Source organism: Neomonachus schauinslandi, chromosome 5 (genome assembly GCF_002201575.2).
Source record: "Neomonachus schauinslandi chromosome 5, ASM220157v2, whole genome shotgun sequence".
NCBI lineage: Eukaryota > Metazoa > Chordata > Mammalia > Carnivora > Phocidae > Neomonachus > Neomonachus schauinslandi.
The window spans coordinates 108,941,329-109,229,686 of NC_058407.1; the positions used below are offsets into that span (position 1 = coordinate 108,941,329).

Here is a 288,358-nt window from a genome sequence, read left to right on the forward strand (position 1 = left end):
GCAGTGTGGTGTCCTAAGATTGGATCCTGGAACAAAAAGATAACCAGTGGAAAACCTGGTGAATAAGGAACATAACAGTTAATTTCTTAGTTTTGATGCAATGGTGATGTAAGATGTTAACATTAGGAGAAACTGGGTAGAGGGTATAAGGGAATTCCCTCTATTACCTTTACAACCTTGTAAATCTAAAATTATCCTGAGATAAAAGGTTTATTTAATAATTTATAAAGCCACAGGAAATGGAGATGACAGCAATAACATTCTGGAAACTGGAAAGCAAAACTTAGCAGACCCCAGAAACCTGACTCCTAAGCCAACAGTGGGGAATGCCAAGAAGCAACCCAATATCCCCCCATAGAACTCCCAAACGTTATGAATATGACATCAGGTACCAGCGGGAGGAGCCTGAATATAGGATTAGTTGAAAGTATTTAGGACTTTAAATTTGATCCCCAGATGGGGTCTTCAATACTACGCATCTTGGCAACTGCCTCTCCAACATCCCTGCATAAGCCTGTGTGTTTATTTAGAAGGGATAAAACAGAGGGTCTCTATACTAGGAAACACCAGGAAGAGCTGAGGGTAAGGTGACCTACTGAGGAGTAAGGAGCATGCCAATTATCAATTTATTGCCTCTCATGCCCAAATTCACCCTTAGTTGCTATTAGGGGTTGAATTGTGCGCCCCCCCTTCAATTCCTATGTTAAAGTCCAAACCCCTAGCACCTTAGAATATGACCTTACTTGGATAATGGGGTCTTTTCAGAGGTAATGAAGTTAAAGGTCACCAGAGTGTCTCTTAATCCACTATGTCTGGGGTCCTTATAAAAGACTAATTTGACACAGAGGGAAGATGGTGTGAGGAGACACAGGAAGAACACAGTCATCCTCAACCCAAGGAGAGGTCTGGCATAGATCCTTCCCTTGGCCCTCAGAAGGAATCAACTCTGCCAACACCCTGATTTTGGACTTCAGCCTCCTCAGTTGTGAGACCATAAATTTCTGTTAAGTCAGTCAGGCTGTGGTACTTGGTTATGGCAGCCCTAGCAAACTAATACAATTGGCTACACTACAGGATTGAGCTGGACCCTTCAAGCATTTTTCCTTTTCTCCTTTCTCAGCTGGCATGCTTTAGTTTGCTTTTTCTTGTTAATACCATCCAGTTGTTAGTGGTGTGTTTGTTGTGGTCTTGGGTGGAGACATCCAGTGGCTCTTAGCTCCAGGGTACACAGCCTCTAAGTGAGCTTGCAGCCCTGGCCATGTGACTGCCTCTCTGGTGGCCGGTGAATGGACTTCCAAAGGCCTGATTCCCTCTGTGAGCCTGCCTGCCCTTCAGCCTCATGGAGAGGCATTTCCTGCTCACCTATCCTCTGGAGGAGGGGTGTGCTAGGCTCACCCCTCTTGTATCCCAGGGATATATGGTTCTTCCCAGTGCCAGTCATGGTTCCCTGCTTGCCTGGGAACCCTAGAAAACTTCACCATCCAGTGGACTGCAGTCACACCTTCGCCAATGAGATCTGAATCCCAGACATGGGGGAGGGGCCCCCTTCAAGGTTTGTGTCTTTCTTGGGTACTCTCCCTTAGCCCTAGAGTGTTCTTTGAAGTTGTCTGTACCCATTTATACTTAATCCCTTTGGACCATGACTGATACAGAAAGTAATATGAAAGTTTATAATTATTATTTAAAACTTCAGCCCTTTTCCCCTCACTTGGCTACCTGAATGCTGGCAGCCAGGCTTATGCTCCCCATCCAGAAGATAAGATTCTTCTGTGAAAAATTTGACAGCTGATACTGAGGGTACCCAAGGAAGCAGTTTCAGAAATGTCAGTCAAGAAATCTTACTTACATGAACTAATTGCTTCCAGTCAGCTTCTTTGTGTCACCATCTTAAATATGTACAGGCAACCAAGGATCATCAGGCATTTGAGGAAAGCCTTTAAAGTGAAAGGATCAAAACAAAACAAATTTTAAAAATAATAGGGAGAGGGGCACCTGGGTGGCTCAGTCGGTTAAACGGCTGCCTTCGGCTCAGGTCACGATCCTGGGGTCCTGGGATCGAGCCCCGCGTCCGGCTCCCTGCTTGGTGGAGAGCCTGCTTCTCCCTCTCCCTCTGCCTGCCACTCTGCCTACTTGTGTTCTCTCTCTCTCTCTGTCAAATAAATAAATAAAATCTCAAAAAAAAAAATTAACAATTAAAAAAATAGGGAGAAAGTGGGTCTATGAAGGGAGAAGGGAACATTTTAAAGAGCTACCACTAATATTCTCAGGTTTTGAAATAATAAAAAAGTTTGTCTCCACTAAAAAAGAAACAAACAGGGGGCCTGGGTGGCTCAGTCATTAAGCGTCTGCCTTCAGCTCAGGTCATGATCCCAGGGTCCTGGGATTGAGCCACGCATCGGGCTCCCTGCTCCGTAGGGAGCCTGCTTCTCCCTCTCCCCCTCCCCCTGCTTGTGTTCCCTCTCTTGCTGGTCTCTCTCTGTCAAATAAATTAATTAATTAATTAATTTAAAAAAAAAAGAAACAAAAAACCAAGGGACCATAAGAAAAAAATATTCAGAAAACAAAAAGTCTTCACTAATTGAGAGGAGGAGAGGTTCGGTGGGGGGGGTGTGTGTGTGTGTGTGTGTGATGAAGAGAGTTCACTCCTCATCTTCCATAGTGACAACTGATAATGCTTAACCATGAATAATCAAGAAGTAGCAGGGATTTGGAGATGAAAAAAATGAAAGTGGCCGCTTCTGGAGAGTGGCAAACAGGTAAGGTGGACCAGGGAACCCTTTTTTTGTTTTGTTTTGATTTGAGGGTGGGGGAACCACTGCTTTTTTTTTTTTTTTTAAGATTTTATTTAAAATCTGAGCAAGGAGCCCGATGTGGGACTAGATCCCAGGACCCTGGGATCATGACCTGGGCCGAAGGCAGCTGCTTAACAGACTGAGCCACCCAGGCGTCCTGGAACCACTGCTTTTTGAAACAAGTTTTCTAAAGCATGTTTGACTTTTCAGGGCTCAGCTTGGTATTCTGTCTTCAGTGGCTCCCCTTTGAAGAGGGCTTTGGATGCTAGTCCCAGGTTCTTGACCTAACAGAATTTAACTTACTCATTTGTAGAACAATGCATTGTCATTTGAAAACCTCAAGGTGACTCTTCCATCTCTTGTTGCGCTATCATTCTTTGATGCCAAGTAACCTTTTCTAGAGTTAAAAAAAAAATCTGGTGCCTGCTTCAGCAGCACATATACTAAAAATTGGAATGATACACAGAAGATTAACATGACCCCCTGTGCAAAGATGACGTGCAAATTTATGAACATTCCAAATTTTTTAAGTAAAATGTTTCTCTGAGTTCAAATATATATAAAAACAAATGTAAATAGATATATCTCACATCTGAAGGGTTTATTTGAAATTAAGCCTTCATAATCACTGACTATATATGAAAACAAATCCACAAGTTCTCTCAAACGGAAATAAACATTTATTGAAAGTACTTCTTTATTAAATAAATGCTCCAAATTTTGAAAATTTAGAAGTTTGTCTTATTGTGGTAAGATGCACATAAAATTTACCATTTTAATCATTTTTAGGTGTACAATTCAGTAGTGTTGGAAGAGAAGTGCTTTTTAAAGAAAATGTATGCAAAAATTAGCTCAGGATTGGAATTATTTGTGTCATGACCTACACCAAAATATTTAATGTTCCTCATTTCATATTAGCTTGATGAAATAATGTTAACATTATAAACTTTCAAATGTCTCCACTGTAGGTAAGATTAGAACCTATGAGAACTATTTAAAATATTCAAGAAATTAACTCATTTTTTCACCCACTTAAGAGCCATTTGGGGAGCCATTTGAAATAAAAAGTAGTGTAACTAAATCTAAGCAATTCCAAATAAACGCCCATTGTTTCTTGAGAGACAAGACATCACCAGTATGAGCTACAGAAAACACCCACGTTAACATCTTGGATATATTATTTTCTCGCTGAATAAAAAGTTAGGCACACAGCTTTTCTATACAATAACTGGGATTGTGCACAGTCCCCCTCCACACTGCTCTGAAAATGAACTTTTGTTTTATGCAGATGTAGGCGAATTAGAATGAACAAAAGGCACACATTTGAAGGCTGAGAACATTCAACTGAAAAGGAAAAACAGATTTTTCTTCCATGAGACAGGAGACCAGATGTAACTGGTTTACAGACTGTTCTGCAGCGGGCAGGTTAGAAGGTTCCAGCTGTCCTGTCTTTGAAAGTGGCGGTCTACCAGCAAGTATTTTCTAACTGCTCCTGCCAAGGTTACCGACATGGTCTATCTGAAAGAATAAACGGAAGAAGTCGAACCTCCTTCTGGTCTCCTCTGGCCCAGCATCAGTGTCGGGGACCAACTTCTGCCCACACCCACTATTGCAATAGCTCGCGCATGTTAAGGTCTGAGCCATTTGCTAGAGGATGGGGCCCACAGGGAGCTGATGGGGCTGGGAAAGTGCTGCAAATCTTTTCACAGAACTTATGGGAGAGGGGGCCTGCATAACCCTTCCCAAGAAGACTGATGGAAATATGCTGGGTTGTTAGGAATGTTGAGGCCAGATCCCTGAGCCTGGACACAGAGGCAACCATGAGCCCTTCCTGCCCCATTCCCCGCACACATGCTCCAAAAGGCTACATTCACTCTGACATCCAACAATAACTCCACTGAGACTGTGAAGCCAGGCAACTGCACCGTGTCGTCCATGGCCACTGTTGTTGGTCACAGTCCAGAATGATCACACCTCTGCTCTGTCCAATTCCTGCTTGCTTCTCCATGCTTCTTCATTCATCCCTTAAACACCGATGTTCCCATTGCTCTTCTGGCAATGCACAGTTTCTGACATGTGCCCTCATGATTCTAATGTAATCATCATCTATATACTGATAAATCCAAAATCTGCTTCTCTAACCCTAATCTCTGCCTTGAATTTTAACTCCGATATCCAACGGCATGCAGGCCTTATCGGGTGGAAGGCCTCACGGGCACTAGAAAACCCTCAAACATTATGTGTGTAAATAAACTCCCCAATCTCTTACTTGAAATCCTTGGGGACAAAGGTTTCATGGGATTTTGAGTTTTTCCAAACTTAGAAAAGGTAATATATAGTATATAAATACTACCACCAGTGAGGTCTAGGCCAGTGCCGTATAATCAGTCTTTTTCTTCAGTTTTGCTGAAGAAAATTCCACTATTCACATTAAGTGGAACATACAAAGGCTAAAAATAGTCTTATGTCAGCTGAGGTCACATTTTGTTATCAAATGAATTTGCACCAAATTGACAAACTTAAGGGCTTCTTAGGTGTTGGAATTGTGAATCAGTGATTATTGAACTTTATCTGTCACACATAAGATATTAAAGGACAATTATCCCTAATATACACAGAGCTCTTAGAAATTAATAAGAACAAGAAAGATGAAACCCAGAAGGAAATTGGACCAAGGGCATGAATAGACCATTTAAAGATAACATTTTAAAAATGTTCAACCATACTAACTGCAAGTTGTAAAGATATGCAACTATAAGATATTTTCTGCTTCTCAGATAAGCAGGAATAAATAATAATTTAGCAAAGGTATAGAGAAATAGGCATTCACATATACTATTAGTGAGTTAATATTTGTAAAAACCTTAGAACAGTTGCCTAGCACATAGTAAACTTTACATAAGTGCTTGTTAAATAAATATTGGGAGACATTTTTGTTGGTAAAAACTTGGGGGAAGACAACTTACCAACAGTTGATATTAAAATTTTAAATGTCTATATTCTGATGATATCCAGCACCTCCGATTCTAAGAATTTATTCCACCAAAATACTCAAGCAAAGATATATTATGTAGAAAGATGTTCATCGAATTACTGTAATCATGAAATTTGGAAACATCACTGCCATCTTTGGTGGTGTGTTTCTCCTCAAGCTGGTAGGAAGGCAGCCCTGGCAGCTCCACGCATCACATCCAGACACATCAACATCCAGGGGAAGAAGAGAATGCCTTCCTGGGGCTCACTTCTAGGACTAGACAAACTTTTCCCAGAAACTTCCCAGTAGACTTCCTCTCTGTTCTCATTGGACATTTCTGAGGTCCATGAACCTTCCCACACCAACCCCCAGCAAAGGGAATGGCATTACCCCAGGCCAGTGGTTCTCAAACATTGTTTATCTTGGGACCAATTCAGGTGCTTAAAAATTAAGGATTCCAGCACCTGGGTGGCTCAGTCATTGAGCGTCTGCCTTCGGCTCCGGTCATGATCCCAGGGTCCTGGGATCGAGCCCCGCATCGGGCTCCCTGCTCGGCGGGGAGCCTGCTTCTCCCTCTCCCACTCCCCCTGCTTGTGCTCCCTCTCTCGCTGTGTCTCTCTCTGTCAAATAAATAAAATCTTTAAAAAAAAAATTAAGGATTCCAAGTTTATATCTATTACTAAAATTTCTAATTATTAATTTAAAAACAACAACAATAAACCCATTAAATGTTAACATGTTAATAGCTGTATTTTCCAAAGCAAAAGCATTTTTAAAATAAAAATTACATGTATTTAAGATGTAAACATGATGGGGCGCCTGGGTGGCTCAGTTGGTTAAGCGACTGCCTTCGGCTCAGGTCATGATCCTGGAGTCCCGGGATCGAGTCCCGCATCGGGCTCCCTGCTCGGCAGGGAGTCTGCTTCTCCCTCTGACCCTCCTCCCTCTCATGCTCTCTGTCTCTCATTCTCTCTGTCTCAAATAAATAAATAAAATTTAAAAAAAACAATTAAAAAAAAAAAGATGTAAACATGATGATTTGATATACATACAAGTGCTTACTACAATCATGCTCATTGACATACTTGTCCTCGCACATAGTTACCAAGTGTGTGTGTGATGACAGCACCTGAAATCTGTTCTCTCAGCAAATTTCCAGTATTCAATACAGTATTATTAACTCTAGTCATGTTGTATGTTAGATCTCTAGACTTATTCATCCTACATAACTGCAACTTTGTACCTTTTGGCCAACATCTCCCCATTTCCCCCTACTTTAGGCCCTGGAAACCATCTTTCTACTCTCTGCTTCTATGTATTTGGCTTTTTTTTTTTTATTCATGAGAGACAGAGCGAGAGAGAAATGCAGAGGGAGAAGCAGGCTCCCAAGGAGCAGGGAGCCTGATGCAGGACTCGATCCCAGGACCCTGAGATCATGACCTGAGCCGAAGGCAGACGCTTAACCATCTGAGCCACCCAGGCGCCTTGTATTTGACTTTTTTTAGAGTCAACATAGAAGTGAGATCATGCAGTTTTTTTTTTTTCTGTGTCTGATTTATTTCACTTGGCATAATGTCCTCCAGGTTCATCCATGTTGTCACAAATGGCAAGATTTCCTTCTTTTTTAAGGCTGGAGAATATTCCATCGAATGTACATACAATTTCTTTATCAATTCATCCGTCGACGAAAACTTAGGTTGTTTCCATGTCTTGGCTCTTGTGAATAATACTGCAATGAACATGGAAGTGCACATATCTCTTCAAGATACTGATTTCCTTTTGGGGAGTGTTATACCCAGAAGAGGGATTGCTGGATCATATGGAAGTTCTGTTGTTAGCCATAGTGAAAGCATTGAATGAGAACAGTGGCCTTGCTTTCCATTTTTGCAAATACTTTAATATTTGGCTTAGTGTAAGACAGCTGGATTCTCATATATGCTTTTGCATTCATTGAATCTGTTGGAATCTGTTGGTAGAAGTAAGTATTTAAAAAAAAAAAATCCAGCCTCATTCAGATATGTAGCTGGAAAAGGGAGAAACTCACAGACCCCTAAAAAGGGTCTCAGAAACCCCAGGGCCTCTGGCTGCATTTTAGGAACCTCTGCCTTATGCAGGGAGGCTCACCCCCGAAGGAGGGGGTGGATCATTCTCTCCTAGAGCTTACAGCTGTTAGGAGAGGGAGTGGAAATGTGAACTAAGTCCTACTCTGCCAGAAGGAGAGAGGAGAAAACAGATAACGGTCAGGAAGAAGGAAGGCTACTGACAGGACCACCAGCCATGTCCCTCTACAAACTTTTCTCTAGAACACATCTAGAATTGTGGTAAAACAGGCCTAACATAAAAATTTCCCATTTTAACCATTTTTAGATGTACAGGTCAGTGGCAGCCGTTACCATCCACAGAACTCTTCATCTTGCAAAACCGAAATTCTGTCCCCATTAAACAACCCTCATTTCCCCATTTCACCTGGCTCCTGGCAGCCACCATTCTGCTTCCTGTCTCTAAGAGTTTGGTGACTCTCCGTACCTCCTATAAGTAGAATCACACAGCATTTATCCATTTATAACTGGCTTATTTCAGCTTCATCCATGTGGTAGCAGAGCCAGAATTTCCTTCCTTTTTTTAAAGCTGAAGAATATTCCATTTATGTGCATACCCCTTTTAGTTTATCTATCCTGATGATGGACATTTGGGCTGTTTTCACCTTTTGGCTATTGTAAATGATGCTATTATGAACACGGGCATACAAATAGCTGCTCAAGTCGCTGCTTTCAATTCTTCTGGGGATACATCCAGGAGTGGAACCCCTGGATCCTCTGGTAATTCTATTTTTAATTTTTTTGAGGAACGGTCATATTGTGTCCCATCGTGCCTACACCACTTTACATTCCCACCAGCCGTGCACAAGGGTCTCCATTTCTCCACATTTTCACCAACACTTAAATATATATAAATATATTTGGCAGTAGCCATCCTCGTAGGTATGAGGTGGTCAGAGTAAGCTTTTAAAAACATAGATCATGTCATTTTCCTGGTAAAACCACAGTGTTTTTCAGCTGCCTTGTAAACTTGAAACTCTTTATTATGAGGGCTGACCAGGTCCTGTTGATCTGGCCCCACTGTCTTCTCCAACCTCATGTCCGACACTCTCCCCTTGCTCACCACCCTCCAGCACATGAACCTTTTCGTTTTTCAAACATGCCAAGAGGTCTCAGCCTTTGCAAGCCTCTCGCCTCTGCCTGAAAACCCCTGGAAACCCTCACTCTTCCCAAGGCTGGCTCTCTCCCCTCACTCAGCTCCCAGCTTAAATGCAGGTGTTCCTGAGTACTGCTCCCAATCACTATCATATCTTGTTCCAGATTTTTTGCAAATCCTTCTTGAGTATCTGCTATATGACAGGCCCTATTCTAACTGCTGGGGATATAGTGGTGAACAAAACACATTAAAATCCTTACTCCGGGAGCACTTGGGGTGGCTCAGTCAGTTAAGTGTCCAACTCCCGATTTCAGCTCAGGTCAGGATCTCAGGGTCGTGGGATCGAGCCCCGTGTCAGGCTCACACTCAGCTCAGAGTCTGCTTGAGATTCTCTCTCCTGCTCCCTCTCCCTTCCCCTCTGCTCCTCCCCCACCCCCGCTCACACTCTCCCTCCCTCTCTCTCTCTCAAATAAATAAAATCTTTTAAAAAAATCCCTACTCCTATGAGGCTTATATTCTGGTGACTGTCTACAAAACACTGATCACTACTGCAATTATCTTGTTCACTTTTTCAATGTTTATTTCATGAGCTGGTCATTTCAGCATCATTTGTAAAGCAAAAGTTGGAAACAACCCAAATGCCTGACAATGGGAACTGGGTTAAAAAAATCATCATTCATCCTTATAATATAAAGCCATATGTCTGTTTTGAAGAATGAGTGGGCCTATAGTTACTGCCATGAAAAGGTGATCAAGATACACTTGTATCGGACACAAGGATATATGCCTTCCCAGCTCCCTTGGCACCAGCCACCTGTCAGACTCTCAGCTTCTCGTTTCACCTCAGTGCATGGCTCTACCTCTTGCTGCCACGACATAAACAGGCAAACCACACACCCAGAGTTTCCACCTGCTCCTATTTCTGGACTCAGATGAGACCACACGGCAGGGTATGGGTTCTGACATACTAAATGGCCACACAAGATGACAGGTGATGCAACTTAGAAGTGTGAAGGTTAGGGGCGCCTGGGTGGCTCAGTTGGTTAAGCAACTGCCTGCGGCTCAGGTCATGATCCTGGAGTCCCTGGATCGAGTCCCGCATCGGGCTCCCTGCTCGACAGGGAGTCTGCTTCTCCCTCTGACCCTCCTCCCTCTCATGCTCTCTGTCTCTCATTCTCTCTGTCTCAAATAAATAATAAAATCTTTAAAAAAAAAAAAGAAGTGTGAAGGTTAACACCCCTTGGGAAATGTTTGCCGCTACTGAGTATTTTTTTTTTAAGATTTTATTTATTTATTTGAGAGAGAGAATGAGATAGAGAGAGCATGAGAGGGGGGAGGGCCAGAGGGAGAAGCAGACTCTCTGCTGAGCAGGGAGCCCGATGCCGGACCCGATCCCGGGACTCCGGGATCATGACCTGAGCCGAAGGCAGTCGCTTAACCAACTGAGCCACCCAGGCACCTGCTACTATGGAGTATTTCTTTTTATTTATTTATTTATTTATTTATTTATTTATTTATTTATTTATTTATTTATTTATTTATTTGAGAGAGAATGAGAGACAGATAGCAAGAGAGGGAAGAGGGTCAGAGGGAGAAGCAGACCCCCTGCTGAGCAGGGAGCCCGATGTGGGACTCGATCCCGGGACTCCAGGATCATGACCTGAGCTGAAGGCAGTCGCTTAACCAACTGAGCCACCCAGGCGCCCTACTATGGAGTATTTCTAAAAGCTTTTCTTGATGTGGTTTACATCTATCCATATTTATCATATTCGAAATTAAAAATGAGAAAACTCTAAAGTATTTGTCAATTGATTTTAGACATCAATAAAAACTCATTATATGCAAACATATATAGCATATTTTATATAAAAACAAATATATTTTCTGGACAAAAAAAATAAGCAAGAAGAGTGGTATTGCTTTACACATTTGCAGGTCTCTTTAAAGCCTGGTTTAACAGAAAGCTCAATTCTCCTAACTGCTTCTGCATTCAATTTATTGCAGTATCTTGTTTTGGTTTAAATTTAGGAAGATAATCTGGCTTTATACAGAGTGTAGTTGGAAAAGTAGACATAGCATTTTCAGATATTCTTCTTTGATACTATACCAAAACTTGACAAAGTATTAGTTTCTGAAAGGTTAACTGCAGTGTGGAATCGGAAACCCTATCAATGAACACTTTGTCCTCCATTATATTAAAATCCATTTTTCATTTGTACTTTGGATGGATATTTCACCCATGTGTAATACTGATCTTGCAGACACCTGAAAGGGTCTTGGCGATTCTCAAAAGTCCATGGACCACACTTTAAGAAGTGATGAGTTATTTATTTACTTGTTTATAGTTTGCTCCTCCCAACCCTCCCCTCCCAGAGTAAGCTTCATAGGAGCAGGAACACTGTTCATCTTGTAGCCCTTGCACCTGGAACAGTGTCTAGCTCATTGAAGGTACTCAATAATCCCTAGTTCACAATGAATGGACCTCAGTGATTCCGTAAGAGAAGCATCCCATAAGGTTATCTTATCACTTCGTGGGGGTGGTTCATAGTTCTATATGACCTTGAGACTACATTAAATTATTTTCCCAGGATTTAAAAAATTGATGTCATAAAGATAAATTAATTTAAAACTAACTAGCTTTGTTTTCAAACAAAGTTTTTATTTAAATTCTAGTTAGTTAACATATAGTGTAATATTGGCTTCTGGAGTAGAATTCAGTGATTCATCACCTAAATACAACACCCAGTGCTCATCACAAGTGCCCTCCTTAACACCCATCACCCATCTAGCTCATCACCCACCCACCTCCCTCCATCAACCCTCAGTTTGTTCTCTATCATTAAGAGTCTCCTATGGTTTGCGTCCCTCCTTTTTTTCCCTTCCCCTATTTTCATCTGTTTTGTTTCTTAAATTCCACATATGAGTAAAATCATATGGTATTTGTCTTTCTCTGACCGACTTATTTCGCTTAGCACAATATATTCTAGCTCCATCCATATTGTTGCAAATGGCAAGATTTCATTCTTTCTGATGGCTCAGAAAATGACGGCCATGCACTTTCACATTGCTTTGTTGGGACACTTGGTGAAACCCAGCCACCACGCTGTAAGGAAGCCAAGCATTCACTTGGAAGGGATACATATGAGCTTTCTGGTCAAAAGCCCCATCTAGGATCTCGGTTAACAGCCAGCATCAACCACCAGACTATGAGTAAACCTTCAGATGATTTCAACCCCCAACTGTTAAGTTACCCTCAGAATCCAACTTTCCCATCTAAGCATGTATGGGGACAAGCTATCCCTATCAGGCCTTGCCCAAATTGCAGGTTTGTAAGCAAAATAAATGAGTAATCATTTAATGGCTGTTTTAAGCCACTAAGTTTGGGATGATCTGCTGTGCAACAGATAACCAGAACACCTACTGAATCATTTTAACAACACCCCTCAATAATTCATATGCATATTGAGGCGCCTGGGTGGCTCAGTCAGCTAAGCTTCCGACTCTTGGTTTCAGCTCATGATTTCATGAGATCAGGCTCTGCACTCGGCATGGAGTTTGCTTGAGGATTCTCTTCCTCTGCCCCTCCCCTACTTGCACACGCATGCATTCTCTCTCTCTCTAAATAAATAAATCTTGAAAATAATAATAATTCATATGCACATTAAAACGTGAGAAGTATTGATTTAAAGTAAAATTGTGTAACGTGTAATTTTCCTACTGCCTTTAACAACACTGATTGCAAATTATGAAAAACAGCATACTGAGTTAAAATTGTATTTAGAGTAATTGTTCCCAGAAAGCTAGGTAATTGTCTCTGTTAAATGTGCTGTGTTCTCCAGGTGTTAGAACTTGTCCAATTCTTGGGTCTGACTCACAGTTGGAGGGTATTTTCTCCACGAGAGATAGAGAAACTGACTAAATAATTGAGGCAAGTCAAAGGATTTTAGAAGCCGACACTCCTGAAATGTAAAGATGAGGACTGAAGATGTGTGACTAATACCTAGCAAACTTGTGTCAAGGGCAGTAATCATTTTAATAGCAGATGACATAAGGAAAACTTTTGAAAATAGATGGTGTCATGCTACCAAAATTAAATGTAGATGAACATATGGAGATGTTTGCTATTGTTAAGGTATAACAACAAAGCTGTAATTCATAGCATTCTCCTGGGGTCAGGTTTTAAAAGTGTATTAGCTAAAGGCCTATCGTTTCATAATGCAATCAACATATAGGGTGGCTTTCATTCCCATTAGTCTATGTGGTTAATTATCATCATGCTTAAGGTCTTTGTTCAGTGAAGTTTAACATTTCATTCATTCATAGTGTTCTAAATTTTAAGTCAATCCAAATCACAAAGATCAGTGACTAATAATCATCAGCTGTCACATGATGTCAAATAATTGGATATTTGGGACATCTAAATTTTTAAATTAGTTTTTCCAGTTTCCAACCAGATATTTGGCATCCTGTGCCCAGAGCCAGGTCATTTAGCATTTCCTCCTAACCCTATCAAGCTCATCTGTGTTTAGACTATTCTTGCAAAGAATAGCCCTGTAGCTGCTGTTGTGTTTAAGTGTAGCTTGCTTTATTCGTTTTCCAGTTATTTTTTTTTTGAAAGATTTTATTTATTTATTCATGAGAGACAGAGAGAGAGAGAGAGGCAGAGGGAGAAGCAGGCTCCCAAGGAGCAGAGAGCCCGATGCGGCACTCGATCCCAGGACCCTGGGATCATGACCTGAGCCGAAGGCAGACGCTTAACCATCTGAGCCACCCAGGCGCCCCGTTTTCCAGTTATTAAAGACAACTTATTAGTAAGAGTTCTTGGTTGCAAGCAACAGACACATATTCTGGCTAATGTAAGCAAAAAAGGATTTATTGAAAGACTAATGAGCACACTAAGAGGAAGAGTTCCAGGCTTGGGGAAGGGCAGGGGTCAAAGAAGTCTCAGCCCACCCACTTCCACACTCACAGTGCTACCACCACACTGAGACTATCCTCCCAAAGATCTCCCATTCTTGTAGCACTGCCTCCTGGGTCAAAGTCCTCCTGGCTTCCGTTAAGTGAGAGGTGGATGTGAGATGGGCGAGCTAAAACTTGCCCTCCTGTCAGGATTCCTCACTGAGGGACAAAGATTGTTTCCCTTATGAAAACTGGGATATTATAAGGAAGTGGGATGATGCTGGGCATCCAAAATCCTATATATGTTGGCTATGAATATGTAGGGCTTGTTTAAATTATAAAATAATGCATGCTCATTGTGGAAAATATATAGTATTATCTTTCTACATTTTTTCTAAAATTGGAATTATTATTGAATGTACTATTTTTAACCAAGCTTTTTTCCTCCCAACATATTGTAATCATTTTCCAGTGTCATTAAACTATTCATCTGTTTTTCAATTTTGGTTTTCTTTTTTTTTATCTGCATTTTTAAAATTTAAATTCAATTAGTTAACATATAATGTACTCTTTGTTTCAGGGTTACAGGTCTGTGATTCATCCATCTTATATAAGACCCAGTGCTCATTTCAACACATCCCCTCCCCATGTCCATCACCCAGTTACCCGATTCCCTCCACCCCCCTTCCATCCAGCAACCCTCAGTTTGTTTCCTATGATTAAGAATCTTTTACGGTTTGTCTCCTTCTCAATTTTGGTTTTTAATGTTGGTATGGTATTCCTTCTCTGTTTATATTTTAATACCTTAGGTAATTTCTTTTTTTTTTTTTTTTACGGTTTTGTGCACTTATTTGTCAGAGAGAGAGAGAGCACAAGCTGGAGGAGGGGCAGAGGGAGAGGGAGAAGCAGACTCCCCACTGAGCAGGGAGCCCAATGTGGGGCTGGATCCCAGGGCCCCAGGATCATGACCTGAGCCAAAGGCAGACACTTAACCAACTGAGCCACCCAGGTGTCCCTCACTTAGGTAGTTTCTATTTTACCTTTTACCATTGTAAATAATGCTGCACTGAACATAGACTTCTTTCTCTCTCTCTCTCTTGCTTAAGTATATTGAAGGCTTACCAGGTATCAGGCACTATGCTAAGTGCTTCGTGTGCATTTTCTCATTTACTCCCCACAAAGCTCTGTGTGGTAAATCCTATTATTATCACCATTTTACAGATGGGGAACATGCTGCATGGAGGCTATAAAAAACTTGCCCAAGATGACATAGCCACAGATAGTCAATAATTAACCCGAGGGTGACCAGCTAGCAGATGGCAGCCTGTAAACCTACCGCTCGGGCTCTGAATCTCTTAACTTCCCTCATGTAGAAATTGTTGGATAATCCATAAATATTTCCTTAGGATAATAAATCAAGAGAAGTGGAATTGAGGGAATAAAGGTTTTTGATACATACTGTCCACTGCTCTCCTTTGTCATATAATTTGTAAATACCTTCCATTATTTTTATTTGCCTTTTAGTTTTATTTATGTTATTTTTAAACTTGTAAATATGTTTCCTTTTTTGTAGCGAAATCTATCAGTCTTCCCCTTTATGTTTTTTTCTTTGCTATTATATATAGAAGTCTTTTCTACTTGAAGTAGGCTAATAATCATACATAATAACCATTTCTTGATGGAAAGATCTGGATGTAGAATAAAAACCGCTGGCTTTCCAACATAAAATCGAGATGGTGGTGCACAGAATTCCTCTATTTCCATGTAATAGAATTAATTATTGGAATTACCTGGATTAACTTTGCAACTGCTCCAGGGCAATCTAACACACCCAAGGGCCTGGGGTGTCAAAGTTCTTGACTCTGGGAGAGAAGATGGGAGCATCAGTTCTGTTTCTTCTCCAGATCCTACAGACTGGTAATATGCTCTCTGAAAAGGATCTATCATCACAAACACTACTTGGACCCAATAACTTTGGGTATGTTAAAAAAGAAACATTAGGATTCTAAAATGGAACCACTTGTGCTAAACCCCACATCAGCAAGTCAAAAAGAGTTAACACCTAAGTGCAGTTCAGTTACATCAAAAAAGATGTAATCTTTTTTTTTTTTAGGTTTTTTGTTTATTTTAGAGAGAGAGAGAGAGAGCAAACGTGCTCAAGTGGAAGGAGGGGCAGAGTGAGAGGGGGAGAGAGAATCTCAAGCAAACTCCCTGCTGAGTGCAGAGCCCAACGTGGGGCTCAATCCCACAACCCTGAGATTGTGACCTGAGCTGAAATTAAGAGTCAGACACTTAACTGATTGAGCTACCCACATGCCACCCCCCCCCAAGGATATAATCTTAACCAGTCAGTCTGGAATGTCCTGATCAGCACTAGTGAGGTAATCCACCTGGTGGATCCCTTTTGTCTCCTCAAGGAAAGTGAGTGTGCCTAAAACAATCCACTCTTTTCCCTCTTCTGCCTATAAAAGCCTTCCATTTTGTATAGTTCCTTGGAGGTCCTTTCTATTTGCTAAATGGGATTCATGAAGCATTGAATAAAGTCAGTTAGATCATCAAACTTACTCAGTTGAATTTTGGTTTTAGCACTATAGGCAATAAGAAGGTATGTATGTATGAACATGTGTATATTCATACAGTTTTTTCTCATAAAGCTTCAAAGAACTGAACAATATCAATAAAACTTAAATAACTTTAAAACAGTTCTCTACAATAATGGAAAGTTATATAAGGAAGAAAAAAACCTCAACCAAATGTAATATATGTTAAAACAGAATTTTCTAGGCACGAGTGAGAATTGCTTACAATGAATGGATTTGTACCATCCAATGAGTTAACTGGTAACAAGTAGTGAATTCCAAGTATTCACTGAATTCCAATGAATTTCAAGTAAAGGGCCATGCTTTCAGTCCCTTGAGAGAAAACCTGGAGCCTGAAGATGGCAGCCAAGGAAGACTCTGAACTCGCCTCTTTCCACAGACAGCAAATCTACAGCTACATATGGGATAATTCCCATTCAAAGAAAATGGAAACCTAGCTGAACAGCTCTCTCCACAGCAAGGGATAAAAGGGCCACACTGAGACAGGTAGGAGAGGCAGAAACACAACCTCACCAAAAACCACACCCCTGTGCAGCAACCCACAATAGGGAGGGATCTCACAGGTCTGGAGCCTCTCCCTGAAGAGTGAGAGGTTCATGCCCCATATTAAGCACCCCAACCCTTGGGATCTGCACCAGAGATGAGACCCCCAAAATATCTGACTTTGGAAATCAAAGGGGCTTACAATTGGGGAAACTGGGAGTCTGGGGAGATCTGAGATGTTCCTTATGAGGGGCTCACATGCAGACTCACTTATCCCAGGAACTAGCACAAAGATAGCATTTTGAGAGGTAACTGGATTACATGTGAAGGACATTCATTTGCTAACCTTAAAGGATCTGCCAGAGGGGCAGGGATGAGTGGGAACATTCTTTGGGGATGGAGGCACTGGCTAGTGCCATTTTTGCACTCTCCCTCTACCTTGCCAGCAGAGGCAGACGTGTGTGGACAAGGCCTCGCTGAAGCCATGGGACAAACTCCACGCCCAGTGCTCCCACATCTCCTTAAAGCTGTGGACATGCCTGGCTCTCAGCACTCTTGTGCAGCCTTCTCAAAGCCAGTGTGTGAGTGTAGTCCAAATAGGGGATGCCCCTTGATTGCCTGGCCCTGGTGGCCTGAGGAACTCTTGTTTCTGGGTCCCACAAGATGACAACAATTAGAAAGATGGTTCTGGACAGGCAATAACACCCAGGGCACTGCACAGATAGCAGATGAGAGGTACTCTCAGTGTGCCCAATAAAAAGGCCCATCTACTTGTCCTGGACTTTCATTCAGAGGGACAGCCTTCAAGTCTGCCCCACATTGGAGGCTACAGAGGCACTCTCAGGGAACATAGGCAGGAAAATACCATCTTGAGCCCTCCCTTAGTCTCACCAGAGCTCTCTGCCCCCCACCCCACCAGGAAGGAACTTATATACTAGTTTGAAGCAGATTTTTGCAACTGTTGTCTAGGGGAGCCTCCAGATCTCCTGATCTGGAGATCAGCAGGGTTTATTATTATGGTCCCACAGGTCTGTGTCTATTTGCATACTTTAAAATTTGCTGCCTGAGGATTTGGCTTTCAATCAGACTGAAACTAGGTTCTGACTGCGATCATTTTTTTTGGAAACACTGACAGGTCTTTGTACACCCTCAACAACTGGAACCTATCAAGAGTAAATCAGGCTACTATGACAATCACAAAGGTTCAAGAGACAACCAAGAGCTAGGGCAAGGTTGAATGATAAGTTTCATCTCCTATACAGGGTCACTTTTCCAAGACTGGGAGAAGTAGCCATTTTACCTAAACCACAGAAACAAACACAGAGAGTCAGGCAAAATTAGAAAACAGAGAAATATGTTCCAAATGAAAGAACAAGACAAAACCTCAGAAGAATACCTTAATGAAATAAAAATAAGTAATCTACCTGATAAAGAGTTCAAAGTAATGGTCACAAATATATTCACTGAACTCAGGAGAAGAAAGGATGAACACAGTGAGAACTTCACAAAGAAACAGAAAATATAAGAAAGTAGTCACAGAGCTGAAGAATACAATAACTGAACTGAAAAATACACTAGAGAGGTTCAACAACAGATGAAGCAGAAGAACAAATCGGTGACCTGGAAGACAAGGTAGCCATACTCACCCAAAGAGAACAGCAAAAAGAAAAATGAATAAAAGTGTGAGGATAGCTGAAGAGACCTATAAGGCAACATCAAGCAGAATAAGGTTTGCACTATAGGGGTCCCAGAAGGAGAAGTGAGAAAGGAGCAGAAAACTTATTGGAAGAAATAATGGCTGAAATTTTTCCTAACCTAGGGAAGGAAACAGACATCCAGGTCTGGGAAGCAAAGACAGTTCCAAATAAGATGAACCCAAAGAGATACACACAGAGGCACATTATAATTAAAATGTCAAAAGTTAAAGAGATAAAAAGAATCATAACGCAGCAAGGCAAGGGACACCTGGGTGGCTCAGTTGGTTATGCTTAACTGCCTTCAGCTCAGGTTGTGATCCCAGGGTTCTGGGATTGAGACCCGCGTTGGGCTCCTTGCTCAGTGGGGAGCCTGCTTCTCCCTTTGCCTGCCACTCCCCCTGCTTGTGCTCTCTCTCTGACAAATAAATAAATTTTTTTTTTAAAGTAGCAAGAAAAAAAACAACTTGTTACATACAAGGGAACCCCAAAAGACTATCAGCTGATTTTTTAGCAGAAGCTTTGCAGGCCAGAAGAGAGTGGCATGATATATACTAAAAGTGCTGAAAGGAGACTACTTCCAAGCAAAAATACTCTATCTAGCAATATTATCATTCAGAATTGAAGGAGAGATAGAATTTTCCAGAGAAGCAAAAACTAAAGGAGTTCATCACCACTAAACTGGCCCTACAAGAAATGTTAAAGGGACTTTTTTTTTTTAAGATTTATTTATTTATTTTGGAGAGAGGGAAACAGAGAAAGAGAGAGAGCACACACAAGTGGAGGGTGGGTCAGAAGGAGAGGGAGAGAGAAAATCCTCAAGCAGACTCTCTGATGAGCATGGAGCCCAACACAGGGCTTGATTCCTAGGACCCTGAGATCATGACCTGAACCAAAATCAAGAGTCAGCTGCTTAACTGACTGAGCCATCCAGGCACCTTAAAGGGATTTCTTTAAGCTGAAAAGGCACTAGCAGGAAAATACATGAAAGTAAAAATCCCACGGGTAAAGGAGAATATATAGTAAAGGTATTGGATTAACTCCTTATAAATCTAGTATGAAGGTTAAAAGTCAAAAGTAGTAAAATTAACTACAACAGCAATTATTATTTAAGGGTCACATAAAATAAAAAGATGTAAAACATGACATAAAAATACAAAATGTGGGTTGGGGGAGTAAAAGTGTAGAGTTTTCAGAATGCATTTAAATTTAAGATACTATCAACTTAAAATAGAGTGTTATATGTATACGCTGTTATTTATGAACTTCATGGTAACCATAAAGCAAAAACCTACAGTAGATACACAGAAGATAAAGAGAAAGGAATCTAAACACAACACTAAAGAAAAGAATCAAACCACAAGAGAAGAGAGCAAGAGAAGAAGAAATGAACAGAGAGGAGCTATAACAACAGCCAGAATGAACAAAATGACAATAAGTACATACCTATCAATAATTATACTTTAAATGTAAATGGGCCAAATGTGTCAATCAAAAGACAGAGGAGCTACAAAAACAGCCAGAATGAACAAAATGACAATAAGTACATATCTATCAATAATTATACTTTAAATGTAAATGGGCTAAATTCGTCAATCAAAAGACAGGGGCACCTAGGTGGATCAGTCGTTAAGCGTCTGCCTTTGGCTCAGGTCATGATCCCAGGGTCCTGGGATTGAGTCCCACATCTGGCTCCCTGCTCTGCAGGAAGCCTGCTTCTCCCTCTCCCCCTGCTTGTGTTCCCTCTCTCGCTGTGTCTCTCTCTGTCAAATAAATAAATAAAATCTTAAAAAAAAAAAAAAGACAGAGTGGCTGAATGGATAAAAATCAAGACTCATGTCTATGTTGCATACAAGAGACTTACTTTAGATCTAAGGACACACACAAACTGAAAATGAAGGTGGAAAAAGATATTTCATGCAAGAAACCTGGTGTAGAAAAAATATACCTTAAAAACAAAGACTGTAATAAAATACAAAGAAGGTCATTACATAATGATAAAGGAGTCAATCTAGCAAGAGGATATAGCATTTGTAAGTAGGTATGTACCCATTATTGGAGCACCTAAATTATATAGAGCAAATATTAACAGACCTAAAGGGAGAAGATGACACCAATACAGTAGACGATTTTAATACCTCACCTTCATTAATGGGATAGACTATCCAGACATAAAATCAATAAGGAAACATCAGCCTTAAAAGACACATTAGACCAGATAGACTTAATATATGTATACAGAACATTTCATCCAAAAGCAGCAGAACACACATTCTTCTCAAGTTCATATGAAATATTCTCCAAAATAGAGCACCTGTTAGGCCATAAAACAAGTAACAATAAATTTAAGAAGACTGACATCATATCAAACATCTTTCCTGACCACAATAGTGTGAAACTAAGAATCAATTACAAGAAGAAAACTGAAAAAAAAAATCACAAAGGGGCACCTGGGTGGCTCAGTCGTTAAGCATCTGCCTTCGGCTCAGGCCATGATCTCAGGGTCCTGGGATCGAGTCCCACATCGGGCTCCTTGCTCAGCGGGGAGCCTGCTTCTCCCTCTGCTGTTCCCTGCCACTCTGCCTACTTGTGATTCCCCTCTCTCTCTGTGTGTGTGTCAAATAAATTAATTAAATCTTCAAAAAAAAATCACAAATATGTGCAGAATAAACAATATGCTACTGGACAATGAGTCAATGAAGAAATCAAAGAGGAAATTTAAAAAATAGCTTGAGACAAATGAAAATGGAAATACAGGGGCGCCTGGGTGGCTCAATCAGTAAGTGTCTGACTTCAGCTCAGGTCATGATCCCAGGGTCCTGGGATCGAGCCCCGCATCGGGCTCCCTGCTCTGCGGGGAGCCTGCTTCTCCCTCTCCCACTCCCCCTGCTTGTGTTCCCTCTCTCACTGTCTCTCTCTCTGTCAAAAAAATAAATAAAATCTTTAAAAAAGTAAAAGAAAAAGAAAATGGAAATACAACAATCCCAAATCTATGAGATGCAGCAAAAGCAGTTCTAAGAGGAAAGTTCATAGTGATATAGGCCCACCTCAGGAAACTAGAAAAATATCAAATAAACAATCTACCTTTACACTCAAAGGAACTAGAAAAAGAAGAACGAATGAAGCCCAACATTAGGAGAAGGAAGGAAATAACAATGATATGAGCAGAAATAAATGAAATAGAGACTAAAAAAAAAAATAGAAAAGATCAATGAAACTAATTGCTGGTTCTTCGAAAAGATAAACAAAATTAACAAATTTTTACCTAGATGCACCAAGAAAAAAGAGACAAGGCTCAAATAAATAAAATTAGAAATTAAAGAGAAATAGCAACTGATACCACAGAAATACAAAGGATCATGAGACTACTATGCACAATTATATGCCAACAAACTCAACAACATAGAAGAAATGGATAAATTCCTAGAAACAGACAATATTCCAAGACTGGGTCATGAAGCAGAAAATCTGAATAGACTGATTACTAGTATGGAGATTGAATCAGTAATCAAAAACCTCCCAACAAACAGAAGTCCAGGACCAGATCGTTCACTGGGTGAATTTTAACAAACATTCAAAGGAGATTTAATACCTGTCCTTCTCAAACTCCACCAAAAATTGAAGAGGAAGGAAGGCTTCTAAACTCATTATAAGGCCAGCATTACCTTGATACCAAAACCAGACAAGGACACCACACACACACACAAAAATTTACAGGCCAATATCCCTGATGAGCACAGATGAAAAAAATCTTCAACAAAGTATTAGCAAACTTAATTCAACTATACATCATTAAAAGGATTATACACGGGCGCCTGGGTGGCTCAGTTGGTTAAGCGACTGCCTTCGGCTCAGGTCATGATCCTGGAGTCCCTGGATCGAGTCCCGCATCGGGCTCCCTGCTCGGCAGGGAGTCTGCTTCTCCCTCTGACCCTCCCCCCTCTCATGTGCTTGCTCTCTCTCATTCTCTCTCTCTCAAATAAATAAATAAAATCTTTAAAAAAAAAAAGGGATTATACACAATGATCAAGTGAGATTTATTCCAGGGATGCAAGGATTGATCAATACTCCCAAGTTGTTCAACATGATACACCACATTAACAAAATGAAGGATAAAAATCATATGATCATCTCAATAGATACAGCAAAAGCATTTGACAAAATTCAACATCCATTTGTGATAAAGATTCTCAGCAAAGTGGGTATACATAATAAAGGCCTCAACATAATAAAGACCATATATGACAAGCCCACAACTAACATCATACTCGATAAAACACTGAAAGCTTTCCTCTAAGGCCAAGAATAAGACAAGGATGCTCTCACTCGTGCCACTTTTATTTAACACAGTATTAGAAGTCCCAGCTGTAGCAATTAGGCAAGAAAAAAAAAACAAATTGCATCCAAATTGGAAAAGAATAAGTAAAACTATCACTTTATGCATATAACATGATACTATATATATGGAAAACCCTAAAGACTCCACCCAAATTTGTTAGAATAAATGAATTCAATAAAGTTGCAGGATACAAAATCAGTACGCAAAAATCTATTGCATTTCTATACACTAATAACAAACTAGCAGAAAGAGAAATTAAGAAAACAATCCCATCTATAATTGCATCAAAAACAGTTAAATACCAAGGTGCCTGACTGATTCAGTCGGTGGAGCATGCGACTCTTGGTCTTGGGGTTGTGAGTTTTAGCCCCACACTGGGCGTAGAGATTACTTAATAAGAAAAAAAAGTTAAATACCTAGGAATAAATTTAATCAAGGAAGTGAAAGACTCGTATAGATGAAAAACACCGATGAAAGAAATTGAAGAACACAAAATATATTCCATGCTCATGGATTGGAAGAATTAATATTGTTAAAATGTCCATACTGCCCAAAGCAATCTACAAATTTCATGAAATCTCTACTAAAATTCCAATAGCATTTTGCACAGAACTAGAATAATTCTAAAATTTGTATGGAACCACAAATAATCCTGATAGCTAAAGCAATCTTGAGAAAGAAGAACAAAGCTGGAGGTATCATGCTCCCTGATTTCAAACTACACTACAAAGCTATAGTAACCAAAACAGTATTGTATTTGTATAAAAACAGACACACGGATTAACAGAATAGAGAGCCAGAAATAAAACCCACACATATATGGTAAATTAATTTACCACAAAGGAGCCTAAAATATACAATGGGGATAAGACAGTCAATAAATTGTATCAGGGAAATTGGACAGCAACAGGTAAAAGAATGATATGCCATACAAAAAAATTAACTCAAAATGGATCAAAGACTTAAATGTAAGACCTGAAACCACAAAACTCTGAGGAGAAACCATAAAACTCCTTTGACATACTGGTATTGGCATTAAAATTTTGGATCTGAGGGGGCGCCTGGGTGGCTCAGTTGGTTAAGCGACTGCCTTCGGCTCAGGTCATGATCCTGGAGTCCCTGGATCGAGTCCCGCATCGGGCTCCCTGCTCAGCGGGGAGTCTGCTTCTCCCTCTGACCCTCCCCTCTCTCATGTGCTCTCTCTCTCTCATTCTCTCTCAAATAAATAAATAAAATCTTTGGGCGCCTGGGTGGCTCAGATGGTTAAGCGTCTGCCTTCGGCTCAGGTCATGATCTCAGGGTCCTGGGATCGAGTCCCGCATCGGGCTCCCTGCTCCTTGGGAGCCTGTTTCTCCCTCTGCCTTTCTCTCTCGCTCTGTCTCTCATGAATAAAAAAAAAAAAAAAAAAAAAAAAAAAAGAAAAAAATTTTGGATCTGACTCCAAAAGCAAAGACAATGAAAGCAAAAGTAAACAACTGGGACTACATTAAACTAAAAGCTTCTGCAGAGCAAAGGTAACCATCAACAAAATGAAAAGGAAACCTACTGAATGGGAGAAAATATTTGCAAGTCATACATCCAATAAGGGGTTAATATACAAATATATAAAGAACTCAAACACCTCAACAGCAAAAAACCCCAAACAATCCAATTTAAAAATGGGCAGAGGATTTAATGAGACATTTTTCCAAAGAAGATATGCAGATGCCCAACAAGAACATAAAAAGATATTCAATATCACTAATCATCAGGGAAATACAAACCAAAATCAAAATGAGATATCACCTCACAACTGTTAGAATGGTTATTATCAAAAAGACAATAAATAACAAGTGTTGGCAAGGATGTGGAGAAAAGGGAACCCTTGTGCGCTCTTGGTGGGAATGTAAATTGGTGCAGCCACTGTGGAAAACAGTAAGAAAAAAAAATAATAGAACTACGATGTATCTACCTATTTCACTTGTGAGTATCTGAAGAAAATGAAAACACTAATTTGAAGAGATCTAGACACCCCTAAGTTCATTGCAGCATTATTTGCAATAGCCAGTGGAAATAACTTAAATGTACATTAATGGGTGAATGGGTAAAGATTTTTCATATATATATGATTTTTTATATATATATAGTGAAGTAATAATCCATTGTTTGTGTGTGTGTGTACACAATGGACTACTACCCAATCATAAAAATGAAGGATATCGTGGGGCGCCTGAGTGGCTCAGTCGTTAAGCGTCTGCCTTTGGCTCAGGTCATGATCCCGGGGTCCTGGGATGGAGCCCCGCATCGGGCTCCCTGCTCTGCGGGGAGCCTGCTTCTCCCTCTCCCACTCCCCCTGCTTCTGTTCCCTCTCTCGCTGTGTCTCTCTCTGTCAAATAAATAAATAAAATCTTAAAAAAAAAAAATGAAGGAAATCTTGCCATTTGCAACAACATGGATGGACCTTGAGGGCATTATGTTAAGTGAAATAAGTAAGAAAAGAAAGACAAGATTTCACTTATATGTGGAACCTGGTGGTTATCCGAGAAGAGAGGGGTAGGGGTTGGGTGAAATGGGTGTAGGGGGTCAATTGTATAGTGATGGATGGTAACTAGATTTATTGCGGTGTTCGCTTTGTCATGCATACAAATATTAAATCATTATGTCGTACACTCAAAACTAACATACTGTTGTACACCAATTTTACCTCAACTAAAAAAAAAGAAAATGTAATAAATAAAATCTTTAAAAAAGGTGGGGGGGGGCACCTGGGTGACTCAGTCGTTAAGCGGCTGCCTTCAGCTCACGTCATGATCCCAGGGTCCTGGGATCAAGCTCCGCATCAGGCTCCCTGCGCAGCAGGACGACTACTTCTCCCTCTCCCACTCCCCCTGCTTGTGTTCCTCCTCTCTATCTCTCTCTCTCTGTCAAATAAATAAATAAAATCTTAAAAAAAAAAAGATAACGTTGTAGCCTATAAGAAGATGGGAGGCATATTTTTGGCTCACTTTGAGACACTGATATTGCAAAATATATAATTAAATCAACTTTGTTTTGGATTCTACATTAAGCATCCTAATTATCTGGATACAGTTGTATCTTACAGCAATAATAGCAAAGGTCGTGTTGTTCCCTGTGTTATATAATTATCAGAGCTTGTTGGAGCCTCCATCTGTCATATTTGAAGAAATGAAGTTACAGCAGCAGTGTGCGGGTTGTGTGATGACAGGGTGGAATGGTAATTAGTTGCTAATTAGAATTTTCTGAAATACAGGGCAATCATCATAGGAAAATCCCACTCAACATTACATGTAAGTTAAAAATGCCCCAGGGTAGCTATTAACTTCTGAAAATAGTAGCAGGTATAAGTACTGCAGTTGGAGGTAATCAACATTTCCATTACCAACTCAATTTTCAGAGATAACAACTTGATATTTTTTATTGGGCTACATCAGTCTGGTGTTTATACCCAGGTTTATAGATATATAAACTTTAAAATATCTTTTATTTTATTGTAAAGCTGCTGCTAATGAAAATTTGCTTTAATAAACATCCTTTTTTAAATTTAAATTTTACTTAATTAACATACTGTGCAATATTGGTTTCTGGAGAATTCAGTGATTCATCACTTATGTACAACACCCAATGCTCATCACAAGTGCCCTCCTTAATACCTATCACCCATCTAGCCCATCCCCCACCCACCTCCTTCCATCAACCCTGTTTTTTCCTCTATCATTAAGAGTCTCCACGGCTTGTTTCCCTCTCTCATTTTTTTTCTTTACCCCCTTCCCTTAGGTCCATCTGTTTTCTGCCTTAAATTCCACATATGAGTAAATCATCTGGTATTTGTCTTTCTCTAACTGACTTATTTCACTTAGCATAATACACTCTAGCTCTGTCCACATTGTTGTAAATGGCAAGATTTCTTTTTTTGATGGCTGAGTAATATTCCATTGGGTATATACACCACATCTTCTTTATCCATTCATCAGTCGATGGACATTTGGGCTCTCTCCACAGTTTAGCTACTGCTGGTAATACTGCTATAAACATTGGGGTGCATGTACCCCTTCAAACCTGTATTTTTGTATCCTTTGAGTAAATACCTAGAAGTGCAATTGCTAGATCGTAGAGTCCATCTATTTTTAACTTTTTGAGGAACCTCCAAACTGAATAAACATCCTTTTGATATTGGACTTAGTCCTCTTTTTCACTTGGAGTTGTTTTTTTTTTTAAACTTTTCATCAGGGAAAGGTACTTAGGTAACCTATAAACATGAAGACATAAATAGATCTCAAAGACAAAGTCACATTGACCTTATATGGACCTTAACTTCGTGGTGATTTATTTCAAATTTTTAAACAATGAGTCAAAGGAAACTTGGCAAAATGATTCTTTTTAATCTCAGATTACAATTGAAAACTTCATTTGAATGACTAAAAAATTAGAAAAACAGCAAAGAACATAGCCAAATAATGAAGTCTAGACTTTACCTACTTACAGAATGCTATAATAGCTGTATCTCCATTTAAGATTTTTTTTTTAATATTTTATTTATTTGACAGAGAGAGACACAGCGAGAGAGGGAACACAAGCAGGGGGAGTGGGAGAGGGAGAAGCAGGTTTCCCGCTGAGCAGGGAGCCCAATGCCGGGCTCGATCCCAGGACCCTGGGATCATGACCTGAGCCGAAGGCAGACGCTTAACGATTGAGCCACCCAGGTGCCCCTCCATTTAAGATTTAAATTTAGGGATGCCTGGCTGGCATGTGAGAGCATGTGACTCTTGATCTCAGGACTCTTGATCTCAGAGTCATGAGTTTGAGCCCCACATTGGGTGTAGAAATTACTTAAAAAAATAAATTTAATAAATAAGCTGTAATGCAGCTACTATGTATTCAGTCTGTTCATGGATACAAATAATCCCTGATAGTTTCTTCTAGGTGCGGAAATTTAGTTTTCTTCACATTCAACACAGACAATATTCAAAATGACAGAAATCACATTTGACATTTTAACAGATTTTTTTTTTTGCCTTATCCTGTATGTATTTATCTATTTTTGGTCATTTGTACATAAGACCATAAATATTACCTTCTTATATCAACCCCAGTGTATTTGTTATCTATTGCTGTTTAACAATTGCCCCCAAACTTAGTGGCTTCTAAGAACAGAAATGTATGATCTTCCATTTCCATGGGTCAGGAATCTGGGCACCACTTAGCTGGGTGCCTCTGGCTCTAGGTCTCTCATGAGGTTGCAGTTGAGCTCTCATCCAGGTCTGTTGTCTCATCTAAAGACTAGACTGGGGAAGGATCCACTTCCAAGCTCATACACCTGGTTATTATCAAGAAAACTCACTTCCAAGCTCACTTACATGAGCCTCTCCATAGGACTGACTCACAACATAGTGGCTGGTTTCCCCACAGGGTGAGCAATCAAAGGAAAAGCTAGAAAGAGTCAGAACATCCAAGATGGAACCTGCAGTCTTTTATAACCTAACTCGGAAGTGACATACCATCACTTCTATCATACTCTTTTCTTTAGAAGTGAGTCACTAAATCTAGCCTACATTTAAAAGAGACAGGATTACAAATGTGCGTGAATACCAGAAGATGAGGATCATGGTGGAGGGAGTATCTTTAAGGCTCCTATCATAACTGTCATCGGTCTATGATGATCTTTTAGAGAAGTAGGTAGTTGTTGTCACTAATTTTTTGTCTGCCTAATGTCTTTTTGGGAAATGACTTCTTCCTCATTCTCAGTCTGTGTGGCTCTGAGAGTCTGACTACTCCCCTTCACCCTAGCTTTTGTGGGAGGCACTGTGGTGCCCTGGCCTGGCCAGTAAGAATACTTCAAATTCTTGGCCACAGTGAGTGGTTCAAGGATGGGCCATTTGGTGTCTCTTTTCAGGAACTGATATGGGTGCTTGGGGAAAAAGGGTTTCCTAAAATCATAGGTGGAGAACATTGAAAACTGGAATTTCTTCCATCTCCCATACTTATATACAGGCTACCTTTGTTCCATGTGGAAATATTCTTAGAATGAAACCACACAGAAAAAAACAGAGCTGAGAGGTGGAAAATGAGTGAGCTACACCAAGTTCTCATAACATCTCCTGCCTCTCTATACCCAGCTACCCCTAAAGCCAGGCTTACCTTCTTTTTTTTTTTAAAGTTAGTTTTGATTTGAATTTTGTCACTTCCAACACAAATGGTCCTAATACGCTAATATATCCAGATGTTATGGATGTAGCTCCAAATATTCTAAGTTACCTTAACAATACCAACACAGCAGTGTCTTTTATGAAATTATCTAAATATTGAGATTATTTATATTTTTCAACCTTCTCAGCTTAACTCTTAGAAACCTAAGCTCCATGTGTTTCCTATTATGTGAACTACTTTTTTATTCACCTTAAATTTACTTTTCCCAAGATTCAGGAAAAACCTTTTTATTGTATTTAAGTTCTCTAAAAGCAGGGAGAAGTGCCTTCTTAATTATTAATTTCCTCCCAAAATTGTAGCATAATATCTGGCCACATAATTGATCCTCAATAACCATTTAATGAATGAATGAGTACATGAATCTTCTCAGTACACTTTAGAGTATTTTGGTCTAAGTTCAATACTTTTTTTTGCCCATTCAATTCAATATTTTCAGCCTATTCACATAGCCTCATGCTAACTTCAGGTTATCCCCACATACTTGAGCTTTTCATACTCAGAAGAACTTAGTGTCATTATGTCTTCCCTCCTCCAAATTACTAATAGAAATATTAAACAAAGCAAGTTAGAGAGGAATGCCATGTTTACACTTCTTCCTCCAAGAAGTGCCCTTTTATCCTAAACCATTGTTTCTTGTCTCTAAGCAACTTCCCTGTGCATTACACCAGTTTCCATCATACCATGATGACTCAATTTTTAAAATAGCCTTTTGTGTGGAACTTTGTGAAAGCCTTTTTGAAAATCTAAATAGACACCATTCATGAGCTTTGTCCATATGCATTTGTGCGTCCTAAAAGAACTTTAATAAACTGATGAGGCCTCATTTCCTCTTATGGAAACCAATAATTTTTCTCCAGCTCCTTCCTTGCCTCCCCCAGTTATACTGCCATACAATTGTCTTTTGGGGGAAAAGCTCTTTCCTGTTGATCTGCTCTGATTAGGTCTTTAATCCTTATTAGGTATTGTAGAATAATGTAGGGTTAAGATAGCCCAAATCAAACTATCCTAAAAGAGATTCATAATTATGGTTAAGTTAGCATGTTGAGGTCAGAAACAGGGAAATATGGACTCATATGTGGTAAATATGGGCAGAAAAAAGGAAGTAAGCTTAGAAATGGAGGAAGCCAACCAAGGGTCAGGAATGTCTTAGGTCCTTCGGGAAATTGACAGTGTTACTGATTTCTCTTTTCTTTAGATTCTCCCTTCCTTTGATTTTCTCAACATCAAGCTCTCACCCTAACTTGGTAAACATTCTTTCTCAGTCTTTCCCTGGATGCTCTTTTTGTCTTTTTAATATGCTTGTTTTCCAGGTTCCATCACTGGTTTTGTATCTCCCTCTATATATTCTCCATTCTTGAGTTCATATAATCCCATGGATTTAGGTAAACTCTTATAGATTTAGGTGCTCTATTTATTCTGTAAAATCAAAATGTAAATTTGGGGCTCATGCTTCTATTCTGAGCTTCAGAAAAGTCTATTCACCTACCTAGTTGATATTTCCACATCAATATTCCATAGACACTCCAAACATGCATCCACAAATCAAATAACATTTTAACATGTCCAAAATCAAATGCATCATCTCTATATAATTTAAGACCTTTTCTCATTATATGTGGCAAAAAATCTCATGGAATCTAAGAAACAGCTGAACAGATAGGGATACAACTCAGCTCAGAAACAACTGGACTGGAGCGCCTGGGTGGCTCAGTCATTAAGCGTCTGCCTTAGGCTCAGGTCATGATCTCAGGGTCCTGGGATCAAGCCTGGCATCGGCAGGAAGCCTACTCTCCCTCTTCACTCCCCCTGCTTGTGTTCCCTCTCCTGCTGTGTCTCTCTCTGTCAAATAAATAAATAAATAAAATCTTAAAAAAAACCCAAAAAAACAAACAAACAAAACTGGATCTAGGACCTGGAAATCTTGATGATTTCTCTCTCCAGATTATATCTCTACTTTCCTCTGTATGTATCTTTTTTCCCTTGTTACAGACTAACTTCTGCTTCTCAGTCTACCTGGTGAAAAACAATGAAGATTTCCAGGTTTTTATTACAGTCACACTGAATGAGACTGGCTTGATTCTCTTTGGGTTCTAAATTCAAAATTCCAAGGGAGAAAGTCCTTGGTCAAGGTGTCCACACATAAATCCATCAACTCTGGCCTCAGGTACAGAGTTATAATGTATGCAGCTTGAAGTTGTCCCATAGCTCACTGATGCTCTGGTCATTTTGTTTTCAACACTTTTTCTCTGATTGCTTCATTTTAGTTTCTACTGCTATGTATTCAACTTAACTACTCCTTTCTTCTGTTGTGTCTAATCTGCTATCAAGCCCATCCAATATATTTTTCACCACAGATGTATTTTTCATGTCTAAAAGTTCAGTTTTTCTTAATACCTTCCATTTCTCTACTTAACATGCTCAATCTTTCCTTTAGATTCTTGTACTTATGGAATAAAGTTATAATAACTGCTTTAATGTCTTAGTCTACTAATTCTATCCTTGTATATTTTGATATCTGCATCATTTCTGGGTTTGTTTCTATTGATTGATTTCTTTCCCTCATTATTCATTGCATTTTCCTGCTTGTTTGCATGCCTGGTCCTTTTTCACTGGATGCCAGAAATTGTGATTTTTACCTTCTTAGGTGCAATTTTTTTTATCTCTATAAATATTTCCTTGAGCTTTATTCTGGGAAGCAGTTAATTCACTTGGAAATAGTTTGATGTTTTCAAAGCTTCTTTCAGGCTTTGTTAGGCAGGATGGGCAGCCTTTATTTCAGAGCTAATTTAGCCACACTACTTGAGGCAATGCTCTTTTGAATACTCTCCCTAATGCCCTGTAAAGTACAAGGCTTTTCATTCAAGGGTTATTCCCTCTGCTCTGATAGGGAGTTAAGTAGTTTCTCCATACTCAGGTGCTGATCAGTACTCAGCTGAAGACTCTTGGGGTTCTTCTGTAGGTCTTCGGAGCTTTCTCCCTGTGCAATACTCCTCTCCCTGCTACTCTGCCTGAGAAGTCAAGATGCCAGAGCCTCCCCGGACACCCGCGGCCCACACAGATTCCCACTCTCTCTCTCTCTCTCTTTTTTAAAAAAGATTTTATTTATTTATTTTGACAGAGAGAGACACAGTGAGAGAGGGAACACAAGCAGGGGGAGAGGGAGAGGGAGAGGGAGAAGCAGGCTCCCCGCTGAGCAGGGAGCCCGATGTGGGGCTCGATCCCAGAACCCTGGGATCATGACCTGAGCCGAAGGCAGACGTTTAACGACTGAGCCACCCAGGCGCCCCCACATTCCCACTCTCTTAATCGCACACCAGAAACTCTCTCCCAGGCAGTAAGCTAGGACAATCACAGGGCTCACCTCATTTATTTTCCCAATCTCAGGGATCACTGTCCTCTGTTGCCTGATATGCAGTGCCTGAGAACAGTTGTTTTCTATATTCTTCCTGTTTTTAAAGTTGTTTCAGATGCCAGGAAGGTAAATCCAGTTCCTTCTCAATCCATCTGGGTCAGAAGTGGAAATCCAATTAAATCTTTTAGAACTATTAGCAGTTTTTCAGAACCCTGGGCTCTTTCGTGTCCAGCATCCCTCTTCTGTGCTCCACGGCATCATAAGCATCCCATACAGGTTGGTTCCCCTCACAAAACTCTAAGTCCTGTGTCCACAGATCATAACTTACTCACCTTTGTGTCTTTTAACTTAGCATGGCTGAAACATAGCAGGTGCTCAACATATGCCTGGAAAAATAAATAAAACATCATATACAATTGCACCAAAACAGAGAAGAATCTTCACTATTTATTTTAGAGAATTTATAAGCTATTACCTGAAAAATGGGCTATAATTTAAACATAGCTATATTCTGAAGTTCTGATGTTACATTTCTTTGAATCAAGCATGTCATTAGCAAACTTGTCAGCCATTAGACAGATGCTTCTCAACAAAAGCAGTTTGGTGAGAAGTGTGTCTATTTGTAGTCTTTCTTTGAGGAGGGCTGGGGATTGTTTGGCACATGTCTGTGCATTTGGTTTGGTTGCATATATTGAGCATGAAATCTTTTCAGTATGTCATAGATTTTGAAAAAGCATGTGTGTATTCACAGCTCCTGCTGAGCAGAGTGCAACCACGGGCTGCCAAACATACAGTCTCGTGATCGGCTTCTCATGTAGTGAAAGCCTTCTCTGACTCCAAACTCCAAACAGAGTCACACCACAACACCACAATCTCTAGCTGTGCATTATAGCCTTTGTTAAGTTCCATGGCCTGCTCAGTGCAAATATATGTAAAATTTTACATTAGATTTGTCAAGAGTTGGATCTCTGAGATTCTGTGATAGACCCTTCCTGGGCCATACGTGTTCTCTTTTGCTAAAATGTGACATCTCTCCCCACTCCACCCCAGATCTCTGGAGCATTCTGAGCCTAAACCTACGGAAGGCCTCAGTGCTTTCTTTTTTTGACCTGAAATGTTAACTTTATAAAAAAATTGACAAATAGGGCCAGTAGTATCTGTAAATGAAACAAATTATTTGTGTATGAGCAAATAAATAATAAATATCACCTATAATCATGCCAGTCAGGATGTACTATATATCACATACTACACACATTGTATGCATATATATATTATATATATTATATATCTTATATTGTAGCTACTACTTCATAAATGGTAATCTGCTTTCCATCCCCCCATATCTTTTCAAGTCCATGAATATCTTTTTTAATTCCCCAAAGCAGTAAACTTTAAAATAAAATCTTTTACAAACATTACTTCTTGGTACATTCTCTCTCCTGCTCTCTTTCTTTCTGGAGTAACTGCATTTTAATAAAAAAACTCTTAAGGGCAGGATGCCCAACATAAAGGTACTCCTCTCAAGTGCTGGAGTTTCAGGCATGATGGCAATAGATATTTTGAGTGTTTTTAAGTTCCTGGACTCATTTCATTCATGCATAAGGCTAACTCTGCCATATTATGAATAACAATAACAGTGTCACTAAATAAAAAAGCAGGACTAGAAGACCATTTTAAAAATTCCAAATGTAATGCCCCACTATGTCCTAAGAGACAGCTGCTTTTAGTAACAGCAATGATATTTGTGAAACTTTACTTCCTAAAGGAAAAAAGAAAAATCAGTGGCTTGACATTTCCAACATTTTCCGGCAACCTACTCAAGCCAACAACGAGCCGTTTAATTGATTTAATTCAATTTTACATTTGTATCTTGAGGCAGTCTACAGCCAATTTTCTTCCCCCTTTTTGGGGAAAATATCAGTCTCTGAAATAGTGTAATTTGGGCAGATAAAAACATCAATGTTCAGATGTTGGGGAGGATATACTCCGTTCCATGATGGCAGGAATGATATCCACCTCTAGTATCTACCATGGTACCTGGCAAGGAACAGGTGCTCAGTACATATTTATAGAATCTTTTCAAGTGTCTGTGTGTTTGTAAACAATTATAATCGAATGACAAAGATTCAATATTTGCATTTGAAAACAAAGTATCATCTAAAAATTTCTTATCCCTGTATTTTAGAATGACATCGATATACATACATACTACACACACACCCATCAGGGTTTCTAATCTTGATACTATTAACATTCTTTGTTGTGGGGGGCTGTCTTGTGCACTGTAGGATATTTAGCTGTGTCTTTGGCCCCAACCCACTAAATGTCAGTAGCACCTCACTCTCCACCAAGTTGTGACAGTCAAAAATGTCTCCAGACATTGCCTAATATCCCCTGGATGGGGGGATCGCCTTCAGTTGAGAATGACTCTCTTTCTCACTCTCTCTCTCTCTCTCTGTCACACACACACACACACACACACATACATACATACACGAAGTTAGGATTTTTTTCAGAAGTAATTACAAGGACTCTTTAAAAGGACAGATCATTCAAATGACATATTACTAGTAACCCATCAGTTCAAAGGAAAGATTATCAGGGCTTTTGCCTGGCTCAGTTGGTAGAGCATGCTACTCTTGTTCTCAGGGTCATGAGTTTCAGCCACATGTTGGGTGTAGAGCTTACTTTAAAATAAATAAGTAAATAAATAAATAATTGAAAAAGAAAAATAAGTAAGTAAATAAATAAATAAGCAGCTTTAAAAAAAATAAATGAGCACATACAAATTAAAAGAAAAGGAAAGATTACTTCAAGAAGTTGGAATATTTACCTCAATTTGCAGAAAAATGGCTAGTTATCTTGACAATATTAACTGAGTCCTGAAAAATAAAAAGACACGTACTGTGTAAAAAAAAACAACCCCTTTGAAGTAGTCAGGCAGTAATTTTATGCATCCAGTTATTTATGTACTTGAACTTTAAGAAAAATGTCATCTGAAATCAAATAGGCACCAATATCTCAGTGATTCAGCTAGATTACATTTAAATTCCCTTCAAATTCAGATTATTTCCTAATTAATGACATTCTTGTTTTCTTCACTATGTAAAAGTTAATCTCAATGATCTGTGCATTGATTATTCTGGTTCTGCCAATGACTTGTTGTATGATCTTGGGCAAAGAGTTTATACACATAGGGCCTCAGTTCCTTCATCTGCAAAATAGAGATAATACTAATATCTACTCCTACATGTGTTGTCACACCTGAAAAACTAACCACAAGTACATAGAACAATGATTGACACTCAGAGAATGCCCAGTGATTGTTAACAATATTAACATCTACCAATTGTAACCAGTTTTTCATACCATACGACCCATTCTTCTTCTTCCTTGCCACACATTATTCTTGGTGAATCTGTTTCACTAACTTATACTAAGCAAAGTAAATTAATTTCAAGATTAGCTTACATAAAGTATAATTGGATATGTACAGTTGTCTCACTATTCTTTATACTTATATTCTTTTCTTTAATATAAATAAAAAACTAAGAATTCACGAGAAAAGGGGCACCTGGCTGGCTCAGTGGGTAGGGCATGTGACTCTTGATCTTGGGGTCATGAGTTCAAGTCCTATGTTGGGCATAGAGTTCACTTTAAAAATAAAAGAATTCCTAGGGTGCCTGGGTGACTCAGTCGTTAAGCGTCTGCCTTTGGCTCAGGTCATGATCCCAGGATCCTGGGATCGAGCCCCACATTGGGCACCCTGCTCGGCGGGAAGCCTGCTTCTCCCTCTCCCACTTCCCCTGCTTGTGTTCCCTCTTCTGCTGTGTCTCTCTCTGTCAAATAAATAAATAAAATTTTAAAAATAAATAAATAAAAATAAGAGAATTCCTGAGGAAAGAACAATAGTGGCTTTCACAGATTCTCAATTTCCTTCTCCTCAAGTTAAAAAGCAATTTTTAAATTCACTTTTTCAGGTAATATTTTTTTTCTGTGTGAATCAAAACAATAACAATAAAAAGTATAATTGACCCATGAATAACATGGGTTTGAACTGCCAAAGTCCAATTATATGTGGATTTTAAAAATAAATATAGTACAGTACCGTAAATATATTTCCTCTTATGCTTTTCTTAACAACATTCTTTTCTCTAGACTACTTTATTGTAAGAATATAATATATAACACATATAACATAAAAAATATGTGCTCATTGATTTTCTATGTTATCAATAAGGCTTCTGGTCAATGGTAGGCAACTAGTAGTTAAGTTCTGGGGGAGTCAGGAGTTTTGACTGTGCAGAGGGTTGGCACCCCTAACCCCCACGTTGTTCAGGGGTCAACTAACTGTACTTACATAGCATTTATCCTCTGCCAGGTACTTCCCCCAGCATAAAATTTAATCCTCAACCCTATAAGAAAGGTATTTTACTATTCTCATTTTACAGATGAGGAAGCTGTGGCAAGAAAGATTACATGACCTGCTCAAGAACATTCAGCTACGAAGTGGTAGAGCTTGGATAAGAGTCTAGGAATTCTGGGGCATGTGGGTGGCTCAGGTTGTTAAACGTCCACCTTTGATTTTTGGCTCGGGTCATGATCTCGGGGCTGTGGAATTGAGCCCCCACATCAGGCTCCCTGCTCTGTGGGGTGTCTTCTTAAGATTCTCTCTCTCCTTGTCTCTCTGCCCTCCTCCCGCTAATGTTTGTTCTCTCTCTCAAATAAATAAATAAATCTAAAAAAAAAGACTCTAGAAAGTCTGAGTCTGTGCTCACAAGTTTGTAGGACTGTAAAACAACAGCAGCAACAAATATAGACATAAAATAAAAGCTCTGTTCCTTTGGATTTTTCTTTATGTATCTTCTCAAAATAATGATTTCTCATTGTCATTGTGAAGCTGAATGACATATCCCAATTCAATCACTTATCTGCAATTGAAATTTAAGTAAATTAAGTTAAGTAAATTTTCAGTTGCAGCAAAGTGAGCAAAATTAGCTCTTAGTCCAAAAAAAGCACATTGTATTATACTTAAAAATAAAGCTCTAGAGGGTGGGATATCGGTAAGATGGCAAAATAGGAAGCCCCAGCCCTTTGTCCCCCACAGAGACAGCAACTTAACAATATACAGATCAAATTGCTTCTGTCAGACCTCCAGAAAACTAAGAGGCTGCAGCACCTAGGCTAATACAAAGCCAAGAGAGCCACACTGAAGTGCGTAGGAAAGTTTGTTGCATTTGCCTGCCCTAGCTTCTTCCCCACCCACCCCACCCATCCCACAGCATGGTGCAATCGGGAGAAAATTCCCAATGCCTACTCCTTCCTTCAGGAAGGAAAGAGAAGATTGGAACATATGTCTAAAGATTTTATAGGGCTTGTTGAGGGAATATTCTGTTTCACTTGACTAAGTGCTGATGCGAACTAGTGGCATAGCTTCTTCCCAGATTGGAAGCCACTGAGAAGAAAGGCGAGCATCAGGTTGTCGCAGCATTACGGAGACTGCAATACCTCAGGAAAATACCAGCAAGAGAAAGAGATTACAGGCTCATGAAAAGAAATAGGAACAAGATTTCTTTTTTTTTTTTTTTTTAAGATTTTATTTATTTGAGAGAAAGAAAAAGAGAGAGAGAGAGAGAACGAGCACAAGCAGGGGGAGGAGCAGAGGGAGAGGGACAAGCAGATCCCCCACAGAGCAGGGAGCCCGATGCAGGGCTCCATCCCAGGACCCTGAGATCATGACCTGAGCCAAAGGTGGACGCCCAACCGAGCCACCCGGGCACCCCGGAACTAGACTTCTTAACTGGGCAATCACATGCACAAACTCAAAGAAGACATATCTCCAGAGAAATTTTCAGAGGTCCCAGAATCTCCAGCTGGGCTGATTGGTCGTGGTCTTCCCTTACACGAAGGCAGTCTATAAAGACTGGGAGAGGTGACTGTTCTTCAAATGCCAAAATCTCAACAAAAGATCACAAGGTATACAAAGAAATAGGGAAACATGATCCAATCCAAAAACTAAAATAAATCTCCAGAAATTGATCCTAAATAACCAGAGATTAATGCTATACCTGACAAAGAATTCAAAATAACTATCTTAAAGATGCTTAATAAGGTAAACGAGAACACAGACAACCAACAAAATCAGGAAAATGATGCATAAACAAAATGAGAATATCGATAAAAAGATAGAAACTATAAGAAAGAACCCAAATAGAAATTCTTAAACTGAAAAATACAATAACTGAATTGAAAAATTCACTAGAGAGGTTTAACAGCAGACTTCATAAAAGCAGAAGGAAGAATCTGTGAACTTGAAGATACTGAAATTATTGAGTGAAAAGAGCAAAAAGAAAAAAAATGAAGAAAATTAAAGATAGCCTAAGGGTGGCACCAATAAGCAGACTAATATATACATTGTTGGAGACCTGGAAGGAAAAGAGAGAGAGAGAAAGGGTCAGAAAGTTTTTCTCAAGAAAAAATAACCAGAAATTTCTCTAGTTGAGGAAAAAAATGAACATGCAAATTAAAGAAGTTCAAACAATTTTGACTAAGAAAAACCCAAGGATACTTATACTGAGGAACATTATAATAAAACTGCCCAAAGTCCACAGTAGGAGGATCCTAGGCTCATCTCTTCCCTCGAACACAACTAGATAACTATCAGATCATTTGGAATACTCAAGAAATCAACATGAGGACTGACAGAACAAACTGTACAACTAGAAGAAGAAAGGGGGTCCACATCAAGGCATGTAGGAAGTGCAGAGATGTGATTTAGGGAAGAGACAGATTGCAGATGTTGTGGAGGGATGGGAGCTGTGGTTGAGGAGAAAGCAAGAGAGTGGAGTGCACAGGGATATGCACAAGGAGACTACTTCCCTAAAGTTATTGACTGGGAAAACAAGAAGGGATGATGATTTTCGTGAGTTTTTGCAACTCGCAGGGCTCAAAAACTAGAGTTGAAAGGTTGGCGGTCTTGGCTGGACTAGAGCCCCGAGGGCACTGCCCTACTCCTGGAGAGAAGGCAGGCAGGTAACCCAGGGGACAGACTGCATGATCTGAGGAACGCCTGGGGCACATGAGTGGGAGATTGTTCTCTCTCCTTGGAGCACATCTGTGAGAAGTGGTATTCACAGAGAAGCCTCTCTGGGGACAAAACAGCTGGTGGGTGCCATTTTCCTCCCCTGCCTCTCAGCATAAACATGGAACCACCTTCAGTAAACAGCACAGCACTGACACAAGCTGCCTAACCTGCTTACACTGGGTCCCACTCCCTTGTGCTCTACTGGTACTGCTGGTCAAGTGTACCTCAGTCCCAGCACAGTGGGCCCCTTCCCCAGACGACCAGCAGAAATCCCCTGACCAGGGCACCTGGGTGGCTCAATTGGTTAAGCGACTGCCTTCGGCTCAGGTCATGATCCTGGAGTCCTGGGATCGAGTCCCACATCAGGCTCCCTGCTCAGCAGGGAGTCTGCTTCTCCCTCTGACCCTCCTCCCTCTCATGCTCTCTGTCTCTCATTCTCTCTCTCGCAAATAAATAAAATCTTTAAAAAAAAATCATTAAAAAAAAAAAAGAAATCCCCTGACCACACCACGTCTCCCAACCCGAAAGTCTGGCAAGGATTTGGTTTTAGTGGAAGTAGCATCAGGTCTCATTTAACAAGCACACCAGAGGAAACCTAGTTAAAACTCACCACATTCTGGCTAAGGACCAAACACTGCTCACTGCAGGCAAGGAGAGCCTCTGCAGATGACTGACCTGAAGGATAGAGCAGTCAAAACACAACAGCAGAGTGCACACAGCACACACCAGAGACACTCCTGGAAGTGCCAGGTCCTGGACACTATACGACCTCTTCTTCATAAAGTCATTACTTTCAGGAGCAGGAGACATAATGGGCTTTTGTAACAGAGATGAAGACAGAGACTTTAGAGAAAATGCCAAGACAAAGTAATTCCTCCCAAATGAAAGAACAAGAGAAAGTCATGTCCAGAGATCTAATCAAAACAGATATAAGTAATATGCCTGATGGAGAATTTAAAGCAACAATCATAAGGATACTCGCTGGGCCTGAGAAAAGAATGGAAGACTTCAGGGAGGTCCTTACTGCAGAGATAAAAGAGATAAAAACAATTAGTCATAAATGAAAAATACAATAACTGAGATTCAAAAAAGACTGGACGCAATGAGCACCAGGATGGAAGAAGCAGAGGAATGAATTAGTGGTATAGAAGATAGAATAATGGAAAATAATGAAACTCAACCAAAGAAAGAATTATGGAACACAAAAATAGACTTAGGGAACTCAGTGACTCCATCAAACACAAAAACATTCATATGATAGGAGTCCCAGAAGAAAAAGAGAAAAAAGGGGGCAGAAAATTTATTTGAGGAAATCATAGCTGAAAACTTCCCTAATCTGGGGAAGGAAAAAGACATACAGATCCAGCAGGCACAGAGAACTCCCATCAAAATCAACAAAAGCAGGCCAAGACATATTGTAATTAAATTTGCAAAATATAGTAATAAAGAAAAATCCTGAAAGAAGCAGGACAAAAGAAGTCCCTAACTTACAAGGGAAGACCCCTAAGGCTATTTGTAGATCTCTCCACAGAAACTTGGCAAGCCAGAAGAGAGTGGCATGATATATTCAAAGTGCTGAATGGGAAAAATCTGCAGCCCAGAATTCTCTATCCAGCAAGGCTATCATTCAGAATAGAAGGAGAGATAAAGAGTTTCTCAGACAAAAACTAAAGGAGTTCATGACCACTAAACCAAACCTGCAAGAAATATTAAAGGTGACTCTTTCAGTGGAAAAGAAAGACCAAAAGTGACAAAGACAAGAAAGGAACAGAGAAAATATCCAGGAACAACAACAAAACAGGTAATAAAATGGCACTAAATACACATATATCAATAATTACTCTGAATGTAAATGGACTAAACACTCGAATCAAAAGTTATAGGGTGTCAGAATGGATAAAAAAATAAGACCCATCTATATGCTTGCAAGACACTCAATTTAGACCCAGATTGAAAGTGAGAGGATGGAGAAATATTTATCACGCAAATGGAAGTCAAAAGAAGGCCAGAGTAGCAATACTTATATCAGACAAACTAGATTTTAAACCAAAGACTGTAACAAGAGACAAGAAGGGCACTGTATATAACAAATGGGACTATCCAACAAGAAGATCTAACAATCGTAAATATTATGCCCCCAATTAGGGAGCACCCAAATATATAAAACAATTAATAAAAAACATAAAGGAACTAATTGATAATAATACAATAATAGTAGGGGACTTTAACACCCCACTTACATTAATGGACAGATCATTTAAGCAGAAAATCAACAAGGAAATAATGCATGACATTGCATGACACACTGGACCAGATGGACTTAACAGATATATTCAGAACATTCCATCCTAAAGCAGCAGCACACACATTCTTTTTAAGTCCACAGGGAACATTCTCCAGAACAGATTACATACTAGGTCACAAATCAGGCCTCAACAAGTACAAAAAGACTGAGATCATACCATGCGTATTTTCTGACAACAATGCAATGGAACTTGAAGTCAACCACAAGAAAAAATTTGGAAAGACCACAAATACATGGAGATTAAACAATGTGCTACTAAACAACGAATGGGTCAACCAGGAAATCAAAGAAGAAATTTAAAAAAATACATGGAAACCAATGAAAATGAAATCACAATGGTACAAAACCTTTGGGATGCAACAAAAGTGGTCCTAAGAGGAAGTATATAGCAATACAGGCCTACTTCAAGAAGCAAGAAAAATCTCAAATAAACAACCTAACCTTACACCTAAAGGAGTTAGAAAAAGAACAACAAACAAAGCCCAAAGCCAGCAGAAGAAGGGAAATAATAAAGATTAGAGCAGAAATAAATGTTATAGAAACAACAACAACAACAACAACAAAATCCCATTAGAACAGATCAATGAAATCAGGAGCTGGTTCTTTGAAAAAAATAATAAAATTGATAAGCCCATAGCCAGACTTATCAAAAAGAAAAGAGAAAGGACCCAAATAAATAAAACCACAAATGAGAGAGGAGAAATAACAGCCAACACCACAGAAATACAAATGATTGTAAGAGAATATTAAGAAAAATTATATACCAATAAATTGGACAACCTGGAAGAAATGGATAAATTCCTAGAAACATATGAACTACCAAAACTGAAACAGGAAGAAATAGAAAACTTGAACAGATTGATAATCAGCAAAGAAATTGAATTAGTAATCAAAAATCTCCCAACAAACAAAAGTCCAAGGCCAGATGGCTTCACAGGGGAATTCTGCCAAACATTTAAAGAAGAGTTAATACCTATTCTTCTCAAACTATTCCAGAAAATAGAAGAGGAAGGAAAACGTCCAAATTCATTCTATGAGCCTGCATTACCTTGATACCAAAACCAGATAAAGACTCCACTAAAAAAGAGAACTACAGGCCAATATCCCCGATGAAAATAGATGCAAAAATTCTCAATAAAATACTAGAAAATTGAATCCAATAGTACGTTAAAAGAATCATTCACCACAATCAAATGGGATTTATTCCTGGGCTGCAAGAGTGGTTCGATATTCCCCAAACAATCCACCTATAACACCACATTAATAAAAGAAAGGATAAGAAACACATGATCCTTTCAATAAATGCAGAAAAAGCATTTGACAAAGTACAACATCAATCCATGATAAAAACCTTCAACAAAGTAGGGTTAGAGGGAACATACCTCAACATAATAAAGGTCATATATGAAAAACCCACATCTAACATCATCCTTAATGGGGAAAAACTGAGAGCTTTTCCTCTACAGTCAGGAACCAAGACAAGGATGTACATTCTCACTTTAATTCTACATAGTACTGGAAGTCCTAGCCACAGCAATCAGACAACACAAAGAAATAAAAGGCATCCAAACTGGCAAGGAAGAAGTCAAACTTTCACTTTTGCAGATGACATGATACTCTATGTAGAAAACCCAAAAGACTCCACCAAAAAATTACTAGAACTGATACATGAATTCAGTAAAGTCACAGGATACAAAATCAATGTACGGAAGTCTGTTGCAGTCCTATACACCAAAAATGAAGGAGCAGAGAGAGAAAACAAGGAATCGATCCCATTTATGATTACACCAAAAACCGTAAGATAAGGAATAAACCCAACCAAAGAGATGAAAGATCTGTACTCCAAAAACTATAAAACCCTGATGAAAGAAATTGAAGATGACACAAAGAAATGGAAAAACATTCCATGCTCATGGATTGGAAGAACAAATATTGTTAACATGTCTATACCACCCAAAGCAGTCTACACATTTAATGCCAACAGTATTTTTCACAGAGCTACAACAAAAAATCCTAAAATTTGTATTTAACCACAAAAGACCCCAAATATCCAAAGCAATCTTGAAAAAGAAAAGCAAAGCTGGAGGAATCACAATGCTGGACTTCAAGTTATATTATAAAGCTCTAGTGATCATGAGAGTATGGTACTGGCACAAAAACAGACACATAGATCAATAGAACAGAATAGAAAATCCAGAAATGTAACCACAACTATATGGTCAACTAATTGACAAAGTAGGAAAGAATATCCCATGGGAAAAAGACAGTCTTTTCAATAAGTGGTATGGATAAAACTGGACAACAACATACAAAAGAATGAAACTGGACCACTTTCTTACAACATACACAAAAATAAAATAAAATGAAAATGGATGAAACACCTAAATGTGAGACTTGAAACCATTAAAATCCTAGAGGAGAAAACATCAGTAACCTCTTTGACATTGACCATACCAACTTCTTATTAGACATGTCTCCTGAAGCAAGGGAAACAAAAGCGAAAAAAAAAAAAAAGCAACTATTGGGACTTCATCAAAATAAAAAGCTTCTCTACAGAAAGGAAACAATCAACAAAACTAAAAGGCAACCTACAGAATGGGGGAAGATATCTGCAAATGACATATTTGATAAAGGGTTAGTATCCAAAATATATAAAGAACTTATAAAGCTCAACACCCAAAAATCAAATAATGCAATTAAAAAATGGGCAGAAGACATGAATAGACATTTTTCCAAAGAAGACATACAGATGGCCAACGGACACATGGAAAGATGCTCAACATCACTCATCATCAGGGAAACACAAATCAAAACTACAATGAGATATCACTCACATCTGTCAGAATGGCTGAAATTAAGAAGTCAGGAAACAACAGATGTTGGCCAGGATGCAGAGAAAGGGGAACCCTCTTATATTGTTGGTGGGAATGCAAACTGGTGCAGCCACTCTGGAAAACAGTACGGAGTTTCCTCAAAAAGTTAAAAATAGAACTACTCTACAACCCAGCAATTGCATTACTGGGTATTTACCTAAAGGATAAAAAAAATACTGCCTTAAAGGGATACATGCACCCCAATGTTTATAGCAGCATAATCAATGATAGCCAAATTACGGAAAGAGCCCAAATGTCTATCAACTGATGAATTTTTTTTCCTTCACTACGAAAATGCTTTAATGGTGGCATCTGTATAGCATGTGACGTCAAGACAGGAAGGAGAGCAAGTGCACACAGAGAACAGGTTGTGAGTGAATAAAGAGTTCACACAGCTTCCCCGTGCTTTACCAGGTAACAGCTCTAGGCCACCCTCCTCAGCCTCCTCCTCAAACTCGCCCTCCTCCTTGGCTGTGGTGTCCTGGTATTGCTGGTACTTGGACACCAGGTCGTTCATGTTGCTCTCGGCCTTGGTGGACTCTATCTTGTCCATGCTGTCGCCCGTGTACCAGTGCAGGAAGTCCTTGTGCCTGAACATGGCGGTGAACTGCTCTGAGATGCACTTGAACAGCTTCTGGATGCCCGAGCTGTTGCCGATGAAGGTGGCAGACATTTTTAGTCCCTGGGATGGGATGTCACATAAAAAAGAAGCCGTAAAAAAGAATGAAATCTTACCATTTGCAACAACGTGGATGGAGCTAGAAAGTATTATGCTAAGCGACGTAAGTCAGTCAGAGAAACACAAATACCTCTCATATGTGGAATTTAAGAAACAAAACAAAGGAACATAGAGGGGGAAAAAAGAAAGGAAAACCAAGAAACAGACTATTAAGTCTAGAGGACAATGATGGTTACCAGAGGGTAGGGAGGCAGGGGGATGGGTTAAATAGGTGATGGGGATAAAGGAGTGCACTTGTGATGAGCACTGGGTGCTGTATGGAAGTGCTGAATCACTATATTATATAACTGAAACTAATATTACACTGTGTGTTAACTAACTGGAATTTAATAAAGACTTGGAAGAAAAAAAAAGTAAGGATCACTGATTGTCTTCTGTTAGATTCCTCTACAGTGTTAGCAGTGTTATATGTTATGCTTTTTATTTTTTTAATAAATATTATTAAAACTGTCAAAAGTCACAAGAGAGAATCCTGAAATTAGCAAGAGAAAAATGATTTGTCACATGTAAGGGAGCTTCTTTAAGACTAACAATGGAGTGGGGGGGGTGCCTGGGTGGCTCAGTCGGTTAGGTGTCTGACTCTTGATTTCAGCTCAGGTCATGATGTCAAGGTTGTGAGATTGAGCCCTGTGTTGGGCTGTGCACTCAGCGGGGAGTCTGATTGAGATTCTCTTTCTCTCACCCTCCCTCTGCCCCTCCCTCCCCCCCTCCCCGCTTTCTTTCTCTCTCTGTCTTTCTCAAATAAATAAATAAATCTTAAAAAAAAAAAAGATTGTTGAAGTGGATCAAAAAGCAAGACCCAACTATATGTTGTCTGCAAGAAACCCACTTTATTTATTTATTTAAAGATTTTATTTGAGAGAGAGAGAAAGCAAGAGCAGGGAGAGGGGCAGAGGGAGAAGCAGGCTCCCCGCTGAGCAGGGATCCCGATGTGGGACTCGATCCCAGGACCCTGGGATCATGACCTGAGCCGAAGGCAGATGCTTAACCAACTGAGCCACCCAGGTGCCCCGAGAAACCCACTTTAAATATAAAGACACATATAGATTAAAAGGAAAGGGATGACCATATGATTTCAGTCATATCTGGAATTTTTTTTTAAAGATTTTATTTATTTATTTGACAGAGAGAGACACAGTGAGGGAGGGAACACAAGCAGGGGGAGTGGGAGAGGGAGAAGCAGGCTTCCCGCCGAGCAGGGAGCCCAATGCAGGGCTCGATCCCAGGACCTCAGGACCTTGACCTGAGCTGAAGGCAGACACTTAATGACTGAGCTACCCAGGCACCCCATATGTGGAATTTAAGAAACAACACAGACAGGAGAAAAGAGAAAGAGAGAGAGGCAAACCATAAAACAGATTCTTAACTACAGAGAACAAACTGAGCGTTCCTGGAGGGAAGGTGGACGGGTGGATGGACTAAATGCGTGATGGTTATTAAAGAGGGCACTTGTTGTGATGAGCACTGGGTATTATATGTAAGTGATGAATCACTAAATTCTATTCCTGAAACTAATATTACACTATATGTTAACTAACTAAATTTAAATAAAAACTTGAAACAAAAAAAAAAGGAGGAAAGGTAAGGAGAAAAAATATGCTATGCTAACACTAATCAAAAGATAGCAGGAGTAACAATATTGATTTCAGACAGAGTAGACTTCAGAGCAAGCTATCAGGCATAAAGAAGACCATTACATAATGATAAAGAGATCCATACTTAAATAAGACATACATAAATATCCTTAACACGTACATGCCTACCAATAAAGTATCAAAATAAGTGAGACAAAAACGGATAGAAGCACAAAGAGAAACAGATAAATCCACTATTATTGTTGGAGATTCTAGCACCCCTCCATCAGAAGTGAACAGATTTATCTCTCACAGTTCTGGAAGATGTGAAGTCCAACATCAAGGTGCCAACAGATTTGATTCTTGGTAAGAGCCATTTTCTTGGCTTGCAGATGGCAGCTTTCCCAGCTGCCTTCTTGGCTGCCTTCTGGCTGTATCCTCATATGCAGAAAGGTCTGATTTTCTGTTTCTTCTTCTAGGGCACCAATCTCATCATGAGGCTCCAAACTCATGATCTCATCTAAACCTAATTACCTCCCCCAAACCCCACCTCCTAATGCTACTACACTGGCAATTAGAACTTTAACATATGAATTTGGGTGGGATAATTCAATCCATAACGGAAGTCTCAACATTGTCAGGCTGTCTGTTCTTCCCAACTTGATCCATAGATTCAATGCAGTCCCAACCAAAGTCCCAGAAAATTACTTTGTGAAAATTGACAAAGTGATTATAAAGTTTATAAGGAGAAGCAAAAAAAACGAATAGCTACCTCAATATTGAAAGAGAAGAACAAAGGACTGACACTTCAAGACTTACTATGAAGCTGTAGTATCTAGATGGTATAATATTGGTGAAAGAATAGACAAATAGATCAGTGGAACAGAATGGAGAGCCCAGAGATGGACTCGCATAAATATAGGTAACTAATCTTTGACTAAGGAGCAAAGGTAATGCAACGGACAAAAAACAGTCTTTTCAAGAATTGGAGCTGAAAAACTGGATATCTGCATGCAAATAAAAGAATCTAGACAGGCCTCACACCCTTCACAGAAACTAACTATGATCCAATATGGATCATAGAACTAAATGTCAAATTCAGAACTATCAAACTCCTGGAAGGTAACATAGAAAATCTAGATGATCTTTAGTATGGCAGTGACTTTTCAAACACAACAGCAAAAACACAATCCATGAAAGAAAGAATTGACTTCACTAGCATTAAAAAACTTCTGCTCTTTGTAACACAATGTCAAGAGAATGAGAAAAGGAGGGACAGACTGGGAAAAGATATTTGCAAAAGGCATATCTGATCAAGTACTATTATCCAAAATAAACAAGGAACTCTTAAAACTCAATAATAGGAAACAAAAAACTTGATTTTAAAAAATAGGCTAAAGACCTGAATAGAAACTCACCAAAGAAGATAAACAGATGTCAGGTAAGTATATGAAAAGATGTTCAACATTATACCTCATTAGGGAATTACGATTAAAACAACAGTAAGGGGCGCCTGGATGGCTCAGTCAGTCAAGCGTCTGACTCTTGATTTCAGTTCAGGTCATGATCTCAGGGTTGTGAGACTGAGCCCAGCGTCGGGCTCAGCACTGTTACAAAACTAAATATACTCTTACCATATGATACAGCAATCATGCTCCTTGGTATTGAAATTTTATGTCCACACAAAAACCTGCACACAGATATTTATAGCAACTTTATACATAATTGCCAAAAGTTAGAAGCAACCAAGATTGTCCTTCAGTAGGTGAATAGATAAACTGTGGTGTATCCAGACAATGGAATATTATTCAATGCTGAAAAGAAATGAGCTATCAAGCCTTTAAAAGATATGGAAGAAACTTAAGTGCGTAACACTAAATGTAAGAGGCCAGTTTAAAAGGCTACAAACTATATGATTCCATGTATATGACATTCTGGAAAAGGCCAAAGTACGGAGTCAGTGAAAAGATTGGTGGTAACGAAGAGCTGGTAGGGAGAGTGGGATGAATAGACAGAGAACAGAGAATATCTAGGGTAGTGAAACTATTCTGTATGATACCATATTGGTGGATACATGTCATTATACACTTGTCAAAACTCAGACTGTGCAACACCAATAATGAACCCTAATGTAAACTATGGACTCTGGATGATAATCTATCAATGTAGGTTTATCAATCATAACAAATGTATCATGGTAGTGCAGGATGTCAAAGCAAAGGCAGTTAGCCTGTGTGGGGACAGGAGTATATGGGAATGCTCTGTACTTTCCACTCCATTTTGCTATGAACCTAAAAATGCTCTAAAAAATAAAGTTTAAAAAAAAAATAAAAGCATAACCTAAGAAAAAACATAAAAACCTAACCCCCTTGCAAACAAATAAAAAAAAATGGCAAGCATGTCACCGCAAAAAAATCAATGAAACACAAAGGAAGGCAGTAAAAGAGGGATAGCTTCAGACATAAAGAAAACAATTGACAAAATGGCAATATTAAGTCTTTGCCTATCAGTAACTATTTAAATGTGAAAGAATTGAATCCCAATCAAATGACATATATTGGCTGAATGGATAAAAAATTACACACTGTCTATAAGAGACTCACTTTAGATCTAATGACACATAGGCTGAAAGTGGAAGAGTGGAAAAAAGATATTCCATGCAAATGGTAACCAAAAGACAGCAGGGGTAGCATGCTTACATGAGACAATATACGATTTAAGTAAAAAACTCACAAGAGACAAAGCATATTATATAGTGATAAAAGAGTCAATTCACCAGGAAAATATAACAATTTTTTTAAAGATTTTACTTATTGGGGCACCTGGGTGGCTCAGTCAGTCAAGCGTCTGCCTTCAGCTCAGGTCATGATCCCAGAGTCTTGGGATCAAGCCCCAAGCTGGGCTCCCTGCTCGGTGGGGGATCTGCTTCTCCCTCTCCCTCTGCCTGCTGCCCCCCCTGCTCATGCTCTCTCTCTCTCTGTAATAAATATTTATTTGACAGAAAGGAGGAGGGGAAGAGGGAGAAGCAGGCTCCCCATGGAGCAGGGATCCTGACATGGGGCTCAATCCCAGGACTCTGGAATCGTGACCTGAGCCGAAGGCAGATGCCTAACTGACTGAGCCACCCTGGTGCCCCAAGATATAACAATTTTATATATATATGTATATATATATATATATATATACATATATATATATCTCCACCTAACACCAGAGCTCTTAAATATAAGAAGCAAACATTGACAGAATTGAAAGGAGTAACAGACAGCAACACAAAAATAGTAGGAGTTTCCAATATCTCACTTTTAATAATGGATGCAAAAGCCAGGCAGAAGAGAAATAGGAAAACAGAGGACTTGAATGACACTATAAACCAAGTGTAACGAACAGTTATATACTGGATATACACAATCCATCCAACAACAACAGAATACACCTTCTCAAGTGCACATGGAATATTCTCCAGAACAGACTACATGTTAGGACACAAAAGAAGTCTTAAAAAATTTAAGAAGACTGAAATTGTACAAAGTATGTTTTCTGAATACAAGAGAATCCCCCCAAACTAGAAATCAATAGCCCAAGGAAAATGGGAAAATTTACAAAGATTTGAAAATTTAACAATACAGTATTTTTTTTTTTAGAGAGAAAGTGAGGGAGCGTGTGAGCAGGGGGGAGGGGCAGAGGGAGAGAGAATCTTAAGCAGGCTCCACACCCAGCATGGAGCCCAATGCAGGGCCCAATCTCACATGACCCTGAGATCATGACCTGAGCTGAAATCAACAGTCGGATACTTAACCAACTAAGCCACCCAGGTACCCAACACACTCTTAAACAACCAATGGGTCAAAGAAGAAATCACAAGGAAAATTAGAAAATACATAACAGATCTAAAATATGTTTAGTGTTTTCTACTAGGGGTTACAATTTACATCTTTCAGTTATCATAATCTACTGCCAAATAGAATTTCACATAAAGTAAAGAAACTTACAATTTACCTACATTTCTTTCTTCTCAGTCTTTCCACTATTGCAGTTATTCACTGTACATGTAAATATGTAATAAACACCAAAATTTATTAGTACTATGTTTTCTTTAAAGAGTAAAAAATAGTTACTCCCATATTTACCATTGCCTGTGCTCTTCATTCCTTTAACATCCAGATTTCTATCTGGTTTCACTTCCCTCTGCCTGAAGGACTTTCACCTATATTGATGTGTTGGTCAAAGGGTGATGAATTCTTTCAACATTTATATGTCTCCAACTGCCTTTATTTTACCTTAATTGTGAAAGATATTCTTACCAAGTAAAGTATTCTAGGTTGGCTGTTCTTTAATTTCATTACTTTAAGGATATAACTTTACTATTTTCTGGTTTGCATTATTTTCAATGAGATGCTTTTGTACTAAATGTCATTTCTCTTTGCTTTTAAGATTTTTTTTCTCTTTATTAACAGTTTTAAGCAATTTGGTTACAAAGTCTTATAAACTGCATCATGTTTCTTGTTCTTGGGGCTCATTGAGCTACATGGATCTTGTGGGTGTATACTTTTCATCAAATATGGAAAATTTTTGGTCATTATTCTTTAAATAGTCTTTCTACTTCCACTCACCCATTCCACATTCTCTCCCTCTGGGACTCTAATCACACATATATTAGATTGCTTGATGTTGTCCCATAGCTCACTGAACTATGTTCATTTTCATATCCAATCTTTCTTCTCTCTGTTTTTCATCTTGGATCGGTTTTGCTGCTTTGTCTTTAAATTCACTAATCTTTTCTTCTGTGGTATCTGATCTGCTGCTAATCCCATTCTTTTTAAATTTTTTTATTTTCCGCATTTAGAAGTTTATGTGGGTTATATCTTCTATATAGCTTTGCACCATGCTTCTTTAACACATGGAGAATATTTATAATAACTGTGCTTTTTAAATTTTTTTTAAGATTTTATTTATTTATTTGACAGAGAGAGACACAGCGAGAGCAGGAACACAAGCAGGGGGAGTTGGAGGAGGGAAGCAGGCTTCCCGCGGAGCAGGGAGCCCGATGCAGGGCTCGATCCCAGGACCCTGGGATCATGACCTGAGCTGAAGGCAGATGCTTAACGACTGAGCCACCCAGGCACCCCAATAACTGTGTTTTTAAACATATTTTTTAAAAAATAGGGCCTGAACTCACGACCCTGATATCAAGACCTGAGCTAAGATCAAGAGACAGACACTTAACCAACTGAGATACCCAGGTGCCCCTATAATAACTGTCTTAATGTCCTTGTCTCCCAATTTTATCATATGTTCCATAGGTGGGTCTGCTTCTATTGATTGATTTTTCCTCTTACTATGGTTTGTATTTCCCTGTTTCTTTTTATTCTATAATTTTGTTTATATGCCAGACTGTGAATTTTACATCGTTAGGTGCTGGATTTTTTTTTTTTCTTAATTCCTATAAATATCTTGTGAGCTTTGCCCTGGGATGCAATCAAGTAACTTGAAAACTGATTCTGTCAAGGCTTACTTTTACACTTTGGGAGGTAGAACGAAAACAGCCTTTACTCTAAAGCTAATTTGGCCCTTTTCCTGAATTAATGTCTAATAATGTCTATTTAATGTCTAATAAAAGGGGCGCCTGGGTGGCTCAGTTGGTTAAGTGACTGCCTTCGGCTCAGGTCGTGATCCTGGAGTCCCGGGATCGAGTCCCGCATCGGGCTCCCTGCTCAGCGGGGAGTCTGCTTCTCCCTCTGACCCTCCCCACTCTCATGCTCTCTATCTCATTCTCTCTCTCAAATAAATAAATAAAATCTTTAATGTCTAATAATTATGAGGTTTTCATTCTATTTAATGTCTAATAATCATGAGGTTTTCCTTCTGGCTGGTGGGAACAATAACCATTCCCAGCCCTGTTTGATCTCTGAGGATCATTCTGCCTCTTCCCTTCTGGTGGTCCTTTCGCTAGCCTCAGGTAGTTTCCTCACAGGTATGTACTGATCAAAACTCAACTGGAGACCTGAGGGGAATGCTCTGCAGTTCCCTGTGGCTTCCTTTCTATACAGTTCTTTCCTCTCCAGTATTCCACCATGCAAATTCTAACCACCTTCACCTCAATTCTGTCATTTCCAACTCTGTTTCCTCAACTTAGGCTCTGCTTGGGTTTCCCCATCTTTGAGCTATAGTCTGGAAACTATAGACAGTAAGCTGGGACAATGGTAGTGCTCACCTCATTTGTTTTCCTTTTCCTAGGGGGAACACTGTCCTCAGCTTTCTGTTATCCAGTGTCAGGGAACCAATGTCTCATATGCTTTGTCCAATTTCTTATTTAAGGTAGGAAGGTAAATCCAATTCCTGTTCCATTAAAGTTGGAAGAAATAACCACTTGATGGTTTTGGTTCTATTAAATGACTTTACTTATAGTCTGAGATCTAGTAATAAGAGGAATAGGCCTAATAATGAGAGTAAAACACTCAGTCAAATATCCACTGTGTATCAGTGACATTTTGTATTATGTGCTACAAAGAAGCATTCCCCCCTTTAAGATTTTTTAAAAGACTATTCTCCTCAGTTTGGGTTTTTTTTCTCTCCCAATTTTTGATTTTGAAAAATGTGAAGGCTTTGGAGAATTTGAAAAAATTGAACAATGAAAATCCATAGCTCTTCATCTAGATTGACAAGTTAATATTTTACTATGTATGCTTTATCTCTCTATATTTTTCAATCGATTGAAAGTAAGTTTCACACCTAAATATTTATCCTTCATCTTCCAAGGAAAGGATATTCTCTTACATAACCACAATAGCATTATTCTACCTAAGAAATTAATAGTGATACAAGAATATTAGCTAATACATAGCCCATATTCAAATTTCTTTAATTATCCTTTTCTCTTTCCAGAATAACAATCCAATCAAGAATTACTCACTGCATTTGGTAATTGTGTGTCATTAATCTCTTTTTATCTGAAACAATCCCCCTGCTATCTTTTTATAATGTTGACATTTTTGAGGAGCTCAGGCCTGCTTTCTTATTTAACTTAGATTTTTTAAAAATTGTGATAGTGTTAGTAAATTTTATGACAATTTGGGAAAAAGAAACTCCTCATTATTTTAGAATTATATTCATCCTGTCACTTTGAAGACTATGCTAAATTTTGAATATGAATAAATCTCATTTTAAGAACTAATATACTTGAAAATTGCTTAATGACTCAAGTGTGCTATTATAGAACTTAGAAGTAGAAAATATCTAATACTGCATTCCTCCCTGGCAAAGGGAAAGGCAATTGAGACATGTTAGTTTTGTTTTGTCATTTTTGTTTTATAGTACTAGGGTTAAAAATGTGGCCCAACTTTTTCACAAGCACTATTCTTGTCTGATTGTTATAGAAAGTCAGATCGTTCATGTATTCAGCAGCTGAACTTATTGTATACTCCCCCCAAGTGAAATGGAATAGGAAAATGCTTGCTGTTTTAGAACCCCAGAATATGCATGAGAGAAACAAATGCATATTTTCCCCGATGAACACGACTTCACTTTACTTCCGGATATTTCAAAACTACCATCTGGTTGTCCACCCTGTTTTTCCACCAGATGGCAATAATCCATAATGGGTGAGCAGGACGAATGGAATGTACACAAGGGCGTGAGCATTAAAGGCTATGAGCTTGCGATGTGGTAATGCAGGAAAAATGATGAGTCCCAGGAGAAGAGGATAAATAATGGGTTGCTAAATCTGGCATGCTAAAGGCTAACAACAGCCATCATAAAAGGAATCACATCATTCATCTTTATTAGTGTAAAATTTAAGAATACAATGAGCTGTACCATTGTTACATTTTTGTTTGTTTTCAGAATCATATAGGAAAGACAAGCTAGTAGAGTGGAGAAGTTGTTGGTAGAGTTTATCAAATTCAGCACCAAAAAGACACTGTATATTCCTAACAGAAGTCACAAATTCAGGGATGCCTGGCTGGCTCCATCAGTAGAGCATGCGACTCTTGATCTTGGGATTGTGAGTTTGAGCCCCACATTGGGTATAGAGTTTACTTAAAAAAATAAATAAAAAATGAACTTCATTAAAAAAAGGTCACAAATTCAGAGTATTTTAAGAAGAGGACGGGAGAAAGGAATCTTTAGGAACTGCTCTTGAAACCTGGAGGCCATTTCTCTTCCCTTCCCCCATGACTTGAAGAGGAAGAGGAATCCTGCTGACATTTCTTTCTTTTTTTTTTTTTAACATTTCAGTCTTTCTTTTCTTTCTTTCTTTCTTTCTTTTTTAAAGATTTTATTTATCCATTTGACAGGGAGAGAGAGAGAGCACAAGCAGGGGGAGTGGCAGAGGGAGAGGGAGAAGCAGGCTCCCCGCTGAGCAGGAAGCCCGATGTGAGGCTTGATCCCAGGACCCCGAGATCATGACCTGAGCGGAAGGGAGACGCTCAACTGACTGAGCCACCAGGCAACCAGTTGCTGACATTTATTCACTGGTCTTTCAAAATCTGTTTAATTGAGCATACCTATTTGTTTTTGATTTTAGGTGGTATCATAAAAATCCAACCTAATGCTACACTATCTCATGCAAATAATCCCCAGTGTGCTCTAGTGCAAAATTCCTGTACAGCTCTACACCTTGGCAGGTTACATGGGAAAGGATTTTCCGTCACTGGGTATCTGTCATTTTCACCTCTGTGTGAGTATTTTTTTTTTCTAAGTACTCACTATTCCTGTGATAAAAGCCAGGCTGTTCTTTTTGAAGACTAAATAGTACTAACTTTTATCATTGTTTTTACCATTTTCCTTTCTTCCGTTTTGAAAAATAATACGGTCACCCAAATTTTAAAAAGAAGCTCCAGCTTACGAGATAAAGGTTAGAATTTTAAATAGAGTTCAAAAGAAACTGGAAAGAATCTAAATGAAGTTGTTTATTAGAGCATAATCATACAAAACTTCTAAGGAAACTGCTAGGAACATTTTTTTCTTGTTGTTTTGGTAAATAGATCAATTATCTAATGTAGGTAAAGTATAAGGGAAAAGAAAAAGACAACAGTGAGAAGAGATGTAATCCAGGGAATTCAGTTTTTCGTTTAGACAATGTTTTTATAAAGGGAGCTATAATAAAAAATATTAAGCTTTTATCCTTTTTTAAATACGTTTTGTCTTCATTATAGTGATCAATAGAAAAATATTGAAATGCAGAAAAGAGTTACCAATCTGAAGACAACTGCTATTAACATTTTAGTGTATTCTCTTCCATAGTTTTTGTCTAGAAATAAGTTTCCTTTTATCTTTTGAACACATTTGTTTGTTTTCATGATTGTTTCATGCTTTTTATGAACTGATTTCTTACATTGCATGGTAAAATATGTATTTTCCTATGTGATTAGAAACACTAATTTCAATTGCTTCATAATATTTTGGTAAGGATGAGCCATACTTTAATTAACCTATTATTGGACATTTATTTAGCTTCTCCTTTTTGGTTTAACAAATGGCACAGTGATGTGTACACGTTGGTGTACACAAAATACTGTCCACGTTTAGACTTTCTTAGAATGGCTTCCCAAGAGTGAGATCACTAGTTCACAAGCATAAAATATTTTAATGCTTTAATTTTGATTTCGATCGCTGCCAATTTTCTTTTTAATAGAGCTAAGTCGGTTTACACTGCTAATAGCAATGTGCAAAATGCAGCTTTCATGTTGATGCCAGTGCTGAGTAGTCTCATAAAAAACAAGCAACTGAACAGTTTGCTAAATGGCCTCTTACTAGTGCTTTAATTTGCATATCCTTGATTACTAGTGAGATGGAACCTAGTCCCACTGTTTGTTAAACAGTTGAATTTCCTCTTTTATGAATTGTTTACTTATGCCCTTTGTCTGTTCATCTCTTGGGGTCTTTGTAATCCCCATTTACAAAGAGAACTAACAAGCCCCGTCCAGAGAAAGGCCTTCTGTATGCCACGCTGTGAATTCCTCCCCTTTCAAGTCTTGTCAGAGGCGGCACTGGAACAGCAACATGAGGGGAAACCAGGAAGGGCAGGAAAGATCAGTGGTATATTTCCCTCTGCTGTACAAATGAAATAAAAGATCATGTTGCCGTGGGGAAACGGCTCTGTTCCTTTACTTAACCCAGGGCTCAACTTGAAAACTGCATTCTACTAAGTTTTGACCACTTTTCAATGTCATGTTCTGTATTATATAACACCAGAAATACACATCAGTATGAGTCACTGTGGGGCCATGGTGGTTCCGCAAATGTTGCCATTCCAGGGTCATCTTTTTTTTTTTTTTTTTTTAAAGATTTTTATTTATTTATTTGACAGAGAGAGAGACAGCAAGAGAGGGAACACAAGCAGGGGGAGTGGGAGAAGGAGAAGCAGGCTTTCCGCCGAGCAGGGAGCCCGATGCGGGGCTCGATCCCAGGACCCTGGGATCATGACCTGAGCCGAAGGCAGACGCTTAACGACTGAGCCACCCAGGCGCCCCCAGGGTCATCTTTTAAACTGATTTAATTAGATATAATTTAATTTAATTTAACATGGAGTCTCATCCTTGATTCTCTAGCCACTTCCTGAGAGCTAGATGTATGTATAGTTTTTCCATGTATAATTTTTCTTATATGGATACAATTGGAGCAAGTACAGAAAGGGGCATAAATGTGGAGTCCTGGCTCTGAAGTGATGCTGAACTATTCTCTGCACAGGTGACTATCCAGACCCAGGCTCAGAGAACCTTCCTCCTACAGGCAGTAACGGGGCTCTCTCTAATGCTGATAGGGACTCGAAACTCCCTCAATTCCCAATCTGAAATATGCAGGTAATCATAGTTCCTCCTCTTATCCAACGGATATTTTAAAGATTACAGTATAAGAGAAATACCTTTGAGGCTGAAAGGACTAACATTAAGTATTATTACATTGTAGTAAATGTTATTTTTAAACATAAGTCAAGACTCAAAAATGATCTCCTTTGTCAAATATCCTGAGGTCAATAAAGAGAATTAAAGACTGTAGAATCATCAGAGCTAACTCTCTTGTTTGACAGAAGAAACTGAGGCTCTGAGAGGTCTCATCCAAGATGATGACACTTGTTATAGGGTGACGCTGCTAATGCATGCTAGTCCTGAGTTCCCTCAAGACATCTGTCTACTGCCTCCCTCCCCTCATCAGTGGGTAGAAACTCACTAAGCACCACTGAGTAAAAAACTCAATTTTATTTCCTGATCATCTTTAACAGGAACTGTTTCCAGCTCCCTCTTTATTCTGAGAGTTAAATTTCTGTTCACAGTAAAAATAATTATTTCAGGGGCGCCTGGCTGGCTCAGTCAGTAGAGCATGCAACTCTGGATCTCAGGGTTGTGAGTTCCTGCCCCACGTTGGGTGTAGAGCCTACTTAAAAAAAAATAATTACCTCAAATAGGCTAAAATATGTATGTAAAGTTTTCTGACAAAAGAATGTGAGTTTATGTAAACATAAAATATTATATGTCTAAAAGCTTAAGAAATAAGCATCAAAGAGCAGGTTTTAATCAAACTGAAGCATCTTTTTAAACGTACACTTGCAATGCAACACCATCCTCTATCAGCTGGGGCAGAGCTGCAAACACAGGACAAAGGTCACCGAAATGCAGTGGAACCAGTTGGACAGAGAGCCTGCAATCTGGTTTCAAGCATTTGATTAATATCAGAAGAAACAAATTTGTTACACTAAGGAAGAGGGTTCTGGAATCTTTGTGATTCATGAGTATATGCCCCTCTTTTCAGAGATAAGTGAATGTGTGAACTCTCTGTGGCATTAATGTGGATTGCGATAAGGAAATTGAACATCAATACATTAGAGAATCCTCTTCCTCAAAGATGGGGAAAACAGACAGCAAGTTGATTTATTTGCGGGAAGCTAAGGTGACTCATATTAGCAGATACTTTCAAATGATCAAGAATTCAAACATGTTATCATAAGCGGTGCCTGTGAAGCCACACACTTAGATGGAGAGGGGAGACACACTGTCAAATCAAGAGAGAGGATCTCTTTCCCCCCCCCCAATTTCTTAAACTATTGAAGAACTTTTACTTTCTTTTATATATTTTCCTCCAACCCAAGTAGGATTTAATAGCTATTTAGATATACAAGAATCTCTCCTCTTTCATCCTGTGCGTACATATAAACACACACACGTGAAATGGTATGAATTAATCAAACAGAAAAAAAGACCAGTAAGAAAGTTCTACGTGGGGCGCCTGGGTGGCTCAGTTGGTTAAGCGACTGCCTTCGGCTCAGGTCATGATCCTGGAGTCCCGGGATCGAGTCCCGCATCGGGCTCCCTGCTCAGCGGGGAGTCTGCTTCTCCCTCTGACCCTCCCCCCTCTCATGTGCTCTCTGTCTCTCTCATTCTCTCTGTCTCAAATAAATAAATAAAATCTTTAAAAAAAAAAAAAGAAAGTTCTACATGGCAAGAACCTTTTTGATGCTTTTTCAGAGTAGCCATTTTATTTATTTATTTATTTAAAGATGTTATTTATTCCCAGGACCCCGGGATCATGACGGGGCGTCCCTAAGTGGTAAAAGATTTACTTTAACCCTAAGAATAAAAGTAGGTAAATAATATGGCTACTTTGGGATGCCTGGGTGGCTCAGTCGGTTAAGTGTCTGCCTTTGGCTCAGGTCATGATCCCGGGGTCCTGGGATCAAGTTCTGCATCACTTGCTCAGCAGGGAGCCTGCTTCTCCCTCTGCCTGCAGCTTCCCTTGCTTGTGCTCTCTCTCGCTCTCTGACAAATGAATAAATAACATCTTTAAAAAAATCTTTTACCACTTAGCATTCTGTGGATAATTGATGTTTCAGATCATTAAATAGTTCATTCTGATTTCACAGATCTCACAGAATACACAAACATAGGAGCTTTATTTACCACAACTATGGATTTGAATTCGGTAGTCCTGACAATTTGAGATTCTGTGATGGCATACCAGGAAATGAAGACAAAAACTATCTCATTTTAACCATTGAATTCAATCTCTTTTCTCACTTTTTTTTTTAAAGATTTATTTATTTTAGAGAGAATGAGTGCGTGAGTGGGGGGGGGTGGGGCAGAGGGAGAGAGAATCTCAAACAGACTCCACACTGAGCGTGGAGCCCAACAGCGGGTTTGATCCTACAACCCTGAGATCATGACCCTGAGATCATGATCTGAGCTGAAACCAAGAGTTGGACACTTAACCCACCGTGCCACCCAGGCGCCCCTCTTTTCTCACTTTCAAACAAAACTGGTAAGGCAGCAAAAAGAACTGTTTCACTTTCTCACTGACCCCGCACCCAAGAAAAAGTGAAGAATATGTTTTGAATTGCCTGAAAACAAAAGGAAGAGAAATAAAGGCTGCACATTAGCACAAAGTGAAAATCTGTCTCAAAATCCATGAACATAAACTTTACAAGAATATTTAAGGAAACCAGTACCTTGCTCTTGTGGAAACTGTCACAGTTCATGTAGCGGCTGCATTTTCTATTGCCTACACTGAGTGAGAACATTGGTATTTTCCTGACTCACAAGGACAAGAGTGTGCTGCCTGCTGAATCACCCTCCTCACTTCCCAGGGTGCCTGAGTGTTCCAAGACACTAATGAAGGATTAAATTGTGGTTGCCATGACAGTTACCTAAATGCTGTCATGATAATATCAACAGATGTAGTGCAGTGTTCCCTGAAAGTTGAATATTTTCCCCTTCCAAAACTTCAATAATTTTAATCATTGAAGTTCTTTAATAACTATGCAGAGTTGATCTAAAGAATTAGTAAAATCGTTTTTTTTTTTTAAAGATTTTATTTATTTATTTGTCAGAGAGAGAGAAAGGGAGAGAGAGAGAGTGTACAAGCAGGGGGAGTGGCAAGCAGAAGGAGAAGCAGGCTCCCCACCGAGCAAGGAGACTGATGCGGGACTCCATCCCAGGATCTTGGGATCATGACCTGAGCCAAAGGCAGACGCCCAGTCTACTGAGCCACCCAGGCATCCCAGTAAAATCTTTTTCTTATCTAGATAGGTTGCTATATTAAGATACAACTCATCTCTTTACTTAAAACATATTTCTCCTGGGGCGCTTGTGTGGCTCAATTGGTTAAGCGTCTGACTCTTGGTTTCTGCTCAGGTCGCCATCTCAGGGTTGTGGGACCAAGCCCTCCTTGGGGCTCCTCGCTCAACGGGGAGTGTGCTTGAGATTCTCTCCCTCTTACCCTCCCCCCCAACTCATTCTTGTGTGCTCTCTCTCTCTCTCAAATAAATAAATCTTTAAAAATAAAATGTATTTCTCCTAGTGAATGGTGATTGACAAATGATGCTGCCTATTGTATTCTTAGAAATTGAAATGAATATCACAAAGTAGAAATAAAAAAGTTTTATCAATTTTCTTAAAGTCTAGGAACTCAAATTTACGAAAACAAATCGGAATACCTTAAGCATTAGCCAGCATCTTGTGGTAACAGGCTGTTTTTTATGTGTGCCAGTGTTTTATGTAAACCATATCATGTAAGACCCTGCCTGTGGAGGGTTTGTATTTGGTAGGCAGATATTCTGTCCCTCCTTCCCTCCATTCCAATGATTAAACCATCAATAAGAACAGAGAAGCAGGAGTGGAGGTTCCTATTTTTATTTTAAAGATCTTACTTTTTGGGAGGTTTACAATATCTTTTAGGATTACCATGAAGCCCCAATTACTGGGAGGACTTAGAGTCATTAAAATGAACATCAGAAAAAATTCAATGACCCTGAGGGTTCTTGAAATGCCTTTACTAAATGTTTCAAAACTGGGCTTGAGTATTTGCTGCTTTTGGTAGAGTGTTTTTCTCCTTTCATTTCATCTGCCCTCAGGGTGTTGGTTATTATTATTATTATTTTCTTTTTTTTGCCAAGGTGTCCCTTGGAATCCTTTTAATTTCAGTGGCACAAAAAATTATCAAAATTATCAAAGGCTAAACCACTCCTGATTAGGAACACGGTCAATCAAATGTGTCAGGCAGGGACGTATCAGGAAAAGGTGCACTTAAATGAATGTAGTGGAAGCAAATTTAATGATGGGACTATTCACAGAGGTGTGGGTAGGGTTAAAGGAGCCAACAAGAGGGTGGGGAGGCACTCAGAGAACGGTATAGCCAGGAGTCATTCCCACCATCCTGACCTCTAGGTGTGACAGGAAAGACCAGTCAATGTTCCCAGATCTGGAGAGAGCAGAAACCATGAGAGAAGAGCTGCCTAAAGGGAGCCGCATTCGTGGAGGTGAGCAGCTACCTTACTCCCAGAACTTCGGCAAGACAGGGAATGGGGGCGTGGGATAAACACCAGACCGTCCTCTGTTTCCACCTTCTATCTTTTGTCAGTGCTTCCCAACCCAACCAACAGGGCAAGGGAGCCTGGTTTGGATACAATTCCAAGGGATTGGTCTCCAGGGCATAAAGCAGGGCAGAGAAGGGTGGAGAATGAATCTGGGGATAGTGGTTAAGCTATCTGATTTATAGCTGATCTGACTTAGAGTTTTGTAGTCATAGCATCACATTTGGATTGATTCTGGAAAACGATAAGTTTATACTTTATGTAGCAATAGAGACGATAACATGCATTTTAGTGTTCTAATATTTTTAACATAATTCTGGCCACACAAAAGCAAATGTTTCTTCCTAAGTGTGGAACAGAGAAAATTCTCCAGGATTAACTCCTCAAACCAATATTATACACAATTATAAGAGTGAATTGGTAGTACGTACACTGCAAGCAATGCAAATTTCACATGCTCACCTGAAAGTAGCGTAGGCCCCTGCTACTATGGAGGTGGAGGGGTCATCCAGCATCTTTAGGAAAATAGGATTATGATGGCTGGTTCCATCTTGCACATATCTTTAGAAAATCTCACAAACTCAATTTGTGTTTGATCTTAGGGCTGCTATCAGTTTTATCTGAAAATAGAAGAGACATTATTCTTGCTCCGCTCCCAGAATTTCCCTGGTAGGGTTAACCTCCAACTGCCCATCACAGGCATCCTTTACTAATTGCCCTCTTCCCTATCTCCTTCCTTCATTCTCATGTTTCCTCTATCATCTCCCAAATAAACTTTCTGCACTTTAATCCTTGCCTCAAGGTCAGCTTCTGGAGGAACCCAAACTAAGAAAGAAGTATATTGTCTTTTCTAAAAGATTTTATTTATTTATTTATTTGAGGGAGAGAGAGGAATAGAGAGAGAGAGAGTGCAAGTGGGAGGTAAGTGGGGGGGGGGGGGGGGAAAGAATCCCAAGTGGACTCGTCGCTGAGCGGGAGCCTGATGCGGGGCTCCGGGCTCAATCTTGGGACCCATGAGATCACAACCTGAGCCGAAACCAAGAGTCAGGCACTTAACTGACTGAGCCAACCCAGGCATCCCAGAAAGAAGTCTATTTTCATCCCTAGCCTGTATAAACCTGTAAAGATCTATCTTCAACTACTTAATAAATTACTCTTTCACGAAGTGTGGAAAAACTCCACAGAACTTCATCATTTGCTGACCACCTACCAAATGCCAGGTTTGGGGTAGGTACTTTTATTTTATTTAATCCTCCTGCCCAAGCATATGGATTTTAGTAATGTGATTTGTTTGTGTTTTATCTGCTGTACCAAATTATATAAATGTACATAAAGTTTTATCTACAAATTTAGTTATCGCCAGATACTTGGTCGAACCACCAGTACAATGTTGAGTAGGAGTGGTGAAAGCAGACATCTTTGCCTTGTTCCCAAAGTTAGGGAAGTGTCTTCATTTTTAAATCAAGAAATATTATTTCTATTTTAGCTGTGTTTTATGTTGAAACGTTGTACTACTGCTTACTTGTGACAAGTACCAAAGGTTTTTCATGTGGTGTAAACAGACTTAAATAACGAGTTATTGATCATCGATTTGTATTACTTTTAGAGTTATTTCTTAGTGCCTATATCTGAGTTATATATAAAGCTTAAATGAGTTCATATTTAATTTAAAGGATATAAGAGAAGAAAGTAAAATATATCTTCAATTGTTGATTAAAAATAAATTAAAATTAAAATAAAAACATATCTTTAATTATTGATTGGCTGGTTACATAGTTTAACTTTTAAAACCCGTTACTAATTTTCTAGTGTCAGGCAGCCCTGGCTATACAATTTTGGAAAAATTTCCAGGTGTCATTTCGCCCTTTAGTCCTAATTATTTATGCTTGCATTTGTCTTTAACAAGAGTATAAAAACACTGATCATGTAAATATGTTGTGAAAACTGAGATTTCACAAGAAAATATTTACAAAGCCTTTAAAATCCTTAAGGAGATGGTGTTATGAAAATTTGAATGCTACTGTAGTCTATGATTATAATTCCCTTAGAAATTTCTGGAAATTAAGCCTAGAAATAAATAAAATAAAGTGCTGAAACATAGACAAAGTAAGTTCCAGGGCTTCTGAGTGACCTATTGAAAATAGGAGGCAGTTGACATTACGGCGAGTTAACAGATAGACATAGAAACACATGCCTTCAGTGTTTTATCCCAAATATATTTTTCTTGACCTCAATTAGGAGTGAACAAAAGGTCCATGAAATTCTAGTTTTATTACTTAAATCAGAGGATCCAAGTCATTAAAACTTGTTCAAGTCAGGCTCTACTTCAAGAAAAATAAAGTACTTTAGAAAATGTACATATATTTGACATTGTGTATACCAAGCTTCAAACTAAGTGCAGGACCTGGATCTTAAATTATTTCAGAAAGGACTAGTTATTGTTCAATTGGAACTTAACAAAAATTAAGAAATTAACTGGATTTTTAAAAAGTTTACCTGATGTATGTACTAGTTTACCTGATATCCTTCTGATCAGGTAAACTTTGATAAAATAGGTGAAGCCTGAATGTTTTAATAACAAAATAAAGATACCAGAAAAAAATTAAATATTTTATTTAACTTTTTGAATAGATAAAGCACTCTCATGGCTTGAATATCAAAAACTTTAGATATGAATACAATGAAGGGTCTTTCCCATGACTTCCATCCACAGATTTCTTATGCCTCAACAGTTTGTCCTAGTTTAATGCATATACAAGCCAATATATTATTCTGCAACATTTTCTCCTTTAACAAAAAATTCTGGAGATTGTAATATTAAAACATAAAGATCTGTGTCTTCTTTTGTTAACAGCCACATTTGAATGTATGGATTTATCATAATTTAACTAGTGGTCCTGAGGATGGGTATTTAGGTTATTTCCAATCATTTGCTATTCTCAACAATACTATAAGAAATACCTTATCATTTCTCATGTGTGGAAATACATCTGCAGGATAAATCCCTAGAAGTAAATTCAGAATATGTATGCATTTGTAATTTTGATAGGTACTGCCAAATTTCTGTTCCTCTAGAGCCAACCAAAGCAGGGATGCCAAACATAATTTTATGCCTTTTCATTTAGAAATACACAATGAAAAGTGGGTTACCTATTAAAGAATTAGAAAGCAGGGCATATCCAGCAATTTACAGAGTATGTTTTCACTCAAAAATACATTCAACAGAAATTTATTGTGCTTTTAGGCGCTTTGGAGACACATACATACATACATACACACAAATCAAATTCAAACCTCTGCCTTTGTGGAGCTTACATTTGAATTCTACATTTTGGAACTCTATGCTATCTCATTAGAAGCCAGTTAAATGTCAATATCCTGAAAATGATCTGTTGAGATCCTGAGCACAGGCGCCAGACATATGCTACTGGTGTTATTTAAAAACTAACTAGAGGCAGTGTTGCAAATGATTTCATAGCTCTCCATCAGGTCCTTTTCAAACAACACACTTGGGTGAGAGCTCTTTTTACCTGACTCCATCTGCTGTTGGTAGTGATCAGCATACTGTGGGCATTGTGGTATCATCTGAGATTATGTTGTGAAATAGGAAGTAGAGTTACAGGCAGATCAGCAAGTATATGCAAACTGTTCAGTTCTATCTCTTGCTGAAACCAAGGGTGCCCAGTTCAGGTTTGGGGAGTAGGGAAGATAAAGTTATCAGCACATTCCCGTCACGGCACAGTTTACTTTTCACAGTTGTTCCTTGTTTTGGTTCTAGAAAGAGATCACGAGAAATTCTATGGCAAATTGTTTCAGAAGCATACAGCAGCAATACTCCGTATGCTGAACAAGGGCATAGAAAAGGGAACATGTTAGAAACTGAGGAAGACAGAAAAAACCATCAGTGCCAAGGGAAGGGTGGTAGCAAGTGCAATGGTAGAGACAGTATGGTCTCTGGCTTTTTTTTTTTTTTTTAAAGTATCTTTCCTTTCTAAAAGGAAAATATTTTAAACTTTAGCGCCGCTCCCCCCTCCCATTAGATTTAATTTAATTAGTAAGAAGGTGGAAAACTAGAGCTCTTAAAATCTTGCCAATATCCCAAGGGTTCTTTGCAGCCATTAAAAAACAGGGAGTTCAGCTATGAGAAGGATACCAGACAATGGGGGCATCTTTAAGTATGAGGTGAAGAACAGAAAGGGGCCAATTCCAGAGAGTGGCTCCCCAACCATACCCTGCCTTTTTTTTATTTTTATTTTTTTAAAATTCTGGTATCATTAAAATTTCATCCGGCACCATAATAGACAGATTCAGCAACTGGTTACTGAATGACTGGTTTCTTATGACCTAATACTTATGAGTTAGTTTTCCTCACAGTCATTAAATTTAGGGCTAGAAGAAGGAGGAGCTTTTTAGTTCGGTCAACACACTCCTTTGACAGCTAAGGTTGAGAAGTGACAAAGGCAGAAGCTAGGTATCTTTTCCAGATTCCCAGTCCAGTACCACTGCTGCCATAGTATCACCCTCACATGAGAAACCTTTAATGCCTCTGACTTCTGGATTCTGTGCTGCCAAACTGCAAACGCTGCAGACTGTGATGACTTTGGCCAATGACACTGTGGCCCTAGGGCTTACACACAGCAGGCCCCGTGGGCAGCTTAATGAGTGGTTATGCTGCTTTGGAGCAGCAAGATCATGGAGCGGCCGCTCCTGGGTCCCCAGGGCCTTCGTCAGCCCTGAGTGTGCACAGCTGGTGAAGCAATCTGCCCTGGTGGCCCCGGCGCAGGACAGCTCGGCATGGCCCCAGTAAATGGACTCAGTCTCGAGTTCCAGTTCGTCCCCTTGAAGTGGCGTGTGGCACTTTCTCCGAGTCTCCCCGCGGGATTTCCGGGGCCGTGAACGACTGACCTACGTCTGGCAGCAGCTCCCAGCAGGCCAGTGGGCCAAGAAAACGAAAGGGCAAGGCCCACCGCCCCTCTTTCTCTGGGCTCCATTCCTGCCACCCTACTGCTCGGTCCGTTTCCTGTTCGCCCTTCCCTCGTTTTCTCCCCAGCGTTTTCTCTCCACGTTTCCCACTTCATGTTTACAAACTGCTTACGCCCACTTGGCGGGCTGCAACCTCGCCAGCCCGAGGCCCTCATCCAGTCCCTCCTCCTCCCCCCGCCCCGCCCTTCTCCCGGATCCACCTCCGCCGATTCACCCCGCGCCCGCCCGGGTCATCACGTGAGCCTCGTCCCGCCCCCTACCGTCACGTGAGCCGCCAGCCCCGCCCCGCCCCCGCGCCGGCGCGCTCCGACGTGCCCTGGAACTTACCCTCCCTCGGAGACCAGCCTGCGGGGACGGGTCGGCCGCGGCCGCCGCGGTGTGAGCGCCCTTCAGGCTCGCCTCGGCGTCCCGCAGATCCCGTGCTAGTACAAGAGGGAGCTGCCTCCTGCGAGGCCGCCGTGCTTTCGGTAAGGTGGTGGGACGCGGGCCCTCGTGGACCGAGGGCAGGTTGGTGAGGTGCTGCACAAAGGCGTCCGAGGCCGGGGCTGTGCCCGCCGAGGGCGGCGGAGTTAGGGGGAGGTGTGTGCGGGAGGCGCGTCGGCGCCGAGGTACGCGCGAGGTGCGGCGCGCAGGGTGCAGGGTGGGTGCGGGGGGAAGGGGAGCCTTTGCCAGCCCATTGGCTGACGTGGGCGAGAGGGTTTAAATGGCTCGAAGTTGTGGCTCCTCTGCCCCCCGGGTTTCTTGACTTCCTGTGTGAGGGCAGCGCCCGCCCGCCCCGCCCCTAGGAAGGAGGGCGTCGGTGTGTGTGTGTGTGTGTGTGTGTGTAAAAGGCAGGCTGGTGCCGCCCTCTTTCCTCGCCTTCTGCAGCTGCGTGTGCCCGCTCTCTGATGTGGGGTGTGCAAACCTTCGCCCCGCCCAGGGGGCCCACCTGGGGCCTCCCCTCGAGCACTGCTGACCTTAAACTGGTGCTTTCGTCTCTGCAGTCTTTAGAGGTGCCCCGCCCCTGTTGAATGGACACTTGCTACTCTAGCTCTTCTGGGAGCAATCTCCTCAAAGTCCTTGAATTAAAAAAAAAAACAAAACTCTTTACAAGCGTGCTGCCCTCCTCCCATTTCAGCGTAGATTGTCTTCCAAGAACGGCTGTCCCTTTACGTGTTGTATCTTAAGTTACTCCAGACCTCCGAGAAGAAATGTCTGCAGGGTCATCATAACAGAAAAACGCACGGCCTTCAGTTTCAGGGGCTTGTGATGTTTTCCTTCGACCGCAGCAGCAGTTTTAAATGCATTTGCAAAGGTTAAAGCAAAATGCTTAAAAAGCATACCTTTAGGAAAGTTCTAATGTCATTCCAAGTGAAATGTTTATGATGGGTAAAGGCAGCTAATACTCGAATTGCTTTATGGTTAATTATGACACACGAGAGCAGCTTTTATCGAATATTTATGCACATATTCCAAAGGGAAGGAAATGTGGAGGAAGGCGCATCAAGTGAGGAGTCACTCGGCTTCTGGTTCAGATTCTGCCACACTTCCGAAGGTGAGACCTCGGAAGACTGTGTTGGAGTGGAAGGTTGTTAAAAAGTATCTAGCCCCTAGCCACGCCTGTTTTGTACTGAAAACTTGGGAAACGGTGGCCTAGAGCTGTGTTCCTAGATCCTAGATCCAGTGTTCCTTAACAGATCTATAGGAAGGTGTGTTACAGAATGGGTCATCTTTCTGTACCTTTTCTTCTCTGAGTAGACATTCCGGCTGCTGGTGTTAGTAATTTTCTCTTTTCCTTTGTTTTGAAATGCCTTGAAAACGTTTCAGAATAGGGATTTGAGAGCCCAGAGCAGTGCCTAAAAGCAGGATCTGAAGACAGCCTTGAGCCATGCACCCTGAAGAGCCAGACAGTCTGGACGCTTATGTGTGACCCATGGTTGCATGTAGCTCTGGAGGTGTTTCTTCTTGGGGAAAAAAATTAACTGTAATGAAACAGATTATATGTGTGTATGTGTATGCCCAGTATTTGTTGATAGATTTCTCTTTGTACTTTATCAGCCATAAAAGTTGGAAAAGTTTGTTAACTCATTGATTCTTAATATGCCATTCGTAAAGATTAGTTATCCATATATAGTCAATATGTATCTTTAAGTGTTATTTTTTTACTTATTATACCAGTTATGAGGCACAAGTGAAAACTTGTACTATAAATGCTATAGAAAAACAGCTTATTATTTGTAGTTAATCATTTGTTTTTCATTTCCTTAATTAGAAAGTCTGGTGCTTTTTAAAAATAGATGGATAGACCATGGGCTTTACAAATTTATGTACTTGAAGTTGTGCATTTGACATTCCTGAGAATAATAGGGTAATAAAAAATTTTAAATTGACTGAAATAAAACAGTGAATATAGTGATGTGTAAAATCCTTATGTGGCACAACCAGTATTTTGCTTACCTGAGAAAATTGGTACTAAGAAAGGGTAACTTAAGGTGAATCTGCCCAAAATGGACATTACAGTTTTCTAGTAGTGGGAGAGAAAAGAGTAAACCTTTGTTTTATCTTATATTTAACATTTTTAGTTTTAATTGCAAATATGCACTGTTTTGTGGAATGAATCAGACATGAAAAAGTATGGTGGTATCACATAGCATCATTGTATTTCAAATCATGCTTTTCAAATTACCCTCTTTTGAGGAACCCATTGGGCCACTATCTATGTGGTTTTTCTTTTCTTCAACTGTTAAGTGGTCTGATTATGCCACATCCTCAGTTGTGGATGGCTTTGCTGTGATTCAGCCATTTCCCTATTACTTTTATTGACCTAACATATCTTGCAGTTTCAGTTTGCAGTTGATTAGCTTTTTATTTGAACCAAACTGCCAAATGCTGACGTGTCTAAGTATCCCTCCCCTGTTGATAGTTAGTGCTTCTCAAACTTTAATGTGCATGGGAATCACCTGAACTTCTAAGAAGCCCCCAGGTGACACCCTTGCTGCTCTACTGCCCAGACCACAAACTACTGCCATCCAGTAGAAGTTCCATGCCAGTCACCTATGTCACCTTATTTTATTTTTATTTTTATTTAAGTAATCTCTCCACCCAACATGGGTCTCAAACTCCACCCAGAGATCAAGAGTTGCATGCTCCTCCGACTGAGCCAGCCAGGTGCCCCTCACCTGTGTAATTTTAAAGCTTTTTAGGACTCACATGGTAAAAAGTAAAAATGGGGGGAAAAAACCCAAGTAAAATAAATTTTTTTTATCATCTCATCATGTAATCAACATGATTCTTTTATTCAGACTAAGTCTTCAAATCTTTGGTGTATTTTACATATACAGGTCATCTCAGTTTAGATTAGCCACACTTAAAATGCTCAGTAGCCACATTTGGCTAGTGGCTACTGTGTTGAACATCACTTCTGGAGTCTAGAATCTAGACCAGAGCTGTTTTCCATGTATTTTTAGATTGGCCCCATCAGCATCCTTTGGGAACTTGTTAGAAATGCAAATTTTTGGGCCCCACCTCATACTGCTCTCATTAGGAATGTTTGGGTTTCAGTAACTTGTGTTTTAAAAACTGCAGGATATGACCACAAAATGTATATGTGGTATTCTGGATGGGATTCTAGAACAGAAGAAGCCCATTAGGGGAAAACTAAGGAAGTCTGAATAGAGCATGGCTGTTACTATGTATCAGTATTGGTTCACGGAATATGACAAATGTACCATACTAACATAAGATGTTAATGGTAGGAGAAACTGTATGTAGGATCTATGGGAACTCTCTGTGCTATCTTTGCAGTAATTCTTTAAATCATCTAAAATTTTGTTTTTTTAGAGAAGCTCTCCAGGTGATTCTGCTCACTAAAAGTTTGAGAAGCCCTGCTCTAGATCACTGATATGACCTACACTATTGCACCTTGGATGGGTAGGATGGCTGCTAGGTTTAGGTTTGGTAAGGTAAAAATAATAGTATTTTGTTAGAAGAGCTAAAATCTGTAAAGCATTATACCAAGTGCTTTACACGTATTTACTCATTTCAGTATGTGCTATCTACTGTTAATAAGCTCCATTTTTACAAATGGAAGAAAACGAGGCTCAGGTTAAGTGACTTGTCTTAGATCACATAGCTAGGAAGAGACAGAGGCAGGTGCGTTTGAGCAGGGACTGATTTTATAAGCCATCAGTTAATTTGTCAGTATTTTTCTAGTCACAACTTTTTTTTTAAAGATTTATTTATTTATTTATTTATTTTAGAGGGAGAAGGAGAGAGAGCAAGCACGCATGCACCAGGGAGGGGCAGAGGGAGAGAGAGAGAGTCTGAAGCAGACTCTGCACTGAGTGTGGAGCCCATCACGGGGCTTGATCTTACAACCCTGAAATCATGACCCGAGCTGAAACCAAGAGTTGGACCCTAACCGACTTCGCCACCCAGGCGCCTCCGAAACTCTTGCTTTTTTTGAGTAAGCAGTGATTAGTGTGGATACTTTGTGTCATCCTTATAGTTTACAGAATACTTTTTCTCTTTTCCATTCTCACAAGAATCTTTTGAGATTTGTATTGTTTTACAGGTAAGTTAAGGTGCTCAGAGTCTGAGCACCAAAAAATGGCAAATTGTAATACTGTAACAGGCCTCTAACCCTGAGTTCTGTGCTCTCTTGCCACAGAAGAATTTAGAATACATTTTGCAGTTAGAGTGGTATCTTTAAAAGTTTGCTGAAAATTACCAGTATTTTGCTATATATTACTGGTTTGTTCAAAAAATCAGTTTTATTGAGTTAGAATATGTGTACACTAATATACAGTAACACTCGACAATAGAAAGGAGTGAACTACAGATACATACAACAACATGGATGAATCTCAAGTGTGCTAAGTGAAACAAGCCAGATATAGAAGGCTCATATGGTATGATTTGTGGGTACCTTCCTATCACCACTTTAATTCTTTTAGTAAGCAGTGATTAATGTGACGCTCTGTGTCGTGCTTTATAGTTTACTAAGTACTTTTTCACATTTTCTCTATCCATTCTCACAAGGATCTCTTAAAATTTTTTTAGTATAATTGACACAGTTACATTAGTTTCAGGTGTACAACAGCATTTCAACATTCTCTATTCCTTATGCTGTGCTCCCCACAAGTGTAGCTACCATCTGTCACCATACAACACTATTGGAATATTATTGACTATATTCCTTATGCTGTGTCTTTTATTCCCATGACCTATTCATTCCATAACTGGAAGCTTGTATCTCCAAGTCTCTTTCACCCATTTTGTCCATCCCCTTCTGCTCCCCCTCCAACCCTTTCCCAGGATCTCTTAAGTTTTGTATTCTTTACTGTTTTACAGATGGATGTACAATTCGTTTAGGCATTCATTAGTTGATAGGCCTTTGAATTGTTTCCAGTTTCTGGCACTTAAGAATAAAGCTGTCATGAATGGTCATATAAGGCTTTTGCGTGGACTTATGCTTTCATTTTTCTTGGGTAAATACCTAGAGGTATTGAAAAGCAATGGCTAGATCATATGGTAAATGCATGCTTAATAACTTTATAAGAAACTGGCAAAATGTTTTCCAAAATGGCTTTACCATTCTGCATTCCCACCAGCAGTGAACGAGAATTCCAGTTGCTGGTATCCTTACTATATGAAATATCCTTTATTTTATTTATTCATTTGAGACACAGAGATAGAGAGAGAGCATGAGCAGGGAGAGAGGCAGAGGGAGAGGGAGAAGCAGACTCCCCGCTGAGCCTGATGCGGGGCTCGATCCCAGGACGCTGGGATCATGACCTGAGCTGAAGGCAGACGCTTAACCATCTGAGCCACCCAGGCGCCCCTCATTAGGGTTTTTTAAAAAACAGTATTATTGAGGTATAACTGCTGTATAATCTGCATATATTTTAAATGTGTAATTTGATGACCTTTGATATATATGTATATACCTGTGAAACCATCTCCATTATAAGGAATGTATCTAACTTCCCCCCTCACCCCCCAAGTTTCCTTGAGCCCAAGGGTAATTCATTACCTTGTTTTCTGGTCAATATTGATTTGCTTTCTGGCACTATAGATTTGTTTGCATTTTCTAGAATTGTATGTAGATGGAACCATATAGTATGCAATTTCTTGTCTGGATTTTTTTTTTCCACTCAGCAAAATTATTGTGAGATTTATCCAGTTTGTTGTGTGTATTAGTAGTTAATTCCTTTTTGTTGCAGAGTGATAGCCTATTGTGTGGATATACGACAATTAGTTTATCCATTCACCTCTTGATGGTCATTTGGATTGTATTCAGTTTGGGGCTATTAGAAATAAAGCTGCTGTGAACATTCACCTACAGGTCTTTGTGAAAGCAGGATACATGCTTTCATTTCTCTTGGGTAAATACCTAGGGGTAGCTTCCCTGGATCCTATGGTAGATGTATATTTAAAATTTTAAGAACCTGCCAAATTTTTTCCAAAGTGGTCTTACCATTTTACATGTCCACCAGCAGTGTGTGAGAGTTTTAATTGCTCCACATTCTAGAAAACACTGGTGTATGAATATTAGTCATTCTAGTGGATGTGTAGTATTATTTCTTTATGGCTTTAATTTGCATTTCCCTAATAACTAAAGATGTTGGGCATGGGCTTATTTACCATCTATAGATCTTTGGATAAGTGTTTATATCTTTTGCCCATTTTTTATTGGGTTGTCTTATTGACTTGTACAGTTCTCTGTATATTTAAATGTGAGTCCTTTGTTGAAGATAAGTTTGTGTCTATATTCATGAGGGATGTAGGTCTTTAGTTTTTCTTATAACATCTTTGTCTGGTTTTGGTATGAGGATAATGCTGACCTGATAGAATGAATTGGGATGTTTTTCCTCTGTTTCAGTTTGCTTCAAAAGCTTTGTGTAGAATTGGTATTATCTTCCTTATATTTTTGGTAAAATTCTCTACTGAAGCCATCTGGGCCAGGACTTTGTGGGAAGGTTATTTATTTATTTATTATTTTTAAAGATTTTGTTTATTAGAGGACATGAGAGAGAGTGCATGCTCAAGAGCACACAGCAGAGGGAGAGGGAGCAGGGAGACCGACTTCCACGCAAGGCTTGATCCCAGGACCTAGGGACCATGACCTGAGCCGAAGGCAGATACCTAACCAACTGAGCCACCCAGGTGCCCCTTGGGAAGATCTTAAAAGATTTTTAAAGACTGATCGATTTAGGGGCACCTGGGTGGCTCAGTCGTTAAGCGTCTGCCTTCAGCTCAGGTCATGATCCCAGAGTCCTGGGATCGAGCCCCACATCGGGCTCCCTGCTCAGCGGGAAGCCTGCTTCTCCCTCTCCCACTCCCCCTGCTTGTGTTCCCTCTCTCGCTGTCTCTCTCTCTCTCTGTAAAATATTAAAAAAAAAAAAAAAAAAAAAAAAGACTGATCGATTTATTTAGTAGGTATAGGGCTGTTTAGGTTATCTGTTTCTTCTGAAGTTCTGGTAATTTGTCTTTCAGGAAATTTGGTCATCTAAGTTGTTGGATTTACAGGCTTAAAGTTGTTCATAATATTATCTTCCTTTTGATGTCTTTAGATCTGTAGTTGTGTCCCCTGTCTCATTCCTGATATTGGTAATTTGTGTTTTTTTTCCCATTTTATTCTGGATCAGTTTGACTAGAGTGTTATCAGTATTACTGATCTTCTTTAAGAACCAGCTTCTGATTTCATCTAACATTTTTTTTTTTAATTGACTTTTGCTCTGCTCTTTATCATGTTCTTTCTTCTGCTTACTTGGGGTTTAATTTGCTCTTCATCTAGTTTCTTAGAGTGGAAGTGTACATGATTGATTTGAGACCTTTCTTTTCTAATATGGGCATTTAGTGATATGAGTTTTCTCTGAGCACTACTTTAGCTGCATCCCATAAATTTTGAGATGTCTTGTTTTCATTTACATTTCAGTTCAGATTTCCTGTTTGATTTTTTTCTCTTCTGAGTTACTTAGAAGTATGTTGTTTAGATTCCAACAAATTTGTGGGTTTTAAGCTATGTTTTGTTAATTTATAACTTAAATTCAGTTGTTAGAGAGTATACCTTGGTATGATTTCAGTCCTTTTAAGTTTATTGAGATTTGTCTCATGGCCCAGAATACAGTGTGCAGAAAATGTATGTTTATAGGAGACTGCTGAACTGGCTGTCCCGTTTTTAGCATTTCCATCAGCTCTGTATGAGTGTTCCAGTTGTTGGTATCAGCACTTTGTATTGTCTTTGTTTTGTAAAAATAACTTTATTGTGGTAGGTATATGATAATCTCATTTTGATTTAACTTGCATTATTGGATTTTCAGTGTTCTGTAAAATAAATTTGAATAAAAATTAAGAATCATGGTGTGTTTTCTTTTCCAGTAGAGGACGAAAGCTCTGAGGCCTTGTAGTAGTAGTAGTAGTTCATCATTTGTGTGCTACATAAATGCTAGTTTTCAGTTTTCTAAAAGTTTGAATGTTTGCCTTTTAAAATTTACTTTGAAAGAGGATCTGTAAAAGCTATGTGAGGATTTTAGTGACTTTTGTGGTTTTTGAGTAGACAGGTATAAGGTGATTTAAATTGTAGTCTGCAGTGACTATTGTGGTAATATATACACAATAGTATTGTATGTATATACCACATTTTGTTTAGGCATTTATCTATTTATGGACATTTGGTTTGCTTCCACCTTTTGGCTATTGTGATTAGTACTGCTGTTAACATGGATGTACATAAATCTTTTCAAGTCCCTGCTTTGCGGTGTTTTGGATGTGTACCCAGAAGTGGAATTGCTGGGTATTTTGAAAAACCACTGTATTGTTTACCCTGGTGGCTGCACCATTTTGCATTCCTACCAGCAGTGAACAAGAATGGCAATTTCTCCACATCCTCACCAACACTTTATTTAGGGTTTTTGTTGTTGTTGTTGTTGTTTTTGTTTGTTCTTTACAGTAGCCATCCTGATTGGTAGTTTTGATTTGCATTTCCCTAATGATAGTGATGTTGAGCATCTTTCCCTGTGCTTATTGGCCATTTGTGTTTCATCTTTGGAAAAATATCTATTCAAGTCCTTTGCCTATAGTGACTCTTATCACAATGTTAATTTGGAGTAGATTGGCATCATTTAAGCATTAAAAAGAATATATATTTTTTATTTTTTTGAAGTTACTGATGTCTGACTAGAACTTTGCAATAGCCAGATGTTAATAATCACTACACTTGTATTTGCCTTTGTTTTGTAGATTGTCTTTTTATATTTTTTTTATTATTTTTTAAAATTTTATTTATTTGACAGAGACACAGCAAGAGAGGGAACACAAGCAGAAGGAGTGGGAGAGGGAGAAGCAGGCTTCCCGCTGAGCAGGGAACCCGATGCAGGGCTCCATCGCAGGACCCTGGGATCATGACCTGAGATGAAGGCAGACGCTTAACGACTGAGCCACCCAGGCACCCCAGATTATATCTTTTTTTAAAGCACAGGATTTGGTAAACATTTGAAAGTAGTTGAATGTAAATAGTTATTTCAAAGATTTTCTTTAAGAGGGTAATGTATATAGTTTTGGAGGAATATCTGAATGGGCTGTGAAGAGAATGAAGTTTTTCTTCTAGAGTAAATTATTAGAGGATTAGAAATCCTATTAAGTTTTATAACAACCAAGGTTGTGATTTTCTGATTAATATATGACAACTTGTATGATGGTATGAACTGAGACTGTGAACATGGGTGCTTCCCCAAAGGAAAATCAAGGTGTTCTTACTATAAGGTGGGCAGGTGAAAATGCCACAGAGGCAAGATCAAATTTTTGTGAACTGTAAAAAAAGTTAATTTCTTTCTTTCTTTTGTTTTTTTCTAAAGATTTTATTTATTCGGTAGGGAGAGAGAGAGCACAAGCAAGGGGAGCAGGGGGCAGAGGGAGAAGCAGGCTCCCCGTTGAGCAGGGAGCCCCAGGTGGGGCTCAATCCCAGTCATGAGCAGAACTGGAGGCAGATGCTTAACTCTTAACTGACTAAGCCACACAGGTGCCCCTCTTTGGTTTTTTTAATTAAAAATGATCATTTTAGAAAGTTCTTAGTAAGAAATTTAAAAAATGGGGCTCAGGTGTTGACGGTATAGAAGAAGAATCCATTGATTGGAGTGCATTTAGAAGAGAAAAAAACTGAAAACTATGGAAGCAGAATTGATCATCAAAGAAGAGTGGTTTTAAAGGTTAACATGGAGCCGTTATCAATGTAGGTAGCTTATGAAATAGGAGAATCTGAAGGAGAAGGAAGTTAACTTACTGGCTCAAGAAAAAGTTTTTGTTTCTGGGCGCCTGGGTGGCTCAGTTGGTTAAGCGACTGCCTTCGGCTCAGGTCATGATCCCAGAGTCCTGGGATCGAGTCCCACATCGGGCTCCCGGCTCAGCGGGGAGCCTGCTTCTCCCTCTGACCCTATCCCCTCTCATGCTGTTTCTCTCTCTCTGTCTCAAATAAATAATAAAAAAAAAATGTTTAAAAAAAAAAAAGTTTTTGTTTCTTAGACTTTTTACTAGTTCTGAGGGTTTTTTTGTTTTTGTTTTTTGTCTTTTTTGTGTGTTTTGTTTTTACCTTATAGGCTATCTTCCTGGTATCCTACACCATCACATTAAAACTCTTAGTGTGTGCAAATGGACCTGAAGGGATTAAATTCCAGTTTAATCTTTAATCCTTTTGGTCTGAAAGGGCTTGATCAGGGTGCTTTACTAAAGTACTGAGTGTGCGAATTTTTTAATACAGTAGGCTCCTCACTTTCTGCTGTCATATATCAGCTGGATCAGTATTTACTCTCCACATATAAGAGATTATTTTATTTTTATTTTTATTTATTTTATTTTTTTAAAGATTTTATTTATTTGAGACAGAATGAGAGACAGAGAGCATGAGAGGGAGGAGGGTCAGAGGGAGAAGCAGACTCCCCGCCGAGCAGGGAGCCCGATGCGGGACTCGATCCCGGGACTCCAGGATCATGACCTGAGCCAAAGGCAGTCGCTTAACCAACTGAGCTACCCAGGCGCCCCTATAAGAGATTATTTTAGAATGATTTTGAAAATATAACAACCACTGATAGTAAAGAATCCTACTACCCCTTAAATAATTGTAACTCATGTTTTGATGAGAAAAACAGGCACGGATTCTCCATAAACGCAGTGTGTAAAAGTAACTAAAGAAAGATGAGTTTATTTAAATTATTCAAACATGTCAGCATAATGTAAGATATTTTAATATGAATATAAAATATGCATGATATCACTTTAAATTTGGATTTAAATCTAGTCCTTAAAATCCAGAGGGGGAAAGGCCAGTATGGCACTGTAAGATGCTCTGGGCTCATCTTGTGTATTTTCTGCCTCAGTCCTTGGATCAGCCATTTCTCCAAAGAGCCTTGGTTCCTTTATTTGGAGAATGGTATTAGAAACCGTATCTGGGTGCTAGGTATACTTGTTGATGCTAGGCTGTCATTTTTACTGACAGGGAAATATGCATGTGTATACTAAGCAATATATAGATGTATATCTGTAATATTTCTGTATGAAATCACCTTTATGTAATTTTATCTGTAGTAAGCTAAAAATGAGTTCATATTGATGTCTCCAAATCTAATCCATGGATCACTCTAATCTTTTCCGCAGGATTATAAATTCCCACTCAGTCATTGAGAAACCTGGCTCCCATCATCCACATTCCATTTAATTAATTATTTAATTCTAGTATACATATATGGCAGTATCAGAATTTTTGACTTGTACCCCCATGAGAAATGTTTTTAGCAGCTTAGAATATAGTACTTATGTGTAGTTTCTTTGCCTATATTCTTACAGACCTCACTTATTTCCAAGATAAGTCAGCATCCTCCTTCAGAGGTTGTTCCATCTATTTGTCATATTGTTAGACTGTCTTGTCTTACCTGCTCTCTTGGGAAATCCTGTGATTCCCCCAACCTCCTGGATGATTTTTTAAAACTTGGGTACATGAAAGCTCATGATTTGTGTTGTAAAGATTAATGGGTTTTGACAAGTGTGCAATGTCCTATATCCACCATTACAGGATCATACAGAATAGTTTTATTGACCTAAGAGAATCTCCTGTGCTTCACCTATGGAACCCTCCCTCCTGTCCTCCCATTCCTGGCAACCACTGTTTCTATGGTTTTGACTTCTCCAGAATGTGATATGCTTAAAGTCATTCAGTGTGTAGCATTTTCAGACTGGCCTCTTTCACTTTGCAAAATACATCTAAGATTAATTTGTGTCTTGTCCCTTAGCTTGATACCTTATTTTTATTGCTGAATAATATTCCATTGTGTGGATGTCTCACAGTTTATCATTTCTCCTGTTGAAGGACATTTTGGTTACTTCCAGTTTTTGGCAGTTATAAATAAAACTGCTGTAAACATTTGCATGCAGGGCCTTTTGTGGACATAAGTTTTCAACTTATTTGGGTAAATAGCTTGGAGTGTGATCGCTAGATCGGATGGCAAGACCATGTTTAGCTTTGTAAGAAATTGCTCAGTTGTCTTCAAAGTGGCTGAACCATTTTGCATTCCTACCGGCAATGAATGAAAGTTCTGTTGCTCTACACCCTCACTGGCACTTGGTGTTGTCAGTTTTTTGGATTGTAGCCATTATAATAGGTATGTGCTGTGTGTCTTGTTTTAATTTGTAATTTCCTAATGACATAATGTTGAGCACCTTTTCATGTGCTTATTTGCCATCTGTATGTTTTCTTCCATGATATCTTTTTCAGATCCTTTTCCCATTTCCATTCCATTCAGAACCCATTCCATACTGGGTTCTTTTTGTTGACTTTTAAGAGTTCTTTGTATATTTGGTATACAAGTCCTTAATCAGATATGTGCTTTGAAAATACTTTCTTTTTGTGTGTGGTTGACATTTTTATTTTCTTAGCAGTGTCTTCCGCCAAGCAGAAGTTTTTAATTTTAATAAAGTCCTAATTTTTTTTTATGGGTTGGGTATTTGGTGGTATACCTTAAAACTCATTGTCAAACCCAAGGTCATATTTCTTTTCTTTTAAATTGGAATATTTTCTCCATTCTTGTAACAATCCAAGAAAAAGTCATTATGTCCACCCTTATTTCTGACTAAGACTTCATGGCACGAATTGCCCTAAAATACCCCACGCAAATGTCATTTTTAGTAAAATATGCTTGCTTCCCCAAATGCTTCTTTTGTTGTTTCCTCATTTTTGTTTCAGATTTAAATCTTGGTTTTGAATTTCCTTTACTAATTTATGTTTGACTATGTTCTCTCCTGCTTTCCAGTTACCCAGTTATTTCCTGTTATCCCTCTGCTGTCCCCATTTTGCTATTTCTTTATGGCTAGAATAGTTGATAATATCAATCACTGTATTTTCCTTCCCTTCTTTAGACTTAAAGAAATGTCTTATATTCTATACTTTTTTATTCTTGGAAAATAAGGATCATGCATTATGAAAAATAAGTGCTCACTAGGGGCTTATGATTTTTTGTTGTACAAGTATACAGTTTACAAAATTATTTGGTATAATTTTTTATTCTGAAACTTAATACTGGAATTGTTCTTAACTATTTGTTGTCCTCATTAAGTTTAATTGATTTATTTTATTTTATTTATTTGACAGAGAGAGATACAGTGAGAGAGGGAACACAAGCTGGGGGAGTGGGAGAGGGAGAAGCAGGCTTCCCACTGAGCAGGAAGCCCGATGTGGGGCTCGATCCCAGGACCCCAGGACCCCAGGATCATGACCTGAGCTGAAGGCAGATGCTTAACGACTGAGCCACCCAGGTGCCCCTAATTGATTTCTTTAGTAAAGGCCTGTTTAGGGATTCTTCATTTTAAGCAAGTACTTTTAAAACCTCTTGGGGAACTTCACGTCAAGAATAATGGCTTAAATTGTATTTTTAAGTTGGTTAGTAATTATGTGTGTGAGGCTATATTAATATTTTGTTGCTCATGGCACTAGAATTGCTAAATTGGTTATATATCTGTGTATTAAGCTTAACGTGTAGATTCATTCCAAAAAAAATTGTAGACTTATTAATTATGGATGCATTTACTATATGTCTCTTAAGATTGTGTTTACTTGTTTACTTTTTTGATATACTTAGTAAAGATATCATGCTGAGAGATGTACTTGATTAAAACAAATGTCCTAGGGGAGGGAGATAACAAGTGCTGAGGTGTGTAATTTTTGGTAGGAAAGAAAATGAGAAAAAATGACAGACAAAGGAGAAGGCTATTAAATTTTAAAATAGCCTCATAGGAAATTCTGAATCTGACGTGGGGGAAGAGAAGTAAAAGATGTAAACAACTGTGTGTGTATCTGTGTGTATATCTGTTCTTGTTGAAACATGAGGAAGAAGACTGGTAAGAGGCATGGAAAGCCTATGTGGGTATTTTTGAAACTGCCAAGTAAAGCAGTGGTTGGTACTGGGCAGTAGATATGCAAAAACTTTATATGTATTGGTGGTTGGGTAATTAGTTGTAAGTGTACTTGTGATGAATATGGATGGAGGAGTGTGGTCATGAGTACAGAATGTATTTCAGCTGGAGGAGAGTTGCCTTCAGAGGGTTTATAGTTGGATGAGTAAGATTCTAACCAAAATACTTGAGAGGATAAGATAGCAGGATAAACGGTGTAACCTTATCCAAAGAGACGAATTCACAAGTTTAGAAAACAGAGAAAGAAACAAGCAAATGAAAAATTTAAAAGGTAATTGTTTTTTTAATATAACTTCTGTTTTTAAATAAAATTAGGGAACATAACTTACACATTTGCAGATAATTTTCACTTAGTTCTGAGTTTTTAGAGCTACCCCACAATTATTCTAATTTTCTTTGAATCCATAGTTTATAATAAGGCTTTTCTCTTTTTTATTTTATGTAACTTTTCCCGGACCTTGGGTTGTGATACATAATTCCTGCCATGTGACTTCCTAGAAGTTTATAATTTTTTTTTTTTTTAAAGATTTTATTTATTTACGACAGAGAGAGAGACACAGTGAGAGAGGGAACACAACCAGGGGGAGTGGGAGAGGAAGAAGCAGGCTTCCCGCAGAGCAGGGAGCCCAATGCGGGGCTCGATCCCAGGACCCTGAGATCATGACCTGAGCCAAAGGCAGACGCTTAACGACTGAGCCACCCAGGCGCCCTAGAAGTATATAATTTTATTAGTCTGTCTTAGGAGCTTCCCAGTTTCATTCCCCATCTCACCACCCCAGTATTATAACTAGAAAACGATCTCGGCTCCAGTTCTCCTATTCTTATCCCATTGTGTCTACTCTTGTTCATGTTGCTTGCCTTGATATCCAACTACTTTTTATGTATAGAAGTTTTTGACTACTTCTCCATCTTCCTTGTCCTTCCAATCTCATTTTCTTTAAAGCTTAGATTGCATGTCTCATGTTGAACGTGGTGAATTGACTTCTCTTTCTCCCTAACTCCTCCTTCGTACTTATCTTTGTGGTCACTGGGCAAGGTATAGTCAAAGCCTGGCAGTGAAAGGGGCTGAACTCGGACTGGCTTTTAACCTGTTGTTGCTCCCCACTGCCCAGCCTCCCTGCTACTAGCGTGACGTCCAGTTTTTTTTTTTTTTTGTTACTCTTCATACTTTCCTTTTCTCCATTCCTGTGGCTAAATATCTGACTAGTTATAGTACATCTGAACTCAGATGTTGCTTAAGTTATTTTATTATTTCCTGGAAAGAAAAAGAAAAAAAGATCACCTGCGGATAAGTGCTTCAGTGTGGGGTTTTAAAAAGTTGTAGTGAAAAACTTTTATGTAGGTAAAAGGATTAAAGCACATAGTGACTAATGTCCTGGAAATGAAAGTAAAGGCTGAACAATTGGAAGGTTGAATCTCTATTTACTGCTATGGGAGAGACCATGCAGACTTGGCAGGGCTCAGGTGGGATAGAGATAGGAAGTAGATTTTGGATATGGTAAGTTTTAGGTACCTATTAGAATGCTAAGTGGATTTGGTTTCTGTGTTTCAGTAGTCTCCTTTAATGTAGAAGAATCTTCCTCCCTTTTTAATTTTTTATAAAATTGAATTTTTTGAAGAGTGCAGGTCTGTTATCTAATAGGATGTCTTACACTTTGGAATTAATTGTTTTCTAATAATTAGCTTAGATTTAACATGTTTTTGACAAGAATACAACTTAGGTAACATTGTGTACATCATATTAGGCATTTATTATTAAGGTTGTCCCACTGTTGGTGTAATTAAGTTTGATCACTTGGCTAACCTCATGACTGCTGGGTTTCTCTTATATAAAGGTATATTCCTCTATTTATAGTTAGTAAGTAGTCTGTGGGGAAGTGTGTTAGGACTCCCAGTAGCTTTTAGTCTTTGTTTTCATTCTCTCTGTCTGCTCCGTACCATAAACTTGAAAACCCGTTCTGTCATTTTAACAATTTTACAAAAGTTTTTTCTCGTATTATTAGAAATTAAAAAAAAAAATTTGTTAGAATAAAAAATAAAGGGCAGAAAAGTTGAAATTATGAGGTGGAAGTGAAGTAGGAAGGGACAGTGTGGAAGCATACCTTGTTTTTGTACACTTTGGAGGGTGGCACTCAACACAATTGTGATATATAACGTAGCTGTTATAAAAATGTGAGCAACCCATTACAGCTCTTCTAAAACATGAGCAACATTATATTATTAGCCTTCTTAGAGCAATCCTGCTTAACGTTAATGAACTTCATTTTTTTTCTTACAGGTTTAAATGTAATACTGGATATTTATTTCTTTTAAGGTAAGTTTTTTCTTTTCTTTTTTTTGAAACATTACTATATTAAATTTGTTATCCACGTAGTTTCTCTAGAAAGTAAATTTCTGTTACTGAAATTGGATCACTGATTTATTTATCACCTGGGCTTAATGGGCTTTGTCTGTTACAGAGAAGAAAATTGTCTTCAGGAGAATGATTGTTAACTGCACATATAGCACCCAGTAACATGATGCCCAGCAGCTGGATGCTGCAGAAGATTGGTAGGTTGTCATGGGACCTTGGATTTACACGTTTCTGGTACATCTCAGTATTCAGAATTGCTTAGGTTTGCCTGGGGACCCTTGAGCTTTGGGCTGAATATTAGTTTCCTAGGGCTGCTGTAGCAAAGTGCCACACACTGGGTGGCTTAAAACAATAGGAACGTATTCTCTCCCAGTTCTGGAGGCTAGATGTCCAAAATAAAGGCATTGGCAGAGCTGTGCTCCCTCTATGAAGGCCTCTTCCTAGCTTGTGGTAGCTGCTGGCAGTCCTTGGGCTTCCTTGCTTACAGCTGCTTCACTCCAGTTTCTGCCTCTGCCTTCATGTAGCCTTCTTCCCTCTCTGTGTCTCCTCTCCCTTCCTCCAATCCCCCTCTTTTTATAAAAACACCAGTCATTGGATTTTGGTCTCACTCTAATCACGTATGACCTCACTTAAATTGATTATATCTGCAAAGATCCTATTTCCAAATGAGGTCACATTCACAGGTCCTGAGGTTAGGACTTAAACATCCTTTTTTGGGAAACACAATTCAGCACAACACATTTATGGTTGGGGCTTGACTTGAGTTATAGCAATATCGAGAGGCTGTGATCACTTTGAAGCTTGAGTACTGTGTTCTCTGAAGTACTAAACTGTTTTGCAATTGGTAGAGAAACAAAAATGAATCCCTAGATTTCTCAAGCCAGTTTAGAGCTATTTCTATAATAGACTTTGGCAGAGGGGGTGAGAATTTTTAACATATACAGATAAAAAGACTGGTTATTTATTTGCATTTGTGGGATTCAGTCTGACAAGAATTGTGGCCCTCCTGAGGTAGACATAAGAGGGAAACAGCTAGGAGTTTTCTTTGTGTGCATACTTTGCCTAACAATAACAGTGCTGTCCTTTTTATCTGTTTATGTTAGGAAAGGAAACTTGTATAATTGGGTAATTTTTTTTTAATGTCATTAATACCCTTGAGCATTTTAGAAAATAAAGGGTACAGGGTTATTGAAATTCAGCTTCACCTTCAAAGAAGGTCTTAGATAAGCAAACGTAGCTCAGTGAACCTAGCTCAGTGCCTGGCCCTTGGTAAGTGCTTAATACGTATTTGTTATTAGCCTAAGAAAGTGAAGGAGGTTTGAGGTAGTTATGAAAAGAAGGAAAGTTCTCACCTCTTATTTTCTGGATATTTTCTGTCTGGCTGGTAGGGTATTTACTATTCCAGTAATTGGTTTGGTTTTGTTCATAAATGACTAGAAAATATAGATTACAGTTAGAGTGTTTTTAATATAGGACAATACATATGATATTAGACACATGCTTACTTTCTGGGGTTTGAGATTTGAAGGTAATATTCTTTAAGTGCCTGTATTATATGATGCTTGTGAATAAATCTTAAAAATCCAGGCTGTGTTAATGGTTTCTTCATTCTTTTCCTCCACTTAAATAAAAATAGCTCTGTTAATACAACAAGCTGTAAAGCCATAATGTGGCATACCATCCTGTTTGAGAGGTGAACATTGTTGAATAAAAATGGCTGACAGAAGTGGGAAGATTATTCCAGGACAAGTGTATATTGAAGTGGAATATGATTATGAATATGAAGCCAAGGACAGAAAGATTGTGATAAAACAAGGGGAACGATACATCTTGGTGAAAAAGACCAATGATGACTGGTGGCAAGTCAAACCAGATGAGAACTCCAAGGCGTTCTATGTGCCAGCCCAGTATGTTAAGGAGGTCACCCGCAAAGCTCTCATGCCCCCTGTTAAACAAGCAGTTGGACTACCGAATAATTCTATGAAAATGATACAGAGTCTCCATCTTCAGAGGTCAACAGAAAATGTGAACAAGTTGCCTGAGCTTTCAAGTTTTGGAAAGCCATCATCATCTGTTCAAGGAACGGGTCTTATTCGTGATGCAAATCAGAATTTTGGACCCAACTATAATCCAGGTCAGACTGTGAACCTAAGCCTGGACCTGACCCATAATAACGGAAAGTTTAACAGTGACTCACATTCTCCTAAAGTTTCTGGCCAGAATAGGACGCACTTATTTGGTCACTTTCCCGGCCCGGAGTTCTTGGATGTAGAGAAAACTAGCTTCTCCCAGGAACAGTCTTGTGATTCAGCAGGAGAAGGCTCGGAAAGAGTACATCAGGATTCTGAGTCTGGCGATGAACTTAGCAGCAGCTCCACTGAACAGATAAGGGTAAGATGAAAAGTAGAATGATGGAACACTTAACACCACCATAACAAAAATGCTACAGATTTTACTTAAAATCTTTGTAGGAGTTAGGAATTATTTGTTTTGCTTTGTTTTTAGAATACACGGGTTCTATCCTGATTTAATGAGGTGGAGAATAGTGTAATAACTTGTGGAGTTCATAAAGGCTGACCTTATGGTTTCTTTCTTTTTTTTTTTCTCTCTATTAATCCTGCATAGGGTAGGAAGGATTTACTTAACTTACCCAGTGATGATATTTCTTTTACTAGACAAAGTCTGTTTTCTAACTGTACTCATTTTGACTGGTTTCCGGTAAGTTTTCAGGTAATAATGGGCATATGAGGAAAGATATCCCTGGAATGTTAGCTACTTGTTCTTTGAAACTGGTTTATTAACCTTGAATATTTAAAAAGATACAGAGCTCACAAATCTTTACCGTCATTCTTGCACTTTTGTGTCTTAAGTGTCTAAATATATACACTTGCTTGACTGGAACATTAGCCTGAAAAAAATTTTGTGTCCTCGGTTTGATTCCCCGCCCCCCCCTTACCTAACTTTATTTTGAGATTAGTTTATACCAGTTTGTCAAGTCAAGTGGAATAATTTTAAAAGCAAATGCGGGAAATTGAACTTGAATGTATTTGGATAAGTCTAAGTGAAATTGAAAATTGATAAATTTTTGGCCTAAAGCTCTTTTATAAGATTTATTCATCAAGTTAAGTCAGTATTTGTGAGGCTGCTCTTAGATGTGGTCTGATTGTAATGAAACCAGTTTGTTCTTCCTGTAGCTTTTAATTTTTCTTGTGACATTTTGAATGAAAATAAGGAAAAGGAAAGATTCTCTAGAGAAACTTCTGATGTTTGAGATCGAGGCAGTTATATGAAGTAGCACTATCAGTTTACCATCATGTGGCTTAGCAGGCTTCTGTTTTTTTTAGTCTTTATGTGATACTTTGACATAGGATATGTAATGTTTCCTGGAATTTTTCTGTTCATGCTCTTTATTGAACTAGCGGGACCTGGGAAAGATGTGTTTTCTGTTACCAGTAACCATCACTGTCACTGCACACTTCAGATTACGTTTTATATTTAGATACACTAGCAGTCCTGGCTTTTCTTCATCATGCTCATCTTAAATTCACTGCATGGAACTTCATGGCTCCTAACCTCTCCGGAGCCCTTAACACTGGAAATCCTGTTAGATCTCTCTAGTAGGTCCTTTTCCTAACTCGTCACGGCAAGTGTTTTAAAACTTTTTCATTTCTTCCAATTTTCTCTCATTTACCTGTTTTTCCCTGCTCTCTTATCTCAGATAACCTTGCCTTCTATCTCACAGCCTAAATAAAAGCTTTGGGATGGAAACTCTTTGGCTTTGGGGAGGATGTATTGCACAGCAGTTGGTAGTGCTGGCTTTAGATTTGGATCTGGTTCCATACCACTTACCAGCTGTGCCATAATTGGGGCAAAGTACTTAACCTCTGTGTGTCTCAGTTTCTTCATTTTAAGTTGGGGATCACAGGGTTGTTGAGAATTGAGTGGGTTACTATATCTAATATACTTAGAGCTATGCCCTGTGCATGAAGGCATTATGTATCTATTGCTACTTGATAAATTACTCTTAAGTCTAGTGGCTTTTTTTTTTTTTTTTAAAGATTTTATTTATTTGACAGAGAGAGACACAGCGAGAGAGGGAACACAAGCAGGGGGAGTGGGAGAGGGAGAAGCAGCCTTCCCGCCGAGCAGGGAGCCTGATGCGGGGCTCGATTCCAGTACCCTGGGATCATGATCCGAGCCAAAGGCAGACGCTCAACGACTGAGCCACCCAGGCGCCCCAAGTCTAGTGGCTTAAAACAGTAAACATTATCTCAGTTTCTGTGCTCAGTAACTCAGAAGCAGGTTAATTGAGTAGTTTTAAAGGCTTGGGGTCTCATGAGGTTATAGTCTTATGAAGGCTTGGCTGGGGCTGGAAAGCTGCTTCTGAGATGGCTCACTCACAGGGAGCTAGTTGTGCCTCGTGAAGAATGATGCTTGAATGATGTAGACCAGCTTTCCCTCAGAAGGAGCAGTCCAAGATGGAACAAGGCATTGTCTTTTAAAAGCCAGAGTCTTGGAAGTCACACACTGTCGTTTCCTATTGGTTACACATTTCAGCTGTATTCTGTGTGGGAGGAGACAACATAGGGATACGAATGTCAGGAGAGGAGAATCATTGGGGGCCATCTCGGGGCTGGCTAGCATAGTGAGTATTCAGTACTTACTTACAAAGAGAGCTGTTGTCGTTGTTTCTGTTGTTATTTATTGTTATTTCCCCCATCAAATCTATAAGCACACCTGTATCAGCAGTTCCCTTTCCCTTTTCTTGTACAGTGCAAGCATTGCCTCTCTTATCCAAGGGCAGTCTCTTCAGATCTGCTTTCCCCCATTTTTCACAAACCTTTTGCTAAAGATTATGCAGCATTGTGCTCATATGGCTTTAGACTGATTATTCACCATGTTTTCTCCCTTATCATTTAAATCTGCTCATGTTTTTCCCATTTTAGTAAAGCTTTTCAACAATACCTTCCCCTCTGAGTATCACTTTATCACCCTTTCCCTTTACTGGCAACTTCTGGAAAGAGTTGTATATATTTGCTTCTCTACATTTCATCATTTTCTATTCACTCCTTAACCTATTCTAGTAGGGCTTCTGGCTCCAACATTATATCTAAACTGCTTCTGCTAAAGGTACTCATTGTTAAATTTACAGACAATTGAGAACATTTATACATAGTCAGTGTCATCATCACAGTGAATAAGATTAATAACACATGGCAATTGAAAATAATCTTTTATTGAGGCCTTGCATACAATCCAGTGGAGTAGTCCAAAATGCATGACTTGATGGATTTGCACTTATGTATACACCTCTGTACTAACCTTGAGTCCTTCCCAGTCAGTATCTACTCCCTTCCCCCTTCATGTTTCTGTTAGGATATTTTCATTTTTCTGACTTACATTGCCAGAAAACTATGCTGTAATACCATAATCAAGATACTGGCATTTGTACAGTCTAGATACTGAGCATTTCTTTTTTTAAATTTTTTTTATTTTTTTAAAATTTTATTTATTTGAGAGAGACAGAGATAGTGAAAGAGAGCACGAGTGGGGAGGAGAGGGAGAAGCAGGCTTCCAGCTGAGCAGGGAGCCCGATGCGGGGCTCGATCCCAGGACCCCCGGGATCATGACCTGAGCCGAAGGCAGACGCTTAATCGACTGAGCCACCCAGGCGCCCCTAGATAACTGAGTATTTCTGTCACCACAAGCATCCTTTATGTTGCCCTTTAATAGCCACATCCTCTTCCCTCCCATGCCTTTCCCTCCTTAACCCCTGGCCACCACTAATTTGTTTTCCATCTTCATAATTTTGTCATTTCAAGAATGTTATATAAATGGAATCATATGCTATATACCTTTAGGGATTGGCTTTTCCATTCAGCATAATTCTCTGGAGATTGATCCAGTTGATTGTGTATTTTGTTGTTTTTGTTGTTGACTAGACTTCTGTGGTCTGGATATACCACACTTCATCTCACCGTTAACCCATTGAAGAACATCTAGGTTTCCAGTTTCTTGCTATTGAAAGCAAAGCTGCTATATATATATACATTTCTGCACAGTTTTTGGGTGAACATAACTTTTCATTTGTCTGGCATAGGTGCCCATGAGTATTGCTAATGATATGGTAGATGCATGTTTAACTTTTTGAAGGAACTGCCAAACTGTTTTCCAGAGTGGTTATACCATTTATATTCCTACCAGCAATGTCCATGATCCAGTTTCTCTGCATGCACATCAACATTTGTCACTTTTTTTTTTAAGCCATTCTGATGGTTTGTAATAATATCTTGTGTTTTGATTTGCGTTTCCTAACAGCTAATGAAAATCTTTTCATATGCTCATTTGCCATCAATAGATCCTTTCCATTGAAATGTCTTTTGTCCATTTTTTTTCTCTTCTATTTTTTTTTTAAATATTTTATTTACTAGAGTGTGAGCAAGAGGAGGGGTGGGGGGAGGGAGAGTATCTCAAGGAGATGCCGTGCTGAGTGCAGAGCCCAAGACAGAGCTCAATCCCATGACCCTGAGATCGTGACTTGAGCTGAAACCAAGAGTCCGATGCTTAACTGACTGAGCCACCCAGGTGCCCCCTTTTGCCCATTTTGTAATTGGACTGTTTGTTTTTGTACTCTTGAGTTTATCCAGTTCTTTATGTAGTCTAGATACTAGTCATTTGTCAGATACATGGTTTGGAAATGTTTTCTGCCTGTTTTAGTCAGGTCTCCAGAGAGACAGCACCAGTAGGGTGTATGTATGTATCTACACACATACACACACGTATACATTATATAGAGAGACAGATTTATTTTTAGGAATTGACTCATGTGATTATGGAGATTGAAAAGTCCAAGATCTGCAGAGCGGATGGTAGGCTGGAAACCCAGGGAAGAGCCAGTATTGAAATTCAAATTCCAAGGTTGTCTGCTGGCAGAATTTATTCTTGCTTTGGGGAAATTAGCCTTTTGTTCTGTTCTGGCCTTCAGCTGATTTGAGGAGGCCCACCCACGTTATGGGGAGCAATTTAATTTACTCAAAGTCCACTACTTAAATGTTAATTGCATCCAAAAAACACCCTCGCAGAAACATCCAGACTAATGTTCCACCAAACACCTGGCCCAGCTGAGTTGATACAGAAAATTAACCATCACAGTAGGCCAGGATTCTAAATGTTTCCTTTTTTTTTTTCTAAGTTTATAGATTTACATTTTGTATTTGAATCTGTGGTTCATTTTGAGTTTAACTTTTATATAAGATGTGAAATTAAGGTTTTTTTTTTTTTAACTACTGATATCTGATTATTCTGTTTCATTCATATATGTGTCTGTCCGTCCTCTAATATCACACAGTCTTAATTACTGTAGCTATATATATGTCTTAAAATTTGTAGACTGATTCCTCCCAATTTGTTATTCAAAATTGTTTTAGTTATTATAGTAGACTAAATAATAATTCACCAAAGATAGCAGGTCCTAATCCTTGGAACATATAAATAGACCCAGAGATAGATCCATGCCAACTGATTTTTGATAAAAGTGTAAAAGCAGTTTATTGGAGGAAAGATAGCCTTTTCAACAAATGGTACTAACAAATGGTACTATAATTATGTTGTAGCATGTATCAGTACTTCATTCCTTCTTATGGTGGAATAATCTATCGTTTATCCATCCATCACTTGTTGGGCATTTGGTTGTTTCCACCTTTTTGCTACTGTGAATAATACTGGTGTAAACACTTGTGTACAAGTTTTTTTTGTTTTTTTTTTTTAGATTTATTTATTTTAGAGAGAGGGTGCACCTGTAAGCAGGAGTAGGGAAGGGAGAGGGACAAGCAGACTCTGTGTTAAGCAGGGGTGGGGCAACGTGGGGCTCGATCACACAATCTCGAGATCATGACCTGAGCTGAAATCAAGACTCAGATGCTTAACTAACTGAGCCACCCAGGAGCTCCTTGTGTACAAGGTTTTGGGTAGATACATGTTTTTATTTCTCTTGGGTAAATACCTAGGAGTGGAATTGCTAGGTGATAGGGTAACTCTTTGTTTAACTGTTTGAGGAACTGTCATCCTATTTTCCAAAGTGGCTACACCATTTTACATTCCCAGCAGCAGTGTTTGAGGGTTCCAGTTTTTCCATATCCTTGTTAATACTGGTTAGTATCTGACTCTCTGATCACAGCTATCCTAGTGGGTGTGAAGTGGTATCACAGAGCGGCTTTGATTTGCATTTCCCTCATGATTAATGATGCTGAGTATCGTTTCATATGTTCATTGACTATTTGTATATTTTCCTTGGAGAAATATCTGTTCAGATTCTTTGCCCATTATTAAGTTGATTTTTTTTTATTACTGAATTATAACAGTTCTTTATATAGTCTAGATACAGGTCTCTTACCAAATATGATTTGCAAATATTTTCTCCCATTCTGTAGGTTGTCTTCTTATTTTCTTGATAATGTCCTTTAGTCCAGTTTGCCTGTTTTTTCCTTTCGTTGCTTGTGCTTTTGGTGTCTTTTCTAAGACCCCATTGCTAAATATGAGGTGAGGAAGCTTCAGTCCTCCATTTTCTCCCAACAGTTTTACCGTTTTAGCTCTTGCATTTAGTTTTGATCCATTTTGAGTTCATTTTTATGTATGGTATAAAGTAAAGGTCCAACTTAAGTTTTTTGTATGTGGCAATCAAGTTGTTCCAGGACTATTTGTTGAAAAGACTCTTTCTTTCCCTCATTGAATGGTCTTGGCACCTTTGTTGAAAATCAGTTGACCATAGACACATGTGTTTATTTCTCGACTGTCCAACTCTCTTGATTTATATGTGCTTCCTTATGCCTCTGCTAGACTGTCTTGATTACTTTTGTTTTGAAAGCACAAAGTGTTATTCCTCCTACTGTATTATTTTTTTTCAAAAGTGTTTTGTCTATTCTGGCACCTTTGCAATTCTATGTGGATTTTAGAATCACCTTGTTAATTTCTACAACGATGACAACGGCTGGGAGTCTGATAAAGGTTGTCTTGAGTCTGTAGACCAATTTAGGGAATGATGCCATTTTAACAATGTCCGTATTTCTAAGGGCAGGTGTGGTGGTGCTGAATTCCCTCAGTTTTGCTTGTTAAAGAAAGTGTTTATTTCTGCTTCATTTTGCTGCATAATTTCTTTGGATACAGAATTTTTGTTGATTTTCTTTTTCAACACTTAAAGTATTTTACCCACTCTCTTTGTTTGCATGGGGTTTCTGATGAAAAATATGCTGTACTTCTTACTCTTGTTCTTCATTAGTTCAGGTGTTTTTTCCTCTGGCTTCTTTCAAGCTTTTCTCTTCATCTTTGTTTTTTTGCAGTTTGTGTACGATATGCTTTTTTGTAGATTTTTAAAATATTCTCTTTTCATTTTGGGACCTTTCTTTTGACGTATCTATGTGCTCATTGATTCTTTCCCAGCATGAGCACTCTAGTGATCTTCCCATAAAAGGCATTTTCTATTTCTGTTACAGTGTTTTAATTTATAGAATTTCTTTTTGATTCTGTCTTAGCTTTTCCATCTCTCTGCTTACATTACTTGTTTTTGAATGTTGTCTTTCTTTCATAGTTCTTAAGATACAAATATTTTAAATTCCCTGATAATTCTAACATCAGTGCCATATCTGATACTTGCTTTATCTCTTCAAATATTTTCTTGCCTTTTTCCATATCTTCTGATTTTTTTGTTGAAAGCCAGACGTGCTATTGGGTAATGGGAACTGAAGTAAATGGACCTTTAGTGTGAGGTGTTAGGCTAATCTGGCAAGAAATTGAATTGTTTGCTGTGATTTTAGGTACCAGAGGCTCTGAATTTCTCAGGTATCCATGTTTGGGGGCTTTTCTAAGAGTTTCTCATTAACGTCTGGTTCCCCACTAAGTCTCCCTGCTCTCGCCCTGGCTGGGAGGCATTGAAGTACCTCATTACTTGGTCCACATAGCTTTCACTAACACCATGGGTTAGAAGATGGCTTCCTTACCACTTGGCAGTAGTGAAAGTTTTGACTCTCCCAGTAGGCCACGTGTATACGTGTGTGTGTGTGTGTGTGTGTGTTGGGGGTGGAGGGTGTCTTGTTACTGTCTGGCAATGACTGTCCTAGTCCCTTTGCCTTCTCTGACACCACTCATGGGGGTTTTGGGGTGCCTAGTAACCGCCTGGCAAGTGTGTAAATCTAGGTTACCTGTTTGCCATTGCTGGAGATATGTGGTGGGACTGTTGGTTTTTTTTCTGTAGCATTTGGCTGATGTAGAGTGGTTATGTAAAAAGTTTTCAGTCTTGCTAAGTCTTCCCCTTTTGCTAGACAGAGCAGGAATTTGTTGGGGCTTTTTGGTCTGTGTCTGTTAGTGTTTCTGGTTTTTGCTGACTTCCCCCTTCAAATCTGGGATATATGAAGCCAAAATTAAACATAGGAAACTCACCACCATGTTGTTCATTGGGTCCTGAGGTCACTAGTTGGTCTACCTTCTCTCTACCTTTCAGAGTCTTCGTGTGTGTGTGTGTGTGTGTGTTTTAATAATTTAATAATAGTAATTCCTGATCCCTTTCACCTGTTTCACCCATCCCCCTACCCTCCCCCCTCTGGAAACAACCAGTTTGTTCTCTGTATTTATCAGTCTGTTTCTGGTTTATTTGTTTATTTATTTGTTTTGCTTTTCAAATTCCACATATAAGTAAAATCATATGGTATTTGTCTTTCTCTGTTTGGTTTATTTCATTTATCATTCTACCCTCTAGGTCCATCCATATTTTCATAAATAGCAAGTCTCTTTCTTATGGCTGAGTAATATTCCTGTGTGTGTGTGTGTGTGTGTGTGTCTACCTCATCTTCTTTATTCTTTCATCTACTGATGGACAGATGTGTTCTTGTGTTTGTTTTATATTATGTCCAGTGTTTTTATTTGTACTTAGTGTGAGGAATAGGGAAAAGTACATATACTCCTTTTTCCCAGAATTGGAAGTGATTGGTAAGTTTTCAGTGGTACTTTTGAAGTATTAATTTTCTTTTTCTTTTTTTAAAGATTTTATTTATTTGTCAGAGCACAAGCAGGGGGAGTGGCAGGCAGAGGGGGAAGCAGGCTCCCCGCGGAGCAAGGAGCCCAATGCGGGACTCAATCCCAGGACTCTGGGATCATGACCTGAGCCAAAGACAGATGCTTAACTGACTGAGCCACCCAGGCGTCCCTTAAGTATTAATTTTCTTGACCTCTTAACAGTGTTGTTAGTCTGGTCATCTATGGGATGTCCTCTCATCATAAGCTTCCATCACATCCTGTGCTCCCCCTTTCTTGTACTCACCACATTTATGATTATTTTCTTCCTGCTTGCTAGTCAGTCTGTAATCTCCAGGGCATGCTAGTTACCTATCTCTATGCCTCATGCCTTGTCTATCTCTATATATCAAGTGCCTTGTATAGTACCTGACACATAATAGATAGGCTAAATGCTTCTGGAGTGATGACCAGTGGTTAGCCACAAATACTTCAAGTCAAAGGGGAAAGGGAAACCTAGATTAATGTCCCAGTAAAAATGCATGTTTCTTTTTGAAAAACAGTAACCTAGAAGTGCTCTGACCCTTGCCTTACCTACAGCATAGGTTTTATCAAAGAATATTAGGGAGATAGAGTTGGAGGTAAAAAGTTGTAATTCAATACAGAGATTCCAAAATTTGAGTCAAAAATTGTAAAATTCAGTTTGACCCTTCACTCCCAGTAAACTGGATACATCATATTTATTGTCTTCCTTGGAGCAACAGGTTTTTAGGTCATTTCAGAATTCATACTAGTGGTTGATAAGAATATGAAACTTTGAAAATCAGCGTGTTAGTTCAGAGCTCTAAGCCTTTAAACAGCCTTAAAAAAGGGGGTGGCTCAGTCAGTTAAGCATCTGTCTTTGCTATACTTCAGCTCAGGTCATGATCTCAGGGTCCTGGGATTAAGCCCTATGTTGGGGCTCTGCGCTGAGCAGGGAGTTTGCTTTTCCCTCTCTCTCTGCCCCTCATCCCCGCTCGTGCACTTTCTCTCTCTCAAATACAAAATCTTAAAAAAAAAAAAAAAGCCTTAAAAACCACACACTTTGCTCCTGATGCCCTGTTTGTCCCTCATGATCTCACTAATGCTCCTTTAATATATGTCTTACCAGGCTTGAGTATCAAGTTTCCCAGTTCCCTATAGTTATTAGAAAGTATGGTCTAAAATTGGAAAGTAGAAATGGTATGGTAGACCTTTGTCTATGAGCCTGACAAGATGCCAGACAGAGAAAGGTCAGAGGACTGACAATCTGACATAAATTTAGTAAGCCCAAACAACTCTAATGCCTAGAATCATTATTTTAAAATATGAATATTTATGATCACCATAAATCTAGAAATGTTTAAGTTCTAGATATTTAGGTGGTAGATACATTTATAGAAAGAATATCTTCATTGATAGTGATAAGCTCGTGCATTTCTGGCATTTGAAACCTAATCTTAAATTCATCTGGAAAATTTTATCTATGAAATGATTCTTCTATACTGGGTTCATGAAATCAATTCCCTAATTTGTTACAGATTTATACTTTGTTTCTAATTGAAAAGCATTTAAATATTTATTTTTAGTCTTTCATTATTCCCAAATTGTGTCAACTGCTAATATAGTTGTTTATTGCATTTAAAAATTTAACTATACATACATACATACATATATTTACAAAGTCAAAATCATATTGTATGTGCAATTTCACTGTAGGGAACATTTTAAAAACTATTAATACAAACAGAATATCTGTTATACAAAGAAGAATGCGAGGGGGATGTAATTTTTCAGGCTAACTGGATTTCCTGGTTAATACAGGATTAGGTATAAAAGGTTTCAGTGTTTGTTAGAGATTTTCCTAAACCTTTTTCCACATAGATGGTGCTGAATCTAAAAACATATAAATTAGCTTTGTGTAGCAACAACTAATAATGTTCCGTCATCCAGTTCCTTGCTCACTGTATCTTTTTGTTAAGTCCTCCCCCTGCCACACTGCTGGAACCAAAGGAGTCATTATTTAGCCACATTTAACAAAATGTTGAAGTTTTAAAACTGTTTAGTGTCCTTTCCTTTGTACTTTTCTCCCTGAATGGCATCTGGGAAACTCCATTTTCTCTTTTTGCTTCCCAAGATTATCTTCTTGTCACATCTTTCTCCTTAATCAAAACAGGAAAGAATAATAGTTTTAAAAACTGGTTTTATTTGATTGACTACTTACATACTCAGAAAGTCACAGAACTCTTAGATTTTGATGAAAAATACCAACCCTTTTCTCAAGAAATGCACATTTGCACCAAATTTTGTTAAAATTTCAAGATATACAGAAACCTAGATTTTTTTTTTCCTAGTCTTCAGTTTTCTAGAGTGAAAGTGCATGTGCACGCATGGGCAAGGGGGGAGGAGGAGAGGGAGAGAGAGAATCTTAAGCAGATTCCACACCCAGCCTGGAGCCCTACATGGGGCTCAGTCTCAAAACCTCACGATCATGACCTGAGCCAAAACTAAGAGTTGGACACTTAACTGACTGAGCCACCCAGGTGCCCCCAGAAACCTAGATTCTTAAAGTGAAAGTTTTGGGTGAAGTAATTATGGAGTGAAAATTGATAAATCTTCTTTAAGGAAATTGAGGCATGAATGTCTAGGTAGATGGAAATTTGGTAGAGGAGCTAGATCAGCTTGGAATTACATTTGGGTTGAACCCGAAGGCAAAGTTGATTGAGGTCTTTTAGGATAACTGGTCTTCCTGGGTTCCTTTTGGAACAAAGAGCCTGCTTTATTTTAACATTGACCTGTTTATCAGTCCCTTCCTCCTTAATTGGTTTTGGTTGTGATCTTTTTGAGGATCTAGTGAAAGCCATGAACTATCTTTCCAAGAAAATGCCTACATTTGCATCAATGCATACAGTTTCATTGGGCTCACAGTCAATGTAAAACTCATTTATGTCCATCTTCCTTTCACCTCTTACCTGACCTGTTCTCACCTTTTCATTTTTCTAAGACAAGTAGGGTCTCTCTTTTTTTTAAAGATTTTATTTGACAGAGAGAGAGACAGCAAGAGAGGGAACACAAGCAGGGGGAGTGGGAGAGGGAGAAGCAGGCTTCCCGCAGAGTAGGGAGCCCGACGTGGGGCTTGATCCCAGGACCCTGGGATCATGACCTGAGCTGAAGGCAGACGCTTAATGACTGAGCCACCCAGGTGCCCCAAGTAGGGTCTCTCACCTTTCTTCTAAACTTTACCTGTCCTTCTGCTTTATGATTCCTAATGCATTTGGCCTTATTTTATTTTTTCATTTACTTTTTTCTGTTTTAATCCCTGTGATTACTCAGAACTTAGCTGTAAGCGGTAGAAACCAACTGTGACTCGGTGAGGGAAAAGGGAATTTATTGGCTCATGTAACCAGACTACAGGAAGGGTTTATTCATTGGAGCCAGGGCCTGGTTTACTGTCAGGATTCCTTTTATTGCTTCTGTCTCTTACCGCTGATTCTGTCTCCATGATTTTTTATTCTTCCAAACAGACTTCTTCCACATGGCTATAGATGAGTTGCTAGCAACTACTAGGCTCATGTCCTTTGTTTTTGTATTAAAATATTTTCTTTTCTTCTCTTGGTTCTAATTCAGAAAATCTCAGAGAAGGAATTGGGCTGGCTTGTGACATGCTTATACTTACGGCCAGGGGCATGATTGGGCCCTACCCAAACTGCATATTTGGAATTTACAGAGAAAGCGCTCCCCCAAAGAAATAGTAGGTATGCTGTTCCCAGAATAAGGGGGGAGGTGTCAGGGAGAAATAGTAGGAAAATAGTAGTTATCAACCATATCCTCTGTTTCTGAGATTGATTCTCTAGGTCTTCCCACATTATACCTGTCCTGTACCAGGTCATTCATTGACACCAGCTGTTCTGAAGGCCAGGGAATCCGCTGGCAAGGATGGAATTCCCAGACTGATTCTAGTTCAGCAAAGGAAGTTTTGAAGATCCAGATTTCAAGTAGAGAGGAATTTTCTGTGCTATAAAACTGGAACAGCAAAGTAATATTCCCTTTCGTGCATATCTTGCCCTTTTCAGATTGTAGTCTTTAAAGTCAAAGATTGTGTTCTATTTCTGCCAGTAAACTTTTGACAGCAAATAATGTAGTAAATAATCTGTATAGTGAAGACAATACTGATTTAAAAGAAAACACCACCTAATAAGGTATGCCTATAGGTGACAAGAGAAGTGTGATGAAGACCTGAAATTTTGTATGTCGACTTGGCTGGACCATGATGCCCAGATATTTGGTCAAATATTGTTCTGAATGTTTCTGTGAAGGTGTGTTTTGGATGTGATTAACATGTAAGTCAATGGGCTTTGAGTAAAGCAGATTACTCTCCATAATGTGGATGGGCCTCATACAATCAGTTGAAATAGAGTACAGAATAGACCCTCCCCTCCACAAGAAGGAATTCTGCCAGTAAACTTTGAACTTAAACTGCTACTCATCCCTTGGTCTCCAGCCTGCCAGCCTACCCCGCAGATTTTGGATTTGCCAAGCCTCCACAATTGGCTGAGCCAGTTCCTTAAAATAAATTACTTTCTCTTTCTCTCTATATATACACATACATCCTATTAGATCTGTTTCTCTGGAGAACCCTGACTAATACACAGGATGTGCAACTGACTACCCCAGGCTTTATCATCACGGTTAGATCCAAAAGAAAGACCTGAAGTTCATATGTAAAATCCTTTGCAGGAACATCTCAGCCTAGCTTGATTAAGTCTTGCGCTCATCTCTGGGCCAATTACTCTGTTAGGTAGGTTGAGTACTCTGATTTGTCAGAACTGCATTTTACGCCAATCCCTTCACAAAGAAGGTGTGAGGTGTGCAGGGTAGTGTGATTGGCAGTCCTATCAGAATCACATCATTTGGGGGAGGGCAGATAACTAAAGAAAGGAATGGGGGTGGTGAAAGGAGAATGCTAGACAGTATGTGAAAAGGAGAATGCTAGACAGTAAGAAACAATAAATGTTCAGGGGCGCCTGGGTGGCTCAGTTCGTTAAGCGACTGCCTTCGGCTCAGGTCATGATCTTGGAGTCCCAGGATCAAGTCCGGCATCGGGCTGCCTGCTTAGCGGGGAGTCTGCTTCTCCCTCTGGCCCTCCCCCCTCTCATGTGCTCTCTCTCTCTCACTCTCTCTGTCTCAAATAAATAAAATCTTTAAAAAAATGTTCATATAGCACAGTTATTTGCTATACTGTGGGATATATCCTTTGGAATATGGAATTAATATATTCATGTTTCAGAATTTTTGGATACTCTGTAAGGTAAATTGCATACAAATTTTTTCGCATCTGTAGATGAATTCTGATAGACTTAAGTGCATGAATATTCTAGTTTATGATTTAAAAAAGCCAGACATTATGTTTAAAGATTAAAGTCACTGCTGTGTCAGTTGACTTGGGGTATTAGGAATTTTCTGTCTCTTGACATATAAATGTGTATGTGTATATAAACACTCACATATAATTGTAGTAGGATTGTAGTAGAGTAGTAATAGAAAATATGGTTGAAAAGATAACATGATCTTAATAGAGTCATTAAAAAATGCGTACATTATATTCTGTGTTTTCACCCTGTTTTCTTCCTAGGAAAGAATTTGCTAATCTAGGTGACATATCAACAAAAACAACAGATGTGGAAACATTTTCGCATTTTTCTTCAGAAAAATCTCATCTGTATGCATAGAATATCTTTAGCAAGTGCTTCAGTAAATGCCAGACAGATGGTTTAGACTCAGAATGACTAACAATCACCATAATTACTTTGAAGTGTGGTGTAGTAACACATAAGCTCAGATTTCTGGAAAATCATGAATGTAACTTGGCATATTAAGGAAGGAGGTGTAGAATAGGCTTCTAAACCAGAGAAATTTTTGTTTAGGGCCTTTCTGCAAGATACTTGACTTCTGAAGCCCTCTTTCTGTAACCTGTGGTTGAACACTATTTGCCTACTTTTCTGACTCAGAGCAGTGTAGAATTCAGTAACTTGAACGTCGCTGGAAAGTGCGTAACAACTTGATTTCTGATGAGAGATACAAAAATGAACTAGAGGGGATTCATGAAAATAACCACAATTGGAGAGGAAGGTGAAGGGACTAGCCTTGCTGAGTATCTTCAATGTGTCAGGCATCAGAAAAGATGCTTACATATGCAGTTGCTTCACCACTGCTTTGGAAGGTAGGTAGAGATGATTTTCTTATTACACTGAAGAAACAATTCCATATTCTCAGTTTGTAAAGTCAGGGGAGTACTTAATATCTTTTAAAAATAAATAAAAAATTTGACATTCTTGAGTTAGGAGTTGAACCAGTCACTTTTCACAGAACATCAGTTTTACCTGAGAGAGTAATTGAGAAACAGTGTTCATACTAGGGCATTTGTTAGACACTTTCTCAGATATGAACAGAGTAAGCCCATCACTTTAAGGAAAACCGTATTTGTTGCAAATGATAAAATTCAAGCTTTAAAGTACAAATTAGAATTTTAAAAATTTATATCTGCCACCATGAGCTTATACTTCTCAATCTTAAGACTTTTCTGATGACACATTGGTAATATTGAGTATTTTGTTTTGTTCTTTGTCTTTGATATTGCCTAATGAAATGTTTCAGTATTTGTAAGATAAGAAACTACCGCTTACTGAGTTTTGGTAGAGTGTCAGAGAAGAATGTCCACAATTATCTGGAAGGGCTACTGAAATACTTCTTCCTTTTCCATCTGCATGTCTTCATAAGACCATTTTCCCTTCATGTAGTTCAAAACAACATATTACAAAAGACTTAATGTAGAAGGAGATTTGTGAGTCCAGACAAAGAGATTTGTAAATGTAAAACAGTGCCATCTTTCTCACTAATGTTTTTGGGGAGACTATTATTAGTTTTCATTAATATATATTTATGCTAACATAAGGGGCTTATTTTTAAATGAACAAATAATTTTAAAAGTTCTTTGTTTTAATTCCTAATAACTAGATAGCAATTGATAGAACATACATGAACAAAAGCTCTTATGTGTCAGGAGTATAAAGGGACTCTAGAACCAAAATTTTGAAAATTGCTGTTTCAGTGAAAGTGTACATCTGGCTGTGTGAAAATGGCCTTTGATTGAGGCCTTGCAGGATTCTTCTTCCCCTTAGAATATACTCCCTTATGTGTAGGTAAAAGTTACGTGTTTAGTGGTTGATGATGATAAAAATTTTTGATAAAATGCTTTAAAATTTGGCTATATACTTTTTGGCTAAACTCTTTTTCAGTTAGACAACCAGTTAGGTGAATAATTTGTTAAAATCTGTGTCGGTTAAATCAGAAAGCATATATTCAGTGGTCTTTTAACAATACATAGAATTGAATTAATTTTTCTGTTGTAAACCCATATGAAACATAATGAATTACAGTAATACTAAAGTGTTGGAAATTTCTTGCCTTAGAAGTAGTTTGTACTTGAATCAAAAATTGTTGTACATAAAGTCACATTCTCACAAGGAAAGCACAGTGTGAAAATACTCAGTTTCAAGATCTTAAAACCTTGAATATACAAAAATAGAAATGACAAGAAGTGAAAGACTTTATGTCTCCAGTAAGGATGCAAAAGAGGAAGGAGTCAGACTGCTTTAAGTATCTTTTGTGCTGAAGTTAGAAAATGGGAAACTTAACAAACAAAAAGCCTGCCTACTGTATAGGTTCTTCCTTAAGCATAATATGCAGGGTTTTTTTTTTTTAGTGTATTGTAATCCATGCTCCAGCATTAGTAACAGTATATGAAAGATTGTTGAACCTTTCTGTAAAGAAACCAAGACTTTTGTCGTCTTCATAATTATTACTATTAGTTGTCTTTATAGTAGTATGTTAGTTTGTAGTGTCTCTCCAGGACATACTCAATGTAATTTTTTGAGGGAAAAAAATTGTACTGTTAGACATCATTTGTCTAATTCCCCTAAAATGATAATGCTGAAAAATTCCAGGTAATAGTTTTGCTTACCGTAGGCTCTGATTACTATAATTTTTTAAAATGTAGATATTCAACTTCCTATCTGATTAAAAAAAAATCTAAACAAATACCTTGTTTCCCTTACTCTCTAAGTTTGAAACATTTGTTTCTCCTTCTGTATGAACTCTTAGTGTGTTTATTATTTCTGACATTCATTTAAAGTCCTATAGATTTAGACTGAGTCTTATTTTGGAGACTATCCTCTGAATTCTACTTACCATATTTGGCCTCTTAGTTAGAGCCCAGAGTATACATCTGGCCTTCTTAGTTTTTGTATCTAGTAGCTTCTCCACAGATGAAGACTATAGGTGATGTTAGTTAAAATCTCGTAAGTACCTAAACACATAATCTAGCTGAATGGTTCACAATGGGAGAATTGTTCTGCCTCCCCTTCTCTTTGAGACATTAATGGAGTGGGAAGGTATTCAGTCCCTTACTTTGGGAGAGTAGACAGAGGTATGGTACTGCAATCAGAAATGTATTTGAAAGTATTTTGAAAAGGAAATTGGTGGGTGTGTCATGGCCATTATTTTATAATTTCCAAAGTACTACAGAACCATGAAAATAAATCTTGAAAATTGTCTTTTTCTGCTTAAAACTACCTCATGCGCCATACTTAGAGGCACTCAGTAAGTTAGATCACTCTGTATATTGAATAAAGTAGTAATCTGTTTCCTAGTGGAATATACTTTTGCATTGTAAATTATTCTACTTTTATTGTGCATAGCAAAATTAGTTGGACAGTTGAAAAAATTTTGAGCTTGTATTTTTGGTGGTATCATGGATGTGGCAGCCATACTTTATGAACCAAAAATCAGAACCAAAGCCTGTCCCATACTTTGTTGTGATCAAGTATGGGAAGTGAGAATGTATTTATTGGGACAGTGGGAGGCATTGAATCTGAACTGAACTGTATGGTTGCCATGCTTATAGACAGGAGAGTATTATTTAATTATTTAAAATATTTATTGATTACTTATGCTGTGCCAGGCATGTTTTAGAAAGTATGGAACAGTATTGTCAGAGCTTTCATTAAAAGATAGGCAAACTGGAATTAAAGTCAGATAACTTAATATTTCTTGTTAGTGTTTTTCTGTTTGTAGTTTCAGGGAAAGACAATGTGCCAGTTCTTAAATTTGAAAATACTTTACCCTGTGGTAATGAATGTATTTATTAAACACAGCTCTGAGAAATGATTTCTTTCACTACTTCTCGGTCACAACAGTATAGGTAGGTACTGAGGAACAGCCTGGACTTTGAAATCAAATAGACCTAGTTTTTTTTTTTTTAATTTAATTTAATTTTATTTGACAGAGAGAGACAGTGAGAGAGGGAACACAAGCAGGGGGAGAAGGAGAGGGAGAAGCAGGCTTCCCGCTGAGCAGGGAGCCCGATGCGGGGCTCGATCCCAGGACCCTGGGATCGTGACCTGAGCTGAAGGCAGACGCTTAACTGACTGAGCCACCCAGGCGCCCCCAAATAGACTTAGTTTTGATCTGAGTTCAGCAACTTCCTCATGAGGAGGAATAATTAAACTCCTCGGTGTTGAGAAGATTAACGAGATAAGTCAAGTGCTTCGAACAGAGTTTATGCTTAATAAATATTAATTGCTGTGTATTATTTTTGTTCCTGCTTAAGGAAAATTGTATTAAAAAAAGACAGTTGGAAGCTTTGTGGATTTCTATTTGAGACCCTTCAAAAGAGCTTTTCTGAGGCAAGCAAAAATTCTTCAGTGCATAGTTTAGAATTGATTTGTTTGGAGTGTGTACTTACATATTTTGTATACTGTATTGGGCCTCTTATAATATGTATCAGTGGGCCCGGGGCATGCATTCTTGTTTTTCTACCTATATGGAAAATGTTACTGCCTTAGGCATGTTTTTATTTTTTTTTAACATAACATTGCTTACTACACATATTTGATAATCTTTTGTCAATTTTAATATTCTTATAGAAAACTGATATGATACAGTTTTTTGAGGAACTTACAATGTAAAGTCTGGGAAATACACTCAACTGCTTTGAGTCTTCTTCCCATCCCCGAGTTGCCATACTTCTTAAGGACAGCGATTTGTCTGTTACTTTTTCTATCCTTTCAGTCAGGGATGTGTTGAACATTTCTTGAATGAGTAAATGAATGAAAGAGCGCATAAAAGGCTACTAGTGAAATCAGAAGAGCTGGACATTGAAGAATAGGACTTCTCAGTTCTATTTCCTGATTAATACGTACACTGTCAAACAAATGTTATTTTATTCTCTGGCACAAGTCCTTTTCTTGATTTTCCAATTTAGTCTTTAATGTACTTTAAAGAAGACTTGAATTTTGGTATGGTTTACTTTCTAAATAGCTTATAACTTTCTATAGCTTAACCATTTCTAAAAATTCAGTATTATATTACACTTATAACTTTAATAAACTTTTTACCCATTAATAATATAGAGGCAACATAGTGTAAGAGAGGCAGAGAGCATGGATTCTGGAGCCTGGTTGCTTGGGTTCAAAGATCACTTTCTAGTTGTTGGGCCCTAGATGAGTACCTGAACTTTTCTGGCAGTATTTCCTCATCTGTAAAGTGGGTATAATAGTACCTATGTCATAGGGTTTTTATGAGGATTAAATGAATTAATACAAGTACTTAGACTAGTGTCTGGTCCACAAAATATACTATATAAGTGGTTTCTGTTATTATGTGTAGATATATCTTTGTTAGTTTGCTCTCAGGCGTACAGATTGTACTGTATATTTTTTGACATTTTCAAAAAGATTTTATTTATTTGAGAGAGAGACAGAGCACAAGCGGGGAAGAGATGGAGAAGGAAGGTTTCCCGCTGGGCAGGGAGCCTGACCCAGGGCTCCATCCCAGGATCCTGGGATCATGACCTGAGCTGAAGGCAACCCGACTGAGCCACCCAGGCACCCCTATTTTTTTTTTTTTTTTTTTACATTTTAACTAAAAATAGAAGAAAAATAGCTAAAGCCTATTTTAATATTTACTTAGGAAATAAAATGTACTTATCAAGTGAATGTATGTCTATAAAAGTCATAGAAATACCATTATATGTCTGATTGAAGTATTAAAGGTGCAACTTAATTACTAGGGATAATTTGACGTAGATGCTTGTATGTATCTCTATTTGGTTATTTTACATGAAGAGATTTGAGGCCATGTTTTTTAGATAAACATTTTTCTGAGACCATAACAAGGCAGGGTATTTTGTTTTTAAAATTTTTTATTGTTATGTTAATCACCATACATTACATCATTAGTTTTTGATGTAGTGTTCCATGATTCATTGTCTGTGCATAACACCCAGTGCTCCATGCAGAACGTGCCCTCCTCAACACCCATCACCAGGCTAACCCATTCTCCCACCCTGCTCCCATCTAGAACCCTCAGTTTGTTTTTCAGAGTCCATCGTCTCTCATGGTTCGTCTCCCCCTCCGATTTCCCCCCCTTCATTCTTCCCTTCCTACGATCTTCTTCTTATTCTTCTTTTTTTTCTTAACATACAATGTATTATTTGTTTCAGAGGTACAGATCTGTGATTCAACAGTCTTGCACAATTCACAGCGCTTACCAGAGCACATACCCTCCCCAGTGTCTATCACCTAGTCACCCCATCCTTCCCAGCCCCCACCACTCCAGCAACCCTCAGTTTCTTTCCTGAGATTAAGAATTCCTCACATCAGTGAGGTCATACGATACATGTCTTTCTCTGATTGACTTATTTCGCTCAGCATAACACCCTCCAGTTCCATCCACGTCGTTGCAAATGGCAAGATCTCATTCCTTTTGATGGCTGCATAATATTCCATTGTATATATATATACCACATCTTCTTTATCCATTCATCTGTCGATGGACATCTTGGCTCTTTCCACAGTTTGGCTATTGGGGACATTGCTGCTATGAACATCGGGGTGCACGTACCCCTTCGGATCCCTACATTTTTATCTTTGGGGTAAATACCCAGTAGTGCAATTGCTAGATCATATGGTAGCTCTGTCTTCAACTTTTTGAGGAATCTCCATACTGTTTTCCAGAGTGGCTGCACCAGCTTGCATTCCCACCAACAGTGTAGGAGGGTTCCTCTTTCTCCGCATCCCTGTCAACATCTGTCCTTTCCTGACTTGTTAATTTTAGCCATTCTGACTGGTGTGAGGTGGTATCTCATTGAGGTTTTGATTTGGATTTCCCTGATGCCGAGCGATGTTGAGCACTTTTTCATGTGTCTCTTGGCCATTTGGGTGTCTTCTTTGGAAAAATGTCTGTTCATGTCTTCTGCCCATTTCTTGATTGGATTCTTTGTTCTTTGGGTGTTGAGTTTGATAAGTTCTTTATAGATTTTGGATACTAGCCCTTTATCTGATATGTCATTTGCAAATATCTTCTCCCATTCTGTCGCTTGTCTTTTGGTTTTGTTGACTGTTTCTTTTGCTGTGCAAAAGCTTTTTATCTTGATGAAGTCCCAATAGTTCATTTTTGCCCTTGCTTCCTTTTGGCGATGTTTCTAGGAAGAAGTTGCTGTGGCTGAGGTCAAAGAGGTTGCTGCCTGTGTTCTCCTTTAGGATTTTGATGGACTCCTGTCTCACATTGAGGTCTTTCAACCATTTGGAGTCTATTTTTGTGTGTGGTGTAAGGAAATCCAGTTTCATTCTTCTGCATGTGGCTGTCCAATTTTCCCAACACCATTTGTTGAAGAGACTGTCTTTTTCCCATTGGACATTCTTTCCTGCTTTATTGAAGATTAGTTGACCATAGAGTTGAGGGTCCATTTCTGGGCTCTCTATTCTGTTCCATTGATCTATGTGTCTGTTTTTGTGCCAGTACCATGCTGTCTTGATGCTGACAGCTTTGTAATAGAGCTGGAAGTCCGGAATTGTGATGCCGCCAGCTTCGCTTTTCTTTTTCAACATTCCTCTGGCTATGCGGGGTCTTTTCTGGTTCCATACAAATCTTAGGATTATTTGTTCCATTTCTTTGAAAAAAGTGGATGGTATTTTGATGGGGATTGCATTGAATGTGTAGATTGCTCTAGGTAGCATTGACATCTTCACAATATTTGTTCTTCCAATCCATGAGCATGGAACGTTTTTCCATTTCTTTGTGTCTTCCTCAATTTCTTTCATGAGTATTTTATACTTTTCTGAGTACAGATCCTTTGCCTCTTTGGTTAGATTTATTCCCAGGTATCTTATGGTTTTGGGTGCAATTATAAATGGAATCAACTCCTTAATTTCTCTTTCTTCTGTCTTGTTGTTGGTGTACAGGAATGCCACTGATTTCTGTGCATTGATTTTATATCCTGCCACTTTACTGAATTCCTCTATGAGTTCTGGCAGTTTTGGGGTGGAGTCTTTTGGGTTTTCCACATAAAGTATCATATCATCTGCAAACAGTGAGAGTTTGACTTCTTTGCCAATTTGGATGCCTTTGATTTCTTTTTGTTGTCTGATTGCTGTGGCTAGGACTTCTAATACTTTGTTGAATAGCAGTGGTGATAGTGGACATCCCTGCCACATTCCTGACCTTAGGGGGAAAGCTCTCAGTTTTTCCCCATTGAGAATGATATTTGCTGTAGGTTTTTCACAGATGGCTTTTTATGATATTGAGGTATGTACCCTCTATCCCTATACTCTGAAGACTTTTGATCAAGAAAGGATGCTGTACTTCGTCAAATGCTTTTTCTGCATCTATTGAGAGGATCATATGACTCTTGTTCTTTCTTTTGTTAATGTATTGTATCACGTTGATTGATTTGCGGATGTTGAACCAACCTTGCAGCCCAGGGATAAATCCCACTTGGTCGTGGTGAATAATCCTTTTAATGTACTGTTGGATCCTATTGGCTAGTATTTTGGTGAGAATTTTTGCATCCATGTTCATCAAGGATATTAGTCTGTAATTCTCCTTTTTGATGGGGTCTTTGGTTTGGGGATCAAGGAATGGTGGCCTCATAAAACGAGTTTGGAAGTCTTCCTTCCATTTCTGTTTTTTTTGGAACAGTTTTAGAAGAAGAGGTATTAATTCTTCTTTAAATGGTTGGTAGAATTCCCCTGGGAAGCCATCTGGCCCTGGGCTTTTGTTTTTTGGGAGATTTTTGATGACTGCTTCAATTTCCTTAGTGGTTATAGGTCTGTTCAGGTTTTCAATTTCTTCCTGGTTCAGTTTTGGTAGTTGATACAACTCTAGGAATGCATCCATTTTTTCCAGGTTATCTAATTTGCTGGCATAGAGTTGCTCATAATATATTCTTATGATTGTTTGTATTTCTTTGGTGTTGGTTGTGATCTCTCGTCTTTCATTCATGATTTTGTTGATTTGGGTCCTTTCTCTTTTCTTTTTGCTAAGTCTGGCCAGGGGTTTATCAATCTTGTTAATTCTTTCAAAGAACCAGCTCCTAGTTTCGTTGATCTGTTCTACTGTTCTTTTAGTTTCTATTTCATTGATTTCTGCTCTGATCTTTATTATTTCTCTTCTCCTGCTGGGTTTAGGCTTTATTTGCTGTTCTTTCTCCAGCTCCTTTAGGTGGAGGGTTAGGTTGTGTATTTGAGACCTTTCTTGTTTCTTGAGAAAGGCTTGTATTGCTATATACTTGCCTCTTAGGACTGCTTTTGCTGCATCCCAAAGATTTTGAACAGTTGTGTTTTCATTTTCATTGGTTTCCATGAATTTTTTAAATTCTTCTTAATTTCCTGGTTGACCCATTCATTCTTTAGTAGGATGCTCTTTAGCCTCCATGTATTTGAGTTCTTTCTGACTTTCCTCTTGTGATTGAGTTCTAGTCTCAAAGCATTGTGGTCTGAAAATAGGCAGGGAATGATCCCAATCTTTTGGTACCGGTTGAGACCTGATTTATGACCTAGGATGTGATCGATTCTGGAGAATGTTCCATGGGCACTAGAGAAGAATGTGTATTCTGTTGCTTTGGGATGGAATGTTCTGAATATGTCTGTGAAGTCCATTTGGTCCAGTGTGTCATTTAAAGTCTTTATTTCCTTGTTGATCTTTTGCTTAGATGATCTGTCCATTTCAGTGAGGGGGGTGTTAAAGTCCCCCACTATTACTGTATTGTTGTCAGTGTGTTTCTTTGCTTTTGTTATTAATTGCCTTATATAACTGGCTGCTCCCATGTTAGGGGCATAGATATTTACAATTGTTAGATCTTCTTGTTGGACAGACCCTTTAAGTAGGATATAGTGTCCTTCCTCATCTCTTATTACAGTCTTTGGTTTAAAATCTGTCTGCTATAAGGATTGCCACCCCAGCTTTCTTTTGGTGTCCCTTAGCATGGTAAATGGTTTTCAACCCCCTTACTTTCAATCTGGGGGTGTCTTTGGGTCTAAAATGAGTCTCTTGCAGACAGCATAGCGATGAGTCTTGTTTTTTAATCCAGTCTGATAGCCTATGTCTTTTGATTGGGGCATTTAGCCCATTTACATTCAGGGTAACTATGGAAAGATATGAATTTAGTGCCATTGTATTGCTTGTAAGGTGACTGTTACTGTATATTGCCTGTGTTCCTTTCTGGTCTATGTTGCTTTTAGGCTCTCTCTTTGCTTAGAGGACCCCTTTCAATATTTCTTGTAGGGCTGGTTTCATGTTTGCAAATTTCTTTAGTTTTTGTTTGTCCTGGAAGCTTTTTATCTCTCCTTCTATTTTCAGTGACAGCCTAGCTGGATATAGTATTCTTGGCTGCATATTTTTCTCGTTTAGTGCTCTGAATATATCCTGCCTGTCCTTTCTGGCCTGCCAGGTCTCTCTGGATAGGTCTGTTGCCAATCTAATGTTTCTACCATTATAGGTTACAGATCTCTTGTCCTGAGCTGCTTTCAGGATTTTCTCTTTGTCTCTGAGACTTGTACATTTTACTATTAGATGTCCAGATGTTGACCTATTTTTATTGATCATGGGGGGGGGTTCTCTGTGCCTCCTGGATTTTGATGCCTGTTTCCTTCCCCAAATTAGGGAAGTTCTCTGCTATAATTTGCTCCATATACCTTCTGCCCCTCTCTCTCTCTCTTCTTCTTCTGGGATCCCAATTATTCTAATGTTGTTTCGTCTTATGGTATCGCTTATCTCTCAAATTCTGCCCTCGTGATCCAGTAGTTGTTTATCTTTCTTTTTCTCAGCTTCTTTATTTTCCATCATTTGGTCTTCTATATCACTGATTCTCTCTTCTGCCTCATTTATCCTAGCACTTAGAGCCTCCGTTTTTGATTGCACCTCATTAATAGCCTTTTTGATTTTGACTTGGTTAGATTTTAGTTCTTTTATTTCTCCAGAAAGCGTTTCTCTAATAACTTCCATGCTTTTTTCAAGCCCAGCTAGTATCTTTAAAGTGATGATTCTGAACTCTAGTTCCGACATCATACTAATATCCGTATTGAGTAGGTCCCTGGCAGTCGGTACTACCTCTTGTTCTTTTTGTTGAGGTGATTTTTTCCGTCTTGTCATTTTGTCCAGAGGAGAATAGATGAATGAGAGAACAAAATGCTAACAGGGTAACAACGTCCCCAGAAAATATACTCTAAACAAATCAGAAAAGACCTGAAGCCAGGGGAAAAAGAAAGGGAAAGAAAGAAAAAAGAAAAAGCAAAAAAGAAAAAGATAAAAACAGGGAAAAAAACCCCACAAAACAAAAAAAGCCAGAATATGATCAAATATGATCAGGCTGGTACATAGATCAGTGCCACACACTAGATTTTGGGTGTATTTTGGTCTGTTAGAAGATAGTGCCTCCCAAAATTTTAAAGAAAAACTTATATATGTACAAAAATAAGGTTTGATATGATGAAGGGATGGAATGAATATGACTGTAAAGATGAAAAGTATAAAATTTTATAAAAGGAATTGATAAGAAGTTGTTTGAAAAAAGAAAAGAGGATTAAAAAAAAGAGAATGTGATCAGGCAGGAGAGTAGAACAAAACCATACACTAGAGATTTAGGGTATATTTTGATCTGTTAGAAGAAACTATCTCAAAATTTTAAAGAGAGAACAACTTATATATATATGCCAAAAATACGGGTAACTACTATAAAGGGATAGAATATGACTCTAAAGATGAGGAATAAAAATGTTTTTTAAAAAAGGGATTGATAAGATGTTGGTTGAAAAAGGGAAACAAAAAAAAAGGCAGTTAAAAAAAAATTAACTTTGAAAGACTAAAGAATCATGGTGAAAAAGCCATGAATTCTATGTGCATTATTCCCCTAGCGCTGGAGTTCTGCCATTCTCATTGATCGGTAAACTTGGTCTTGGCTGGCTGTTCTCGCTGATCTTCTGGGGGAGTTGCCTATTGCCTTGGTTCCCAAGCCCTTGCCCAGTCCGGGCTAGGTAATCTGCTCGGGTTTGCTCTCCGGGGCTTTTGTTCCCTGCGAGCTTTCCGTACAGCTTTGGAGGCTGAGAGTGAAAGGGCAGCCTCCCAATCTCCACCGGGGAGGAGCTGAGAACTCGGGGCCCCACTCCTCAGTGAGCCCCCAGAGGAAAGCAGTCAGTCGCTCCCGTCTCCCCGGTCTCTGGCCGCACTCCGTGCTCACCCAGCCTGTGACTGAGAGTTTCTATCTCCGGCACCCGACCCCAGTGTGGAGTCTCCAAACCCAGCAGGTCTCTGCGGTGCGCTCCTGGCACCTCTTCTCCCGGGGGAAGAAGGTGAGTCTCCCCGGATCTGCCGCTTGTCGGGTCCCTGCTGGAGGAGCAGTGGCCCGACTGTGCCGCGGATCACGGTTTGTGACAACCCCGAGCTGAGAGCCCGGCTCCTCGGCTCTGTCTCTGCAGCCGGCTTCCCCGCTCTGATACCTGGGAGCTCTGCCGCACTCAGGCACCCCCCGGTCTTTCTGTGACCCTGAGGGTCCTGAGACCACACTGTCCCAGGAGGGTCCCCCCCCCACCCCCCGCTTAGCCACCAGAACGACGTCCCACAGCGGAGCTGACTTCTAAAAGTTCCAATTTGTGCTCCGCGGCTCTATCACTTGCCAGAAGCGGCCTACGGAGGCCCCCTCCCCCGCCGTGTATCCTCCCGAATATCGCCCCGGATTCACTTCTCCACACGTCCTACCTTCCAGAAAGTGGCCGCATTTCTGTTCAGAAAGTTGTTGCTATTCTTTTCTTCAATCTCCTGTTGAGTTTGTAGGTGTTCAGAATGGTTGGATCCCTATCCAGCTGAATTCCTGAGACCAGACAAAATCCAGGTCTCCGACTCCTCCACCATCTTGCTCCGCCCCTTCAAGGCAGGGTATTTGAAAACAGAACCTGCAGTATCTTCCCTGTATTTCAGAGAAGTTTGAACTCATCAAGTTAAACATAGTTTTGGGTTTTTTTTTAAGATTTTATTTTGAGAGACAGAGAGAGAACACAGCAGGGGGGGAGTGGGGGAGGGAAAAGCAGGTTCCCCTGCGGAGCCGATGACATGGGGCTTGATCCCAACCCTAGGATCATGACCTGAGCCGCGTAACAACTGAGCCACCCAGGTGCCCCTAAACAATAGTTTTTTAATATCCATTGTTAACTAAGGGCTTTAAGAGAACTGTGTTTTTCCTTTTTTCATACATATTTGTTAAGTATCTTGATCACTTCTTATTTGGAAAGGAAGGGAAAACACCAATGGGGAAGAATAAAATAAAAATCATGACTTCAGATTTACTGGAATAATTAATTCATACATTCACTAAATAAACATTTATTGGGCACCAGCTGCATACTTTGTATTGTGCAAGGTTCTGGGGATATGATGATGAGCAAAGGATCATGTCTTATGATAGAACGATATCTTACGAAAGAATACCAGATACCATTGTGGAATAGTAGATTATTTCTATTGCTTTCCTATGATCTCCGATAAGAAATTTCTATTTGGCTGGACATTACCTGACTTGTTAAAAGTACCTGCAGAGAACAGAATAGCCAGCAACCTTGTAGAAGCATGTAGGAGCCATTACTGTAAACATCAAGGAACTATATAGGATATTCCAAAACGATTCTGGTACTGTAAGTGGTGATGATATTAGCTATGGTACCTTATCTGATAGAGAAACTGCCAGGTTATGCTTTGCAGTGATGTACACTTCAGGTGTTTTAGGTGTCCCCCCCCCCCCCAACATACCTTTCTTTCAAAAGTTTAGGGGTCACCATGTCTTGAATGTCTCTAAATATATCATAGAAAAATCAAGTTGCACACATTAATTCTTACTGACTCCTCTAGGAGCCAGTGGAGGAAATGGGAGAGGTGGAGTGTCTGGAAAACCAACATAATTAAGTGACTTCAGCTTTTTTGGAGGACAGTTAAATTATTTTGAATAGACAGTTTAAGCCTAAGTTTATTTAGACGAAGGAAAATGTCATTGTTAATCAGAGGGAATGAATTTGCAACAGAAAATCACTTATATTCTGTAATATTTATTGCCACAGAGCTTCTTAATTTCCTTTAGAAAATATGTGAATGTGTGTTTGTGTGTATTTCAAATCTATGTAGTTGCTATTCTTGTTTTTCCTTCAAGTTTCAACTCCTTTCTGTTTGGATCTCTACAAACTTTTCCCAAACTTTTTCATCCCGCAATACTCACAGCTCTAATTTTCTGTTTGCAAATGCAAAGTAAAAATCAAAATGTAGTAGTACAACAATAAGAATTAGACCCAGAGTATGAATGAGACACCATTCATTGTCTTAAAAATTCCTGACACGTAAGAAATATAAACAATATCATTTAATATAATCTTATAAATAAGCTAGGAAGAAAACCCTGCTAACCTGTGGTATCAGTCTGTTAATCTGTATTGACTTCTTTTTTTTTTTAAACTAGAGCCAACTGTGAGCATGTTAGGTGATTTGTTGAAATGCAGGTAATAAGTAGGTTAAAGCAATGAATAGGATGACCTATGAGGTCAGAGGGAAAATATGTGGGGAAGAATAAGTTAAATAATTTTTTTTTTAGATTTATTAGTGAAAGAGGGTACATAAGCAGGGGGAGCGGGAGAAGGAGAAGCAGACTCCCCACTGAGCAGGGAGCCTGATGGAGGGCTCAATCCCAGAACCCTGGGATCATGACCTGAGCCGAAGGCAGAGCTTAACCTACCGAGCCACCCCGGCGCCTGAAATAAGTTAATTTTTAAAGCTAGAGATTCTGCATTCAATTTGTGTGTTTGACATTGGCTAGCTACTAATAAAGTTATATTTTTAAAATAAATTTTTTTTGAGGGCTATCACTGAAGGTCTTTGTGATAACTAAGTCTGTCGTTAAGAGAACTATTCTTGTCTTTTAAATAGGTATTAAAAATTATTGTGAATTAAGAAAATCAGTTGAAACTCACTGTTAATATAAAAGCTGAAGATTGCATTTTCTGCTTTCTGAAGTTTATAGAAGGAGAATGTCACTGTTGAAAGGATGTAAATTTTGTAATTTATTTGAGGTAATTACTTTGGAAGAATGTCATAAAATACATAATTCATCTAATTCTTGTGTATTTGGTTTTAGTAAAATCTAGCTGAATATGGGGAGGGCATCTTCATAGGAGTTGCCGACTTTTTCTATAAAGAACCGGATAGTAAATATTTTAGGTTTTGTGAGTTTATATGGCTTCTCTTGCAAGTATCCAACTCTCATTGTAGCAAAAAAGCAGCCATAGGCCATATGGAAATAGTATGGCTATGTTTCGATAAAACTTTATTTATAAAAATGGGCTGCAAGCTGGATTTGGACTATAGATTGCTTGTCTCTATATCAAATATAGGGGAATGCTGTACTATTTTTTCAATTTTTATTTTTTGCCTCATTTTAATAAGTGTGAAATACAATAAAATGCTCACACAAAATTGCAGAAACATTGTCCTACAGATAATATATGAAACAAAACTGTTGCTATTACTCGATTGCTCAAGAAGTTTATCAGCTGGTTTAAGACCGTCCAGATTTTTGTATTAAAGGAAGCTTAGGCGTTTCATTTTGAAATTATGGAAGTATGAGATGTTTGAAGGTTAAAAATTAGAAGTGTCCACAACTTCATTTAAGACATCAACAGGGGTTCTACTGGAGTAGTAGATGTCTGGAGTTTTGTGGGTTTTCTTTTTAATCCTATTCTCTATTTTCAAAAAAAAATTTTTTTTGTTAAGTTTTCTTTTTGCCTTTTATAACTATATTTCATAATTTAAAGAAGAGTCTAATGCCTTGTGCAGCCTAGTGCATCCCTTTTCTAGCCAGCAAAGTATGGTTTTAAAAAAGTTTTATTATCTACTAAACATGTCTCTCAGGTATGCCAGGTTTTCCTTCATTTGATTTGTCATGTTTATTATTGAAAGGCATTGGGGTGCCTGGGTGGCTCAGTCGGTTAAGTGTCTGCCTTCAGCTCAGTTCATGATCCCGGGTTCTGGGATTGAGCCCTGTGTCAGGCTCTCTGCTCAGTGTGGAGCCTGCTTCTCCCTCTCCCTCTGCTGCTTCCCCTGCTTGTACTCTCTCTCTCTCTGTCAAGTAAATAGATAAAATCTTAAAAAAAAAAAAAAAACATTATTAAGCAGCTGTGTCATGTTGATAGTATTGTTAAATGTTCGAGTAATGTAACATATGCCTAAGGATTAGATTATTTGTTTTTACGGAAAGGCCATCTATTTCATATTTCAATTCAAGTAATTTTTTTTCTTCATTGACAGTTCTGTTACTGTTACTGTAATTTAAATGAGTTAAGGAAAAATAGTGTTTATCAGTTATAATTGTTCAGTTATAACTTATAACTAGCTGTTCTTTAGGCATAATCAAGTGGGAAGGAATTCAGCTAAAGATTTAATGATTGAAATGGGAATTAATAAATCTTAATGTTTCTCTAGTAACTAAATATAAATAGGAAAATATGGATACTTTTATAATAGTCACTTGCTTTGCTGTATCATTGTTGTTATGTAATAATTTTCATGTTAGGACATTCACTGGAATCGAATATGAAGACTGAAAACTGTGATAACCAGACTTGTTCCTTCCTATGGTTAGCACTTTCTTCTATTAAAAGGAGCAAGGCATCTTTATGCCACTTTCAGTATGTCTCATGCTGAAGAGCAACAGTATCCTAAACAGACACAGTAAACAAGAAGTTAGTAAATCTTAATTTAGATCTCTGTCACAGATTTTCTCATTTTGTTTTTATAGACTTCTGAACCCTGAATGAAAACCTTTTTATTTCTCCTTGAATGTTCAGATACCTAATGAAAAAGAGCAAGCATATATAAATAACTGATTTGGAACCAGAGGAGACCAGCATGTTTCAAGTGAGCCTTAGAACAGGGTAGAGTGGGGCACCTGGGTGGCTCAGTCGTTAAGCATCTGCCTTCGGCTCAGGTCACGATCCCGGGCTCCTGGGATCGAGCCCCACATCGGGCTTCTCCCTCTCCCTTCTCCCTCTCCCTTCTTTCCTGCTCCACAGGAAAGCCTGCTTCTCCCTCTCCCACTCCCCCTGCTTGTGTTCCCTCTCTCACTGTGTCTCTCTCTGTCAAATAAATAAATAAAATCTTTAAAAAAAAAAAAAACAGGATAGAATAATTCTGAGTCTTTAGATGAGGGTCAGTAGTTGATTTGACTTAGGGGAACATATCTTTTGTATTTATTTAAAAAAATTTTTTTTAAAGAATTTATTTATTTGAGAGAGCACAAGCAGTGGGGAGGAGTAGACGGAGAGGGAGAAGCTGACTCCCCGCTGAGCAGAGAGCCCGATACAGGATTCAATCCCAGGACTCTGAGATCATGACCTGAGCCGAAGGCAGACGCTTAACTGACTGAGCCACCCAGGTGCCCCATATCTTTTGTATTTAAGAGGCTTTTAAAAAAAAAATCCAAATTGAGAACTAGTTTTGATGAGGAAGAGAGGTTGAAAGGACCCTAAGAGGAGACTGAGGATTTGGGAAATAAACCACATTTTTGGCTAGCAATAACTCTGTAGAATTCAAGTGTATTTATTAGATGAATTTTATTTCATGTACTCTGAAATATAAGTAGAATGTTTTATATTTTTCTCTTTGGCAGTAAGGATATATAAGGAGGTCGAGAGAAAATTAAATTACTTTTAAGCTTAGCTGCTGAGTTTTCCCCCTCTTTTGGATTAATGGTCTTCCATGTATATGTAAGATGTCAGGATGTGGAAAATATGTAAGGTATTAGGGTTATTTTTTTGAATGATGACCTTTAGAGCTAATGGTAAGTTTTATTTGAGGTGTTTCAAGAGAAAAGGGCTCTTATTAAGGTTCTCAAGAGAAAAAGAACCAATAGGGTATCTATAGATATAAGAGACTTATTATAGGAATTGGCTCATGTAATCATGGAGGCTGAAAAGCCCAAATCTGCTAGATAGTAGAACCAGGGAAGCCGGTAGTGTAACTCAGTCCAAGTCTGAAAGTCTGAGAGCTGGGGAGTCTGATGGTGTAAGTCCTTGTCTAAGTCTTAACATTCAAGAACCTGGAGAGTCATGGTAAGAGAGTGATTTTGCCCTTCCTTTGCCTTTTTGTTCTCTTTAGGCCCTAAATAGATTGGAAGATGCCAACCTCCTTGGTGAGGACAGTCTTCTTTACTTTGCTGATTTAAATGTTTATCTCTTCCAGAGACCCCCAGAAATAGTGTTTTTCCACCTATTTGAGCATTCTCTTAATCCAGTCTAGTTAAAATTAATCATCACAGTATCTAAAAGAATTGAAAGCTGGGACTTGGAATAGAAATTTTGTGTCCATGTTTATAGCAGCATTATTTATAATAGCAAAAGGTGGAAGCAACCCAAGTTTCCATGAAGAGATGAATAAACAAAATGTAGTATGTACATATAGTGGGATACTATTCAGCCTTAGAAAGGAAATTCTGACACATGCCACAGCATGGATGAGTCTTGAGAACATTATGTAAAATGAAATAAACCAGTCACAAAAAGACAGATATTGTATGATTCCATTTACATGAAGCACCTAGCGTGGTCAGGTTCATATAGACAGAAAGTAGAGTGTTGGTTGCCAGGGGCTGAGGGGTGAGGGGATAGAGAATTACTGTGTGATGTGTACAGAGTTTAAGTTTTGTAAGATGAAAAAAGTTCTGGAAATGGATGGTGCTGATGGTTGCAAAGAGAATGATTACCTAGTGTCTAGACAGGCCTCAGTTTATGAAACTTGAGGATGAACTCATTCAGAGAGGTGTTAGACTTGACCACTGTCGTTAGGGAACAGTCTCATTCTACCTCATGCATTTTACCTTTCTCTTCTCCACCCTGTCCTGTTTTATCCTTTAGCAACTCAGAGAACTTGCTCTAATGGGAACCGTATTCTCATTGTGGCTTATGAGGCTTTTAATTCTAAGCACAGTGACTACGTTTCTGATTTAGAATGAACCCAGAATATTCATGACTGTGAACTAGCCCTTTCTCCTTGCCTGCTCTAGATTTTCTAGGTAAACTTAAAGTTTTAGATACTGACCTCCATGGGTATCATCAGTGTGTTCTTGCCTTTATAGCTTAGGCTGTAGAATTTCATTTCAGAATTGTTACATAGGTTTAAAACTAAGGGCCTTTTTCTGTTCTAAAATTTCTTTTTTAATCTCACTTCAGAATAAGAGAATACAGGTAAACAAAACCAGCCATAATTCAATGAAACAAGTTACAGGAACTTATATGTATCTTTTGATTTTTTTCATGCATATATGTGGGTGAATGTATGCACATGTTTTTATATTAGTAAGTTCATCTATATGTGTCTAGATACCTATTTTGAATATCTTTTAAGGAATTCAGGGATTAAACATTTCTTGTTTTAGTATAAAGTGGACATTAAAATGATAGAAAATCATCTATTTTTTATTTACTTTGTATAGGTGTAAGATTTTCAGTACAGCTTTAAAGATATACTACTGTAAACTCTTAAATTATGCACTGAGTTTGGAATTAATAGATTATCCAAGCAACTGTATTACAGTGCTGACATGCAGCCTTGTTAACAAATTGGTACGTGTGGTAAGTTAGAAACCCATTTATTTGGTTGTGTTCATTTGAAGTGACAATTTGTATTTTCCTTAGATAGTTTTTCAGAATATTTTACTTCAGGATCTTATTTTTGAAAAAACAAAAAAGAATAGGTTTTTATCAGAAAATGACAGAAAGGATGGTATGTCAGCCAATTAAATGTGTACCATGTACTCGATTAATTTTATATTTTTTTGAAATTTATTATATTTTTGGCTTTTACCAGAAACCTCAGTGTCTAAGCTTAGACTTCTGCGTGTACTATGTGCTTTCAACAAGTAAACACAGATGCATTCTTTTCATTCGTGATTGTACCATAAACTTGTTACTCTCTAGAACTTTCAGCCATGGAGTATTGTTTAGTCATCCTCTGAATGCTGATCACACAGTTAGCATTCAAGTCCCCAGAGAGGGAGATTTGTGATAATGAATGGCAGCATACCAGGCCACTGCATGTTGCTTCATCAGTATAAAATAGTAGCTAAGTCTTGCTGTTTCAGCATAATGTCCTATTGGAGAATTTTGTTTGCTTAACTGACCAAGGACAAGCCTATCTTGTTGAATACTTTCAACACATGTTTAACAATGAGGTTTCATCAATAAATATTAGTTTCTAGTAGCTGTTTCATTTACCTTTCTATTTTTAAAAAATTTCTATGGATTGGGAAAGTAGTTACTGGGAAAAAATTTATCAGAATCTGAGTCAGGGCTCGAGAAGGGATCTTTGGTTTATATTTATTTGTTTCTAGACTTCGAAAATACATGATCTTCCTCTAAACTCTTGAGGGGCTTCGAGTTTCGTTGAAAATACTGAAAAATAACAAACATAATGTAGTGTGAGGGGGGCTGTAGTATAGGTGGACACAAAATACTGTGGATTGATACTGTCCAGTACAGTGGCCAGTTGCCATGTGTGGTTATTGAGCGCTTGAATGCGCGGCTGATAGACTGAGGAATTGAATTTACTTTAGTTTCAGTTGTTGTTAAGTTAAATTTAAAAACTGACATAGAATAATTTGCATATATGAATTTGCTTTTTCAATTGTAAATTTTATGAAATCTATAGATCAAGTACTTCGATGAAAATTTTAGGATTTGAATTGAGATATGCTATAAAATATACACTGGATTTTAAAGACTTATAATTTTTATGTTGATTAGTAAAATGCGAATATTTTAGATATATTGGGTTAAATGAATATATTATTAGAATTCATTTCACCTCCTTTTTACCTTTTTTTTTTTTTTTAAAGATTTTATTTATTTGACAGAGAGAGATACAGCTAGAGAGGGAACACAAGCAGGGGGGTGGGGGAGGGAGAAGCAGGCTTCCCGCGGAGCAGGGAGCCCGATGTGGGGCTCGATCCCAGGACCCTGGAACCATGACCTGAGCCGAAGGCAGACGCTTAACGACTGAGCCACCCAGGCGCCCCTCTTTTTACCTTTTTAATGTGGCTACTAGAAAATTTTTTTTTTTTTTTTAAGTAGGCCCCATGCCTAGCGTGGAGCCCAGCGTGGGGCTTGAATTCACAACCCTGAGATCAAGACCTGAGCTGAGATCAAGAGTTAGATGCTTAACTGACTGAGCCACCCAGGTGCCCCTCACTAGAAAATTTTACATGTCATACCTAGCTCATACTATATTTGTGTTAGTGCTGCTCTAGATACATGGGAGTTCTACATTGAGGCATAGAGGAGCGTCTCAAAGAGAAGGTGACCTTTGAACCAGCTCTTTTATGGTTTTATATGCAGTTCACTGGTTGGTGATTAGGGACAGGATATCCCATACAGAAGGATAGACAAAGATTTGAAGGTAGTGGTAGGGGTGGGGGAATAGCATGACATTCATAGTAGATGTGTGAGTCACATGGGGGTTTCAGAGCAAAGAATGTAAAGAGAATGGCAATGAATGAGGCAGAAAAGATTGGGACTGGACTGTTCAAGAGCCTTACAATCTCAGCTATGGCATTTGAATTTCTTTTATAGTCAGTGAAGTATTCATTGATGTTTTTAAGCAGGTGAATAACAAGATCAGATTTGTGTTGGGGCACCTGGGTGGCTTAGTTGGTTAAGCGTCTACTTTTTGGCTCAGGTCATAATACTAGGGTCCTGGGATAGAGCCCCGTGTCGGGCTCTCTGCTCAGTGGGGAGACTGCTTCTCCCTCTCCTTCTGCCCCTCCCCCTGCTTGTGTGCGCTCGCTCTCTCTTTCTCAAATAAAATCTTTTAAAAAAGATCAGATTTGTGTTTTTAGAGAATTATTATTGGTACCGTGGAAGACCAATTGAACAGGGTGAAGAAATGGAGGCAGTCACCCCCTGGGTGCTTGCTTGTAGTCATTTAGCAAAAAAGATGAAGAGAACCTAGACTAAGATAGTTATCTTGAGGGTAAGAGAAGAAGGAATTCAAGGTATATTAGGAGGAAGAATTAGTGGAACTCTTTGGAGTAAGAGAAGAGACACAAGATGACTTGGAGATTTCTGATTGAGTAGCTTATGATGCTATTATTTGAACTGGAGAATATTCAAAGATAGTGTGTTACCGGGAAAAAAAAGTTTAGGCAGAGGATATAAGGAGTTTGAGGAATGTGTGGAGGATCCATGCTAGCAGGTCTTTCAAAATACATGTCTGTCATTTAGGGGGAGAGGTGGATGTTACAGGGTGAGTTTGATTTTATTGAAACAGTAGAATTAGGTAAGATTTCCCAAGGAGACTATAAAAACAGGAGTAAGGAATTAATTTCAGTATATGGATTCCATAATAGCTTCTTAGTTTATATGAAAGTAATATTCATTCGGGGACATATTGAGTGTTTATTGTGTGCAGGTGCCGTGTTAGGCACTGTAGATGAAGAAATAAACAAGGCAAATATATCTGCCTTAAAGATAATCAAGTTCTAGAAGAAACGGCAGACAAGTAAATCTGAGATTATAGTACAGTGTAATAAGTACCACAATAAGCTACAGCGTAGTAAAGCTGTAGGAAGAGATGCATGTGAGTGCACAACAGAAAATTATTGGAGGAGGTGGGTGTGGGCTTAATCTTTAAGGGGAAATTTGTCTTTTGTTCTTCTTTTGGCAAATCTTTTTACCTGTGATAAACTTCCTAATTGTGCACACCCTCGTGACTATGTATAATGTATTGGTCCCTTTTACCTGGGGCTTTTCACTGTGGTGTCTGTCAGCTCTTACCTATCCACCTTCACCTACCAGTAATTTTAGTTAGCATGGCATGGCACGATTGCACTGTTGTAACTTGGCATCTGTTTTTGCAGGTTGGTAGCACAGAAACGACTTCATCAGTATGTTTGTTTATGGCTTCCTAGAAATAAGCATTTGTTAGACTTCACAGCTTTCCTACTTGGGGCCTGCCTTCTTATTGTCTGTCAGGGGAGAGACAGAAATGGTGGCAGATCTCTGATGGTGTGAAGGGGTTGTTCAAGTTGTTGGCTAGGGTGATCACAGGGGAGGGGAAGAGGACAGAAACAAGATGAAAGATGAGCTAAAAAAGTTTTAGTGTATGAATATAAGGTAACAAACCCTATAGGAGTTCAGCAACCTCAAGTGCAATAAATAGAAAAACTACAGAAAAGAGGTTTTGTTGTTTTTTTTTTTTAACCGTGAAAATAATATTTATTAAAGTTTTTCACAGTACTGACTCCCCTGAGCCACAGTTATGTTTCATTATGGGAAGGCTGCTTTTTATTTCTCTGTGTTATGTCAGCTAAAACAGATTTTGAGTGTACTTGGAGCGCCTTCACAACTTCCTTTGACTTACTTGGCTTCCTCCTGCTTCCATTTACAGATCCAGTTAAACCTCTGCTGTGAACCTTTCCTCCACATCACGTGTCACCCTCTTCTTGTTTATTGCTGCTTTTTTGTGCTCCTAGAGCATCCTGTACACACAGCCCTCTGTGGCACGTAGCTCATGCTATTGGAATCGTTTTATTATCTGTCTCTTTACTAGGTTGCTGGCCCTTAAGGACAGGAACTGTCTTACTTTCATCTCCCACCAGCTTGAAATTAGTTCTCAAATGGTAGCTAAATAAGTAAAATCATAGAAAATGTCCCTATGCTCTGCAGACCCTGAAATCTCAATGCAGTCATGCTTTAAGATATAAACATTAGAATTTATATTATAAAATTATCAAACAAGGGATAATATGTTTTTGTCCCTAAAATTTCATTTTAAGCAAAAAGATTTCTTTTGGAAAGTTACATTTTACAGTTAAAATTGATATGCAGTTTTCAATGGTGAAACTAAAACAAATTTTAGTGTTATGTTAACTGAATATTGGCTTGTTGGCTATTTTTTGTCCTCTATTCTGTTAACTGGCCCAGTGTTAATGATAATTAGCAATTATGGTAAGGCAGAGTTTAAGCAGGTAAATTACCAAAGGCGCATAAATGTCTTTTTTTCCATATGAATTAAAATAGAGTTAAAACATAATTTAAATTTTGTTTTGGAGTCTGATATTTGGTAAGTGCCTTTTTTTTTTTTTACCCATAAACTAAATAAAAAATATGATTATAGGCTGCAGGGACTTAAACTGATTATTCAGTAACATAAATAGAAATATACTTATGTAAATATAATTCATCATTGTTATTGTTTTTATTATTGTTAATATGAAGATAGGTACCTAAGTATCAGTACTGAGTAGCATATGCTATTTAAGAAACAATAGGTATAACTCCTTAGTAAATACGTATTCTGCCATTCCCTGAAGTTTATTTTAGAAGCAATTCTTGAACTAATGTTAAAAGAAAAAAGGGGACAGGGCGCCTGGGTGGCTCAGTCGTTAAGTGTCTGCCTTCAGCTCGGGTCATGATCCCAGGGTCCTGGGATCGAGCCCTGCATCGGGCTCCCTGCTCGGCGGGAAGCCTGCTTCTCCCTCTCCCACTCCCCCTGCTTGTGTTCCCTCTCTCGCTGTGTCTCTCTCTGTCAAATAAATAAATAAAATCTTTAAAAAAAAAAAAAGAAAAAAGGGGACAAATCTCTGTGTTTTGGGTATTAAAAAAAGTAAGGATTCAGGTAGAGTCTTAAGTTTAAAGTTATCTTCTTATATATATATGGTTCCCCAATTTTTTCTTTCTGTGGATAGTGGGAGGACTATTTTAATCTATGTATAGATAAAGTGGAACAGGCCAGGGCTTTTTTTAAATACAAAATTGGGTCATGTGCAGAGGTACTAGTCCTAGTTCGGTTGTTAATTAATGACAGATATGGCCCATAAAATTAACTTTGTTTCTGTGCTCTCCTTTTAAAGATTATTTTGTATGAAAAAAATCACTTACTCTTGTTGTCTGTAGTTGATGAACAGGGTTCTTTGTTCAGTTTAAGTGCACAATACTTAAGTCTTAAAAATATTAGAAAGCTAATTTTTATGTGATTCATATGTTGAAAGTACTTCTTGTTATTTTAATTCTCTGACTTATCTGCAGACTGAGAAACAACTGGTGGTATGAACAGAATTGTCTTTAAGTACTTTGCTTTTTTTTTTTTTTTTTAAAGATTTTATTTATTTATTTGACAGCTCTCTCTCTGTCAAAGAGAGAGGGAACACAAAGAGGGAACACAAGCAGGGGGAGTGGGAGAGGGAGAAGCAGGCTTCCCGCAGAGCAGGGAGCCCGATGCGGGGCTCGATCCCAGGACCTGAAATCCATGACCTGAGCCGAAGGCAGACGCTTAATGACTGAGCCACCCAGGCGCCCCAGTACTTTGCTTTTTATAATACAAATTTATTGGGCCAGGGGGACTAGTTTGCCCTGAGTCCATTCAGGAAGATTTAATTTTATCAGTGTGTTCTAAACAATAGTATACATAAGGATCCCATAGAGTACTTAAAAATACAGATTCTTGACTACTGCCCCCCACCATTGTCCATCCCCAGTGACTCTGGGATATGACTCAAGAATTTTAAATTTCGGGGCGCCTGGGTGGCTCAGTTGTTAAGTGTCTGCCTTCGGCTCAGGTCATGATCCCAGGGTTCTGGGATCGAGCCCCGCATCTGGCTCCCTGCTCCGCAGGAAGCCTGCTTCTCCCTCCCCCACTCCCTCTGCTTGTGTTCCCTCTGTCGCTGTGTCTCTCTCTGTCAAATAAATAAATAAAATCTTTTAAAAAGATTTTAAATTAAAAAAAAAAATTCCTAAATGAGTCTGATATAGATGATCCACTGACCCACCTGTTAAGAAAAGACTCATTTACGTAGTGTTAATACTCTGGTTGTCACTTTTATGAGTCTCCCTGGACTGAGCAAGTGTCCCGGATTCTTGTCCTAATCAAACTCTAAAGGTAATAATTCTCACTGTAAAATTGGGAAAAATAAAATTGGGAAATAAAGCACATAGAAAAAAAATTATACATATTCCCATTATCCAGAGGAAACTGATAATGTTTTAGTTGGTTTTTCTCCATACTTCTAAATTTTTAGTTGGAGTTTAGTTGGAAGTTAGAAGCAGTTATATATTCTGCTAATCCCATTAAGCTCATACATTTTTTTAATAATGTTATTAAAACTCATCACCATTTTTAGTGCCTCTCTGAAAAAAAAATATAAATTGCCTCATATATCATTATTTACTTAACCATTCCTCTGTTGCTGGATGGGTTTTAGATTTTTTTTTTTAATTTACTTTTTTAAAATTAACATCATGTATTATTGGTTTCAGAGGTATAGGTCTGTGATTCATCAGCTTTATTAATACCCAGTACTCATTACATCACATGCCCTCCTTAATGTCCACCCCCTTCCCCTCCAGCAACCCTCAGTTTGTTTCCTGTGATTAAGAGTTTCTTATGGTTTGTCTCCCTCTCAGGTTTTGTCTTGTTTTATTTTTTCCTTTCTTCCCCGATGATCCTCTGTTTTGTTTCTTAAATTCCACATATCAGTGAGATCATCTGATTGACTTATTTCGCTTAGCATAATACCCTTTAGTTCCATTCATGTCGTTGCAAATGGCAAGATTCAATTTTTTGATGGCTTTGTAATATTCCATTGTATATATATATATACCATATCTTCTTTATCCATTCATCTGTCGATGGATGTCTGGGCTCTTTCCATAGTTTGGCTATTGTGGACATTGCTGCTATAAACATTGGTGTGCAGGTGCCCCTTCAGATCACTACATTTGTACCTTTGGGGTAAATCCCTAGTAGTGCAATTGCTGGGTTGTAAGGTAGCTCTATTTTCAACTTTTTAAGGAACCTCCATACTGTTTTCTAGAGTGGCTGCACCAGCTTGCATTCCTACCAGCAGTGTAGGAGGGTTCCCCTTTCTCCACATCCTCGCCAACATTTGTCCTTTCCTGACTTGTTAATTTTAGCCGTTCTGACTTGTGTGAGGTGGTCTCTCATTTTGGTTTTGATTTGTATTTCCCTGATGCCAGGTGATGTTGAGCACTTTTTCATGTGTCTGTTGGCCATTTGGATGTCTTCTTTTTTTTTTTTTTTTTTTTTTTAAGATTTATTTGCAAGAGAGAATGAGAGACAGAGAGCATGAGAGGGAGGAGGGTCAGAGGGAGAAGCAGACCCCCCGCTGAGCAGGGAGCCATTTGGATGTCTTCTTTGGGGAAATGTCTGTTCGTGTCTTCTGCCCATTTCTTGATTGGATTATTTATTTTAGATGGTTTCTAATTTATTTCTGATAAATAACATTGGAGTGAACATCTTTGTGTGAAAAACTTTTCTGTACTTAGGATTTTTTTTTCCCCCTTTGCTCAGGGTTCTAAAAATATTTTTAAAAGCTTTTGAAACATACTGCCAAACTGTTGGCTAAAAGGTTTCAGCTAATTAAAGTTACCAGCAATAAACTGAAGCTCTTACATTTGACTTTCACCAGCACTGAGTGTGTTTAGTGAGCCAAAAATACTTTTTTTTAACATACAAAGTGCTGTGTAATTATTTACATTCCTCTTTGAAGTTACTGTGTTTTGTATATATGTAAACATTAGTTTGATATTCTATACTATTTTTTTCTATCAAGAACATATTTTTAAGTGTTCTTGAGGAAAATTCTTAGTGATCAATAAATGGTAATTCTCTTGATTTTTTTTCTCAATGGTTTCAGCCGTTGATAATAAATATACACAGTTTTGTTTTGCCAGAGGTGAGAGTATTTTTTTTTTTTTAAAGATTTTATTTATTTATTTGAGAGAGAGAGTGAGAGAGAGCATGAGAGGGGGGAGGGTCAGAGGGAGAAGCAGACTCCCTGCTGAGCAGGGAGCCCGACGCGGGACTCGATCCCGGGACACCAGGATCATGACCTGAGCCGAAGGCAGTCACTTAACCAACTGAGCCACCCAGGCTCCCCAACCAGAGGTGAGAGTATTAACAAAAATATTGAGTCCTCTTCTGTTCTGTTTCCACGCATTTTGGAAGTTGAAAGTATAAGCTGATTTTAATTATGAAGTTAATTTTTTTTAAAGATTTATTTATTTATTTGAGAGAGAGAGAGAGAGCGCCAGCACAGAGAGGGAGAGGAAGAGGGAGAAGCAGACTCCCACTGAGCAGGGAGCCCGACGTAGGGCTTGACCCCAGGACCCTGGGATCATGACCTGAGCTGAAGGCAGACGCTTAACCTACTGAGCCACCCAGGTGCCCCATGAAGTTAATTCTTAATTAAGAAAACAAAATTTTTACTTCTGCTAGAAACTATTTCTGATAGGAAATGAGCAACATTTCAAATGAACATCTTTCAAAAAATTTAACTGGTGGTAAGTAACAATGTGAAATACTAAAATTTTACCATTCATTCATTGTCAATAAACCTCTTCTAACTATATGTTCTTCTACTTAAGATTACTCTTATATCTCTTGATTTCAGACATAACTGTCACCTCCATTGCTTAATTTATCAGTTTTGAAGAACACCAACAAAATTTGGAGATTCCCTGGAAAAATTAGGGATCATTCTCCTTTTCCTCTCTTAACGGTGCTTGATATTTATATAATTATTTTCATTTCTTGTATGTTTCCCTTTGTCATTTTAAATAAAAAATGTAAACCTTTATCTTTCCTGTTTAGTCACTGAAACCGTTTGGGACTCTTCCTCCCTGTGCTGATTTCTGGAAACTACCTCCAGGCAGAAAGCTTGGAATGGTAGGACGCACCTCATTTGTTTCTTCTTTCTGAGATCACAGTTCTGCGCTGCTTGTTGTACAATGCCTGAATATACTTGTTTCCTGGATTTCATTCACTTTTCTCCTTGTTGATGGCAGGAAGATAATTTTGGATTCTCATGGCTGGAAGCTGAAGTCCTTTAATGACTTCTTAATTTCTAGTGATTGTTCCAGAACCCCTGTATTGAAGTCTTTGGAATGATATGGTCCAAATTCCCCTTCTTTTTAAAATTTTCTTCTCTTTGATTTTTAAATACTACCTTTCCCTGTTTCGATCTTCTATTTCTGACTTTCCTTTCTGCCCCCCCCCCCCTTTTTTTTTTACTAGATCCTCTAACTTTGGTACTTTAATTATATTAATTGCAATAATAATTGTAATAATAATGAAAACACTAGAGGTCACCATGTCAGACCCTGTGCTAACTTTATACCTATAATCTCAATTTAATTTCAGCAACTGTTTAGTATTCTCCAGAGTTGTTTTCCTCCTCCTCGCATTCTGTATACTCACTTAAGTTATTGGCCCCATGTAAATACTGATGACTTACATTTATATTTTTAGCCCTGATTTCTGTACTGAACTCCCAGTCTTTATATCCAACAGTCTGTGAGCATTTTTCAAAGGCTTATCAACCTAATACAATCTGAATGGAACTCTTCTTTTCTTTTTTTTTTTTTTATGTTATTCTTTATCTTGGCATTATTTGATCTGTAGTTAAACACACACACAACAAAAAATATGCTTCACATAAACAAAATCTGCATGCTAATTTAACTTAATTATTTCTTAAATCTGGCCCTGCTGCTCCATTCCTGCTGTCCTTGTCCCATTGCAGCTCTCCTCATCTTCTGTCTGTACTTTTGTACCAGCCTAACTGATCTCTGCCTTTGGTTATGTCCCTCTAAAATCTGTAATATTTCTAAATTTTAAATCAGAATGTACTTCCTGGCTTAAAGTCTTCAACCTCCTTTTTCTGTAATTTGCTGTTTCTTAGATCTTTCTCTTGCTACTCCTTTTACCTACTCTAGGAGTCACAACATTCCTTGACTGTACCATGCTGTTTTTCCAAACTTTTGTTCATATTGCCTCTGTATCTCCACCTTTTACCCGACTGACTCTTATTTATTCATTTCTCGGACTCAGTCACTTGTTTCCAGGTCTTTTTCCTTTTTGCTCTCATAGCATGTCCCATACATAGCTCTGAGTCTTGTCTATTACACATTTAAATGATCTTTTGTTTGACTTTTCTTTTGCTGTATTACGAAGTCTTAGAAGACAGTACATTTTAAAATTCATATTTATAATCTTAGTGTTTAGTTGAGTACTTGACTCCCAATTCATTTTTAAATAGTTTCTATCTTAAATGGTGACACAACTGTCCATCCTTTCCCCATACTAGAAATGTGGATGTTTTCCTAGTTTCTTCTCTTTTTATCACATGTAACCAGTTCCTACTCCTTGAATTTTGCTTTTACTTGGGCATTATGTGTTTGCATTCTTTTGTTCACATGTTCATTCATTTAACAAATTTCATTAAGTGCTGCTGTTTGCTAGGCAGTGTACTAACTATACCGCTTGCTGGACATTGCATTGAATTTGTAGAATTTATACATTAATTTTTGCAGAAGTAACATGATTATAAAGTTCAGTTTTTTATTTAGGAACAAAGGTTTATCTATCCAAGTATGATTTTAGGCACCTGAGGGAGATTTTATAAGTGTTCCCCATTTGGTTTTGTACATTTCTTTTAAAGCTTATTTGTATTATTTTCCTATTGTGAATGAGGTTTTTCTGTTGTTACATTTTCCCGTTTGCCCTTGCTCATGTATGGAAAATTGATTAGATGATCTTTTATCAGGCCAACTTACTAAATTTCTTAGTTTTTATGGATTTGAGTTTCCAGATATTTGTTATATCATTGACAAATATCAGGGTATCTTTTTTCCTCTAAGGTATTTGAGTTTAACTCATTTTTCATATCTTTTTTTAAAGATTTTATTTATTTATTTGAGAGATAGAAAGAGAGAGCACATGAGAGGGGGGAGGGTCAGAGGGAGAAGCAGACTCCCTGCCGAGCAGGGAGCCCGATGCGGGACTCGATCCTGGGACTCCAGGATCATGACCTGAGCCGAAGGCAGTCGCTTAACCAACTGAGCCACCCAGGCACCCTCAATTTTCATATCTTAGTAGTACATTGCTTAGAACCTCCAGTACAGTGTTGAATAAAAGCAGTGATACTTGGCATCCTAGTTTTATTCTTCTAATGAAAATGCTTCTTATCAGTGTCTTGCTAACTGTGATGTTTATTTTTAAATAATAATTTCTAAAAGTCAGGGGCGCCTGGGTGGCTCAGTCGGTTGAGCGACTGCCTTCGGCTCAGGTCATGATGCCGGAGTCCTGGGATTGAGCCCCACATCGGGCTCCCGGCTCGGCGGGGAGCCTGCTTCTCCCTCTGACCCTCCCCCCTCTCATGCTGTTTCTCTCTCGCTCTCTAATAAATAAATAAAATCTAAAAAAAATAATAATAATTTCTAAAAGTCAAATTAGGGGCGCCTGGGTGGCTCAATTGGTTAAGTGTCTGCCTTCAGCTCAGATGGTGATCCCAGGATCCTGGGATCCAGTCCCACATGGGGCTCCCTGCTCAGCTGGGAGTCTGCTTCTCCCTCTCCCTCTGCCCCTCCCCCTCTGCTCGTGTTCTAGCGCGCACATGCGCGCTCTCTCAAATTAAAATCTTAAAAAAAAAAAAAAGTCTAGGAGTTTTATCCTGAATCCACATTGAATTTTATCAAATGCATTGTTGGTATCTGTGGAGATGATTATGTGAATCTGTTAATGTAAAGAATTATAGTAAAAGAGTTCCTAAAGACAGACTTTATTAATATTTCTACTTCTTTCTTGATTTACTTAATGCAGTGCTGGATTTGATTGCTAATGTTTTACTTCGTATATTTTCATTTATATTTGTAAGTGAGGTTGGTTTATAATTTTCTTTCATTTAATTCTTTGGTTTTGTTTTAGAATTACGCTAGTCTCATAAACCGTGTTGAAGCATTTCAGTTTTTTAAATTAGAAAACCTGTTTGAATTTGAACTGTTTAAATAATAGGAATTGGTTGTTTCTTAAGGATTTAATATTATTTTCCATAAATAGCTTTTAGAAAATGGCTGTTTCTTGGCATCTTTATTTCTCCAAGTCTAGTAAAGTATCAGGAGCAAAATAAGAACTTCTTTTAACACTTGTTGAATAAATATTCTCTAGGTAAGGTTCTGAGAAATGATTTACTATATAGAATTGTTTGTTATATTAACAGACTTCATTGTAGTCAGAGAAACATTGTTACCTTGGCTAATTCACCAGGATAAGGAATTAGTCTGGAAGAGAAATACTACATGGAAATCTGTCTTAGATAGATTTTCTTCATAGAAAGATGCTGTTTGGTGGTAGTCTAAATTCAAAGCTAACATTTCAAGGAAAACAGTCTAATTTGTATCATTGAATACAGTAGTTGGGTAATTACCATGTGTAAAAAGACCGAATGTAATCATTTTACATATGTATTCATGTTTGGGGTTATTTTTACTGTGTTCTCTTATAAATCTTATTCTGTGGTTTAGACTCATTATGATTATTTTACAGGCAAATAATATTTTAGGAGTTAAAGTACTTTAATTTTAATAAAACTGATTCAAATAAAACTGATTCAGTGTATCCATCCACATTTCCCTTTTTAAATTCTGTATTTTTAAGCATTCATAAAACTCTTGGGTACATTATAGAAGTAATTAAACATCTGAATATAACTCTAGGATTTATATAGTAAAGCAGTAGTTCTCAGCCAGGGTCAGTTATGTCCCCAGAGGACATTTGGCGATGTCTGGAGACTTTTTAGTTGGCCTAATGGAAATGCCTCTATCATCTAGTGGGTAGAGGCCAGAGATGCTAGTAAACATTCTAAAACACACAAGATAGCCCCCCACAGTAAAGAATTATCTGACCCAAAATGTTATTGGTGCCAAGGTTGAGAAACTCTGTCGTAGAAGGAAAGATATGTACACAAATACGAATGCACAGTGTAAAAAGGTGTTCTCAGACGTGTGCTTTTTTCTTCAGCTACTAGAATTCTAACTTAATACAGTTTACAATGTCCTTATGCAAAGTGTATGAAGAATATTCTGTTCTTGACTGACATCTAGTGAGACATTTAAAAGTAAAAAGTAAAGCTGTAGATTGAGATTAAGCATTTTAATCAGTTACTGCTGATTATTATTCCACTGTTAGGAAGTTCACAAATCAGGAACCTAGGAAGAGATTAAATGATTTATTGCTACTGAGAAATTTAGCTGAGAAAGAATAGAATGTAGTAAATTCTTAGCTTAAGTATTTTATCTCCTTTATCTTTCATTTATATATTGCTGATTTAATGTTTAAGTTTAGAACATAAAATCTTTTTTGATAGTTTTCTGAATAAATGTTTAATTACTCATATGTAAGACTTTTTGTATTTTAAAAAATTGCCTAAAATCATAGACTTTTAGAGACAAAGGAGACCTGTGTGGTTTAATCTGATTCCCTCATTTACAGAGATTTAAAAATTCAATTTCAGGGAGGATGAGGTGATCTAATCCAATGTCATACAACTTGTTAGTGCCAGATCTTGAACTGGAACCCACAGTTCCTGACTTCTAGTGGACTATTCTTTCATGGTGAGGGGAAGTTTTTAAGTACACTTAAAATCATGAATTTTAATACTGTGAAATTGTTTTTTCTTTAGAGAGAATATGTACACCTGTATGTATGTTTTAAAATAAGTTTATGTATTTTCTATGTCTCATGTTTCATTTAATTTTTATTTGTAAATGCCAGTTTAAGCCTGAATATTTCACATTTTTCACAGGCAACAACACCTCCAAATCAAGGACGTCCAGATTCTCCTGTCTACGCTAATCTACAAGAACTGAAAATATCCCAGTCTGCTCTTCCCCCACTTCCTGGGAGCCCAGCAATTCAGATTAATGGAGAATGGGAAACTCATAAAGATAGTTCAGGGCGTTGTTACTACTATAACAGAGGAACCCAGGAAAGAACCTGGAAACCACCTCGTTGGACTCGGGATACAGGCATAAGCAAAGGAGATTTCCAGAGTCCAGGAGACCAAGAGGTATGAATAATTAAGGACTCAACCAGTGACTTAGCAAACTTTCTCTCTTTTCATTATTCAAGGCCAAAGAAGTGAATAGTTTATTTCTTGGTATTGAAATGGTAGAACACTTGAAATCTCTAAGCTACTAAATGTTCTTTCCCAGTTTCGTTATATTAATGCTAGTTATTTTCTAATGTCTAACTAGTAGACAGTAGCTAACCTTATAATGTGTTTACTAGTTCCTGAATTAACTCATTTAAAATTGCTTAGTGCCAGTGGCTTCCCTCACATTCTAGAAGATACAAATGCAGTTACTGTTATTGCCGAATCAGGGACATTTTTTAGAAAAAGGAAAGAAAATATATGATATGATTTAGCCACATAAATAAGAACAAAGTTATGAACTGGTTAAAACAGACACTTTTCTGTATTGGTTTGGTTTGGCTACAGAGATGCTTTTCAGTGTTTGTCCTTCAGAGGTACAAGATCACTTTTTATTTATATGTAAGGAAAATAAGTATAATCTAATTCCTTTTCTATAAATGAGCTATCTTGTAAAGTATGACTGTTTACTCTAAAATCATTATTTTCTCTATCAAGTGTTCATACTACTTGCCCCCCACCTTTGTTTCACCTTTCCCTGCACCTCTTGGAGGGTGGTGCAGTGAACTTGGCCAGCTATATTTTGAGAAACAGTCATGTCAGAGGTCTGGAGAGATTCCTTGGGACTCTTCAGACATACAGGAGAGACTTGGGTAGGATTGACAGAATGGAGTTAAATCCTGCTGTTTGATAGATGGAGGCCCCTACACCTGCATGGGACACTCTGCTCTTACAGAAAGCATGTATAATAAAAACAGAACTCCAGTTAGGTAGGAGCTGGAAAAATCAGGTAACACATCTTGTATTTAGTGGAATCTAAAAGCTTTTTGTAGTTAATGACTCCTCTTCTTGTCCTATTTTTCAGTTGGTTATTGATAGCTTTGGTTTGGTGGTAACTTGTACTTTCAGTGTTCAAGAATGAGATCGGGAGTAGTGAGAGAAATTTGTTCATGTGTTACTATAATAAGAAAAGTGTTGGGAAAATATTTGAATTGTAGATCTAGAAAGATTTCAAATTACATTGTTCTGTATATGAATAATAAAGTAAAATCTAATAATTTGGAAGAATTAGGGAAAGAGTTCAATTATAGAATAAGGAAATTTAAAGTACACACAGCAACTTTAAACATGCTTTTTAGCTTTCCATATTAATAAATAGATGAGAGTGATTTGTATATCACAATCTCTGCTTACACTACTCATCTCCAGAGCACATTTTCTAATAATTTCTTGAGAAAGGTTGCATATAGGAGGTAATATTGAGACTTTGTATGTGAAAATGTTTGTATTCTGCTCTTATATTTAATTGGTAGCTTGCCTGAGTATAGAATTCTAGGTTGGAAATAATTTTTTCCTCACAGTTGGAGGGCATTTTGAACTTCAGTGTATGGCGATATGGATCAGCTGCTTTCAGGAGTCTCTAGTGTCAGAACCATTAGGTCTTTCTTTTAGACTACTCCGTCTTCACAGAAGTCTTAAAATCTGCCAGGAAAGTAAGGGCTGCCGGGGTCTTGGTAGTCAGCATTTAGTTTTGCATATAGTCCCTCAGTCTCCCCTCTTTCTGGTTGGTACCCATGACCCAGTTGTGCCTCTTGTCTTCCAAATCAGAATCTTACTGTTTTTCCCTCATAAGAGGTAATTAATTCCTGTACTTTTACTGGGAAGAGGGGAGGGTGCACACCTAGCAAGCAGGCCTGAAGGAAAGGGATTCTGGCAATTTTAGTCCTCATTGCAATGCCCCTGCCTTCACCCTTAGTTCCAGGAGGACTTAATACTGTCAGTTCCTGAGCCGTTTGAAGATTCTGCTCTGTAAAGTGGTTGGATTTCACTTCCCTCACCAACTCCACTGCCTACCTCCACCATTTTAGAATCTGCTTTCTTTGTAGATAAGTTAGTCTTTTGTTCATCTGCCTCTCAGCTTCCAGAGTTTTGTGACTGCTCTCTTCTTGTGTTCTCCCTGTTCCTGGCAGTTTAAGTCTTTTAAAACCTATTTCAATACTTTTAGTGGGGCTTGAGAGGGGGAATGAGTGGTCACTTTTCCATCTAATTAGAGCTTATTATTTTAGTGGTTACCCTAGAACAATGGTTCTCAACTGGGGACAGTTTTGCCTCCTGGGGGACATTAGACAATGTCTGGGGACACTTTTTTGTTGTTACAGCTCTGGGAGGGCTCCTGTCATCTCGTGGGTAGAAAGCCAGAGATGCTATTAAACATCCTTGATACACGAGATAGCTCCCACAACAAAGAATCATCTGGCCCTGAATGTCAGTAGTGCTGCTGGGGCGGGCCCTGCCTTAGAAATGCTAACATGCATACTTCCCAAAGTCTAAAGTTAGTCAGTATCCTCTTGCTCTTTAAGGCCATGTGAGAACTGTATGTGCTGTTTGCTGTTGGCTTTTATTTCTGTTTTTAGCCCCCTTATTGTTGTACATGTTGATTCTTAAATTCATCCTCCTATTTAGCACTTTTTCCCCCGTCACACTCCTTTATGCAAATGAAATTATCTTGGATAACGTTTGTCTTGGATAACTTCTGTCTTAAGCACGTACTTTTAAATTTTCTTAGCGAGGATTTGCTAGTGATAGAATCTTAGTTTAAAATTTACTGAGGATGTTAGAGATAGAATCGTAGTTTTTTCTGGAAATTTATTTTTCCTCATTTTGTAAGAATATCTTTACTTGATATACAGTCCTCTGTTTAAGGATTTTTAAAAATTTATTTATTTGACAAAGAGAGAACACAAACAGGAGAGGGAGAAGCAGATTTCCCGCTGAGCAAGGAGCCCAATCCAGGACCCTGGGATCATGACCTGAGCTGAAGGCAGACACTTAACTGACTGAGCCACCCAGGCGCCGCTTTTGTTGGGATTCTTGAACTTGAGGAGTCCTGTCCTTGATTAGTTCTGGAAAATTCCTGGTTTTCTATAAATAGCCTCTGTCCCACTTTCTCTTTCCTTTCATTCTGGAACTTTGATTAGATGAGTATTTAATCTGCTTACATTGGTCATGTCTTTTGATTTCCCTTTATTTGTGAATTTTATCTCTGTGTCTTTTTGTGCTTCATTCTCAGTAGTTTTTGATGTAGTTCCTGTTCACTATTTTTCATCTTCATTATTAAACCAATCTGTAAATTTTAAAAACATGTTAGCTTTTATTTATTTGGGAGAGCTTCTCCATCTTATTACTTTGAAAAGTCTTAAACCTAAAAAAATAGTATAATGAACATCCACATACTAGATAACCTTTATCTAGATTTACCTGTTTTAACATTTTGCCACATTTGCTTTTTCTCTTCCTCCTTCTACCTGCTAGTAATTTTTTTTCTGAACCATTTGGATTAAGACAACATAATATTTTATTCTCTAAGTATAAGGACATTTTCCAGCAAAACTGTTGTCGTTGTTTTTGGTGAAAGATTATCATACCCAAGAAGTTTAATATTGGTATGTTACTTAATACACAGTTAATATTCAGTGTTTCTCACTTGTCAGGTAATATCCTTTATAGATTTTTTTTCCTGCAATGAAAGATCCAGTGAAGGATCATGTATTTCATTTATTTGTCATATCTTTCTTTAGTCTTATTTTATATTTTATTTTTTATAATTCTGGTACATAAGGTCTTTAAAAGTTGGATTATGCTGCTTTTCTGCTGACTCTTACTCATGGTGTTTTGTTTCACATCTTGTCCACGTATGTGTGTTTTACTTATTTATTTTTTAAAATATTTTATTTGTTTGAGTGCACAAGCAGGGGGAGCGGCAGGCAGAGGGAGAAGCAGGCTCCCCACTGAGCAGGGAGCCCGATGTGGGACTTGATCCCAGGATCCTGGGATCATGACCCGAGTGAAAGGCAGATGCTTTACCAACTAGCCACCCAGGCGTCCCTGTATGTGTGTTTTAATATTAGACTATGTATAGTGCTTGGAGATTTTTACATATGGAAGTCTTTAATGCTGGGGTTGAAAGATTGTTCTGTCAGAGAGGATTTGCTTTTGTTTCTGCCAGGAAGCTAGTATCTTGTGAACATTTGAAACTGAATTTTCAGCTTTAGTTTTTATAGGCCATCTAGGTAGTAGTAATTTGGATTGCATGAAGCCTGGTTTTTGGTTGGAGATTCTCCCATTTCCCCCCATTTATCTGGGGAGATTCCTGTTATTTCCCTTGTGAGGAATAAGGGACAAGACTTATTTCTGGCTCACTGATAATCTGAGGGCATAGTTCTTTTTTTTTTTTTTTTTAAAGATTTTATTTATTTATTTGAGAGAGAGAGAATGAGAGAGAGAGAGCATATGAGAGGGGGGAGGGTCAGAGGGAGAAGCAGACTCCCCGCCGAGTAGGGAGCCCGATGCGGGACTCGATCCCGGGACTCCAGGATCATGACCTGAGCCGAAGGCAGTCGCTTAACCAACTGAGCCACCCAGGCGCCCTGAGGGCATAGTTCTTTGGGGTTCCAGTTCTTTATTGTCAGGGGGGAATCCTGTTAACACTCCCTACTTTTGGTAGTCTCGATTCCTGTTCCCCAATACTTCATGGCCTTGAAAACTAATGTTCTAGTTTGGGGTTTGGCAAATGCCTTCAAAGAGAAAGCTGGTCTTTATATTCTATTTAGATTATATTGATCTCTGAGTATTTCTTAACCTCTTGCTTCTGGATGATTCTTGAAAAATTTATGTAATATTTTAAATTGTTTTAATCCAGGTAATCAGTATCCCTGTGTTATTCTCCTGTAAATGGAACATCTCTGTAGCCCCCTCTATAAGGCTATATTTGCCGCAAAATATATACCCCAAAGTTACTGAGCCAAGTACCCTGCTGAATGGAGTTATGAGTATAGCACAGTTAACATTTAGAGAATGCTTACCAAAAATAATTTTATTTAATTGCCACTAAATAGCTCTTTTCTAGCAGTAAATATCAAGATTTTAAAGGTACTCCTGGTTTTATAAAGAAATAAAACATGTTGAGATACTGGAGGTTTCTTTTCATGCAAGAAAGAAACATCTTACTGCACAAAAATTGGGAAATTATGGGAGCATTTCGTCAGCTAGAAAGTCATGTTTATGAAAAAATTGATTTAATGACTTTGTTTCCTAAATTAGTTTTACTATTATTCAGGTGTAATTGACATACAACATTGTTAGTTTCAGGTGTACAACCCTAGTGATTCTATATTTGTGTATATTGCAAAATGATCACCACAATAAGTCTAGTTAACATCCATCATCACTTAACAGAATTTTTTTGTCTTGTGAGAAGTTTTAAGATGCACTGTCTTAGCAACTTTCACATATGCAATACAGTATTATTAACTGTGTTTTCCATGTAGTACATTACATCCCCATGACTTATTTATTGTATAACTGGAAATTTGTGCCTTTTGGCCCCCTTCACCCATTTAACCTGCCTCCTCCCCCACCTCTGGCAACCACCAGTCTGTTCTCTGTGTCTGTGAGTTTGTTCTGTTTTGTTTTGAGGATTCCACATAAGTGGGATCATACGGTATTTGTCTTTCTCTATCTGACTTATTTCACTTAGCATAATGGCCTTAAGGTCCATCTCTGTTGTTGCAGATGGTAAAATTACATTCTTTTTTTTTTATGGCTGAATAATATTCCATTGTATAGATTTCTCTGTTTCTAAAAGATTTTATTGTACTTTGCTTACATGAACGTATATTTTAAGTGGTCTCAATTTAAAAATAAGTCCTGATTTTAGGGTTTTTTTTTGCTTTTTTTGTTTTTAAAGATTTTATTTATTTATCTGACAGAGAGAGACAGGTGAGAGGGAACACAAGTAGGGGGAGTGGGAGAGGGAGAAGCAGGCTTCCCGCCGAGCAGGGAGCCCAACGCGGGGCTCAATCCCAGGACCCTGGGATCATGACCGGAGCCGAAGGCAGCTGCTTAACTGACTGAGCCACCCAGGCGCCGCAAGTCCTGATTTTTGAAATAGGTTTTCCATTTTTTTTTTTTTTTAAGATTTTATTTATTTGCGAGAGAGAGAATGAGAGACAGAGAGCATGAGAGGGAGGAGGGTCAGAGGGAGAAGCAGACTCCCTGCTGACCAGGGAGCCTGATGTGGGACTCAATCCTGGGACTCCAGGATCAGGACCTGAGCTGAAGGCAGTTGCTTAACCAACTGAGCCACGCAGGCGCCCTAGGTTTTCCATTTTTAACATTACTGTTACAAAAATGTGTATAGCTCACTTTATGCAGGGCTTTTGTAAAGTTGTGTATGTCAGTTTTTGTGAACATGTTACTATTAGTATGTTTATGTCTTTAAGTTACTTCTACAACATTGAGAATCTACCTAAAAATGACCCTAGAGGGGTCATTTACAAGAGAGCTAATCTCCATAAATATTTGTGAATGAATGAAGTTTAAGTGCAGTAAGCAAGTTGCTACTCACATTATGGTGCCCTCTTGTTTGAAAAAGCAGAAATTAAGTTTTGTCAATCTTAATTGCTTGTCTTGTATGTCTGAATTTTATCATGCTTTTATTTTATTTTATTTTTTAAAGATTTTATTTATTTGACAGAGAGATAGTGAGAGCAGGAACACAAGCAGAGGGAGTGGGAGAGGGAGAAGCAGGCTTCCTGCCAAGCAGGGAGCCCAATGTGGGACTTGATCTCGGGACCCCAGGATCATGACCTGAGCCGAAGGCAGACGCTTAACGACTGAGCCACCCAGGCGCCCTTTATCATGCTTTTAAAAGTAAAGCATACCTAAGTTATTTCCATACTGAATTTTTTCACTGCTCTATCATGTTTGAATTTTTACAATATTATTTTTTCTTGTTTTGAAGTTTAGTTTTCAACTATCTTTAATGAACATTTGATTGAGGAAATAAATTAGACAAGTAAAATCAATAAATTAGAACATAAAATACAGTATTACAAGACTAGTGTCTCCCCCCTCCCAGTTCCATCCATTAGAAAAAACATAATTCAAGATATATTTATATTTTGAGCACTGTTGTTTGCCAGGCATGAGAATTTTCAAGAAACTCAGTCTGATGAAGTACCCTCATCCCCTATTTTGCTTACACGTGGATGTGTATACCCATACACACTCCTGTCGGGGTTTTATTATTATTATTTTTATATACTTATTTGACAGAGAGAGATACAGCGAGAGAGGGAACACAAGCAGGGGAAGTTGGAGAGGGAGAAGCAGGCTTCCCGTGGAGCAGGGAGCCCGATGTGGGGCTCGATCCCAGGACCTTGGGATCATGACCTGAGCCAAAGGCAGACGCTTAACGACTGAACCACCCAGGCGCCCCTTCTCCTGTCGGTTTTTAACCTGATTTCAGTTTAAAAGCAGAATTAAATAATAGAAGGTAGCATTTTATCTCTCAGTCTGAAAACAAAGTTTTATTATGGTGAATTTTTCCAGGGTTACATCGTTGTGATAAAATAACTATTATTAATTTAACCTTACCACTTACAGTGTACTATTTGAAAGACTAACAGTTTGTTTTGAAAATTAAATTTTCAGATATAGTCAAGATATCTTAGTGCTTATGGCTAATTACAGTTTATTGCTTAGATTTTCAACTGCTGCATATATATATATATATATATATATTCAAAGAAGAAAAATCCTTATGTTTCTGACTATTTATAGCTTTCATCAGAAGAAAACTACCACAGCATTTGTTACAGCCAGTCAGATAGTCAGTGTGGTTCTCCTCCAAGGGGTTGGTCAGAAGAGTTGGATGAACGTGGGCATACCTTATATACCAGTGACTATACTAATGAAAAGGTACATTCTTTTTTTCTCATCTAGTTTTTTTGGTCAGAATCCTTTCATGAAATAGTTGTGTACTGAAGTTCTAGTAGTATTTTAAAAACGCATGAAAATATTCTTTATTGTAATTCTGAAATCATGCCAATTGACAACATGAAAACTCATTATGTAACTACTGATTCATGGTTATAAATTGCTTATAATTACACTGATTTTTGTGTTGTCAAAACTGTTTAAGACACACCTTTTTAAGAGTAGACCTACTGAGTGTCATTCTGCTTAGACTTCTTCAGTAAGCATATTTCTTTATATTTTTCTTGAGGAATGGTTTTTTAGGAATAGTGTTCTTAGCATGTGTCACTATGATACACCACCTCACTTTCTATACTCCTTTTTCTTTTATAACCAAGTGATGTAAAACAAAAACCATGAATCTAGTACTTTATGATGAACTAGTTTGGGAATGCATATTGAAATTTTATGTATTAACATCTGGTATCATCAGAGAAGATAACTGGTTGGTTGTGCTTGCTTTAATTACTTCACACTAGAACATAAGGACACATTAGTTTTCATGTATTTCACATTTAAGATCATGTGTTAAATTAGCAGTACTTAGTCTTTTGCCCCTCATAGTCCCTGTATCATATCGTATGAAGTTTTATTATTAGTGTTATTTAAATGATACTGAGTGAGAAATGTGTTGGCTGCAGGAGGTAATTCCTAAGGGTTTGCACGAAGTTTGGCTTAAATTGTTCAGTAGTTTTATATTTGAAGATTAAAAAAAATTCTCTTTTGTTCATTTCTCAACCCTGTTTTCAGAGTGAGTGTGGCACTGTGTCCAGTGTATATGTATATCTGTGTGTCTTTGTTATATTTTCTTATGTTAAGTGGTGCTTGACATTGGAACTAGCTTGACACTGGAAGAAAGAGAGAGGAAATAAATTCACATTTAATATTGAGTTTACTTACTCTTACCAAACTTAAAATACAAATCTATTAGTGTAAGTTTGTAAATTTTTTTTACGGTGTTCTTGAGGAAGTAGAATAAAATTCACAAGAAAAATGTCTAATATCTCTGGTTGTATAAGCTTAAACTCACTTTTACTTAAATTTAAAAAATAACACTTTTTTTGGTTTTTGTGTTTGTTGTTTTACATCTGTTTTGTTTTTGTAGTGGCTCAAGCATGTTGATGATCAAGGTAGACAATATTACTACAGTGCAGATGGATCTCGTTCGGAATGGGAATTGCCGAAGGTAATAAACCTTAACACTGAATTTCTATTTTAAAACAGTAGATAAAATAATATCTGACAATGGTCTCAGTAGATTTACTGTAAAATTTTTATTCAGCTTTTAAAAAGCGAAACTTTTTTTTTGGAATTCATTGAGAATCCTTTGGCTACATTTTTCTAAGATATGTATGATCTTTGCTATATAATACTGATAATTCCTATTCAAAAATTCTTTTGGTTTGACTTGAAATCAGTTGTTCATCATTCCTAGAAATAAGAATTTCCTTCAGTGCCAATAAGGCCATCTTACATCTAGTCAACTTACATATATTGAATTTTCTACATGAGGTTAATCTTACATCTAATCTTTTTTTAAGAGAAAAAAGCAACTCAGTATTCCAGTTTATTCTCGTATGTAAATATGTGTTGTAATTGTGTCAGTCATTAGCAGCGTGTGCTGATGAGATTTTCTGGGGTTTCACTGGATACCTTTTTTCAGATAAGTACATCAGCGCTGAGTTTATCTTAAGGCAGTGGGCTTCAAAGTGGTCATGTGCTTGTCACTATTAGTATTGAGATAATTTTAAATGATATCTGAACAAACATTTAAACTTTAATTGATATTAAATGTTGATGTTTTAGAAATGACAGTGTTAGCAGGCATATCTATAGTGTTAGATAGACTTCAATTTTTAAAGAAATTGTCTTTTTGCCAAAGTAAGTCAATTTAAAGAAAAGTACTATTAGTATAAAGATGCATGGATATAGAAAAAATCACTAGATGTTACTAACTTGAAGGTTGGAAAACACTGTCTAGTTAAAGTAGTAATAATTGTGGTTTCTTCCTATGTGAATGTTATCTGGCCTGTATTTTATGAAATTGTAAGGCTTGATACTAGTATAATAAGATATACAGCCAGTACTCGATTATTAAGAACACCTTTGTGACCTGTCTTGAGCTAGTAGCATAAGAACTCCATTATAAGTCTGAGAGCTTTTAAAATGCTAAGATACCAAGGAACGATGTAGGTTGCTATAATGCAAACTTGGCGCAGGGTTCAGGGGTCGGTGGTGAGGCTAAAGGAAATAATAATTCTTTTGATTAATTTAGCTATAAGTACAGCCCCAGAATTTTCTTGTGTTAAAAAGCCTTGTCAGATCTTCAAATAAGCTTTTGTATTTCCATATTTTACATGTATTTTAGCATGTATTTTCACAAGTACTTTCTCTTTTGCCCAACTCAGCAGAAAAAAATTTTTTTTAAATATTCTATTTATTTATTTGACAGAGAGATAGAGCACAAATAGGCAGAGAGGCAGGCAGAAGGAGAAGGAGAAACAGGCTCCCCGCTGAGCAGGGAGCCCGATGTGGGACTCGATCCCAGGACCCTGGGATCATGACCTGAGCCGAAGGCAGATGCTTAACCAACTGAGCCACCCAGGCGCCCCAGAAAAAACTATTTTTAACCATTTTTTAATACTTTCGAAATGAGAAGTTGTATTAAAATTTACATATAAATAGGATTGTTTTTTGAAAATAATGCTGTTTGCAACATAACATTAGTGTTATTGATGATAACTTTTATATTTTAATTACAAAACTCACATGCAAAGAGTTATGAAGATATATCACATTGTGGGCTTTTTTTTTTTTTAAGGCTTAATTTTTTTAGGACAGTTATAGGTTTACAGTAAAAGTGAGAGGAAGGTACAGAGATTTCTCTTATATCCCTAGTTCCTCCTACACATGCACAACCTCCCCCATTATCAACATCACTCACCAGAATGGTCTATTCTTTACTAAGGATGAACCTACCTTGACACGTCATAATCACCCAAAGTCTATAGTCTACCTTAGGGTTCATTCTTGGTGTTGTATATTCTGTGGGTTTGGACAAAAGTATACAGACATGTCTTTCATTATAATATCATACAAAGTATTTTCACTGCCCTAAAAATCCTCTGTTCGCTACCTCTCCCAGCCCCTGCCAACCACTGATCTTTTTATTGTCTCCATGGTTTTGTCACATTGGTTTTGTTTTTTGTTTTTTTAAGATTTTATTTATTTATTTGATAGCATAAGCAGGGGGAGTGGCAGGCAGAGGGAAAGGGAGAAACAGGCTTCCCACTGAGCAGAGACCCCAATGCTGGGCACCATCCCAGGACCCTGGGATCGAACCCCGCATTGGGCTCCCTGTTCCTTGGGAAGCCTGCTTCTCCCTCTCCCACTCCCCCTGCTTGTGTTCCTTCTCTCGCTGTCTCTCTGTCAAATAAATAAATAAAATCTTAAAAAAAAAAAATTAACCATAAAATAATATCAAGAATGAATAAAGACCCAAATAAAAATATATTAAAGGTGCCATAAATTGCTCCTCACATATTTCATGCTTGGAAGTTTTCTGTTATCACTCTTTAAAATTATGAAATATAATGCAGTAAAACATTCATGGATTTTTTCCATTTTCATCATTAATTAGTACTTTTGGAATCTGATTCTGCAGATAAAACCATATTTACCTTTTAAACTTTGAAGTTGTACCAACCCCTCAAATTCCTATAGTGTTTTATAAACCAGAGAATAGCAGTTGAATGATACTCTAGCAACAGTTTGGGTTTTTTTTGTTTGTGAGGTGTTGGTTTTGTTTTGTTTTGTTGTGGTTTTTTAGGGGGTCTTTTTGGTTGTTTGTTTTACAAAGAATTGGATATGAAATGGCCTAACTTTATTTTCCCAGTTTGTCTCTTAATAAAACTTTTTAATGGGAAATAATATTCCAAGTTTAATATGGCTATTATCAACCTTTAGGAGAAAAGATAAGATTAACAATATTTTTATTTGTAAATGAACTGGGAAGAAATTATAGAATACATCAGCTATTTTTCAAAACTGGTACCATTTATAAATACAATCCTATTTAGTGATTAAATTGGAAAGAAAAATCTTATGGATAGTGGGAGCCAAAATATGTAATACCTGTGTGCTGGGAAAGGAATATATATTTGGGGATATAACTATTCAATATTGAAAACTATGTGACATTGATTGGTTCTATTGGGCTTCTAAAATACGCGTTCAGATTTTGACTTAAAGATACCAGAAGATAAATCTGCTGAAGGTTTAGTTCACTGAAAATGATTTAGATTATAGAAGAACAATATTTTATTAATATAATAAATAATTTAAACACATGAAATTTTTGTTCCACTTGACAAATTCTAATTGTAGCTCCTATCAGTACCTCAACATTTGAGTTATAGAAGAATCTTTTGTTGTATTGCATCTTCCTTCATAGTAGTTTCTGACTATGTGGAGTACTGAGATCAAACACAAGACTTCTTTTGAGTGATTTGTCCCAGGTCGGGGTCCATTGAAAGAAAAGGCTTCCTGGATGACCCTATATAAGGAGCAATTTGGAACCTATACTTAACTCATAGCTAAATATTTCTATTTGTTTTTGTATTAACTCCTAATACTCTCCCTGGTCGGAAGACTTATAGGTTCAACATTAAGATACCTACTTGTGGAGATGTCCTGGGTGAAAGAAATAAAGAAAGGCAAGGGACTGAGTCATATCAAAACCTTTCAGGGTAGTTCCACAACAGTGGAAATGGGTGCTGATTGTGATCATTGTTGAGCCATTAGTTTTGTGGTATTAACTCATTTTCTGCCACCATTTGCCACTTAGGATAAAGTCAGAATGGGCAGTTTCTTGAACTTCTAATTAAATTGAATGTGGGGAGAAGGTTTGATTTGGGTACAGTGGGAATGAGGAAATAAGGCAAAATGTTTTAGAACCTCTACTTAGTAAATCCAAAATAAGTTCTGTCAGATGGCTTTGTAACTCCCAGTGCAGATATTAGAAACTTAGCTACTGTTTTCTGAGTACATCTTTGGTGGTCAGCACTGTATAGATGTTGTCATGAATGCAAATGCACAGGGCATGGTCTTTATCCCCAAGGAGTTTGCTATAAATCTGGAAAGAAGAAGCATGTACATATGACAGCTAAGTGAGACAAAATATGTACACACATACATTTATGCATACCTGGCTCTAGATAAGGTGTGGGTGAAGGGGACCATAAAACTAGACTAGAGGAAGGACTGGGAGGGAAAAATAAGGATGAATGAAAAGAGAACAAAACAAAACATCTCCCACTCAAAATGAGTCTGGTATTCAAAATTCCAAGTAAAATACATGAAGAACCCAATGCTAATATAAACATGAAAAAAATCAAGAATCAGAACATTGTACTCCAGTTGAAATTAATTTTGTTAATAACTTAAATACAGACTTTAAATATATTGTAGATGTCTGGAGTTAAATGAAGGCTTTCATTTCAAAAGAACAAGAAGGGCAACCCTCTTGGGTACCTTCCTCTTCGGGAGCTTTGTGCTATCACTCAGTAAACTTTGCTTTGCTGCGCACCAAAAAAATAAAATAAAATAAAAAATAAAAAGAACAAGAAATTATGAAAAATAAAAACAAATGATACCTGAATAGGTGAATATGATGAAAAATAGAAATATTTCAGATGAAAAAGCTAGTCATTGCAATTAAAAAGTGCAGTCAGTAGTATAAACTATAGACAGAAGGGCAGAAAGATAATAAATACTAAAGCGTAGTTAAGAGAAATGGAAGATGGGTGGGAAGTTTCCTATATTCATAAACTAGGAATTCCAGAGGAGAGGATGGATGAAAGATGGGGAAATAATATTTAAAAATATAATTTCTAGGAATTTTCTAAAACTGAAGGAAAGCATGAGTCTATAACTGGAAAATATGCCTTAAATACTGACCAGGATAAATAAAAATAAATTTATATGTTGACAAGTTTTACTGGATGTGCAGAACTTCAGTATAGGGAGACCATTATAACAGCTATCAAAGGGTAAAAGACCAGATTACCTGCTCTGATAGATTGCATCTTTGGATCCGTTCTTTACCCATTCCTGTATCAGTGCTCTTTGCTGTTTACCTTTGTAGAGGCCTCCCACTGTGGGTGGGAGTATATTCTGTTACCTGAGTTGAGTCATATGACTTGCTTTCCCTGATGATTTGTGAGCAAATGTACCACAGAGTATAGTATTGAAATGGGCATGTGCACCAAAAAATATAATTAAAAATTAAAAATTTAATTAAAAAAATTTTTAAAGATTTTAGTTTTTTGACAGAGACACGGCAAGAGAGGGAACACAAGCAGGGGGAGTGGGAGAGGGAGAAGCAGGCTCCCCGCTGAGCAGGGAGCCCGATGCAGGGCTCGATCCCAGGACCCTGGGATCATGACCTGAGCCGAAGGTAGACGCTTCACCGACTGAGCCACCCAGGCGCCCCAAAAAAATTTAATTAAAAATTAAAAAATGAACAGAGCTTCAGAGATCTTTGGGAAAATACAAAAGACCTAACATTCATTTCATTGGAGTTCTAGAAGAAGAAGAGGAAGAGTGTGAGGTTGAAAAATACTTGCAGAAACAATGTTTGAAAACATCCCAAATTTGGCAAAAGACCAACAGAAATCAAGAAGTTGAGCAACACCTAATAAACAGGATAGACCTAAAGAAATCCATCTAGACACATAGTACTCAGATTTCTGAGAACTAAAGACTCCCCCTTTTCTTCCCCCCTAAAATAATCTTGAAAGCAGCTTGATGAAACAACACAGTACCTATAGGGTAATAATGATTTGAAGGGCAGTGGATGTCTTATCAGAAATCATGAAGGCGGAAGGAAGTGTATAACATTTTTCAGATGCTGAAAGAAAAAACTGTAAACCCATAATGGTACATCCAACAAAAATGCTCTTCAGGAATGAAAGTAAAATAAAGACATTTTCAAATGAAAGTAAACTAAGAGGTTTATTACCAGCATCATGTTCTCAGACAATTGCTGTAGGAAGTCCTTCACACAGAAGGGAAATGATAACTGAAGAAAACCTGAAACATCAGGAATGAAGAAAGTACAATGGAAAGGGTGAATATCTGAGGAGACTTGTCTTGAGTTTTAAAAATTATGGTTGACATTCAAAACAAAAATTGAAACATTTCTGAAGTACTCATTGTAGGTAGAGATGATACTTACACTGTAAAGAGGGGAGAGTGAAGTGATGTAGTCGTTGGTAAGATTTCTGCATTTCATCTGAAATCATGAAAGGTTGATACTGTTAAACTGTGATAAATTAAGCATGTGAATTGTAATCCCTAGAACAAGCACTAAAAAACTAACAAAATATAGACTCAAGAAACTATAGATGAATTAAAATGTAATAGTAAAAACTTTTCAAGTAGCCCACAGGAAGGCGGGAAAGGAGAAACTCAAATGAATAACAGGATAGAAAGTAGAATGGCAGACTTGAATCCTAATGTATATAATTACATTAAATGTCTAAACACACCTGTTAAAAATTTTTCAGAAATGATAAAAAACCATGACCCACTATTTGCTTCTACAAGAAAATCATTTCAGATGTAGTGCTATATTACATCATGCTAAAGGTTATTTGTCAATCTACAGTAAATTTCATACTTAATTGTGAAGTTACAGAAGCTTTCTCATTAGAATTAGGAACTAGATTTGAACTTTTTAAAATCACTGCTTCTCAACAATAAAGTAAAAATTGAGAAGAGATACAGTTGTTTTGATTATTAGAAAAATCAAGAGAATTTACAAACTCAAAGCTGTTGAGTTGCTGGATATAAAATCAACATAAAAACTACCCATCTCTTGGGGTGCGTGGGTGGCTCAGTCAGTTAAGTGTCTGCCTTCAGCTCAGGTCATGATCCCGAGGTCCTGGGATCGAGCCCTGTGTCAGGCTCACAGCTCAGCGGGTAGTCTGTGTCTCCCTCTGCCTCTCCCCTTGGCTTTGTGCTCTCTCTTTTTTTCTCTCTCTCTCTAGAGAATAAATAAATAAAATGCTAAAAAAAAAAACTCCCCATCTCTCTAGTAAATCAGGCTTGAGATGTGACAAATAAATTTCATTACCAGCAGTAGCAGTAGGAAGAGTTGTAACTAAGAATATGCCTATTAAAGGTTTGTAAGATCTTTTTTTTTAAAGATTTTATTTATTAGCAAGAGAGAGAGCTTGTGCGCAAGCATGAGTGGGGGGAGGGGCAGAAGGAGAGAGAAGCAGACTCCCCGCTGAGCAAGGAGCCTGATGTGGGGATTGATCCCAGGACACTGAGATTATGACCTGAACCAAAGGCAGACACTTAACCGACTGAGCCACCCAGGTGCTCTGGTTTGCAAGATCTTAAGAAAATTTCAGAGCTGAATTGAAGGACGTAAAACCTGAATGAATGGTGCAATACCATTATGATTTTGGATTGGGAGGCTCAGTGTTATAGCAGTGTCCACATTAATTTATAAGTTCACTGTATTTCCATTTACTTTCTCCCTCTCCACCTTTTTGGGAACTGATGCTAAATTTTATTTACAAACAAAGGTCTATGAAGAACCCAAAGTATTCCTGGAAAATGGGTGGGGCATGTGAGGGATGGGCTTCTTGTTACGGTGATTAAGATGGGATAGTAAGAGCACACATACAGAGAAATAGACCAGTTTAGAAATAAACCAGAATAGAAAACTTACATGTAACATCACAAATCAATGGATTAAGCATGGAGTCTGCAATAAATGTTGCTAAGATTATTGGTTATTCACGTGGAAAATGAAGTGTAGATCCCTTTTTTGAAAAGGTTTTATTTATTTGACAGACAGCTAGAGAGGGGAACACAAGCAGGGGGAGTGGGAGAGGGAGAAGCAGGCTCCCAGCTGAACAAGGAGCTGGATGTGGGGCTCGATCCCAGGACCTGAAGTTCATGACCTGAGCCGAAGGCAGACGCTTAATGACTGAGCCACCCAGGCGCCCCTGACGTGTAGATCTTGACCTCACTTCACACTTAATGATTAATTCCAGGTAGATCAGAGATGTAAATGTAATAAGCAAATTCTAAAGGCTACAGAAGGATATATAAAAAATATCTTTGACTTCAGAGTGGGAAGGATTTCTTAAAACTATAAAAAGGAAAAACTATAAAAGGAAAGATTGACAGATGTGATTACATCAAATTAAACAAAAATACTTTCTAATATAAAAAGTACCATACACAAAGGGAAAAAGCTGAGCTATAGACTAGGAGAAGGTATATTCAACTCATGTAGCTTACAAAAATGCTTTGAAGCCAAAATACATCAAGAACTTCCTGGTCCTTTCTTTTCTGTAAGAGTAAAAAAAAGCCCAGTTGAAATTGGGCAAAATACATGACTAAGCAATACCAGAAGAGGAAATACATGAAATAAATATGTGAAAAGGTGTCCAAATTTACAGGTAATCAGAAAATGTAAATTAAAACAAGCTAACATTTCACTTCTCACATTTTTTAAATGTGTATGTGTACTTAACCTTTATTTTATATACACCAATGCATATAAATTCAGTAGTACCAAATAAGGTTGTGCAAACCAATCTGTTCTGCTGGTAGAAGTGTAAATTAGTATTACTGCTTTAGACATGTCCATTTATAGCAAAACGGTTAGATTGTATCTACATACAATGTAATATATATAGCAGTGAAAATATAAGTTAGAACTGCATACTCATCAGCATGGATATGTTTTGTAAAATAACATTGAATGCAAAAAGCAAATTGAAGAATGATGCATATGGTAGGACTCCATTTATATAAATTTTAAAACTCTACAAGTATGTGTATTTATAGATAAATAAGTATATATTAAAGTGTGATGACAGTGTTGACCACTGAGTTCTGTGGTGCTACTGGGGAAAAGAGGGAGAGGATTGGAATCTGGAAGATATATTCAGAGGGCATCTAATAGGTCTATATTCTCTTTCTTTTTTTTTTTAAGGTACCTAAAGCAATTGTTTTATATTAGATATGCTAAAATTCGGTGGGTTTTCATTATAGTCTTTATTCTTTTGTATATGTTTGAAATAATTCAAATAAAAATTCATCTAAAATTCTTAAAAAATGGTATTTTTAAAGGAATTAGAAAAGTTTGGTTTTTTGGGGGGAAAAGTTTTAAACTTAGCCATCTTGTTAACTAGACTATATTTTATATCTGACATTTTATTTATACTTTGTTTTTGTGAACATACTGTTGCCTGGTAAAACCACCAGCACATTTATCATTGTGATTATTGCCCAGTTTAGTTTCACATTATTTTTGTTTCCACATAGAAAGGATTTCTAAACAACTGTACTAATTACAAAGCTCATAAGCTAAGGTAGTTGTATCTGTTAAAATTCATACACATGCGTTTACACAACTATACATTTTAATTATTGCTAATGATGATTCAATTGAAAATACAGCTCTGTTTAGGTCTCTCTTCACTAAGAGATTTCTGGCATAGAATTTTTTGAGGGGTAGCCTTTAAGTTTCATCTTTGTTCATCCTAGAAATGATCCCTTTGTGAACTTCTGTGATGAATTTTAAGATTGCTGTTTGTTAAGCAGCAGTAATTTAAAAGCAAATGCCATATGTGATTGCCTTGCTTTGGCAAATTTTAATGTGAAGAATGAAGTAACAGATTTGGGAGATAGTTTGGGGTGTGTGTGTAGCCTCATTTTGGGGAGCAAAGAAATGGCATAGTGTGGAGAAAGATGTTGGAAGATTTTTTTTTAATATTAAAAACACTCTTAACAGTTTTACTGAAATTCTAATGAATCATTAAAATTTTAAGATTTACTGGGCTTTTTAGGGGTGGGAGAAGTAGATAGGTATTAGGTATCCTTTGCTTTCAGGAGAAGAATATAGCCTTTAATTTTCTTTTGTCATTTAATTATTTATAATTTATTAAAATTGGCTGTATAAAACAGCATACCTCTTAAACCTCACATTTCTGAAATGTTTATGCTTGGTGATCAATCTACTTGACATTTCAAACACATGATTTAATTATTGATAATGTGTTCTTAATTTTAGATGTTATGGGGGGGGCAATTATTATCTATTCTTTGTACACAACTGATATATTCAGGATTGGTCTTTCAAACTAGAACTGTCTCTGCCTTCTGACCTGGTTATGTTTTACAACTTCAGAGAAACAAATAATAGTATGTTTGGCCTATAAATGAAAGCAAAAACAAACAACCCTTTAAATGTGGGGATATTGTAGTATATAGTAATCATCATTTTTAAAACCTAAACCAAAAATTGGACTCGTGAATTTTCAAGGTAGAAGGAACCTTAAAAAAATAGTTTGTCCAATGACCTCATTTTATAAATTATGAGATAACTAATATTTTATTGGGAACCCACTATTAGGGCAATATTTGGCCTTTTTTATTCTGCTTAATTTTTATAACACGTCTGTGAATGAGATGATATTTCTGTTATGTCTGTTTTACAGTTGATGAAACTGAGACATAGGGAGACAAAATATTTTCCCAAAGTAACGGTAACTTGGTCTCTCCAACACCAAAATCTTTGATCATCTCAGTTGGGCCACATCGTGGTCAAGGATGAGAAAACAGGCCAGAAAAATTCCTGTGATGAACTTTGCTGAACATCAAATGTCATGTTTAGATTCCACTTTTGTTTCTATTATTTATGAGGTTTTTTTGTTGTTGTTTGTTTTTTTAGTATAATGCTTCATCCCAGCAGCAAAGAGAAATAATTAAAAGTAGGAGCCTGGACAGGCGGCTGCAAGAACCAATTGTATTAACAAAGTGGAGACATAGCACCATTGTGTTGGACACCAATGACAAGGTAGAACTTCTTGAGAAAATCTGTTGAGAATATTGAATGTTCTTTTTATTCTTTATTTTCCTTAGCTGCATCTCATACTTTGGTAACTATTGTTTTATTGTGTATAGCGTCAATTTGTCCTGGAATGGGTTTTGGTTTTGTAGTTTATCGATTTTGCACAGTGGACTGACTCATCTGTGGCTTAATAATGTGTATATTTGAGCCTAGGAGGTGGTAGATATTTTTGATAACCCTGTTAGCAAAACCCAGTCATATATCTGTTATTGTTCGTCTTCAGTCTCTGGGAGGTTTTACTAGTGAAGACATTTAATTAATTTCTTCATCCTGTGGGAGAATTGGAATCCCACTCTTCTGTTTCCCTAATTGTTCTCTGCACAAAGGACTTCTTTTATTAATCTGAGAAGTAATGTTCTCTGTTTCAAATAAGGGATAAATTTTGATGCAAACATCAGAATGGAAAACCCATAAAGTTTTTACCTTCCATGTGACTTTTTATGTTGTAGCTTCATTTTGGGGATGGAGTAGGAAATGCGTATGAATTTGTAGAACATTAGCCATACTAATGTAAAAATGTGAGGGTGGTGGTAACACTCTAAAAACATTATTATTATTATTTTTTATATTATGTTAATCACCATACATTACATCATTAGCTTTTGATGTAGTGTTCCATGATTCATTGTTTGCATATAACACCCAGTGCTCCATGCAGAACGTGCCCTCTTTAATACCCATCACCAGGCTAACCCATCCTCCCACCCCCCTTCTAAAAACCTTATTTTAAAAAGATATTTGTCACTGGGGACTCTCTTTTTGTTTTACCATCAGACTTCTCTTTTGGCATAATTAACAGGTTTCTTACATTTTCAGGTGTGTTAGTGGAAACAGAATGAACTTTCTTAAGGCATATTTCTCTATGTTTGGGTACTTTCACTTGTAAATTCCTTTATAAATTATCTCAATCAGTCCAAACAAGTTTGTTTTTTAGTGACTGTAATGTTGGTTTTCATGAAATTAAATGGAAGACTTTTTGTGCAGCTGTAGAAAAGGTCTGTATACATTGTGTATAAGATAGACTAATAGAACAACAATGAAAGTAGTAGACCAGTTTGTAATTTATATTTTGTAAGGATAATATGTGATTTGAATGTAGAGGGCATATCAAAGGAAATCTGGAATCTGCTATTGAAGAATACTTGAAAATATTTAGCATTGAGAATAACATGAGTAGCTAAGATTCCTAGAGATTTGAATGGAAAATTCATTTAACTCCAGGAACCAGATTACAATTGAGTGTACACAGAAGGCTTGTAAATGTTGTCATATATAATGCTCTAATGCAAAAGCCATTGTTGAACCAACTCCACTGCCTCTTCGTTTTAAAACAAAAGGGATGATTATTTTGCTGATGTAGACTTATAATTTCTTACTCTTTTAAAATCTTTTTTGAAATTTATTTTCAGTCTGTTATTAGAATAACTTGCCTGAAGTTCTCATGACATTTCTTTTTATAATCTGAGTGTTTCAGAGTTGTGAGAGCATGATTTTCTTGAGACCAGAGATTGACTTTTTTTTTTTTTGAAGATTTTATTTATTTATTTGAGAGAGAGAATGAGAGAGAGCACATGAGAGGGGGGAGGGTCAGAGGGAGAAGCAGACTCCCTGCCGAGCAGGGAGCCCGATGCGGGACTCGATCCAGGGACTCCAGGATCATGACCTGAGCCAAAGGCAGTCGCTTAACCAACTGAGCCACCCAGGCGCCCTGACTTATTTTTGATGGAAATATTTTTTTTTTTATCTGCACCTTAACCTTTATAAATGGAATCCTAGATAAAGTAAACTTTTCTGTTTATTATCACCACCTACTATATATGTTTTGATTTGAGGTTATGGGGCGCCTGGGTGGCTCAGTTGTTAAGCGTCTGCGTTTGACTCAGGTCATGATCCCAGGGCCCTGGGATCGAGTCCCGCATTGGGCTCCCTGCTCGGCGGGGAGCCTGCTTCTCCCTCTCCCACTCTCCCTGCTTGTGTTCCCTCTCTTGCTGTGTCTCTCTCTGTCAAATAAATAAATAAAATCTTAAAAAAAAAAAAAAGATTTGAGGTTACGAAAGAGGGACTGTACCTGAATAAACTAGCTGACCAATGTCTGATGAGGGTTAAAGGGTGTGTAACTTGAAATGTAATAAAGAAACCTAATACTATGTAGCAAATATTGTTCTGATGATGTAAGTCCTAATTCAGTTGTCAGACAACACTGGAGGAGGTAGATGTGTATGTCTGTGTGTGTGTATATGTGTGGGTGCATCTGTTTCTGCCTATGTATGGTTTTTACTAAAATCTGCTAGTTGTAGGCATTTAAGATACATTTAGATATGCACATAAATTTATAAATATACATGAATATATGTGGGAAATCCTTGTTATAGGAATTATAATTGTTGTACTTACATTTTTCCTCCATTTGCTGTGGTTTTTATTTCTATAGGACTGATAATCCCATGAAAAATAAATTGTGATTACCATTCACTTATTTTCTACTTTTTGGGTCATCAGATCTTTCTTTCATCTTTTTTCCAAGCTTTTAGTATTAGACACTCCTAGAAGTCAAGAAATCGAAAAGTGAAACATCTGAAGTGGTCAGAAAAAAAATACTTAAATGAGGCTATACTGGATTCGGATATTATGTATAATTTTTTTTGTAAAGGTATAATTTGATATGATTTTAATGTTTCCTTCACTAGTAGTATAGGCCTTGGATGTTTGATTTGTAAGGTTATCCCTTCAAGGATTTCCTTGCTTTCACTGCTATCTAGCTTTTGTGTTTACAAATTTTATATGGTATAAACCATTCACTTTTTTCCAAGTGAATGGATATGGTGTTAATGGTTTGTGTATTGTGATTTCATACGAATACCCAGATTTGTTAACAGTACCTTGTCCAGTTTCATAAGCATGGTAAAGTAGACTGATAGAGATGTGGAGATGAATTTGCAAAGACATTATTTGGTTTATAAGAGCATTAATAATCGGTGTTGGCATATGATTTTTCTGATTTTCTTTTCCTGAGATTATTCAAAACATTTAGGATAATGGAAAAGATTTAAGTGGGGCTTGGCTGTTGGTACCAAAAATGTGTTTTTTCAGTCTTGTCCTCTGTGAAGAGTCTTACAAACATCTGTGTTAGAAATCACATAGTGTGTTTTAATATTGACAAAGCAGAATTGCTTTTGAAATACACATTATTGATTTGCTCCTATTATATATTTTTGTAGGCTTAAACATTAAAACTTTTTTTTCTGGTGAGTTATTAATCTTTAAAGTTTCTTCTTTGCATTTAAAAAAATCTCGCTTTTTTTCTAATAATTGGAAAGTTATCTGTAAATTACTTTAAATATTAATGCAATTTAATTAAATGTCTTACATAGCCATTGACTTAAATGAAGTTCTCATTCTGGCAGTTGCCACATCATTCCTGTGACTATTGGCTTGCCTAGTCCTGGGTATTCATACCGACTGCAACAGGAGCCAGTTCGTATGGTGACTTATATTTTTATCCCTAAGTGTTTAGATTTTACCTATTTTAAATGTGGTCAGTTCAGGCTGATAAAACATCATGGTTTTAAGGCAACATGCATCATTTCTTTTTATTAATTCTGTATGCAGTATTTAAACTATAATCAGCATAAAATATGCCATATTTCATAAACTTCCAGACAACTATAGTTTGCAGATCAGTGTCATATTAGTTTCAGAGCTGAATGTAGAAAGGAAATAACTAGGAAAGGATTTTTTGAGCTTCCCTTATTAAGCTCTCCCACCGTGAATAAAGGGAGAAATGTAATGATATAAAATAGAGTAACATTTTTCATTACTTATTTCTTGTAGGAATCTCCAACTGCCTCAAAACCCTGCTTTCCTGAAAATGAATCTTCTCCCTCTTCACCAAAGCACCAAGATACAGTTAGTATGATAGCCTATAGTATAATATAGTCCAGTTATTTCAATCAGTTTCAATAAATTAATTTTCTCTAAATGTAATGTTTAAATATTTCCTGGCTTCTGTTAACTTTCATTGGGTTTTTCAGATACTAATCACAATTACAATAGGTTTAAATTAAGAATTTAATCAGTTTTAGAGACTTAAAAGCCCCTTTTAATGCAAAATAGGGTATCTTCATGATTAATTTATATACCATATTTGTAAGTGACAAATTCATACTTGGTTTTTAAAAAATAAAAATCCCCGGAAAATGCTATCAAATTATACTTTAATCTTTTTTCCTCAGGCCAGCAGTCCACAGGTAAGCAGTTTCCCTCCTTCTTAATGAGCACAGGTGTTCTATTCTTAAAATACAATGCCCAGTCTATGCCGGATGAATATTAGAGATCTGTATCTCAACTGTTCAGTTTGCTCTAAACTGAAAATCTCCAGTTGACTCTCTTCAGAGACCTGGTTTAACTTGGATGAAAGTTTACTTGATCTGTGTCTTTGTAGTCCCTCCTATCTTTCTCATAGTTGGCTGATTCTGCTATAACCCTTCAGTGGCTTTCCTTTTCTTTCAGGATGAAGGCCAAATTTTTTTTTTTTTTTTTTTTTTAAAGATTTTATTTCTTTATTTGACAGAGAGAGACACAGAGCAGGAACACAAGCAGGGGGAGTGGGAGAGGGAGAAGCAGACTCCCCGCTGAGCAGGGAGCCCGATGCGGGGCTCGATCCCAGGACCCTGGGATCGTGACCTGAGCCGAAGGCAGACGCTGAACGACTGAGCCACCCAGGCGCCCCTGAAGGCCAAAATTTTTAATGAGGACTGTAAGACTGAGCATGCACTGGCTCTTGACTGCCTCTCCAGCCTCGCCTCAGACTTCTTTTGTCCTCTGCTTCCCTCCTTGCTTGTTTTCCTCCAGCCGCACTGTACATTTTTCCTCAAAAGAGCCTCCTTTTCAGCTCAAGGTCCTGGTACATGTCATTCCTCTACCCACTGAACCATTTCTCTCCCACATCTTTGCCTGTTAACGTCTGTTCATTCATTAGAGTTCAGTGCAGATTTCGCTTCCTCAGAGAATTTTATTAGAATCTTCTGGATTTGGTCAGGATTCTCTGTAATACTCTTTGTAGCATATAATTTTATGTTACTTGATTATATTAAATAGAATAACACTTTTCATTTTTTATTTCTTGTAGAAACCTCAAACCCTCTCTTTGTGTCTGTCTTCCCTACTAGACAAAAGCTTCATTAGAGCAGGAACAGAGTAATCTCAGTAACTACTGTGTACCATATATTAGCTGTTCAGTAAATATTTATTGAATGAATAAATGAAACTTAAAAGCTTTTTAAAAGACAAACTTTTATTGTTACTTCCTTATTTTATAAAACTGTAATAGACTTATTAATGGGATACTTCTGATTTTTTTAGAGGCAAAGGTTTCCACAGATGTCATTTTATTTTTCTAACTCTGTTTCCATTCCCTAACTGAATCAGATCTTTTATGGTTATATCACATGTTTTATACATTTCTTTCTGACATTGCTCAGGTGGTTCCCTCTGCCTACAATGGTCCTTGGCTTTTTGTACACTTAAAGTTAGAAAAAAAATTTTTTTAAGATTTTTATTATTTGACACAGAGAAGAGAGAGAGCACAAGCAGGAGGAAAGGGGCAGAAGGAGAGGGAGAAGCAGGCTCCCCACTGAGCAGAGAGCCTGATGGGGGGCTCGATCCCAGGACCCTGAGATGAGGACCTGAGCTGAAGGCAGACACTTAACTGACTGAGGCACCCAGGTGCCCCAAAGTTAGAAAAGTTTTTAAGACTGACTCTTTAAGAGGCCTTGCCAGACTAACCTTAGCATAATAATGATCTCTTCGTCTTTTCCTGGATTTCCAAGTCACTTATCAAATAGTGTAAATGTTACCTCATGGACCCCCCTCATCTCCCTACTAAGGTTTTAAACTCCTGCTAAAGGAGTCTTTTTTGTCTTTTGCATTATTTAACACTGTCCTGGGTACATAAACATTAAAGATGAAAGTGACCATGATTTTAGTGGTGGTGTCAAGAATTATTGTATGAATCTAAGGTGTTGTTCCTACAGTACTCTAACAATGCATCTAGAAAAAAACAGAAAACCCTTCTAACTTATTTTAAATATAGGTAATACGTAATTGCTAAGGAGACCTTTTATAAATTATATTTTGGTAAAAAGGAATCTTTAGGTTAGCCTAGAAACATGAATTTGCAAATGTTCCACATGGAGTTAAAAAGTCAGTTTGCAAATTATTTCCCAAACCATGTACCCCTTTTCTCAAATTTGACAGCAGCTAGACCATCCTGGATTCACGATACCCCCTGCTGGCCACCACAGGGAACTGCCTCACCAGTATTTTTCATTGTTTGGTCTTAGAGTGAAAGATGAAATAGCTTTTGTTCATTCTACCTGAGTCCATTCTTTTTTGCCCATAAACATACAACTCTGCATTCCCGCTCCAGAGGGCACCTCTTCCATGCTGTCTTGCCCCTCTTCATTGAGGCTTTTTCCCTCCTTGACTTTTCCCTCTCTTGGCCCTTCGCTCCCTCCTCTCAGCTTGTGCTGTTTCCACTGAGTCTCACCTGTTTTTCTCACTCTTACCCAGTTAATACAAGGAGATATCTTTTCCCTCTTTGTGAGTTAAAATTCTAAGCCTTAGTGGTAAGAAAAAGGAAGCTACAAATTTAGGAATGAAAATCCTGTAATCAGTGTTAGCTATCTGATGTCATCTTAAAATCTCTGCAAATTGCCCATCTACCTCTTTAGTCTCTTCTGTTTTGTTTTTATAAAAAGCTTGATTGAAATGTAATTCATACACTGTGTGATTTGCCCACTTAAGTGTACAGTTAAGTGGTTGTTAGTATATTCAGATATGTGCAGCTGTCATCACAGTCAATTTTAGAATATTTTCATCGCCTCAGGAAGAAACCACGTTCTGTTTGGTATCACCTGTCTAACCTCCACGTCTCACCAAGCCCTGAACAACCAGGAATCTACTTTCTGTCTCACTGGATTTGCCTATTCTGGACATTTCATAAGAATAGAATCCTATAGGGGCGCCTGGGTGGCTCAGATGGTTAAGCGTCTGCCTTTGGCTCAGGTCATGATCCCAGGGTCCTGGGATCAAGTCCCACATCGGGCTCCTGACTCAGCGGGGAGTCTGCTTCTTCCTCTCCCTCTGCCTCTCCCACTGCTCATGCTCTCTCTCTCTCTCTCTCTCTCTCTCTGTATCTCTGTGTCTCAAATGAATAAATAAAATCTTTAAAAAAAAAAAAATAGAATCCTATAATATGTGGTCTTTTTTGACAGACTTTGTTCATTTAGCATGATGTTTTCATGTAAGCTCTTCTAATTAAACCAGATTTAAAATTCCATCCCTTAATACAAATTTTAAACATGTTCATTTTTTTCTTGTTTTATTTCCAATTTTCAGATGCATTATTGTTATTTTTCATGGCCCCTTCAAATCCTTTTTTGGAATTCCCAGCATATACTTTTTAAAAAGATCAGTGTTCTATTTCTGTACACTATGAGTACAGTGTGGGTTAAATAGGATTTTGTGGACTGATCTAAGAACCCTGTCTCTGTCCCAGTGTATCTACAACAGATGTGCATTTTATTTTATTTTTTAAAGTTTTTATTTAAATTCCAGTTAACATACAGTATTATATTAGTTTCAGGTGTACAGTATAGTGATTCAGCACTTCCATACAACACCTGGTGCTCATCACAACAAGTGCACTCCTTAATCCCCATCACCTATTGAATCCATCCACTCACCCACCTCCCCTCTGGTAACCCTCAGTTCGTTCTCTATAGTTAAGAGTCTGTTTCTTGGTTTGTCTTCTCTCTTTATTTTGTTAAATTCCACATATGAGTGAAATCATATGGTATTTGTCTTTCTCTGACTTAATTTGCTTAGTATAATACTCTCTAGCTCCATCCATGTCATTGCAAATGGCAAGATTTCATTCTTTTTTTATGGCTAAGTAGTACTCCAGATAAATGTGCATTTTGAAGTTACCAGTTACTGAATACTGAGTAAAATTTAAGAATATATAATTTGGAAACTTGAGTTTTTGACCCTGTATTTCCAATTATGGTATTAAAATGCATTGGAGAGAAAAAAATGCATTGGAGAAAAGAATGTTTTAACACTTCCTTTAGCAAAAGTATTATGGACATATTAATTTTTTTCATTGAATAGAACTGTTCTAAAGCCTTTTTAAAAAACATGATTTAAACATCTGATTTTTTAAAACACTAGTTCTTTAAAATATATATATATTTTTAAAGATTTTATTTATTTATTTGACAAAGACACAGCGAGAGAGGGAACACAAGCAGGGGCAGAGGGAGAGGGAGAAGCAGGCTTCCCGCCGAGCAGGGAGCCCGATGCGGGGCTCGATCCCAGGACCCCGGGATCATGACCTGAGCTGAAGGCAGACACTTAATGACTGAGCCACCCGGGCGCCCCTAAAATATATTTAAAAAAATATTTTTTTAGAGAGGAGAGAGAGAGAAGGGGGGAGGGGCAGAGGGAGAGGGAAAGAGAATCTTAAGCAGGCTCCATGCTCAGCACAGAGCCCAACACAGGGCTTAATCTCAGGACCCTGAGATCATGGCCTGAACCTAAATCAAGAGTCAGATGCTTAACCAACTGAGCCACCTACGTTCACCTAAAATATTTTTTTTTTATTGAGGTGAAATTTCAACAGAAAACTAGCTATTAACCATTTTAAAGTATACATTTAAATGGCATATAGTGTATTTACAGAGTGTGCAGTGATCACTTCTACCTGGCTTCAGGACATTTTCATTACCTGAAAGGGCAACCCATTCCCATTAAGCATTCACCCCACATTTCCCCATCACCTTTCCTCTCCCCTGGCAACCACTAGTTTGTCTTCTTTCCTTGTCAACTTACCTGTTCTGGAAGTTGCATCACCTGGTTCTTTTTCAACCACTGTATCACTGTGCAAAGTTACTCTGTATTAAAAAAAATACTTCATGATTAACTGAAGATAAGGATTTTGATGGGTTGTATTGATTTGGGTATATAATAATTGTTAGCCAAATTGGGAAATTCCTGTTTCACTAAATGAATGCAACATTGATTAGAAATTCTAGACCCTGCAGGGGCACCTAGGTGGCTCTGTTGGTTAAGCGGCCGACTCTTGATCTCAGCTCAGGTCTTGATCTCTCAGGGTTAGGAGTTCAAGCCTCACATTGGGCTCCATGCTGGGCATGGAGCCTACTTAAAAAAAAAAAAAAAATTCTGGAGCCTGCAAAGTGATTATGAGCTTGTGGAAATTTTCCCAGATTACTTAATAGAACTAACATTTTATTGTTTTCTTACCCTATTAGGATAGGGTAATCTAAAGTACAGTCATTTTGATTAAATTGTAACCATATTTTGCTAGTCCTTATTAAAACATTTCTGCTTATTTTCAGTATGAAGTTTCCTTTGGGGTATCAAATATATTTAGACTAAGAAATATTCATGTGTAAATATGGGCATTTTTTGCAAGATTTAACAAGATATTTTTATGGAGTTTTTTTAATAAGCAACACAAAAACATTGGTTCATTTTGAATCATATTAAGTAGCGAAAGCACACCAAAAAGTATGTTCATCAAAAACTAATGATGTATTATATGGTGACTAACATAACATAATAAAATAAAATTAAAAAAAAAAAGTATGTTCAAAATCTGTCTAAATTTTTTTCCCGAACCTCTCACCTGTGTAGCCAAACCTCTATTATTCGTCTGCCTCTTTAGCACTTTTATATCAAATTCAGAAACTTAAGTGTTTAAAAGTTAAAGCTTTGGGCGCCTGGGTGGCTCAGTTGGTTAAGCGACTGCCTTCGGCTCAGGTCATGATCCTGGAGTCCCAGGATCGAGTCCCGCATCGGGCTCCCTGCTCGGCAGGGAGCCTGCTTCTCCCTCTGACCCTCCCCCCCCTCTCATGTGCTCTCTGTCTCTCTCATTCTCTCTGTCTCAAATAAATAAATAAATAAATCTTTAAAAAAGAAAAAAAAAGTTAAAGCTTTATTTTTTCCATCACCGGCATTCTTTTATATCCCTTTCTTGGAATAGCACTGCTAATATGTTGGTTAATTACTTCAACAGATATGTATTGTATCAAACATCAACTACATGCTGTAGACACTGGTCATACATTGATGAACACAGCAGATATGGTCCCAGTGTACAGCCCATTAAAATAGACCGTAAATAAAAGATGTGATTGTACTTTGCATTAAGTGCAATGAAGGGACCAAACTGGGGGGGGCAGTGGTAAATAATGGGAGATGTAGAGGAGCTCCTACTTAAGAGTGGTCTGGGAAAGCTTCTCTAAAAAAGTGTCATTAAAACTGAGATACCACCATCTACCCAGTTGTTCAAGGTTGGGAGTTTTCCTCAGATCTGCCCTCTTACCCTCCTATCCAGTCCCTGTCAATTCTGTCTTCTGAATCTCTCAAATTTGGCTCCTCATCACTTGCTCACAGGCACTGCCCTAGCTCAGGCCTTCACCATCTCCTGTGGTAATTACTAGAATGTATTCTGGTTGGTTCCCTGTCTTGCCATCTTTCTTAGTTCATACTTTGCTGCATTTCTTTGCTACTTCACCTCACCCATTACTTTGAGGGAACTTAAAGGCCCTCAGATATGATATGCTCTCTTTCACTTTTGTACCTTTATACTTTGTTGTTTTCTTCTCCTACTGTCACCATCTAGCTAACCCCAATTCCTTAGCTCAAGAGTCTCCAGGAAGCCGTCTCTTTGCTCCCTCTGTCTCTCAGGTTAAGTTAGATACACTTTTCTCATAACACTTACCATGTTGTATGCTAAGTATTTTTGTATTTGTACATTTTGGATGTGGCAAATTTTTTTCTTATTTTATGTTCAAATTAGAGTGTTTAATACTTAGAGCATTAGTACTGGGGGGTCTTGATCCCTGTGAGAATTTCATGAGCTTTCTGGACCCTTGAACAATGTATATACTATCCACGCACAATTTTGTACCAGTTTCAGTCCATCCATTGCCTCAGGTAGGAATCCCTGATTTAGAATGTCTCTCTCATCCTTAAGCTTATTTGGTCTGTCACTACTCCTATCCCTTCCATTTTTCTTCAGTGTTCCCCTCATGCCTCAGCTCTTTTGTCCTGTTCAATTCCAGCTTTGGCATTTTTTTATAGGCTTGGTTCCCACTCCTGCTCTTCTAGTTCCTGTGCTCCCTAGCTCACATAAGCAATGCCATCCTCTCAGATTAATGTTGTACTTAGTTCCTATATCTTTGAAAGTTTTTTTTCCTTCCTGCTTCTGATAGTAAATTGGGAATGTTTTTACTTAATATCTTGTGCATACTTGTAACTGTGTGATTGATGTTTTGTTAAGAGGTAACCAGCTCTTAGAAGTATCAGACTTGCATATCTAAGGAGATCTATGCTTTATGAAAAACAATAAAACTTCATGTGACTATTTCCCAAGTTCCCAGTATACCACAAATGAATTAACATTAATACTTTTATCAGCTTCGTTTATAGGTGAGAGTTCTTACCAGGCTAGGCAAAAACTTTCAAACATTATGTCCCATACAAGAAAGATTTATCTTTTTCTAAAGGAAGTACATTGAGAAAATAGCCAAGGTATGGATTAAATAGAAATAAATTCTGAATTGGGAATATTTTTTCTATGTGCTGTGTGTATGTTTCAGTTGAAGTACATTTGCTCTGTCATGTATATACAGTGCTTACTAATATTGATGATATTGCTGTAGACACCGACTCATTTTGATTAAATTCAGTTGAATATTGGAAGCTAAAGCAATGGGAAAGTGTTTCCTTTCTTCTACCTGGAGGAATTTTAAGATGACTGTTAACCTCAGCAAAGTGGCTCTTGCTTTCCTGGGGTTTGATGATAAAGCTGGGTCACTAATATGACATCAGCCAACTAGTGTATCTGGTTTGTCCAGAGCCCCAGTTTACCATCTGACAATATATGTAATGAAGCTCATACTGAATTTTTTAATGCCACCTTAAGGCCAGTTCTATGCATAATAACATTTACTTTTGAGTAATTTATTAATGCAGTTACTGCATTTGTTCTATCTAGTTATTTTTACATTTGACAAAGCAGGTTAGTATCTTAAATGATTTCCAGACTGTATTGCTGTAAAATAACAGCAAAGTAAATAATTGCTTTTTGTGGTATTTATCATTATAGCATTATATTACTTTCTTTGAACAGGAAGTTGTAAATCATTTCAGGGCTGACTAGTGGTATTCATGTGGAAATCTGATTTGATAGCAAAGTACCTTATGGTTGCCAGGACTTGAGAAGAGGAAAAGTTTAATTGTAAAATTACTGAAAATAACTATACAGAAGTGTTAGGAAATTGTATTCCTAATATACTTTAGAACTAAGCATATTACATACTGACTAATCTTTTTTTTAAGCTAATTTTTAGAGTACCAGATCATTTTGATTCAGTCATATGTAAGAATTTGGACCTCATTATCTATATGAATGATGTATAAACAGTATTACTGTGTTCCATAGGGTCAAGAAAAATATGGATTACTAAATGTAACAAAAATTACTGAAAATGGGAAAAAGGTTCGGTAAGTACAAAAACCATTAATGTTCTGACATGTTTTATTTGAAATAAATAAAAGCTATGAGTACAGTTACATTCTAGTAGAAATGATTAAAAGGTTCATAAGAATTTCAAATAATGTGGGGCGCCTGGGTGGCTCAGTCATTAAGCATCTGCCTTCGTCTCAGGTCATGATCCCAGGGTCCTGGGATTGAGCCCCACATCGGGCTCCCTGCTCGGCGGTGAGCCTGCTTCTCCCTCTCCCACTCCCCCTGCTTGTGTTCCCTCTTTCGCTGTGTATCTCTCTGTCAAATAAATAAATGAAATCTTTAAAAAAAAAAAAAAAAGAATTTCAAATAATGTATTTTCTAATATGTATGTAGGATTGTCATGAAATGTATGAAAATCTTCCTTTGTCTTGACATATTTTTTAAGATTATATTAAATTCAGGGGTGATAAAGCATAGGATTCTGAGCAAGCATTAGCTTTATTTGAAAAAAATTTTTCAGGGGCGCCTGTGTGGCTCAGTCGGTTGGGCGTCTACCTTTGGCTCAGGTCATGATCCCAGCATCCTGGGGTCAAGTCCCACATCGGTCTCCCTGCTCAGCCTGCATTTCCCTCTGCCCCTCCCCCTGCTTGTGCTCTCTCTCTCTCTCTCTCTCTCTCTGTGTCAAATAAATAAAATCTTTAAAATAAATAAGTAAATAAATAATTTTTTTTCAGTAAGCAGTAAGTGCACACGGTAAAACAACAAAATACAGAGTATTTAGCCAAAAGTCAGTTACCCAGCCATGATTTCCATTCCCCAGAGGCAACTAGTTAAGTGAATGAGATGTAGTGTTTTCCTTTGGAGATAAAGGATATATTTATTTCTATATGGATAGATTAATTTTTGTAATATATATTTTAAAGATTTTATTTATTTGAGAGAGAATGAGTGCGAGTTGCGCACATTGGAAGGAAACGCAGACGGGGAGGGAGAGAGAATCTTGAGCAGGTTCTGAGCTGAGTGCCAATCCCAACGCAGGGCTGGCTCTTACAATCCTGAGACCATGACCTGAGCCAAAACCAAGAGTCCGATGCTCAAATGACTGAGCCACCCGGGTGCCCCTGCATAGATTAATTTTTTAAACACAGTCTTTGAACAGTTTATTTTGTAGATGGTTCTCTTTTGTTGCATGTGGAGCCACCACATTGTTTTTAACTGTTCTGTGGTTATATATTGTGTGGCTGTATCCTAGTTTATTTAGCCATATGGTAGGTAAATATGCCTATCTACTGCTAGACATTTAGAATGTTTACATTGTTTTGCTGTTGCAAACAGTATTACACTTACATCTTACATAGTTCATTTTGCAAATATGTAACTCCCTGTGGAATAGATTTTACAAAAGTGGAATTGCTAAGCTATGTGCAGTAGTCATTTTGATAGTGTTCCATATTACACTCTAAGGCACTGAAGCAGTTCATACTTCCAAAAGCAGTGGATTTCTCCAGTCTTTGCCAATTCAATATGTTGTCCACTTTTTTGATCTTTGCTAATAGAGATTAGAGAGAGAATATTTTTAATTTGTATTACTTTTTAGTGTGGTAGGGTATCCTAAGCCATCTGTATGTCTTTTTTGTTGTTGTTGTTAATTTGTCAGTTCATCTCCTTTATCTGTTTGTCTTTTGGGTTGTTGGCTTTTCTGGTTGTATGGTATCTCCTAATGAATTAAGGCAATTAACTCTTTGTAATAAGCAAGTTGCATTTTCCCCAGTTTTTAAGAACTGCTAAAATGCTATGAGTTTATAATCAGCCTGTTGTGTAAAGAAGAGTTTAAAATTTACATGTAGTTAAGATCTTAAGATTTGCTCTAAATGAACTGTTTTTGTAACATTTTAGTACTTGGAAATTTTTCTTTTAAGTGCTCTGAAACAACTTTACAAATACTGCAATTATTTGTTCCTTAAATTGTTCCTTGGGCGAAGTCACTTGTGAATGGGGTCTTTATTTTTTCCTCCCTTTTAGGCATATGTAGTGCACATAGTTCTTTGGCCACTTTCTTTTTTTTTTCATTGTTGTCGTTTTTCCTGTGGTAATTAGTCTTTTAGATTTTCTGCTTATTTTGGAAAACTTTCAGTGATTTATGTTTTCCAAAGAATATCATCCATTTCATCTTTAAATTTATTTATGTAGAGTTGAGCAAACTAGTTTTTTAATTTCCTGTATATTAGTGGTTCTCCAACATTTTGATCTGAGGACCCCTTTAAACTCTTAAAAATTATTGATTACTGCAAAGAACTTTTGTGTGTATAGTTTATAGCTGTAGATTTGAGAAATTAAAACTGAGACATTTTAAGTTTTTTAATTCTTAAAACTAATAACCCATTATATGTTAACGTGAGTAACATTTTTATAAAGAAAAACCCCTGTATCTCCAATACAAAAATTTTCCTTGAGAAGTGTGGCATTGTTTCACATTTTTGCAAGTCTTTAGTATTTGGTTTAATGGAAAACAGCTGGATCCTCATCTTTGCTGGCAGTCAGTCTGTTGTGACACATTATTTTGGCTGAAGTATATGAAGATAATCCTTTTCTTATATAAAGTTGGAAAAGGGAGGAGTGTTTTAATATTCTTCTTAGATAATTGCATGTATTCTTCTGCTACACCAAAACTCCACAAGTTAAGACTGTAAAAAACTGTTAATGAACTTTTCATACTTAGTTACATCAAAATCCATTGGTCTGGGGGAGCCCAGGTGGCCCAGTCGGTTAAGCATCTGCCTTCCGCTCCTAGAGTCCCAGAGAGCAAGCCCCTAATCGAGCCCCGAATCAGGCTCCCTGCTCATCGGGGAGTCTGCTTCTCCCTTTGCCCCTCACCCTGCTCTCCTGCTCTCTCTCTCTCAAATAAATAAATAAAATCTTAAAAAAGCATTGGTCTATGTTGCATTTTGAAGGAATCTTTACCTGTATGTAATTTTGTAGCATCTTGCAGATCATGTGGAAAATACTGGTTCACTAAGTTTGCTGATTTTTCAAATGTTGACATATTTTATAATATCAAAGAATCACAAATCAGTAACATCATCAGAAAAGTCATTAGATATTGGAAAATTGTCAACCTCACAGTGGCAGATACGCCAGGTTTTCCAAAATTCTATTTTCCCTTTGAAAGCTTCAATTTTTTGTCAACAAATACTATCATTTAAATGACAGACTCACTTCATTTATTTTTGAGATAATGTCTACCTGCCAGATACTCAAGTCTAAATAATCGTAGTGTGACCGTCAGTCATTTTAATTTTTTTTCCAGGAAAAAAATGTGACTAATTCTGCTTGCAACTCAGGTACGCAAGTGCTTCAGTCTTTGAGGCAGCTGTTGTTAATTCAGTATTCAAATATCCAATATTCGGGGTGCCTGGGTGGCTCAGGTCATGATCCCAGGGTCCTGGGATCAAGCCCCACATCGGGCTCCCTGCTCAGTGGGAAGCCTGCTTCTCCCTTTCCCACTCACCCTGCTTGTGTTCCCTCTCTCACTGTGTCTCTCTCTGTCAAATAATAAATAAAATCTTTAAAAAAAAATCCAATATTCTTAGATATATTTACTAGTTCTATGGTTTTTCTGATTTTGAAAATTAAATTCAAAAAGTTTATTTAAAGTGGAAATATACTGATTTTAGCATTTTTCAGAGGAGGGAGTTAGTAGATGCTCTCTATAGAAATAGAAGATTGAGTATAAAATAAACTTACAAATAAAAATAAATCCCTTCAAAATATCTTGAGATCCAATAAAACAAAATGAAGATGTAACAAAATGGTAACACAAGGGCCAAACAGATACCAATATCAATAAATGTAAATGGACTGTACTCCCCTGTTGAAAGAAAAAGATGTTCAGATTGAAGCACAAAACAAAACCCACCTAAATATTATATATAAAGAAAATATCATAAAAATGATTCAGAAAAGTTAAAAAACAGGCATGTCAAAACCATTGATAAATCTACAATAAAGATCTAATCATTAAGAATAGCCATTCACGGGCGCCTGGGTGGCTCAGTTGGTTAAGCGACTGCCTTCGGCTCAGGTCATGATCCTGGAGTCCCGGGATCGAGTCCCGCATCAGGCTCCCTGCTCGGCAGGGAGTCTGGTTCTCCCATTGACCCTCCCCCCTCTCATGCTCTCTCTCTCTCTCATTCTCTCTCTCAAATAAATAAATAAATAAAAATCTTAAAAAAAAAAAAAAAAAAGAATAGCCATTCACCAAATAAGTAGCATCAACAGCCATAAGCAAAAACAACAGGAAATAAAAGGAAAAATAGAAACTCAATAGTAGTAAACTTTATTTCACTTTTAATCCATGAAGTTCAAGTATACATAGAAAATAACAAAGTAGGTCTAATTGATAGTTATTAAATTCTACATTCTGAAAATGGAGAACTCCTTTTGAGTGCCCATAGAATTTTCACAAAACTGTCAGTATGTTTGGCAGTAAGGTTTGCTCTAATAAATTTCTGTAGTAGACATATTTGACATTCATTTTAGTCTGCCAATGATTGCATTCCATTGGTTGTCTCTGGAATGTGGATTGAAGGAGAAGAAATGGGGACCTTTCTTCTTATACATTTTTATATTTAGAATTTTGATATATATGTGTTGATTTTATAACTTAGACAATTAAACCCTCATCTTAGTAACATCGTGATCAATAAGTATGTAATTTATTGTACCTAGTATCTCCCATTTACCTAGTGTAGCCTTATTAGGGGAAGGGGGATAACCAAGAAATATAAAAATATATAAAATATAAATAAAATAAGTATAAATATATAAATACAAATACATATAAATATAAAAATATAAAATATAAAATAAAACAAAAAATATAAAAAATATAAAAGAAACCTCATCTTAGTAACCTCTGATCGATGAGTATGTAATTTATTATACTTACTATCTACTAATGTGCCTAGTATCTCCCAATTACCTAGTGTAGCCTTATTAGGGGAAGGGAGATAACCAAGAAATATAAAACAATCTGTATCTATAAAGAATTAGGTGAGGTGGACATGTTTTCCTGATTTTTAATCATGAATAATTCTTGCCAAATACAGAGTTCAGTTCATGTTCCTTCAAGGTAATTTGGTACCCTTGATCACAAGTGTGCTGGATTACCATGTGAACATAATTAGGTATATTGTTATTCTGATAACATCTCTATTAGCTTCATTTGTTTGGGGGGCCTTTATGGTCAGTTTGGAAACATGAATTGAATGTAATTCCATTAGCATTAAATCCTCAATAAAAACAGAATGTCAATAATGAATGTAAATTGTGGGCAACATTGATAACTAGGTTGTAATATTTTAAATTTGGTTGGAAAAACTGAATAGCAAAGCTTTAGTTGGTTCTCTTTATACTTACAGAAAGAACTGGTTGTCTTCTTGGGCCGTGTTGCAAGGTTCATCTTTACTCTTTACCAAAACTCAAGGAAGCAGCACAAGTTGGGTAAGTATTTCTTCTCTTTGAAGGCTTTACACATTAAATTATGTGGATGGTACTGTACCTGAATTTCACGAAGTATTTCAGAGTCCTTCTAGCTACAGCTGGTGTGCAAATAAAAGTAAAGTTTTCTAAAAGATGCATTTTGACTTGTAACAAAAGAGGAAGGCTAATTAGAAGTCTGATTAGTTGTATTATTAAAATCAACAAAGTCTGTTTTATCCATTGAACTGAAAGATGGGCTTACTACTTGGACATTATAGGACAAAATAGGTATCTTGATTCAGCTCCGGGGTATTACAGGTTTCCCCTGCTGTCCAAAAGCAGGGTGCTCCTATGAAACCTTTGTAAAGCAAAGAAGCAGTTATCATTAATCTATATGGAAAAATTTTTTAGCATTCCCAGACCACCCGCCCCCCCTCCCCAAAAAAAACCTTTTAGGCTTTTCTGATACTTTAGGATATATATCTTGCTAATGGATGCACAGAGGAGCTAAAACACAGATGCTCACGCAGTGAAAACTATGGTGGAGGGATGCTGACATGCTGAATGTGGTTTCCTGAGAAGGAGCTTAGTGGGCCACTTTGCTCAGGGTGCGTGCTGCCTCCATTAATTGCTCGCAGTGCAACAAACACTGAACACTATTTTCACTTTTAACCTTTTTTAATGAAAGTGGAAATACTCATCAGATTTGTTTTGGCTAGCAAAAACAGGTACTAATGTCAGTCTTTTGTAAAAAGTGAAGTGGTGTAATGTGATCTTTCGAAAAGCAGGGGATACCTGTAAAACTTCCTTGTGCTTGTGACTTGGCTAATTCAGCTAGTCAGAAAATAAGCAAAGAAATATGTCAAGCCCCACCTTGAATTGTAAGCTGATCTTTGGATACTAGTCGGTGATTCAGGTGTCCATATCTGTATATAATGTCAGCCAGCTTTTAGAAGAATAAGTAAATGTCCCATTACTCATGGGGTTTTGAAGTTTTTTGTATATCTGAATGTTTACTATTGTTACTCCTTAGTTAATTTGTAATACAAATACTAAAAATTATAATTTGTGACATAACAGCTAACACTTTTTGAATGCTTACTATGTATCAGGTACTATTCTAAGGACAGATGATTAGGTATATATTATCTTCTTAAGTCTGATATAGCTGCTCTTTATCAACCCCCCTTCCCCTTTTGTAGTTGAGAAAATGAGGTATATATCAGTTAAGGAGCTTGCTGAAGGTTGTATGGCTAGCTACTAAGTGGCAGATCTAGGTGGCATTTTGTCTCCAGAGTCCATGCTCTGGATAGTTCCAAAAATTTTTGGTAATTGAGTTTAAAAGGTCAATGCTTAAATAAAATGTAAAATGAAATCAATCTAATGTCTTTAGTTTGCTTTATATCCTACCTTAACCAGTATTTCCTTACATTTACTGAGTCATTTTAAAATTGAACAGGACCTATGGACCTTATGTTTGTTGAAAAAGAAAATCTATTTATAAAATTCAAGCAAATTCTCATCTACATTTATAATGCAGCCATTTAACATTCTTCTAAAACAGGAATGTCACAGAGCATGTTAGTCCACAAATACTTTGATATGGCAACCCAAAAATCCTCTGGATTGGGCACTAAAATGAACATTCTAGAATGTTTCTTCTGTTTTACTTCACCTTTGATTTGCTTCATTGTTTAGCCAATACAGTGGAACTGACCTGTAATATATGTTTTCCATATTTAAAGATTGAAAGTCTGGTTTCACTTACCTTAAATTGATAGTTATATGTTTCTCTTTTTTTTTTTCCCCCCTGAGGTAAAGCATATGGTACTTTCTCGTTTGTGTTAATGCATTTCTACAGGGTTATGCAATTATTTCTTCTTCCTACTTGTGGCTCAACTTTTATTTGAAATTGAGTGCAGGAAATGAATGAAAGAAGAGGAATGGAGAAACAGAGATTAAATAAGTAATAAAAAAAAAAGTACCCAAAGAAAGCTGGATAATGGGCATTTATTTGATAATTTCTGATACCTAAAGATTGGAGGTTGTGGTATGTACAGATAAAGTAGAGCATTATGGTTGGTAAGAGGCATCATTTAGGTAGGCAGGTTTGTATGCTTGTAAAAGAAAATGGAAACTTCGTTTTAAATGAAAAGATGTTAAGTGATTGTTAGTACATGATTGTTAGTACAGGCTGGTTGCATTTTATTTAAGATTTTCACTCATGAAGGTTTTGCATAATTCAGAACTCATAATTAAATCTCATCCTGACAAAGGGTGTGAGGTGTTTCTGTTCATCAGCCAGAGCTGTGTCACTGTGTTGCCCTGTGGCAATAGCGGAGGCAGAGTTTAAAATTCACTGAGCTAGCCAGCTTGGCAGTTGTAGAATTCTTAATGAGTTTTTAATTTGGGGGATTTGCTATTTGAATTTTTGCCTTTAAATGAAATTTTACTAATACATTGTGAATCATACAGTATATCATCATTTCAGATTAGTATAATTAAATAAAATACAGTCCTACTGTATTTATAGTCTCAATAAAAACTAAACAGATGTGGAAGGTGATAAAATGCTTGGTTATGCAGTCAATTCTTAATTTTTGTTTTATGGCATATTTAAAGATCAGACTATCTTGCTTTTTCTTTCCATATGTAACACTTATGAAGGGAATGAAAACTAATTTAAGTGGTCTAAGTAAAAGCAAGCAAGATTATTCAAATAAAAAGTGTGTGAGTGTGTATAATGTATTTTGGCATTAAACAACATTCATAAATATTAAAAATTGGTGAAATATGTGAGAGGGTTCTTAATTAACTCTGTAATTAGAATTGTTAAAAATGATTTGAAAAAAAAATAATAGTTTCTCTGCTCAGTCACCAAGTAGATTTATTGTAGGTAAAATGTATCCTTTTTGTATAGTGAAATCACACCTGAGGATGAGAGTCTAAGGCTGGTATATAAGCCAAAAAGACAAAAATCACCTACAGTGAAAATTGTCCTTGAGTATCTCTTAGGAAGGTGTTAGAAGTTGATCTGTAGCAGAGCCATCTTTCTTTTGCCTTTGATGTTGGGGGAGATTGCTTTTCCTCTAGTTGAGTTTGGTTTATGTTGTTGTTGTTATTATTATCATCATCATTATTTTTGAGTTTGGTTTTTTAAGGGGCCATGTTGCAGAAGTTTTGTTCTTTAAAAATTAGTTTTTCACACATAGTGCAAAAACCTACACCTAGGTCCACTTGAAGAAAGAGCAGGTTCAAATCTTTTGCTCACTGCAGAGCATATATTCATTGATTGAAGGCTGAGCAAAATCATTCACACTATTTGAAGTTGTTTTTTGTTGTTTTTAAATAATTCACACTTTGTATTTAGTTTTGGTTCCATTGATAGTTAATATTGAGTAAACAAAATGTACATATATGCAGCATGCAACTCCACTGTATAAGATAAATTTTACATAGATGCTGTATCATCCAGTGAGCCATTCTTTCTCCTTTAGGCTGGATACATTCCAGTTGTTTTCTGTGTATTAGTTATCTACTGGATTGTGATATCAATAGCATAAATTAATACTTGCTTTTTTTCTTACTTCATTTCACCTGGTTTGTTCAACAGACATATAAAAGCCTGTTTTGTTCTAGGCATTGTGTTAAAAGTTTGGAGGTTTTAGAAGTAACATGGTCTCTGTCTTCATGGCTTACACTGTAATGGGGAAGACTGACAAGTGCACGGTGACGATATGACATGACATGTATTGTGCTCCCTTTCAGATATCATTCATCATATTCCTTGAGTATTACAAAAATCACCCTACAAATACCACTAATTATTCAAATTTACTTATATGTGCATTTAAATTTCTAAAATTTGTCTCCTTTTTGGGTCAGATAATTCTTTCTTCTGGGGGGCTCTCCTATAAATAGTATGGTATTTAGCAGGAGGCAGAAGCATCCCCACCTCTAGTTGTGACAACCACAAATGTCTCCAGACATTGTCAGATGCCCCCCAGAGGACAAAATTGCCTGTGGTTGAGAACCATTGTCTTAGAGGAAGGGGAAGGCCAACTGGATGGTAGGGCCACTCCCAAGAGAGGACTTAGAAAGGGATACCAGAGGACAGTTGCCCAGCAGGTCACAAAGAGGGAAGCTCAGGGATTTCTGAGTAGGGGGCTGAGCAAGGTGGCAGTGGGCCAGATGTGACTCTCCCTATTACCCCTCAAGTCTTCTGTTGTGAATATAGGCTAAGACAAGTCTGTTTAATGTAATTTCTATAAAGCATTCACCTTAAAAATAAAATATGAATTTATGTAGTAAGAGAAAATATTCTGAGATATAAATGAGAGGGGCTTTATAAAAATATTTGGAAGTTAAGCTTTGTTTGTGTTGTGTCTGCTTGTAGAATTGTATTTTTGTCCCATTTGGTTCCATATGCTTTTCTCTTGTGTGTCATTTTGCCATTGTGCATTATTATGACATCATCATTTTCTTCCCTTTCTCCATCAAGTCATTCTGCCAACAGGGCTCAGTCTCTGAGCTCTTGCTTTCGCTGCTTTCTTCTTGGAAAAATTCTGTCAATCGTCGGCCTGCATATGTAAAATCTGATCCTGTTTCAGCTGTCACTGTATGTGTTCTTGTTGCATGCCCCTTGCCACAGTAATTCCATTTTCTTTGCCCCGAATATGTTGGAGGGTGTATGATTGAGTGGAATTAACGTTTGAAAAAGGATGAATAACAAACACAAAATTTTGCCAACCGTATTGAATGCATTTTTACCAGCATTCTGTGCCCTATCATTGTACTTGTATTTGGTTGCCCTATCATACTTGGTTAGTTGTTTGTATCTTAGCTTATAGCTAACCATTGACAGAGCATGTGATGGCAACAAGTTACGTACATTGATTTTTACCATTCGGTTAAATGTGCACATTTAAGTTTTGTAACTTTTGAGATATATCATTTTTACTCAGAAAGTTATCTTTGCCCATTGTAGCTTTATGGTTTATTAAATGTCTTTTGAATGACAAAAGGTACTTAAGAAGGGCAAGACTTTGTAGAATAGTTAAAATTTTTGTGATTGTTATTATGATTCCACTAATAAAAATTTCATATAATATCCTAAACTTTGTTTTGATCCCACTAATACATTCAAAATAATATCCTAAATGTTGTTTTGTTATAACAAGTACATTATTTAAGTCCACGTTGCTAGCTGAAAAGATGAAGTAAACAGATGAAGTCGAACCATTTATTAAATGCGAAGCCACTGAGTAGTTACTGACGTTATGAATAGTGCATAAGATATCACTAGGTTGATGGGTAAGATCCATTTCCAGTGACAAACATAATATGACTTGAAAATATTTTAAGAAATGAAATTTCCTGTAACAAATCTTTCACCTTAAGATGACAATTCATTAGCCCTTAAAGATTTTAAAACCTCTAAACCTTTCAGTAAATAGGAATGCTATTTTCTATTCTTAGTTAACAGACTTAACAAAATTTTAACTTAATGATGGCAAGATGCAGAGTAAGTCTGTATTTAACATGAATTTTCTGCTACTTGCTAATCTTTTCCTTATCTGGTTAACAAAATATAATAGCTAGCTAAGTGCTTTTTCTTTTCAAACCACCCATGTCAGCTGTCTTCCTATTCTTTTCACAGTTCTTTATTAAATTGCTGAGGCTTTATTAGCATCTGGCTCTAGTTATAATTTCTAACAAAGGCTGAATAAAAGAATATGGGGCTTAGAGTTTTGTTTTTACAAGTTGTTGTTGACAACATAAATAGTCGATAAGGAAATAACTCTTGAAAGCAGAGAATCACATTGGTTTAGAGACTGTTTATTAGGTGGAAAAGCACTTGTTATCTGCCAGATATTATTTATACATATGTAAGAATATTGCCTTGCCTTTTTGAACACATCCTTTTACTTAGTCATATATAGTCTAGGATCATTTCCAAGAAATGAAATTGCTAAAGCCAAAGGATACATGTGTTTGTAAATTTGCAAATACAGTATTACCAGTTTTCCCTCTCTGGGCATTATTCTAGTTTATACTCCACTTGCATATGAAGACCCCATACTCTATGAGAAACATAGTGTTTTTTATTATTATGTTCAATTAGCCAGCATATAGTCCATCATTAAAAACATAGTTTTTCATCTAACTTCTCGAATTTTTTTTTTCTATACTGATGGGTGAAAAAGATTTTAGTGTGGCTTTATTTTATATTTTTCTTATTAAGATGTAAGTTGAGCCATTTTATTTGTTTCTATGAACAATATATTCATATCTTACAGACATTTCAATTTTAAAGTAGGAATTGTTATAATAAAGACAAAAATTTGAAGTAATCACCTGTTTGGTTTATTGTTAATAATTGGTCTTAATTCTTTTTGATGTACACGTGTACATGAACATCACAAAGGTTTTTCCTTTTTTCTAAAATGAAGTTTGGGAGTAATCAGTCCAAGCCAGAGTTCACAGTGGACCTAAAGGGGGCGACGGTGGAGATGGCTTCGAAGGATAAATCCAGCAAAAAGAATGTGTTTGAGGTAATATGTTTGTTTTCTAGGTATTATTCACATTCTTAACCATAGTAATTGGATGTTCTTTTTTGAATTCTTTTGAGCTGTATTTCAGTGACTGATTAAGGCAAAGTTGGTCATTAAATAAGTCAGTTTGGTATCATAGTTTAAGGGAGAAGAAGCGGGCATGAAGAGCGGGGCTTCATTTGTGTAAGTCATGGGATCTCAGACTATAGATGACAAGCCTTTGTTCCACAATCTTGCCTTTCCCTACCAACAAGAAAAAGGGTGTGGTTCCAGATCACCTGGGTGGCTCAGTGGGTCAAGCGTCTGCCCTCTGCTCAGGTCATGGTCCCAGGGTCCTGGGATCGAGTCCCGCATCGGGCTCCCTGCTCAGCGGGGAGCCTGCTTCTCCCTCTGCCTGCCGCTCCCCCTGCTTGTGCTCTCTCTCTGACAAGTAGATAAATAAAAACTTAAAAAAAGGGGGGGGTGGTTTCCTTTACCTACAAATCTAATAGTGAAAAATAAATTGAAACCTTTCCATTTTGTCATTAAAAATCCCCCCCCCACACACACCCAGTAGGGGCACCTGGGTGGCTCAGTCTGTTAAGGGGCTGTCTTTGGCTCAGGTCATGATCTCCGGGTCCTGGGTTTGAGCCCCGCATTGGGCTCCTTGCTCAGCAGGGAGTCTGCTTCTCCCTCTCCCTCTGCCGCTCCCCCTGCTTGTGCTCTCTCATTCTCTTTCTCTGTCTCAAAAAAATAATAATAAAAAAATCCCCTCCCCCCCATAATATATGATTCTGTATCAGTTATTTATTGCAGCATCTCAGACCACCTCAGGATTTAGTAGCTTAGGGAAAGAACTGTTCTGTTTGTTCGGATTGTGCCGAGCTGAGTGATTCTGATCTCAACATGGGACCATTCATGAGGCTTTAGTCATTCAGTGGTTCACCCCGATCTGGATGGTCTAGTTCACGTGTCTGGTGTTGGTCCAGCAGTTTGCTAGGTCTCCTTCTTTATAAGATCTCTCCCTCAAGGAGGCTGCCCCAGGCTTCTTCACATGGCAGTGTCAGGCTTCCAAGAGGGTGAGAGCGGAAGCTACGGCACTTCCTGAGGCTTAGACTTAGAAGTCACACATCAGTGTATTCCGTTGGGTGAAGCAGTCAGAAGGCCAGCTGGGTATTCAGGGTTGTGGGGAACTAGAGCCCACCTGTCGATGGAAGTGCAGTCAAGGCACGTTGCAGAAGGGTGTGTATATGGAGATGGGAGGAATTATTCAGACTGTCTTTGCAAACAGTCTTCCACATCTCAGCCTTCATTTATAGCCCCATGTGTCAGTCCTTTTCTGTCTTGTTCATGCAGTTGCTGTTTTCCAAGTGAAACTTAGGTTTCCCTGCTGTGATTTTTTACTCTTTATTAGTACTGACCCATGGCAGTCTCTGTCGGTGTTTTCCAAGACCCATCAGAAATGCTACCACAATACTGATGCTTCTTTTTTATTTATGCTTTTAAAATATCATTTAATCTAGTGTAATTTAGGTTTATCATCATCTGTAAATTACTTGTCCCACTAGATGATTTTTTTTTTTAAAGCAGAGAGACTATATTTTTCCTTATCTTTAAGAAAGAACCTCTAACAGAGAATATCTTATGTGCAGTGAATATTCAGTATTGGTTGACTGGTTTGACCCACTCTGTTGAAAGAAGTACAAGAAAGGAAGTCAGTGTTTCCTGAATTAGCCTTGCAGTTTCAATAAGTGATTTCAGAGTGAAAACTATTCCATGGTCAAATAAATGTAGGCAGTGGTGTAGATGTTTTTCTTTCTTTAGAAAATCAGAGCACCCTGGAATATCAAAGCCCTGAGACGTTTTGAAGGAGAGAATCTTGTTTAACTTTCTTTAATGCAGTATTTCCCAAATTAATACCGTATAACTGTTTTTTCCTTTTTTTTTTTTTTGAGGAATACCTTTTTTAAACATTACTTCGGGAACTATGTTTGAGGCATATGTCTCAGAATGTTGTTTGGGAAACATTGCCATATGTTCCTCAAGGAAAAAAAAATAAACAGTTACCAACCAGAAAATAGGAGGAATGCTTTCTCCTAATACCTCCAAATTTTTTGTCAATCCGGTGTAAGAAACTTTGAACCAAAGAGATCCTTGCTTGTTCATGATTTGACATAATTTAGTACTGTTTCATGATTTGACATAATTTAGTACTGTTTCTGCCCAAAAGTGATGTAACATTTATTGTCTGTGCCTTCTCTTTGCATTAAGCCATTATATTTATTTACCTATTAAATAGGAAATAAAAGTTTTAACTCTTTCATATATTTTTTTCTACATTTATTTTTTAACTGGAGAGAGAAAAACATTCCTCAGATTTACATAAAACTATCACAGATTTTATATCTTTACAAATGAATTTTGTTTCAATTCTAATTAAAAATGCACAGCTTTGATACTTGAACTTATTTTTTAATGATACGGTATACTAGATTTCAGCAAGTTTTATGGCATTTGTGTGTTGGAGTTTGGGACCCTTAAGTTACTAGATTTTCATTGAGAATTTTTTATGAGGAAAACTTCATGTTTTATACAATAATTCCTCTGGGATTATTTTATATTAAAAGATACTCCATTGCTGTGCATTACTTTAACCTTTCATCACTCAGTATAATATTATGGCATCTACTCTTCTGGCTGGTGGTTCTGTGGACTTTGGCTTGAATATATTCATTTATTTGGGGGCTCCTGGCTGGCTCAGTCAGTGGAGCATGCGACTCTTGATCTCGAGATTGTGAGTTCAGACCCCACATTGGGTGTAGAGATTACTTAAAAATAACAATAAAATCTTAAAAATATATATTGTTTATTTATTTGGTTGAAAGTACTAACCATCCTCTTTTTTGTTTTCTCCTTTTCTCTAAAGCTGAAAACCCGTCAAGGAACAGAACTGCTAATTCAGTCTGATAATGACACTGTTATTAATGATTGGTTTAAAGTTCTTAGTAGTACTATCAATAATCAGGTATGTGTTTGACTTAGGTAAATTTTTTTTACTTCAGAGCTGTTTTTCTTTTCTGCATTTTAATTGGTTATTGCATATCTAGTTTCCAGTTTATATGTAATAAACACTTTTTTAATATGTATTTTGACAAGAGGTAGGAAAGGCAATGGTAGTTTAGCCATTCCTTGGGGCTGGTGAATGATTTAATATTCTCAGTTATATAATACTCGCTAGTAGTGGATTTTAAATAATTTTCACATGAGGCACTGGTCCAAAAAGAAGTAATTCAAGAAGAGGGACAAACCATTCCTAGTACAGAGTATTTAGTCAATGACCAATGAGTTGGGAACAGTACTATTTGGTGGAGACAGGTCTTAGGTAAAGGTATGAAATGAATGAAGCACTAGTCTTTTCATGAGCACTTTTTCTTTCCTCATGACACCTCTCTAGCTACCCCTGGAGGTGTTCTAGTTCTCCCCCGTCCCCCAACCAGGGAGGTGTTCAGTTCATGTTCCTGGTAAACTTCCTCTTATATGTGTATGTATTTTATATATATATATATATAGTAGACATATGATACGTTATATAATATATGTAGTATATGTATAACAACCAAAAAGAACCTCAAATTTATATTCTGCTGCTGTTAGTAAGAGCAGGAAGAAACAGATAGGGGCCGTACTTTTCCAGACTATATTCTTACGCCCTCACTATATGGGGACATGGCTCCTGACTAAGGATCATATGTCAGTGACAAAAAGGAAAGTGAATACTTACGGGAGTGTGTTACGGTTTTAAACTAAACAGAGATTGAAAAAAAGTTGGGAATCACAGGCTTTAGTAGAGATTGAGAGGTCTTTCAGAGACTATAGGTGAAGCCTCATTATAATAAGGTTTGTGATCTTACTGAGTGAGGTATTCTACCTCTATGGGTTTCGTGTTTTTACTTATAAAATAGAGAGGTTGGATTTGATTTGTCCCAAGTGTCCCTTTAAACTCCAAAATTTTTATGATGCATTCAGTTCAAAACAGCCAGATTTGGAATCTTGAGTATTAACTCTTCCTCCTCTTTTACCTCTTCTAGCCAGTTATTCACCCATTTATATAAATATTCTTCCTTTGCAGTTTGTAATATTGTATATTTCTGAATCTTGTCTCTTCCTTTCCATTTATTCCTGAAACCATCATCAGGACTTTATATGTTAGATAAGAGTCAATTCCTAAACAGTTTTCTTACTTCATTTCACCCCCCACCAATCCGTTCTTAATAGCATTGCTATATGAAACTTCCTAATGTTAACTTTATAATTCTCTCCTGCTCAGTAAAGCTTCTGTGACTCTCATTAAAATTCAACAACCTGAGCCCAGTCTATCTTTTCAAATGTACCTTCTACTCTACCCAATATGGGCTTTCAGCTCTAGTCACTGTAATCGGTTCCCAGTGCCTTGAAAGCAAGTATAGCTGCATTCATTTAACAGATGTGGGAGTGCTTTGCCCTGGAGATAGAGCAGCATGCAATTCCTTTGCTACACCTTTCCCTGCGGAGTTTACAGCCAAAGACAGAAGATTACTGAAGACAGACAACTGAGCAGTTAATACAGTGAAATGTGATGAGGCTTATGATGGTGAGGGATATACAACTTATTATAAAAACACTGATTAGGTAGGAGTTAACCTAGTGTTAGGGATCCATGAAGGCCTTGCAGAGAAAGTGGGTTTTTTTTTTTTTTTTTAATTGAAGCCTATAGGATCAGGGAATAAGCCAAGTGAAAAGAGAGTAACATATTGTTGACTATGAAATTTAAAATATATACTGTTTATAAAGTGGCAAAAGATACTGTAGAAATATGCACAATAAATGTAGAAAGATGCACGAAACAGGGAAAATTGCAAAACCTTATTGAGAAACATTGAAGAAAATCTAATTATATGAGAAAGTATATCATGGATTAAAAGATTCAATAATGTAAAGATAAAATATTCTTCCAAATGATTTATAAATTTATAGACTTGAAATTTTTGAATCTCATTCAAAATCCTAGTAGGTTTTCTGCTGGAACTTGGCAAGCTTCTTCTAAAATTCATACCAGAATATAAAGGGTAAAAATATCCAAGACACTCTTGAAGAAGAAAGTGGAAGGACTTGCTCTATCAGATGTTAAGACTTCTAGAACTGTATTAATTAATACAACATGCTGTCCATACCAGGATAGATCTACAGACCTGTGGAGCAGAATAAAGAACCTAGAAACCAACATTCCTTTGGATACTTTATGCCAGATATAGCACTGTAGAAAAGTAAGGAAGAATAAACTTTCAATGGTACTGGGTCAGCTGGATATCCAGGAAGAAATTAGAACCTTTCCTAACACTAATCACAAAAATAAGTTCTATGTGGATAAAGACATCAGTGTGAAGGGCAAAGCAATAATTCTAGATTTGAGAACTCCAGTTTTTTAACCTGCAAAAGTGACTTTGGTTAGGCTCTACACGAGTTCTAGGATTTCTTTCAATGCCTAACATCCATGAATCTGTGAGTGTGATTACTAGCTATTGATACAAAGTATAATTTGAAAAGATCGTTGGTGTGAAAAATTAATGTGCCATTTGCTAGTTAGCTTTGTGCTGTTAGCACAGAATGTGGCTTCATCGTGGACTCAGTGTAGCTTGTGGGTCAGGACCTTTTAACTCTTGTTACTGTCATTCTTATGTATTTGATCTACATGAGGGAACATAGCCTCATTATCAGTATATAAAGCCATCATCCTGTGAATAATCAGCATTTTTTTATTTTTTGAAATTCAGAATTAATGAATTCCCCCTATGTAGGGGGAAAAAATATTTTTAAAGATTTACCAAGTATCTAAATCATATATACTTATTGGTTCCCTAAAGTCATTTGGGAGGATCAGTTACTGATTATACTGAGAATTATGCTATTACATCTAAAATAATCTCAAAAATAATATGTGTTTGGGAACTCTTTAATCAACAGACAGTAGAAACTGATGAAGCTATTGAAGAAGAGATACCAGATTCCCCAGGAATAGAAAAGCATGATAAAGAGAAGGACCATAAGGATCCTAAGAAACTTCGTTGTAAGTTATTTACCTATTTTGTTAGTCATTTGAGCATCTTCTCTTAGATTTTTTGAATATTTTAAATATATAAAGGCTGAGTGGAATCTCCATTGTTACCAGGAAATTATAAGGGTAGATATTTGCAATCTTGGTGTTTTAGGAGTACTCTCTCCTTGTTAACTCCTTGTTACTTTTCGGCCTCATCGTGTGCACCCATACAGCATCTTATTTATTTTAAGATTTTGTGGTTCTTTAAGAGAAAAAAGTATATTAGAATGCACTTCTATTGAGGTATCCAGGAAGCTGAACTATATTGATTTAAAAATACATAATTACTGTATAAGGTCTAGATAGAATCTTTACACTTTAAGAAGTCAAAAGTCATGGGACATGTACCATAGTTCACACTGGACACCAGGCAAACATCTCTGGACTAGGATATGTCTGTGCAGGTGCAGCTGCATGCATTCATATCTCCAGATCATTCATATCTATGTATGTATGTGTGTGCAGATATATATGTATATGCTAAAGCCAGCAAATTTAATAGCATTTTCTGATGCAGGCCCCTTGTGAGTTACATTGTTTAAATAGGCCATTAGCTGTGGCTCTGAACTTGTTAAATGTATTTTAACAATCCACATTCAACTGAGAATTTTGGCCTTTGGATTAACTGAATGATTAGAAAATCATTTCTACTTTTGTTCTCCCACATTCTAATGAAGGTTAGGCCTATTAACTGACATTGTCACTGACCTATAACAGTGTAAACACATGAAAATTTGATTATTTTAATGCTTTACTAATAAATTCTTTTGCTCTCACATTTCCTCAGATATAGTTCTTTTCAAGAAATTTACTTTTTGGATATTTTTTATTGGAACCAAAAAAGAAATCAGAGTTATGGCAATGTAGGACATTTTTCAAGTGGTCCCATTCTTAGTTTAGAGGTAGTTGTGATGAGGTGTGGTTAGCTTAAAGTACAAGTAATTGTGATGGATATATATTCTCTAGACTCCTAGTCCAGTAAGGATACTGCAGGATAAGGACTTTTTTTATGTTTTATGGACATTTTTTTCTCATCATTTTACCTTCTAAAACTGATGGAGAGTCAAAGGAGATATAAGTAGTATCATTTATGAAATAATGAGTATAAGTTAGAATAACCAGTGTCTAACACATATACCAAAGAAGGTGCAGTTTGTGGTCAGTGTTTAGTGATAAAAATGAAATGTTTTGTTTGGTTTATCACTTTGAAATTGGGTCTGTGTTAGCTTGATTCTTGACGTACTTACTCTTAAACTATATTAAAGTTAGAGTAACTGAATTTATAACTGATTTTTACATATGAAATTAATATGTTTTGAGTGCTGGTGGAAAAATTTTTATCAAAAAGTTTTTATTTTATGAAATGCTTAATATCCGTTTGTCTTAAGCCACAAAAGTGTCTAGCATAGATTCTTCAGAACAGAAAAAAACCAAGAAAAACTTAAAGAAGTTTCTTACACGGCGCCCCACTTTGCAAGCTGTTCGTGAAAAAGGTTATATTAAAGGTAGGTAGAAGTGCTGTTTATAATAATGAACTTTGGCCAAAATCAGAAATAAGACATTTTAAATTAAAAACTGAACATTTTTTGAACAGTAAAAATGTTTTCATTCTTTAAAGTTAGCAGGTTCATTGGTTTAAAATACATTTGAGTGATTAAAATTGATTTTTCGGGGCGCCTGGGTGGCTCAGTTGTTAAGCATCTGCCTTCGGCTCAGGTCATGATCCCAGGGTCCTGGGATCGAGCCCCGCATCGGGCTTCCTGCTCAGCGGGAAGCCTGCTTCTCCCTCTCCCACTCTCCCTGCTTGTGTTCCCTCTCACTGTGTCTCTCTGTCAAAGAAAAAATTAAAAAAAAAAAAACTTTAAATAAAATTGATTTTTCAGTGCACACAGAATTTAACTAAGGCATTGAACAGACATAAATACCAAAGTAAGTTTTTAGAGACCCTGTACCAGAGGAACTACAGGGGTGAGATGGATGGATAGAAGGCATGACAATAAAGATTCTTAGTTTTGAGGGGCATCTGGGTGCCTCAGTCGGCTAAGTGTCTGCCTTTGGCTCAGGTCATGATCCCAGGGTCCTGAGATCGAGCCCCATTTGGGCTCTTTCCTTAGCGGGGAGTCTGCTTCTCTCCCTGTCTTTCCCCTGCTCATGCGCTTTCTCTCTCTCTCTCTCTCTGTATGTCTCTCTCTCAAATAAATAAGTAGAATCTTTTAAAAAAAGATTTTTAGTTTTGAGATGCACAGATCAGAACTTTTGAATGAAACATCACTAACACAGTAGAAAGAAGAAAATATTGAACAATCTTATCTTGATTGTTTGCCTTCAATTCTCATTTCAGGTGATTTTAAAATTAGTATGAGATATTTTTTCCTAAATTTTTATATTATTCCATTTATAAGCAACAATAACAATAATGCACTAACAGGATCTTAATAACAGAGTATTCTTTAAAATCACATATACTTGTATATACCTTTAGTTCTTACAAGCGCTTTTAATTTCAATGATAAAATTTTCTAATACAGGACTCAGTGACATTTAATTAGTGAATAAAGGCATAGGTAAAGGTAATGTATAACATATATATCTGTCTTTGAAGTTTCTAAAAAAGACCATCACTAGAACCTCTGTTTGCAAAGCATCTAAATTAAAATACACAAATGGGTTTCATTAAAAAGATATTTAAAACTTCTGGGTAGAGTTCAGCTAATTAAGTGATTCAAATTAACAACCTTAAGAGTTATAGGTAAACAGGGACTCCCAGATAACGCATATGAATTTAGTATATTAAGTTTAGAACTTTAAAAAAAGAAAAAAGCCTGACAAATCAGTAAATAGCAATTGCTATTAATTTTTCACCAGGCCTTTTTGTTGAGAAATATAAACTGTTGCTGCTTTATGGTGTTCAGGACTTCAAATATTTTGTTTTCCTCGGTAGTTAGCACTAATGTGGCATTTCAGAAGTGTTGGGTTGAAAGACTAATAGAACAGCCTTTGAAATATACTTTGTGGAATCAAGGGTTGGCACACGATGGGTATGCACCCTGCTTGTTTTAATAGTTTAAAAAATATTCAGGTGTTTACTAAGTGCTAGGCATGAGCCTGGGTGCCATGAATACCTATTGGTTTGAGAACTACAAGGTCCCTGCCCTCATGAAACTTACCTAAAAACAAGAGACAGACAAGATAATTATGACTACCATGAAGAATCTACTGTAGTAATGAAATAGTGACTGTACGTGGTTACCTTAGGCTGATCATAAGGTTTTTCTAAGGAGATGACATTATAGCTGAGGGTGGGAGTGATAAAAAGCTAAGTTTGGGGGAGAGGATGAATCCCTACAAAAGGTATAGAAAACTAAAAGGCTCTCAGGTAAAAATGGGGTGTTCATGGAGTTTAGTAAAGCAGGAAAATTGTTTGAAGTGGAATTGGAATGGGTAGGCAGATCACAGAAGGCATGAGTCACAGCAGACCATGTCAGGATGTACTGAATGTCTTCTATAGCACTGTGAATAGTGATCGCCACTTTGCAAACTACATTTTAGCAGGGTGATTTATTTTAAAAAATAAATCTCTTTCAGATCAGGTATTTGGAGCCAATCTTGCTAATCTTTGTCAGAGAGAAAATGGCACAGTGCCAAAATTTGTGAAGTTATGCATTGAACATGTTGAAGCATATGGTAAGAAAATGAATTTTTTTTTTATGTTAAGCACACTAACCCATTGTTTTGCCATCAGAATCCTTAGGATTTTTGATTTTGAGTGATGGAACAGTCATAAGATGTTAAGAAAAGCATCTTGTTTGCAAAACTTACATGTTTTAATGGTTACATATATCTGTTTTAAATTAAGACCTTTGCAGGCACATGTTGAATATTCAGCACTTCTAGCTGATTAAGTGTATGGTATTCTTTGAAGCCATTTGGAGTTGGCCTTTGCTTAAAATGAAGAAGGTGGTGATTATGAAACTGAGTTTATTAAGAAGTGATTTGACAGTGTAGAAGATAGGAGATTGTGTTTACTTACAAGAGAAAGTTGCTTCTCTTTATAATAAAAATGAGATGACATTTTATAACTGTAAATCAACTATAAAATGTCTAGACAAACCTTATGTCATTTCCTGTTAAATAAGACTTAAACGAATTTATATTTTGGTTGATTTTAACAATATTTATACTAGTTTTATATAAAATAATTACCATGATGGTAATCACATTAACTTGTACCTGTACATCATCAAAAACATCTTGTACTACAATTAAAACATTTGCATAATTTGTGATTTCTGTCAGTTTCAGATCTTGTTGTTGACTTTTTTGTCAACATGACAATAGAGACTGTGCCTTTATTTGAAGTTCTATGAATAGCACGTCAGATAATGTGCTTTGTTAAATGTGTATAGCATGATTTAATGAATATTTGGATTTTTTAGGCTGAATTGGGTGAATTTAACAGTTCTATTCCACATATAAAAAGAAACTATATCAAATTATCAATTGTTTTTATAGAGCCTTTATTTTAATTGATAACTTTATTTATTACAAGCACTTATAAGGACAACCATCTTTAAAAGAGTGCTTTAATATGTACATTTACAGGGCGCCTGGGTGGCTCAGTCGTTAAGCATCTGCCTTTGGCTCAGGTCATGATCCCAGGGTCCTGGGATCGAGTCCCACATTGGGCTCCCTGCTCGGCGGGAAGCCTGCTTCTCCCTCTCCCACTCCCCCTGCTTGTGTTCCTGCTCTCACTGTCTCTCTCTCTGTCAAATAAATAAATAAAATCTTTTAAAAAATAAAAAAAAAATATGTACATTTACATTATGAAATGTGCAAAAACAGTGGATGGGCTGGTTTTATCTTTTCGTTTCTTTACTTTCTGAACTATCCCCAGGAGTAGAAGTTTATCTTAAATTGTTTGTATTTCAAGTTTAATGAGATGATTTGTTTTGAGATGATCCACAGTCTACATGATAAATTAGAATTGTTGCTGTTTATTAAACAGAATTCAGAGTGTATCTCCACCCCCCTCTCTCTCTGCCAAGCATCTATAAAAAGCCAGTTAGAGGAAAAGAGTATTTGCCCATTTGATTTTAGACTCATGTTATTGAATAAGGATTCTGAAACATGCAAGCATCTTTAGAAGAGGCACCTACTTAAAACACAAAAATATTTTAATTTTCTCTTAGGTTTGGATGTTGATGGGATATACAGAGTAAGTGGCAACCTTGCAGTGATCCAGAAACTGAGATTTGCAGTCAATCATGGTAAGATCATACTCTTTATTATTATGTGCAAAAAAAGCACTCATAACTATTAGAATCAGTTTAAAGTTATTTAAAAAAATTTCCTATTCTGTTTTTCAGATGAGAAATTGGATTTGAATGATAGTAAATGGGAAGATATTCATGTTATTACTGGAGCACTCAAAATGTTTTTTCGAGAATTACCAGAACCTCTTTTTACATTTAACCATTTTAATGATTTTGTTAATGCAATTAGTAAGTATGTCATTACACTTAATTTTTTTTCTACATGTTGAAAGTCCTCTGTACCGATTAAGCCACTACATTGTTTGATCTTTCTTTTAAATTATTTCAAAGGTTTGTTTTACTTTAGAAGTTTTAAATGTGACCACCAGATGTCACTGTGTATTACCAAATGTGAGGTTCGAAACTATGTCACTGTTTTCAATTTCATGCATAATCTCTCATTATTATCTTTTTTTTTTTTTTTAAGAACAAGAACCAAGACAGCGAGTCGCTGCTGTTAAGGACCTAATCAGACAGTTGCCAAAGCCAAATCAAGATACAATGCAGATTCTTTTTAGACATCTCAAAAGGTAAGAGGTTCACCACAGAAAAGAAATAGTAATTTAATTAGGGAGAAAAAAAGAGAAAGGTAAGAGAAATGCACGGTTATGAGGTGTGGTATAGGACCCACGAGGCCAGGGTCCCTCAGACATCGGTTCACATCCCAGCTGTGCTACTTGCTGTCTTTGTAACTTGAAAAAGAGAACTCCTTTGGGCCTTTTTCCTCATAGGTAAATGTTCTGGTATGAAAAATATTTACTTAATGTTATATGCGAAGCATTTATATAATGCCTAGCATGTAAGTGTTCAGAAATTGTTGTTTAAGTTAATTAACCTGAAGATGAGATTTTGAGATGAGGACTATTAAATTACCTTAGAAGAAAGCCATCATGGCTTTCAGGTTACTACATAGCCATTTTAATAACTGATTTTTGCCTTCTGACAGAACACTAGAATAGTAAAGTAAATTATCCCAATGAAGGAGATTAAAAAAACAAACAAACATAGAATTAGTAAAATGAAAATTTAATCTCTCTATCCTAATGAAATTTTTTCCCCCATCACCCTAGTGGAGTAATTATTGTTACCTGAATTGTAGTTCATACTTAATTGTGTTTTGCTTTAGACATTAAGCTGAAATATCACACATTGAAAGTTTGTTAGAGTATGTATAATTATACCTTTCAGCTGTGTTTACCCAAAAGAAACCTTCATGTGATGTTTGGACTGAATCCTACTTGGTTTTAAGTAGCTTGTATGTATTTTAGGAAAATGAGCACTATTTCTCATTTCTAAATGCACACTGTTTATGTTTATAATACAGTTTCAAAAATTTTTCCTCTCGTATGTTTTCTCTTTTAACAATTTTTTTTCCCCCCCTTAGAGTTATAGAAAATGGAGAAAAAAACCGAATGACCTATCAGAGTATAGCAATTGTGTTTGGTCCCACTCTGTTGAAGCCAGAGAAGGAGACTGGTAATATAGCGGTTCATACTGTCTACCAAAATCAGATTGTAGAATTAATTCTACTGGAAATAAATTCCATCTTCGGGCGTTGATTCTTATTGAAGACAGCCTGTGGACTATTGAAGCCGGATTCCATCAGATTTCAAATCCTTATACATGATGTATTTTATTTTTGGACCAAGCAGTGACTCTTTGATTTTGCACTTTTTTGAGGGATCAGAAGGGAATGGGGGAGTCAAGATGTGTGTTAGGCCCTCATATTTGCTGCTTTGTTGCAAGTTGATATAGCTGTGTGTAATTTTGAATTAATTTTATCCTGAATGTTTGCATTTCATACTCTGAATTTCAGTAAAAATCAAAACTTGTAACCAGTCGTATACACTGGATAATTTGGTAAGAAAACTACATTTTTTTTTCTCAAACTGGATAATGTAGAATTTCTTCTCATGATTCATTAGATTCATCACTTGATAGAACAGTACTCACTATCAGTTATTTTGAAGACGCTCTTGGGCATTCTAAACAAAATGAAGTATATCCTTTTTGAAACCTGTGTATTTATTTTTCAGGGTTTCTGCATGCAGTGGCAGTCTTAAGTTCTACAGTTCATTCTAACCCAGAGGTAATCCCTCGGCGAAGGCTTGCCACCTTCCCTGTGTTGCATACCATCCTTATTGGATGGATGTCTTAGTCGCTTGTTGGGCAGCACACTAATATTACTTAACACACTGTGATATACTGGAGTTTAATTTAGCATAAGTCAGTTCAGGGTATTTTGGGGCTGTCTGTGCTACGCTGATTTGTAGCTAAGAATCCTGATTATATCTAGTGCCATACTGAGTTCTTGGTATGACCCTGTGGAAACAGACATTATTTGATGTAAATATAAGCTAAAGACTTAATGTCCTTTAGCTTATGTATATAATTTTGTTGTATAGTCTCAGAGTACATTCTAACCTGACATTTCTAATCATGATATTGGTAATCTTTTCCGTGAATATTAGGTTTCCTCCAGAAATGGGCTGTTATTTGAGAAACTTAACTGTGTGCACTTTTAGATTTTAATTACATTTACAGGCAAATCACTGTAATGCAAATGGTACTGGAAAAATACTGAATAGACTTGCTAAATGGTAAATGCACTACAAGAGGAATCTTTTAGATAATTTAATATGTACAGAATACATTAGAAAAAAATTTATTACAGAATTCTAACTGCAGTATGAATAGTGGAAACCCATATGTAAATTAGATGGATGTCAAATGGAAAATGACATTGCTAAATTTGAGAATTTCTTTTTACATTACTAATGTAGATTGATTTGTATAATAAAACAGGGTTTGGAAGGTTTTGTTACAGAGAGCATGGTCTGTTGAAGATATTTTAAGATGTATTTTTCTAGATTAACTGATGTATATGAAATGTCTAATCCAAATAAAACTATAAGAGGTTTAGAGATTTTCCATTGGAAATGTGCATTTTGGTTTTTAATTTTTTTCTTGTTTTTGCATTTACTGGCATACTCTTATACCTCATTTTTAAAAAATCAACTGAATCCAATATTTCCTGCGGTAAATATATTTTCCTCATTTTTTCCACACCTTTTCTACTCCCTGCCATGCCAACACCTCCTCCACTCTCCCCTCTCCAATTTTCATTTCTTCATCAATATTTGAAAGTGAATGATTTGTGACCAAGACTCCTTTTCTTAGAATTGCATTTGTAACTTACAGATTGCCTTCCTTGGGAACAAATAGTTTATGTACAATTCAAAAATCTCTCACCTGAGTTTTGTGGTAAAAATATTGTTTGTTGTTGTGGTCTTGTTAAATTGGTAACAAACCAAGCTACTTGATAGCTATGGAAAGCAGATTGTTTTGGGCAGGGATAAAAAGCCCCAAAATGAGAACGTTTGTATTTGTCTAACAATGTCCTGAACAATACAGTATGCTTTAGAACTGGCCTATATAGTGATTGTATGCCAGCAAAACCATTAGACTCAAACCAGTGACGCTCTTTCTCTTCGTAGCTGTGGACATAACAAAGATTAAAATTGTCCTGTGTTCCTTGTTTCAAAGTACATGTGTATGTATGTGGAGTCTTAAATGTTTTATTAGTCTACAGCTAATTAGTTTATTGTAATATTGTATGTACAGTGAGATCAATGTCTTGTGTTTTCATCTTTTGTGAATTAAAAATTCTCACTTTTTTTTTTTTTGTAATAACAAAACCAGTAATACTTTCCTGTCTTGACAACTTGGTTTTTAGTAGAAAATATATTAAAGGCTGAAATAAATTGTCAGTGGAATTTCATTTGCTAATAGGCCCTCCTTCAGAATGTCATTGTAGAAAAGTAGTTGGAAATTGAAAGAAATAGTATATTCACATGTGTTATTACATTTAATTAGAGAAGAAAAATACTTATTTAAATTTTACAACTGTAAGGAATTTTACCCTTTACTCTGGAAAAATGATGTTACCTTTTAGTTAGAGGCAAATCTGCAGAATTTTTTTTTCTTATGGGAAAAGCACAAATGGCATAATTCAGCCAAACTGGGCTCAGGCAGATGTGTTATGTACACATACACGTGGATGTATATGGAAATGTGTGTGTGTGTGTGTCACTGCTTACCTACAGATGAAAACTCAGTAATAATGGCAGATACCTGGAGACCTTTGTGCTATTTTAGTTTCATGCCAGGCTTCTTTGTAAGCCTGTAATACTAGATGTTAAGATAGCAGGGAGAGGAAAAAGTTATTCCATAATTTTGCTAAGAGATTCTTTTCCAGCTCGTGGGAGAGACCCTCTAATTAAATATTTAAAGTAAACACGTAGTTTCCCATGACACTAATTTCTCCAACATCTTTAGGCATTTAAAAAACACAGAGGAGGGGCACCTGGGTGGCTCAGTTGTTAAGCGTCTGCCTTTGGCTCAGGTCATGATCCCAAGGTCCTGGGAGCAAGCCCCACATTGGGCTCCCTGCTCTACGGGAAGCCTGCTTCTCCCTCTCCCACTCCCCCTGCTTGTGTTCCTGCTCTCACTCTCTCTCTCTCTGTCAAATAAATAAAATCTTTAAAAAATAAAAAAAACACAGGAGTCTACAACATGTCATTTTAGTAAAGAAGAAAAAAAGTCAAATGGGCATCATGCTCTTGCTGGCCTAATAAAAGTCAAATGCTCAAAGATCACATCTGTATAGAGAATTGAAAATGGGTAGAAAATAAGATTTTATGGAGTTTGCTAGTCTCTCTGAACTCTAGCCATCAGCTCTAATGATCCTCTTTTATAGGAAGCACGGTTATAATACAAGACTAGAGATGGTGTTTAATAGAGACTGTAGCCTGAATGTAACTGTATATTACATTCCCGGATGTGGGGCACAGTTTTGTTTTTGTTTGTTTTTTAAACAGTATTTCAATATAACTAATACAGTTCTGTTAAATGAAACTTTAGTTTTAAACCAAAAAAAAAAAAAAAAAAAAAACCCACACACACACACACACACAAAAAACCTCCCCACAAAAAAACAAAAAGCAGAGGGGGCTGCAAAACAAAATCAACAGCCTGACAATAATGGTGTATTAGAATCTGTTGGAAATTCACAAGCTGCAGACCCAGGCCAAGCAGAGTCAGACTTAGTATTCTAGAGAAGGGGGAGGTACAGAATGCCTAATGAGACATTCTGTAACTACTAAAGACAAGGGACTTCTCCTGAAGAATCTCAATTAGTCTTCTCAACTGAAGTTTTGTGGGCCAGTGGTGGCTGTAAATATATTCAGCTGGATTGAGCTTTTACAAATTAGCCTTATGTGAATATGGCACTTAAATGAACTCTTTCATTTCCTTCATTGCTTCCCTTCTCCCACAGGAAAAAAAGGAAAGAAAAAAAAAAGCACTTTCATGGTACTCTTATAAACAGCACTTGTAGAACAAGGTAACTGTTTAACAAACCACTACAAAATGTATTTAGAATCTAGTCTGATTTTTTATTTTTTCTCATCAATCCCCCTCCTATTTTACTTCCTCTCCGTGTTTTCAGAAAAAACGGTTCTGGTAAAGATTTTAAAATTATTAATGTCGATAGCTAAATCAGGTAGTTCTTATAGTTGTGGCTCACACTGTAAGTTGAAACTTGTAATGTCATGAATCTTGTTGATAAAATTCATGGTGACATCAGAGCAAAAATGAGGATGTGGAAGCTCTTATCAACAGGGCCTTTGCAGAGGTAGACCTCAAACTCTGTAAGCTCATGGTGGAGTGACTGGTGAAGATTTAGCATAACATTCAAGGGCTCCTTTCTCCTCCTGGGCATTTTGAGAGTTGGTTTATATTTAGGCAAGAGAAATGGGACTCTTAGACACTCAAGTAAAACTGAGTTTCATTGATTGGTAAAGCAGGACAGAACCAATAGGGATCCTCACATTCATAGTCTTACTTTATGGAAGCACAAAATGATAAGCCTAAAACTGAAGGGAAGAGATATCTTGACATTATGTCTCTTTAAAGTTCGTGATCAATTTAAGTAAAGCATATTCTGGTATGTTCAAGTAATATCCTTTGAGGAAGAAACTAGTAACTTCTCTACATATTGGGAGCATCTGTTTTCAAGCTAAGTTAATTTTTATTTGTATGGCATATTGAAACATACGTACATCTATTAGGAATATAGAGGTGGTGGGGGGTTGTGGGTAGGGAGTGCTTTCTGCTGGTCTCTCCTAGTTCTAGTTATATGAATAGTAAACCAGTATCCCTTTCCCTCCCCTGGCAAATCATCAGACATCAGTGGTTCTCTTTCTACCTGCTGACACTCTGGACTAGCCATTGTGTTCATTAATCTGTTTAATATGGATATCTGCTTTCACTTGAGTTCTGGAACTGCGCTGTCCCAATATTGTAGCCACTGGCCACGTGTGGCAACTTTAATTTCATTAAAATAAAGTTAAACATGAAAATCCAGTCAGAGCAGCCACTCTTTAAATGTTCAGTAGTGACGGAGTTGATGGCCACTGTACTGGACAGTGCTGTTATGGAAGGTCGGTTGTGAGGAATAAGCAATTACAAAAGACAAAATTCTTTCAAAAAATATATGCTCTAAAGCATTATATAATCCTCCCTCATGCTTGTCTCAAGTACATGACACTAGAGTTTAAAATCAAGGGGAGAGAACATTTTTATAAAGGTCTGCCAAACTTTGAATATTTGTCCCATTATATGCTCTCATTAGGGGTGGCTGGAAGGGTGGTAAATGTGATTTGACTTCTATTACAGCTCCATTACAATTTGGTGAAAATCCATTTGAAACTACAGCCTAAGAAAAGCCTCAGGTGACACTGTTCTCTGGGAAATGTAGGAATGCTGTACTGAGATATTTCTGAGACTATGTCACAGTATTCTTACATTTAGATTTTGGGAAAGATTTTCTGAAATCATATTTTAGAAACTGAGTAAAGAAATGGTTCTAATTAGAGCATTCCCTTGAGATCCAAGTTCCCTCACCTTGTATTTACTTTTTATTTTTAAAGATTTTATTTATTTATCTGACAGAGAGACGCAGCAGGAGAGAGAACACAAGCAGGGGGAGTGGGAGAGGGAGAAGCAGGCTTCCCGCGGAGCAGGGAGCCCAATGTGGGGCTCGATCCCAGGACCCTGGGATCATGACCTGAGCCGAAGGCAGATGCCCAGCGACTGAGCCACCCAGGAGCCCCTGATTTTTTTTTTTTAATTTTTATTTGTGGGAGAGAGAGCACAAGTAGGGGGAGCAAGCAGCAGGCAGAGAAGCAGGCTCCCTGCTGAGCAAGGAGCTGGATGTGGGACTCGATCCCAGAATCCTGGGATCATGACCTGAGCCAAAGGCAGACGCTTAACCAACTGAGCCACTCAGTACTTTTGATTTCTAGCAATGCCCTTTAAGAGGTAGTGGAGAAGAGCCTACGTACAAAATTTCTCTTTAAATGAGAGTGACATCTAGCCATGGATACAGGGAAATTTTTGGTAGTCAAAGTTAGTCGATCTGCACATGATTTCACCAGATGCTTACTCAAGTGTGGACAGTGACATAATACACAGAGGCCATAGACTAGATGGTAATTAGCATTTTTCATTTTCGTCTTTATCAAAATGTTTAAGGGTCCCAGGCCAGAGGTACTTCTGTGCATAGTTGACATATATAATGCTCTGGTTGAAGAAGATGCTACTGTTGTATGTTCAACCTTGTTATAAAGGCTGTTAATAAGCATCTTATTTCTGGGTAGTGAGTTTAATAGTTCATTACTTATTTCCATTAACCCAACCTGTTGACAGAATGCTTTAGGTCAAACTTAAGCAAATCATAGGGTGAAGAAGCTTTGCCATCTAGTAAAATTAACTCAGAAAACCCTCCTCCCATATTCTCATTAAGTCCATTGGAATGTGAAATACTTCTTTCTGTGTCTTTTCTTCTGCCTTCCTTTTATCTCCCCTCCCCTCCTCTGTCTCAGTAGTTGCTGTTTGCTTTAGACGATCAGATGAGTGGCTACTCACAGAGGCTGTTTTGAGACTTATTTGAGGCCGTTGTGTCCCAAGTGTCCAGGTTTCCTGGAGGGGAGTTAGACTTAAAGAGGAATCAAAGGCCTCTAGGGAACACAGCTGTGTCAAGGAGGAAACTTAAACCTTTTATAAGGAGCAATCCCAGTGTCTTTGGATGACCTAGTTCTGACCGTGAGTTTCCCGGAATTCAACCCATTATGTTAGATGACCAGATCTGATGTAACATTTCTGACATCTGGCTGCATCTTATGGTCATGTCCTTGTCTCCTGACTTGTTATATTAGCCAAATAGAGCATTGCCAAAACAGTGACAACCTTCTTTACCCATCTTCTCACTCTGAACAACTGTAGCGTATCCAGTTGGCATGAATGGTTCTACAAAGCCAGCATCAGACAATATGCAATTGCTGTGTTTTTTTGTTTGTTTGTTTGTTTGTTTTTAGATTTTATTTATTTGAGAGAGAATGAGAGAAAGAACACATGAGAGGGGGTAGGGTCAGAGGGTGAAGCAGACTCCCTGCTGAGCAGGGAGCCCGATGTGGGACTTGATCCAGGGACTCCAGGATCATGACCTGAGCTGAAGGCAGTCACCCAACCAACTGAGCCACCCAGGTGCCCTGCAATTGCTGTTTTAAATGATGGGTAGTACTGAAACATCTCCCACTGAATAGGAGGTTGGGAAGAGAGTTAATACAACAATCTGCTCAGAGCCCATTTATTCATTCAACAAATTCAGTATATTTGTTTTAGGTGTTTAAGCATAGTGTCAACCTCTGAGAATAAAGTGGTAAACAAAACTGATGGAATCCCTGCTTTTATGTTTATAGTTTTTTTTTTTTTTTTTTAAAGATTTTATTTATTTATTTGAGAGAGCGAGAATGAGAGAGAGTACATGAGAGGGGGGAGGGTCAGAGAGAGAAGCAGGCTCCTCGCCGAGCAGGGAGCCCGATGCGGGACTCGATCCCGGGACTCCAGGATCATGACCTGAGCCGAAGGCAGTCGCTTAACCAACTGAGCCACCCAGGCGCCCCTATGTTTATAGTTTTGAGATTGGTAATATGACAACTCGTATATATTTAATTCTGACATATATGTGTTTTGAGTAGGTGCGTTCAGTATGACCAATCTCAAGTAGTTTTATTAGGGTGCCTTCCAAGTTAGCTACTTGTGTTGTGGTCATGCCCGTCTACTGAGATTGAACTTAAGATTTATTGCTACATAATTGGGTAACATGTTAAGAATGACATAATTCTTGAGTACTTGTTGAGGTCATGTAAGGTGAGTTTGTCAAATACAAGAAATGTTGAAGGCTTTGATGAAGCATAGTTTCAATTGATGAGGCCTGGTTTTAAACAAATGGATCATCCTGGCATGAAACAATAAGATGTGAAGTGGAACATTCTCAACGAAAGTGTTAGGAAAAGCATGGATTTAATAACAATAGTGGTTCCACAAGAAATCCACATCATACTTATGTATAAAATTAAATACATGGAGAGGATCCTAGGAAGATGGTGGTGGGGACAGCATAGTTTTCAATTTGCACATTAAAACAACAACATAATTACATTGATGGTAAAACTAGGTAATGAGGTAGCCTCACAACCCTCCAGATACCAGTAGGTGGGATTAAAGCACCAACACCTCCAAGATCTGCAGTGATATTGGTGTCTCAGAGAGGAACAAGAAAGAAGCAACAGGGTAGCATCTGTTAGGTCTGAGAACAGGAAAACCACAATATAACCATCAGGATTTAAGGGGCTAAAACACTCTAGCCTCTGGGAATTCTCAAAACCAGCTTGCCCAAGCTTTCTTCCAGGACAAGTCACATTGACAAAAAGTTGCTGCGAGTGGAATCAAAATTGAACAGGATAGGGACAACAGACCAAAAAGATTGCTAGTTCAAATTGTAGAAAGGAAGTAGAGCCAGGAAATCCCAGGAACCAAGCTGTCATGTTTTTTTAACACAATGCAAAAACAACACAAGAATGAATCTGTTAACGAAGCTTTTCTGAATCCTATTTCAATAGTTCAAGAAAATTAATTTTATACAAAAATGAGCAAAATAATAGTATCAAGGCCAAATACCAAATAAAATTATAAGAAAAAGAATAAGGAGAATAACATCTGTGTGGAAAATGGAAGCATGCCAGAAAACACATGCCCACAAAAGAAAACTGTAACCTATTACTGCAAAAGGAACTCAAAATCTTTAAGAAATGACATAAGACATGAAAGAACAACAAAGAACAGAATTATAAGAAATAGCTTGACAACTCAGGAAAGAATTAGAAATAGAAGGAAATATTTCAGAATTGTAAATAGAAACATAAGAGCATATAAATAAAACAATACCCTAAAAGGAACAGAAGATATAAAAAAGAAAAATTATTTTTAAAAAAATTTTTAAGAAAAATTTTTTAAATCAAAGATTTAAGGAAAGTTTTTTAAAGATTAAAAAGTGTTATTGAAGGGGGCGGAGCAAGATGGAGGATTAGGAGACCTGGATTTAGTCTGGTCCCAGGAATTCAGCTGGATAGGGATCAAACCATTCTAAACACCTACAAACTCAACAGGAGATTGAAGAAAAGAATAGCAACAACTCTCTGAACAGAAAAGCGACCACTTTCTGGAAGGTAGGACGTGCGGAGAAGTGAATCCGAGGTGATATTCGGGAGGCTAGGTGGCGGGGGAGGGGGCCTCCGTCCGCCACTTCTGGCAAGTGATAGAGCCGCGGAGCACAAAGTCGGAACTTTTAGAAGTCGGCTCCGCTGAGGGATGTCACTCCAGTGGCTAAGAGGGGGGTGGAACTCTCGCGGGGACAGTGTGGTCTCAGGACCCTTGGGGTCACAGAAAGACCGGGGGTGCCTGAGTGCGGCAGAGCTCCCAGGTATCGGGGCAGGGAAGCTGGCTGCAGAGACGGAGCCGAGGAGTGGGCTCTCAGCTCGGGGTGGCCATAAACCGTGATCCGCAGCACAGTCGGGCCACTGCTCCTCCAGCAGGGACCCGACAAGCGGCAGATCCGGGGAGACTCCCCTTCCTCCCCCGGGAGGAGTGGCACGGGAGCGCACTGCAGGGATCTGCTGGGTTTGGAGACGCCACACGGGGTCGGGTGCCAGAGACAGAAATGCTCGGTCACAGGCCGGGTGAGCACGTAGTGCGGCCAGAGACCCGGGAGACAGGAGTGACTGACTGCTTTTCTCTGGGGGCTCACTGAGGACCGGAGCCCCGAGTTCTCGGCTCCTCTGGGGTGGAGATTGGGAGGCCATTTTCACTCTCCTCCTCCAAATCTGTACGGAAAGCTTGCAGGGAACAAATGCTCTGGAGAGCAAACCCGAGCAGATTACTTAGACCGGTTGGCAAGGGAGGGGCAATTCCGCCTCTGGCAAAGATATTTGGGAACCATGGCAACAGGCCCCTCCCCCAGAAGATCAGCGAGAACTGCCAGCCAAGACCACGTTTACCAATCAGTGAGAACGGCAGAACTCCAGGGCTAGGGGAATACGGCACATAGAATCCATGGCTTTTCCTGCATGATTCTTTAGTCTTTCAAAGTTAATTTTTTTTTAAATTTTTCCCTTTTTCAACCAACATCTTATCAATCCCTTTTTTAAAAAATATTTTTTTGTTTTTCATTTTTAGAGTCATATTCTATCCCTTCATAGTAGTTACCCTTATTTTTGGTATATATATGTAAGTTGTTCTCTCTAAAATTTTGAGATACAGTTTCTTCTAACAGATCAAAATATACCCTAAATCTCTAGTGTATGGCTTTGTTCTAGTCTCCTGCCTGATCACATTCTCTCCCTTTTTTTTTTTTTAAATCCCCTTCTTTCTTTTTTCAACCAACTTCTTATTTTATCAATTCCTTTTATAAAATTTTTTATAATTTTCATCTTTACAGTCATATTCCATCCCTTCATCATATCAACCCTTATTTTTGTACATATATAAGTTTTTCTTTCTTTAAAATGTTGGGAGGCACTTTCTTCTAACAGACCAAAATACGCCCAAAATCTAGTGTGTGGCACTGATCTATGCACCAGCATGATCATATTTGATCATATTCTGTTTTTTTTGTTTGTTTGTTTGTTTGTTTTTATCTTTTTCTTTTTTTTTTTCTTTTCTTCCTTTCCCTTTCTTTTCCCCCAATTTCAGGTCTTTTCTGATTAGTGTATATTTTCTGGGGACGTTGTTACCCTGTTAGCATTTTGTTCTCTCATTCATCTATTCTCCTCTGGACAAAATGACAAGATGGAAAAAATCACCTCAACAAAAAGAACAAGAGGCAGTACTGACTGCCAAGGACCTAATCAATACGGACATTAGTAAGATGTCGGAACTAGAGTTCAGAATGACGATTTTAAAAATACTAGCTGGGCTTGAAAAAAGCATGGAAGTTATTAGAGAAACCCTTTCTGGAGAAATAAAAGAACTAAAATCTAACCAAGTCAGAATCAAAAAGGCTATTAATGAGGTGCAATCAAAAATGGAGGCTCTAACTGCTAGGATAAATGAGGCAGAAGAGAGAATCAGTGATATAGAAGACCAAATGATGGAAAATAAAGAAGCTGAGAAAAAGAAAGATAAACAACTACTGGATCACGAGGGCAGAATTTGAGAGATAAGCGATACCATAAGACGAAACAACATTAGAATAATTGGGATCCCAGAAGAAGAAGAAAGAGAGAGAGGGGCAGAAGGTATATGGAGCAAATTATAGCAGAGAACTTCCCTAATTTGGGGAAGGAAACAGGCATCAAAATCCAGGAGGCACAGAGAACCCTCCTCATGATCAATAAAAATAGGTCAACATCTGGACATCTAATAGTAAAATGTACAAGTCTCAGAGACAAAGAGAAAATCCTGAAAGCAGCTCAGGACAACAGATCTGTAACCTACAATGGTAGAAACATTAGATTGGCAATAGACCTATCCACAGAGACCTGGCAGACCAGAAAGGACTGGCATGATATATTCAGAGCACTAAATGAGAAAAATATGCAGCCAAGAATACTATATCCAGCTAGGCTGTCATTGAAAATAGAAGGAGAGATAAAAAGCTTCCAGGACAAACAAAAACTAAAGGAATCTGCAAACACGAAACCAGCTCTACAAGAAATCTTGAAAGGGGTCCTCTAAGCAAAGAGAGAGCCTAAAAGCAACATAGACCAGAAAGGAACACAGACAATATACAGTAACAGTCACCTTACAGGCAATACAATGGCACTAAATTCATATCTTTCAATAGTAACCCTGAATGTAAATGGGCTAAATGCCCCAATCAAAAGACACAGGCTATCAGATTGGATAAAAAAATAAGACCCGGGGTGCCTGGGTGGCTCAGTCGTTAAGTGTCTGCCTTCAGCTCAGGTCATGATCCCAGGGTCCTGGGATCGAGCCCCGCATCGGGCTCCCTGCTCAGTGGGAAGCCTGCTTCTTCCTCTCCCACTCCTCCTGCTTGTGTTTCCTCTCTTGCTGTGTCTCTCTCTGTCAAATAAATTAAAAAAAAAAAATAAGACCCATCACTATGCTGTCTGCAAGAGACTCATTTTAGACCCAAAGACACCCCCAGATTGAAAGTAAGGGGGTGGAAAACCATTTACCATGCTAATGGACACCAAAAGAAAGCTGGGGTGGCAATCCTTATGGCAGACAAATTAGATTTTAAACCAAAGACTGTAATAAGAGATGAGGAAGGACACTATATCCTACTTAAAGGGTCTATCCAACAAGAAGATCTAACAATTGTAAATATCTATGCCCCTAACATGGGAGCAGCCAATTATATAAGCCAATTAATAACAAAAGCAAAGAAACACATTGACAACAATACAATAATAGTGGGGGACTTTAACACCCCCCTCACTGAAATGGACAGATCATCTAAGCAAAAGATCAACAAGGAAATAAAGAGTTTAAAGATTTTTTTTTTATTTTTTTTATTTTTTAGAGAGCGAGCGAGAGAGAAACAGCATGAGAGGGGAGAGGGTCAGAGGGAGAAGCAGGCTCCCCGCTGAGCCGGGAGCCCGATGTGGGACTCGATCCCAGGACCCTGGGATCATGACCTGAGCCGAAGGCAGACGCTTAACCATCTGAGCCACCCAGGCGCCCCCGGAAATAAAGACTTTAAATGACACACTGGACCAAATGGACTTCACAGACATATTCAGAACATTCCATCCCAAAGCAACAGAATACACATTCTTCTCTAGTGCCCATGGAACATTCTCCAGAATCGATCACATGCTGGGTCACAAATCAGGTCTCAACCGGTACCAAAAGATTGGGATCATTCCCTGCCTATTTTCAGACCACAATGCTTTGAAACTAGAACTCAATCACAAGAGGAAAGTCAGAAAGAACTCAAATACATGGGGGCTAAAGAGCATCCTACTAAAGAATGAGTGGGTCAACCAGGAAATTAAAGAAGAATTTAAAAAATTCATGGAAACCAATGAAAATGAAAACACAACTATTCAAAATCTTTGGGATGCAGCAAAGGCAGTCCTAAGAGGAAAGTATATAGCAATACAAGCCTTTCTCAAGAAACAAGAAAAATCTCAAATACACAACCTAACCCTACACCTAAAGGAGCTGAAGAAAGAACAGCAAATAAAGCCTAAACCCAGCAGGAGAAGAGAAATAATAAAGATCAGAGCAGAAATCAATGGAATAGAAACCAAAAGAACAGTAGAACAGATCAACGAAACTAGGAGCTGGTTCTTTGAAAGAATTAACAAGATTGATAAACCCCTGGCCAGACTTATCAAAAAGAGAAGAGAAATGACCCAAATCAACAAAATCATGAATGAAAGAGGAGAGATCACAACCAACACCAAAGAAATACAATTATAAGAACATATTATGAGCAACTCTATGCCAGCAAATTAGATAATCTGAAAGAAATGGATGCATTACTAGAGATGTATCAACTACCAAAACTGAACCAGGAAGAAATAGAAAACCTGAACAGGCCTATAACCACTAAGGAAATTGAAGCAGTCATCAAAAATCTCCCAATAAACAAAAGCCCAGGGCCAAATGATTTCCCAGGGGAATTCTACCAAACATTTCAAGAAGAATTAATACCTATTCTTCTGAAACTGTTCCAAAAAATAGAAATGGAAGGAAAACTTCCAAACTCATTTTATGAGGCCACCATTACCTTGATCCCAAAACCAGACAAAGACCCCATTAAAAAGGAGAACTACAGACCAATATCCCTGATGAACATGGATGCAAAAATTCTCACCAAAATACTAGCCAATAGGATACAACAGTACATTAAAAAGATTATTCACCACGACCAAGTGGGATTTATCCCTAGGCTGCAAGGTTGGTTCAACATCTGCAAATCAATCAATGTGATACAATACATTAATAAAAGAAAGAACAAGAACCATATGATCCTCTCAATAGATGCAGAAAAAGCATTTGACAAAGTACAGCATCCTTACTTGATCAAAACTCTTCAGAGTATAGGGATAGAGGGTACATACCTCAATATCATAAAAGCCATCTATGAAAAACCCACAGCAAATATCATTCTCAATGGGGAAAAACTGAGAGTTTTCCCCCTAAGGTCAGGAACGTGGCAGGGATGTCCACTATCACCACTGCTATTCAACATAGTATTAGAAGTCCTAGCCATAGCAATCAGACAACAAAGAGAAATAAAAGGCATCCAAATCGGCAAAGAAGAAGTCAAACTCTCACTGTTTGCAGATGATATGATACTTTATGTGGAAAACCCAAAGAACTCTACCCCAAAACTGCTAGAACTCATAGAGGAATTCAGTAAAGTGGCAGGATATAAAATCAATGCACAGAAATCAGTGACATTCCTATACACCAAAAAGAAGACAGAAGAAAGAGAAATTAAGGAGTCAATCCCATTTACAATTGCACCCAAAACCATAAGATACCTAGGAATAAATCTAACCAAAGAGGTAAAGAATCTGTACTCAGAAGACTATAAAATACTCATGAAAGTAATTGAGGAAGACACAAAGAAATGGAAAAATGTTCCATGCTCATGGATTGGAAGAACAAATATTGTGAAGATGTCAATGCTACCTAGAGCAATCTATACATTCAATGCAATCCCCATCAAAATACCATCCACTTTTTTCAAAGAAATGGAACAAATAATCCTAAAATTTGTATGGAACCAGAAAAGACCTCGAATAGCCAGAAGAATGTTGAAAAAGAAAAGCAAAGCTGGCAGCATCACAATTCTGGACTTCCAGCTCTATTACAAAGCTGTCAGCATCAAGACAGCATGGTACTGGCACAAAAACAGACATATAGAGCAATGGAACAGAATAGAGAGCCCAGAAATGGACCCTCAACTCTATGGTCAACTGATCTTCGACAAAGCAGGAAAGAAGGTCCAATGGAAAAAAGTCTCTTCAACAAACGGTGTTGGGAAAATTGGACAGCCACATGCAGAAGAATGAAACTGGACCATTTCCTTACACCACACACAAAAATAGACTCCAAATGATTGAAAGACCTAAATGTGAGATAGGAGTCCATCAAAATCCTAAAGAAGAACACAGGCAGCAGCCTCTTCGACCTCAGCCGCAGCAACTTCTTCCTAGAAACATCGCCAAAGACAAGGGAAGCAAGGGCAAAAATGAACCATTGGGACCTCATCAAGATAAAAAGCTTTTGCACACCAAAAAACCAAAAGACAACCGACAGAATGGGAGAAGATATTTGCAAATGACATATTAGATAAAGGGCTAGTATCCAAAATCTATAAAGAACTTCTTAAACTCAACACCCAAAGAACAAATGATCCAATCAAGAAATGGGCAGAAGACATGAACAGACATTTTTCCAAAGAAGACATCCATATGGCCAACAGACACATGAAAAAGTGCTCAACATTGCTCGGCATGAGGGAAAGCCAAATCAAAACCTCAATGAGATATCACCTCACACCAGTCAGAATGGCTAAAATTAACAAGTCAGGAAATGACAGATGTTGGTGGGGTTGCGGAGAAAGGGGAATCCTCCTACACTGTTGTGGGGGGGAATGCAAGCTGGTGCAGTCACTCTGGAAAACAGTATGGAGGTTCCTCAAAAAGCTGAAAATAGAGCTACCATAGGATCCAGCAATTGCACTACTGGGTATTTACCCCAAAGATAAAAATGTAGGGATCTGAAGGGGTACGTACACCCCGATGTTTATAGCAGCAATGTCCACAATAGCCAAACTGTGGAAAGAGCCAAGATGTCCATCGACAGATGAATGGATAAAGAAGATGTGGTATATATATATATATATATACACACACACACACACACAATGGAATATTATGCAGCCATCAAAAGGAATGAAATCTTGCCATTTGCAATGATGTGGATGGAACTGGAGAGGGTTATGCTGAGTGAAATAAGTCAATCAGAGAAAGACATGTATCATATGACCTCACTGATGTGAGGAATTCTTAATCTCAGGAAAGAAACTGAGGGTTGCTGGAGTGGTGGGGGGTGGGAGGGATGGGGTGGCTTGGTGATAGACATTGGGGAGGGTATGTGCTATGGTGAGCGCTGTGAATTGTGCAAGACTGTTAAATCACAGATCTGTACCTCTGAAACAAATAATACATTATATGTTAAAAAAAAAAAGCAGAAAAAGATAGCAGGAGGGGAAGAATGAAGGAGGGGAAATCTGAGGGGGAGATGAACCATGAGAGACAATGGACTCTGAAAAACAAACTGAGGGTTCTAGAGGGGAGGGGAGTGGGAGGATGGGTTAACCTAGTGATGGTTATTAAAGAGGGCACGTTCTGAATGGAAAAAAAAATACTAACTTAATTACATCTGCAAAATCTTGTTTGTTAGGTAACATACTCCCAAGTTCAGGAATTAGGATATGTATTTCCTACAAACAAGGACATTCTCCCATATAACTGCAATATAACCATCAAAATCAGAAAATTCACATGGGTACATTACCACCATCTAATCCTCAGACCCCATTCAAATTTTGACAGTTGTTCCAATAATGGCCTTTATAGTAGAAGAATCCAGTTATAAACCATATTTTGAAATTTAAAAAAAAGTGTCATTGAAGTTAGGTAATGAAGATCACACATGGAATTACTAGTTCATTAAAAAAATCAAGATAAGCAAAAGACAAAAGTATTTCAAGAACACTGAAATTAGGAAAGAAATTGAAATTCTGTATTGGAAAAGCACAGCAAATAACTAATATTGACCTAAAATAACCAATACCAAGACATTCACTAGTGAAATTATGAGACTATAAAGAAAAGCAAATCTTTTGGGCATCTGTTAAAAAGGCATGTGATTTGTATTAGATTATCAGAATTTTCAAAAGTAACACTTTACACCAGATGAAAATGGAGAAATACATTTAAGATTCAATTTAAGTGAAATAGATTGAATAGGAGAGGCAAGTTGTGTGGTACCTAAATAAGACATTTATTTGTAAGGAAATATATAAATCTAAGGATTGGAAGCATTATGAAGAGCATTTAAGAGAAAAAAAAAGGAAATAGGCAGCACTTTAGTATAATTACATGATGCCACTTACCTATTTAGAAAATTTGAATGATGTCTGCTTAGTATAGATTATATAACACACAAAGAAATAATCCATTGAATTAAGACCTTCAACTATCCTGATGTGTGCTAAAAGTGCCTCCTAAGCTATATTCAGAGTAAGAAGTACAAGGCCCACATCTCCAGCAAACAAAATAATCTTCAAATAGAGAAGTATAAAATAAGTAATGTAGAGATATGGTTGCCGAACAAAGAAAAGCTATGGAAAGTTTTAAATGACTCTATCTCCAGGACCAGGCCAACTACATTCCAGTAGGCTTCTGCTTCTTAAAGGAGTTGCAGATGGAGTCCAAGAACATATGTCAGTGATGTTTGATAGATAATAGAGAAAATATTCATAAATCTCAAAATGCATAATTTTTTCTGAAGTAAAAAATGGTTGATGAAAGGAATGCTGTGAATACAATCTTGGATTCAGCAAAGACTTTGATGAAATTGCACATGATGTCCTGTGGATAAAGAGATAAAAATAAGTTATCTTCTATTATTTTTAGAGAAATATCCAGCTGTTGAATAGTGAGAGTACTAATAAAGTAGCTTGGTGATATACTACCAGAATACTTTTGAGTGACCTAAGACTTTGTCTTAAACCATGTTGTTAAAAATCTTCTGTTAATGACTTAAAGCATTAAAACCTGCAGATAATACAGAACTGAGAATATTAAGCAATGTGGCTGAAATAATACGCAAAATTATATTAATACACTTATGCTTCTGGTTGCTGTGTCAGATTAACTTGTATCAGATGAACCTTCCAGCTGAGAACAACTAGAAAAGCTGGATAACCCTTTAAAATATTATTGGGGTACAATTTACATATAATAAAATACACCCACTTTAAGTGTACAGTTTGATTAGTTTTGACAAATGCATGTACCTGTGTAAACCACTACCACAATCAACACAAAGAACATTTCATCACTCCCAGAAATTCCATGTGCCCCCTTTCAGCCAATATCTGTCCTCCACCCCTGGTCCCAAGCAACCACTGATGGGCTTTCTATAACTATAGATTAGATTTGACTTTTCCTGAGTTTCATGTAAATGTAACCATACTACATTCACTCTTTTCTGTTCAACTTCTTTGATTCAGCAGAATGTTTTGTGATTCACTCAGAACCTCTGATGTGTATACCACAGTCTTTTTATTGCTGTGGTATACCACAATTTGTTTATACATTTTGTGTCTATATCACAATTTGTTTATGCATTCATCTCTTGAAATTTATTTTCTGTGAAGAAGGAAATTATTGGGAAGGAGGCATAAGAAGTGATAAAATGTGCCCTATTTTGATAGGGGCATGGCTTATGTATTTGCCAAAGTTCCTCAAACTCTTAAGGCCCCTGAATTTCCCTGTATGCAAATTACGTCACAATAAGAAAGAAGGCGAGAATGTGTTTACAATTTTAAAAGTAATTTACCTTCTATTCTGGACTATAGGATCATCCAGAATATCCACTTCACAATTTTTCAGAAACAGTGTTTGGCATTCAATAAAAAAATAGATAATAAAGGAATAATTGATGAAAATCAATAGAAAAAACAGATAGTAGAAACAGTTACATGTGAGTTCCAAATATTGCCATTGTCCTTCTTTTCCAAAGCTGTGATTAGCATGTTCAAGACATTAAATGAAAAGATCAAGCATTTCAGTAGAGAACTAGAAATTATAAGATTCAAATGGAAATTCTGGGATTGAAAAATATAGGAACTGAAATTAACTCAAAGGCAAGCTTACATATTAGACACAGCTGAAGAGAGAATTATATGAGAAGATATGTCAAAAGAAAATATCCAGACTGAAACTCAGAGAGAGAGAACTAAACTAAAGAATTGAGCAAAAGGGTTATATAGGACATGGTGAAGAAAATTTAGCATACATGTAGAAGTTTCAGGCAAGGTGAGAGAAGATATGGCAGAAGCATAATTATTTGAAGAGATAATGGCTGGGAATTGTCTAAAAGAGATTGAAATTCAGAAAACCATAGATTGAGGAAGCTCTACAAACACAAGCAGAATAAACACAAAACTGCATCTTAGGGCATCATGGAGAAACTGCTAAAAACTAAAAAAAAAGGAAAAGGACATATTGCCTTCAAATGAGCAATAATAAAATTGGCTGTGGACTTCTCAATAAAAATTATAAAGTGCTATAAGTAAACTGCCAACCTAGAATTCTATACTTGTGATATTGTGACTTATGAGAAATATATGTTTGGTGATTTGAATGATCAAACATATATTTCTCATATGTATTTGGGGTTTGCCTATAGTTCCTAGCAATGGGAGCATTTTTTGTTATAATATTTGGTCTCTTGTCCTCAGTTCCTGAAATCGCTTCAGAACCATAAAGGTGAAATGGAGGTCTTCATGACAAGCCCCTTTCCTCCACAACTGGGTTTATGTTAATGAATTGACTTTTGGAGCACGTAAGGACGGAGCTGGTTGCCAGGGGAAACAACCATGAGATTAGAGGGTTGGAACTTTCAGTCCCACCACCCTCATTTCCACAGAGGGGAGAGGGGCTGGAGGTTAAATCAGTCACCAATGGTCAGTGATTTGATCATTCATGCCTATGAAATGAAGCCTCCATAAAACCCCAAAAGGACAGGGTTTAGGGAGTCTCCAGTGCTGGGACAGTGGCACACCCAGAAGAGGGCATGGAAGCTTTGTGTCTGCTCCCACATACCCTGCCCTAATGCATCTCCTCCATCCAGCTGTTCTTGACTTCTATCCTTTTATAATAAACCAGTAATTTAGTAGGTAAAATGCCTCTCAAGAGTTCTGTGAGCTGCTCTAGCAAATTAATCAAACCAAAGCAAGCGGGGTCACTGGAACCTCTAATTGATAGCCAGTCTGTCAGAAGCCCAGATGATATCCTGGGCTTGCCAACGTGTATTAAAGCTATTATCATATTGATCAAAGAGCCAGCCTACCAGAAAGATATAAAAAGTCTAAATTTCATGCAGCTATTTACATAGCCTCAAAATATGGAAAGCTAGAACTGAAAGAAGAAATAGACCTATTCACAACCATTGAGGGAAATTTTAACACACCTCCTTTAATAACTGATGGAATATGTGAAGATCAAGCATATTAGAAATGTAAACAACACCATAAATTTGCCACAATGTTAGAGTGCATGTTCATTTAAAGTGCACGTGATGGGCCGCCTGGGTGGCTCAGTCATTAAGCGTCTGCCTTTGGCTCAGTTCATGATCCTGGGGTCCTGGGATCGAGCCCTGCATCGGGCTCCCTGCTCAGCGGGAAGCCTGCTTCTCCCTCTCCCACTCCCCCTGCTTGTGTTCCCTCTCTCGCTGTCTCTCTGTCAAATAAATAAATAAAATCTTTTTTAAAAAATAAAAATAAAGTACACATGAAATATTTATCAATATTGACCATATGTTGGGCAGTAAAGATAATTTCAACTTTCAGTGGACTCATATAGAGAGTGCTCTCTGACTAGTGTGGAGTTATGCAAGAGATCGGCATCAAAGGGAACTATAAAAGTCACATGTGCTTGGAAATTAAGCAATACACTTTTAAATAACCCAGAGGTCAAAGAAGAAATCACAACAGAAATTTAAAAATACTATAACTGAATGATATTGAAAATATGACAGTTCACCTGCTATAAATAAGCAAAGGACAGCAAATTCAACCCACAGAAGTAGAAGGACAGAAGTCATGACATTAAAAGAAAAAAAATAGTGTACAAGAGTAGGGATTAGTAAAGCCAAAAAATAGTCATTTGAAAAAAAAACCTAATAAAACTGATGAGAGAGAAAGTAAATAGCCTGTATCAAGCACAAAAATGGAGGTGGACACCATCATAAATTCTAGAGATGTCTAAAAGGTAGTAAGGATTTTATGGAGGGGTGCCTAAGTGGCTCAGTCGGTTAAGCATCCGATTCTTGGTTTCGGCTCAGGGTGGTGCGATCAAGCCCCTATGTCAGGCTCCGAGCTGGGCGTGGAGTCTGCTGGAGATCCTCGCTCTCCTTCTGCCCCACCCCCCACTCATGTGCGTGCTCTTTCTCTCAAATAAATAAAAATAAATGAAATTTGTAAAAAATAAATCTTTAAAAAGAAGGATTTTATTGAAATATGCCAATAAATTTGAAAATTTATATAAAATGGGCAAATTCCAGGGGAAAAAAACTTCCCAAGACTGACACAAAAGCAATAGAAAGGAGAGAGTCTGTCATAGACAAAGGGCTAATCTCCCCAATATATAAAGAGCACCTAGAAATTAATAAGCGGAAGACCAACAAGCCAGTAGAAGCATAAACGGAGGAAGGGAATAGCAATCATGAAGGTAATAAGCGATTCATTATCAGTGGGGGCTATACTAGGGGGTGAGAGCGGCATGAGAAACGGGATACACACCACACTCTTCTTTCAGTCATTCCCAACTGTAAATGCTTTGGTATCTGCAGACTGGAGTCCTTGCTATAGCTCTATTATTATTATTACTACTGCTGCTGCTGTTTTTCTTATATATCAGCCCTCAATTTATGCTTCTTTTGGGAGAAGGAGCTAGATTGACCTTATCAAGCCTTAGAAACTGTTCTACCCCCACTCAGCTTTGGTGTTCTTGTAATTCTTTCCACTCCCAAGAAGATGCTATCTTAAAGCTCTTCTTGGATTCTCAGCTGCTTTGTTTGTTAATTGGTTAAAGGGGACACAATAGTAAAATTAGGAACATTTAAATTATGCTTGAAATGTAAGGAATCTAAATTTTTTTTTACAAATTGTATTTCACTCTTTTTTTCAAAACAGATGGTTAGGAAGAAGAACGTCCCCATATGACAGAGATATTGGTATCTGAGGCTAATTTCAAACAACTTACCTATTTTTGAAAACTCAGTTTCTGAGAAGTCTGATAGGCAGTGAGATCTATTAAGACTCTTGTCTCAGTCACTTTTGGATGAGTTTATACCTAGGCTTAAGGCACCAGAGTATGTGTGACATTTATTGATCTAGTCTGTATTGACATAAGATTTTCAAGATCTCTGTCCTATGTTGCTTTGGGTTGGGATAACCAACACAGAACTGTCAACTCATTTTGAAAATGATTACATTTTGCGTGACATTCAAAAGGGAAGGAGAAAAACATCTTTCACTTAGTGAATATGGAAGTTATTTATCCAGAGACTGCCCTGTTTCCCTTCATTTTACCTAAACAGAGAGATCAATCTGCATAGTTTTCTGCTTGTCACACTGGTCATCAATAAAAGGCACATGGTCTCTTTCTCCAAGTAGCTGAGTCTGCTTGAAACTTTAATAGTACTATTTTATGAGCCGAACTGCTTCAAGTTTTTCTCTTAGAGAATGGTTATATTTATTGAGAATAATTGTGCTGCCAGGTAATGGAAAATAAACATTAAACACTGATACTATCATCCCCTTGACTTGTCTAATTTTCCTAGTTCATAATGCATTGTGGCTAGACTGATGAAATCAAACCGTTAATGGTAAATTACCTGTCAGACTGATTTGTCTGCTCTGTTCATTATCTTTGGTGAAAACACGTCTGAGATGGTGTGTGTGTGTGTGTTGTTTTAATTTCCTTGAGCTTTGAGTAGGAGCTGCAAATGCCTTTTTGCAGAAAGTAAACTTAGTGTGCCTATGTTTAAAATAAAATAGCTATCTACTCATAACCTAGGTTAGATGTTCAAAATACAATTGTTGAGAACTTACTGTTTTGGATTTTTCTTGTTTGTATTAATTAATTTCAGGGTCCTAGAAAACAACAGTGGAAACCCTTCCGGTTGTCACCCTTCATCTTTACTACCCAGAGGGATTTTAAGGACGTACTTGCACACATCACTATGTGGAGCATGGGACACAGAGGCTTTTCCCACTCCTTGGGTGATTGAAGTTGGAGACAACTTTGTGGTAACTATATGAAGGCCTTCCAAAGAACAAAATGGAAACTGTAAGCTGATTCCAAAGCAGACTGAAGTGTAGTTCTCTTCAAAAACTTAGGAAACGGTACTTTTGGATCTGGAGACAAGTGGCAAAAATTTAAAGCTGTCTTTTGTCTTAAGGTTGAAAGATCATGTTTAAAAACCTTTCATTAAATGAGAAAGAACTTTCTTTAGTATCAGCCTCTCCTCCCGTGACCTTTTGGAACTCAAGGACTGCTTGAACTGGTGTGTTTGTGAGCGGAGGGCCGGAGGAAAGCCTTCAAGAACCAAGCAGATGTTGGGCAAGATGAGGCAAGTGGGACCATCACCAAAGTGATGGGAACACCTCTGTGACGTGGCAGGAGTCAGAAGGCTTTGCACAACCGGGGCAGATCCAGGTCCTTTATACTGGCGAGTGCTGTGCTCTGGTACATTCCTGCCCAGTGAATTTGGGAAGGACATGAATAATAGGAGAGGACCCCTGATGTTCACTCCTTGATTCCTAGCAAGCCAGCCGGCCAGTTCCAGAGTGGACGTTGCTGTGTCAGAGCAGTGCTGGGCTGCGTGGGGCTCTGGGGTGACGTGGGGGCCTGGGGGGTAAGAGTGTGCGGGCATTGGGATCAGAGAGACCTGAGTTCAGATCCCAAATTTCTCAACTGGAGTTGAAGCAAATTTCTTGAACCTCTTAGGACTTCAGTTTCTTCGTTTGTAGAATAAAGACCTTAGTACCTTCTTCACAGTTTTTAAAATAAGGATTAAATGAGATAATGTATTTGGAGCACTTTGCATAGTGCCTGGTTTATAGTAAGCCCCCCAAAAGTGGTAGTCATACAGCATACTTTGATACTACTCCAGCTGCAATCCTCTAATAAAATTCTTTACATTGTTCATACATTGGGTTTTCTTTGGACCCTGTAAGAACCCTGGGAAGTAGGTGGCTAGGTCTCATTATTCCATTATACAAGAGGAGAAACTAAATTTCAGAAAGATCAGTGCGCAACAAAGGGCCCAAGACAAGTGGCAAAGTTGGGACAAACTCTGCGTTCCAACCTCCTGCAATTCAGCTGTTCAAAATTAATTTGGAGTACTTCCTATGTGCTAAATACTAGCATTTATGATGAATATTACCAGATATATTTCCTGCTACCAACGTGTTTATAGTCTTGTGAGGGACAGAGATATTAATCAAATAATCCCACTAATAAATGTCTAATTCAAAACCAATTTAACTGCTCTGGAAGCAAGGAAGGAAGTTTTATAGAGGTGTGTTTACAAAGGGGCCTGACTTAGACTTGGGGGCAGAGCAAGCTTCCCCGAGGAAATGTCCGTGGAGCCAAGGTCAGAAGGATGAGCCTAGGTTAGCCGATCACAGAGAGAATGTAGAGCCCACAGGGAGGGGCCGGGGGCAGGAGAGCGCGGGAGCCTCCAGGAAATGGGAGGAAGCCCGCGCAGCTAGAGGGCACAGAAGGCAGCGAGGAGGCAGAGACTGCACCAATACTTACTGACTCTGTACCTGCCAAGTCGGCTGGGCCCATCCGGGACCACCTTATACCAGAGTCCCAGCTTGAATTTCCCTGTGAGTCCAGGCTGCAAATCCATTCCAGGGCCAGTGGCCAGGGAGGTGTTTTTCCTTTCATTGTCTTCCTTGCCTGGCTTGCTAGCTGCAGAGCCCTATTGCCTGTGACCCCCGAGCTGTGTGTGCATGTGGGGTGGGGAGGATGGGTTTCGGCCCCCGTGGGGCTTCCATGTGGGGAGGGTGTCCCGTTGGGTTCCCTGTCTTGGTGGAGTCCCAGGCCTCGGTTTCCGTTTCCTTTTCCCAAAAGTCTGTTAAAGTAAAACCCGTTTCATTTGCCCGTTCTAGCAACGGCCCTGAAGGTAAAAGCTGCTGAGATGCTTTGTTGTTCTGCTACCTCTCCGGGTTCCCATTTCCCCTTAGACTCGAGCCTGGTAGTTACTATCTGGTCAGCTTAGTGATGCTTTTAAGGAGTTTGCTTCTATTTTATCCAGTATTTTTTCCTCCAGTAGGCAGCTTGGTCTGAAAATCCGGTGTGCCGTTGAAGGAATCGAAAGTCCACCTAACTATTCCTGGCTTCTTCTCTCCCAGCCTGTGGGAAGCCTTATGTAATCTGAGCGTGAGACGGATTGTTTTTCTCCCCCACGAGGAGTTAAGTAACTGAAGAACTTTTTGTTATTTTGGAAAAATATACATAACATAAAATTTACCATTTTAACCATTTTGATTGTGTAGTTCAGTGGCATTAAGTACATTTACAATGTTGTGCTGCCTTTACCAGAACATTTTCATCATTCCAAGCAGAAATTTTATACCCATTAAACTACAACTCCCATTCTCCCCACCCCTAGTCCTTAGTAACCTCCAGTCTACTGTCTCTATGAATGTAACTATTCTAGGCGCCTCATATAAGTGGAAGCATACAGTATTTGTCCTCTCTTGTCTGGCTTATTTCACTTAGTATGATGTTTCTGAGGTTCGTCCATGTTCGTTCGTAGCTTGTCAGAACTTTCCATTTTACGGCTGAATAATACTAATCATGTATATACACATTCTGTTTATCCATTCATCCACTGCCAGACACTTGGGTTGTTTCCACCCGCAGGCTGTTGTGAACGATGCCGCCATGCACACTAATGTAACAGGTGTCTGTTTGAGTCCCTGCTTTCAGTTCTTTGGGGTATGTACCTAGCAGTGGAATTGCTGGGTCATGTGATACATCTGCGTTTAACTTCTGGAGGAACCAGTCATGTATTTTTTCAAGTCACTTTTTTTTTTTAAAGATTTTATTTATTTATTTGAGAGAGAGAGAGAGAGCACATGAGAGGGAAGAGGGTCAGAGGGAGAAGCAGACTCCCTGCTGAGCAGGGAGCCCGATGTGGGACTCGATCCCGGGACTCCAGGACCATGACCTGAGCCGAAGGCAGTTGCTCAACCAACTGAGCCACCCAGGCGCCCTTCAAGTCACTTTTTAATGACATAAACTTTATGCCCTGGGGCCCTCCCAGCACAGGTCCTCCAACCCCAGCTTCTCGGAGACAGCTGCCCTACCCGTGAGCTCTCATACCTCTCATGCCTCCTACGCCAGGCGGGTGACCGCACAGACCGCACTTCTGTGCATCTCCCGGGGCTGTCCGTGTCCGTGTCTAGCACGGTGGCTGGCTTGCCGAATGGATTCCCTTTGATGAGTGTTTTTACACTCTGCCCTTCCAACGGCTGTGGCCTTGGAACACAGCCTCTGCGAGTCGGTTCCCCCTTCATCTAGACTGAGTGTAGAAGCAGCCTGGACCGGAGGCTCCGAGCTCAGCCACACTCCGTGGACGCAGGAGCCTCGGATCTGCCCTGGTTTCTTTTTTTTTTAAAGATTTTTTTAAATTTTTTTATTTATTTGTGAGAGAGAATGAGAGACAGAGAGCACGAGAGGGAGGAGGGTCGGAGGGAGAAGCAGACTCCCCGCCGAGCAGGGAGCCCGACGCGGGACTCGATCCCGGGACTCCAGGACCATGACCCGAGCCGAAGGCAGTTGCCCAACCAACTGAGCCACCCAGGCGCCCTTGCCCTGGTTTCTAAGGCTGAGGATTCGAAGTGTGCGGGTGGATCCACCTGGGGCAGGGCCCCCACCGCCGAGGCGTGCCCCTGCTGGGTGCCGATTGCTGGCCAAGCCCGGGAGCTTGCACTGGCCTGGGTGTTTTCCTTACTCCGACCAGCACCAGTGGGCTCGGACAGTCTTTCCAGGGGCTACATCTGGAAACAACTGAGCACTTTTCTCTTTATTCCCATTAGGTTTTTCTTCCTTTTTAACAACTGTGGTGGAATATACATGATATAAACTTTGTCATTTTAGCCGGCTTTGATTGTACAGTTCAGGGGCCTTAGGACATTCACAGCGTTGTGCAACTTGCCCATTAGTTTTGAAAAGATCTCAAAAGAGATTTTGCCTTTCTAAATACCAAAAAGAGCTTTCCCTTAGGGAAGCAGAATGCTCTCCAGTGTATGTGACTTTTCATAAATGTGCACAACATTGCCAATGGAGTAGGTGCCCACCACAAGGCAGACCCTGGGCTGTTGAAGACAGCCGGGGGGCCACAGCTATTCTCCCTTCTCCCGCCTTCCTCCTCCCTCCACCTCCCCTTCTCCCCTCACTTCCTTCTTCCCTTTATTTCCACAGTATTGGAAGTCAATACCGCGGAGGTTGTTCACCTCCTCCCGGAGGCATCAGCATCTTTGATGATGTCTGCAGGAACGGTGCTGCTCTGTGAACAATAGTGATTAATTCCTGCCTTTGTCTGCAGTAGGTGATGGGGGCGGGGGGCGGGAAGCCAAAGCAAAACTGAAGAGCTGGAGCTGAAGGCTTTATTTATGCATTTATTTATTTATTTTACCAAACAACGTATTTTTAAGTGATCAGCCTATTAGGTTTTATTTCAGGCCATTCGTTGCAGAGCAGGTGGCATTTCAGAAATGTTGCAGCCACAAAGCAGAGACCTGACCTGGTCAGCTTGTTGCACTGAGCCCTGGGCTGGCCAGCAAGAGACTTGGGCTCTGCTCTCAGCTCCATCATCAAGCCTGGGCCTGTCCGAGACTTCTCTGGGACTAGTCTCCTCACCCGCCAAGTGAAAGAGATGGTGGGCTCAGTGGCTGCTGTGGTCTCTCCTGCTCCAGCGGTCGGACCGCCTTTCTCCCACCATTCCGGGACGAATGTTGCCCCCATGCCCTGCACAGTCGTGGAATCAGACTTGATAGCGCTGGAAGGACCGGAGGGAGCGAGTTGATGGCTGCTGTCCAGGGACAAGTGCCTTTTAGCCGAGGCAGATCCCAGAGCAGAGGCAAACTCTCTGGAGGGAGCCAGCACACTTGGGTCCCCTCCAGACTGCAGGCCTGTCTGCACCAGGTTGGGCAGTGCTGGGCTTGAGTCGGCAGCCCCAGGGCCTGAGATTCTCCCAGGGCCCTGGAGTGGGAGATTGGGGGATCCCTGGGGTTCTTGCCCCACCTCTGCTGCTCAAAGCCTGGCTTTCGAAGTTGTGAGATAGCCACGGCCCCCCCCCCCCCCCGCCCCTTCTTCGTCCTTTCTTTTTCTTCCTTTTTACCCAGGCAGTGGGCCTGTTCAGACCCCCTAAGCTTGCAGGAGCCTTCCCAAAGATGTGGGCCTGTTGCTGATTTACAGGGACACGGCCCCTCCGTGTGCGCCTGGCTGCATAACTTAACGGGATCCGTCACCTTCAGTAGACGGCCACCCAGCTGCGCGCAGGAGTTCCTCTGCCTTTGTTCGGCCTCCGTGCTCATCTCCTCCAGCAGCCGTGGGGCCCTCTCTCCTCCCGGCCCCTTCGCTAGTACTGCTGTCTCTGCCCACCAAGTGCTTCGGTTGGCTCGCGTATATACAGCGTCTTGCACACAGTTTACGATAGTGACAGTGAGCAAGGGTCGTCCATAAACAGTGAGTCGTGGGTGGTAGCATTAGCTCTTAAAAATCATAATCAGCTCTCCTGGTGGCCTCTTAGATGTGTGTGGGGCTTTTCTTCTCATCCCTAAAATAGGCTACTTTAGACAGAGGCCCGGAGTTGGCAAGTGTACAGAGCACACGTTTGGCCTTTAGTGCCTCACGTGAGAGCACAACCCCCAGTTTGGGCGGGTGAGAACCTGTGTGCCCCTCCAAACACACGTGCACACATTTTCACTCACACACGAACACTCACGGGCACTCCCCCATGCACACGCACACGCACACACACACCCCCCGGCGGGCATCCGAAGACCCATGCCACAGTGGCTGGTGGTCGCCAAGTGCCACACCCGTCCGCCCCGTTCCTCGTGAGGCCGCCGGAGCGGACCTTGGGACAGGAGCTAAAGTTCCCTGCTGACTGGTCCAGACATAGGCAGGGCTGGACAGGGTTCCCAGACAGACACACCCGGGCTCAGCAGGTTCTAGCTCTCCCGCTTCCTGGCTGTGAGACCTTGGGCAAATTATGATTTTAACCTCTGAGCCTCAGTTTTCTTATCTATAAAAAATGAAGATGAAAGAACCTACCCTCTAGGGGCTGTTAATAGGATTAAAAGAAAGAATGTGTGTAAAGGGCCAGTTGTTTTATTGGGGTCCTCAATACATGGCAGCTATAATAAATACTATTATTATTATTTTTTTTTTAAAGATTTTTATTGATTTATTTGACAGAGAGAGACACAGCGAGAGAGGGAACACAAGCAGGGGAGTAGAAGAGGAAGAAGCAGGCTTCCCGCAGAGCAGGGAGCCCGATGCGAGGCTCGATCCCAGGACCCTGGGATCATGACCTGAGCCGAAGGCAGACGCTTAACGACTGAGCCACCCAGGCGCCCCAATACTATTATTTTATTGTCTCTTTGGCCCAAGGCTCTGATCCTGGGAAGAGGAAATAGCAGTGGGCCACATAGGCTGACAGACCCAGGACTGATTTCAGCAGCAGGGCCAGGAAAAGCCTCAAGTGTGGTGGATGATGGGCAACTCAGGGCTTCTGGCACATTCCCTAACTCTTCCAGGTTCCTCGAGCTCCCCGTTGGCACTGGTGTGTCTTGGCCTGGGACCCAGCCCTCTGCTGTGATGAGCGCAGGAAGATAGGTGGGAGTCCGACGGGCCGTGGCCAACGGTGGGCGGTCAGTCCCAGGTCCCCTCAGGTATCTGCCCTGGTCTCCCATCAGGCCTAGAAGACCTGCAAAATAGGCATTGAGAGGCCAGGGGCACTACTAACCAGCCGTTTGGTGTCAGCCTTAGCAAGACCCCAAACCAAGCCCCTGCCTTCAGAGGAGGGAAGACTGGAGACGTGGGACCTCAGTGATGTGAGTGCTGAGCAGAACCTGCGGGAACATGGAGTCTGGGACCCACTGCCTTGGGCCAAAGGCTTCATGTTGCCCAGATGCTAGATGCTCCATTCCGGTTTCGCCTGTCAAGAGCAACTCTCTCCTCTTGACATGAGGATTCCAGCTCACGTTGTCTGGCATGTGAGGACAAGACATGAAGTCTCGTGAGGTCCCTTGGAAGAACCATGTTATCATGACCAGGTCATTCCTTAAGGCTGCGCTGACAGAAAGCCCACCCCAGGACGGAGCTGGGAGCCGGGAAATGCGCCTGCTGGCTCACACTTTCTACTCCCCCTCCATCCGCCCGAGTACCTGGTACCGAGCTAGTTTTCAGGCAGCTCATGGCTCACCTGGGCTGCTGTCATAAAGCTGAGCCCTGACTCCGGGCCTCCCCCTCAGCCGTCCCCCAGTCCCATGAGCTCACTGGTGCTGGCGGTCAGGCGTGTTCTCTCACTCCCTCTTTTCCAGGGTGATGGGTGCCCTCCACACCCACTTAACCCAGAAGGGTGCAGCTTGGTTCAGGTGCAGATGACCATGAAGTATTGCTAGGCGAACATGTTGATTTGCTTCCTGCCATTTATGTGAATAACTGTCATATGTGTGTGTACACTTTTAAGTATAAAATTAAATTATCCTATATATCCTGTGTCTGAAACTTTTACCATTCAGTATATTGTGACTATTTGCCCATGTCCTTGTATATCATCTGCTATAACATAATTTTTAATAACTACAAGGTAGTCCCTTGTGATCCCCAAGGTGGGGCGCATGCAAGACAATCCACTGGGATGAGGGAAGAAAATCCTGCAACTTCCTTTCATATGTATTTTTATCCAAACCGAAGAAAGAACTACCTTGGCACCAGTGGGTCCTGGGGTTGGGCAGCAGGGCCCCCACGGCATTGTCTGCTTTCAGTAAATTGCAGTTTACTGCAGTTTATGAGTCTAGGTTAAAGAGATTTTGCCAGATTATATTCTTTGAACTAATAGCCTTCATAAATGAACAGGAGGCCTAAAAATCTTCCTGCAAAGAAAATGTAGAGCATGAGAAGAGAATGAGAAACTAGCAGAGTGGATTCTTCTTCAGTCTCTAGCATGAGCTCGTCATAATTCTTACTAGATGTAAAAGAAAAAAAAAAAAAACCCAATATCATCAGATCTGAAAAGTCAGCTAAAAGTGTATTAATATCTTGAGAAGATTATGTGAATAATGGATATATAGTCATTTCATTCATGATGGCCTTACCTCAACTGTATATTATATACAGAGATAGTAGCTCGTGAGATTATCACCAAAGGCAAGATGTTAAAAGATAAACATTGAGAGTATAAGGGTAAGTCCCAACATTACACCAATGTTTAGAGTCATACAATATTTCAGTACTGAAACATTTTTGCTAAACAACTACTATTAAATGTTTAGAAGCTTAAAAGCCACATGCCATGGCAAAACTGGCCAGAATAACACATGGACGAAGATGCTGGGATGAACTTAAATGTAGTCTTTTGTCAGAAAATATGTTGGAAGGTGCAAGGAAAGCAATTGCTGAATGTTTGAAGAAACAAGTATGAGAACACATAATGCAGTGTGGGAGTGCTGCTGCCTAGTTGGATGAAAGTCCATGTTTCCAACATGATTCAGTTGTGGCAGACGCCAAGTTCTGGTTCAAAAACAAAACACATGAACTATGTCTTTGTAAGTCACCAGAGGAAGGATAATTGAAGGACATACATCCTCAGTATTAAATGAGGTCTTTAATAATGGTTAAAACAACAGACGTGATGCAGATAGGACACCCGCTTTGACTTCAACAAGATTCTTTTTTTTTTTTAAGATTTTATTTATTTATTTATTTATTTATCTTAGCGAGGGGGTGGGGCAGAGGGAGAGGAAGAGAGAATCTCAAGCAGACTCTGCGCTAAGCACAGAGCTGGACGCTGGGCTCGATCCCACGACCTGAGCTGAAATCAAGAGTCAGATGCTTAACCGACTGAGCCACCCAGGAGCCCCAACCACAAGATTCTTGAGCATCATTGCACAGATAATGGTCTAGCATGGGGGGGGAATAGCACTGTCCCTGAATCCTGGATGTCACAGTTCAAAATCCAGTGCTGCTGCTTGCTAACTGTGGAACCTTGGGCAAGTTACCTAGCCTCCCTGTGTCTCAGTTTCCTCCCCTGTAAAATGGGGATAATAATTGTATCTACATGACAGGTAGCTGCGAAAAGAAAATGAATTCATATGTGTAGGGTGCTTAAATTATGCCCAACACATCGTAAGTGCTCAACAAACATCAGCTGATAATTGATACCACACTTGAAATTTATTTACAAACTACTACAGCAAAGAATTTGAACCATATCAGTGATGTGGTTCAGTTAATAAAATGAAGCTTTTAATATATAGTAGAATCTTCATAACATTTTATATATTAATTCATTATTATATAAATATATATATCATTTGTATAATATATACTATGTGTTTATATAATATAAAATACTTATCATATGTTATAATATTAAGGACATAGAGAATGAGCAAAAAATCTTTTTTTTTTAAAAGATTTTATTTATTTATTTGAGAGAGAGAGTGAGAGAGAGAGAGAGAGAGAGCATGACCAGGGGGAGGGGCAGCGAGTGAAGCAGACTCCCCACTGAGTGGGGAGCCCGATGTGGGATGAGCAAATAATCTCTTATGTACACAAAGGTTAGATGTATACTGTGTAGCAAATTACTTAAGAGTTAATAAATATAAAAATGAGTTAGGAATTTTTGTGGCTTCCCATTCCCTGTTACTTAACTTTTAAAATAATTACATGGAATTTGTCTCTTCAAATTATGGTGACATTTCAAAAAATGAATAAAACAGTACTTTTTGAAAGAAATAGGGCATCTTGATTTCCAATGTTATATGACTCTATTGCTGGAAAAAAGTGCACTTATGTCTAAAAATTCTCCTATACCCACTTTAAAATGCAGAAACCAAATTTACTAACTTGTTTAAAGATCTTCCAGTGAAATTTTTAGTGTTTTGGATGCATTCGTTTAAAATGTAAAAAATGTGAGACCTATAGATTGATGATAGCAGTAGAAAATTTACTTAACCTAATTTCAATAAAAATCTCTCTACACTTAACATATGAGGATGAAAAATTAACTTCTTTTTTTTTTTTTTTAAAGATTTTATTTATTTATTTGAGAGAGAGAATGAGAGAGAGCACATGAGAGGGGGGAGGGTCAGAGGGAGAAGCAGACTCCCTGCCGAGCAGGGAGCCCGATGCGGGACTCGATCCAGGGACTCCAGGATCATGACCTGAGCCGAAGGCAGTCGCTTAACCAACTGAGCCACCCAGGCGCCCCGAAAAATTAACTTCTTAATAAGTGTGCCCAATTATGCCTTTCTTCTATTTGTATCTGAGTCTTTGTAAATGATTGTTTCCAATTGTGGCAACTCTTGTAACCAAGTATAAAAATATATTGACCTTTCTATCACCAAGTGTTAAGATTTTAAGAAACAATGGCACATGTCCAATATCATGTTGTTCTAAGCCCAAACGTTTCTGTAGTATTAATGAGTAAAATAAAAAATTTGGGATATTGGTTAAAATTTCCATATTGTATATTTTGTAGGGCACACACCATTTTTAGTTCAGTAGTACCCATGTATAACTTATTATAAACAAATATGTATTCATTTAGCAGGATATGAACTCAAAAATTCTGTCTGACAGGAGTACACAAGTTTGACTCAAAGTACAAGAGACCACTTCACTCCCTCTTGTTGGGCACTTAAATTATTTCTAATTTTTTTTTCCTTTTGCCACATTCCTGCTTATTTTCTGGGATTAGATTCCTAGAAGTGGAAGTGCTTAATCAAAGAGGATGTTCATTTTAAGGGAATATTTTTATATTTATGTACTACAAATTGAAAAGGGAGAGCGAGGAAATCTGTAATAATTGACGTGTCTGCTGCCATCCATGAGAATGTTTATCCCCCATCCTTGGGTTTGTTGGAATCTGATTTCATGCTAGTAGGAGGGGAGGGCCGTGGTCTGTCTCAGGACAGTCATGGAGCCCAGGGGCTCTGGGGAAGACAGCTTTGGGCAGCGAGCCCAAGTGACCAAAGGATGCCATCGAGGGCATCCTTTGCTTCCAGCCTTTTCTCCCTGGATGATGAGCTCCCTCGGGACTGAAAGGCATGGCTCTTGGGTCATCAGCCGGGTGGGATGCAGGATGGTGTGGGAACATGGTTGTCCTGCTCAGAGGTGGGGGTAGGAGGTCAGCGAGCGAGGTTCTGTTTCTGGAAAATAACTGTGGGATGATGATTGTTTATGTGCCACAGTGTCTAAGGATCAAAAGCGGGTGGAAAGAAGCCTCCTCCACTCTCAGGCCACGTGGAAAGCATTTATCTCCTGCTGGAAACCTTGCGTGAGAACAAAGGCAAACCTTGCAGAATGCTTTCAAGGCCCTGCATCTTCTTGTTACTGGTCTCTCAGCGTTTTGCTAGCAGAGCAGGGTGGGACTTCCCACCAGAATCAGAAAAGCCAGATTTCCCAAGCAGAGTGGGCTCACAGCAGAATGGTGGCACGTTGTTCTCTGTTTCCTGGTCCTGCTAAGCAGACATGTTGTTCCATAGGAAGCTTTTTTCTCTGTCCAGCGCCCAGAGAGAGTGCCTCTTAGTTGAAGATGTTAACCTCACAGATGCCATTTGTATGTTGGCCTGGGATTCCCTTCTTGAGGTGCAGTTTGGGAGTGGGGGAGAATGACTTGGTCAGATGAGGCTTTTTGGTTCTGCCCCTTACCAGGCTGGTACCCTATAGCCCCTCCTTTGTGCAGGTGGGTCCTTGGGAGTCAGAGGACCGGCCTTGCAGTGGGCTGGGAGGGCTCTGCTTCCACCTTTCTCTGGCCCCACAGGGAACCCTAACCTGGGGTCTCAGCAGTCCCATTCCCTCTTCTTTCTTCCTGGGTCCTCCTAACCCTACCCAGAGTTGGAGGGAGATCAGAGGGGGGTGGAAAGTCTGTAGGCCCACGGAGGAGTGAATCCAGCTGTGGGGTCTAAAGAGAGGGTGATTGAACTTGCCCTCCAGGAGCAAAGGACTTGGGGAGATGGTGACCACCTGCTTCCTATCATTTGTGTAGGTGTCCAGGCAGCCAAAGAGACTGGAAGGCTTATTGAGGGATCTTCCAGAATAAGTAGGGGGTGGCTTTAGAGGCCAGAATAACTTCTCCACTGGCCTTCTTGATCCATCTTCTCCCTCTCCTCTGAGACCTTACCCTGTCTGTCTCCAATTAGCCCAAACTTTCTCTCTCTCTCCACGCATATATGTGTACACACACACACCACACAAACACACCCACGGGTTCCTTCCATCCACCCATTCTGGCCAACCAGCCAGCCATTTGTTTGTTTCTTCACTTGTTCGTTCATTCAGCCATTCCTTTGGTCCATAAACATGCGCGTGTTTTAAAGCACATGGCAGCAGCAGAGAGGGTTTGCAGGCTCGGACCCACTGTTCATACAACCTCACAGGTGGGCAGGACTTTGCACAGAATCTAGGTCAGAGCTTTGCAGGTCTAGAAACTGATTTTTGTTCACTTGCCCAGAGGTTCATTCCAAAGAAGTCATAAGAGACTGATTTGTCAACCTAAAGGCCAAAAATCAATTGTACCCCAAGCTAGACTGGGTGGGATAACCAGTACCAGTGTTCCCTCCTGGGGCAAATTAAAGTCCAGAATGGGGATGTCAACTCAAGATCAGTGAATGGATTGCTTTTCCTCACTCCAAGAAGATTCCTCTCTAGATAATGCTATGGTCTATTAGCCACATAGCAGCCAGAGTGGTGTTTACAAAGGTAAATCAGATCATGCCTCTCCCCTGCTTAAAACCCTGCAATTGTTTTGCACTGGGCTTAAAATAAAATTCCACCTCCTTACATAGGAGTACAGAATTCTGCAAGTTCTGGCCCTGCCTCCCCTTCCAACTCCACCTCCTGCCACCCTACCTCTGAGCACTTTGCCCCAGCCATCTGCCCTCCTTTCTGTTCCCTCGCGATCCAACTGAATGTCTCACACTATTCCTGCACTGGGAACTTCTGCTGGCAGCTCCCACTACAGCCTAGAGCTGGTACGCTCTAGGGGCAAGGGCTTTCCTTGTCTGCCTCATTTGCCAGTATACCCCCAGTGCCCGCACAGAGTAGGTGCTCGAAGGGTTTGTTGAATGACTGAGCAGTACCAATTACCGGCCGAGTAGGCTCTGCTTTGAACATGGTGGAAAAGATTTTGAACCTTGCTGTGTAGGGTGGGAAAAGATGCATTTTAGCCCTTTATCTTCTTTCCTTCTCCTTCTCCTCCCCCTCCTCTGCCTCCTCCTTTTCCTTCTTCCTTGGGTTAGACATCACCATGAACTTCCAATTTCTGTGCAGATGGTTAACCAGTTTGGGTGTTTGTCTATATTAGAACAGTGTTGGAGAAATTAGGAAAAGTTGGATTTTAGGAATTAAACTAGAAGAAAACCACGGGGAGCCTGAAAGCTGTTTTGAATGGGTACGCATGGTGGGGGGAGGCAGGCCGCTCTATCCTGGGGCAGAAGGTAGGCAGAGACAGAGGGCAAGAATAGGCCAGAGGAAAGCTTCTGAGATTCTTCCCGTGCCTTATAAAAGTCTTACCATTTGATGAGATTGTAGGGGAGTTCAGTAAATGCCTGCTGCTGGGGTACAGCTGGTGGCCAAAAATGTAGGTACATGGAATGAGGTGAGGTGGGTTTGGTAAAATGAGGAAATCTATCCTTGGATGACTGCACGACTTCACAGGTACCAAACCCAACTGATTCTGTGTTGTGAGTTTGGGATACTTGGGGAATAAGAGAATCCAGCCATTAGCCACTATACTGCTGACCGAATGCTTCACCACTCTGCATTTTAAGGTTTGGAAAGCTTGTCAAATCATCTGCAACTCCTGCAAAGTCAAAGCCTATGTGTTGCAGAATCACTGGCATGCTTCAGAGTTTCAGATTGTGGCCAAGTTAAAGGCAACTTCTTTTTTCAAGGAATCTACCTTAGCTAGTATCAGAAAACTCAGCTTGGTCCTTGCCTCCAGTTTCTGAGGGCCAGATTTGTACATTGTCAATTATTATTGGACAGTAGGAGAGGATGAAGAAGAGGGGGAGGCACAGAAAACCAGGGTCCCCTGCAGAAAGCAAATGGTCCGAGCTGTCCAGCATGGTGGGGCAGAAGAGACATAGTATTTCCGTTCTGAAAACTGGGCTGCTTTGCACAAGTCCCCTGGCGTCTCTGGGCCTCAGACTTCTTATCTGTAAAGCAAGGGGTTGCCGAATGAGATTGTTTCTCATCCCTGCCAGCTCTGACATCTGACACTTCAATCAATACTCAGCCCAGAGCGATTCCACATCTTTTTTTTTTTTTAAAAAGATTTTATTTATTTATTTGAGAGAGAGACAGAGTAAGAGAGGGAACACAAGCAGGGGGAGGGGAGAGGGAGAAGCAGGCTTCCCGCAGAGCAGGGAGCCCGATGCGGGGCTCCATCCCAGGACACTGGAATCATGACCTGAGCCGAAGGCAGACGCTTAACGACTGAGCCACCCAGGCGCCCCTCCACATCTTCTTGGGTTGGATGGGAAATTCATTTCCCTTGCAGATTAAACACCTATTGATTTTTTTTCCTCCGGCAAAGGGGAATGAGACAGCTATTTCTTCCTCTGCAGACAGAAGGAAAGAAAAAACAAAGTCAAACCAGACTCCCATTCGGTGATTTTCTGTTCAGGCCTGAATGCTAAACAGCGTTGGCTCCCAGGGGGTGACTCAGGTTCTGCAGCTCATAGAAATTTGGAGTTGGGAGGGTCCCGACAGACTACCCAGTCCTCTCTAAACTGAGGAAACAGAGATCCCCACATGGGAAGGGACACGGAATTAGGTAGGGATGGAACCCGAACTAGAGCATACACAGGTATGCATATAGGATGAGCGCAATCTGATGGCTCTTCGCTCCAGAAACCCTTCCAGGGCCGGCTGTTGGGGACAGTTCGGGCTCTTGTATTGCTCCTTAATGTAAATACGATTAGATAATCCTGCTCGCGTTTTGCCAGTCTGATTGGAGTTTATGTTAACCTCAATTAAACCATCAGCCTAGCTTTCCCGTATAGAGCATGGCTTCGGGAGGGAGGTGTCTCTCCACCCTTTGTAAGGAGATGCGTGCGGTGATTGGTGGGTTCGGGGAGCGCCGGAGCTGGCGACCAATAGGGAGCGCGGGGAGGCGGGGCGTCCCGGGGTGGGGCGGAGCCGCGGAGCGGCGGGTAGACGGGCGGGGGGCGGGGCGGCGCGGTCGCCGTGGTTACCGCACCCCAGCTGCGGCTGATCAGTAAACACTAATTATGCCCGCCACCCAAGTGCCGGGGCGGCGTGTTGGAGAGTGAAAAACACCTCAGTCCCACTCCGGGACTTTGGTATGGTTTTTAATTTTACAGCTGTCCTCGAATCTGTCCCAGCGCGTTAGTATTACGTGCAAGGTTTCCCGACAGGACTTTGATGGATGTTGCCCGGAGAGAAGCTGCTTTCCCGGGCAGAGAAGAGCTTCCCCCCAAGAGGCCTGGATGGACGAGCCCCGCTGTGCCCGCCTGGACCTGATGCAAGCGCTTGGGTGGTCCTTGATGGAGCAGAAACCTCGTTTCCTGTGTGCAGGCCCGTCGTGGCCCAGGTGGACGGCCACGGAGACACACGCCACCACCTCCCCCAGAAATCTGCCCCAGGCCAGGGGTGTGGGGAGTGGCTTCCCCCGGGGGGGGGGGGGCTCACGTATAGCCCCACTCTCTAGCGATACCCAGACTCTTCCGCCCCAGCACGCTGTCCCCCGCCCCCACTGTCCTGCCCGCGAGCAGTGGGGACACAAACGCGTGCACACGGACGGCCAGGGCCACTCCACCGTCACGCCCAGTCTCACGCACGCGGGCCAGCGCGCACGATCCTGCTCCAGCCCCCTTCCACCCCCATAGCACCCTCTAGCCGGTCTGACTGACCCACTGGAATCTAGCCCCAAGCTCCCACCTTCCCCAGGCGCCCGGAGCTGGGCCTGCGGTGGGCTTGTTTGATCACCTGCTTTTTTATTTCTTCTGCATTTATGACCCTGCTGACCCCCGGGGAGAGGGCAGCACAGCTAGCCAATCAGGGTGCTGTCATCTCTGAAGGTCAAGGTAATGCCCATTTCCCAAGATCATTCACAGACTTCACAATCCTTGTTCTCAGGACAAAACGTGGCAGTCAGCACTAAATGTGACTTCCCCCCAACCAAAGAATAAAAAGCTGAAGATAAAAACGAACCCTTTTATTAGAATGTAGAGGTCAGTCTTCTTAAGTGAACACAATTCTTCTCACCTGAAACCTGTCTTCAGTCTTAAGAGAAAGCGCTGACATGGTATGAGCTGGTCTGCATCCTGTGCATTCCAGGCTTGTTTCCCTCATCATTTTAGATAATTTCCTTTTTTCCCCCTTTAGCTATCACAGACCACCTCATGAATTGCACCACGTTGTAAACGGACCCATTAGGGGAGCCTGGGTGGCTCAGTTTGTTAAATGTCTGCCTTGGGCTCAGGTCATGATCCCAGGGTCCTGGGGTGGAGACCCACCACGGGTTCTCTGCTGAGAGTCTGCTTCTCCCTCTGCCTCTGCCGCTTCCCCTGCTTGTGCTCTCTCTCTCTGTCAAATAAATAAATAAAATCTTTTTTTAAAAAACGGATCCATTTGAAATACATCAATTTGTGATCTTAAATTTCGTGAGAGGTTAGAGTAGGTTCGAGAATGAAGGGACTGGGGGCACAGGAATGTAGACCTGTGGAGTCGCTTTCTTTCAGATAAGGTGCCCGAGGCTTTCAGTGCACTGAACCTACTCTCATTCCCACCTGGGGAAAAATGTGCTTCATCATTATTTCTGTGCTCGAAAACCCAAGATGACTCCTGGTTTTGACCTAATGTACTAAAAACCAACTCTGGCCTCTATAGTCTGAGGCCTGGAGCTACAGGTCTCATGAAACCAGCCTGACTGCAGAGGTTGTTTGTACTTCCCTGCTTTGCCCTGCCCAGAACACCTTCCTTTCATCCCTCTAACTCCACCTGCAAATTCCCCATCTCCATTCACACCCAGTCAGTCCCACAGTTCAGCCCTTCTGGGCATTTGCCTCCTCATTAAGTAGCAGAATAAGGGCCATTCAAATGGGAGGGTTAGTCCAGTCCTGGGTAAGAGGTTCCCACAGGGTCTGGTTCTAGCCTTCATGTGGTCCTTGGTTTGTGGAGCAGCGTGGGAAGTTTTGAGGAAGAAGGAATTCATTTAGAGTCAGCAAAGAGGAATGCAGGTGAGCTAGGGAAGTTGAGGTCGGTATCCGTAGCAGCTGAGACCTGTTTGGGATTTGTCCCAAGCTCCATAATAACCCTAGACAAGACACTAAAATAATTGGGAGAGCTGTGTTTTTCCCTGTCAATTTATGACTGGCCGTGTCTGGCCAAGAAAAAGGAGGTGGAGGAAGCACGCCAGGAACCATTTGCCAGACAACTCGGCAAATAAGGCTGAGTCTGAAACTGAGGCAGGCCAGAAATTGCAATTAGCGTGGAAATGAAGATCTTTTCAGAAAAGAAAATGGCTCCAGCGCTTGTTCCCTATTGTCTCTCCCATCCTCTGGCGCCCACCCAGACAGCCCTGAGACAGCCCCTTGGCTCGCAGACTTGTGAATACCCAGCCAGGATAAGGGGGAGCAGTCACCCGTCCTCACCTGCTTCTGGAAGGGCCACGCTGCCTGTGGCGAAGGGAAACTCAGGGAGGCTGGTGGGAGGCAGGTCCTCTGAAGGGAGGAGAAAGATCTCCCCTGAATGCATTTGGGCAGAGTTTGTTGCAGACCCCCAAATCAGGGGGAGTTTAAAATGGTGTCCTCGAGAGTTTATCTCTTTCCCATCTGAAGGCATTAGCTATGGAAAAAGTGCATACGCTCTGTGAGAAGGCTGGGAACTCTGAGCTGAAGTTAGAGGACACAAACTTAGTCAACATTTTTTCGGCAATAAAGAGGATAGGATGTTTTTTTCATTTTCATCCTAATTTTGTTTATAGAATATGGGTGGTAGGTCCTGCTAGCCTACAGTATGCTCATTCTGACGAATCCATCCATCATTTGAGCTTTTACCAGCGACAGACTCAGGGCCAAGTGCTTTGTATGCATAGTTCATTTTACAGCCCCCCCCCCCCCCCCCCCCACCTGACTGCTCCGGGGGTCGTTAATCGCCCTGTGATGGAAGAAAAACTGGAGGCTGAGAGGTTAAGTAACGTACCCAGGGCCACGCAGCTCCCGAGTGGTAGTGCAGGACTCAGACTGGGGATTCTGACTCCACAGCCCAGCAGCTCTTGGCAGGGCCCTGCGGGTACCGCGCCCTGGGAGCCCAGGCAAGGGAGACCCGTGGCCCTCGAGGCCTCGCAAGAGGCGTCTGCAGGGCGCGGCGGGGAAAGGCCCAAAAGGTCCCAGGGCAAAAATATTGCGGAAACAGCCCCTGGCAGCGGGAAGCGAGGCGGCCCCACGCCTGGAAGGGCCTAGGGCTGGAGGGTGGCGGGGAGGCAAGCAGGAGGTGGCTGAGAACCGGGCTTTGGGCCGCGGCCAGGATTTGGGCCCCAGCGCGGCCTCCCCACAACCGAGGCTCCGAGGGCCTCAAAGCCCCGGATTCTCCCGCCTCACCGCCGCACGTCCTGGCCACTGTGTCCTGCCGCCGCGGCCGGTCCCCTCCCCTGCGGCCCAGGAAGGCCGCGAAGCGAACTCGTCCCCGGGCCTGTGCACATTTCCCTGGGTGGGACCTGGGTGCTGCCAGCTGTGTCCCGTGGGGGCCGAGCACCCAGCTCCCGGTTCTTGATCAGCGCGTACTGGGCCGTGGCTTGGGCCGCGTCGGGGTGACTGGAATGCAAACGTGGCAGAGTGGGCCCATCGCAGGAAGAGTGATTAGCCATGGTGGAGTGCCTTCCGTGTGCTCTGCGTTTATAGTTCCTCGCTTAACCCCACAACAACCCTGGCTGGGGCGCAGCGGGGCGGGGAGCGGATAAAAATCCTTATTCCTGTTTTACAGACAAAGAGGGAGCCAAAGAGCCCAGGGCCATTCTGCTGGGAGGTCAGAGTTGAATTCGACCTACCTGGGACAGGACCTGCAAACTTTGGGAAGTGGAGAGGAGTCAGAAAAGTTGTGAACTGTTAGGATCTGTCAGGAGGGCAGCAGTGTGTGGGGATGTGGGGGCTTATGTGTGCTTTTAAGTGTGTGTGGTGACCTGCCATGCGGTGGGGAAGGCAATGAAACAAGTCACCTTCTTCCATTTGCTCAGGCCCCAGGTGGTCGACAGTTGATATCGATACTATCTTCAAACTACTTTTCATCACCTCACTACTGTAGTCAAGCCACTATGAAACCTCCCTAGGACTACTGAGGCCCCCGAGTGGTCTCCCTGCTCCCATTCTTACCCTCCTTTAGTCTGTGTTCAACAAGCAGCCACAGACATCCAGTTAGAACTCAGATTGGGTCATTCCTCTGCCAAACCCCCCAGGATTTCCTCTACATGAATTGTCTCCTGCCCCCCGCCCCACCTGACTGACCTCATCTTCTACCACTGTCCTTGTCGCTCCCTCTGCTCCTGCCTCAAAGCCTTGGCACTTGCTCTTCTCTCCAACTAGAATCCTCCCCCATCCCCCATATCCACATGGCTGTTTCCTCACCTCTTCATGTTTTTACTAAAAAATAACTTGAGGAAGGCTTCCCTGGCCTCCTTCTCTGAAATTTAAACCACCCCTCACACTTCATATCTTCCTTTTGTCTTCTTTTTCTCCTTATCCTTTACTTACTTGACACTTTCTTATTTTTCTTATTCACCTTCTGTCTCCCCAGCTAGAGTGGAAGCTCCGTGAGGGCAGGGGGTTTTGTCTGTGTTGTTTGGTTGGTTTCTTTCACTCACTGCTGTATTCCCTGTGCCTGGGACGGGGGCTGGCACACGTTATGAACTTCACAAATATTTGCTGAACAAACAGGTGAATGAATGAGTCCCGTAATTTACCCCATGTCATGGGAAGGAGCTAGAACCTTCTGATAGGACAGGAGGGTGGGGAAGTGTGAGGAGAGGAGGGTGGTTGAAGGAGACATGAAGGAGGTCATGTGGAAGGATAAGGAGAGCAAAAAGACCTAGGAGCTAAAATTGGAGGTCATGAAAGGCAGTGGGTGTGGGCGAACCCCCTCTGTGTCACCCACCCCCTCTTTTCCATTATCTACTGGATCATTGTGATGGGGCCCTGGCACCTGCTATCAGCTGGGGGAGTCCCACAGGAAGCCCTCCTGGAGGTTCAGGAATAGAATGAGATACGTCAAAGACATCAGTGTGTGGAATGTAACCTCCACTGTTGAGCTGGTATGAAGGGGCCCCATCTTAAGGAACAGGAGGCCAAGAGAAAGCCAAGGAGTCTTGTGGAAACCAGATGCCATTGGCATCAGGGCAGGAAGTGTCTCTGCTCTGGTGGGGCTGCCCCGGCTCCTTGCAGAGGTGCTGCTACCCTGCCCACTTCATCAGGGGTGTCACCTGTCACCTGAGACCTGCCAGGTAAGACCTCGGGGCCCAGCAGGAGAGTCCTAGTATGCTTCTAGCTCTTGGCAGCATTTAAAAAAGTACAAGCTTAAGATACTGAAACAAGCCAAATGCTCATCAATGAATGAATGGATAGAAAGACACAGTACATACACATAATGGAATGTTATTCAGCTACGAGAAAGGAGGACAGCCTGCCATTTGAGACGAAAAGGATGGATCTTTAGCACATTATGCCAAGTCAGACAGAGAAAGACAAGTACGAAATGGTCTCACTAATGTTTTGAATCTAAAAAGTTAAGCCTGTAAAAAACAGAGAGTAAATGGTTACCCAGGGATGGGGGGTGGTGGTAAAGAGTGATGGTATTTAAGGTACATACTTGTAATGTGTAGTAAATAAGCCATAGAAATCTAGTGTACAGTATGATAAATATAGATAATAATATTGTACTATAATTATGTAATGTAATAAATATTGCCACATTGGCAATCCTATTACAATATATAAAATGTATCAAAGTAACAGGTTGTGTACCTTAACCTTATGTAATTTTATATGTCAAATTTATTTTGAAAAAAGGACAGGCTTCTTGTCCCCAGATTATGGGCTATCTGGGACTTGGAGTTACACAGGCCTGGGATGAGTCCTGTCTCCAACTTTATTGCACATGTGATGTTGAGCAGGTCTCTTTAATAAAAGTGTAGCAAATGAGGTCTGATGAGAGCGGGCTATTGGGAGAAGTAATGCCATAATGCATACGAAGTGCCCAGCATCCAGGTGCTCAAGAAGCCCCATCAGAGCCCTATTTTCTTTTCTGTCGGAGTCACATTCAGAAGCTGGGATGGTGTTTAATAGTGCACTCGAGAAAGCAAGAACGCAACAGGAATCTGAGAGGCTGCTCTGGGCTTGGGCTTTTGCTCGTTCTGTGTCCTGGGCAGGCTACCCCACTCCCGACAGCAGTCTCTGTAGGAGAATGGAGGGGCTTGAACTCCGTGACCCATTGTGGTGCCTGCCAGCTCCAGGATTCTGCGATGTGTGGCTCTGAGCCAAGATCAGTTTTTTTTTTTTTTTAAAGATTTTATTTATTTATTCATGAGAGAGAGAGAGAGGCAGAGGGAGAAGCAGACTCCCAAGGAGCAGGAAGCCCGATGCGGGACTCGATCCCAGGACCCTGAGATCATGACCTGAGCCGAAGGCAGACGCTTAACCATCTGAGCCACCCAGGCACCCCAAGATCAGTTTTCACTGGGCTCCCCTGAAGGGAGGAAATAGGAGGCAAGGGCCCATCGGACTTCACCAAGGGCCTTCTTGGAGGCCTTCTCTGGAGTCCGTGGGCATTTGAGTGTTAACACACGTGAACTTTGAGGACTCTGCTGATATCCTAACTGCCACGGTCCCTCACGTGGAGGACCCAGCCTCAATCTGGCCAAGGAAACAGGGGCATCGCTCATGCAGTGGCAGCCGGGTCAGTGAGTCTTGTAACTGGCTGTGCCTCAGGTTCACCTAGGATCAGATTCTCAGGCCCCACCTCATGCTTACTGGTTTAACTCTCTGTGGGCAAGCTCAGGAGTCTCTATTTTTATCAGTCTCCCCAGGGGATACCGACCATATAAGGGCGTGCATTTGGGGCCCACTGGAGTAGGTGATCGCCTGTCGGGTATGCTGTGAGGTGGACAGGACACGTGCTCTCCTAAATGTCTTGGCTGTGTGATGACAGAAGGGGACATCTTGACTGAAAGTGTACCCCAGTTGATGGGTCCCGCCCCCACAGTTGCGAGAGCACGGTGACAGGGGTTGTGACTTGCTTCTCTGGTGCTTTGCTACGCTCACTGGGGGACCGGCTCTTTGTGGGACGACATCACCCAGTAGGGCAAGAGGATGAGTAGAAAGGCAGGAAGGGGCGGTGTGAGTTCACTCAGGCTGCTATCACCAAGGACTACATGCTGAGGGGCTTAACACCACAGAAAACTATTTCCTCACAGTTCTGGAGGCGGGAGTTGGCAGGGTTGGTTTCTGCTGAGGCCTCTCTCTAAGCTTGTCGATGTCTGCCTTCTTCCAGTGTTTTAGAGTGGTCTTCCCTTCCTATAGTCTGTGCCCCAATCTCCTCTTCTTCTAAGGGCACCAGTCATATTGGATTGGGGCCCACCCAGATGACCACATTTTAACTTGATTACCTCTCCAGATATGGCCACATTCTGAGGTACTGGGGGTTAGGGTTTCAACAAATGAATTCTGGGGGACATGACTGATTCCATAGCAGAAACACACAGGGGCAGCGTGGAGAAGTGGAGGGGAGTGAGGGGCAGGGTCTTCCTGTCTCCAGGCTTGTCCCAGGGCCCAGCTGGCCTTCCTCTGCACCGACCTCTGGGGGCTCACCACCTCCACGCTTTCCTTGGAAGGGAGCGCCGGGCTCATTTATTCTTCACAACCTCCTATGAGGCAGGCAGGACACGTTTATCATTATTTTGCAGGAGAACCCAAGTTCAGAGAAGTTAAATGGTGTATTCCAGGATGTCATGATTGGAACCCAGATTTTCCAGCACTCAGAATAGTATTCTTTCCACAGGTGCACTGAGCACCTGCTGTGCACACTGTGTCTGCGTTCTTGGCTTCCAGGGACTTGGGTGCAATGTCTGAGCAGGGCTGAGAGCTGGCAAGGGAGGGTACAAAGAAAAATTCCATGTCTCCCTCCCTCCGTTCATCCCCCTTTCCCCCTTTCTTCTTTCCTTCCTTCCTTCTTCCCTCCCTTCCTCCTTCCCTTTCTTTTTCTTTTCTTTTCTTTCTTTCTTCCTTTTACTTTCTTTCCTTTTCCTTTTTCTCCTTTCTTTCCTTTTTCCTTTTCTTGTTTTCAGCCTTTGTTGTTGTTGTTGTTTGATCACCTCTTACATTCTCTTCTCTAATGAGATTCCTGGGAGAATAAAGCCCATTCTGTGTATATAGTTAAGTGTTTTTCCCTTTTTGGCCCCATTACAAGAATGGGACTTGCCTAATTGATTATAAATCCATGTTCCATTTGCTTGGGTGTGGATGGTGAGAAGGCTGAGGAGCCAAGGAGACCAAGCTCTTGTCAGGCCAGGCCTGGGGGAGCAGAGCTTGAGGGGGTGGATGGCTGAGCTGGGAATTAGAGAACCCTTTGGAGGAGTGGATTCGCTCCACAAACACTGAAGTGCTTGCTGTCCTAGGCCACAAACAAGCCAAAGCCTCTGCTGTCGCTTCACGGAGCTAGAGAGGGAAACAGTCAAATGAATGGATAATCCCGTGACAGTGCCGAGCAGGGTGATGGAGGTGTGCGCCTCAGGGCCGGGCTAAGGGCTGGAGAAATGGGGCCGCTGACAGGGAGTGAGGAGCAAGCTGGGGGCTAAAGAAGGAGTTGGGCTGGGAGCACTGATTATCTCTGGCCCTGTGTGTGAGTGTGCACGTTGGTGTGTATATGTGTGTGTGTGCGCACTCACGCACATGCACACACTGGCTTTTGTGATGCACAGTGCATGTTCTGGTCTGCATTCTCCATGGAAGCTCTGTGGGAGCCCCCAGAATTCCCAGGCTGCCTGCCAGCCCTCGGCCAGCCCTGAGGTGCTCAGACACCAGTATGCTGCAGGCGGCTGATGACCAGTGGGGAGAAATGACATGGGGCTGAAGTGTCACAGGGCTCCCCAGCCTGTGGGCACCTGGAAGACAAGCTCAACTGCCTACAAGTTTTCTGATGCATCTCTGAGTCACCAGGAGGATGGGAAGGAAAGTTAACACCCAATCTGCAAAAACCAGAAACCAAGGGACCTGGGTGGCTCGGTCGGTTGAACGTCTGCCTTAGGCTTGGGTCATGATCCCAGGGTCCCAGGATCGAGTTCCGCATCAGGCTCCCTGCTCAGCGGGGAGTCTGCTTCTCCCTCTGCCCTTCACCCCGCTTGTGCTCTCTCTCTCAAATAAAATAAATTAAAAAGTCTTAAAAAAACCCAGAAACCAGAAGCAAGTGGGCAATGATCACAAACCACCAAAGGATGGCCTGTGTGGGGTTTGCGTGTGACCATCTTGTCACTCTGCTGTTGTATTCTGACTTGGGGACTTCCAAAAAGGAGCATCCTTGGATTGCTTGGGCCAGCAGGAGAGTCCCTTCTTGTAGACATAGTTCCGCTAGTCGCTGGGGAGAAGTTTCCCACAGTGACTGGGCCTGGAGGTCCCATTCCTGTCGCCTCTTCCACGATCTATGCTTCATATTCTGCGCACAATCAGCAGTATGCCTGGGGAAAAGGAAACCCCAGGTTGTCTGAGAGTCTTGGGCAACATAAATGTCTGGGCCCCTTAGTCAGTTTGTAAACTGCTCTCTCTGGCTGGGCCGAGGGCAGAACTGCTTGTTTGTTGGTTTTTATTTTTTTTATTTATTTATTTTTTTAAATTTCTTTTTTCTTTTTAAGATTTTATTTATTTATTCATGAGAGACAGAGAGAGAGAGAGAAGCAGAGGGAGAAGCAGGCTCCCAAGGAGCAGGGAGCCCGATGCAGGGCTCGATCCCAGGACCCTGGGATCATGACTTGAGCCGAAGGCAGACGCTTAACGACTGAGCCACCCAGGCGTCCCATTGTTTGTTGGTTTTTAAATCCTTATGCTAATCGAGGTGTAATGACAGACTCTTTCTTTGCTTCCAACTACGCTGGTAGAATTGGCGTTGGGTCCGTGATCTAGCTTTTACCCCAAAGCCCAGTCCCCCAGCTCACTGGCTTGAAGCCCCCGCCCACCCCATCCAGTCTAGGAGCTTTGGCCAAGCGAGATAGAAAAGCTGACGGGGCGGAGGGGCTGCTTCTTCAAGCTCCGCCAGGGAGGCTCCAGACCGGTGATTTAGTGAGAAGAAGCCCCCTTGTTCTTCTGTCACTTCTGTCCCCGAGGGCCCTGTGCCCTGCGTCCTGCAGCCCAGCACTTCTCCCGGCATCTGACGGGGCGTCAGACCAGACCGGGGAGCCAGGAGGGGTCCTGCACTCCCTGGCCAGGGCCCAGAGCCGCTGGGGCTGGGGGAACGGCGCGTCAGGAAGGGGCCAGGATGGGGGTGGGCCGGGGAGCCCGGGGCAGGCTGGGACGGCCGCCAGCAGACAGCTTTGTTTTTCCGAGGCAGTTTGCTTGTGATACTTGTCTTTCCCGAGACGCCAGCTGAGGGGGGGAGGGGAGAAGAGCCAGGCTTGAAAGGGACATACTGTGGCCACGGAGAGTGGGAGCCGGTGCTTGGCACAGCTGCGGGGTGGGGGCCGCCTTAACACCCCGCCCCCTCGGATCTCTTGCATCCGCCCTTCAGATCTCGTGGCCAGGGGAGCAGATGTCTTGCTGGAGCGACTCCCCATCAAGAGCCCCCCCCCCCCCGCCCCCGGGCCCCCCCCCGTCCCCGAAGCACGGCAGGGCAGGCGCCCGGCAGAGAGGCGGCCTTCCAGCTGTTGGCTCCGCCGGGCGCTGGCCCTGGCCCTGCTTTGTGTGCGGCAGGTGCCATGCAGGGGGCTGCCCCCTGCAGCTTGTGTCTAGGGGCCGGAGTGTGCAGGGAGGGGGTGGGGGGTTGGCGATAGGGGCTGCTGGAGGGGCAGCAGGTTGCTGAGAGGAAGGGCAGCTGCCTCTTTGGGATTCAGGCCTAGAGGCTGTCCCGAAGTTCCGCCGCCAGCCACAGTCACAACATGGACAAAATACTGGGGGGACAAGAGGATAAAGTCTTGGCCTAAACCGAAGATTCCACATAATTCTGTTTTCCCCTGGAAAAAAAAAATGGCCTCCAGCCGTGGTCCCTCTTTCCCCAGGCCTCAGACTTCCCCAGGGCAGCAAGCCGTGGAGGAAGGAGCATGGTCGTGCCCGGAGATGTTTCTCAGGCTGTTCTGGCAAAGCCTGCTCTGAAGCTGACCCCGAATTCGACTGGGAGCTCCAGAAGAGGCGGTTGGCCCAGTGAGCAAGTGGCCAGGACTTCCCCAGGCTCCAGCCACTTCTGGGACCGCCCACCGCCCGGACCTGCCTCCAAAACCCTGCAGACATCTTCAGATGGTGGGGACAGCAGCTGCCACTGCGAGGTCACCATGGTGACTGGCGACAGCCGGCAGCCAGCCCCCCAGCCTCCAGCCCCCAGGGAGCAGCGGGACCGTGGGGCTTGACCACCGGCTGCCCTAAGGGGCCTCCGTTCAGCCACACAGTTCTCTCTGGCAGCCTCAATTCAAAAGCAGGGGTTCTAAGTTGAGGCAAATGGGCTGAAAGTGTCCCTGGAGAGCTCTAAGGCATTACAAATGTAAGGTATTGTTGTTACAAAGAAAATCAAACTCATCATTCAGGAGATAATCAAAATTATGATGTTAGAAAGAACCTGGTCTAGTCAGAGTATCCTAATTCTGCGCTTGAGTTTCCCCCCGGCTCGCGATTCATTCATTTAATGAGTCTTTCTGGTCTGCTGAAATCTTTGCTTTATTTTAAGATCATTTGCTTTCACTGTGTCGGAGGTGAAGAATGACAGACAGACTCCCTCCTCAGAAACCTCCAGCTATTTTAAGGCCCATCAAGGCTTCTCTTCCTTAAGCGGAGCAACCCCAATTACTCCGAAAGCGGCTTTTTAGTGACCGAACATCTTTTTTTTCTTTTAGAATGACATTGACATAGCTGCTCAAGAAAGTACCATCGGCTGACTTATTTGGCTCTTTCAAGTCCATCGCCCGTAAAGAAGAGAGGAGCAAAGCATTAGAGGAGAGGGCTGATGAGTCAGTCTCAAGAGAAGAGAACCAGCACCCAACTTTAAAAAAAAATGCACTACTTTTAACCTTTTTTGAGTGTCTAGTTCCCATATTTTTAATCATCTCTATTGCTCTTCTCTGAATCCTTTCTAGTTTTCAATGTCTTTTTAAAGGGATGTAAATCAAAATTACCCATTATTCTGATCAGGGCTCAAGTAGCTACACTGTATCGTAGAAGAATCACTTTGCAATCTCGGTAAGTCATGCAAGTATCCTTTATTACAGCCCAAGTGATCAGGCTGTCACTCTTCCTTCAATTCTAATAACCCTAACTTGTTGGGATGCCTGGGTAGCTCAGTGGGTTATCATCCAACTGATGATTTTGGCTCAGGTCATGATCTCATGGGTTATGATCTCATGGGTCATGAGATCGAGTTCTGAGTTGGGCTCCACCTTCAGCAGGGAGTCTGAGATTCGCTCTCTCTCTCCCTCTGCCCCTCCCCCGACTCGTGTGTGTGCTCTCTCTCTCTCTCTCTCTCAAATAAATAAATAAATATTTAATAACCCTAACCTGTTATTTCATGTTCAGCTTGTGGTCACCTAGGGCCTCTGGATTTTCGTTTTTGTTTTCTGTTTTCTACACCTGTGCTGAACTACCAAGTATTTTTGTGTTAGTAGGTGCTCTCCGCCATTCATTTAGCATGTTTTCTCTGAAGCATAATAAACACACACAAAACTGCCCACGTAAGTATACAACTTGATACATTTCTCAGTGGCAGCCCATGTAACCAACATTCAGATGAAGCAACAGATGAAGCCTCTCTCATGCCCCTTTACCACCTTTGCCCCCACTCTACCTCCATTAACCACTATCTTGATTGCTAATACCATAGATTAATTTAGCCTGTTTTTACTCTTTATAAAACACAATCCCAGAGTGTGCACTATTTTGTGTCTGGTTCATTCATGTTGCCACTCACTTCCACTCTCCTTTATCAAACTCACCCTTTTCATCAGTAAGCCTACAAGGATCTTGGGGTCTGAGAACCAGGGCATTTCAAGCTCAGGCCTGTCATTGTTGACCACAGCTAGGTAACACTCCCCGTGACATGCCAGGTTTCTGAGTTAGAATTTTACTTGAACCATTTACTGGTTATTTTGTCCCTTTTACTCCTCAGAATCTACCCTCTTCCTCCTCGGGTCAATTCATACTCTTGTATCAGGGTTATTTCTGAGGACACAGCGTGTGTGTGTGTGTGTGTGTGTGTGTGTGTGTGTGTGTGTTTCTGCATTAGCCCTATGGGGAATGACTTCTGTGTTTCTGAGGGAAAGGATTATGGAGAGTTGTATCTATGTTTAGGGAAGCCTTTAATTCAAATGTTCAAGTCAGCATTTAATCCCTAGTTGTGGTTTGTGCTAATATGCTGTGGGCGTGACAGCCATGGGAGGTGGGGAAATCACACGGGCTGATACCTGAGAGCTAGTGCTCCCCAGCCTTTGTCACAACACAGACTACATTTATATGGCCAACTGGGGTCAATGGAGAACATATTTTTGGATAATGGCTGACAAAACATAAGACCACGTTTTACACCATTCAAATACAACAGTTCCATTTTTGTATATATTTATATTTAAACAGGTATAATCTATAATGTATTTAAATATACTGAGTAAATATATAATACATGTATTTATTGTATATGTTTATATTGAAGGCATCTAATAGCTCTTCCTTTTCTTTGTGTCATATGTAATGTTGATTTGTGTATGTTTGATGATATAAATAGAATTTCAAATCCAAACTCATTTATTTCATATCATCTATTTCAGAACAAAGACATTCTAATTTGCAGAATAAACATGCATCGTTAGAGTGATGCTTCGTCAGCTGGCTTGGGCACCACTAAAAGGCATATCAACCAAAATCTCAACTAAAGTATCCAATATACAGAAAACTGGAGAGGGGCACCTGGGTGCCTCAGTCGTTAAGCGTCTGCCTTCGGCTCCGGTCGTGATCCCAGGGTCCTGGGATTGGACCCCACATCGGGATCCCTGCTCAGCGGGAAGCCTGCTTCTCCCTCTCCCATTCCCCCTAGTTGTGGTCCCTCTCTCGCTGTGTCTCTCTCGGTCAAATAAATAAATAAAAAATCTTTAAAAAAAGAAAAGAAAAGAAAACTGGAGATTGAGCTGTGCCTGGGGGAGTCGCTGTCACCCGCATGTGGGCCATGCCCCCTGGGTACATGGAACCCCAAAGTCCTGTGGCAGCTCAGGGACTCCTTGCCCACGAACACAGCTGCAGACCGTGGCGGGCTGCGGAGTCCATGGCCAGGTGGTGGAGGTAAAGCTGCAGGTGTGAGGTGTTTCTCATTGTGCGTGCAGCCTGTGGGACCACGTGCGTGCCATCAGACCCCACTTCCCCTGGCTGCCCTCCAAGGAGCCGGAGGTGCGGCCCTCCAACTGCTCAGGCCCTGCTCAGCTGCCCTGCAGGATGAGGGGATCGTCTCCCATGGCATTCTTGGAACTCGTCTGCAGCACTCCATTTGGCTCACCATTTGGACCATTCTTCCTAAGATGTGTTAGTGAAGGAGCCCAATGCTCTAGAACCGTAGCCTTTAGGCTATTTGGGCTGCTAGCACAAAGTTCAGTAGGCTGGGTGCCTTATAAACTGCAGAAAGGCATTTCTTCCAGGTTTGGAGTCTGGAAGTCTGAGATCAGGGTGCCAGCATGGTCAGGTTCCGGTAAGGACCTCTTCCAGGTTGTAGACTGAAGACTTCTCACTGCATCCTCACATGGCAGAGAGAAGAGAGTCTCTGTGGTCCTGTTTTTTTTAAGGCCACTAATCCCATTCATGAGGGTTCCACCCTTGTGACCTACGTACCTCCCAAAGTCCCACCTCCTTATACCGTCACGATGGAGGTTAGGATTTCAACATACAAATTCTGGGGAGACACAAATATTCTGTTCACTGCCACCCTCCCCCAAGCAAGCTGGTTGCTCCAGTTGAGACCAGGAGAGCCCTGCTGGACAACTTCCTGATTATCTATTCAGAAGGCTGGTGAAATGTGTCTGCATATGTGTGGCGCTGAAGACTTTTACACCAGGATCCAGGCAGGTGAATCACAGATTCGAGAGCTATGAGTCAGGCCCACTCAGAACAGGTGAGGATCGGCACTAGTCTGAGGGAAAATATCCATTCTAAACTCAGCCTGACTAAACTGGGCTGTATCACAGAGGATAGTGATAGATTATTCAAAGATTTTTTTATATGAGAGGGAGAGAGAGCACAAGCGTGTGGTGAATGCGAGTGGGGGCAAGGGGTGGTAAGGAGCAGAGGTAGAGGGAGAGGGGATCTCAAGCAGACTCCCGCTGAGTGCAGAGCCCGCCCTGATGTGGGGCTCGATCCCAGGACGCTGAGATCATGACCTGAGCCGAAATCAAGAGTCAGATGCCCAACCGACTGAGCCACCCAGGCGCCCCCGATTATTGAAATGGAATAATTGAGAAGAGTTTAATAAAGGGACTATTGACAAGTGTATTGGCAGGGTTAAGAGAAATAAGCAGCAGTTAGTGAATCATCTTGGAAGTAGGTGCCATTACCACTCTTTGGCTTGAAGAGAAGAGGAGGAGGGGTGGGTACCAGAACCTGGAGCACAAAGAGCTGTGCAGTGGAGTCTGTAAACTTTGGTAAAGGAATGTGGCCCCTGACAACCTGTGATGTGAGGGGAAGGAGCTGATGGAAACGTGTTATGACCTCATTGTCCTCCTGCCTCCAGTCTCCCGCCAGAGCCCGCCATGGCCAAACCCAAGTGGATGCTGAAGACAAAGGAGCCCATAGGTGTGCTGTGCAGAGGCCAACTTCCCGGAACAGAGCACAGAGAATATCCAGCACTTTCCCCACCTTTTGCCCTTCACCATCCACCTTGTCCGGATGAAGACGTCATGTCCCCAACACCAGGACGTACAAAATCCCATTAGATACCGAATGACATCATACTCCCACCTGAAACCTAAAATGTTAGCCATAATGCTCTTCATGTAAGGTTTTGGGGTAAAAGTGGGGAAAGAGAATCAAGTAATTAACATAAAAGCTGCTATAATCCCCACTTCTATATCTGGTCATGAGACCCAAGTTGATAATTATGGCTTCCTTCTTTTACCACCTATTACACATTCCTTAACTCTTTGCTAGCACCTCAACTTATCAGGGTTCCTTTCCCTCATTTCTTCATGATCTGTGTCCTCGGTGGTCCTATCTTTTTTGGGTTGCCTCTCTTTTCCACTGGCCAGTAATCTAGGTAAGAGAATACTCAATGGTGGCCTGTGAATTCTGGATTCTGCATCTAGTCCTTCTCAGCCTCATTATGTAGCGGCAACCCCATTTCGCCTTGGTAATCAGATCAAACGCCTTGGTGAGTAGCATGACCCTCTTTTCTGACTGTTGGATTAGTAGCATGAGAAGCTGAAAATGGTTAGAAGATGGTATCAGCTTCTGTCTTAACAGAACCTCAGCCATGTTTTCTGGTTCTTCCCTTGCACACAAGGACCTCCACGGAGGCCACTGAGCTCAAGGTTGCAGGGATCAGAAGCAAACATCCCATAAGAGGGTACAATAGTGAGGGGCCACTCCCACGTCCGCCCTTGATTTCCAGACTTGGGCATTCTGGTTATGAGACAGCACTACATATTGGCTGCTGATTTAAGGAATGTACCACATCCAAGAGACTAGCACCTTAATTTTGCAGACTGTTGTCTTCCAGTAGGTACAATAACTGAGCCTTTGTTGGGCCATTCCACTGGAATCTGAATCCATCTGTTTCTGGGTGACAGGGCCTGTGGAAAGACCATGTGAATTTAATTGGAATAAACCCTCTACTGTACTTTCTTTGCACTTTTACAAAATGGGTTTCTTGGTCATAGGCATTGTGACTTATAGTAATGAATAAGGCATTCTGCAGGGAATGATGGTGCTGGTAGAGTGTTATGAGCAGGCAAAGTGAAAACAAATGTGGAGTATTTATCTATTCATAGAAAGACAAATCACTGCCCCCCTCCCCAACCCCCAACCCCCCCCACCCCCATTCTGTAAGGGATTCAGTGTCATCAACCTGTCACTAGGTGGCTGCCTATTCAGCCCGGGGAATAATACCACCCTGGGAACTCAGCACTGACCTCTGCTGATGGCAGCAAGGGCATTCAGCAGTGGCACTGCTTAGGTGAACCTTGGTGAGGTAGAGTCCCTGTTGTTGAGACTAGCATAGCTTTCATCCCAGAAAGAGGTGGGGTAAGCTACTCTGTACGTGGTCTCAGTGATTTAGTCCCAGTCCGCCCTTAGGTAAGCACTCTCAGAGAACATGAATATTTTCACAGTCATGGCCCATTCAGTGAAGTCTATCCATATGCCCCTCCCCGTTCCTCCTTGTCACCAATTTACTGAATATCAGGGTACAACAGCCCAGCTAAGTTGATACATAAATTAACCATCACACTGCTCATGCAATTTACTTGTGCCTGAATTGGTAGATAAGATAATGCTCTGCTCACAATGGCGGTGCTGGTCACATAGTCACTTGGTATCGAATGACCAGGGATTCAGTATCTATCAGAACCTAGTGGCAAGCAGGGAACTGCTTTGCCAATGGAGAACAGTTGTCAGCAATAAAGGCCGTACACGCCCACCTTAGAGATCTCTAGGTAGTTCTCCTATTAGAGTTCTCCCAATCCTACAGACGACATTTTATATAGTCTATGTACAAACACTTTCTCTAGCACTGGGTCTGCTTACGCATGTAGCCCCAGACACAGAGTGGCTTACACCGTGACCAGAGTATTTCTTGAACTGGCATCCCTCAAAAATGGCAGCTGGAATGGGTCAGAGCAGCGTACACAAGGGTGATATATGTTATTCCCCAAAACCCACTGGTCTACCAAATACTGTGGTAGGAAGTGCAAGATGTAACAGTTTGTCACTCATTCCTGACATCTTTCATACACCTGGGTTCCTAGAAACTTCACAATATGGAATACTTCTAAACTTTCATGGGGTTTATCTCTCATCCCCCGAAATGCATGTTTCTTATTGAGGCACCTAAAATATTTGCCAGAGGCTGCTCACCAGGTCCAATTAGCACAATGTCACCAGTGAAATACAGTGATTTTTTTTTAAAGATATCAAAATGATCAAGTTCTGTGGACTGCAGTACAATAGAGAGCAAGACAGCCGACAAAGCCTTGACATAAAGCTTCCGGTGAAAGTACTGTGGTCCCTGCCATGTGAAGGCAACCAGCTTTGCTGCTGCGAATTGGAAAAAAAAAAAAGCCTTTCTAGGCGTATAGCTGCATAGCAGGTGTCAAGGGTGTTTTTACTTGTTCTGGTTAAGATACCCATCTGGAATTACATTTGCAACTGACATCACCATGTGACTGAATTCTCTGTAGTCTATAGTCATTCTTTACCATCCACCTGGTTTCTGCACCAGCCAAACATGACTTAAATGTTAATGTGGTAGGAGTCACCACTCCTGCATCTTTTAAGTATTTGATGGTTACACACTAATCTGTGCAATTCCCCCAGGGTTATGCTATTTCTTTGGGTTCACTATCTTGGCAGTGGGAGAGAAGGAAGTTCCATTTGGAACTGCCATAATGGCTTTCATTCCATGGGTCAGGGGGCCAGTGTGAGATTCTGTGAGTTAGTAATATTCACTATTATACATTCTGGGCCTGGGAAAGTCACAAGAGCATGGCTCCTTGGTCCTCTTGGACCTGCTGTAAGACAGACTTGGACCACTATTCCATTTACCACCTGATCTCCATTAGCTCACCCTCTGACTCGTGGACCACTCTGCCAATTTGAGTTTCCCGTGGTTAGCCTGAGTTCAGGAACAGAATTTAACAGTCCCTGGAAGTTCTGGATAGTTCCCTTTCCCCATTCTGTTTAGTGGTCTCTGGTCTTTCTGGGGAAAGACTGGGGAAGAATCACAGCATAGATTTATGGCCACATTTCAGGTGCTTGCTCAAAGAGACCTCCCTCCACTCCCACCCCCAAGTCAAGGGATTCTGGGCCTCTGGGCCCAAACACTGGGTAAATTCTGATTCTCCACCACGATTTTTCCCACTAGAGCCAGAGTTTCCTGCTTGTCTATGTCAAGCAGCACCTTAAGAATTTCTACATCTACTGCAGATTAGTTAGCCAGGGTGAGAGATCGCTACAGGCCCAAGCATTCCAATTAGCACTCCAGTTTCATAGCTCACTATGGGAATTGTGTCCACTGTGGCTTTGAGACCCCTGGCCCCCTGCAATACTGGGATCCCGTTTTTTTTTTTTTTCCATTAAAATCAGGGAGTCTAATTTCATTGCAACCTCTCCCATTGTCATTTCCTGCTTACAGAAAACAGCCAAAAGCTTTTCAAGGAGGTCTGTGAACTCTTCACAATGGAATTCTTCTGGCCTAGTGAAGAGAGTATCCTCTGGCCTCTTGGGGAATGTGGTTAAGGTGTGGCCGTGCATGTTGTGCCGAATAGATCCCCTCCAACATTCCTAACCTCCTGAATCTTCAGTTTCCCTCTCCTCAGAATGCTAGAAAAGTCCTCATTAATGGCCAGCCACTGTTGAGTCCAGGCTTCTGTTGGCCAGTCCAGCTGAGACTGCCGCTCCCGGATGCTCCAGCCAGCACACGAAGTCCTGAATCTAGAGTGAGCATGCCTGTATCGTTAAATTCTCCCATTCAATGTCCTTACACCCCCCCCCCCATATGCTGCACAGACTCCTGCTGGGTGTCCTACCACCCTTTTGAGGTATAGGCTCTCCCTCCCCGTATCAGACTTTGTCCAAATCTGGGCTAGATTAGAACATAACTCTCACTGTTGGCCTGGAGACAAGGAGAGCTGTAGAACAAGGTCCTGAGGTGACTTTGCCACATCTGTGTCTGCTCAAATGTCCCAACCTATGAATCAGGGTTCCACTTTTGCAACCAGTAGAAAGTGTAATTGCAGGATTGAACATTTAATTGACTCTGCCTTTGTCTCACCTTTATAATCAGTCCCTGGGCATAGCTGCCCACCAGGAGATCTGCGACTGTCTCAAAGCTACCATCAAGGCTTTCTGCATTCCCATCCATGTTCCAAGTATTCAGGACCTTCAATTTGTCCCTCCTCTGTATGACAGCCACCCCACACCGCAGTAATCACCATTGTCAGCATGGCCAAGCCACTGGATCTGCCAACATCATATCTTTCATCTGCATTCTTTTAATGTCACTAATGGTGATCATTTGAACAACTATGATGCCACTGTGTTTTACAGATTCCCTGCGTTCTATTTCCTTGGCCATACACCGCAAATATGTGAGCAATCCAATCCTAGAATCTCATTTGAGGGTTACTTTCCTGAAGGGCGGTCCCTGGTACCATTACTTTATCAGTCAAGGTCCCAATGGGAAAGGGATGGCACATTGAAGTGGGGTAATTGCAGAAAGTTTAACAAAGATATTTACAAAGTTGTGAGTGGCATTAAGGGAGATCAACAGGGTTATGGTATAGCACTCTTGAGCTGGAAAGAGCTGAGATCCCTAGTCTTATCTAGGTCTGAGAGGTTGCCAGAACCTGGAGAGGGAGCTGTAGTTGTAGGAAGGGGCCACAGAAGTGGCTATGTGGCCTTGGGAAGAAGAATGTTTTACTGTCAATCCTCAGCCCAAAAGGACAAGAGTTGGAAGGGGGAGGCTGCAGGATTGTCAGGCCTGGACTCCAGGGGAAAACCAGCCTCTCATCCATGTGTTTGTCTAGGTACAGAAAACCTAGGGGACTCCCATCAGCACATCACCCTGGAAATCCTCAAGCTCTGTGTAGACCAGTCACATGAAAATTGATAGAGCACACTTCCTGATTTGGAAAAAAACAAAAAGTCACCTATTAAAGATGTTGGGGGGAATATTGGGGAAATTGGAAAGATAAGAAATGATATTCAGTGATGTCCAAATATTATTAAGTGGGATCATTTCTTGTGGACAATAGGAAAATGTCCTTATTTTTATTTTTATTTTTTTTTTATTTTTAAAAGATTTTATTTATTTATTTGACAGAGAGAGACACAGCGAGAGAGGGAACATAAGCAGGGGGAGAGGGAGAGGGAGAAGCAGGCTTCCCACCGAGGAGAGAGCCCAATTCGGGGCTTGATCCCAGGACCCCGGGATCATGACCTGAGCCAAAAGCGGACGTTTAACCGACTGTGCCACCCAGGCGCCCAAAAATGTCCTTATTTTTAAAATCCAGTTTAAAAAATGGCACGGTGTCTGTAATATACTTTAAGATGCTTCGGCCAACAAGGAAAATATGTGGATACATAGAGATGCAGGAAATAGGGCAAAATGCTAGCAGTTCTTTAATCTAGGTGGTGGATATATGAGCGGTCATTGATTTCCTCTTTTTTCTGTATGTTCAAAATTTTTCAAAATATAAAGTCAACAACATGACAGGGCATCTGTGGCCTCCCATTTCCTCAAAGAAGTGGAGGCAGATGGAAGCATTCAGCAGCTGGACAGCTGTTCGGCAACACAAGGTGGGTCAACATTGCTCTGCATGGGTCACTGAACCAGCCTGTATCAAAGTAACAATGGAACTTGATAAAATGCAGATTCCTGGGCCAGATGTTCTTGTGGGCACCTGCACATTTAGCAGAGTTCCTAGGTGAGAAGCACAAGAGTAATCAATTACCCACCAAACTAAAAGTCAAGAGTGAAACATTTGGATTCTGTTTGCTACCTAATAGCTGTGTGATCTCCAACAATTTGCTTAACTTTCCTGAGTCCGGACGGGGTCATATGTGAAGTGGTGACAATCCATGCCCGCTGCCTTCCCTACGGTTAGTTTATTCCATATTGTATGTTTCTTAAATGCTCTCTAAAGTGCTCTTCAGGTGTCAGGCTAAGAGGTGAGAAAGAGTAACTATGGCTTACTGAATGCTCATTACGCCAATTAGTAAGTGTGGCATGTACGGTATTTGGTTTGATGCTCATAAAGACACAGGGAGATACACATGACACGCTTCTCCTTACATATGAGGAAATACGCTTGTCCTGTTGTATCCATTTCCTATCGGTGCGCTAACAAACTAGCACAAACTTAGCAGCTCAGATTATTCATTCATTCATTCAATCATTCATTCATTCATTTATATTTGTTCTTTTGTTCTGGCAGTCAAAAGTCCTAAATTCAGGTGTCGACAAGGCTGTGTTCCTTCTGGAAGCTCGGCGGGGGGGGGGGGGGGGGGGGGGGGGGGGGACGGGCGGCGGATAATCTGCTTTCTTGCCTTTTCCAGCTTCTGAAGACTGCCAGTGTGCTTGGTGAGGGCCTCTTCTTCTTTAAACCCACAGTGCAGCATCTTCAAATCTCTCTCTCCCCACACTGCGCCACTCTCTCACTCTCTGACCTTTGGTTCGCTTCTCTTATCACATCTTCTCTGCCTCCAACCTTTCTGCCTCCCTCTTAGAAGGGTCCTTGTGGTTACACTGGGCCCTCCTGAATAATCCAGGAATACGGTTCCGACCTCAGAATCCTTAACCTAATCACCGCTGCAAAGCCCCTTTGGTCCTGTAAGGTAATGCATTTACAGATTCTGGGGATTAGGACGTGAACATCTTTGGGGGGCCATTATTCCCCCGATGGCCACTGTATACCTAGGGAGTGCCCATCGGATTCCAGAGCCCATGCCCCTGGGCTGCTCTCGCAAGGATAGCTTGAGCCAGCGGCATGCCAGACACCCTCCAAGCCTCCTTACAATCTTCTACACTGTCTAGTTTATCAAGAGAGGGGCTGGTCTGAATTTCACCCATGTTGTCAAATGTTGTTGAATGGTAGACAACTGCAGCACAGAGCAAGGAGTCAGGACAGTTCCAGCAGGTCACAAAGGTACAGCAGAGACTTTGGATGGGAACAGAGCCCTGAGGCAGGGCTCTGCAGGTGCGGTCACATGGTCTGGGACACTGGGACCTGAGGCTTCCCATGGCCCTCCACAACACCCCCGACGGCACACACCTGCTTTTCCCTCCTTGATCGTGGAAGCGATATTTACTCATTTTGGAATAAAGGAGGAAACATCACAAAATTCCCATAATTCAGGCAGATTTTTAAATGGTATCTTTTTCTCCAGCTTTTTTCCTACACATTTTTATATGGTTTAGATCATACTACATATGCAATTTTGCATCTTGCCTTTTCCCCCTCAACATTATATGGTGAGCATTGTTCCAAATCATTAAAAACCCTTTGTTAATATCATTTTTAATGGCTGCATATTTACTTAATTAGTACCTGCTTTTTGGACAATTAGATTAGATTTTTTTCTAATTTTTTTTTGTGCCATTATATACCCTGCTTCAGTTAATATTTTTGTGCATCAATCTATGTATGAAGAAGTTGCATCTGAAGCTGGGGTTAAGCTTTAAAATCAAAGTGTAAGGCCAAAATTGAGTATAGGTAAAATTAATCTTGAAAAAAATCCCTTAAGTCAGCCTTAATCCATTAAGGCCATCAGAAGCTCAGAAACTGAGAATTAACTATTTTTATTCCTCTTTGCAATTCAGCTGTGACTACTTTCCCTAGGGTAGAGGAGAAAATATGGTTGAATAGGAAAGGTTAATGGGGTAAATAAAGACATTTTTCCTCCCTCTATCCATCCTTCCCCCTTCCCTCCAGCTCTTCCTTTCAGATATAGTCAAGTGCACACACCATTCCCTATTTTGATTATAGCTGACCCTTGAGCAACTTGGGGGTTAGGGGTGCTGACCCCTGCACGCATTTGAAAAGCTGTGTAAAACTTCTGACCTCCCAAACACCTAACTACTCATAGCCTATTGTTGACTGGAAGCCTCACCAATGACATAAATAGTCGATCAACACATATTTTGCATGTTATATGTCTTATATGCTGTATTCTTACAATAAAGCTAGAGAAAAGAGAATGTTATCGAGAGGATCATAAGGAAGAGAAAATACATTGACAGTACTGTCCTGTGTGTATGGACACTGTAAGTTTCCCCCATCTGTGAATCTTCTATCAGGACCTACAACAATGATCAGCTTTTAGGACTCAAAACATGGCAGGTGTCATACCCATATACCCAACGCCAGACATCACAAATGAAACGATAATGTACAGTCTGTGTTTGTTTGTATAAACTTTGATAAATTTTAACTTTTTGTCATAGATTTGTGTATATTTTATGGTAGGAAATGATAAAAAGACGAGTACCTATATTGTATGCATTCATGCCTGACATACCTCACTTTTCCTTATTTCGTTTTTTGGACTGTTCTAGGCTGCATGGTCCCTTTGTGAGTTTTTTTCAAACTGTCACAAGTCTCCCCCAAATTTCCCACTATGTTTTTTGAAAAAAAATTCACGTATGCGTGGACCCCCGCAGCTCTAACCTGTGTGGTGCACGGCTCAGTTGCATTTCCCTAGATGGATGCTCCGAAGGGTAATTCCTGAGACAAAGGGGATGCTGTGTGCTCAGGGGGCATCTCGAGCGCCGCTTTAGTTCGCTTGACTCTGCCTCTTGTTCCCTCATTATTTTGACCAGCTTTGTGCAGGTGCAACCTGACAGCCTCCCTGTGGCTGTCCTAGGCCTTTCCTGAAGCCTTGGCGCTCCCAGGTGTGCAATCTGGAAATGTGAGTGCCCATGAGCCCACTTTGAACTTCGGTGATGGCCTCCCCTTCATGCCCGGGGTGGGAACTTTTACAGTCACTTCATGGAGCTCCTCAGAAGGTCCTGCAAGTTTGAGCTCCAGCCACCCACTGCGGAGCGACCTGATGCCACATCCTCGTGCTGGCTCCTCTCCTTTGGTTTCCCCATGCGGGTTCTGCACTGCTTCCTGAGATCAGCTTCGAGCCAACCCTCCCAGGCTTTGCTTCAGAGACACCCAAGGCAAGACAGCAGGTGTGTGCCCCACTGGCAGATGACAACGGTCCAGCTATCCTCACTCTTAGAATCTCGAGGATCACCCCTCTCTAATGGTTGACAACTGTTCTGCTGAACACGGGTACTGCATGGTTGTTCTAATTTAAGTTTCTTTCTTTCTTTCTTTCTTTCTTTCTTTCTTTCTTTCTTTCTTTCTTTCTTTCTTTCTTTCTTTCTTTCTTTCTTTCTTTCTTTCTTTCTCCTTTTCTTACTTTTTAATTAAATGTCTTTGACTAATAGTGAGGTTGAGCATTCTTTTTCCATGGAAAGTCCCCCCCCCACCCCGCCAGCATGTTTTGTAATTCTTTCTTTGATGCTTTAATTATTTAAAGTATTTTTATAATTCTGGGGTTCTTATCTTTCTGTTTATTGAGAACTGTTTTTTCACGTATATTGTAATTCGGGGTCAGATGTCTGGTCATCTGGCCTGCTGGGGCCTCCCAGAGCAGTTGTGCATTTGCTTCTGGGGGAAGGATACCACTTTTTATAATATGTTCTCGGCTTGGAGTTCCTAGATCACTATGAGATGATACTCTTCAATATGAAATGTCTCTGTGGGGTTTCTTTCCCCACCAAAAGGCTAAGACCAGCTTCCTTGTGGTCCCGGGTTTGCCAGTGGAATGATTTTTTTTTTTTTTTGGTTCACCTTTCACTTCAAAGACGCCTTTGTGGGGGTCTTAGTTCCAGCTGGCTCCCTTTCTCAGACCCAAGACTGCAGTTCCTGCTCCTGGGTGGCCAGTAACACTCAAGTCTTTGGGTTTCCAAGGCCAGCCAATGCCCAGAGGTGACATAAGGTGTGAGCTCTTGCTGGCCCAAGTGGTTTTGTTTTCCCTTCAGTTTTTGGCCTTTGGGGATTTTCCTTCTTCCCCCCTCCCCCCCCACCTCCTCTGTGCATTTAAAAAGGGGTTTGTCAAGTTTTACCCAGAATTGTCTTTGTTTTCTAACAGGAAAGCATTCAGGCTATCTAGTCCTATGTTGATGGGAAGGTAAGTCTTGCTCAGCAAAGATTTGGGATTTGGAAAGGAGGGCTGTGCTGGTTCCTGATGAGGATGAATCTCAGTGGGATGGAGCTCAGGCTCCTGGCTCAGCCGACGTCCTCCACCTGCAGACTCTCCTTCCAGAACACCGCTCCTCTCGTCCTGGGGGGTTTCATAGTTTTGTTCCCAGGTCCTAGCACGGCGCCTGGCATGCTATTAGTGCTTTATAATTGTTTATAGGGAACGTTGTTCCATTATAAAACTTCTCAACATTTAGTCTTTGGGGAATCTGTGTTCAGCTATTTTTCCTGGAAATATGCATGAGAGTCAAGCTTAGGACTAATGTCCTTGTGGTTTTTCCTCATTCAATTTATCAGCAAGGCCCTTTGTTTCTACTCCCAAGATATGTCTTGAATATCCCATTTCCCTGCATCTCCAGTGCCACTCCTTCACAAAGCACCATCGATGGGCCAGGACAAACAGGCCAGTTGGCATTCTCCCTCCAGACTCACGCACTTCCCACCCATTCTCCCCCAGCAGAGCGGAATGACCAGGTTACCTGACTGCTTCAAACCCTTCCAATATCTTCCATTGCCTTTAGTTTAAAATGAGGACTCCTTGCCATCAGTGACCTGGGGCCTGCTGCCTCTCTTCATTCACCATCCTCCCTGCCCTCTTGGCCGCTGTGCTGAGAATTTACTTTCAGTTCCTCAAACCCATGAGTTCTTTCCTGCTTCAGGGCCCAGAGCAATGTTCTGCTCAGTGTTGGAATCGGGAGCTTTCTATTAGACTTTAGGAATACACTTAAATGTCAACAGTCTTTGCTTCCCTCAGAGGAATAATTATAATTTGCAACTATCTTGCCAGTTTAGTCGTTGTATGTTTTTTGTGGTTATCTGTCTACCCCTTTAGAATGTAAGCTCCACGTAGGGAGGGAAGTTCTCTCTTTTTGCCCTTGCGGGGTCCATAACACCCAGGCCAGCATATAGTATGTGCTCAATAAATATATGTTGAATGACAGAGCAAATGAGTGAATGGTACATTCTGTTTAAGGGGTTCAGCCTCTCTAGCCAAGGACAGCCAGGGCCTCCCATGATTTGTCAGGGTAAGTTACTCTTAGAGATCCCTGAATGGGATCTGCCCTGAATTTATTTATCTTTGTTTATTTTTTTAGACAAAAATCTTATTCAGGACCAGAACCAGAATTCTTCCTAGAGAGGGAATTTTCTTTGTTGGGGGAAATATTTGACTAAGCTCTTTGGGATACAAGAAGAGACTATGGAAGGCATGGTTTTGGCAGGGACCCAAGCAAGGAGAAGAGCTATTTAAACTGCCTTTCAGCAGAAAATGAGGAAAAATTTTTATCTTCGCCTGAGATGAACAGAGAGAGGAGATGAAAGAGGACTGTCAGATGGTGACAGGCTGTTTGTGGTCAAACTTTTGACCAGAAGAAGCAGAAGCTCTCTCAGGAAGTGGCTGGACCGTGGGAGATTGTGAGGAGGGGTCCCCAGGGCTCCTCCTGCCTCACTGCATTGCTGTTCTTGTTGTGACACATCTTTGTAACACTGGACACAGGTCCTCATACAGCTGAGCTCAAAGGCAGGGTGGGAAGGGAGTAAGAGAGAGGTTTTCCTTTCATATCTTTTTACTTTTACTAAGAAGGAAAATATTTTCCAGAAGCTTCCAGGACACTTCCCTTCAGACCACAGGCCAGATCTGATATTTCTGCTTTCAGGTGCCCATACTTAAACCCACCCTGGCAAAGGGCAATGGGATTGTCATGATCCCACGGGCCCATCATGGTTCACCTTCTGGTCCTGTTGGAGAGCTCACCTTTGGAGAGCATGGACCCTATGGTTGAATAAAATGAGTTTTCGTTAGCAAGGAGAAAGCAGAAGATGGCTGGTAGGTAGACAACAAACGGCGAAGAGAAGTGAGGAGGTGATGGGGGTGTAGCCAAATGAGGTGGTTTTTTTGTTTGTTTTGTTTTTTGTTTGTTTTTGCTTTAGAGAGGGAGAGGAGAGAGGGAGTCATAAGCAGGCTCCATGCCCAGCCCAGTGCTGAGTCTGACACAAGGCCGGATCTCACAACCCTGAGATTATGACCTGAGCCGCAATCAAGAGTCCAACGCTTAACCGACCGACCCACCCAGGCGCCCCAACGGGTAAGTGTTTCTAATATCGCCCTGGCTGTCTGCAAATCAAGGAGGGTGTGACTTTCACATGTTGGTCAGTGTAACATGAATCCAGGCCGTCAGGCAGAGGCAGATATGACCATCTAACTTAAGTCCCCAAATGAATATGTGAAATCTCTAGGGATGCTTTGGCCACCCATGAGTCATGGGAAAGAAGTGTGAGCCAACCTCAGTAGATTTTAAGTGGCCAGAAGATGTAGCTGACATGTAGGGTATAGCCGTGCTGTATTGCCCACTTACCGCGGAGTGGGACATACAGGCTCTGGGGAATTCTCAGAGAAGACTCACAAGAGTCTCCCTGGGGTGTTGTTAAGTTGGCTTGGTTCCTCCTCATCTCTCTGCACTTGCCTGGGTTCTTCTTGCTCCTCCTTCCAGGAGTCCATCAAGGTTTGGGGGGGATCTATGTAGCCATAACCCCTCAGGGCTTCCCCAGGCCAGCCAGCCAGCTTGGGGAGAAGGTGTGGCGTCCAGCTCTGGATGGAAGGGAGAGCTCTCACCCTTAGAGAGACGCCCTGAGAGAGGGTGGAGAGCAGGAGTTAGGCGTCCACAGCTGGGAGGATGTGCTCCTCAGGGTGTGAGATGGGGTTCCCTACACCAGTATATATCTCAGAACTGGGCCCTTCGTTTAAAAGGAATTCTAGGGTGCATCAGTCCTTCATTGATAATTCCTGTTGGGGCTTCTGAGGCTTAGTTGTATTTGATTCTCTCGAGTGTAAAACCAAAGGAGCTATTAGGTAGCAATTGTGAGGAGCTCTGAATAAGACCTACAAAGACAGTTATTAAACTAATCTGGGATAAAGGCAAGAAGGGGCGCTAATTCTGCCTGGCTTAACACCAGCATCATTTCTCTGGCGTCTTTCTGCAAGTTGACAGTGGGTAGGAGCTCCAGCCCATACAAAGCAGAATGGCAGCTGGTGATGCAGAGCAGGTGACTGCTGATGGTGCTACCTTAGGAGGGTCGGTGTCCCATCCCAGCCTTTCCTGGGATGGGTGGTCTTTCCTCCTTAGCAAAAGGGGACCCAGTCCTGCTGGGCTCCCAAGCTCTCCCAAGCTCTCCCAGCAGGTAGGAGGAGGCCAGTGCTGGGACAATCTCTTCTCTTTGGTGCCTCAGATTCACACTGCCTTTGGGCTGCTCCATCCACTCCTTACATCTTATTGCTCCACCATGTTGGGCTCTGTTCCTCCAGTTTACCTCATGGTCCAAATGGCTGCCTCACCTTTACCCTCATGGCTGCATTCCAGCCGGCAGGAAGGAGAAAAACGGAAGATAAGGGCCTGCCTCTTCTGTTACTGACATCTAGAAATCGAACACACTATTTCTGTTAATATCAGATTGGCCAGAAGCTGTCAAGGAGGCCAGGTGGCCAGTTTGCCAAGTGAAACCAAAGAGACTCCTGGGAATAAAAATTATAGTAAATGACAAATGAGCCAGGAACAGGGGGATAGAATAAGCACAGGGCCTGGGGAAAGAAGGCAGCAGGGCTCTGGGCTGCACACCAGCTCTATTTGGTCCATCCAACCTCGCCCTAGGCCTCTCCAGGCCTGGGAAGGAGAAACTGGGAAGTGGCAGGGAATCCCTGGCAGAGACGGGTGCCCGACATCAAGGTAGGTTAGTTAGCAACATCTCTTTCTGCAGATTTCATGATTGGAACTTTGGAGGTAATGGCACCTAATAGAAACACTGTTTTGTTCTGGTACTCTCTCATCCTAAATGGTAATGCTGTTGGCAGCCAAGGTATACCCTGCATGGCACCTCACTCATACTCAGGAGGCAGAAACATGAAAAGAGTTGTTTCCGGGAACGTTTACAGTTTCTGCTCTCCTGTCCGCTTGCAGACTCCGCTCTCGGCCTCAGTGGAATCTACACAAGCTATGTGTGGGGCTGTTGCCGAAAAGATCTCCCTTCTTTCTTTTCTTTTTTTTAAAGATTTTATTTATTTATAAATGTGAGGTAGAGAGAGAGCAAGCTAGGGGAGGGGCAGAAGGAGAAGCAGACCCCTGAGCAGGGAGCCCAATGCAGGACTCGATCCCAGGACCCTGGGATCATGACCTGAGCTGAAGGCAGACGCTTAACGACTGAGCCACCCAGGCACCCAGGATTACCCTTCCTCATAGGCTTCACGTGCACGCATGGAACAATCTCCACCTAATGCCCTAATGCAGTTGTATTTATCTATTTTTGTAAGTATTGAAAGTGTTTTTGTTAAATGTTTTTATATTTGAAAAACAGTTTTGTCATTTCTTTTTCTTTCTTTCTTTCATATACATACATACATATATATATGTATATATATATAGGTTCAAAAATGGAAATGACTCATGTCTGCCTGTGTCCACCTTCCTGGTTTTATCTCGGCATTTCCGGTCTCTCGGCCCAGCACCAAAAGAGCAGGGTTCTGGATGGTTCCCCTGGCTCTCTCCGACCCGGCATGGCCTGCGCCAATGATTCTCTGCCCTTTTACCTTCCTTCTTCATTGGATTTTGGTGTCAGGGTTATGTGATTTGTTAAATAAATTAGGTAACTTTCCTTCCTTTTTTGGTACTTTCTGAAAAGGTGTATCTACCATAGGAGTTAATCTCACCTTGACAATTTAAAAGAAATCCACAAGGAAATGTCAGGCACTGAGTCTACTTTGGAGGTGGTTCCTGCCTCACTTCTGTAGGTCCTGTTGGTTTCAAACTTTCCACATCTGGTTGCATTGATTTGGCTATCTATATTTACCAGAAAAAGCATTTTTTTAAGATCTTCAGATTTATGAACACAAAATCATGTATAGTTTTAATCTTTTTATCTCTGATGTTTATCATTTTCTCATTTCTAAACTTTTTTTTTGTTAAGACAGTTTTCTTTATTATATTTGCTAAATTTTTTTGGTCAAAGGAAATAATATTTATTTATTTATTTTTAAATTTTATTTTATTGTGTTATATGAGTCACCATACGATACATCATTAGTTTTTGATGTAGAGCTCCATGATTGTTTGTGTATAATACCCAGTGCTCCATGCAGAATGTGCCCTCTTTAATACCCATCACCAGGCTAACCCATCCCCCCACCCCCCTCCCCTCTGAACCCTCAGTTTGTATCTCAGAGTCCATAGTCTCTCATGGTTAGTCTCCCTTTCCGATTTCCCCCCTTCATTTCTCCTTCCTACTATCTTCTTTTTTTTGACATATAATGTATTATTTGTTTCAGAGGTACAGGTCTGTGACTCATCAGTCTTTCACAATTCACAGCACTCACCATAGAACATACCCTCCCCAGTATCCATCACCCAGCCACCCATCCTTCCCACCCCCCACCACTCCAGCAACCCTCAGTTTGTTTCCTGAGATTAAGAGTCTCTTAATGGTTTGTTTCCCTCTCTGGTGTCATCTTGTTTCATTTTTTCCTCCCTTCCCCTATGGTCCTCTGTCTTGTTTCTCAAATTCCTCATATCAGTGAGATCATATGATACTTCTCTTTCTCTGATTGACTTATTTCGCTTAGCATAATACCCTCTAGTTCTATCCATGTCGTTGCAAATGGCAAGATTCCGTTTTTTTGATGGCTGCATAATATTCCATTGTGTATATATACCACATCTTCTTTATCCATTCATCTGTTGATGGACATCTTGGCTCTTTCCATAGTTTGGCTATTGTGGACATTGCTGCTATAAACATTGGGGTGCACGTACCCCTTCGGATCACTACATTTTTATCTTTGTGGTAAATACCCAGTAGTGCAATTGCTGGGTCATAGGGTAGCTCTATTTTCAACTTTTTGAGGAACCTCCATACTGTTTTCCAGAGTGGCTGCACCAGCTTGCATTCCCACCAACAGTGTAGGAGGGTTCCCCTTTCTCCACATCCCCGCCAACATCTGTCATTTCCTGACTTGTTAATTGTAGACATTCTAACTCGTGTAAGATGGTATCTCATTGAGGTTTTGATTTGGATTTCCCTGATGCCGAGTGATGTTGAGCACTTTTTCATGTGTCTGTTGGCCATTTGGAAGTCTTCTTTTATATTTGCCAAATGTTAAGCAAATTTGTTTTTTGTCAAAGAACTAGATTTTAATTAACTTATTCAATTCATTTTTCTACTAATTTATTTTTCTCTACTTTTATGTTCTCATTTTAGTTTATTTCCTTATTTTTTATTTCTTTTTATTATTATTTTAAATAATAAAAATATTTAAGGCCATGATGTTTCCTTTGAGTTTAGCTCTTTTTAAAAAAAAAATAGACTTAATTTTTAGAGCAGTTTTAGGTTGATGGCAAAACTGACAGCAAGATCAACAGAGATTTCCTATATATGGGTTCCTCCTACTATCCAAAAATAGAGAGTTTTCATGAAAACTTCTGTAAAATGGCATAAAGCAGAGTATCTCCCTGCTTTCTGAAAGTTCATGTTTCATTACTTTGCTTTTGTAAAAGACCTACATTGGGGTACCTGTACTCCCTGCTCCCACACACGCACAGCCTCCTCCATATCAACATCCTCCACCAGACTGGTACATTTGTTACAATCGGTGAACCTACACTGATCTATCATGATTGCTTGAAGTCCAAAGCTTACCTAAGGCTTCAGTCTTTTTTTTTTTTTTTTTTTTAAGATTTAATTATTTTAGAAAGAGAGTATGTGGGGGAAGGGGCAGATGGAGAGAGAGAGAGAGAGTCTTAAGCAGACTCCAAGCTGAGTGCAGAGCCTGATGCAGGGCTTGTTTTCATGACCCTGAGATCATGACCTGGGCTGAAACCAGGAGTTGGATGCTTAACCAACTATGCCACCCAGGCCTCCCCAAGGCTTTGGTCTTAATGCTATCATTCTATGGGTTTGGACAAGTTTGTGATGGAGTGTCTCCACCATTATTGTATCATACAGAGTAGTTTCATGGCCCTAAAAATCCTCTGTGCTCCTTCTATTCCACTCTCCTCCCCCTTTAACTCTTCTTTGAACCCAACTGGTTTCAGTAATGGTCATATTTTATTGTTTTTTTGGAATAGCCTACCACTAGATTCTTAATTTTCTTCTTAAATCATTGCTTCTTTGATGACTGTTTTCCAATATCCAAGTGGTTAGGATTTTAAAAATCATTGTTTTTGTCCAGAGTACTGATATTCAGCTTTTTTTTTTTTTAAGATTTATTTATTTGACAGAGAGAGACACAGCAAGATGGGGAACACAAATAGGGGGAGTGGGAGAGGGAGAAGCAGGCCTCCCGTTGAGCAAGGAGCATGATGCAGGACTCCATCCCAGGACCCTGGGATCGTGACCTGAGCTGAAGGCAGACGCTGAACAACTGAGCCACCCAGGCGCTCCTTTTTTTTTTTTTAAAGTAGGATCCATATCCAGAGCAGAGCCCAATGCAGGGTTTGAGCCCATGACCCAGAGATCAAGACCGAGCTGAAATCAAGAGTTGGACACTCAACTGACTGAGCCACCCAGGTGTCCCTGATTTTCAGTTTTTATCATTTGAGATCAGAGAACATGGGCTGAGAAATTTCTGACCAAAATTTAATTGGGAGAAAATTTGATTTTGTTAACTAGCATTTCATCAATTTTTATAACTGTTTCATATAAACTCAAAAAGAATGTGCATTTTTTTCTTTAGGAGCCATGAAATAATTCAACCTTGTGGTCAGGAAACATACTGTGTATTGTTTTCAATCCTTTGATATTCATGGAGATTTATTTTAATGCCCAGCCTGTGGTCTATTATGGTGAATGTTCATGTGCATTTAGAAAGAATATACACTCTGGAGTTGGGAGCTGTTCTATAAATGTTAAGTAGGTAAAGTTAGTTGATTATTTGTTCACATCTATATTTTCACTAGTATTTTTTCCATCAATTATTGAAAGACGGATATTAAGAAATCTTCCTCTATACTTGCGACTTTGTCTATTTCTCCCAAGTTCTTTTTATTTAAAATTTTAAGTAGGCTCCACACCCAACGTGGGGCTTGAACTCCCCACCCTGAGATCAAGAGTCGTATGCTCTACTGACTGAGCCAGCCAGGCACCCCAATTTCTTCCTTTAGCTCTTTTAATTTTCAAGTGTATTTTGAAGATCTGCTATGAGTTGCATATGCATGTCCTCTTGATGAATTGATTCTTTTATAGTTAGGAAGTGACCCTCTATCTCTAGTAGTACTCTTTGACTTAAAGTCTACTTTGTTTGATACTGATTAGAGCTATGCCAACTCTCTCATGCTTATAATTTGCATAGTATTTTCCCCCCTACCCTTTGCTTTAAACCTGCATCTTTATACACAACAGCATATATTTTATCTTGCTTTTGTATCCTGTTCATCAAATTCTGACCCTTAATTGGAATGTTTGTCCCGTTTACATTCAATGTAATTATTATATGATTAGATTTATACCCTCTAATTTATGTCTCCCAGGTGAACTGGTTATTATCTCATTAGTTCTGTTTCCCTTTGTTTTTTCTCTCCTGACATTAAAAACCCACTCCTTTGAAGTATTATTGACATACAAAAAGCTGTACATATTTAATGTATATAACACTTGATGAGTTTGGAGAAAGTATACATTTGTGAAACCATCACCACAATCTATGCCACAAAGCTATCCATTACCACCAGAAGTTTCCTCCCACCCTCTTTTTTTTTTTTTTTTTTTTGTGGTAGGAACACTCAACTTGAGATCTACCCTCTTAGAAAATTTTGGAGTATACGATACAATGAACTATGGGCTCTGTGCTATACAGTAGATCTGTAGGCCTTAACTCATCTTGTACTCTTGGTCGAATATCTTCCTGGTTGTCCCTCCTCCTATTTCTTGCCTTTTTTAGGGGTCGGTAGATTAGCTGTGTATTTTTTAGTATTCTATTTTTCCCCTTGTATTGACTTTTTAACTATATCTCTTTGTGATATTTCTTTTAATGGCTGCTCAAAATCTCCCTTCTAATAATATACTACTTCTTGAGCTGTATAAGAATTCCATTTGCTCCATTCTGTTTTTTGTGTTATTGTCTTACACTATGAAACCTACAGTACATACTATTATTTTTGGTTTAAATACTCAATAATGTTTTTAAATTATTTTTAAAAATTACATACGTGCTTGAACACACACACACTCATACAACTAGAAAGATGAAATCTTTTATATTAACTGCACTGATGTTTACCCTTCCTGTTGCTCTTCATCCCTTCCTGCAGATTGGGGTTTCTATGTATTCCATCTGCTGTATTGTTTCTCTTCAGAAAGATATAATTCTTTCAGTCTGAAAAAATCCTTTAACATTTTTTGTATGTCTTCTTTTAGCAACCCAGTGTCCTGGAAATGATTTAAGTTTTTGTATGTCTGAAAATATCTTCATGTGGCCTTCATTTTTGAAGCAGCTTTGTATTGGATATAGAATTTTACGTTAATTTTTTTTCTTTCAGCACTTTAAAAAAGATATCATTCTATTGCCCTTTGCTCTCCATTGTTTCTGGTGAGAAATAACATATCCTTTTTGAATGGATAAAGAAGATGTGGCATATATATATACAATGGAATACTACTCAGCCATCAAAAAACCGAAATCTTGCTATTTGCAATGACTTGGATAGAATTAGAGGGTATTATGCTAAGTGGAATAAGTCAATCAGAGAAAGACAATGATCATATTATCTCACTCATATGTGGAATTTAAGAAATAAAACAGAGGATCAAAGGGGAAGTGAGGAAAAAATAAACAAGATGAATCAGAGGAGGGAGACAAACCATAGAGACTCTTAATCATAGGAAAGAAACTGAAGGTTGCTTGAGGGGAGAGGGGTGGGGGAGAGCATAACTGGGTGATGGACATCAAGGAGGGCATGTGATGTAATGAGCACTAGGTATTATATAAGACTGATGAATCACTGACCTCTATCTCTGAAACCAATAATACATTATATGTTAATTGAATTTAAATGAAAAAATAAAATAAATAAGGAAATAATAATTTTAAAAAATTAAAAATAAAAAGAAATAACATATCCTTCTTCCCTGGTTGCTCTCAAGATTTGATGTTTGTATTTGATTTCCAGTAGTTTGATCATGTTGTGCCTAGGTATGGTTTTCTTTTAATTTCCTGTACTTGAGATTTGCTGAGCTTTTTGGATTTTGGATTTGAAAATTTATTGGCCATTATCTGCTCAAATGTTCTTTTGTCCATTTCTTTCTGTTCTCTCCCCTGGGACTCCAATTACACATACAGTAAAATGTTTGATATTTGATATATCTCATAGATCTCAAATTCTTTGTTTTGTTCTTTCCATTCATTCATCTTTATCTTTGTTTCAGTTTGGAAATTTTCTATTGCTCTATCTGTAAGTTTACTGATTCTTTCCTTTGCTGAGTCCAGTCTGCCATAAGGCCATCAATTGAGTCCTTTATTTGTAATATTGTGTTTTTTATTTCCAACATTTTCATTTGATTCTGTTATAGCGTCCATGTCTCTAGAAATTCCCTGCATGTTTTCCACCTCCATACTAGATGCTTTAGCATTTCTATCATAGTTATTTTAAAATTCCTTGTTTGATAGTTCCAAAGATGATCTGTTTGCTTCTGTTATTTCTTCTCTTGATCATAAATCATATTTTCTTGGTTTTTAATGTGTCTTCTAATTTTTTATTGATGCCAGCCATTTTATATAAAAGAACAATAAAGAGTGAAGTAAACAGTATTTACTTCCAGGAAGGGGTACTAGAATTGAAAGGCTGAGTTAAAATTTATATAGTTGGGTCTGTATTTTATTGCAGCTTTATTTCTATTTGGCTAACTGGTAGATACACATGTTTTGAGAGTATAATCAGAACTTTCTTTTCTCTGGGTCTTGGTGTCTGAGTAAGATTCTGGAAAACTTGTTTTTATGGCTAAGCTGACAACTTTTTGAGACAAAAGAGATCTCTCATTTGATTTAGGAGCCTGCCAGCATTTTGAGTTGTGGTGAGTTCTCTTTGCTCTTGCCCCAGATTTTCTGTACCAGTCTGCCTAGAATTCCTGGAGCAATTTCCTTCAGCTATCCTTCCCTACTTCATCTCGTGGCAGTCAAAAGTCCAGAGCATTTCATATTGATTTTTCTCAGCTTTCCTATTTTGCTCTGCTACCTTCATAGATTGGCTGCCTTGAACTTGGTGGAAGACCCACATACTTCTGGCGGTATCTCTTCCAGCTCTTCTTTTCTGCCTCTCAGCCTTTGGCAGGCATAAAAGCAGTTGTAGGTATCTTATTTCCTACAGATAGCTTGGCACTGATGCTGGTTGAATCCACTCAGGTTACTTTGCATTCTCAGCTCTCTGATGGGTTCTAAAAAACTAGGATTTTGTAGCTTATCCAGTTTGTTTTGGTTCTAAAGGTGAGAGTGAGAATATCTTTTTATATCTTCATCAGAAGCAGAACTCAACATAACATAATTTATTTTAATTATTATTCATATCTTCCATCTTTATCTGTTACTGATACATCACAAATTCATTAGAACATCCCATGGCAATTTTGTTTCAATCCATATTTTATGTATTTCTAGATTTTTTACATTATATAATTTGTTGCCATACTTGGTAAAGAAAAAAAAGCAATGTACTGAATAAAATAAATCCCCAAATGGCTCTTTGGCACACCCCTAAACAAACAAACAAATGAAAACCCACAAAATAAATAATTCTCTCAAATTCAGTTGATTTTACCTTTGACAATATGAAATCGTTATCTTGTTTTAATGTTTTGTCTTAAATTCCACTTCTGCTATATTAATTGATCTTTTCTCTGTGCTCATGTTTTTTCTTATTTTTGACTACCACAATCCTTTTATATTTAGCACTTTATATTATTTATTTTATGCTTTAGATATAACCTTATAAGCAGAAAAGTTTTAGATATTGCTTTACAACTTAATCTGAGTCTTTGGAGAAATTTAAGCCATTTATATTTATTGTCATAATTTGATGCTTATTATGACTTTTTATTTACATATTTATCAAATATTTGTTGAACACCTTTCTGGGAAAAAAAAATGAATGAAGCAAAATTTTTGCCTCTTGGGAGTCTTTACTAGACTGTGATCACTACTACCAATGATAATTTTATCCAGGGAATATGAAAGAGTGAAATGCAAGAACTGACCCCAAATGAAAATGGATTTTCATTTCTAATCTATTATTCAGTTGAATTTATATGGGGATGCAAAATATATGCTTGTTCCTTATTCCTTTTTATAGTTACAAAGATTTTTTCCCCTTTCAAGTGATATGATATATAAAGGAGTTTTCTTAAGTCTTCTACTCAGTGTACCATGATTCTGGAAGGAAAATTTTATCTTTGTAGCAATTTTGGATCATCTCAATATTTCAATGTAATTTCAATATAATTTTTGCCTAGAGATTGAGGATAAGCGCTGTTGTATAATAGTATTTTGTAGGCCAGTTGAGTTTCTACTCTAGAAGAAGGGAATAACCTTTTCTAAGTGAATGAAGAAGTTTCCATCAGATAGTTAAGAACTCTTTGATTCTTTGGGGTCTGAGGACAGAACAGTTACAATATGATTATTTCAGATAATTTTGTCCTTGAAACTAGAGGAAGTTGTTTCTTACCAAACTGCTGGCTGGAGATGACATCTGACCCTCTAGCCTTGTTCGGGGGTCAGGGGGAAAGCATCTGGAGCAATGGGTCTGTCATGGTGCCTGTTTAGAATGGATAAAGGACAATGCCTTCTGCCTAGAAGCCATGGATGAATGAGTGTTGCAGACCTGAGTCTGTCTTCTGATAGACTTCACAGAGGCCTGAGGGAGGAGAGTGGGCTTGAAATTCTGAACTCAGGACTGCTCAGGACTCTGCTCTCTCTTACATGTGGAGAGGAAGTTGGCAGAACTCAGTCACTTTGTTGAGAGTAGCGAGCTGCTTAGACAAGAAAAGGAGCCTGGCTTTCCTCAAGTCTGCAGCAGAGCCAGCTTTCTCTGGGATGAACTAATTCCCCCTTCTCCCCACTCCCCATCCCTGTATAGCTTCAGATGGTCATGGTCATGGTTGCTGACAGTCACCTTCCTTTCCTTCCTCAATCCACTCTACCCTGTTGGGCCCAGGGTCACTGGGATCCAAATGAATGTCCAAAATTGGAGCTGACACCAGCTTAGCTGACACGGTTGATAGGATGACTCTACGTTCCAGTTTTCCTGGGACAGTCACCATCTACACTTGTTGTTTGGGCATAATTATTAATAGCTCTCTTTTTCACTCAACAGTGTCCAGATTTAGACAATAAATCATGTCGTTACTCTAACTTTTCATCTGTAATGAGACCCATTCTTTGGCTTATACTGACACCTGTAGGATACAAAATGGCTTTGAAGAAAATGAAAAGGTGGAAGGCTCTCTGCCCTCAATGTCCAGGATTTTAGCCCACCTCCTGCATACACTGAGAACCTTGATTGTTTGACATGTTCTAGAAAAGGACAACGGCAGGGAAACATTTTCACTTGAAGATGCTACATACTCCGCTGCCTCGAGTGTCCAGGGTTATACTAAAAGTTGGAGTAATGTCAATGCTCTGAAGAGGACATTTTGACCACTTCTGTTGGTGACGATAGTTTCTGGTCAAATGGCTCTATGCACTATGAAAGACAATGACTGGGATGGGAGGTGTGATACTTGGACCCACCTCTGGGGGACAGGAAGTTGTCTGAAAAGGGCAGGGAAGGACTCAGTGAGGACAGCCACACGAGCCTTGGGGTTCTGAGTGTTCACAACTGGCTTAGAAGAAGGATTTAGGTGGGTCAGTGTCAAGGCCCCCTGGCTCATCTGTTGGAAAGTAGGGGATGTGGGTCCATACTGACAAAAAGACAGGACCATTGGAGGGACGTGGGCTGCAGTGCAGGACGGCCTCCACTCTCCTCTCCCGCAGGTTCCATCGTGACACCTGGGGTCCAATCTGAATGTCAGAAACAACACAACACACTTAAAAAAAATTGAAGTTCAGAGGTCAGGACAGTTTCGGACAGGACTAATGGGTACGCTTGGCTGTCACAATGATGGATTTGCAGCACATTAACCCTTGGGTTCCTGTGCCCAAATGCCCTGGGGGGGGGCACATTTCCCTGCATAAGACTGACTTCGCATGGGGTTCCCTGTCCCCGCAGAGGTCACCCCCTCCTGCTGCCTCACAGCCCAAAGCCCAGAAAAGTGAAAATAGACTGTTGCCAAGATCAGAAAGGAGGCTTGAAAAGCGTGTTTGCCCTGTTCAGAGTAAATCAGGATAGGGAAGGGAAACACAGGATGTTGTCTGACTTCCAGGTATTCTTGTAGGATTTTACTGGAGCTTTTGTTTTTGTCTTTTTTTTTTTTTTTTTTTTAAGACACTAGTTGTTGTAAAGTCCTCGTGGAAAGTGGAAAGTGTAACCAGACAGAAACCTCGGGCTTCACCAATTCCCTTGGAAAGGGCTCGCCCTGGCTTCTTCCAGACTCTCTGTGAGAAAATCCGGGCCGTGCCCCTTGACCTGCATCTTGGGAATGTGGGGACTGAGCGGGCGGCCTTCTGGCTGTCACTCGCTGAATGAACAGACCATAATGAGTCAATTCTCTGCTGCCTGCTATTTAAAACAACGGGTTCCTTCCTGTTTCCTACGCACTGACTGAGGCTTCTTCTGTGTTAGGGGAAAAAAAAGAAACTCAGGGATAAAGTGCGTCCTTGGAGACTGAATGAGCTACACATCTCAGCCCACTGTGGCACAAAAGCTCCTAACTGTTTTATCTGTACAGATGGCTCTAATTTGGAGTTGGTGGCATGACTCTGTGAGCTAATTTCCTAAATACTTGGTTCATTAAATTGGGAGAGAAAAAAAAAAGAACAAACCCTCTAAGCCAAGCTAGACTCATTCCAAGAAACAGAATTGCTCCTAGGGTTGCATTTTACATTTCTGCAGAAATCCCTCAGTATTTAACTGCGATGTTGCCTCCAAGAGGAAAAGAGGAGAGCGTGAAAACCCCCAGGCCAGAATTGAAATGCCCAACTGCTCTGATGCTTTGTCCCTCACCCTGGGGAAGCCCAGTTACCCACAGGGAGTGAGTCACCCCCGGTGATCTGTCCCCGGTAAAGGTGGACCAGGGAGGGACACATGTGGCCTCCAATGATGAGCGGGGCCTCGGTGATGCCCCGATAAGGGGCTTCTTAGGTAGGTCCCTAACTTTGGCTTTTTCACCATTTCTCCAATCAAGTGTAAGGGATTTAGTAGGGAAGCCAGGTTCCCATGGGTAAGTGACCACTGAGTTGCCATGCAGCAATTGTAGAGGACAAAGCACCTCCTGCTCTCCTGGGGACACCCCCCGGCTGCTGCTGGGCCCAAAGGACATCAAGACTATACCACCTCTGGCTGTGCATGACTTGTGGCTTGGGAACCAGAGCTTTCGAGGGAGGACAGAGACACGTGGAGAGAGCGCAGAACGCTGCTGGGACACGTGTTCTCTTGCTCATGCAGCAAGCATGCTGGACCCTCATATCAGGCCCTGGGATGCATAAGATTAGTGACTCGGTCCCCACCCACAGGGCTGTCATTTCTAACTGAGCCAGGGGGATAAGACACGCATCAGGGTATTCACTCCACCTGGGAAGCAAGCAAGATATTACATAAGAGGTGCCGCTGAGCCAAATCTCAAAGAAAAGGGACAGGGCCACATTAGGCTGAAAGGGAGGAAGACATTTCCAACAGAACGAATAATAGAAATAACACAGGAGGGGTGCCTGGGTGGCTCAGTTGGTTAAGCGACTGCCTTCGGCTCAGGTCATGATCCTGGAGTCCTGGGATCGAGTCCCGCATCGGGCTCCCTGCTCAGCAGGGAGTCTGCTTCTCCCTCTGACCCTCCTCCCTCTCATGCTCTCTGTCTCTCATTGTCTCTCTCGCAAATAAATAAAATCTTAAAAAAAAAAAAAAAAATTAAAAAAAAAAAAAAAAAAAAGAAATAACACAGGAAACATGTATGTGATATGTGTGAGAAATGGTACGAATGTCAGTGTAGTATCCCAAGCACATATAGTTGGTACTCTGTAAATAATTGCACACACAATTGAATAGTTGGGCATGACTTAGAGCATAGTGTGCATGAGTGTGTATGTGTGTACATGTGTGCACGAGTGTGCATGAGTGTGTATATATGTGTATGAGGGTGCATGAGTGTGTATATATGTGTATGAGTGTGCATGAGTGTGTATATGTGTATGAGGGTGCATGGGTGTGTATATGTGTATGAGTGTGTATGTGTGTATGAGTGTGCATGTGTGCATGAGTGTGTATGAGTGTGCATGTGTGTGCATGTGGAGGCTGGTCTATGGAGGAGTAGAGGACTCAAGGCTTACAGAGTAGGCTGGAACCAGACTGTGAAAAGACTGTTGGCAAAGGGAAGCCTAGAAAATGTTTTGAATGTCTCAGAATATGTAAGCATCATTTAGGGTGTAATAATCAGGCATGTATTTCCAAAGGCTCCTCCTGGCTGCTGTAGAGGGATGGACGGGAGGGGCACTGCTTAGGAGGTGAGTGTGGAGTCAAGCAGCAAGGAGCTGCTGGGACTCAGGGAGGGGCAATGGAGGTGGAGAGACATCCAGAAGGCAGGGTTGGTGCTTGGAGCAGCTGGGGGCAGGGTGGGGAGGGCAGGAGTCCACCATGACCCTCAGGCTCCCAGCTCCACGGCAGGGGGAGGAATCTCGACTCCTCACCAGGTGCTGAACCGGGAGCGCAGGTCCAGGGAAAGAAGAGGAGTTCAATGTCATTGAATCACAAGTTCTGAGGGGCAGCAGGATCAAGCAGAGCATGGGCAAGGAGGACCCTGGAGAGAAGATGTCCCAGCAGCCAGCAACGATGAGAGGAAGGCCAGGAAGGAAACAGAGAGGGAGGACACAGATGCCCGTGGCGGAGCAGGAAGCCTCCACCTCGAGTCCAAGAGAAGGCGGCCAACCAGAGAGCTAGAATGGGGAGCAAAGTGGGGAGAGCCAGCGGTCTGCAGATGCGAGGGGCGAGGGCTGAGCCAGCCTAGGATGGCGGATGGTGCAGGACCCGAGGGAGATGGAACAGGCCTCACAACCGTGGCTGTGGGTCCCTCATGCTTCTGGGCTTGGGTTTGAGAGAGATACCTCAGGGTGCTAGTGGGGGATGCCAGGGGGTTGTGTGTGTGGAGGACAGAGGTTGGGGGCCAGACTGGGGTGAAGGGGAGATGCACATCCACCTGACATGCTCACCCATACGGGCACCCCAAACCCCAAGGTCAGCTCCACAGCCAAGGCCTGGGCTCTGGATCCCTATTCCAGGAGGGACCCAGTGGGAGACGCCCTGCCCACTAGCGGCTGTGGTCCGGGGGCAACTGTGCTGGAGAGGGGCCGAGAGCCCACAGCGGGGTGCGTGGGCTAGTCATGGCCCGTGTGCTCTCTGCAGGGCAGGGCTAAGAATTGTCTTGCTGCCAGTAAAGTAACATGACAACGTGGGGAACTTTCTACCATGACCCTCTCAGAGCACAAGGCTTTCCTTTTCTTACTGGGCCTGGATGTAAAACCAGGGGAGCCTTCATTGGAATGTTCCATCGGCTGCTTCCTCGCCACGGGACCTCGAGCAGGTGTCTCACCTTGTCAGGCCCCTGAACGTGCCGGCAGAACGCACCAGCCCTCAGCGCGCCCAGAACTCAGGAGGGACAAATTGTCTGGTCGCCTGGCCCGCTTACAGCAGCGCCTGACACTAGAACAGTCTTCAGAAATATCTGATGGACGCATGAGTGAGTTGAAGGTCCCAGCGTGCTGGGGGCACCAGTAAAAATGGAATAAGTGTGAGTCCCCTTTCTCTCCCATGGTTTTTCCTGTCCCTGATTTCTTTCCCTTGGCCTGGCACCTTTCTGTCATCTGGATGTCATGTCTTCTGCCTTCCTCCTCACTCATCTTCTCTCTGTCTCTGTGTCTCTTTTTGTCTTTTTACTCCCCTCCTTCCCTTCCTGCTTATATGGGGGTGAGTAATGTCCCTCCCCCTACTCTACCCCACAAATTCATATCCACCCAGAACCTGTGAATATGACCTTATTTGGCAATGGAATTTTCATGGATGTCATCAAGTTAAGATGAGGCCATTCTGCATTAGAAATATCCTCAATCCATTACGACTGGTGTTCTTATAAGGAGAGGGAAGGTTGGTCACAGAGACCCAGGGAGAAGGGCGCCTGATGGCAGAGGCAGGGACAGAGGGATGCTGCTCTACCCCGAGAAATGCCAAGGATGGCCCACCACCACCAGAGAGGCTAGAAAGCATGGAACCCAGTCCTCCAAAATCACCCCCAAAAGGACTCCAACCTACCCACACTTTGATCTCGGACTTCTAGCCTCCCGAAAGGTGAGAATCTTGCTGTTGTTTTACGCCAGTTTGTGGTCTTTCAGGACGGCAGCAGTAGGAACCGGACCCGTTCACTTGCCCCTCTTCCCTGCGTGGTGAGCTGGGAGACCCGCAGTCGTTGGATTTCTCCCCTCAGAGCGGTGCGCACCTGACCGCCGCCCCGGGGGAGCTGCAGGCCGCCTCTGTATTCCCGGCCCCGCCTCTGGTTTCGCGTCCCGGGATGAAGAGGCACCGAAAAGTGCAACAAAGTCACGGAAAACATCTGAGTGGGGAGGTCACTCAGAGCCCCGGGCGAGGAAAGGAGGGAAAGACGAGTGGCGGGAAAGCTGGAGTTTTCAAGCGTGCAGACAAATGCGTTGTCGGAGCGCGCCCCAGGTCCGGCACCCGGGAGCAGGTGCAAAATGGGCTGGGGAGCCGCGTGCTGGCGCTCCGCTTCCGGAGCACGTTCATCTCCAGGGACCAGAGCAGGTGGGAGACAGGAAGGGATTTTCTGCTGGCTGTCGAGGCAAGAAGCTCTTGAGCAGCAGTTACCGCGATAGACCACCTGTCGCCCGCAGCACCGCGGGGGGATGGCACCAGACTGGGGGCAGAGGAGGCCCCATTAGTGAGGTCTCAGAGAAGCGGGTGCTCCGTGCACCCCTATTGGCAGGGCGGCCAATGGCCAGCTCACCTGCTTGGGCGTCGCACGCCAGCCAGTATCCATCTAAGAATCCTTCGTTCTTCCTTCACCTGGGTGAGGGTCACAGACAAGGGTTGGCGGCTGTCTCCATCAACTTCCCCGCACACTCCCCATGGAGCACTGGATGCAGCATCATCACAGGGAGAAGAAAGGGAGAAAGAGGTAGTTTGGGCAAAGCGGAATGGCTCACACCATTGTGATCCTGGAGCCAACAGTTGTGAGCGGGAATGCATCCTTTTCCTGCTTCCACTGAAGGACTTCAGGCCTCTACAAGAGAGACGAACCGAGAAGAACACTTCAAAGAAGAGAACAGGATGCTTGCCTCAGGTGGGGTCTCTCCTCTCTCCCCTCCAACGGATGGGCAGCTATATCCAGATAAGCCAGGGCCACTTCCTCTAATGGAAGGGCATCTTGGGGTCAAAGGCGGAGGCATGAGCAGAATGCATGGTGGAGCGATGCCATAGGGGTTGGATGGGAGAGAGAGTGAAGGGAGGGTATAGAGGAAGTAGAACTGGAAGGTAAGGTCACACCGAAGAGCTGTAGCACAGCAGGTCAACAATGGGCCAGCAGCGGGTGGGTTAAGAAAGCCAAAAGCATGGGAAACATCCCAAGGGTCGTACACCCAGGGAGAAGGGAGATGGCTGTGGGTGGGAAGCCTGGGTGTGTAAGCGTTCACATTGTCAGGATATATCCCAACTGAATGTTCCAGAGAGACCCAGAGTAAAATTATAGCAGCTGAGCAGCGACGAGCTGGAGACACTTGCTGCATGAGGATCCTGGCCAGGGAGGACACAGTGAAGAGTCCTAGTGTGGTCTGGGGGAATAAAGAAGGGTGGAAGTGGAATTAGCTTAGAAGAGTGATAAGCTGGTCAAGTGAGTGAACCACGTGCCCCCTGTGCTCACCTAGGGGCGCCCAGAAGAGTAGCTTTGTGGCCCACAGGACCCATGGGGTATGTGCTGGGTCAGTAATTCCCGGGAGAACTGAGAGGACCTCTGCCCCAAGGTTGTGGTGTGAAGGAGGGATTCCTTCAGAGAGGCTGGGGAAAGTGCTCTGCTCTGGGTGCCGGGGCCCAGGAAGGAAGCAGCACTGGGGAGCCCCCCGGGGTCATTTGGAGCTATGTGGAGTAGTTGCAGCGCAGGAGGGCCACCCAACCTGCTCCAAAATTTACAGGAACAGAAAGGACACCTGTATTTCAGGGTATTAAAATTTGTTTTGGGGGCTCCTGGGTGGCTCAGTCGGTTAAGCATCTGCCTTCAGCTCAGGTCATGATCCCGGGGTCCTGGGATCAAGCCCCGCATCAGGCTCCCTGCTCGGCGGGGAGCCTGCTTCTCCCTCTCCCACTCCCCCTGCTCGTGTTCCCTCTCTCGCTGTGTCTCTCTCTGTCAAATAAATAAAAATAAATAAAAATAAATCTTAAAAAAATAAAAATAAAACCTGTTTTGTGTGTGTATGTGTGTGAGCTATGGACCACTTTGTCAAATTGGTAAAGCCTATAAGATTCCTTAGGAATTTTTTTTTCCCAAGATTTTATTTATTTGAGAGAGAGAGTGAGTGAGAGAGAGAGTACACAAGCAGGGGCCGACTGAGCTACCCAGGTGCCCCTAGAAATGTTTTTAAGTGGATAAAATAGAAAACTAGATTGAAATTTGTACTGGAGTACAGTTATTAAAACATAAAAATAATAATAATTTAGTACACATATCTCTTTATTAATCCACTACTAAATAATAAGATAATAATTAATAAGGGGAAGGTTTAATAACCTCCATACTTTTGAAGTAGTGATGAGTATAAGTGATATTTTGATATGAAGACAACTGTAAGGTGATGTGAAAATATCTTTGATTTCTATTGGTGATGACATCATAGGTACAGTCAATACTAATGGGACTTAGTGACTGAGTTTATTACTGAAGAAAGTGCTAAGTTTAGAGACTATAAAGATGTACTTTTTTTTTCCTATCCAAGTTCACAGAGCCCCTGAATTCTATCTAAGGATCCTTTGGAGATGCTGGACATAGGTTATGAACCACTGTTTATTGTATAAAGCCATGGAGGTTTTGGAATTTGTGTGTTCCAACAGCAGCTAGCATTAATTATCCTATCACATCTGTTGACCTGGACAGAGGCACCCTGCCTGCAAAGGGAACTTGACCTTCATGCAATGTTATCATGATAGGCTCAAAAATGACCGCCCCAAAATGTCCATGTCCTAATGCCCAGAATTGTGAACGTTACCTTATATGGCAAAAGAGGCTTTGCTGATGTGATTAAGTCAAGGATTTTGAGATGGAGAGTTTATTCTGGTGTATCTCGATGGGCCCAAAGTTATCACAAGGGTCCTTACCAGAGGGAGGTCAGGAAGTAAAAGTCACAGCAGTAAGAAATGTGATGACAGAAGCAAGAGGTTGGAATGACATGAGAAGGTGGCTTCTAGAGGCTATAAGAGCTACAGGAAGCAGATTCTCCCCTGAAGCCTCCAGAAGGAGCTCAGCCCTGCTGACACTTTGGTGGTAAACTTCTGACCTCCGGCAAGATAACAGGTTTGTGTTGCTTTAAGCCACTAGGTTTGTGGTAACTTGTCAAGCAACAATAGGAAGCAAATACGCTTACATATCGTTCTATCTTGAAAGCCTCTTTGTTGAGGTATGGTGACATGCAGTGAAGTGCCTGGGTCTGACTTACACAGCTTCATGACTTCTCACACATCATACTCTGTATAACCATCCCTCAGACCAAGCTATGGAACATTCTAGCACCCAGAAGCTTCTCTGGTGGTCCATCTCAGGCAGCACACCAGGAGTGACCACTCTTCTGACCTCCGTCCCCAGAGATTAGTTTTCCTTTTGCTTGCTTTTGAACTTCATGTAAATGGACGCAGGCCCCAGCTGCTCACTTGTGTCTTGCTTCTTTCCTTCAACATTATGTCTATGAGAGTCAACCATGTTGCTGCTTGTCATTGTTCCACCTGCAACTTAGTCCTTTTATCAATTTAGTGGGAAATTCTTACAATGGTGCCAAAAAAAAAAAAAAAAGAAAAGAAAAGAAAAGAAAAGAAAAAAGAAAAAAGAGGTGGAAATAAAATAAAGGCACCATCTTGCATTTTTTTCAATCGCCTGGCTTCCCTGAAATGGCCTGAAGCACTCCAAACTTCTTCCTCATTTCTCCCCCCGGAGCCCAGGGCCCTGCTCAACAGCCTGGAGGAGGGTATTTGGACTTGGGTTTTTCTCCCTCCAGGAATCTGTGCTCCAGTCTGGGCAGAGTGGAGGCCTGTCTGCCACACAGTTTTCTTAAGGGGAACCGTCCTCCCGACGCCATTTCCTGAGCTTTTTCTGGCAAAGATCCTCTTCAGGACCCTCTTGTTCATCTATGTCCTCCCTTGCCCCTCAGACCTTTCCCTCAGAGTAACTCTGTCCCTACTCTGAGAACCACGCTCCACTCCGTTCCCTCCTCTCCCCAAAACAATACCCAATACTCCTCTTTCGGTCTTCATTGCCATCATCTCAATCTCTGCGTCCCCCACTGACAACCCCCAGATCCCTCCCCACTTTGGCAACATTGCCTTAAGGTGGCAGGGACACCTAGAGAGTCTGTGTTCGCCGAAAGAGGAGATTTTCCTTCTGCTCAGCCAGGGAGGCCCCAAACAGTGGAAGCCTCAAAGAGAGGAAATGCTCGCTGGCCTTCCCGCCTCCTTGTCCCTCAGGATGCTGTCTGGCCTCAGCACCCTCCCAGACCATTCCTTCCGCTCTGGCTAGAGAGTGCTCGGTCCTTGTGGGGCCACGGGAAGCCCACAGCCTTGGGCTTCCCATTGCTGGGAGAGCAAGGGGGAGAGGCAGAGCCCCTGAGAGAGGCCGGGGGGAGGCAGGTCAGCGCCCAGGCCTGCAGAGGAGGAAGGCGGTTTCCGAGCCATGGGGCCAGGGTTCTGAATCCAGGATTACAGGCTTCTTGCCAGGCTTCCAATCACTGTCCTCTTTGTTACACCCCTGGTCTGCCCTTGGCACACTCCTCCATGAGCGATTCACTCTGTGTGTGTGTGTGTGTGTTTAAAGATCAAAATATCCTATGTATTACTAATAAACCTCTGGGAGAATGAATCAGCAGCCAAGAGGGCCTTCCAATATTCCCACTCCCTCCTTTAATTGAACTCATTACCCCAAACTTCCAACCTCCTCCCTTGTTCTTAAATCATAGAGTGCAGTTCGTTTTCACACCAGCAACCGTGTGCGGGGAGGCAAGAAGTGAGAGGCAGGGGAGCATCCGGGAGGTTTATTTCGGGGATAAGTAGAGGGGGACAGAGGGGAGGAAGCAATTCTGCTTGTGGAAATCCTTTCCCTAGTCTAAAAAAATCACCCCCCACAAAAACTACCGACAAAACCCTGGTGAGCGCGTCTGAAGGATTTTGTTTTGAAAAGCTGCTCCCTGCCCCAGGTCACCCCGAAGGAAAGAAGGGGCTGCGGGAGGCGGGCACCCCGCACCTCTGGCCGCAGATTTTCCCTCCAGGAAGTTCAAGTGCCTCAGCCTCGCCCCGGGTTTTCAATAATAAACACGTGCTCTCCAGTCCTCATTCGTGACAGTTTTTGAAAAGGAAAATAAGCCACACCAAGAGGAGACGTCTGTGCATAAAAACCTGTCTACACCCGGGCTGGAGAGGCAACGGAAGGAAAGGCCACCTACCATTTATTTTTACAAACATCGTAATAAAAAACACGGATTGGAAGCGACGGCTATAAATAACATGTGCTGTTTTCACTCAGGGTTTACCCGGGCCCTGAAGGCCTTGCGCCGGGACCGGTGGCCGCCCCGGTCCTCCCCTGCTGGCTCACGGCCCGTCCCCGCGCCTCGCCGGCTTGGCAAGCGGAGACCCTGCACCTTGCGGCGTCTGGGCGCACCCCGGAGCCCGGCTTCTGCTCCCCCCAGTCAGGAACCCCCCCGGAACCCCCCCCCCCCCCCGCCCGCCCCGGGCCACCTCCGGGACCTGGCCCTTGGCGGAGGACACCTGACGGAGAGGAGAGGCGGATGGGTTACGGGCTTCCTTCCTCAGCGACTCACGGGCCCGCGGCCTCACAGATGTTCTCCCCGGGTTTGTTTTGATAGCTTGTTTCAAAAACAGTTCATATCCACCAACTGTTCAGATAATACTATTCCAAGTGGCAAGCAACTGTGATTATTTTGGTTGCTGTTTATCCTGGCGAGCCCAGTCCAGCTGGAAAACATGGGCCCGGGTGGGGCGGGGGGGGGGGGGTCCCCTTTCTTGCTCTTCTCATTGTTGCCCCTATTGGCTGGTGGGGAGTCATTTCAGCTTTCTTCACGTGGGAGCCCTGTGTTCCCAGGAGAAGAGGAGGGGGGAAGAGTCAGATGGTAGTATGTGGGTATCCCCGGGGCTGATAACCCTCCCGCAGCCGAGGCCTCTTTCACAATCCCACCCACAACTTTTCTGGACGCGCTTGTGCCTGGATTGAGGGGGGCCTGGCTTGGGGGTGGAGTTGATCATTTGAACGGACTCCCTCTCCAACGTCCCACACATTCCAGGCCTAAAATCAAACTTCCATGTGCCAGCCCAGCCCCAAGCTCTCCTGCCAGCTTCCCTAAATGGACAAAGGCACCCACCCGCTGCATCCTCAGGCACCGGGGTGGGCCTGCTGTCCCCGCTGACATTCCTCTCTCTCCCTAGACCTCCAAAGTCAGTGCTTTGCCAAGCCCCACGGATTTTCCTGGGCCGTTTTTATCTCTGGCATCCATCTGCTGTTCTGCATCCTCACTGCCTCCACGCACAGTTGGCCCCATCCCCTGTCCCTTTCACTGTGGCAGAAACTTGCCTCCACTGTCCCAGATTTTCCCCCTCACCTTCCATGCTCCCTCCCACCTGCTGCTAGGCTCAGCTTCACTGTTGTCGCTCTCCTGTTCAAAACCCCTCACTGACTGCCCACTGAGTGCAGAGTGGAGTCACAGAGCATCTTGCCTGCCAGGCCAGGCCCTCCATACTCTCATTCTAACCTGACTTTGCCCCGGATCCTTCTACTTTCCTATACAGATCTTTCCCATTGCCCAGGCAGGCTCACTAGTTCCTGACCACATCTGTGCTTTCTAGCTGGGCCGCCATGTGGCCGAGTCCAGGGCTTGCCCCCTCACCTGATAAACTCCACCAAGGTACTTCCTGGCTTTGTGCAGCCCATGCGACCAGAGAGCCCCTGGGCCTTTGGACATGCTGCTTCTTCATTCTGGGGCACCCTCCTCTCCCAGCTCCACCCATCAGAACCGCACTATTCTCAAGCTCCACTTCTTCCTTGAGCCTTTAATGGACACCCTTGCTAGAAAGGGTGGCTCTTATTCCTAAGTCTCTGAAAAAAATTGTATCCAAAGTGTTTAGTATTTCTTTGTGCTTATGTGTCAGATTTTATTAGAACACAAACCTCCTTAAGGATAAAGACCATGAATTACAGTTCTGTATATAATTTGCTGTGCCTAGCACTCCGGATGGCCCACAGTAAATGCTCAGTAAATTTCTGCTGGATGAATGAAAGAGTGGATGATTTATGCTGGGCTCGGGCCTGCCGGATTTCACCATTAACCTCTGCTTGCGTTAAATTCAGGCACATCTATTAGGTCTTTTCTCATCCTTCTTTGCTACTAGACTGCAGGCAAGGATTGAATAGAATAGGAAGGATGTTCTATCATCCAGACTCACATAATGGTGAATCGGGAATTCTCAGGTATGTGAGTGTGCAACATCCAAGCCATCGCTCCAAGCCCTGAGTCCCAGGACAAGTCTCCAGGGCACAGGGATACAGGAGGCAGGGGCTATGGGTGAGGGAGCTTGGGGCCCCTGCCCCCCACTTCACCAGATCAACTCTGCTTAATATCTGTGTCACCTCTTGAGGTCTGATAGAAGCCAAATGCAATTAGAGGCCTTTTTTTTTTTTTTTAATGAAAAACCAAATCAAACCATAGATATGGTCCTAGGTAAAAATTCCAAACTCTTAAGAGAAATGTCTGTCTAAACCTATTTGTACGGGTCTTAAAGTACATGCCACGGCTTTCAATCCAGGGCAGTCCGGGCAACTATGACAGGACAGCCCACAGCAAAGCGCCAACACGTCCAAATGTCCGGGGTCCAGGGGAAGAGCAGGAGGGTGGGGTTGTGGGTGCCATGAACAAGTTGTGTAACTTAGTCCCAGTTCTCACCTCCCTAGACTCTGCACTCACTCCGAAGCGCAGAGTGGCCCAAGTGGCCACCGCAGGGTGGCACAGAGGTCGCAGAGGTCAGGAGCCTGCGCCCCAGGGAGCCCGTCCTGGGCAGACAGTCGTAGCCAGAGGTGACGCGCAGGCCGAGGGCGCCGGGTGCGGGTGTCCTAGCCTCTGCCTGGACCTGTTGATCTGGAAGGCCCTCTCTAGCTCTAACGTTTCAGACTCTGACTCAGCTGGCAGCCACGTGGACCCGGTTGCTGGGGGAAATGCTGTGTGCACATTTATTCTGGGGTTGGATATTTAAAGAGCAGGGACTGTTGCGCTACATTTCGGAAGTGCTTCAAGAGGGAGGGGGCTGCAGACTGGGCTTTTCTTTAAACAGTTATAGATATCCTGTCCCGATCTCTCGGTCCACAAAGAGTAATTTTCTTCCCCTAAGAATCTGACGTGGGTCCTGCCCATTGTGTCTGCCTGGCTGGCTCCGGGCTGCTCAGTCCGGCAGGAAGCAGGTGGCCCGAGGTGGGACATGTGCCCAGCCCCCTCCCCGGCTGGCCGTGGGTCCCCTTCCAAGTGCCACCCCACTGCCATCCCGCTTCCAGAAAGCAAAGCGTGGCAGCGGCCTCTTAAGCTGCTGGGAGGGAAGCAGAGTGTTGGTCGGGTTCTCCTCGGTCACCCTCCCCTGGGGAATGACAAGATGGAGATCCCTGGGCTCTCGGGGGTCTTGGCATAGGTGGGGACACTGGGGAGCCCAGGCTTCCTCTTCCACACCCGCTGTTTTCATGGGCTCAGGAAACTGACCGAAAGCTGGGACTTTGTTTTCAAAGCCCTGCGTCATTTTTACTATTTAAACGGCCACTTTGGGCTGCTTTTAGGGAGGTGGTTCTTTTGTCGCTTTTCTCACTCAGGATGTTGTTTCCAGTAGATTTCCTCACAGACTCTGTCTGCTGCCTTTGTTTGCCTCTCCGAATGCACATGGAGAAGTCTTCAAGAATCTAGGCTGAATCAGTGAATTGGACCTGTGGTGCTATGAGGAGCACAGTTAAATTTTTCTCTGATGACATTTATTGTTTTCCTTTCTGCTCACAGAGGTCATCTTGTCCACATGCTCATTATAGCACATTTGAGAAATAGAGGAAATAAACGTAGATGATGGAAGAGGAAAGTTGGTATCACCCACAGTCTCGCGGCCAGAGACCCACCACTAGCGGCCTCCCCATGTGGTTTGTCTTTCTCTCTTTGTTTCTTTTTTCTGGCTGGGCTCATACTACATGTATTGTTAAGGAACCGGCTTTTTACACCCAACACTGACATTAACATGGTCCCAGGCCCTTGGAAGTTTTATAGGCACCACTTTTAAGCCCGTTTTGCTCTCCTTCGGCTCTGCCACCAGCAAAGCAGCATCAAAGACAGTAGCCAGTGTTCCCAAGGAAAGAAGGACGGGAAAACTGAACAGATACCATCATTGGGTCTGTGTGGAAAGCCGAGATGCCTGGGCTGGTGGATGACTTTTATTTTCTTCTTTCTGTTCTATGGTTTGCATGGTTTTCTGGAGCAAACCCCCGAGAAGAGGCGGAACGATGCAGTGATCAGCAGTGCGGGCTGTGGCATCCGGCGGCGTGGGTTCCTTGCTGCCGCTATCCAGGTGAGTGGCCCGCTGAACTGCGCTGTGACTCAGTTTCCTTGTCTCTACAGTGCGAACAGTGATGCTATTACCTTAGGTGGTAGGTAGGTTCTGAAGTTCAGATGTAGTGATGCATGAGAAGCCCAGTACTTACGGGGCAAACAGTGACCACGGTGGCTTTCCATTAGCCTTGTAATAGTAGAAATGCTAAGAGTTATGGGCTTATGTGCTGAATCGTGTCCCCTTCAAATTCATCTTTGATGTCCTAACCCCCACAGCTCAGAATGTGACTGTATTTAGAGATTGGGCTTACAAAGGAAATTGAGTCAAAGTGAGGTCATCAGAGTGGGCCCTAATCCTGTAGGACGGGTATCTTTATAGGAAGAGATGGGGACCCAGACACCCCCAGAGGGGAGACCACGTGAGGGTACCTAGTAAAGGTGGCCAACTACAAGCCAAAGAGAGAGGCCTCCGAAGAAACCAACCCTGCCAACACTCTGATCTCGGGCTTCCAGCTTCCGAAATTGTGAGAAAATAAATTCCTGTTGGTTAAGCCCCCCAGCCTGTGGTACTTTGTGATGGCTGCCCTAGCAAATAATGTAGTTCCTTGGTAGGGGTATTGGCACTGCTGTTGTTTACGGCCTCTCTGCCCTGAGTTCCTTACAATCTAAGAGCAGTGCCAAGAGGTCTAAGAGACGGTGGAAAAGTCTCATACAAAGAGAAAAGAGCTCCTGCCACGGACCCAGCAGAACAGCACCGTTCCGCTTGCCCACTCCTGGAAGCTTCCTCCTCTTCCTGGCATGCTCAGTGTCCTCGGGATTTCCTCGGGGCCCCCATGCTCATGCCTCACCACGACTCTCCCCAGAGAGCAGCCAAGACTCTCAGCTCCATTTGGAGGGAATTCACTCCTTCCTCCTCCAGGAGCTGTGGCCAGCCCATTTCCCAGAGAATGCCCTCTTTTCCTGAAGGTGTATCTGCATTTGAATGAAGGGGTTTTAAATCCTCCAGACACCAACGAGAGAGAACGTGTTGACCCAGGCTCCCTTTGCATCAAACACGATGGTTTCTTAGGCTCGGATTTCTTTTGAATGCTTAAATATATTTATTTTTTATTATTGTTTTAAAATTTATTTTGTTGTGGTAAGAACACTTAATAAGAGGTCTACTTTCTTAACAAATTTTTAAGTGTATAATACATTGTTGTTGAAGATAGGTACAATCTTGCGCAGTAGCTCTCTAGAGCTTATTCATCTTTTTTTCAACTGAAACTTCATGCCTATTGATGAGTAACTCCCCTTCCCGCCCCTGGCAACCACCATTCCACTCTCTGAGTCTGTGAATTTGACTTTTTTTATTTTAGATCCTTCATATAAGTGGGATCATGTCTTTCTGGGACTGGCTTATTTCACTTAGCACAATGTCCTCAAGGTTCATCCATCTTGTCCCATATTACAGAATTTCTTTCTGTTAAGTCGGAATAGTATTCCATGGTACGTATCCACCCAATTTTTGTTATCTAGTCATCTGTGGATGGACATTAGGCTGTTACCACATCTCGGCTATTGTGAATAGTGAATGCCAGAGTACTAACATCTCTGCGAGATCTTGATTTCAGTTCTTTAGGATAAACGCACAGCCGTGGGATGGGATCGCAGGGTAGGATTTTAAAGACAGGGAAAGGAGGTCCCTGGGAGATGCACGTGCAACCTCTCCTCAAGTTATCCGAGCACAGCTGCCCTCTACTGAGAGTGCACAAGTGGGGAAAAAGTGGCTGTTGGGTTGGAATACTTTTGTCTTTGCAAGCTGAGGGTCAGCTCCTTCTCCTCGGCTAGACAGGTAACCGCTACGCCTTGTCTGCTAAGCCCACCCCTCTCCAGGCACCCTATTTTCTCAAGAGACAGTCTTATAAATCTGGCTAATGACTCCCATTTCATTTCCCCAAACTCCATAGAGGGAAATTATAATGAAGCTCAAATACTTGCCAGGTTATTCATGGGAAAGACCTTTGGCTTTTATTTATTTATTTATTTATTTATTTATTTATTTATTTATTTATTTATTAAAAGATTTTATTTATTTATTTGAGAGAGAGAGAATGAGAGACAGCATGAGAGGGAGGAGGGTCTGAGGGAGAAGCAGACTCCCTGCCCAGCAGGGAGCCCGATGCGGGACTCGATCCTGAGACTCCAGGATCATGACCTGAGCCGAAGGCAGTCGCTTAACCAACTGAGCCACCCAGGCGCCCAAGACCTTTGGCTTTTAAAGAATGCATTTTAGATGGCTGGATTAATCGAGTGGCACATTACAATATGGCCCTGCTGAAGTTTGCAGGAGGTCCCTGGCACCTGGTGTTGTGCATTACACAATGCTGCCAGGGAGCATGAATTATCTTTACAGGAAGAGGCAGGAATTAATATGTCAGAGGGATAAGACCTACTGGCAGCACTTGGTGAAAGCCCCAGACCCTTGCTCCTTGTCAAGGTCTTGCAAGGTGGAGTCATGATCACACAGCTCAAGAGCGAGCGCCTTGAGCAGGTTCCTCTCCGAGAAGGGTCCAGGGCAGAGCAGCAGAGAATTTATGCACTGCCCCTCTCCATCTGGCCTTGCTCACCTACAAGGGTGGGAGCCGGAGTCTTTGCAGCCTTGGAAAGAGACACTTACCTAGATGCTTAATTTATGACAGGCATGTTGAAAAAAAATGCCGATTTCATTCATTTTATTACCTCCCTGGCACAGCAAGTTAATTAAATAAAAGTATGATTATTGCCTTGTGCTCACTTAAAAGGTTGATTTGTAATGTAAATCTATGCATTTGTACGGTACATACATTGATAAAAAAGTAATAATAATGATGATAGCGTCTATCACTAAATTAGTTGCAGACCGGGGGTGGGGGAAGGAGTTATACACAGGTTATTTATAACCCTGCCAGGCCAATGTTAGTCAATTCATTTTATTGATGGAGAAACTGAGGCTCAGAGTGTCAAGGCGTTTGCCCAAGGTCACACAGCTGAGATGCGATATATTGGAATTTGACCTCACTTACAGGATAGTATTTGTGGCAGGGTGAACTGGAAATTCTCTCTGTCCACCCTGCTCCATCCCACCATCTGCGTCCCCCTGATCATTACCATGGTCACGGGAGGACCCTGGGCATTAGGGAGAAACAAGACTGACAGTGTGGTTCACCATTCTGTATTGTGAGGAAGCTGAGGACTATGACCTGAAGCAGACTATATGCTGCCTACAGAAGTGCAATTTTAATAAGAGACAAGTAGGTTAAACGTAAAAAGATGAAAAAGGATACACTATGTTAACCATTAATCAAAAGAAAACTGGAGAGAGGATATTAATATAAGACAAAGTAGATTACAGAGCAAACATTTCCAGGGAGCAAAAATGTCATTTCATAATGATAAAGGGATCAATTAATCAAGAGGACATAACAATTCTGAATGTTTATGTACTGACAGTCCTTCAAAACACACAAAGCAAAAATTGACAGAACTGCAAGAAGAAATAGACAAATCCACAGTTATAGTCCAAGATTTCAATACCACTCTCTCAATAATTACTAGAACAGGTGGGCAGAAGATTAGCAAGGACACAGAAGACTGGGACAACACTAGCCACCCACTTCTCTTGATTGACATTTATAGATCACTGCAATCAACAAGACTGGAACACATGTTCTTTGCAAGTATACGCACAGAAGATGTTGCCAACTATCTCATACTCTGGTCTATAAAACAAGTCTCAATATATTTAAGCATATTCAAGTCATATAAAGTAACATCCTCTGACCATGGTGGAAGTAAATTGCAAATCAACACCCAATATTTGGAAGATCTCCAAAAAATTGTAAATTAAACAACACCTTGGTAACTACCCAGTGAGTCAGAGAAGAAATTATATGATTATCTTAATAGCCATATAAAAAGCATTTACAAAATCCAACCTTTGTTCCTAAATAAACACACACACACACTGTAGAAGACTAGTAGTAACTAGCCTCTATTTCATAAGAGGCACCTACAAAAATATATAACTAACATCCTAATTGCTGGTGGGAGACTAAATCCTTTCCCTCCCCTAAGGTCTGGAATAAGAGATGTCTGCTTTACGACTTCTGTTTGACATTGTACTGGAGGCACTAACTGGGGAAATTAGGAAAGATAAAGACATAAGAGACATTGCTTGCAGACAATATGGTCATCTATGATTGAAGTGATCAACTAAGAAGTGAATTATTGCAAGCCTGCAGGGTACAATATCAATATACAAAAATCATTTTCTTGTTTCTTGTTTTGTTTTTAGAGAGGGAGAGAGAATGTGGGGGCAGAGGGAGAGGGAGAGAGGGAATCTTAAGCAGGCTCCACGCCCAGCTTGGAGCACGATTTGGGGCTCAATCTCACAACCCTGATATCATGACCTGAGCTG

General features: G+C 40.2%; 1 protein-coding gene and 1 non-coding gene across 3 annotated transcripts; both read left to right on the forward strand.

Annotated features, from left to right (window-relative positions):
• Window positions 1–3,211: 3,211 nt before the first annotated feature.
• LOC123324974 lies at window positions 3,212–3,320 on the forward strand. Its single transcript, XR_006540149.1, has one exon. It is a non-coding gene; the product is annotated as a U6 spliceosomal RNA (small nuclear RNA).
• An 80,801-nt stretch (window positions 3,321–84,121) lies between these two features.
• Window positions 84,122–194,110, forward strand: ARHGAP12 (Rho GTPase activating protein 12). Of its 2 annotated transcripts, XM_021686505.1 has the most exons (19): window positions 84,122–84,144; window positions 84,290–84,380; window positions 85,820–86,574; window positions 134,219–134,482; window positions 142,190–142,327; window positions 143,490–143,570; window positions 154,146–154,271; window positions 158,157–158,231; window positions 166,858–166,919; window positions 172,305–172,386; window positions 178,818–178,919; window positions 181,825–181,923; window positions 184,899–185,001; window positions 186,420–186,536; window positions 188,617–188,715; window positions 190,221–190,298; window positions 190,398–190,532; window positions 190,771–190,873; window positions 191,728–194,110. In XM_021686505.1, exons 3-19 carry the CDS (start codon window positions 85,897–85,899, stop codon window positions 191,900–191,902), a joined length of 2,517 nt encoding a protein of 838 aa, XP_021542180.1. In that variant the 5' UTR covers window positions 84,122–84,144; window positions 84,290–84,380; window positions 85,820–85,896; the 3' UTR covers window positions 191,903–194,110. The 2 variants fall into 2 exon arrangements, with proteins under 2 accessions (XP_021542180.1, XP_021542181.1); XM_021686506.1 differs by lacking the exon at window positions 142,190–142,327.
• The last annotated feature ends 94,248 nt before the right edge of the window (window positions 194,111–288,358 follow it).

Bases quoted from the DNA above. Each gene is read 5' to 3' on its own strand.
- ARHGAP12 (XM_021686505.1), top strand. From the start codon at position 85,897: ATGGCTGACAGAAGTGGGAAGATTATTCCAGGACAAGTGTATATTGAA. The intron at 154,272-158,156 runs GTAGAACTTCTT...TATTTCTTGTAG, and splicing joins TGTTGGACACCAATGACAAG to GAATCTCCAACTGCCTCAAA. The intron at 190,299-190,397 runs GTAAGATCATAC...TCTGTTTTTCAG, and splicing joins GAGATTTGCAGTCAATCATG to ATGAGAAATTGGATTTGAAT.